The sequence below is a fragment of the Malaclemys terrapin genome, chromosome 6 (assembly GCF_027887155.1).
Source record: "Malaclemys terrapin pileata isolate rMalTer1 chromosome 6, rMalTer1.hap1, whole genome shotgun sequence".
In the NCBI taxonomy this organism is placed as follows: domain Eukaryota; kingdom Metazoa; phylum Chordata; order Testudines; family Emydidae; genus Malaclemys; species Malaclemys terrapin.
Window position 1 is genome coordinate 41,083,703 of NC_071510.1, and position 288,358 is coordinate 41,372,060.

General features: G+C 42.1%; 1 protein-coding gene across 4 annotated transcripts; it reads left to right on the forward strand.

The window, feature by feature from the left end:
* The first annotated feature begins 51,358 nt into the window (after positions 1-51,358).
* Positions 51,359-230,135, forward strand: SMARCA2 (SWI/SNF related, matrix associated, actin dependent regulator of chromatin, subfamily a, member 2). Of its 4 annotated transcripts, none has more exons than XM_054031641.1 (34): positions 51,359-51,476; positions 64,375-64,635; positions 71,092-71,221; positions 82,168-82,497; positions 84,016-84,123; positions 85,945-86,194; positions 99,414-99,540; positions 100,991-101,164; positions 101,426-101,599; positions 105,024-105,194; positions 110,680-110,733; positions 111,931-112,061; positions 112,253-112,313; positions 114,440-114,540; positions 114,912-115,059; positions 118,804-118,967; positions 120,705-120,771; positions 121,417-121,527; positions 130,127-130,369; positions 130,702-130,815; positions 134,849-134,956; positions 136,252-136,338; positions 137,768-137,814; positions 142,902-143,068; positions 148,900-149,063; positions 152,645-152,872; positions 160,332-160,409; positions 172,583-172,801; positions 189,014-189,231; positions 219,894-219,999; positions 221,071-221,172; positions 226,661-226,793; positions 228,323-228,465; positions 229,236-230,135. In XM_054031641.1, the coding sequence occupies exons 2-34, from the start codon at positions 64,411-64,413 to the stop codon at positions 229,269-229,271; spliced, it is 4,719 nt and encodes a 1,572-aa protein (XP_053887616.1). In that variant the 5' UTR covers positions 51,359-51,476; positions 64,375-64,410; the 3' UTR covers positions 229,272-230,135. The 4 variants fall into 4 exon arrangements, with proteins under 4 accessions (XP_053887616.1, XP_053887615.1, XP_053887617.1 ...); XM_054031640.1 differs by lacking the exon at positions 51,359-51,476 and adding an exon at positions 53,130-53,374; XM_054031642.1 differs by lacking the exon at positions 51,359-51,476 and adding an exon at positions 53,130-53,374 and having other exon boundaries at positions 84,022-84,123.
* Positions 230,136-288,358: the final 58,223 nt, after the last annotated feature.

The window sequence follows — 288,358 nt, forward strand, 5'->3', positions numbered from 1 at the left end:
ATACAACAGGACAATAAAGATGACTAACTGATCATGGGACAAAGGTTCAGTCTTTTCATCTTGGGTTGTAATATTTTGTAACCTCTCTGCAGTCTCTGATATTTCCTTCTCATTGTTATTGCCATTACTGATCCCTTCCATGTCTGCCCTTTCATCAGCTTCATTGTCATCCTTAGGTGATATAGTACCTGAGCAGCATCTATCTCAACCAGTGCACTAGCTGACTCTCACCCTTGCTTTCCTGACCTACTCTTTGTCCTTGGCAGGGATTTTAAACTCAAATTAAATTTCTCTGCATCAGCTGTCTTATATTTTCAGTATAATACTAGCAGTACTGTGGAACCAGCCAGTGGGCGGCTAGACAATCATGAAGAAGCTATTGTCTCTAACTATGCACCCTGCCCCTTGGAAATGTTGTTTCTCTTGGCAGAATGTATCGTGCCTAACTCTCATTAATGACTTTGAAAATCTCCCCCTAGATTAAAAAAATAACAGTAGGCTTGAAATACTACACTTTCATATCCCTCAGGCTTGCCTACAGTTACTACTTATCTAGTAGATTACACTTATACAAAATCTTTCATTCAAGAAGAAATGAATGTTGGGAGTTTTTCCTAAGTTATATAAGAAAAAACTCTTCTTCTGTCTCTGCTGATCTCCCTAAAAACACAAAGATTATGATTCCATGTGAGATCTTTTATAAAACTTTTTACATATTTTGGGTTGTTGTTGGAAATTGAAGATCAAGTGGTGGTGTTGTAAATGTCTCACAGAAACACAGTACAATATCTTCCATTGCAAGAGTAAAATCTTTTAAAGCTGTTTTAAAATTAATCCCAACTGCGTGGATTTCACACTAAATAAGTGAGTCTTTGAAAGTTTACAAAGATCAGCTAAACAGATTTCCTGTGAGAATCGTATTGAAAATGGCATCTTGACTATGTCTCCCTGATGGAGAAGCGTTGGCTAGGCCAATCAGACAGCATGTCCCTGTACCATGTGATTTCTAGCATGAAGTTTTATAATGAACCCACCATGCTCAAGTTCCAAAAATCAATGCCTAACTAGGTACAGCAAAAAGTTACTCTTCGTTTTGATGAAAATTTTGTTTTTGTATCTGAACCTGAAACTGAGAAAGTTTCACTTGGTTTCATGCTTCATAACATTGGCTTGAACCTCTCCTGAGAACACAGCTGGGTACTTGATCTTAGGGCTTAAGGTGTTCTGTGTGATGTGGTATGTAGGAAAATAAGGTAATATCAGTACATAGATTATGTAGTACTTGTTTTACACTGTTGCTTGTTTATGGAAAGCAGAATATGAATGAGTTCACTGTAAGATCCTTTTGAATGAGATCGCTGGTCTCTTTCCTGAATATATCTTACTCTCCCAGTTGCCTAATTTTTATGTATTTTAAGATGCATGGGACTGCCAAAATGGCAGAATACTGATTTGGAAACATTTACAAGTGATACATTATGGCTTCCTTTTATTTAAAGTATTTACGTGGAAAACCATTAGGTTTGCTGTGTTCTATACGCAATGACAGAATATGGCCCACAAATTTGAATTAAAAATTAACAGCAGTAGTTGTACTATTAATACCCTTTCTGAACAATGTTCTGCCACATCATGATATGGACAGTTCCTATAAGAACCATCTCCATTGGTTGTACTACTGAGATTGATATTGTAGTGTTGGAAATGTTGATTAAATGGCATGGTGACCTCTGTTCAAGTACTGATTCTTTCAGAAATGACATCAATCCCTTTGTTCAACATACTTACAGTGAAACATGCAAAAATCCTGTTTTTGGTGACACATTCCATTTTTGGCCATGTCCCACCATCCTGCCACTAAATTCCAGATTGTAAATGTGCTCCCCCCACAATGTTCAGGACTGCTTTTGTGCTCCTTCTCCCACTCTGCTGCCACTTTATGGGCCAAGGTGAGAGATGGAATACAGCATGTCTGGCAGTGTGAGAGCGCAGCATGAATACAAGACTTTCACACAATGGGGGGAAGAGAGGGCAGGAACAAGGAGAGAGAGGTGGCAGTGACAAGAGCGAAGGGGACAAGGGGACAAAGATGGAAGGAAGAAAAAGGGATACAAAGATAAGGAAGAGAGAAAGAACAAAGGGGGGGAGGGCACTGAAAGAAAAGTGGGGATGACACAGGGGAAATGGACAGGGAAAGGAGACAGAGAAGGAGTGTTAAAGGAGGAAGAACTGACATCCCGCATTTCAGGGGATAGTGCTTTACAACATCCAATGCTACTGTATTAGGAATTTGAAGGAGGCGGGGAACTAGTACTGCACAGGTAGCATAAGAGAAATCTGGTTAACACCCCATTTTACACTCTAAAATTATTATTATTATTACTACTCTTTGTATCCCAGGCGCACCTAGAGACCCAAACAATTATGTTTGGTGCTGTAGACCCGTATAAGAAGGCAGTCCCTATACCAAAGAGGGTGAAGAAAGAATTTGCTGCAGCTAAAACCTCATTATTTAGGGGACTAGACAGTGGGGAGGTGACTATTGCAGTCATTGCTCTCTCCACACTGCGTACAAATTGTGACTCAGCTAACAAGTGAAAAATTACTTTGGTCTCATCCTGGCCCACGCAGAAGCCCCTGACTAAATCACAAATAATCTGGCATGATTAGCCTCTCTGCTCAACAGAGGCCTACGTGCAGAATAGCAGAAGTCCTGCAGGTCAGGGTTGAGATGAGCTCGCCAAGCAGGCTGGGGAATTTAGCTCAGCATCTTCCCTGTGCTTTGCTTGGTTCAGAAAGCCTCTGCTGTGAGACCCTTGCTTTCACAAACCCTAAATCCACCACCAACAACAACGAAAAGTCTTATGACTTGTATGAATAAATCACAAAATGTCATCTGATCTCAGGATTGTAATATTCGGGAAGCAGATGGTAGGCACAGCTGACAGTGACAGTAGTAGTAAGTGTAAATAGGAGATGGCGGAGGGGAGGAGGGAGAGATTTAGGATTGCCCAAGGAAACCAGTGTATGAAAAAGGAGCTTTTATTTTGAAAATGCAACCAGAAGATGAAAGAAGGTGAGGAGGATTCAATGCCACAGAGGAGCAGTGGGAGAAAAACATCCAGTTTTGCCTCTTGAGCATGGTACAGTGTGTGTTTAACATCTTATTAAACAGGCCAGAGAGAGGAAGAGAGATCAATATGTTCAACTGCACGTGCCCTTAGGAGCGCCACTCTGCTCTCTTAGAAAATAAACAGCAATAGAGATTTCAGAACCATAGCTAAATACATGCAATAATTCCCTGCTCCCGGGACTCCTTCTTACCTTTCAGTCACTAATCTGACTCGGGTGCTTATGTTTTTAATTATGTCATAAAACACACTTGCTGGCATTATCGCTTAATCCTGTCTTGAAAATGATATACCTGCATTGCTATCCTGGGATGGCATGTGGTTCAAGATGGGAGTGTGAACCCATCCATGTAGTTAAATAAAGTTTTTACAGTGAATCTTTGGAATACTTCAACTCTTAAACTATCCAATGGAGAGACTATTTTCCTTCCTTCATCAATCTGTCCGGCAGCCACCTAAAGAGTTAAGTAATACTGAGGAAATTTCAAGGAAAAGACTCAGAGCATCTTTTCTCTCTCTCTCTCTCTCTCTCTCTTTTTTTAAACTTAGCATACATCAAAGTAAAAACTGACATGCAGTGCCCTGAAGCTCTCTGCAGCATGCTTTTAGGTTTGGGAAATTTCATTTTTCTACCTTATGATGATTACATGAGAGAGGATGAAATGCTTGCTTTGAGGTTCATTTTAGACAGAGATGTAATAAATGTTGTGGCTTCCCACTGCAATGGAACAAATTCTTTGTAGGCAGGAAAAAAAATTCGGTAGTTTAGTTTATATTCAAGTACCTAGATGTGGGGCTGTGGCATGGGGAGGAGAAAAGAAGACATTGGTGGCTTAGTAGACAAAGTACAATCCGTCCTAAGTGCAAACGAGTTTCCCAGCCTCAGTCCCCACTGAACTACTGTAGTCCACAAAAAAACAATCATGAATAATTCACTACAGGTTGACACAGTTTACAGCTTCTCCTCAGCTAAGGCCCAGGAGTGAGCCGGCATGGAGAGCGAATTATCTCTTGCCCCTAACAAAAGTCAATTCCTCCAGGGGCACAAGACAAGATGGAGATAATCTTAATCATGCCATACCGTGCACAATTACATGTTTGTTTTCTGTCTTTGTAGACCTGCGCTGTTCACTGGGGATGGCACTGAGGCTGATAAATTCACCTTATTTTGGGATTCCAGTCTGGTAGGTAGGAAAAATAGCTTCTTGCCTGCATTGTGCCCTATTTATAAAGTGTCTGGGAACCAAAAATGCAGCCAATCGAGCTCCAGACATGGAGAAAAGGAGATTTGGGAAAAATCTTGCTTGAATCTATTTTGTACCCAAATGGGATGCACTGATTGTTGGATGAAGGATTCTTATAGGCTTTTCTGCTGTGGGTCTCCTTCAAAAAAGCCTTTTAAATCATCTTAGTGTCTATCTAGGTGCTTATATAGCCATCATCACTGTAGTATCTGAGTGCCTCACAAACATAACAGGAATTACTTCTAGCAACACCCCTGTGAAGTCAGGAGGCATTATCCCTACTTTACAGATGGGGAGCTGAGGGACAGGTGGATTAAGTGACTTGCCCAAGGTCATGAAATAAATCTGTGGCTGAGATGGCAACTGAACCTGGGTCTTTGGAGTATCTGTCCACTAGACCACTCCTCCTCAATTCATTTAATCCAGTTAGCCCAGTCAGCTATTGGAAACACCTGCTTTAATTATTATTATTAATAATAAATATAACTGATGTAGCATGTTACACCTGGCTACTAGGGTGATAGATGTATTAGCAATGCAGGGTATAGTCCCTTTCTTCCCAACATCATTTACTAATACAGGGGGAAAGTTACACAAATTAATAGCAGATCTGCAGAAGTGACTCTAACAGCAGAACTATATGGACCAGCATAAGAGTCAAAGCACACCTGAGCCTGTGAAAAAAATGAGGCAGAGTTATGCAGGTGCATGCAGTGATGATGTGCACCACCACTCCCTCTGAAGAAGTGGACTCAACCCCATTTCATGGCTACTGCCTCCCAGACAGCAATCGGTGTGATCTATAATTGACTCATTCTGTGCACCAAAAGCTGTTGCTTATCTGTTCTCATTGGTGTGTCCTTGCCCATAGAGTTATGCTGTAATCTGGGACAGCGTCCATGCTTGCTTTCTGCGATCACCATTTGGTATGATCCATAGTGACTATCACTTGTAGTGAATCTGCTTGATTGTTGCCAGCACAGTGATGGATAGCAAGTTCTGTCACTCTCCTTGCAGAGTCAATCATGGATACTTGCCTGCAGTTCAAGTGGCTCTGGATATGGTGTACAATGCTGATTGAGGCCCACCGTTGCCCATATACTCATGCCACAGCCATCACCTTCCCTTACCTGTCAGTTACACATCCTGGAACATGGATTTGAATTCATTTGTTGCAAGATGATGATATCCCTTCTCCTGCTGCCATATAGATACCTATCCAACAGCCCTATGAATTTATCTTCCAGAATTTCATCCCGGTTGTACTGTTTCTGCCCTTCTTTCTTGGATGACTGCTACAAATATATTGTCACAACGGGGATATCTGAAGGAATGAGGCAAGACCACATTGTGTTAAACCTACCAAAATGCGGCCTGAGTCCCCACACCAGCACCTGCCTCCCCCAGACCTAGGGACAGGAAGCCTCACTCACCCAAAATAATTTTGTTTCAATTCCCATTCCCTAGCCTCTCTCACACACTCATTTGCAACCCAGCCTTGGGGTGGGGGTTGAGGGGGCACTGGGGACTCTTTCCACAATGTATTTGTGTTTAGGATTTTTAGCAGTAGAAATGATAATCTGTATTGTCTAGAGAGGAGGATTTACAAATTCGATACCTCTGTGAGGTTGGTGTGTGACAGGATTTTTCCAGGCTGTAAACAATATAGGGTTATTTGAATGCTAATTGTTCTTAGGAAGTCCAGTTTCATCAGTTCTTCTGCAGACCTAGGAATCACCTCCCGAAGAATCAAATGAGGGAGTAAACAGAGACGTATATGACAATGGTTCTGGAAACGAAATGGAAAGAGGAGGGTCCTCCTCACATAATTACTCTGAATCCTGGAAAAGAAACAAACAAAACTATTCCCAGGTGACAGCACACCTCAAGGCTGGTCTACACACAGTTTTTTCTGCCTGTTTAACTATTTAAGGGCCATGTCTACACTATCACTTATTTCCGCAAAACTTATGTTGCTCAGGGGTGTGAAAAAACACACCCCTGGACCGACATAAGTTTTGCTGGCATAAGCGGTGGTGTGCACAGCACTATGTCTGTGGGAGAGTTTCTGCAGACATAGCTACCACTGCTTGTTGGGGTGGTTTAATTACTTTGACGGGGAAATTGCCTAAGGGGGAAAAAATTGTTAACCAGCTGGGCTGGATTCTAATAAAAGTCTAGTATGCACTTGGGAGTCTGAGTCCCGCTGTGCCCATGTAAAGATAGAATGGGGATGAATGGGGCCTTGTGTATACTGGGAGGGTTTGCACCAATGATCCCAGATGTGTTGCACTGGCGCAAATTACCCTGGTAAATTACTGGCAAGCTCCATTTGGCATTGGTGAGGCATTTGTCAACATGAGGAGTTTGTCCCAGAGTACTTCATCAACATAGTTATAAAAGTGCTAGTTTCTTTAATCCAGACAAGTGCTGAAGCAGACAGGGGCACACTTCCAACAAAAGTGTCAAAAAGAGAAAAAGGAGGGGGAAGGAACGGGAAGGAGGAGTTCTGTTCTCCCTGAGACTGGAGTGATTCAGTAGTGTTACTTTGAATTAATGCTGGTTTGAGATCAGATAACTGGTAACAAAACAGCATGTAGCCCAGAGGCTCCATTTCAAGTACCTAGGCTGGGGCAGAGAACAGTCTTATGATTGGAAAGATAACCCTCCAGATGTGAACCTGGGGGAGGCCAGTGGTCAAGGTGTAGGCAATCATTCTTTTAATTTAATTATCTGGTGATCTGGCCATTCAGTTTATTTACAGGTTTTAAAATGTGTGTCTTCATGCTGTGCTACAATATATAACAACAATAATGTATATGGGTTTTTTTATTGTAGTCCACGTAAGATTTTTGATGTCCTTTAACTATTCATTTCCTTGCTTTGAAGTGCTTGGGCTTTGTAAAAGATGTTGTCACTGAGCAACTTTAAATGTTTTTTGAAACAAAGCTCTTGGGTTGATTTTGGAATCACATTTTGGGCCCATGGTTTTAAGCTTAATTGACATGGGTCATTTTAGGAGGAAATTCCATCAATCAATGGACACATAACAGAATCTTATTATGATGGTAAATCCTTCCAGTTTGTCCACACTGCATCTCTCCTTATCTCCCCCTTCCTTGCTTAGTATCCGAGGTCTCTCTTTACTTTTTCATGTATCATGGGCTGACTTGCTATTCACATACATACAAAAAAAAAAATTCATTAATGTAGCATTAAAGGTGTGGATGCTCAACATTGCGCTGTGTTCCTCATACCTTTCAGTACAGAAGAGTGTAATTCCCAAAACTCACGTGTTGCAAAGCCAGGAAATACAATATTAAAGTCCTTACTTATCCCTAAAATCATTAACATTAAAAGAAAAATAAGCTACAAATGTTAGAAAAAGCAGGAGATTGGCAAATCAGGCTTGAATCTGATTTGGTGTTAAGGTTACACTGCCCCAAAATACAGCCACACAGCCTTTACTCTGCCCACATAAGGATGGCAATGGGAACTGGGAATATAACTCTCTTTTCCCACCATAACCAAACCTGCCATTTTTCTGTGCCCATCATAACTCCACTTCAACACTTCTGTTCATACATTCTCTATACACTATTTAGGCAATGGGCAAGTTACATGAGAGAAATAATGTTTGGCAATTTCCTGCTCAGAAGAAAATTCCCCTTATATGACTTGCAAAGAAAGTGAGTCTCTTATCTTAAGTTTCCCCTCTGACAGGAGTAAATGAATAAACAGAACAACTTTTGTAGGAGTAGAAGATGGGCACCTTCAATACTGAGAGAAATTACAAGCTGTTTTCAGTGTATGAATATTTTACTGTGTTTCAAAAATGTTCTCTCTATATATCTCTAAACTTATTAGATGTTAGGGCTCACTTTTAGAAATCAACTTACGTCTTTGTTTGCAAGTAAGATGAACCTTCCACAAGATGCTAATGTATGGGTCAGTTTAGTTCACCATTTATTATCACATTCACTGGAAGCCCAGTGGGATGCATAACTTTCTTGCTTCGATGCATGATGAGCCAGTAGTTTAAAAAAAAAGTTTTTTTTACTTTAAAGCTTAGAAACCCACCGTCGGAATATGATGTCTGCTTTTAAACTTGTGCAACAGATGAAAATCTCCATATCATATCCCTACATCTTTATAGAACACAACAAAGCAACAACATTCCTTCTTCCTTTTCACTTTGGTTTTATTTTGTCCCCAAAGACAAGCTGGGAGTTGAGAGAAGAAAATATGGGATCCAAAACAGTAAAGAGACAATTATAAATATTATAGGAATGATTTAAATGACTTCTACTAAATGCAAGAAGATTAAATTATTTGAGAGACTCTAGTGGGATATAGGTTTCTTAATTAAAATTATCATGGGAGGAATCAGTTAATCCTTGTTTCCATCCCAAGATAAACTGAATTACATTATCTATGTAATCACTCTATCTAACATATTAAAATGATCTCCATACACTATTTATACAACAGATATTGTTTAAAAGGACACTGCTGGGGAAAAAGAAGCCTGTGTTGTAAAAACTTCAGTACCTACTTTATTGACAACATATTCCACTGAATTTATTAAAACTGAAATGCATGTTAAAAAACAAATGTCTATGTGAGGGCCACCATCTTGGTCAACACAACAATAATTGAATGGGAGATTTTCCAAGAAACTCTATGGCTTTAGCACCAGGTTATCTAACTAAAAGAAACCTGTATCCCTAGTGGGTCAGGCACGGCGGGAGGGAGGGGGGAGACATATTATATACACCAGCCAGTAGGTTATATACTTCCTGTGGACATAGGAAGCTCAACCCAAGAGTCTGAGGCCCAGAGCAATTCCAATCATATAAGAGCCCCTCACTTATGTGACGCCCACCATCTTGGCCCACACTGAGGGGTAAAGCAGGGAACTACAGAGTTAGAAAGCATAAGTCTCTACAGCTTGAGCTACAAAAGCTAAATGCTACAGTTAGAGGCACTAACAGATGCACATGTCCTGGACCAATAAGTTACATGCATATCACCATTAATACTGTTTGTTTACCTTTTGCTTTCCACTGAGCTTGGATGGTGAATTAAACTGATTATTTTCAATTTTAAATAGAAAAAAAAACTATATTCAATTTTTCTTTTAAATCTCAAAAACATTTCTATTCATATGATGGTTTTTCCTCCTTCATCTGCTTTTTCTAACCAAAACTTACATTTGGGGCCTAAAGGGTTGGGCATTTTCCCTATAAATTATACAAAACTTCATATGTAAGTAATGTGTTAAACTTTTATACTATCTTTCATTAAAAGATCTCAAGGCACTTTATGCAGGTAGGTAAGTAGTATTATTCCCTTATTTTACAGATGGGAAAATTGAGGCCCAGAAAGGTTAAGGTTCAGATTGTGAACCCCTGACCACATGAGTGAATAGTTACAGGAAGAGTCCAACTGACTTCCATGGGACTGTTTGTAGAAATAGCTGCTTCATAATGTCACTGGCCCTATATGATTTGCCCAGCATGATTTACTAGTTATGAAATAGTGGCAGAGTCAGGAAGAGAATGCACAGGCTGGCTGTTGCATAGAGTCCAGCAGCCTATATGAGCTGAGCATTGTACAGGAAATGGTCAGTTCGTCACAGGATCAGTTTCTAGGTTTCCCGACACCCAGTCTTTTGCTCAACTACTGGACAAAGGAAAAAATATTATGTATTTCTATTTTAGGGGTCTATTGTCTCCCCCCACTCCCTTTCCTAGATACTGATTTTTCCCCATAAACTTTCATTGCATTTAACAGAGATGCCACAGATAATTACCATGGGTTTTCTCCTTTTGTGTTATACTCTTCTAAGTTCTTCTCCTGGTTTCCAAGGGAGTTGAAATTTGTGGCTTCATCATTTCCCTTTATGTGAAGTGCTCCCCTCATATATTTTGATCTAGGTATCGGGAGGGATAGTAAATTGTTTGTTCATTTATTTACCTACATAATCCGATCCAGTCTGCATTTAGAATTAAGAATTAGGACTACAGGCAAACTTTGGAGCCATAAACCTTCTTGTATTGCTTCTGGGCCAAGTCACTTCTTAGGCAACACTGGGCTTCTCTACACTACCATGTGGGGTCGATCTAAGATACGCAACTTCAGCTACATGAATAGCATAGCTGAAGTCGACGTACTTAGATCTACTTACCATGGTGTCTTCACTGCGATAAGTCGACAGCTGACGCTCTCCCATCGACTTTGCTTTCACTTCTCGTTCTGGTGGAGTACCGGAGTCGACGGGAGAGCACTCAGTGGTCAACCCCCGCTGGATCGATTGCTGCCTGCCGATCCGGCGGGTAGTATAGACAAGCCCTAACATTGTCTTCAGCAGGAGCAGGACTGGGCCTAAAGTCAGGGGGAGTTTTCCCTGGGTAAAGATAGAAGGATTTGGCCTTCACTGCATTTACAATAGTGCCAGTCCCAAGCAGTCAAAGGTTGAGTCAGGCCTCAAAAATCAAAACGCTGTCTTCAAGATTATGAGATTTAATAATAATAAGGGGATTTTTTTACTTGCCATTTGGGTTTTGAGACTTTAGGGTGCAGCTGAGTCATGTTTTCAAGATTTTCACACAACTGTGCAGGCTAGAAACTACATTTTAATTTTAAATGAAAGCTGAGAAAGGACTCCAGGAGCTGGGGCTTTCAGGGAAAATATCAAATACTGCAGGATTTCTGACAAAATTGTGAGAACTGATAATGCTGCATTTAACATCACACAGTAGCTAAAGAAGGTTACTGAGAAAAATCTAAATTAGATAGGAGAGGAATAATGCTAACATTTTAAAGGAAGAGGAAAACAACAGTGTGGGCTGGATGAAGAGTCTAAGGAATAGATCTGTGCCCTTATTTGGGAATTACTGGTTTGATCTCCGAGTGCTCTTCATTCCCACTGAGGTCAGGCTCCGTCTCTTGCAGGATCAGGCTGTTCCATATATTATTTCTGCAGATGATTGAAAACAGCATAGTCACTTTCAGTAATACGGAATTTTATTTATGACCCCAAATCAAAGTATGATGAAGATAAGTCAGTGCTTAATTTGTAATGAAAGAGGTGCCAAGGCTCAAGCAATTAGATGCTGGGATTCAAGTAATTTTTTTACATTCATAACTGATGCAGCAAGCCCAGAGGTGCCGGGGCTCTGAACGGCCAAGGCCAGAGGTGCCGGTGCTCTGCCCTTGCAAGCCCTGGCACAAATTAAGCACTGAGATTAGCTGATTTCACACCTCCAGTCTGAGCATACCACAGTACAGTATGTACTGTGCTGTAGGGACAATTCATCAGCAACATGCATTCCTCAGAAAGATACTGTTTAGATACAATCTGGCCAACGATGTGATGAACTAGGGTTAGAACATCAATGGAAATGATAGAACACGGGAAAACTTACCGTTTCACATTTGTTTCCTTTGAAAAGTTCACTTAGAGCCCAGGAATGATGCTTTCATAGCTCTGAAGAATACAAATGTTTAGATTTTTTTTTTAAATGACATATGAAAATATATTTTTATAACTAATAGGAATGAATGGGACCTTACATTTAATGATTAAAAAACATCACAGGTAAACTCTGTGAACATTTGACAGTAAGGATCTGCTTCTGCAGACACTTATGCATGAGTGATCCCATTGCCTTCAGTGGGACTATATACTGATGTAAGTTAAATACAGATGATCCCCAGGTTACGCAAACCCGACTTATGGAAATCTGCACTTACAGAAAAAGTTCTGTACTTTTTTTGTTTGCTTGTTTGTTTTTTGCGTAATTGTCGGCGATATGTTCCCGACTTACGCAAAATTCGACTTAAGCAAGGCGTTCCGGAACAGAACGCTTGCATAAGTCGGGGAGTACCTGTATGTCCCTAATTCTGCAAACCATAGGAAAATAAAGGATTTTAGGGCTCCTCTACAGGGGAACACTCAGAAAAATTAATCCAAATTAATTTTAAAATTGATTAGTTAAACTGTATGAAATCCCTGTGTAGCTACTCTTATTCAGAATTAAAGTGGCCTTAATTTGATTTAGCTGAAAAAGTGAATTAAGATAAATTGAATTAAGTATTAAAAAGTGAATTCATGGGACCAGATTCTGATATCTCTATTCTTATTAGTAGCACCTTACTGTATTAACTGTATTGGAGGTACTATTCAGTGTAAAGGTGTTAGAATCTGCCTCCTGGATTTTAATCTACATATTACTCAGGCTACAGTGTTCTTGTATGAAAGTAATAGGACTGGGAAGTGACACTTGTGGGTTCCATTCCTGGCTCTGCCTCAGATTTTCTTTCTGATTTTGAGCAAGTTCACATACCTTATATGTACCTCAGTTTACACATTCTTTCTACCCCACATACTTCATTGGCTAATGGGTTTTTTTAAGCACCTTGGCATTCTTGCACAGTAGGCACCATAGAAGTTAAATCATTGTTATTATATATGAGCGATACCTCATAATGACTGATTAACATTAATAATTGCATTTATTAAGAAGACATTAGAGAGGGTGCCAACTCATTGGTTGACCAATGCTGAGGAAATGCACGTCTGTCTTATCAAAAGTATAATGTGCCCATCACCTTACTATCTATCAGCCTGATTCTGTCCCCCGCTATTTATGCTGAAACCAATGGGACTATCTGAGAAGATACTATTTAGTGTGAGTAAAGGGGCAGAATCTGGCCCTCCGTGCGTAATATTCAATATGATGGAACAACTCAGACTTTAGGTGGCAATTGTTACACATATCAAATAATTTTATAAAAAACAACATATTTAAGAAGTACTGTTATATGTAGCCACATTGCTCCAGGAATTGAAATTCAGAAGGAAACTCGGCTTGGCCTGAAATTCAGCTTATTCATTCATTCACAGTCCTCCCAAAGCCATGTGGGTTTCCCAGTACGCTCCACACTGTCTTGTGTGCTGTTGTCTTATAGTTATGTATTTTCAGTAAACCATCATCCTTAGTGTGCTAGGGTCAGGTAGGCAAGAGACTTGGCTAGCACAGTTACAGTCATGAAAATGTTTTATTATTATTATTATTTATTATTACATGCATTCCTAAGGTGCCCGTTATTAATTTAACATTGATATGGTACAATAACTTTAAATAGTGTTTAAGACATATAAGTGTTTAAATAGTGTTTTAAGACAAAGGTCTTAGAGTCCAATTCTTATTTATCTGCAATATTGCAACATTGTTCTCCATGCGCCAGACTGATTTTTCTATTGTTCACACTTGCAGATAGCTTCGACAGACAAGAACCTTCAGGGTAATCATTGGTCTGTATAAGATGCTGAATTGTGATGGTCATTGTCATTTTTGTAATTATTCCTCAGCTTTCCCATTTCCATATGTCTTTGATGGAGTGCATAAAACAGTGCTTCTTACCTATATTTACTGGTATTCTCAGCTGTTTACAGTTATTGTGGAGTTCTGATTAATCCTCCCTGCTCTATGACACAGAAGCAGTTGCATTCTAATACAGCCTTTATTATTTTGCAGCAGATCCCATACTTCTGCATGCAAAAAATAGTGTAAATCATGGAAGAAATATTGGAGCTCTAAAAAATGTAAGGCTATGAATATTTCATCATTGTACATTTTATTTCCCTGTCTCCTCTGACTCTCCAAAAATCTTGTTATTTTATTTATGGGTGCACTGTTCATTTGGGATACCTAATTCTTAATATGGGGTCTAGCTCAAACTTCCAAGTCCATTTTCCTGGTCTGGGTTATATTTGAAAGTTGTTATTTTAGCTTCCCTCTCCAGATGTAAGCTCATGTCCATCTGTTTGCCTCACTGGTAAACTTAGAGCATGGATCAACACTGTAATTGTGTTGATTCCCAAGCCTTGCAAAATGACTTGTAACCGTAGTTTGGATACACTATTTCCATGTATTTTAATATTTTTCTACTACCTACCCTATTTTTGTTTGGCTGAAGTAGGCACTTGCAGGCTTCTTTTCTTGGCAATGAAAATCACATTGTACAATTAACTTCACTCCCAGCCCCACCATGAGTGAGTTGCATGAATCAGTTTGCCTTGCAAAAAGATGCAGCAGCTATCACCTGGGTCTTTATTTTATTTTATTTTATTTACAATAACATTCCTATCAATTAATGACCAGGGAATCCTAGTCCCAATTTAATGGGAGGTTTCAGCCTAATTCTGAAATGGTCTATTTCTTTCTTACCACAGGATGTAATAGATATAAGCATAACTTTTTGGTTTAGTCTGCAAAAATAATGTCAATTATCTCTCTGCAGTTCAGTAATGAACAATGTTGCTATTTCTATTACTCTATGGTCATCAGCTTAATAACAGCCTTTGGGACTTGTCATTTCTGGCCGTAAGCCCTTCTTTGGGGTGTAAGATGAAATACTATCAGATCAGTTTCAACAGCTGTGAGAAAACCTCATGACTGAAATATTGCTTTTAATATTATATTGGGATAGATTCTTCTGTTAGTTACACAGCAATATAAATCTGGCTGAGTGGAGATTTATCCCTGTTGAATTGAGAGAAGAATATGGTCCATTGTCTATGACCAGCATGAACTGCCACCTTTTGAGTATGTGTGTTTGCACTAATGTACATTCACACAGCCTACATGTTGACATTCTTTACTTGGTAGATCCCTTCACTACATCCCAAGAGTCTTCCCTCCTTCACAAATATGGAAACAATTAAACATCCTTCAGTATGGTTCTGTAAGAACTGTAGATGAAGGAAAAATGAAAAGAACAATTAAATCAGAGAGAAGGCAGCTATACCAGGTTACTCTTCAAGAGGTAGAAGGATCCATGAATAAAGCATTTTGAGCAATTCTTCAGAACCTATTTATTTTGATAGCCAAGACAAATATCACAGCTCATTTCTAACATTTGAAAAGCAGGGCCACATAAAATGATGGATTAATAAGGCCAAGGACACAGTAATAGAGAGAAAATATATTATAGGGAATGATGCCAGTACCAATCCAAAGGGAAAAAAGAAGCTGGAATGGAAATAGAAAGAAAATGTATGATAGTAACTCTATGTGGAAAAATCCCTGCTGCTGTTTACTCTCAATATTAATTAATGTTCAGCAAGTTCTTTGTTGATAGCAGTGCTTCATTTATGGTTATCTTCAGACAATTTGAGTTTCTTTTTGTTAAAACCTGTACTGTGGGAATAACTGATTGAGCAGCAGGCAAAATGTACTGCATGTACCACTATAATTACAGGTAATAATATCCAGTGCACATTTATGTTGTCCCTCCTCATTGTGGATATGATTAAGTTAATCCAGTACTTTCTGCATGAACTGTTATCATATCCAAAGCAGTTGTACAATACATTATCAGGTCTGGGTGTGCTGATAGAAAAGCTAGCATTGCAGAGTTCACTTATAGGAATATATCATTTTGTGGGTGGTGTAAATACTGAAGAAATTGCAACACAGGCACCTGTCACACTGTCAGAGTCGTACCTGATCCAGTGTGCTGTATTTTAAAATGTTAGGAATATAAAGCAATCATGAGGCACCATTGTGAATTAACCTGATGAAATGTAATAAAGAGAAAGGATGCTAACAGAAAAGGTTTATATTATTATTATCCTTAAAAAAAACCCAACATGGTTTATTACTCATAAAGTGTCTTCAAATACCATCCTGACATTTTATAATACATTATGCATATCCAATAATGAATTGGCAGGAAAAGCTCATCTTAAACTAAAACTCATAAGACCAAGGGCCAGATTTAGATCTGGTTGCTCTGTGAGTGCACAAGGAGGGAAAGGTGCTCAGAGGCCAGCCTCTGTGTGGTTAGGAATGCAGGCTCTGCTCCACCCTAGTGCCCTCATCTGTGCTAGCTGCCTGAAGCAAAGCAGCTGAGGGCAAGTCTATGCCCTCTTGCTCTCCAGCAGAACTGGCCTCACATCAGTGAGGACACCCCCTGCGCCCTGTGTTGTGGCTGTCAAGCAGGTATGTGCTGCCTAGGAGTCCCTAAGAGGAATTCTGGCTGAGCTGGCCACCATTACTAGCGATCTGACCCTCAGGCATGAACCCTCCACTTGACCCTCATGCACAACGCTGGTGGGATTGCCAAGGGCACAGTCTAGCTCATTGTCTATGAGCAGAATTACCAAGGAAACACTGGTTTGCCTGATCCAACTCTAATCTCTTTTTCTGGTCCTCAAACAATGCTTAGAAAAATAAACTGGTTCTAAAAATATTTGTATTGTTCTACCACAGCATTTATAACCATGGCAGGTTGCACAGTGTCAATCCTTAAAATGACTTCATTCCAAATCTGTCTTGCCTATTTTCTACTATACTTGTGACGTAATGTTAGCAGCTGGTTTCAGAAGTTGACTTAAGTAGGATGTAAGCATATACTTAAGGTTAAGAATGTGCTTAAATGCTTTCTTTAATAGGGCCACAGTTTCAAATCTACCCCTGAAGTAAGCAGACATATCTTTATCAGAATAGAAAGTGTCTGCTTTCGGCAGGGAGGAATTTTGAAGCTGCTGTTTCAAATTTTCACACTGGCGCTGATTTTAGCTCAAGCTGTTTAATAAAGGGTGGTTGCTAAAATCACAGTATGTCAAGAATGAAGTGTGGGGGTAAGAGAGCAAGACAGTAATCAGAAAGAAGTGATTTTACAGATTTAGAGGCCAAGGGAGCTGGGACTGAAAGCAAAGTGGAAATTACTCTGCCAGCAGCCCTGTCTCTTATAAAGCAAATTCAATGCAAGTGCATCGGCTGATCTCAGCTGCAGCAGTATGGCATAGGGGAAGATGCATCTCTCAGGTAGGCAGGTCTCAGGCCATTTGGGTCTTTATAGGTCAAAAGAAAAACCTTAAACTCCATTTGTAGGTACGTCTACAATTCAGTTAGCTTGGAGCTGTGGCAGCCTGGGTTTAACACGGGTGATCCACCTGAGTACAGATACCCAGGGAGCCCAGCTATGTACTTGGACACCTAGTCTGCACGAAGTTTGTGCTGCTGCAGCTTCACTGCTATTGGTATCCATGCCAGCTAAATTAAAGCTAGCTTGGGTATGCTTACATGTGCTGCAATCACACACCCCAATTGTAGCGCAGACATTCCCTATATTTCTAGTTCCGTTCTGAACACGATTTAAAACCAGTGACTATCAAACTGCTTCTAATTTTTTCCTGATCTATTTTCCACACTCTGAACTTGAATTACATGATGAAAGCCATCCAGCGTCACTGGTGTATTGCTATAATTCATTTACCTGCCATTTAACCACACTGTTGTCCTAAGATTGTTTCTAGTTCTGTCTGATATGTGGCAGCTGTGCTTTAACAACCCTAGCACACCATATGAAAATAATCACAGATATTAACAAAGCAATGTCTGCAGCTCTGAAGAGGTATTTCCTGTACTTAATATTTGTAGTCCATGCTAAGCTAGTCATATGTTACCTTTCCTTTAGAGTGCTGAAATGCATATTTACTGTACTTATGTGCCAGTAGTATCTGCATTCAGTGGCAATTTGACAGAATGTAGACTAAAGAACATTAATCCAAGAAGCAGAATAAGGGTAAAATGATCTCTTAGCTTCCCCAAGAAGGAAATAGTTAAATGTTAGTGTTTTCTATGATATAGTGCACCCACGGTAGTGCATTAATGGCTAACTGCATAACACACTAATGTAAGCAGTTATTGGGAAATGTTTCTTATACAGTACTTTATTATGGTAAGATTGCACTGTACTTAAAGTAAATACAACTGGCTTCTCTCCAGAACTTGAAGAAGGTAGTTAAATCCCAGAATTTGCTCATTCAGCAATTGCGTCTTATAATAAATTAGAGTAAAAAAATTCCGGGCTTTGTTTTCAAAAAGGGGAGGGCAAGGAGTGTTTGTTTTCCCAGCTACTCCTTGTCCACAGAGTGGTAAATGTCAATAAGTGGTAAAATATTAAAAGGCTTTAATAATGTAAATGTGTTAGTGCCCTGAATATTGTAAAATTTCAGTTCAGTAGAAATATAATTGTTATCACACGCTGTCATTATGGACGTGTTGGACACTACTCAATAGTTAAGCTTACAACTAGGCTTTTTTCTGGAAAAAAGCTCACACACAAAAGTAATGATGGCTAACTGGAAAGCAAGGTGAGGAATAATTCATTTGTGTGAGAGGTTGTAAATATATATCTACAGAGATACAAAATGGAACTAAGATGTCCTGCCAATCCCCACCCTGATCACTTTGCTTGAATATTGCACCTTTCCTCTGTTGTTTGTCTCTTTAGGCCTCAATCCTGCAAACTCTATGCATGTGACTTTCTGAGTAGCTCCATTGACATCACCCATCACAGGCTTAAAGTTAAGCATATACATACGTGTTTGGGGCTGTAGATCGTAAGTATTTGGGGTCAGGGAATGTCTGTACAGAGCTTAGCACATTGGGTCTTGACCCTGCAGCCAGATCCACTAAAGCAGAGCCCCATTGACTTCAGTAGGGTTCCACTAGGGTTACCATATTTAGTGCCTCCGAAAGGAGGACACTTTAAAGGGGCCCCAGCCCCGCCCTCAGCCCCGCCCCCGCCACAACCCCGCCCCCTCCCCAAAGTCTCCGCCCCCTCCCCTGCTTCCCGCGAACATTTGAGTCGCGGGAAGCCTGAAGCAGGTAAGGGGGGGTGTGTGTGTGTGGGGGGGAGGAGGCGCGGCCCACCCCCGGCACCGCAGGTCCCCAGCCCGTCCCCCGAGCCCCCGGCCCGGCCCGGCACCGCCGGCCGAGCCCCCGACCCGGCACCCGAGTCCCCGGCCGGGCCCGGCACCCAGCCACCCCGAGCACCGTCGGCACCCGACCCGGCACCCGAGCCGCCGGCCGAGCCCCCCGGCCCGGCCCGGCCCCGGGCCCCCCCGAGCACCGCCGGCCGAGCCCCCGGCCCGGCCCGGCACTGCCGGCCAGGCCCCCCGAGCCCCCGGCCCGGCCCCGGGCCCCCCCGAGCACCGCCGGCCGAGCCCCCGGCCCGGCCCAGCACCCGAGCCCCCGGCCCGGCACCCGGCCCCCCCGAGCACCGCCGGCCGAGCCCCCGGCCCGGCCCGGCACCCGAGCCCCCGGCCCGGCACCCGGCCCCCCCGAGCACCCCCGGCACCCGAGCCGCCGGCCGAGCCCCCCGGCCCGGCCCGGCCCCGGGCCCCCCCGAGCACCGCCGGCCGAGCCCCCGGCCCGGCACTGCCGGCCAGGCCCCCCGAGCCCCCGGCCCGGCACCGGGCCCCCCCGAGCACCGCCGTTTGAGCCCCCGAGCCCCCGGCCCGGCACCCGAGCCGCCGACCGCATGTCCGATTTTCCCGGACATGTCCGGCTTTTTGGGATTTCCCCCCGGACGGGGATTTGAAGCCCAAAAAGCCGGACATGTCCGGGAAAATCTGGACGTATGGTAACCCTAGTTCCACACAAGTACAGAGGTCCATCTGCATGGCTCCAATTGAAGAACTGGGACCTGTGAGTACTAACATAATTGATATATATAATAATAATGGTATTTTCTCCTCCCTTAAACATTTCCCTCTGAAAACACGTATGTACGATGTTGGGGAGAACAAGTCTTTTTTTTTTTTTTTAAGCTAAGTATAGCAAATAGTTTTCAAGGTATTTGCAGTTTGGAAATTACTACTTTTAAAATTCTTCACAAATCATCTCATGATTTTTCAGCCCCCTCTCACCGAGGATGGATTTGAAACAAAAAAACTATAAACATTTTCCCTCACTCCTAATGGGATCTCTGTCAATGAATGTGCAGTGTAAAAACTGACTTATCATTCACCATCTACGGGCGATGAGAAATAAGGGATCCAGGGAGTGCAGGGACCTTGTGGAACTGCTTTGCTCTGCAGTGCACTCCAAGAGAAAGGTAGATCCTATTAAACTGCTAAAAGTTCTATGTTTGCACAAGTAAATTAACTACTGGCTTATAGCTCAACCAGTTTATCATTTCCACACGCTAAGTTCTGAATGCATAAAAGCCCCAGTCCAGGAAAGCACTTATGTATGTGCTTAAATCCTATTGATTTTTAAGAGCTTTAAGCACATGCTTAAAGTTAAGTGCTAAAGTTAAGGGGGTGGGGGGTCGGCAGGGCTCTATATTGGGCGCCATGAAGGCGCGAATCCAGGGGGCGCCCAGGCCGACCCTACGGACGCTGCTAAGGGAAAAGTCTTCCAGCTGGCATGCACGCAGCACGCACACACCTGATTGGAATGGACATGAACAACACATCTCAAAGAACAACAGTTACAAGAAGGTGAGTAACTGTTTTTTTTAGGAACTGGTAGATGCCAATAGCTTGTAATTGGTTTTAATTTGGTTTGACTCTTCTTTCCTGTTTTGGATTCTTTTCTTTAACCAACTGCAGCTTTCATCAGGGATTCACCAGTGCCCAAGCCATTTCCAACTTTCACATCCTAATAAAACAGTAAAGTTAGAGAGCTTTATGTCTCCAGTTCATTTATTAGAACTGCAACAAATAGGTTTAACTTGTCCAGTTTAGTTCTACCTAATAGCTTCTCTCTAAATGTTTGTACTCAGATGCAGTTCCAATTACTTTAAAGGTGTTTGGCCCACTGTCCCCATCAGTGAAATTATTCCTACTGTTTACAACAAGCCTAAATCTACCCAATAACGTTTACCAAAATGTTCAAAGCATCAATAGCTTTGGGCAACCAGACAGCTCAGAGGCTTGGTTAGCTACCTGTCTATAAAATGCTCATTGCCGTGGTATCTGAGCACCATCAATCAGCCTTTTGTTGCTGAGCTACTAGTCTGAATCTAGCCCAGGTCAGTACTGTGAGTTGCTGCCATCTGATAGCTGTTGAGGGACACACGTGAAATGAGTTTGGTAGTCTCAGTCCAATTTCTAATGGACATCATAAAAACACTATTACAGGAGGTCAGACTAGATGATCATGATGGTCCCTGCTGGCTTTAAAGTCTATAATTCGCATTAAGAGGCAACCTTGTTGGCAGCCTTACTAGAGAGGCCAAGACCATAATAGACATAGAGTCTGAGCTGCGTTTTCACTTCTAGAGATGAGTTTCGGAGCCAGAGTAGGACCACATTGGCAGGGCAGCATGCAGATGCTTACAGGGCTACTGCCAAAGCAGTACCCTGTTTGGTGGATAAATAAAGGACTTTTGTCTGCAGGGTTGTCAACCCACCAGCTTTCATGAACTATGAGGGTCGGTAGGTCTCTAATCAAATGAGTTGCATGATTTGTCTATTCCATGTTATAATAATTTACATAAAGACTTCCGATTAAAAAAAAAAAAGAATGCTGAGACACACTAACCCCAAAGTTTTGATTTTATCTAAAATGTTTTGTCAATAGTTGCCATCTAAAATCAGTCTTCATGAAAAGCTCATGATTTCTTGAAGAAGGAAAGTGTTAACATGTTCAGAGGAGATGCATATCCCATATAGAAGGACTGGGACATGACCTGCATGTATCCACTTTTCCTGGGTACGCTGTGCTGGGGTTAAAGTAGCTCAAGATACAGGCACATACTATTTTATGTTTGGGCCTATCTAATAGTGTGACTGAATAGCCCTGAGAGTTTTGGAGTAGGTTTCTGCATTATTTACCTTCAACTTTAAATGAATTTTATTACCACTACATTTAGAAAAACACATTTTCTACCTATCATCTTTCACCTCTCCGATTTAAGAATATTTAGCATTTGATGAATACAGTCACGAGTGTATCCTCTTCTCCATGAGCTGAGTCCTCAGTGGCTTTTGGGGTCAAAATACAATATAAATTAGGCAGCAGAGAACCAGAGGTGCTCTCTGTGCTGGAACAGGGAGGGAATGGAAAGGACATGATCGTGTGGATCCACATGAACCTATATGAAGGGGGTTGTGGGCCACACCCCATCCTCTCCTTTCCCACCCCACACTCTACAGTGGGAATTGTGGCCTATTTGCAAAGTATTACTGGATTGGGGGCTGAGTATTTTATCCCCCAAGCATGTGGTGTTGGATCATATTTTCCCATGTCCACAATCTGTTTTCTGGGACTTTACACACTTTTCCAAGATTTGGCCCCTGAAACTATTTCACTTGTTTTTTAAAAAAATGTACTCTGACAACTAATCTATAGAAATAAGGCCTTGTGTACAGAGGGAATTCACACTGATTTCAGTCCCTGGTATAGCTGTGCCAGTTCAAACCCCTACTGTAGATATAGCAAAACTGCCATTTGTACCTACTTGAAACAGGCTAACTTCCACCCGGACAAATAGCAGCTTTGCTTATGTAAGCTAGTCATGTTCAGTACTGGCAATCAGGACTGGTAATCAAAATGGTAATCAGGACATACTCCCCAGGATCAAAAAGGCCTAAGACTGGGGAAATTCAGAAGTACTGTCACTGTGTTGAGTGGAGAGGTTTTCTTTGTGAGGAAGTGGTGTCTAATAATTAGACCACAGCATTGGGAGTAGGTCTTGTGGGTTCTATTCCTCATTCTGCTGCGGATGTGCTATATGACATTGGGTGAGTCTTTTAACTTTTTTGTGCCTCAGTTTGCCATCTGCATAATAGGGATAATACCTACACAATAGGAATTAAAAGAAAGAAGAAAAAAATAAAGAAAAATATTAAAATAGTTATGTGTTATACGTACTCTATAATCCATGAGTGAGATTTCGCAAAAGCAGTAAATTAATATTATGACTGCACATGTTCAACAAATTACTACACATGTATGTCTATTAATACCCAAAATATGCTGAAGTGCACACTATTTTATGCCCTGCTATATTATTATGAAACATGTTTGCTATGGTAGTGCCTAGGGATGAATCAAGTATGGGACCCCATTGTGCTAGGTGTGTACAGACATAGAGTGGTAGACAGTCCCTGTCCCAAAGAGCTTACAGGCTAACTGGACAAGACAGACACAGGGTATGGGCAGAGGTGTAACTCATAAACAAAGGGAACACACAGCAAAAGTCATATTAGTTCCATATTTTTTTCAGGGAGGGGGAACAGTGTTTAGTTGGGAGGGTATAAACTAAATGGAAAGAAAAGTGAAAGGAGAAGGACCATTGAAGGGAAGAGTGAGGGGGACATGGCAGGGAAGAAGAGCGTAAGAAGGGTAGGTGTGGAATGAAACTTAACACTGTGGGTGGGGGGGTTGGAGCACACAGCCAATCAGCACAGGGCAGAGAAAGTCCCGTTAGAACTGTAGAAGGTGCTCTGAAAATGTCCAAAGCTTTGCTTCTTCTGCAGCTGCTCCTACCAGCTGGAGTCATTGGCTGGCTCCTCTCTGCAGTTTGTCTCCAAAGCCACAGGGATGGGAGGGGGGACCAGCTGAGTCCTAGTTTTCCCAGAATGTGTGTGTGGGGGGTCCTTCTCCATAAGATTATGGGTCTCAGGGTTCTGCTGGGGAGAGTGGGGACAGCTGGGCCTCATTTTACCCCCTCCTCTCCAGTGCAGCTGTCCCTGCTTTAGTTGCTTCTGTAGCTGTTGCTACTGGCTGGAGTCCCTGGTATGTGAGATTCAATCACATCACCGAAGATACCATATGTACATAGGTATTGTGTGACACATACCTTCTTAAAGTGTCTTTCCTGCTATCCAGAGATCGGGACCGAACTCTAATGGGAAACAAATACTAGATATGACTCAGTATAAGGATACTAACAGCCCACATCTCAGGGGGTTTTCTAGACTTGGAAACTGGTTTAGGTTAGGCTGTGCTTAGCAAACACATTTTAGTGAATCCAACCCACCTTAGAGCTTTTGCCTAGTGTAGATGCAGGTTAACACATTTTACTTCAATTTAGCTGGTCGAGGCTGACCCTATGGGAAAACATCTCAAGCTGGGCACCCAAAATCACTGTTCATTTTCAAACACCTTAGCCATAATTTGAGACTTCTTTTAAATCCGAATCTCTGTTAAGGATGCATTGCAGCGTACAGTACAACTATTTTGTGCCACCCCCAGACTTGCCAGTGTTTTACCTTACAGCTTGTTTGTGCATGTACCATTTGTGCATGTTCCCTTGAGTACCGCCTAAACTGCCACAAACAACAGAAAGGAGATGAAAGAATCATAGTCTACAGGTTTTCATCTGAATAGTTTGCCAGCTCAGCTTAAATAGGTTCTCAGGAGAGAGGCCTTAAACCAGCAATGTTTGCCCCCAGAGCCTCTCATGAATTTGCACTTCTGTTCTGAGCTCAAACATCTTTTTTTGGGCGTGGGGAGGGGAGGAGGGAGAAATGGGGGTATTGAAGAAATTTGCCAATATCTACAGACTGACAATCTGTGTAAACATCATAAATAATGTGAAGTGAGTTAAAATGTGGGTTAGCAACACAGCCACAAGTAAACCTAAGGGCAGATAACACAGGCAAACTAACAACTAATTATGGTAACAAAGGTGTCTACTGATTGCCCATATTGCAATTGACCATTTTTTTAAAGTGAAACTATTTTAAAATTAGCTTGTGCCTCATTAGGCTGCTTCTCTGAAGATGAGAAATTTGCTTTAACTGCATTGTTTTGAATTGCTGAGGGAAGAATCTATCAACCACAAGGTGCCCTGCTGCTGAACTCAGCCAAAAAGCTGTTAATAACTCCAGCAGATGTTTCTGCTTTTTAGGCAATAGACTCCCTTGCTCTCCACTCTCCCTTTTTCAGAATCAGATGCCAATATGACAGAAATCCAGAATTCTCCGCTGCTATTGCTAAAGGGGAAAAAAAAAATCTTTAACCAGTTGGTGGTAGCAGAACTTTCGTGCAAGAGTTCAAAAAATTATTATTCATATTTCCCGGAGATTTATATTTAGGTGCGGGAAAAAAGCAGGGAAATTTTCAAGCACATTATGGGTCTGATCCTGGAGACCAAAGTCTATTCTAGGCATGCCAGTTTCTCAAATTTAGACTAATGTAACTGAGAGCAGCACCCTTCCACACTTATTCCTGTAAGTAGTGTTATTAGAACCAACATTTCTACTTGCATGAAGTTTTAGGATTGGACCCTATAGTTTCATTATCAATATATTCTCATTTTAAAAATCAAGCAAACTGTATTGCTCTCAGTAATTGAGGATATAAAGCTGGTGGCTTGGGTTACTCAGCTAATGTATTATTTGTCAATTGTTCAGCAACTGGTCATTCGACATCTTTTTTAGAACACAAAATGGGCTCTATTAGATTCACAACAAAATGTTGCAGTTTTCTTTTAGCACCACCTGGCTTTCCATGCTCTGACCTTCGCAGTTCTGCAATATTAGAAGTTTCTTTTATAAATAATACTGTATCACTCTGCTGTACATACTGTACAGAAGCAAGCCTTGACTCTGCAGGACCTGAATAGTTATTGTCAGCATCTCTGTGCTGTTGTGAACCTGAAATCTTAAATTAAATCTGTATTCTGTGCTTTTCCTAACGAGAAGAAAGCAAGCAAGCTCCTCCTGTCTCTCATTTTGGAGCACAGAGATTAAAAGAAACCCCTGTGACAACGTGGAGCGACCAAGAAAATACAAGTGCAATCTATGGCATGTATGATTTATGGATAATCATACATGCCATAGATTGCACATCCACAGACAAAATAGCAGAATTTTGCTATTTCAAGAAGGGCAGAATGAAAGACCAAGTGCTATCTTAATAAATATTCTACTGTTATTTTATTGTAACAAACTATTCCGGATTCAGCATTCACCAGTTGTAGTAATTCAACACAAAAGTCCCCATGTTATAATACCACACTGCTGTACTGTAGTAGCTGTAAGAGGTAAGCACTGTTTTCCTCATGCTGCTGCCGCCAATCTGCTTGCATTTAAGCCTGTCTAAATTAAGCTTTTTTTCTGACAAATGTCCCAGCCTTGCTAACACGGGTGGGAGCAACAGTGGTAGTGCTAGGCTATGTTTACCCTACAAACACAACAGTGGTGTGGGTACAGTGCTGCAGCTGTCCTGCTCTAGCACATACTTTCTACACAACTACAGAAGGGATTTTTCCATCGCAGTATTTCATCCACTCCTCTGAGAGGCAGTAGCTAGGTCAACAGAAGACTTAAGTTTTAGGTGTAGATCAGGCCTTAGGGTGGACAAGGCATCACTGCCTTCCGGTGGTCTTGTCTTGCCTTGCCACCATTTTGTATATACCTACTCTGCACATCTTTCAGCAACATGGTGCTTAAACACTGTTAACCCTTTGAGGCCCTGTCTATACTAGCATTCCCAACCATTGCTATACTAGGTGAAGCTAAACAGGTGTCAAAAGCATGACATATTCAGAAAAAAGGATGGTCTGGACTCTCTTCACAGACAGAAATAGGCAGGTAACAAAAGAGAATTTACATCTTATAAGTGGGACTAAAATTATACTATTGGGCACTGTGGGCTCTCTGCTTTTCACACAGAACTGTCAGATGTTAATGGGAGCTGTATGTATGCACTGAGGAAAGAACAACACATATGCATATGATATATTCTGACTTTCAAATCAGTCTGAGAGGGGCAAAGTTGAAAAACATTAAGGTCTTCAAGTTGTAGGGTATATACAGGACATCTTGTACAGCAGTTTATATTGCAACGTTGTTAATAGTGGGATTCCTACGACAATTTAAATATGACCTTGTTGTAGTCAAACTATTATTGTTCCTAGAAGAAGAATTAGAATTATTTAAATCATACAAGTGCTTTGGTCTTAGTTTATAAAACAACAGTAATCATTTTCCACTAATACAAGTCACACAACTCCTTAATGGGACACAGAATGCTATATGGATCACTAAAATAACAAAATAGTCTGACCTGCATAAGTGAACCTACACTCTCTGCAAATCAAGTCCTGGATAAGCCAAAGGAGCTACAAATAACCAGTGAGTTGTGGCTCATGGTCAGTTTATTTATGAATGTTAGTACATAAATCTGCTGCCTGGAGATGTCTGGGAGCTGTATAAACATATGTCGTACATCATAAGCATCTTGCACTTTTTCTGGGAACTTGTAGTTGATAAATTCCAAAAGGCAAACTATTCTTGCTTATTTCCAATCAGAGTGAAGTTGCGAGTAGAAAGGCTTCAGCATGGTTGGCTTGCTGGACTCCAAATAATATTTGATCAACTTTGCAGCAGATTAAATCAAAATGATATGATGACCAGAGTGACTAGCTAAAAGAACTTTATTTGTAACAATACCAGCAATGAACTCAAAGAAAATTTTACAGTGCATCAAAGGACAAACTTTTATATGCTGTTGATTTTTAATTTTGGATCAAACCATGGAGAGATGAACACATGGAACTGGATGCATTTTATATATATATCGGCAGAGCTGCTTTGTTTCTTGCCCCATTAATGGTAATTTCCCCACGCCACTTTGCCGTCACAGGGGGTGGGGGGAACGGACCATTGCTGCACATAGGTGAGCTGCATAGGGGCCAGGGCAGAAGCCACAGGCTTGGAGAAGACCCTCCCATGATTCCCTGCTCTCCTTCGGCAGCGAGATATCTTCCATAATGAACACACTCTGTGGAAATTGTGGGGACAGGAATGATCATCAGGCCCCCCATATAGTGCTGCCTCTCCCCAAGAGCCATGTGCCCAGTGTACAGCAGGGTCCGGAAAGAATGATTTACCCTGCCCCTGCGGTTACTTACCATTTTGGGGGTCTTGTGCCTCATGTGTGCTTGCCTGGGGTCAGCCAGTTAGTGACAGGTGTGTGAGTACTGGCTGTGTTTTAAAGCACTGAATCAGTGTTGTCTGTGTTGCAAACAATACTGCTTCTGTAAAATGTTGCATTTAAACTTCACAGAGATGACCTTGGAAGCCCAGCCTCCCTCTTTGTTATCGGCGGCAGAATGGCTGCACAGAATTAGAAAGGCCAAGAAGAACTAAGGAGGACTTTCTCTGTGAGATTATGATGCACTCCACTGCCAAGAAACAGGAATTGAAGGAGTATTGGGACAGCGAGAAGAGGGACCGAAAGGAGACCAACGCGCACCAGACAAAAGCCACGGAGATGCTCTTAAACATTATGGAGCACCAAGTGGACACACTCCAGGCAATACTAGCTCTTCAAACCGAGCAGCTCTGTGCCTGCCTTCTCCTGCAGCCGCTGTCGCAAAACTCTTTCTCATGCGCCCCACTCACACCGCCAACACACTGTTATCAACCTCCTGGCTCCAGTCTCTACCTGCAGCATTTCACTCCTCCCTCCTCACAGTCCAGCAGTGTGGACTCCCACTACCCACTGCACTCAACACCCATCCCTCTTCAGTTTGGCCCTGCTGAAGAACAGCACCCACTGCATTGTACTCCAAAGGAGAAGGTTGGGTATGATCCCTGGACATACACAGATCTGTAGTCGTCCCGGGACCCCTCCACCTATTGAAACCTTCCCTTTCCTCATCCCCCATCCCCCTCCCTCTTGATGAATTTTTTCGTTTGACTCTCTCCTACGGCTGTTGTCTTTTAATAAAATTAATGTGTTGGTTTGAAAACAATCTTTATTCTATTAAGTGAAAGCAAAAAGAGCACTGTAAAGCAACATACAATTATGTTAAGCCCTCTCCTTGCATCATGTGCAAAAATCACCTCCTAGCATTACAAGCACTGCAATTCCGAGCATAGCAACAAATATTAGTGGCTTTCAGCTTCAAATTGTTGCCTCAAGTCATCCCTGGTCCTTACGGCCACACGCTATGCCCCTCTAATAGCCCTGGTCTCTGGCTGTTCAAACTCAGCCTCCAGGCACTGAGCCTCTGTGGTCCAGCCCTGAGTGAAGCTTTCACCCTTCACTTCACAAATATTATGGAGCATACACCACGCGGCTATAAGCATAAGAATATTGTCATCGGCAAGGTCCAGCTTCCCATACAGGCATCGCCAGCGGACTTTTAAATGGTCAAATGCACACTCAACAGTCATTCTGCACTTGCTCAGCCTGTTGTTGAACTGCTCCTTGCTGCTGTCAAGTTGCCCCATGTATGGCTTCATAAGCCATGGCATTAAGGGGTAGGTGGGGTTTCCCAGGATCACAATGGGCATTTTGACTTCTCCTACGGTGATCTTCTGGTCCAGGAAGAAAGTTCCTGCTTGTAACTTCTTGAACAGGCCAGTGTTCTGAAAGATGTGTGCATCATGCACCTTTCTGGACCAGCCTGCGTCAATGTCCATGAAATGCCCACGGTGATCCACAAGCGCCTGGAGAACCATTGAGAAATACCCCTTGTGATTAATGTACTCGATGGCTAGGTGGTCTGGTGCCAGAATTGGAATGTGTGTGCCATCTACCACCCCTCCACAGTTAGGGAAGCCCATTTGTGCAAAGCCATCCACAATGTCACGCACATTGCCCGGAGTCACAGTCTTTCGAAGCAGGATGCTATTAATGGCCTTGCACACTTCCATCAACACAACTCCAACAATTGACTTTCCCCTCTCCGAACTGGTTAGCGACTGGTTGGTAGCAGTCTGGAGTAGCCAGCTTCCACAGTGCAATCACTACACGCTTCTCCAGCAACAGGGCAGCTCTCATTCTCGTGTCCTTGCACTGCAAAGCTGGGACGAGCTCATCACACAGTCCCATGAATGTGGCTTTCCTCATGCGAAAGTTCTGCAGCCACTGCTCATCATCCCAGACGTGCATCATGATGTGATCCCACCACTCAGTGCTCGTTTCCCGAGCCCAAAAGCGGTGCTCCACTGTGGTCTGCACCTCCGTGAATGCCACAAGCAATCTAGTGTCGTAGCTAGTACATGTGGCGAGATCAATGTTGCACTCCTCTTGCCTTTGTAGTTTAAGGAATAACTCCACTGCTACTCGTGACATGTTGGTCAGAGTGAGCAGCATACTGGTCAGCAGTTCAGGATTCATTCCTGCAGCCTGAAGAGGCAGGGCGCACAGTAAACAAACGGTTGAAAGATGGCACCAAATTCGGATGGAAGCAGAGGGATTGCTGGGATGTGAAGTAATGCATCATGGGGCATTGGGACAGGACCCAGGATGCCCCTCGATCCCCCCCCGCCTTCCAACAAGTCTTAGCGGCAAAAGAGAAAGAAGTGCTCTGTGAGAGAGCTGCCCAGAGTGCACTGCTCCGAATATCGCTGCAAGTGCCGCAAGTGTGAACACGCTATTGTGCAGGCAACTGTCAGTGTGAACACACAACAACGGTTTCCCTTCTGCACTCTCTAGGGTGACCAGACATCCCAATTTTATAGGGACAGTCCCGATTTTTGGGTCTTTTTCTTATATAGGCTCCTATGACTCCCCACCCCCTGTCCCGATTTTTCACACTTGCTGTCTGGTAACCCTAGCACTCTCTGAGTGGCACTGTAACTGCCTGCGCTGTAACTTTGCCAGTGTAGACATGCCCTGGAGTTTTGCTGCCATTGCAGTAGGGGGTTGTTTCTGATACCAGCTTGATCTACATAAGCACGGCAGACAACATGCCTCTCCACTCTTTTTCTCATGGAACTGTGGACTTCATGTGGCACTTTCTGACAATGCTGAATATGCTTGCATAGAAAGCATTATTATGTGGGAGAAGTAAAGCATATCTTTCTACCTGTGGCAGCAGTCTGAATTGTGGTTGCTCGGTGACTGGCTCTGCCAGATAGGAAGCTTGGTGTAAGAATGTATCCATTTTTATTTTTCAGAGAGAGAGAGAATGCATGTTTGAGTAGACAGATCAATGGAAGGGGCATAAAATGAACACTTCCTCAGTCTGTTCTTCAGAATATTAGGCACTTTCTACGGGGGAGTTTCTGTCCTGGAGATGCTAAATTCCATTCTTTGTAGCAGGTCAAACACAACCAAAGTCTTGAGCAGAGAATCTTTAAGGAGGTATTTCTGGTTCATGCCCTCCAGGTTCTTCTGATACAATCCCCTTACCTCAGCATATAGTATGGTAACTTTCAGGTTCTATTTGAGAAGCAGCAAATTAATCTGCACTGGATTATATAACGTAATGCATAATAAACAAATCTGCATTAGACTTGAGAAAATCTGCTGCTGTTACATCAGTGGCAGGATTTTTCTGATCTCAGTAATGACAGAAGGTTTCATCACGTATCCTAAGAGCTCTTTATATAGCATCATGATCACTGGCTGCAATCTGTGTATCATGGGATCTTCACACTAGAGGAACATATCAAAGAATGCTTAATCAGAGACATAGGTGGATTTGCCAGAGTATTTGTCAGCGAATGTAACCATTTGGAAACATATGGATATATATTGTTGATATGCATCCTGTTAGGCATTCATATGGCTGACAGCCTAGAAAACACCAGCATTTTACAGGTGAAACTGTATAATCAGCTTTGTTCCTGCTGCTTATCTCTGACATTGATTTAAGAGGGGTGTGTTGGACTGAAGTGATGCTAAATGGGCTTCATCTCCAACTTGGAACTTGCTGAGGTATGTGATACACTTCAAAATATAGGGGTGGGTGGGTGTTCTGCATAGTGCCTCAATAATGCACATGTTCGTCTGTTAAAAAAAAACCCACACTTGCATTCAATGGGACTTTTGCCTAAGTGAGGACTGACAAACTCCCAGTGACGTAATGGGGCTTGAAAGTGTTCAGCACCTCTCATGATCGGATACTGGGTTTGATGCTATTCCCATGTAAGTGAATTCAAAAATGCTGTTAACTTCAATAGGAGAAGAATAGAGCCCATAGTGACACTCATTGCAAGAATAGCCTTCTGTAATGGAGATTATTAGGAAGCTGACTAGCAATATGTATGACAAGTTGGTGCTATTACTGATACCTTAGTGCAAACTTCTATACCTAAGGATGATACCTGGACAAGTTTCTGTACAAACAATACACGTGACAGGTACAGCATAACTCTGCCTCAGAGTTTTATCTTTTTTAAAGGGAAACAGCACTATCTGTGATAAGATAAGCACAGATAAATCAGAAGCAAACAAACCACCACAAAAAAGCAATCAATTTTTATAACACTTGGCTCAAAAGAATCACACTAACATTTTAAAAAATATTTTAAATGCACAATAATAAAACATTTTATTCTTAGGATTCCTTGTGGACCCTGGTCTTTCAGTAGAAATATGAAATGTACATAGTTCCAAATTAGAAAAGTGAACTTTACAATTTCAGGCAACAGAATGGTTAGATGTGTCTGTAAAGCTGGACAACTCTCTTTGCACAACTTGAATACACAAAGGAAAACAGTAATGATCAGGTATAATACTAAAGGCACAATATGGTACCTAGATAAATATTTACTAAATGATTTGGGCCTGATCCAACTCCCAACAAAGTCAGTGGAAAGCCCCAAATCAATGAAAAGACTCATTCTCTTCTCACTTACATCAGTTTTTGCAGCTGTATAATTCCATTGACTTCAATGGAGTTATTCCTAATTTACACTGGTGTGAGAACAGAATCAGACCCTTCAATAGGAGTTGAATTGGGCCCTGTATTCATACATATATTTTTGTACCGTATATTCAAACAATTAGCCATTGGGGTTCCTGTTTTTCTAAGTGTGGAATTGCTTCATTTAGATTCTAACCCTAATCCTGCAAAGTACAGTATTATGCATGTGTTTAACTTTACACACTGCGAGTAATCGTACTGAAGTCAATAGGACTACTCAGCACACAAAGTTAAGCACATGCTCAAGTCTTCTCAGGACTGGGGCCTTAGTGAAGTGCTTCCCACCTGGAAACTCAGTCTAAAGAGGCAGACTAGGACTAAGAAAGTCCAAATCCCATCAGTAAACACTGGAAATCAGGGTATTCCAAACTTCTTTTAAATGCAAGTTCCATAATTTAAAAAGAAAACAAAAGGTGAGCTAAAAAGACACTTAATACAAAAAAGGACTTCTGTGTGAAAGGGTTGTACCTATTATGGTTTCAGTAATATCTAAGATTGTCAACTCAGAAATTATTAGAAAAAGAAATCCGCTGTTCCAATTTGTTTATTTTGTGCATTTTGGTCAATTTCTTACTATGTATTTGTACAGTGCCTAGACCAATGGGCAGAGGTCTCTAGGTGTTATTGTAATATAGCAATAATACAGTTACATGCATAAGTGTTTTCAGAATCAGGTCCTCATGCACCAAAATTACTGAAATGAGATAAGAGGTCTGATTTTCACTGATTTCAGTGGGAAATTTTGGGTGTCCAGCACTTTTGAAAATCAGGCCACTTAGTCACATGCCTAAATAAGACAAACTTTAAGCCCCATTTTAGAGAACCATGGCCTTCCTACTTCAATATAGTGACTAGAATATTATATTGCCCTTCAGTTTTCCTTTAACTGTGTCCATGGACACAAAGTTGGCCATTGGTTTAACCCTTACAATGTAAATTGGAGTTTGCATCTTCAAGCCACTCTGATAGCCTGCCTACAGCTGAATAAACTCATTTGGGATAAACGTTCATGTAACAGAAGAATGTGGTATACAGCCAACCTGGGTAAATAACTCAACAAATGTAACTGCTATTTTGGTTCGCAGGATATCCACAAGCAGATTCAAATTTCCTCAAATGTATTTGTTATTCATCATGACTGGATGGAGCACAAGCACTCTAGTGAAAATACTGGAAAATTAAAAATGTGGGTTCCATGAATACTAACCCATGCAACCATACACTTTGTTTCCTAAAATTTCCTGCCACTAGAGCTCAAATGAATATTTGCAGAAAACCTTGCCTCAGAAGGAACACACATATGTTTGAAACGAATAAGATGAAAAATGTGTACGAATGTTTTGCAGAAATGTTTTGCAGAAATTATCCATGTCTAGTGGACATTAAGTTAAGCAACCCTGAAAATCTTTAGAGATTGAGCAGAGGAACTCCACTATTGTAAATTTTCATGCCAAGGACAAGGAGAGACAAATCTTTTCCAGTTCTGCATTAGACTTATGCCGGTTACTCCTTCGGTGGACCTGCACATTGAGTGTGCCACTACAGAAGAGCACTAGCACAGTGGCTATGCCAGAAATGCTAGTCCCTTGTTTGAAGGATTTTTATTAATTTTGCACTCTTGGGTGAGTAAGAGGCATTAAAAGTGTTATAGCAGAGCAGTCATTAAGACTGCATTTGAGACATGATTAATTATGTTTCTCTTCCCCTCTCTGTCACCTCTGCTTGTCTCTCACCTTCTCCTCTGATCTGTTTCTATTCTCCTTTCATCAGCAATCCCTGGGCCAGATTCTGATCTGTGACACCAGTGTCACTGAGATCAGAAACCAGTGCTGTGCCTCTATTTTTTTGTCTCCTCTTCGTCATGATTTGTCTTTTTTTTGTCTCTCTCTCTTAAAAATCTCTTCATTGCAGCTCCCAATGCTTTGCAGGTATCCTTGACTACAGCTCATATTCCCCAATGTCTGGCCAGCTGGAGCAGCTCCTGGTCTGACATAATCTGAACCTAAAGCAGGTGGCCAATCAGCAAAAGAGTGATTTGCTGGCTCACAACAAAGGTGACTCAGCCATTATTTGGTCTCTTGTTTTTAGGCTTAGATTATGCCAAGAGCAGTTGTGATTGACTGAAGGCATGGATCATGAGCGTTAGTCAAAGGTACAGATTGAAAACTAAAATTGACTTTCATGCAACAGGACAAATAGTCAGATTTCTCTGATCAGCAATTCAGCTGCCATGCCAAATGGGCACAAACTGACACTGCAGCCATAGCTAGTTTGGAGGCGGGCCTATTGGAACTTTTTAATGCAAAATGTAATGCCGCTGGAAGGTATGTAACAATTTCCATGTGATTTAAAAGGAAATTGTCTCTTAGTTTGACATACCTTTAAAGTAGCTGGTTGTACAGTATTTTAGTTGTAAAAAATGAGCTTCCTCCTTCAGTTACTTATAAACCAGTCTTGATATAGGTTACTTATAAACCAGTCTTGATATAGGTTCTATCCATAAACAAAGCTGTTATGTACATAATGATCTGAATAACATTCATAATATTATTGTTTATATTTGGAATCTAAAGGTCATCATTCTACAAACACTTAACATACATGTGTGAAGTTATTCAACAAGGTGTTTGCAGGATAAGTTAAAAACAGAACTCATTTATTTTCATTATTCAGTCCTGGGTGGTTTGAAACAGAAAAATACCTTACTAAAATGGAAATAGATGAGTGACATCAACAGAATTTAAAAACACACATTCATTCTTAACAATGGGAAACGTCTTTATCTATGGGTTAAATGTCTTGAAGATAGCCTTTTTAACAGGTGCAGAAAGTTTTTGCTAACTCTACCCTGAACAGTGCAATTGAGGAAAATCAATATGTAAAACGTACATGTCATAATCTCTGTTACTTCATTTGTTCAAAGTGGCTATATTGTGGAACACTCTACAACCATCTGGCATAAACCACCATCCTCCAATAGCAACACATTTCATGCAATTATGACAGTTGCCAAGAAGACATTTGCCAGGAAGATATCAACAAAGATCTCGTGTCTCTAGTGGTTAGAGCACAGGACTTAGAATGGACTTCTGGGTTCTATACCTGTCTCCTTAACAAGTTTCTTAACCTCTCTGTGCCTTTAAAATTGGGATAATACCAATCAACCTCACAGGGATTTGTGGGTTTAATTAATGATATAAAGCACTTTGAGTGCCTTGGTTGAATGGCACTTTGTAAATACAAAGTATTAATCTTCACATACTATATACACATAGAAACACTTAGGGTCTACATTTACCCTTACTGGGAGTGGCAAATTTCACCTTCTTGTGTCAACCTGGCCACATTGGTCCTAGAAATGTGTGAAAGAAGGCCAGTGCTAGGACCTGAACAGAAATGCAGAACTAGTCTTACTTGTCATGGCACTTAGGCCAGATTCTGTTGTATCCTATATAGGTTCTTGGACTGTGCTCATAACTGTAGTATCTGAGCACCTTCCAGTAGTGCATTAAGCAACATGACTAACATCTGTCACATGTTGTTTGTTCTCTCATCCTTTCATTACAGGGAAAAGTGTGTGCTGTGGAGTGGCTTGTTTTGGTAGGTTATTTTTGTTTGAAGGTTTGGTTTGGTTTGGTTGAGAATTTTTTGGGGAGGAGGAGAGTTGTTTTTTTTAAATATACCTGTTATGCATTTATGTTATAGAAGGCAAGATCCAATAATGGTGAAGTTTGTGATGGTCCTTATTTCCTGTGGGAGTTCATTCCACTGTCTCAGACCACCCCTCAGGAAACTTCTGTCTCCTCTACTGATAAGTGCTATCCTTACTGTAGAAACTTTCATTGTGCCAGAGGAGTCAAATTGAACTTTAGACAATCTTTTAGATACCCTGGGCCCAGGTCATGGAACACCAGGCAGGTCACCTCCAGGTCCTGCTCTCCTTGCCTGGAGCAAGAGACCTCAGCCAGCAGACCTAAGTGGTGGCACCAAACCAAACAGACACACAGAATGACACTAGCTGTATGTTTGAGGAACGGTTAAAGTGGTGGGGGGACTTCAGGCAGAGGAGAGAGAAATGGTGGGTACTTGAGGTGTGTTGAGTGGGGAACAATCTACAGTGCCATTCTTTCTCACTCAGTGTGCCCCATCACTACTTTTTTCCACAGGTTTGCTAGACTCTAGGGGAACGAAGGACAAAGAAGAATGTGGTACCTACCCAGCTCTGCAACGCAGCTGCTTCTAGCGGCAAGCAGCAGAAAAAACAGTGGTGGTGAAAATGTATCTCTGTATACTGTTGGGGTATCTGCCTCTTTTAGACATGTCTTCCCCCTGGTTCTGAGCAAGTTCAAGCCAGGCCATTGGCCTAAGTGGGGGCTTGCATGATTTAAGGACTGAGTGCAATACAAACGGAACCAGGAAACTGATACATATCAGCAGACTCCTCCCCACCACATTGAATTCACTGGAGCTATGTATGTGAGGGTCTGCCTGTGCAGATAAGCTTGCAGGATGAGGGCCGGAGTGAAGAACTCAGGGTTTGTCCCATGATTAATGTATCTTTTTCAATGGAGTCTGTGTATTTAACATGAAAATGATTCAGGTATATAATGTATTTTCAATGGCAACAACATATTTGATGCTATCTCTTCTATATAACATCTATCCCATGTCTGTGTTGCTCTGTGTGATTCTCTATGGGGGTTCCTGCTGGTAGTGACCTCAGCAGTTGTCAGGATTCCCTTTGCTCTTTCTGCCTTGTTTCCTCTGAGTTTATCTCCCTGCCTGCCACAAGCACTTTCTGCTGTGCTTGTGATCAGCTTCCTTACTACGCTGTGCAAGCTGGTTTGTGCAAAATTTCTAGCCTGCTAATCCAATCTTTCTGCCCCCCTCTCCTTGGTGGTTAGAACTTGTATTGTACCTGAGTTGTATTTGCAAGCTCTGTACCACATTGTCACACTTAAAATTACACCCTTGAAAACGTAACTTGTGGGTTTAACAGTACAGGTTTAGTAATTCCACTTCTGCATCTGGACATTGATATAATAGGGATGGACACTTATCAGCTCTATTTCTTCTTGCTGAACAATTGACAGTGTAACATATTGTATCTATTGTAGCATCCATGACCTTGACCAGTATTTCAGTGTCAATGTTTGAAGTGAAACTAGTGTATATAGGTGACATAATTCTGGACCTTTATATTTAACAAGATATATAAGGCAAGTTATGGAAGAGTTGTAGAAAAAAGTTATCTGAGCTGCAAGTGGCTTTTTAATGTGTCTCCTATGGCTCTTTGCAGCACAGGATATTAAAACACTGTGTGATGCAATAATTATCCAATCAGGATGATTTCCCTATGTTATTAACCAATTAAGTTATCAACTTGCACTAAGTTATTAACTTATTTGCTGTGAGAATAATATATATTTATATGTGTATATATACTATAGTAAATGAAACAATGAATTCACATTACCGTCCATGAACTGCCTCATGGCACACTTGAACACTGTATCCAGAAATTATGTTTCTAAAAGTACATCTATCTAAGGAATGATTACAAAAATATGGGAGGTTGTTGTTACAGAAAAATTAATGCACTGATTACCTATTCAGCAAAATAGAGGACAAACGGATACATAGATATTTGGTTACCATTTATTCAATACTCAGATGAAGCACATTCATCTGGGAGAAAAAGAAAACAGCGCACCTGTCCAATTTTTTTGAATATTAACATTTAATATACATGCCTGGTGTGTTAAATGTGTAATCAGAGATTTATCTTGGTTTAATAAAATCACTAGAAACTACAGATAGGTGTTGTAATGATGCTCACTCTGCAATATTGTAACATCCTGATATGCAGAGTTCTGATGAATAAATTACTGTATGTCTCTTTAAACAAATGCTCACTGTTGAAATGATTATCGTTTTGTATCTGATATTTGCATGGCTAGGATTTGTAAACCTGTTAATTAATACTTCCTAAATAAATAAATAGGTTTTTTTTAAATCTATCCTCTTATTTTTATTGATGTTAGCAGGCACCACTATATTTAAATCTCTAGTTGATAAAGCCCTTTCCAATATCTAACAACAATCTGTTCTTAGTCTATTTTAGTTCATGGCAATGAGTCATGCTTTTATCTTTTAACCTAAACAAATTAATTCCAGGGTCTTTGTATAACACTCCCACCCCCTTAGATATTTGCATGTTATAATTAAGACACTGTGTCATCTCCCCTTCATACCTCTCAGGAATGTTGTTGCCCTTTTCTAAATTCTCTCCCAATACTTGAATGATCTTTTAAAAACTTGAGGACCACAACTGCATTGTGTAACAAACTTGCAATGTATGTTTCCCAGATCCTGTTTTCTGGCCTGTTTTTGAATATGTTCATAGCTTAATTTCTTTGTTGCTGCCCTTGGCAGTCTATTCTACACATAACTCAGACTAAAATCTTCACTGAAGCCATCTGAACTAGGAACCTTAGAGTCAGGTATTTCCAGGAATCAGTAACATTCTCAAATGTAAGAGGTTTTTCCCTAACAGTATCTACCTCACACAAACTAGGAAAAGCAAGAAAATCCTTTCCACTCTTAGCAGAGCACTAAATTTAATCATGATAGTTTCTAACAGAACCATTTAAAAATACCTGTAGTTTTCTAGCTCCATCTTGCTCTATTGTTTTTTGGATAAGAAGTGTGTTATTTCAAGGTTGTACAAACTAGGGACCTGATTCTGCTCTTTCAGCTCCACAAAGTGTAATAATCCATGTGCCTGCAACACTAAGAGCAGTTTTTTGCATTAAACTGTTGCTCTGACAGTATTCTACTATATTCCAAAAAAGAGCATCAGGTCACATATTCATGTCTTCCATATTTGTGATAGGAAATCTACCAAAATGAGGAGCAAAAAGGTTGTAGACTTCTACATTTGGACATCTTGTATATTCTGCTATATGAAACAGGTGGATCAAGAGCCCATATTTTGAACATGATAATTTTATCATATATAGTCCCTTCCATCTGAAGCTCACAAAGTGCTTTACACTTTGGAAAGATTTACAATTTAGCAAAGCTGTGACACAGAGGAATACCATTCCTGTTCTACTGAGGTGGAGAAGAGTTTAGTAACTTCTCACAGGAGGTCTCTGCCAAAGCTGGCAGTAGAATCCATATCTCCCATTTCCATGCCTTCATCACAACACCATCCTTTCCCTTATAAAGTTATTTGTTGGAATAAACAATACACAAGAACCTTCCTCAGATGTGCCATGTAATACAGAACTTCTTTCTTTCTCCTTCTACATCTTCAGTTTCCGCTATTTTCCACCAGTTTCAGCCATTCATTTTGGTCTTCTACTGGTCTGTTCAGGTTTCTGAGTGTCTATACGTGTTTCAAAACTTCTCCTTTTCCCTTAGTAGTCTGGATAGCTTTTATGTTGACAGGTTTCAGAGTAGCAGCCGTGTTAGTCTGTATCCGCAAAAAGAACAGGAGTACTTGTGGCACCTTAGAGACTAACAAATTTATTAGAGCATAAGCTTTCGTGGACTACAGCCCACTTCTTCGGATGCATACAGAGTGGAATAAATATTGAGGAGAAATAGGAAAAAACACCCCCCTGAGTGCTGCAAGTTTCAGCGCTGTAAAGTGCCAGTGTAGACAGTGCACCAGCCGCACTCCCAGCACTGGTAGCTACACCTCTCGTGGAGGTGTTTTTTTTAGAATGCTGCCGCAACTACACAAGCCACGTTAAAGCGCTGCCATGGCAGCGCTTTAACATTGCCAGTGAAGATGTGTCCATAGTTAAACCAGTGTAACTCCTCTAAAGTTCTATGCTGATATAAATCTTTTATGTGGGAGGGGTCCACAGGTAAGCAAACTCTGCCTTTTAACATAAAACATTTTTCTTGAGCTGGTTTGGGGGGAATGTGCCAATAAATCTTCCAAACACAATTTCTGGCCTATCCTTGATTTATTGTGCTGTCCACATTGAAAAAAGATGGTGAGGTTGGAAGATGGTAAACAAATTCTACTGTTGGCTCAAGAAATTCTTGGGAAGAAGGTTGGAAATGCCCTGTCCTATTGATAGGTTTCTTTGTAGTTTACCACTTATCGATCTAGGTTATAGAGTGCCTGTCACTGTAGAATATGATGGGCTCCCAAAATGATAAGGTATACACACAAAGATATCTTTATCTCACCCTCTTCTCTTCAGTCAGCAGGATCTGGAGCAATTTTTCTCCCTGTAGTGTTGTTTTCAGGTTCCCAGTGGGAGGATGCCTCATCCTTTGGTGCTGTGGACTAAGTAGGAGAAAACACACACTTAGCAGGTATACATTTCATGTCTGCATTGGCAACTTATCGTTGTTTGAGAGGACCAGCATCAGTCACACACTGTTTGTGAGACCTGTGTTATCTAATAATTAGTGAGCCATCCTGGTCAAAGGTTATATATTATGGGCCAAATCAATTTCTAGTTTAAATCTATTGGCTTAACCAGGTTTATACCTGAGATAAATTTAGCTGCTTGTCTCAGAACTAGAAACAATATTCTTTTTGGGCCCAGATTCTTATGTGAATAACAAGCGTTAGACTGCTAATAAGCTGAACATTAGTTATTAAATAATACTAGTTCCACTTTGGGAGCTACCATGAGAAATATGTAATAACAGTAACAATGGCATGGACAATGTTGATGAAGGTACAGATCTTACTGTGTAAATGGATTCATACTTGAAAACCAGAAGGAGGCACAATGTGGAGAAAAACACACACAGATAAGAAACTATACAAGGACAAAAGCAAGTGCTAAAAATCCAGCCATTAAACCTAGATGAGCAAACATGCATAGCACATGACTCCCAAAGGCAGTTTGGAAGAAGGGTGAAATGTATTTCAAAACAAAAGTGCAGTATATGGCACATTCTAGTGCCTTTAGTGTGTAGCAATCCATCTAACTTTTCTACGTTGTGTATTTGTTTGAATGTCACCCATGTGTAGAACAGTCACAAAACTACCACATATCAGGAGGCCAGGTCATGTGTAACTTTGATCTATGCAGATTTAAGCTGCCTGTCACCCTTTCCAAGGCCCACAATAGCCACTTCATGCAAGTAAGTCCATCCCATTTCATAATTCTGAATTGCAAATTGATTTATTTAATTCAAACATTACTGGCCTGATTCTCCCTTCACTGGTAGAGTTGGGCCCCACTGAATTCAGGTGTAATTCAGGGGAGGACTAGACCTTCAGTGTTTCATCTTTGCCTTGTGTATGTTTAATCATCATATCCATTGTAGGCATACAATAAGAATTCATTGTTTTTTCTTTCCTCCCAATCCAACAGTTGTGCCCTTTTTCTGCCATATGAGGAAACTGTGTACACTGGCAATTTTAAAATCTTCCATTGTTGCAGTACAATCAATGCAGTTCCAATTGTGCTAGCAACAGTGGGAGCGCCAGGGCCGGTGCTACCATTTAGGCAAACTAGGCGGTTGGTTGGGCGCCAAGATTTGGGGGCACCAAAAAGCGGTGTCCCCAATTTTTTTTACAGCGTTCCTATGCCCCCTCCCTGAGCGCACGATCGCTGCTCCACTTCTCCCACCTCCCAGGCTTGTGGCACCAATCAGCTGTTTGGCACCTCAAGCCTGGGAGGGGAGGAGAATTAGAGTAGGGGAGGCGTGCTCGGGGAGGAGGTGGAGCAGAAGTGAGCTGGGGTGGGGAGCTGCCGCACAGCTTTCTGGGCCGGGGGGAGCTGCCGTGGGGGGAGATGCCTCAGGGCGGAGGAGGGGTGGGGAGCTGCCGCAGGGCTGGGGGGTGGGCGCAAGGTGGAAGTTTGCCTAGAGCGTGAAACTTCCTTGCACCGGCCCTGGGGAGCGCTAGTGTTAACCAAGCACTAGCATTTTTAGTGCTGTTTCTTCTAACACTGCTCTGAGCCGTGTTAGAAGACATTGTGATTGAAAGGTTTGTGGCCTGACACATTAGAACTCCTACTGCTTTCTGCATAAGTGCTAGAACAATGGTGGGAGATTGCCCAAGAATTGCCAGTGTAGATGAAGAATAGTTGTGTTTACTCCACTAAGTAAGAAGTGCTTTCACCTTTTTTTCCTATCATGCATTGGTCTCAGTTCGGTAGAAGTTTTCTGAATTAAGTTTTAGCTTATAGATGTCTGGCACCTTAACTGTTTTTGAGATCTACTCATTAAGTCTGGGGAGTAGTGGGAGAGTAGAATTACCTAATTATCATTAGAAAAAAGTAGAACTCAGTAAAAATGTAACAAATGATGGGTGCCAGCTGGATACCAAAATGTAATTTGGTAACTCACAGCAGAAAAAACTCACGCAGCAGCCCCAGCGTTGCATCCTGCCTCCTCTGATCTTCCTGCCGCCACCTCTCATCTCGAGCGTCTCTCCTCTCCTCACATTGGTCCCTTCTTTCCTCACATTGGTCCCTCATGTCCTCATGTTGGTCCCTCCTGTCCTCACGTTCACTGGCCTCTTTCCTGTACTTTGAAACCACGTCCTTCCACTCATTCAAATGAGCTCTTTCATTGCGGGTCGATTCCATGATTTCAGAGAACATCTCGTCTCTCGTCCTTTTTTTTTGCCTCCATATCTGAGATAGCCTTCGGGACGGAGGAGGGAGGCTTGAAAAATTTGCAGCTGCAGGAGGGAGGGGAAAAAGGGAGAGAAGTATTTTAAAAGATACATTTTACAGAACAATACTTATACTCTTTCACGGTGAACAACACTATTCACATTACAAAGCCCATGTGATTTCGGTACAAGGTCGCATTTTACATCTTAATAGTGAGTGCCTGCGGCTTTGGTGTTAGAGAGCACAGACGCAGGTCCAGGCAACAGAATTCGTCTTGCATGCGGCCATGGTAAGCCATTGTCTTTCGGCTTCTGTAGCCTTCAGAAAAGCAGCGCCCTGCTTTCGCACATTCCAAGCAAAGCCCGTTGACTGCTTCGGTTTTCCTGTTAACGTGCAGCAGCAGAAACCAAACTACCCCCCTCTCCGATCCTATTCTCTGGGATGACTGCTTTATCCCTCCCCCCATCGCATGGCTGGTATCAGGGAAGATCCCTACAGAAACCAAACTAACCCCCCCCCCATCGCTTTACCCCTCCCCCCACTGCGTGGCTGGTATCAGGGAAGATCCCTGCCAGCCAAACGCGAAAAGCTCAGTGCCAATGATCCCCTCCCTCCTCCCCCTCCCCCCCCACCCCCCGCTTGGCTAACTGCAGGGAAGGATTTCTTTTCAGAGACCAGCAAACAGTCCAGTAGGAACGGTCACCTCTGTCCCCTTAATTAAATTCCCCTATTTCAACCAGGTTACCATGAACTATATCACTCTCCTGAGGATAACACAGCGAGATAAAGAACAGATGTTGCTTGAATGCCAGCAAACACCGAGACCATACGCTGCCAGGCTTTGTCATGCAATGATACCAGATTACTTGTTACTAGCATGGCGTGGTCAAGTGTCCTACCATGGAGGACGGAATAATGCTGCACTGCCCAGAAACCTTGTGGCAAGGCTTTTGGAGTACCTCCAGGAGAGCTTCATGGAGATGTCCCTGGAGGATTTCCGCTCCATCCCCAGACACGTTAACAGACTTTTCCAGTAGCTGTACTGGTCGCGAATGCATCCCAAGTCCTCAGGGCAAATTAATCATTTAAAAAACGCTTGCTTTTAAACCATGTTTTATATTTACAAAGGTACACTCACCGGAGGTCCTTTCCATGGCCTCATTGTCTGGGGGTTGGGAGGGTACTTCAGTCAGGCTCAGAAAAAGATCCTGGCTGTTGGGGAGAACGGAGTGCTGTGTGCTCTCCGCGAGCTCGTCCTCCTCCTCCTCCTCTTCATCTTCCCCGTCCGCAGAATCCTCAGGCATGGCTGAGATTACCCCGCCTCGGAATCCATGGTCAGAGGTGGGGTGTGGTGGCGGCCCCCCCGAGAAGTGCATGCAGCTCAGCGTAGAAGCGGCATGTCTGCGGCTCTGCCCCGGACCTTCCGTTTGCTTCTTTGGTTTTCTGGTAGGCTTGTCTGAGCTCCTTAACTTTCACGCGGCACTGTAGTGAGTCCCTATTGTGGCCTCTCTCCATCATGCCTTTAGAGATTTTTTCAAAAGTTTTGGCATTTCGTCTTTTGGAACGTAGTTCTGCTAGCACTGAATCCTCTCCCCATATAGCGATCAGATCCAGTATCTCCCATACGGTCCATGCTGGTGCTCTTTTTCGATTCTCGGACTGCATGGTTACCTGTGCTGATGAGCTCTGCGTGGTCACCTGTGCTCTCCACGCTGGGCAAACAGGAAATGAAATTCAAAAGTTCGCGGGGCTTTTCCTGTCTACCTGGCCAGTGCATCCGAGTTCAGATTGTTGTCCAGAGCGGTCACAATGGTGCACTGTGGGATAGCTCCTGGAGGTCAATACCTTCGAATCGCGGCCACACTAACCCTAATTTGAAATGGCAATACCGATTTCAGCGCTACTCCCCTCATCGGGGAGGAGTACAGATATCGATATTAAGAGCCCTTTATATCGAAGTAAAGGGCTTCGTTGTGTGGACGGGTGCAGGGTTAATTCGGTTTAACGCTGCTAAATTTGAGATAAACTCCTAGTGTAGACCAGGCCAGAGTGTCACAACTAAATACAAGATGGAACAGATTGTTTAGCATAAGTAGTTAACATATATTTCAAGGGACCATTCAAGGTGAAATGGCCTGTTAACACCTTTCTAGTCCTGGGGCGTATCGAGTGCTGGGGGGGGGGGGGGAAGAAATCGTGGCTGTGGGAGGAAGTTAGTTGCTTATTGTTGTAGTAAGCCATAAATCCAGTATCTCTAGTTAGTCCATGATTTTTAGTGTCTAGCACAGTTATGAATTTGAGCTCCCAGGCTCATCTTTTGAAGGTTTTGTGAAGGTTTCCTTTGATGACGAGGGCAGAGAGGTCGAGGGCAGAGAGGTCAGATATAGAGTGATCACTTTGTTAAAAGTGTTCACCCACAGGTGATGTGCTGTTTTTGTCTTATTTTTCTGTTTGAGTTCATTTGAGAATGTAGTGATTGTTTGTTTCACATACATGGTTGTTATTGGGCCACTTGGGCAGTGATGAGCTCCCAAAATCCTAAGAACCAGTTCCCTACCGGATCCAGTCGCTCGGGGTTTTCGGCAACATTTTGGCGGCAGGTCCTTCACCCGGAGTGAGTGAAGGACCCGCCGCTGAAGTGCCGCCGAACACCCGGTAGGGAACCATGCAGTGAGTACAAGCCCCACGTGCCTGTCTCCCCCCCGACCCACATCCTGCCCCTGACTGCCCCCCCTCAGAAACGGCAAGTTTCTCCTCCCCCACTCCTCCACCGGGATAGCAGCAGCAGCCCTGGGCTCCGGGGGCTATTTAAAGGGCCGGGGCTCCCCTGCTTCTACCGCCCCGGTCCTTTAAATAGCCGCCGGAGCCCTGGGGAAGCGGTGGGGCTCTGGCAGCTATTTAAAGGGCCGGGCAGTAGAAGCAGCGGGAGCCCCGGACTTTTTAAATAGCCCCCAGAGCTCCGCAGCCCTATCCCAGAAGCCGGGCCACCCCGGTATGGTGCTCTTGCTGGTATGCCGAACTGGGGCGTACCGGCTTCACCTCTGCCTGACTCTATCCACCACCACCCCGACAGACCCCCCACCCTACCCAATCCCCCTGTTTCCTGTCCCCTGACCGCCCCCCCAGAACCTCCGCCCCCTCCAACCCCTCCCTGCCTGGCCCCTGCCTTATCCAACCCCTCCTCCCAGCCCCAGACCGGCCCCTTTACCATGCTGTTCATGGCAGTGTGTAAGGATGCCGGGTCATGCCGCGTGGCCTGCTGGAGCTCACAGTCCCCCCACTTATCTTGCTGCTCAAAGTGACAGGAGCTGAGCTGCCCAAAGCGCTGGCGCCGGCGGCTCAGCACGCTGCGGCTCTGCGGGGGGAGGGGAAGGAAGCGGGGGAGGGGCCGGGGGAGCCTCGGCCTCCCCAGCTGGGAGCTCAGGCGGGGGACAAGACGGTCCCGCGAGCTGGATGTGGCCCGCGGACCGGAGTTGTTTGTCCACCCACCCGCCCCTTTAACAGCAGGTTCTACACCGGCTTCTAAATTTAACAACCTGTTCTTGCAAACCAGTGGGAACTGGCTCCAGCTCACCACTGCACTTGGGCCATCCATACTGGATGAGATTCAACACATGCTGTGACAGGCATATGTAGGACTCATGAATCTTGGAAGGTGTGTTGGGGGGGTACAGATCATAGCAGTTGAAATACGTCTACAGGTTTTGCATCTGTTGTTCTGGCATGGTCTGGTGCTGCTTTGAGTTGCTGGGTCCTAGTCTGTGTGGAGTTTGCTTCTGATGATGAGCTTGGAGAGTTGGGGGGGTTGTTTGAAGGTTCAGGAAAGATTTCTTTCAGGATGTGGTCCCCATCATGTATGGGTTGTAATTTTTGGCGACAGCACGTATGGGTTCCAGTGGAGGGTGGCAGGTAACAACTAGGGGTGTGCGGTTGGGGGGCGGAGGGGTTATTTCTGTATTGAAGCAGGTTCCTTCAGGGGGTTTAGGTGGCCCATTCCAAGACACCATCTATTTTTCAGATGGAGTGTCCTTGTTTGGTGAAGGTGGTTTTAAGTGTGTTAGGCTGGGATCTATACCTTTTCTCCTCTGAGCATATTCCATGATATCAGAGTGCCTGGCTGTAGATAACCAATCTCTTGGTGTGTTTGGAGTGGTTACTGGATCTGTGTAGGTAGGTGTGGTGATCTGTAGGTTTTTTGTATAAAGTTGTCTGTAGAGTTCCATTGTTGAAATTGATTGTGATGTCCAGGAAGTTGATGCTTGTGTGGGAATGTTCTAGAGAGTTTAATGGATGGATGGTGGTTGTTGAAGTTGTGATGGAAATCTATGAGGACGTTTAAGTCATCTTTCCAGAGGATGAAAATATCATTGATGTATCTCGGGTATATCATTGGTTTAATGATGCATTAAATTCTTCTTCAAGGTGGCCCATAAAGAGGTTGGCATATTAGGGAGTCATCCTCATACTCATGGCTGCTCCCATGGTTTGGACAAAGTATTTGTCGTTGAGTGTAAAACTGTTACGGATGAGAACAAAATGGACGAGTTTGGCAACGTGTTTTGGATGGATATCTGTGTCAACCATTATCTTGTAAATATTTGAGGCAAGCAGCGATGCAGACATTGTGAGGTATGATGTTATTTAGGGAGGTGACATCCGTGGTGGCAAGCATAGTGTTTTGAACGAGGTTTTTAATGTTGCAGTTTCTGGAGGAAGTTGGTAGTGTCCTGGAGAAAGCTGGCCCTTTGTTTGGTGAGTGATTTGAGGATGGTTTCTATGGCTCCCTACATTCCTTTGGTAAGAGTGCTGTGGCTAGATATGATGGGTCTTCCTGGGTTACTGTGCTTGTACATTTTGGGAAGCATGTAGAAGGTTGCTGGCATCATGGCGTGGGTTCATGGGGGATGAGGGTGTAGAGTTTCTCTTGGAGTTGTTTGTGGGAGTATTTGATGATATTCTTAAATTTTGGGGTAAACTGTAGTGTGGGGTCGTCTTTGAGTTCTTTATAGTAGATGGTGTCAGAGAATTGTCAGTTGGCTGCGTTAATGTAGACATTGTGGTTAAGGACTGTGATGGCACCCCCAATCCACTGGTTTGATCACTGTCTGGGGATTGGATTTCAGGCCCTGTATAGCTATCCTCTCAGCAGTGGAGAGGTTGTGGTGGATGTGATGTTTGTTAAGGATTTCACAGTCAATTTTTTTCTTGAAGCAACCAATGTAAGGATCACACGTGTAGTTTTGTCTACTTTGGGGTGTCCAGTCAGATGACTCTTTTCTCTTATGAGGACTGGTGAGACATGGTAATTGTGAATGGTGTCATCACTGTGTGAAAGAATTCTCTGAGGCAGAATCCGCAGAAGAATTATTTTAATTCTCCACATGTTAATATGGTATCAGGTATCCATCCAACATACTGGAGTCCCCATAGTCTCAAATAAAATCTGCTGCCGTATGAATTCACGCAAACAAAAGTAATCAGTGCATTTACCCCTAACATCAGTTGAACATTTTATTGTGCCTGGAAGATTAATTTCATATTATTTGCCCTCTTTGTATCGTTTTTACTGAAAGGAATGACCATTTGTTTTGATTTCTGCTGAGTTCAAGGCCAATGCAGGTGAGCTGTCTTGTATGTGAGCTTCCCCCCTAGGCAAGACTTGTTTTCTCCTCTGCAGAGATAAAGGGCAGAAGGCCTGCACATTAGCCCTGAACAAAAGAGGGGACTGTATAATGGAGGTGAGGGATGTGCAAAACACCAATTCACTGCATTTGTGTTTTTCTCCTCCTCACAAAGGTGTTAATTTTGTTATCTCTTTAAAATGCTGGATTGTAAATCGCAGTCAGAGACACAAAGCTAAGACTTCGATGTCCCATTCTAATTAGATTAAAATAAGGTTAACATGTACATTTATTGAATATTTTATCATCGCTTTTCTCCTACCTATTCACAGCTTCATATTTGCATTCTGCACTACCGTTTCACTAATTTTGTTCTCAGGTAAGTCTTTTCCGTATAGGCAATGTTGAAGCTTATGACAATACCACTTTCCTCTTTTGAGGAATAACTTTTTTATTGGCTGCTTGGAGCTTAATACTGATTCTCTTTGGTGCAGTTATCTTTTATCATTTTGATACTCATGAATAGCTAAGGAGCTGAAGTTAATGATCAAGTAATAAGATCTTGGAAAAAAAACACAGAATCAGCGATAATTAGCATTGTATACCTAGCATTATAATCAGGCGGGCCATTACTGATCTGAATACTAGCAGCAAAAATCCACCCATGTAAACAATACCTGTTACTTAATCCATATGGAGCACTTGGTACAGTCCTATTGTTTCAGGTTATTAACTTAGAGAATTTTTTCACTTGACCAGAGCTCGGAGAAGACCAGTAAAGGACCTGCATTTCAAACAACGTTGCTCAAATATATAGTCAGTAATTTTAATTGTGAAATTTCTCTTAACATAAGATTTTACTTCAGGGCAGAAAATAATGTCCCCAAAAACAGTTGGACTGCAATTGGAATGCCTAATTCAGCCTATTACATTACAAAATAAGGAATAAATCATACTTTTAATATAATCAAATAGGATCAGCTTTAATTTTAAGTCAACCGTCCACATTAGTCAGGGTTTATAATAATAGGCCCGACAATTTATCAAATAAATAAACAATCTTTTAATGTATTCACTATTAACACTGCATAAAACAGCTATTTTCTCTAGAAATATTGTGATAGATCTGTAGGTTTGCATTAGACTGCGAACCAGGTAAGTGTGGGGAAGGGGAAACAACACTTACATAATTAAGTTATCTCACCAGCATGTAAGTGAGCAAGTATTGCAAGTTTTAAGGGTGAAAGGCAGGTAGAGAGAGGGGAGTTAACAGAACTACACAATGCATCCGAAGAAGTGGGCTGTAGCCCACGAAAGCTTATGCTCTAATAAATTTGTTAGTCTCTAAGGTGCCACAAGTACTCCTGTTCTTTTTGCAGAACTACACAATTTACTCTTCCTATCTCTAAAAACCAGATCCACCCCCAACTTCCCTCCTAGTACAGTTGCAGCCTTTTTACATGCAGATTACATCTGATGAATAGTTTAATAGCTTTTTCCAGACCAATGACAAAACAACCCCCTGGTCATTTGAAGGAATATTTAGTAAAGAATAGTATATCACGGCTGGTGCTACATCTTCATTAACAAGCATTTGGAAGTTGAAAGCCCAACTGATTGACAGACAGATTTAGCTGGAATGTTCTCTGCAGCCTTCCTCTTTTCACAAAAGGAGGGTCTATGATCACAGATTAGGAAGGGAATAAAAAGTTTCAGCATGCATGACAATGCCTGGCGGTGCCCTTTAAAAACAAACAAAACAAACAAACACACACCAGGTACTACAAATAGCCTTCAGATCTCTCCTCCCAACCCTCACCTCCCCCTCGCTCTCTGCAGGCGTGCACTGGCAGGCACAGGCACAGTTAAATTCCAGCACCTTCTTCACCTACCCCCAAACTACTATCATCACGATTGCTACTACACAGTCCCTGTCTCTCACACTGGGGCCCGTCAGTCTTTTCTGCGCCAACCCAAACACATGCCAACAGAACAAGCGAAAGGGAAGGGTGCAAGAAACTCAGCTTGCCCCTGCACCCCCACTGAGACATGCACAAACAGCGGGGGCTGTAGCATGCACATTTATAGACACACACACGCATCACTTTCTCTCTCTCCCCACATTCTTGTACATCTCCTCCTCCTCCTCTGGCAGCAGGCTGAGTGACAGGCCCCAGCCACCAATGCGATGGGCCTTTCTGCAGGCGAGGCGGGAGCTCGCTCCGAGCGGAGCCAGTAGCAGCGCCGCTTCCTGAGCGGTGGTGCAGGGCTGGGGGAAGCAGGGGGAGGAGTCAGGGGCAGGAGTTTAGGAAGAGGAGGGAATGGCTGTCATCAATGAAGTCATATTCATAATCTAGTCCCTCTCTCTCTGGTGCTGTACTCTGGGTGACTCAGAGAGGGAGAGGGGAGACCTCCCGCACGCCACGCTTCTGGAGCAAGGTAAATATAACTTATAACTCCTCTCTGACCCCATTTCTCCCCTGCACCCCCGCCGCCTCCTGCCAACGCACTCTGAACCTGCACCATTAGTCAGGCTCCTTGGGAAAGAATGTGTTATTATTTGATGACACGCACGCACCTAGCCACCTTCCCTCCCTCGTTTAAAAAAATATCATCGCTACTGGCCCCGGAGACCAGTCATGACCCCCCCCTTTCCCCAGAGGAGGGAAGAAAGTTTTGGATCAAAATAATTCGGAAATAATAATTAAAACCTTCCCTAAGCCCGGCTCCTGACTTCGGAGTCAGCTGCACCGAGAAGGAGCCTGGCAGAGACAGGGGACGTTGCTTGCAATCTGTGCATTTTAGAGGAGGCGACTGGCGAACCGAGCCAGCAATAAATAACAGTAATCAGCTGCTCTCACAACCTTTGGGGGTGCTGCTGAAGCGAGCGTTTAAAAAGGCTCCGGGCAAGCAGCGGCCGAGACAGAAATAGATCCCAAGAAGCAACAGCCCCTCCAGGAGCAGCTCAGTGGCTGCGATGGGGCCGGTAGGCTAGGCTGGTCGCCTCTTCCACTCCCCATTGACTGCTCTAGCTATGTTTTGGTGGCTATAAAGAGGGGGTGGCGGTAGGGAGATTACACCCCCCCCCCCCGATCCGGCAGCGGCCGGAGGGTTAGATTTGGTGCATGTGGCGAGGGCGGCAGCAGCCTGGCTGCTGCTGAGTGGTGCATGTTGAAGTTCACTGTGTCCTGCCCTGGGGAAGGGGAGGGCAAGCGTTGCAGTTTGTAGGTGTTTTGCAGGGGCTTTGTTGCCTGGGGGGTCCTTTTCGTCTAATGCAAATATTTAAATAGACGTGGCTGAGGGAGGTGGGGGTGGAGGAGGAAAAAGATGGGAGGTATGGGGCGGGGGTGCTTGTTAGAGTAGCAGCGTTAACCAGCAAAGCCAAGGAGGCCATGATCCGGATAATCTCCCTGTCTGACTGTCACAAACATTACCCCCACACGCACCCGGGAGGGCGGGTAGAAGAGAGAAAAAGAAGGTGGGGGCCGGGACTTCACGAGCCGGGGCTGCAGGTCCTGTTGTCTTACAGTTTAGTCACAGGGTCTCTATGCAATTAAAAACAAAACATCAACGCTTTAGTCCGTCTCTCCTCTTCTGCTGAAAGGTGTCGCGATTCACTTCCTAAAATAGCTTCTCTCTCCCCCCTTCTTCTGCAGCCCCCCCCCCCCTTTTGCAGCAGCCTAGGAAGCAGAGAGTGGAATAACATGCGCTTCCAATTTTTATAATCACCTTCAAAGCAAAAAGCATTTTATTTCCGGTATGCACAGAAAAATCTGTCAGTAATTTTTTTGGGGGGGGGGGGTGTTGGTTGTGTATACACATTCATGTTCGCGTAGATTTGTATTGTGTAGGGAGACGGGAGCCTCATCGCCACACCATGGGAGGGGGAATTTTTTTTTGGTTACCAAAAAAAAAAGTTTTCTGTTGATGATTAAGTGAAGGGGAGAAGAAGATGGGGGCTTGCAGCAAATGTTGCAGTTTGTTGCTGGTCGCTGTGCATTTGAGTGAGTCTGGAGGAGAAGAAGGAGGGCAGCTTTGAGCTAGCTTCTCTGTGTCTGCTTGGAGAGAGGAAGAGGCGAGGTTTAGTGGTGGTTGGGGATTTTTTTTCCCTGTGTGTGTGATCAGCAGCAGAGAATCAGGAAGTCACAGCCGCCAAATACAGACTCTCGCTCGCTCTCACACACACAGACATGTTTGATCAGCATGACATGATGACGGAGGGAAGAAGAGGAGAGACAGGCCTAGCTTTGCCATGAAACATGCTCTCAGTCCGTGCATCTGGCTTCTAACCCCCCTTGTGCGTGCCTAGATCTGTTGTTTGGTGCCACTTCATTAAGGTAAAGGTCTCTTAACCCAGCAGGGGAAAGCTCTGACTGCAGCCATTGCTCTGTAAAGTAAAAGAAGGAAATGGGGCTGGCTCCTGCAAAATGGATTTTTAGGTCTCGTCGATCGGGTCTAAAACTTTCCAGAAAGGGAGGAGGGAAAATATGGCTCTACTAAATGTGCTTGCTAGTGCCAGTGTCTTTTCTGTGTGTGTGGCTTGAAGCACCAGGGTGTGTTGCTAGATAGAAACTTGAGGCCTATGCAAAACTCCCGGAAGATTCACTGTGTGGTTTTAAAGGCAAAAGCTTACGATTTAATGAAGAAAACCCGGGTGAGAAAACTTCTGTTCTCCAACTATCTCAAGCTCTATGGTTGGGGACAGTTCAGTTTGGATTCCTTTTCATATTTTTAATCAGAAGTTTGTATGTGTGTATAATGCTTGGTGCTTCTCCCCCCACGCTCCACGTTAGATTAACTCTTGAAAGCTTTTACTTTGCTAACAGGAGAGGAAATTTATAATATTGTTGTTTTTTGTTTTTCCAAACAGAATGATAGTGTAACAACAAATACTAAAGAACAGCAAAGAGATGTTGGTGAATTAGGTTTTTACTACAATAAATAACTAGGTTGAAAAAAATCAATGCCACTATATTATTAAATGCTTATTTTGATTAAATCTTAGTGGTTATATAGAGTGTATTTGAGCTGGTTTTCCTTTGTGCTTGCAGTTTTACCCTTCATTTTTATTTATCACAATTTGCAAACGTTTGAGAGGTTTCCATTCTCTTATAATTATTTTGATTAAGATTTTAGATAACTGGTTAGTAATTTGCATAGTTAGATACAAAGGTTTGAAAATTATAGCAAACTAAATACGGAGGTTATTTTTTTCTTAAAAAGGCATATTCCAGCATTGTTCTTCTCTTTGCATTAAAAATAAATAAATAAATAAATCCTTTACTTTAGTATCCTTTAGTTCCAGCCACTAACCCTGGAGGTCTGGAGTAGGACAATAAATATTAAGCCAGAATTCCATTCCTTTAGTAGTATATACCAATTACATGTTAGGAGGTGGGGCAGCTTTTGCTGTGTGAGTTAGTGTATTGTTATGCAAATCAAGGCACACTTTCTCTTTGGGAACCTAATTGCCCTATTATTCTCATTGACTTTTTTTTCTTTGAGTCCTTTTGTTAGTCAAAGAAAAAAAATGATGTACCAAAAGGACAGGATTAGAGACTGGTTTTATGCCCATATGTAACACATCAGCAGTATGAGGGAAAAAGATCATACCAGTAATGAGCATTTTTAAATAAATTCAAAGTTAGTCATATCGTGTAACACATGTGGACTTGACAGAGGTGAAGGTAATGCTTTGTTAAATACAGTATCTCTCTTATGAGTTATGTCTCAGCTTTAGGACTGGCATTACTATTGTGTTTCACAGAAAATATGCACCACAAGAATGTGTTCAAAAGCAGTCTTAGATCTTTTTCTTTTATTCATTTCTAAAGTGGTCTGTGAGCATTTCTCGTCAAGTCTGAAAAGTGCTTTGACCAATACCTAAGCTTGAGATTGACAAGAAAAAAGTGACCCAGCTAGCACTTTTATATTGTGAATGTTGGAATTCTATTTAATGTATTCTTGACAGAAGTGTAACTAAAATTAACATCTGCAAATATCTTATTTTCAGTTTTTGTTTGAAGTTAAGATCAGAAGGTGCACAGTAAAAACTTTAAAAAAAATATGTCTGGACTCTTTCTCACATTATGGTCCTGATTAATAATATTGATGTGATCCCTTTTTAAAGGGGAATTATCACTAGGGAGCAAATGAGAACACCTTCCACAAATTATTAAAACACTTCTTTGTGTATTCTTTGCTGCTGTTGATTATGACTGCATGTAAAGAAAGCCTCCTAGACCTCCACCCACCTCAGCACAATTTCTTCTTTCTGATTGATTCCCCCACTGAAGTAAGAAACGCAGGATTGTGACATAAAGATCACTTGTCATGAAAATGGTGGCAGGCAGAAGTTTGACTCATTAGCAAGATAAAATAGAGAATGGAACATTGAAAGAGCAAGTCCTCATTTTAACACACACGTTGGGTAGTTTACAAACATGAGATGACAATGAAACTGGGGATGTGAATGGAATTTTTTTTGTCTGACACATTTAAAGTCCCCTCTTCCCATTCAAAAGTCTCTCTCTTCTGCCTCCATCTTCTTCTTTCTTTTTTTATCCTTGTAGGGTAGTAGGGACTATTGCAAAACCAGATTTTCAAAGGGTGGGGTATCTAACTATAATGTTAGAAATAGATTTGGGGGAGTACACATCACCTCATACAGCTTGTGTCTTCACTAGGAAAGAAGTTGTGTTCTTAACCTGATTTAGGTAGCTCAAGGTGTGTGAGTTAGATATTCACGTGAAAACTACAAAACTTGTCTTCACTAGGATTTTACCTTGAGTTAGCTAACTTGGGTTAAGAACACACCTTTTTTTCCCCTTGTGAAGACAAGGTCAATCTGTGCCCCTAAATAATACAATGATTTGTTTTCCCTCTCCCGCACCCTAATGGATGGGCTTGTGTTCTTCAGAATCTGATATGAAGAGGACATTCAATAACTGTGATTAATGCCTGTAGAAAAGGTCACAGTGTAGTAATTTAATCCCTAACCAATCAGAAAAGCCTTGAGTCAGTCTTCAGTCCCCCTAAGCAGAGTAAAATCCACATGTGTCGCACTGAAGAGTGCTACTCACTTCACATGCAGACTTGTTGGGGAGAGGACTTGATCTTAGTTATTACCAGGATAGGCAGTTCAGTGGACTTATTTCTAACTCCTCTAGTTTGTACTACTGCAAGTTGCCTTCCAAAAGTGATCTTTGTCATGAATTCCTTAAATATGTGAAGCCAGATCCTCAGCTGGTGTAAATGTGTCTAGTACCATTGATATAAATGGAAGTACATTTGTTTACATGAGTTGATGATCTGGTCCTTCACCTTTACTGGTTTCTAATGTTCTGTGTACCCTTTTTTCACAATATTGCTCTCTTGTGATTAAACAACAATATTAGTGTTCTAATAGATGTTGTCTAATGCTGTGGTATTTTGTAAGAATTTAACAGATGCATAATACATTGGAATTATTTGTAAATGTGGTTCATTCATTTTATTATATAATGATTTCCCTTCAGTACTTTCTGATTTCAACTTTCAGAATTTTTTGGTTTCAGTTATACAATGTGACTTTTTTATTTACAAAAAATTAAGCAAATGTTATGAAAAGTTAGTAACGTAATTCTTATTTTCCGTATTGACACAGAAAGCACCCCTGTTTTCTGCTTTCAGTAACAAAGTATCCCGATTTTCTGTTTCAGAGTAGCAGCCGTGTTAGTCTGTATCCGTAAAAAGAACAGGAGTACTTGTGGCACCTTAGAGACTAACAAATTTATTAGAGCATAAGCTTTCGTGGGCTACAGCCCACTTCTTCGGATGCATATAGAGTGGAACATATATTGAGGAGATATATATACACACATACAGAGAGCATGAACAGGTGATTTTCTGTTGTATCTTTTAAAAACACCTGCTGGCCATGACTTCAGTCTGGAGATGGGTTGAATGGTCATTACTTCCCAATAGATAACATCAGAATATTGTAACATCATAACATTGTGAGGCACTCTGGGCTGCAGTGTTGTCAGCTTGTTGCTGACACTCAGCTGTGCATTGTCTTTCCATGAGATCCTCACGGTGCAGTTTCCTTGCTTTGCGTTATCTGGCTAAGATCCAATCTAGGTTGACTTGGTCTGGAAAAGATCAAGGTTCTGTTTGCTGGTGAGGGGCAACAACTAGAGGAATTGAAAATATGTGTGATTGCTCCGTCTGTTGCTAGAGTATATCTGTCCCATGAAAAAGCGATCTGCAGTCTCAGGGTCCTTTGGGGTGCCCAAATGTTCTACCCAGGTAATAGCGGTGGCTTGCTCTGCTTATTTTGTTTGGATCTAGCCAAGATGTTGCAACCTTTCCCTGATGTGGAACAGCAACAAGTATCCATGCATCTGTTAACTCTAGGTGGTAATACTACTTTGCTTAACCTTAAAGGCCACCTCAGAGCGTCATCTAGGGTAGAATGTAGAAGCATGTCGCCTTTGGGCTTGTCTGCCCAGGACATTATAACTCCCTAGGTGGACACTTATTCTGGTCTGAGTGGCTTTTTCTGGTTTAGCTTAAACTGCTTAGAAAGCCACATGAGCTAAACTGGAAAAAGCCTTTCTTGTTCAAGAATAAGAGTGTCTACCTAGGAGTTATGACGTACACCAGTATAACAACTAGTGGTTTAAATTCATACCCTACCTTATCCCTGTATAATTTTCATGTGTAGACAAGCCCTTAGAGTGGATTGTAGATTACACCTTACAAGCCCTTAGAGTGTAAGCATACTATACCTCCATTCTTTGAACTGTAGTAGCTTCCACTCTGCTTCTGGAGCAATTCAGTTTTGTTTCTGATAGCTAAAGCCCTAAATGGTTTAGATCTGGATACCTCAAAGGCCATCATTCCAAATGAGATCAGCTGACAGACATGTTGGGGATTTGAAAGTAGAGGCATTCCTGGCTAAGGATTTTTTTCTTTGTTCCACCAGATTTTGACCTTCAGAGCATAATGAAACACCTCTGTGTTGGTCAACCACTTGCTTAATATGAGTAACTCCAGGTTTATGCTTGGTTAGGGCACTAGGGGGTGAGAGCTATTTGTGACATTCGGTGTGGACTATTTAACTTAATGTGGTGCTGTATGTATTCTGTAGTGTGCTCAGCTGCTATTGGTGTTTAAAAATCAAACCAGTGGGCACCCAAATGCCAGTAAAACTGCTGCATTGTTCTTTATGTATTGTTTAGTAGTATTTATTTAGCAACCAAGAGCACTTGTAACAGGGATGACCGCATGCCCCCTCATGGCTAGAGGTGCCTCTGCTGTGCCCTGCCCTTGTTTTCCCCTTCTCCTGCAACAAACTCCACAATCTCTCTTTCAGTCACAGCTCTTCTTAAAGCCTGGATGTTTTATTAAATTAACAAAGTTCACACACAAAATCTTCCACCCAGGCTTAAGCTGGGCACAGCCCCTTCTTCCTGAGGAACTGTCTTTTCCTCAGGGACCACTGCAGGAAGACCCTCTTTCCCTGCAGCTTCACTCTGCAGTTCCCTCACTGCAGGAATGGCCAGCACTCCGTGGCTTCCTGCTGCCGTTTGCATTGGGATCACCTGACTCAACCTAGGTGTCCTGTAATCAGGCCAGGGGTAGTCAATAGGCAGAGTACAGGTCAAATCCAGACCGCCAAACAATTTTGAACAGATCCTGAAATCTTTTTATTTACTTATTATCATTATTATTATTTTCTCTGTACCTTGACTATACCTTGAACAAGAAATCTGGACCTTGACAAAAAATAATTGATTACCCCTGCCCTAGGCTTTCCAGCCACCTTCTTACAAGCACCTCAGTGAAATCTTCTGGGGACACACAAAGCAGTAGGGTCAAACATTTTGTGGTCAAGGTATTTATCTGGCTCTGATAACTCATTCAAATTCTACAGAATATGAACATTTCTGCACCCCACTCAACAATGACTGGTCCAGAAAAGGCTGTAGGATCTGGCCACAAAACTGGGAGATCCCCAGGAGGCATTTTGCCTTAGTTCTGGATCCCATGGACTTTCCCTCATCTCCTGTCCCCATGTAGCTTAACTGGAGCCACACTGACATGAACTCCTTCCTGGATCTGGCCTATGGTGTGGGAGATCCAGATAACGTAAGATCAGGAGGGAGGATAGCATGCATCCCCAGGGTGAGCCCAGTCATCAACTGCTCCCCCAACATAGACTGCAGACACAGAAAAGGATCCCTTGGGCCCATATAAGTGTGGGAAAGAAAGCCAGATTGCTTTCTCTCTCAGTCCACACACAGAGAGATACCACATGCCTTTCTATCCTCTTCCATACACAAGGGGGACTCTCTCTCCCACACACATATGGACCCAGCAGAGCCCTTCCTGTGTCTGCAGTCCATGCAGTTTAGTGCTCTTCCTGGTAGGAATTTGAGGACCCTGATATAAAGGTACCAAGGTGTGGTGGCTGTGTGGTTAAGGTGCTTGACTTCAATCCTGAAGATTGTGGGTTTGTGTCTCACTCAGTCTCACACTGAAAGGCCACTTCCAGTTCATATAGCTGCAAAATAGGTACCTGATCCATTATGGTAGTCAAAGGCAGTTGGATGTGATGCTGGCCACATCACTTGCTGGTGTACTGTTGGCTATGAAACTGAAGTGCCGTAACCATCTCCACCTGATGAGCCATTGGCTCGGGAACTTTCCCTCTGATGTAAAGGGGTTCTAGAATGTAATTCAGGATTCAGTTAAAAAACAGATGCAAACTTTTTGAAGCCACAGTAATATTTTGGCTTCAATGAAGTCTTGTGAGGACTGCAAGATTGGGCATTTAGTCCTGACTATATGGGTCAGGAGAAATGTGTTGTTTTTTTAATATAATTCTTAAACCACTATTGGAAATGCTCTTCTCATATCTGTAACAAAGTAAATTCCCAGTCCAAACTAATCGGCCAAGACTGACTGTGATAGTGTTCTTTTGTTTACTTATCTAAATACACAGGGCCAAATGCTAGCCAGAGATATGCTGGTGTAATCTGGACAGAATTTGACCCACACTCTGCCAACATTGCAGTTGGTATCTCTTGGTGAAATTTTGCATTTGAATTGAGGTTGAGATTTTTCAGAGGAGTTTAAAGTAGTTATGTACTCAACTCCCCTTGAAATTCAAAAGTTGGCCACCTAAGTCTCTTTGATGATCCCCGTAAACATATACCCCACATATTCTTCAAACCTATTAAGCCATAATCTTTTTAACAGTTCTGCCTTATCAACGGATCCTCATTTGCTAGAATAGTGTATAAACTTCTCTGGTTTATAGAGTGGCACACTGCTTTTTCATTTTGCAGACCACTTCTGTCAGAGAAAGTAGTTTGGACCCCCACCTCTATTCAATCTTGTGGACCCTCAGGCAGAACTTGCTGGTGGCTCATAGCCATAGTCATTGAATTTTTTTATATTCCTCCAAGAAGTTAGCTCTTATAATTTACTGCTTGGTATAGAAGAATTGTGTTCTTTGTAAAATAAAATCTCTGAATATAAATCGGTTTAAGAAGATTCCACAATGTTATCCTACAAGATTGGGTGAGTTTATCCCTCTTAACAGAAATAAAACTAAAGGGCTTGATCTGGAGTAAGACATGCAGGATTCACCCCAGTAGTGATTGTTTTTACAGCTTAGGCAGTTGGTACCTCATTAGAAATGAATGTTGAATCTTCCAAGTTCGCATACATGAACTTTCTAATGTACATATAAATTATCTTGCAGTTTACCTGAAGCTGTAACTGAGGCTAGTTAATTTTTATGAAAACTCAAAATTAAGTTTGAAATAAATGTGCATATAAAGGGAGTGTTCAATATCTCTTCTAATGGACAGGTTTAGGTACAAGTAATGCATGAGATATTGGATTTCAGGATGCTGTGCAATGAAAATAGTTATTGTACTTTCACATTGATTGCATAGTTTCTGTTAAATGCAGCCTTAATGGTGGTGGTGCTGCTAGGTTTTACCTTGTTAAAATGTGTTTGACTTCCATGATATAGAGAGACAACTATAAAAGGGTCCTTGTAATGTTGCTGTACATTTCAGCATGGTGAATATCCCTTAAAAACTCTTTTTGCTGTGTGGAAATGTCTTTGATTCCAAGAACAGTCTTATTGCAGGCCTCTAAGAAGCTGTATACAGTTGTGATCATTTAAAAACATGATTCCTTTTGTGGGGATGCCATGGGATTGCAGGGGGACTAATTAGGCCCTGTGGTGTTCTGTTGTTATCTTTTGTTTTGAAGAGTAAAGCTTCAGAGGTATCACTACGTCTCACTCTGCAAGGAGTGGGCTCCCAAGATAGTTTATTTTAAGTGAGTTCAACAGCACTTGTTCCAATTTGTTGCTTTGAATCAAAGTAGAAAAATAAATAATAAAACATAATAGTAGAGAGTTTATAAATAAAAGCTTGTGAAAACTTTTTTGACTCCTGACAACACCTAGGTAATGGGGAGAAATCAGGGAATGCTCTCAATGTAGTAGACCTTTTTCTTATTTGAAATATTTGGTTTTGTGAACACACAGCTTGTTGAAAGTAGCAAGATTGTAAATACCGTAAACTTCAAATTCCATATGCACAGAACAGAAGCAGTAGGGAACAGCCAGCAGTGTAACCTTCCCCATCCTGCTTTGCCTACGGGCCTCCTGTCTAACCTAGTGGAATGACTGTAGGGTAAGTTTTCTTTTTTATGTCCATTCAATCCTTGGCAACCAACTAGCAGAACCAGTAGACAAATTACGATGATGATTTACACCTGTCCTCTAATAACTGGGTAGAGATGACTTATTTCATATACGTCACTGAACAGCCACTAGAGGATAATGTGGTTGTGTTACGGCTTAATTTGCATGTCTTTGGCTCTAGATCTGGGAGATGAACGTTTCTGTGTCTCATTATCAGTCCCCTGACACGTCCACTCTTCCTGCAGAACTCTGTTAACTCTACTATATTTTGATGCCATACGGTAAAACTAGAATTATTATTTTTAAAGCACCTGATTTAGAAATAAGTAATAGTTTTTTGTTGTAGTCTTAGATAAGTTAATTATTATTATTATTATTTCTTGGCAAACCGTGACAGGGAATGACGTAATCATTTCCTTTCATTGACTTAGAGGACATCCATGTTCTCTTGCATTACAAGAGTCTTTCATTGACACTGGTGAACTAAAAGTTCTAAATGTTAGTCACTGACAAAACTTTTATGTGTGAGAGAGATGAAGAATGATCCCAGCTTGTATCCTGCTTCCATTTGTTTTGTTAAGTACACAGAAATAAATAAAATAGTTGGCTCTCCAGTGAGTTTGAGGGCCTCTAATTCATTCTCTGGGCTCTTGTCATTTTATAAGTCACATGAGCTGCATTCTCAGGGTTTCTGACATCAGCAGAACCCCTCAAGTGAATTACAACTCTCTGTTCACTCCAGAGCAGTTTGTCCTTTGTGTATTTCACTTGATATCACTATTGCACACCGAGGTAATAAAAGTTCTAAATTAATGTCTTGTGTTTTTTTTTTAATTCTGTCTACTGTAAAGATTTTATATTAATAAAATACTTACTTTTTTTGCATTATTATGTTTATAACTAAGAACTTCACTCCAGTCACCTCTGAGGCACATAGGGAGAGATTTTCAAAACTCATAGATGTGAGTTAGATGCCTAAGGGCTTGTACACACTAGCGCTTACTTCAGTAGAACTATGTTGCTCAGAGGTGCGAATTCCCCCTCCCCACCCCTCTTCCCCGCTGCCAGTGATGTAAGTTACACCGACCTAAGCATCAGTGTGGCTGGTGCTATTTTGGTGGGAAAAGTTCTCCCACCAACATAGCTACCGCTGCTTGGGGAGGTGGAGTTACTATGCCGATGGGAGAGATGTAGTAATTCTAGTATAGACTAGCCCTAGTGTCCTTCGTGCCTTTAACAATCTTCCCTCTAACTCTATGTGATATAATTTGGTGTTAATGAGTTAAATTACTTACAGTCATATTCTCCAGGTGGTGTTTTCTGTAGCCTATCAAATATGCTGTTCTGTGCAGGGTGGAATGATTTAAGTCATTTTGATTTAAGTCCCTGATTTTAAAATCAGCAAGCAGGAAACATTGATTTAATTTATCGGTTTTAATCGTGTTTTGCATTTGTACTTTTCAGTTATTTTCCTGAAGAAAGGTTGATTCTTATTGTTTGATAACCGTTCAAACATGTTGATTTACAACTAAGTATGACCTTTACACTGAATTTAGTGCTTTTTTCTGCTAATCAGGAGGATAAATCTATATATATACACATTTAGTTGAGCAATTATGTTGCTTAACATTATTTTTACAATTTTTATATTTGTTAGAAAATAGTGAATGATGCAGTATCTAGTAAATCACTGTAAATAAAAAGTTAATCATTTTGTGTCAAGCTTTAAATTTGAATTTCCATCCAAATAATTTAAAATGCACATTTTTTTCATTACATAAACTACCTTAAATGTGCTGGATGCATAAGAAGAAAAGTTTATGAAAATATGTTTTGCATTTAAAATTAACTGATTTATTAAACAAAACTTATCTGTAGTTTGTGAATTAAACTGATTGTTTCTGGTCACTCTGTCCTTGAAAATTTTAGAACTAGTAGATCTCATCCTTTCACACTCAGTTTTATTTATAGACCGGAAGGAGAAAACAAGTTCTCTTAATTTTTCAACTCCTAACTGGTTTCTTAACTTTGAAGGAACTAGTCATTGAACTGAACTAGTTGAATAAACTGAAGAAGATATTCTCTTTGAACCTGCAGAAGAGGCTACTGCTGTCAGAAGCTGGTTTAGCACTTCAACAAACTCTGGCTTTGAGTGCTTACCCGGTGACTTTGACCAGTTCAGTGGTTTTGCTTTTTTAAAATGTTGGCAGCAAACATGAACTGCTTAATATTTTTGTATTTAAATTATTGTAATTGTCAATTTAAATTAAATTCTAAATCGGTTCATTTTAATAAACATGTATTTAATTTAAATAAATAAAATCCAATTTTTAATTTAAAAAATTGCTTATTTTTATCCATCTGCTTCTGTGTATGATTTATAAATATATCCAGAACTTACCTGAACGGTCTCATTTCTCTAGTGTTCCAATGACCTTTTTGAAGGATGGGCAAATTGATGCATCACACTGATCATTGAAGCATTTTCTGCTGATGACAAGTCACCTGTGTGTGTGATGCTAGTCAAAAAAATTGTTTTATCAAGCATAGTTTCTTACTGACTATACTCCACTAACCCTCATGTTATGTAAGAAATACTGTTTTGTTTCTTTTTGAAATTAGAGCTGCTCTGTTGATCGGAAAAGAGACGGAAAATAGATGTCCACGCCAACAGATCCTGGCGCAATGCCTCATCCCGGCCCTTCCCCGGGGCCAGGCCCATCACCTGGACCAATTCTAGGACCTAGCCCAGGACCAGGACCCTCTCCAGGTTCAGTACACAGCATGATGGGACCGAGTCCTGGACCCCCTAGTGTTCCACATTCAATGCCCAGTATGGGGCCCAGTGATTATCCACAGGAAGGCATGCACCAAATGCACAAGGTAATTGTATCTGCAAGTGAGCACTATGTTTCTCAGAGTTATATCTACTGGTAAAAGCATACTTTTATATTGTCCTCCCCTGCAGCCCTGTGTTCTATTTTATGGCTCACCAGTGAAACTACCAACTAAATTCCATATTTATTACTGGAGATGATGCACAATTCAGATTGTGCAGACTGTTTTTTTTTTTTTTTTTTTTTTTTTTCTTCCCAGACATCAGTTCAAGCCTGCAGTTGCTGGCAGTTAAACAAGTCGTCACCTGACCTGTAAACTGCACACATTTTGACATGGTAGAGTCCTCACTAGAGAATAAATATGGAGCATCACAAGGCCAGCCTGGCAATCTTTCTAATTATACCACACATTACATCTTAGGGCAGGCTCTTTTTTTAAAAGTCCATTTGGAAATGTTCTGCTTCCATAGTGCATTTTAATGGATTTTTCTCCCTTTTTGTTTTATTATTGCAGAAGGAAACTTCATGAAAATGGAATTTATGCCTCTTAAAGGCTTATGCGTAAAGAACTTCCACACTGATGAAAATTTTTATTTCCAAGTTAACTTACATAAGCTCCAGCTCATTAAAACACTTGAATGTATGTGTAACTTAAAGCAGGTGACTAGTCTGACCTCAGTGGGGCTTATGAGCTTATAGTTATGTGTGTGCTTACAGTTATACATGTGCTTAAATACCTTGCTCAATCATTGCTGTCTGAAAATATTTGTGTCTGGGATTTCTTCCCGAAACTTTCTCCCATGTGTTCCAACCTCTAATTATGCAGCAAAATTATTATGGCATTAAGGTTGCAATAAAGCTTCACCTGCCAGGCTTAGTTTCCCATATAGACACCCTATGTCTTGCTCCTGTAAAATGTTTTAAGTATGACTTACTTTGGTGACTGTTTCTAAGGGGAATTAGAATTGTGCTCCGAAGGTAGATAGAACAGTTTTCAAATTACAACTTAAAAAGTTACCCCTTTAAAGTAAACTCTTAATTTTTTTTTAAATTCTCCTTCAGCTGCCCCAGTTTCCATGTTTGGCTGCTCATGATTGTGCATGTGATAGTTTTGAAGGAAAAACATTTTGAAGCGAAATTATCAGCTTTCATGCTGACTGGATTGTCGGTGAGGATGCCATTTAAAGTTATCACCAAGGACACGACTTTGGCTAAAATCTTTGGCATGAAAAACTGTCATTAAAACATTCATAAAACAAACCCCACCTGCGGGGGAGAGAAGCCTGGGGCCAGGGCCCTGTGGAGTTTAAGAGCATGGCAGATCACTGGTTGCTGGAGTGTCCTTGATTGTAAAAACTTCTGAAATCTTCATGTTTGAAGAGGCAAACTGATGTATGGCTTAGTCAGTTCAATGCTTAAATTTTATGCACATAAAACTTGAAGCATTAAATTAGCTGAGCTCTAATCTGTTTCTCTCCACAAACACTGCTTACAATCTTTTGTCTGTAGTGTCAGTGACTGTAGTGTCAATATAGTGCCCCTTGCTGTCAGTGCGCTGCTGAACTCCAAAGGGCTCCTGGGCTGCTTGCCTAGCCTCCCCCCATCTCTGACTGCTGCTTGTCTCTTGAGAGGTCCTGAGGCACGCAGAAGAGGGAAAGCATCAGCAGTTCAGCAGAGGAGCAGCTACAGATTCCATTTACATAGTATTTTTTGGTTCACAATGTGTCTCTAGCTTCTAAATTTGCCCCCACCCCTTCCCGGTCACCTAGTAGTGCCTTTTTAAAATGCTGAAAGAGCATTTACCACACAAACTCCATGCTCTCCTCTTCTATAGAGCTCAGGAACGTCACAGGAGAGGAAGGAGTCTCTGCTGTTTTTTCTCTTGTGGACCACAGTAGCAGATCTGTTGTCCTGGGCATCTTTAGGCTTGTCTTTGCTAGAAAATTTTATTGTGTTTGATCATGATTGTGGAGAATCTAGATAGCTGACACAATGGTGACTGATTGGCATAGACCAGGGGTAAAACTTTCAGAAGCATCTAAGTCTCATTTTTCAAAAGTGACTTAGGCACTTGGGAGCTGTAGCAGATGTCTAAGCAGCAAAGATTGTCCTATCTGAGCTAGCTTAAATCCTGCTAGCTTTGGTAACAATAGCAGTACAGATAATACTGCACAGGCTTCAGCATGGGTAGTGTAAGCCTGGCATGTCTCCTGGCTACATAGTTGGCTCACTAACCTGTTCTGAAGCTTGCACTGTGTTCACTGTTATTGTTACTCATGCTGGCTAGATTTGAGCTAGCTTGGGTGGGCTGCTAGCCCGTATACAGTTCTTGACTTGTTTACATATCCTGAGTCTCATTGCAAGCCAGTGGGATTTGGGCTCCTTAGGCACTGTGGAAGCAACTTCCAAAAGAATATCATATCCAGCATTGTGCCGGCTAATTCAGCATCACGTCACCTGTTTGTGATACCAGTCAGTAGTGGTTGGTATTGTGTAAGCTAACATGACTCTTCAGTTATGATCAAACGCAACAATATGTTACTTGTGAGAAAAAGTGCCATAGAAGTGTGCTGCTGGAGAACGTGTGCCTGGCCCATCCATATGTGGAGTTTTTTAAAAAAATACTTATACACATGAAATATAAAAATGCACTTGCCATTTGGACACATCATTAACTTGCAGTGAATAATAGAACCCTTATACAAAATTAAAAAGAACATATTAAAGCACATGTTAATATTTATCAGTTGGTGTTAAAAAAGCATAACTCCTACAGTTCGTATATTTAACAACAATGCTGATGTGAAAAATAACAGTGATGCATTCCAACAACTGCCTACAAGAAAACGTATTATTCTTTCTATAAATCAATAATATACATATAATACTTATAGTTAAAACTAATACAATAAACTAACTTTTCTGGAACAGTGGAGAAAAAACAACTTATTACTGTCAACCTTGAAGAATCAGACCTCTGGAAGAGTGAAATGGATTCTCCTTTGGCTCATGTACGATCAACAAAATTGTTGGCAAAGACCCAGTTGCCAGGGCTACGTGCACATCTCCCTTGTCCTCCAGTTATGCCCTCAATTATTCCAGTGCAATTACATTGATGGCACATATATAACTGGACAACATTTGGCCTGCAGAAATTTTATTCACTAGTGACAGTGTATAAATAGAAATAATCCAGCTTGACTCTCAGATCCCAGGCTGAGGCTGCAGGTCTGTCATAATTTTTTTTTTCTTCATTTGTAAACTAAGGAGATTTGACCTTTAAGTAATTGTGATGCAGTGCAACTTGTGAATTAATGTGGTTACTTAAACATACAATAAAGGCAGTGTAGTTAAAAGATATATTTCATAAGCTTAGCCACTGCCTAAAATATGAATTCTGTAAATGAGAATGTCATGTGGCCCTGCATGTAATTGAGGCCTCCCCAATTTTCCAAAAACACAATTTATGACATACAGCTTGTCCCCACAAATGCTTATTTATATAGAACAATGGAAAATAACTGTGTTTAAAAAGGATCATTTAATAAAAACCTTAAACTCTAATGCTCATTATTTCCTGTGATAATTAGTACTTAAGTGAAATATTATCTTCGTCCCCCAAAACGCAGAGTAGCACCATTACATTGTTATAGGATATACTCTTCTCCCCAACAAATTCTTTATGGAAAAAAGTCTTTATATAATTTAATGGGTATGGGACCAGTAGGAGTGAGGTAGGGTTAGAGATCCTTTCGGTAAGATTTTTTTAATTATTATATGGAGTTAGTTATATCCTGCTATGTAACTATACAATGATTCTATAGAAAAGATATGTAACTTGACTTAATTTTTGTAGATCCCTATTGGGTTCTGCTCCTGTTACATTTTCTAGGACTTTTTCTTAGGGGTTGTTCTATAAATAGAGGCTGTCAGGTTGAAAACTATACTTAAAAGCACAAATTTCTCATTTAAGTTAGGAATACCTGCTGTTCATGCTGTTTTAATCTTAACTTCTCATAGCTTGGACAATTAAAAAAATAGATCAATCAGATTCACCTGTGTTGGTAATCAGTTTCTAGTACATTTCACTTTCATAATGCTTGGGTTGCTTACACTAGACATTTGTCAAACCCTCACTGTCAAACCCTCTGTCATTTATAGACTCTCCTCTCCCCCCCCCCCCCCCCCCCCGTGTTTAAAAGTTGTAGAAATATTTGTATTGGCTGTAGGTTTTGCAAAAGCTTCTCTTTTACCCTCCCCCCCCCCCCAAAATTTCTTTGGGTCACTTTGCCCCCGAAAGCATCCTTTTAACTGTGAAGTTGCTTTGCAGTTCCACAAGTGAATCCCTCACTCCGTAATTGATGTAGGGGCGTTCTGGTTATATATTTGTTTCTCCCCTGGTACCAATCCTCTCTTTCTGTGTTTTAGTACTTTTTTTTTTTTTTTAAATTAGGGAGTGGGGAGGGAACCTGTTCAAAGGGCTCTTGATTCTGCTGTCTCTTCTTAACTGACCTACCAACTGTCACGGAACCTTCCTTGCTGCAGCCTGTTAGTATATTACAGTGAAATCACTCTACTCATGCCAGAGCATATGCTATAATGGACCCAAGTGTTGCAGAGGAGACCAATTTCCAGTATAAATCACCCTGTGTCCACCTGAAAAGCTGGGACTAGAGCTTTGATTCTTTAGGTTAAAAACTCTGTGGCTCAAATTCAACCACGGTGTGACTCTGACTCTAATGTAGTTGCACCAGAAATGAATTTGGCCCCAACTCTACACGTGTCAATGTAGCAATTGTATGCAACATGTGGACTACCTGCAACTAGAACTGTGTCCTCTTCAATGTTGGTGAATTTTCCAAAACCAGAAGAGGGTGCCCCATAGCATGGGGAGGGGCTGCTTCAGAATGGAGAGGGGCTTTGTGTTTTTTAACTTCTTCTGCTAGAAACAGCCAAAACTCATTTTTAGACTTAGAGATTAGTTGAATTTGTTCCCAAGCTTTTTAATGAAAAATAGCTTTAACTACCAATTTTTTTGCAAGAGATATTTGCCTCATTCTAAATGAAGAGATTTGATTCAAAATGAAAAAATATATATTTTTTGCTTCTCCCCTTCCCTTTTGTCATTTTTTCTAAAATCCCAATTTCAGGTCAGGGTTAATTTTGTGAAAATTTAAGTGAAATGAAAGTGGCTTCATTTCCTTTGCATTTTTTGTGTGGAAAATATTACTATTTTGGCCAGCTCTATTAAACACATTGTGTATAAAGCAGATTTTCTATAAAGAAATGCTTACACTGTCTTTTTCTTTCCTTTTCTCTCTTTATAACTTACTGCACTTTTTCCCTACATTCTTTTTCAGTAGTCTGTTTTCCCTAAGGCTAATTTTCCTCAAATTTCCTTCCTAAAAATAAAAAAAAATTACCCACAAATCCATATGCATTTTGAGAGTTTAAAATTGCCGATGGCAAGTGCTGTGTCCAGGGTGGCTCCTACAAGAATTGCAGGAGTTCAGCCCCATGAGGGCTATGTGACTTTGGGGGAGTTGAGAATAGAACTCTAGCCTGTTGCATGCTAGTCTTCTGGGGGGCGGGAGGTGGGGAACAGAGCAAGGTGACAACCTTTTCTTTGCTCACCCCAAGCCCTGCACATGCAGTTAATGACTGGAATATATCTTCTCGAGTGGTGACCTGTCAGATTTCCTGCTTTCAAGTGTCTGATTTGTTCCTAAGCCCCTTATCTCTGATTTGGCCTTTCTTCCATGACATGGAGCATAAAAAAAAAAGAGGGATGTTTCTCTTCTATCCCCCATTCCAGTCTCTCCCTCAGCATTATCTCTCTGACCCTTAGTTGACTTCCCTGCCTTGGCCGGTTTGGGATGGGGCCAGAACCCTGGCCATGCTCACCCTCCAAATACAGGTGAGAAGTGTTGTGAAGGGTGAGTGACTGATTCTTGAGGGCACCAGCGTTTGAATGTGGCCAAGAAGAGGTTGCCTCCTGCAGTGGAATCTTCATGTTCAAAGAGAAATGGCATTTGGGATATTCCATTACAGCAGTGACTAAAAGGAAGAGAGTGGTTTAAAATAACAAGTCTTATTCCATCCTGAGCTGCAGAGTTTACTCTCATAAGTGGCCTTTGTTTCACAGCTTTATAAATGAGGGCCACCCAGATCAACACTGATTGGATGTACCAAGTACTACTTGCCTTCACTTTGTAGTACTTGGAACTGCCCAGATGTCTCAATGAATACTTGAAAGGGGAAAGAGGAAGGGAGGGGTCTTTCAAAGACCAACATCCCAGAGTTGTGGTCTCAAGAGGTCTAACTCTAGAATAGACGGGAGTGAAGGGAAGAGTCCCACTGTACCCTTTTGCAGTAAGAAGATGTTGAGGTTTTTACTCATTTTAGTCTACTTTTATATATTTGTGTAAGCTTTTAACTTCTCTTACTAGTTTGAAAGTTCATAAAGCAATATCTTTGTATAAATCTCTCTTTAATTTTGCAGTCCATTGATGGCTTGCATGAAAAAGGAATGGTTGAAGACATGCATTGTAGCTCCATGAAGAGTGCAAATATGAGACCGCCTCACCCTGGAATGGGCCCACCACAGAGTCCAATGGATCAGCATAGCCAAGGTTGATACATGTTATTCATGTGATGTGTTTTTCAGCTCTGTAGAAGACATTCAGAGCCACAACTCCTTTGTCATAGGTTTCCCAGTTTTCTTTTTGCCAGTTTTCACATGATGAATTGTGACCTTTTGAAAACTACTTAAAATTCTTGCTCCTTTGAATGTTCACCTAAGATACCTACTGTGGTCTAGTGGTTAGGATACAGCCCTGGAATTTGGCAGACTTGGGTTAAATTCCCTGCTCTGCCACAGCTTCCTGTGTGACCTTAAGCCTGTCCCTAAGGCTCTGTGCCTCAGCTCCCCTCTGTAAAGTAGTATAGTATTACTTTCCTACCTCATGGAGATTGGTAGATTCTAAGATGCTTGGGTAACAGGTGCTGTATAATATCTGAGAGAGAGATTGAACAACGTTTAATATCTACCAGATGAAGCCAAATTCTGGCAAGAGCTGGTTATAGGCAGTTACCAGAAAACCTGTGTCCAACAATGGGCATGCAGGATGGAAGTTAGCTTCACCCAAGTCCTGCAGAAGCAGTGCATCATGAGTTGTGCTGGGAAAAGAGCCAAGAGTCAGAAAACATTGTTGGTGTGTTTTGTACATACACCTCTCCCTTCTAACGTGGCAGTGGTCCTACCTAAATACCCCGTGAATTGTAGTTGATTAGAAAGTGGGTGCATATCCTATTGATATTTTATTTTTTTTGCAGTGCTCATGAAATTGCTTGGGGGGGGCGGGCATTTTGCCCTTTTGTTAGCGTTTGGCCTGGTATCACCAACATTTGATTTTAGAGGCTTTTGTGGTGGCTTCCCTCAACCCTGCCAGCTCCTCCATCAACTTGTAGCAGAGAAAGGAGACTCTGCTTACATGTTAAAGGGGGATGTATTATATAAGCAGCTGTATGCAGTGATTTAGTTGACAACACCTGTTAGGACCTTAGCTGCTTAATAATGTGTCATACAACTACTTGTATTACAATAGCACCTCAAGATCAGGATTGGGGCCCTATTCTGCTAGTCAGTGTACAAACATAAGAGATGGTCCCTGTGCTGAAGTGCTTATAGACCAAATGGACAAGACAAACAAACGATTGGAGAAGTGATTTGGCTGAGGATCTGCTATGTGACTTTGGGGGAGTTGAGAATAGAACTCTAGCCTGTTGCATGCTAGTCCAATGCCTTGTCCACTGGACAACACTTGTCTCCCAGTTTTACCCTTGAGTGAGTAACTACCATAAAACAAAATAGAATGGGCCTTCTACGGGCCAGATTCTGCCTCAGATGCACAGTTTCCACTGATCTCAGTGGAACCCAAGAATGCATATCTCAGAGAAAAATTTTCCCCAAGGGTGCATGCTGTCACATTGTTGGCTTGTAAAGAAGCTTGCCCCTTAAAATGAATAGAAAAGTTGCTTCTAAAATCAAAGCTGCTAGATCTAAACATAACGTGGTTAAACTACAAATATTTTGCATCTAAATAGCTGAAAGTCATTTTCCTCTTTCATCCACTTGTTAGAGCCTGAGTTCAGGACCATGCTTGCTCTATAACAGATGACCGCATTACTAGCAGCTAAGTCAGACTGAATCTTCTGCTCTTTTTGGTGGATGTCACAGGGGAAACAGAATGCTGGACTTCTAGTCTCGGCAGTTTAAGAGGTTCACTCCATCTTTATTTCAGAAATCCTCTTTAAATCTGTTACTATGAACTTCTTTAATGTTCTTTGCTTGCATGTCCTCTCTCTTCACCTCCACAAAAAGAAGATTGTGGTGGTAGAATGTGCCTCATATACATGTGGGGAAAGGATTCCAGATGGGTGACACAGTAAGATTTTTGGAAGCTGACAAGTAGCGGGGGAAGGATCTCTTTTTTTTCATTGACCATTTGGCTGCAGGCTTTGAACTTAAGTAGGTAGTAAGAATATATATATTAGCTAATAGCATTTTATCCAGAAGTTGTGTTGTAAGTAGCTGGTTAAGTTAGAATTAGTTTAGTAGCCTCCCAAATAGAGATCTAATCCTGAAAACTATGTAGACATTTGTTTAAGCACAAGTAGCATTGAAGTCAACAGGAACTGTTAAAACATGTGTAAGTGTTTGTTGTGGAATCCCCATCATTGGAGGTTTTTAAGAACAGGTTGGACCTGTCAAGGATGATCTAGTTTTACTTAGTCCTGCCTCAGCCCAGGGGCTGGACTTGATGACTTCTTGAGGTCCCTTCCAGTCTTACATAATGACAGGTTTCAGAGTAGCAGCCGTGTTAGTCTGTATCCGCAAAAAGAAGAACAGGAGTACTTGTGGCACCTTAGATTTGTTAGTCTCTAAGGTGCCACAAGTACTCCTGTTCTTCTTCTTCCAGTCTTACATTTCTATACACTTCTACCCAGATATAACACGGTCCTCGGGAGCCAAAAATTGCTACCGCGTTATAGGTGAAACCCCGTTATATCGGGGTAGCGGTGGCAGGGCTCCAGCGGTGATTTATAGGGCCCGGGGCTCCCCGCAGCAGCCGGAGCCCCGGGGTTACCGTGCTATATGCGAACACGTATTATATCGGGTCGCGTTATATCGGGGTAGAGGAGTACTTGGTCCTAATACTGGAGTGGTTAAAGTGATCTGAAGATTGTCCATATTCATTGTACTTTCCTCTGAGGACATTTTAAGGGTTCTGAAGCAAGTGTGTCCACTTTTTCATAATTTTCTAGCTTTGGTCCCTGAAATACTGCAGGCCACCTACTCCATACATCATGTGACCTGATGTATTGTTTTACTCAAAATGCCCATTGAAGTTAGTGAGCATTTGAGGTGTGCATGAAACTGCTTGACCAGATAACTTGCACCCAAGAGCATTAAAAATCGGCAGAGAAGCTATCTGAACCATTAATGTTGACTTCTAACAAATCTTGGAAGGCTAGGGAAGTTCAAGGACTGGAAAAAAGCTAATGTCGTGCTGATATTTAGAAGAGGGCAAACAAAATGAACCCAGGTAACGGTAGGCAGGTTAGCCCGACACTGATCCCAGGCAAAACCATGGAAAGGCTGATATGTGGTATAGTCAGTAAAGAAGTAAAGGTTTGTAGCATAATTAATGCCAGTCAACATGGTTTTATGGAAAATAGGTGCTGTCGAGCAAACGTGATGTTTTGATGAGATCAAAAGTTTGGCTTAGTTCCACATGACATTGATTTAAAAAAAATCTACACAAAATAAAAATAAAAACTGACTAATTGCTAGCTCATAAAAATTAATTGTAAATCCATCCCTAGGCTCTGGGTGTCCCTAGCCTCTGATTCTGAGAAGCTGGGAGTGGATGACTAGATGGATCACACAATGATTGCCTGTTCTGTTCATTCCCTCTGAAGCACCTGGCATTGGCTACTGTTGGAAGACAGGATACTCTGCTAGATTGAGCATTGATCGGACCCAGTATGACTGTTCTTATGGGTAGTTGTACTCTAATGGGTTGTTTCTAGTGGGGGCTCCCAGTGATCTGTTCTCAGCCCAATGCTATTCACTATCTTCATCAATGATCTGGAAGAAAATATTATTGCTAGTAAAATTTGAAAATAGTGGAATGATAAATAATGATGGGAAAAGGTTACTGATACAGGCTGATCTGAATTGCTTAGTAAGGTGAGCTTATTTGAACAACATGTGACCTTGCACTTGGCTGTCTAAATCAAGGAACAAAGCAGGTCAATGTAGGGGGATACAACAAGATGGGGGGGGGAAGGGTTGGAGAGGGGGGGAGCTGTATCCTGGAATAAAGTGATTGGTTATGGTGAGCACCCAGTTGAAATTGAGCTCTGCTGTAGCTAAGTATAGGGCAAAAGCAATCCTTGGATATATAAGCAGGGAATATAAAGGAAGAGGTATACCTTTGTATGCAACATTGGTGTGACCAATACTGTTCAGTTCTGAAGTCAGCACTTCAAAAAGGATGTTGAGAAATTGGAAAAGGTTTAGAAAAGAACTGCAAGAATGACCTGAAGGCTGAAAAAACATGCCTTTATACTTGGGGGAAAAAACTTAAACTACATTATCTATGAAAAGGCTAAGAGGTGACTTGATCATAGTCTACAAGTACTTACCTGGGGAAGAGATTTCTTCTAGTCTATGGCTCTTCAATTTACCAGAAAAAGGCATAATGAGATTCAGTAGTTGAAAGCTAAAAGTAAACAAATTCATACTGTAAATAGGATTGATAGGATTCATTTTTTAAAAATAATTGACATATCAATGTTTATTGGTAAGCTTTTCAATTTTTTATCTTTTTTTTACAATTTTGGGAAGTTATTGGGGGCTTAGTTATGTAATGGCACATGACATTCAAAAAGTAAAAGCTTTATCACCATTAAGATATAATGTGTCAATATTACAAGTCAAAATATACAAAGTAAATATCCTTAAATCAAAACTAAGTTCTTAAGCAGCATTTCTTTGCTTAACTGTAAATTTCTATCATCAGTGGAAATTTCAGTTTGTGTGTATACTATGAATAAGGCACAATTTTTTTTAACAGTTAGGGTAATTAGCCATTGGAAGACCTTGTGCAGGGATGTGATGGATTCTCCATTAATTAGTCTTTAAATTAAGACTTGGATGTCACTCAAAAATATTCAGTAGCCCAAACAGAAGTCATGGGGTTGCAGAAATTATAAGATGAGGTTTTTGGGGTGTGCTATGCATGTGGTCCAACTAAAATGATCATAGCGGTCCCTTCTGGCCTTAAAATCTATAACCACAAACTGGGAGTGTAAGAGAGTAAGTGTTCAGACATAGGCATATACCATATGTTTTAGTTTTTGAAAGTGGAAAATAAATAGATTTTATCCAGTGTTTCCCTTCTCTGACAATTACTGTATTTGTTGAGTGTCAACAGTGACAAACACATAAGATGTGGTCCTTACCCCAAGGAGTTTACAATCAAATCTCACACAGACCATTTAGTTCAAACTAGACTAGTTTAAATGTCCAAATTTCAAGTAATACACTTAAAAAAAAAAATCCCCCGTATTTTGTTACTTGAAAAGCCTTTCAGAAAATATGACCATGGGGGATGGAGAGAAGGTCTGAATTTCAAAAATGGATATATAATTCTGCACTGAATTATAGTATGCAATTGGTAGAATTGTGTAAATAAATTAGGTATATACAGATGCAGGAGGACAGTTAGAAACATAACAGGTTGCTTGCATGTGCGGTTGTGGCAATTATATGCCTAATGCAAGCATGTAATTGCATGCATGGTATTGAAATGAAGTCCGGAGTATTTATTGGCCAGCAAGATTATTTTCAATGCAGCTTGGTACAGCATCATGGGAGGAACATTTCTTGCAATAGGAAACAAGGAAAACTGCCTTTTTTGTGTATTTTTGATGAGCAAATCAAAATCATTCTGAAAAGCTAAATCTGCAACTACTTTGCCATCCTGCTGATAAATGTCTATCCACTGTCTCAAAGTCATTTACTCTTCTGGGGGTTTTAAAACTAAAGATAATTACAAAAATAAGTTATGCAGCTTCATTATTTAGATTCTGTTTTTCCTTAGATTTAGTGGAATGCTAGTCATGCAGAAAGAATCTCTTACTAGCTGAGACAGACTGTCACATTTTTAATGCAGTCATACTGCGACAGGATGATTTTACAAAAATCTGACATTAATTTGGTGGGAAAAAAAGACTTTTGAATTGGTATCTCTTTCCCCCACAGTTCCCCCTTCCTCTCTTGCTATCAAAAGTTAAGTTTGTTTCCTTAGTATTTCAAATGACTGATTTGCTCTTGAAGGTTTGAACTTATTGTGATTACATGATGCTTCTGTTTAATCTCAGTAGCTTTGTTTTTGTTCTATTTAACTTATTAATATAACAGGGAAAATGCATTTCTCTTGCTTCAAATTAAATGAAATTATATAAACAGCTACATTTAACTGAATTTAGACTGCATTAGCAACAACATTCATCACAGTATGTTAATGTAAGCAGACAGTATTAATATTAGCATTAGATGTACTGGATTTTGCTGTAGATTGTTAAACTGCTAAGCAGAACTACGTAAAGAATCAAAATTAAGTCATCCCAATCCTACCTCTTCTCCATCCCTTCCACCTCAGGAGTTGGGGAAACCTGAAGACAACCAGAGGACTCAAATAGTTGTGGTTTTTTGATAGGAGAGAAGTCAAAAGGCTAAGAATGGACTGAAACACACAAACTATGCATGCCTTGGATTTTGAACCCATATACAAAATTATCCTGGTGTCAGTGAAAGCTAGGCCAGTAGAAGAGAATATTTCGCAAGTGCCCTGCTCACAGCTGATTAAATAACTCAAGTGCAAACATAAGCACTGTGACACTTTTGACATTACCCAAGGGATACAGGGTGAACCACTACTGTCTGCTTATAGTGCAAGGGAACCTTGTCTGTGCATACTGGAAGGAACTTTCCCAAAGATGCCAGCTGCTGGCAATATAAGGACCTCGCTCCAGACTCTGCAAGCCCTGCTCTTTCCCTGTGCAGGCTAGCAGTTTGCACACTCCAGCCATAGGCTCCCTAAGTGAGTCCTTGGGTCAGAGCAGAGATAACCCGTGGCTAAGTTTTATGGAGGTAGTTTGCCCTTAGAGTTTTGCTCTGCCCTGGGGCACATGTCCCTCCCACTTGTCTGTACAGCCCACTTCGTTACGTTGGAGTGCCCAGTCCCTCGATCTTCTGGACACCCACACAGCACACAGATTTGCTGCCTTCTTGGAAGCAGTGCCCCACAGTTCACTAGCTTCACCTCAGTTCAACACTCTCCTTAGCACACAGCACTTAGTCATGTTTATCGTAAACCCAAATAGAAGTTTATTTGGCAGATCTTAAGATGAAAATAGAAGTATAAGGATTGGAAACATGGTTACAGATAAATACAAAATGCAGTCTAGAGCCTATACTTATTAACAAGTTCCTTTCCTGACTAATAAGGCATTTCTCAACCAATGGTCACTCCATACAGTGATTGTACACTCAAGAGAGCTGAGATCCACTTTTATGACACTCATGCTGGCAGAGTATCATCTTCTTAATGGACACCACCATGACTCCTTCATAACAAGGGTGTTTTGTTAACTTCAGTTCGCCCTGATTTTTCCACAATTTAAGGTCTTGGTCTTGGTATCTTTTGTGCATTGTAAAGGTCCAAGCTCACACATTGACTAGACTGAACACTTGGCTGGAGTGGGTTGAAAGAGATCAGGTGTTCCCTCTCTTGATTGCATTAGCTTTGAGAACGACCTCCAGCAGGTTTGTAACAATATTTTACGTTACATAACTCTTCAAATATTTTCTGTACATACCACAATAGCCACAACAACCAGCGAGTTCTTAGCTTTTGGCTGAGACCACATATGGCCCCCTTCAGTGAAATGCCATGAAGATGGTGATCACAGGGGAAACATGCCCGTCTGGGCATGCCTAAGCAAGTTTCTGTTAATAGACTTGTAACTGTTTAGCCCCTGTTTGCTGCCAGCACAAGATTGCCTAGGTCACAAGCACCAAAGGGTTTTTGAGGTGCTGGGACCTATCTACATTTTTAGTCACTACATAGAATGTGCTGGTCTTTTTGTTAACCTAAGTTTGGGTAGATTTAGAACAACTTGCACAGTTCACCAAGTTACCTGAACTTCAGAGAATATTGATATTCACCAGCCCTATTGTTCTTAAATTAGCTACATTTTTCTTTTGTGACCCTTTTATCTCTTATATAGAGATAGGAAAAGAGCTATTAGGTCACATTATCCATCTATCTGCCTCCCAATGTAAGATTATCCCCTTCAGCAGTGTTTCCCAAACTTGGGACGCTGCTTGTGTAGGGAAAGCCCCTGGCGGGCCGGGCCGGTTTGTTTATCTGCCCCGTACGCAGGTCTGGCCGATCGTGGCTCCCATTGGCTGCGGTTCGCTGCTCCAGGCCAATGGGAGTTCGGGAAACGTTGCAGGCCGAGGGACGTACTGGCTGCAGCTTCCAGCAGCTCCCATTGGCCTGGAGCAGCAAACCGCGGCCAGTGGGAGCCGTGATCGGCCGGACCTGTGAATGTGGCAGGTAAACAAACCGGCCCGGCCCACCAGGGGCTTTCCCTACACAAGCTGCGTCCCAAGTTTGGGAAACACTGCCCTACAGTATATTTCTTCAGTCGTAGCTTTGAATGACTCATGCACTTGGGACTCCCACCCCTGTCCTTCAGCAGTTTCAGAAGAATCAGTGTTAGCACCGGTATCCTGGCCACATTCCAGTTGGGAAAACTTACATATGTTGCTGACCAAAAATTCTCCTTGTAGCTTTAGTTGGCTAAGGCATTCTTCACCACATGTTCTAAGCTGTTAGGGAATATTGCTGTGCATTGTTCTTCTCCATGGTGGCTACATTTCAGTGATGGGTGAAGTGTTATTCATTCCAAGTTAACCCTTTATTTGAAGTTAATTATATTACTCCTAGATCAACACCTTTCCCCCCCAAGCCTTGTCTACAGTGAGCTTTTTTGTAAAAGTCTGCCATTGCTGTAGCACTGATGCAGTTCCATCAGAGATAGCCATGATGGGAGAGCTAGTGTCAATGGCCCAGAAGCATTTCCCTCACCATGTTCTGTGGATGACACAGTGGTAACAATGCCTAGGCCAGTGTACACTAATGTACCCACCATTGCTACAACTAGTGGAGTTGCACAGATATTAGAATGACAATGGGAAACTTTAAGAAAGAACTCAGTGTAGACACAGCCTCAGCCCATACTGAATTCTTTCCTTCCTTCGGTATTGCACCTTTCACATATCTGCAGATATCTGTTGTATCTTTCTTTTACTTGTAATCTAGATAAGCTATGTATTCAGTTCATCAAGACTTTCCTCAAAGTCTGTCTCTCTGGACTATTACATTTATTTGTATTACTACATTATTGTTAATCGGATATAGGTAGGGTGCATTGATTTTTAAATTGGCGATTTAAATCAGCAAGCAGGAAATCATTGATTTTTTTTTTATCTTGTTTCGCACATTTGTACTTTAGTGATTTTCCTAAAGAATGGTTCATATAACCATTAAAAGAGCTTGATTTGCAACCAACTATAGCCTTAACATTAGATTTGGTACTTCTTTTTGATAAGCAACAGGATATTCTACAGCCATATCCAGTTTAATATGCAGTTATTCAGAGTCTTAGTTTTTACATTTTTTAAATGGTGAAGGAAGCTTTTTATTTATTAGAATATTTTTTTCTTATGGTTTGTGTCAAGCTGCATTTGGATAGAAATTTGGAATTCAATTAAAATATACAATACCAGCATTTTAAAATTCTTGTGTTCTTTAAATGTACTAATACATAAGAAAAAAATAAGTTTAGCAAAACCTTGTTTGCATTTACAGGTAACCAATTTATTAAATGAAGGAAGTGTAGCAGTTTGACTACTTACTGCCTCTTGAGTACCCCCTCCTGGGGTCATCCCATCTTTACTTCCCTTTCATCCAGGTCCCTTTAAGAACTCACTCTCCATTGACCTTCTAAGCTCAAATCCTTTGATTCACTTTTCACCAGTTCTCCTCAGAGTGGCAAGAGAGTTTGTCAAAAATAGAACTCCAGAGTTCAAAACAAACCCACTGCTCATCTTCCCTTCTTTAATTCCAGTCACAGGTTTTACCTTGCTAGGGCTCTGCAAGTGCCAGACTTGCCCCTCAGAGCTGCTTCTTCCACCAGCCTCCTATCCTGAGCTTCCCCAACTCACTGCCAGACTGCTTACTTCTGACAGTCTCTCCACCCAGCTCCCCAGTAGCTTTCTGCTGCCTTTTATATTGTTTTATATTGGAATCACCTGATTCCTCTCAGGTGGCATTTTGTAATCTGGGCTGGTTTAGCCCCAGATGTTCTAGCCCATAGGCAACGCACCCTATAACACCAAGTATTAATGGTAGTTAGAGAATTGGCAAATTGTTTCTGGTCATCATGGGCCAGATTTTCAAAGGTATTTAGGTGCCTAAAGATGCAGATAGGAGCCCAGTGGAATTTTCAAAAGCGCATAAGTAGGGTAAGTGCCTCACTCCCATGAAATCAAGCAAACTCTGCCACCCATTGTTTTACATATGGGAAAGCTGGGGGTTAGTGGTACTTTTCCACTTTGCAGAGATGATCTGAGATGTAAATAAATAATATTTGTACAGTGCAATCAAAATTCACACTGATGAAGTCAGAGGTGGGACTAGAATACACAAGTTCTACCCCTTTTCCCTAGCCCTGTGCTTTTTCTACCAGATCTTTCACAGAGCACCAACGCCTCAATCGGCTTTTTCAAAAGAAGTTTTTGTTCAGAAATGGCTCTTACAATTTCTCCAGTGTCCAGATAGTGAAGGATATTGAGTATTATTTAGTCAAACTTTAGCCATTATTCAGCATAAGGTGGTGCAATTGTATCTAATTACTGAAGGGTGACTTATGAACTGTCTGTTTTTATAGGAATGCCTAGAGTAATGGGCAAGTGCTTCTTTTCAGGGGAGATATGTATACATCAAAATAAATAAACATTATGCAATCTGCATAAACTGTATAGTAGGCAAACTTCAAAAATTTTCCAGATGAAAATTTTCCCCACCCCTTTGGTGAACCAGTGCCCCATCATGGTGGTCAGAGTTCCCATGCTGTTTGGAGGCACTGTGTTTAAGATGGACAGTTTGGTTTTAGATGCCTTACCCCAAAAAACATGGGGGGTTGTTATTTAAAAAGAACCATGATACCTGGTGCAAGATTAGTTCTGGTAGCCTTCTAGTTGTCCCAAGGAACTCCAGATCTCCATTTCTGTCTTCACAAAAAATATTATCGCTATAATACCTAACGTGAAAATGTGTATGATTTGGGTATTCATAAAGGTAACAGAAGTTCTGTGGCTCATAAGACTTAATTAATTGGGAAAGTAAATTTGTGATCCTCCTAACTATTCCAGGTTATATGTCTCCTCACCCATCTCCTTTGGGAGCACCAGAACATGTGTCCAGCCCAATGTCTGGAGGGGGCCCAACTCCACCTCACATGCCACCAAGTCAACCAGGACCCATGATACCAGGAGATCCACAGGTCATGAGCCAACCCAACAGGGGTCCTTCACCTTTTAGCCCTGTCCAGCTGCACCAGCTCCGGGCTCAGATTCTAGCTTACAAAATGTTAGCTAGAGGCCAGCCTTTACCTGAAAACCTGCAACTTGCTGTTCAAGGGAAGAGGACGTTGCCTGGGATTCAACAGCAACAGGCTCCTGCTAACTACAGCAGACTACCTGGTAAGTAAATGTGGGCTATGAAGTGTGGGTCATATTCTGCCATCAGTTATACCAATGCAAAACTATCAGGATCGGTGGTGGTGTGTGCATGCATGTGAGGGCCAGATTTTGGCCTCAGTATGAACAACGAGCTTCAGCTTTATATTAGTTGGACTAAGAGTGGCATAAAACCACTGCATTAAAAATACACCGTAAACTTGAAATCCAGTTAATTAAAAAAAAAAAATGGAGACAAAGGTATTTTTATGTACTTCAGCTGCCCTGGGTACTCTCTACCTTTTTTGTGGTGTTAAAAAATAATCACATTTTTACTATTCTCTTTTAAGTGCTTATATTCCACCCTTATTGTTGTACATAAAATCTGACTAACAAAAAACAGGAGAAACTGACTCTGTAAGGGAAACAGTGAAACTGGCTATATACAGAGTACTGAGAAATGCACTAAGTAAACTGAAAAATATAAACATTTTTTTTCTTTTTTTCTGTCATAGTGATCTTAGATGTTACAAGCAACATAGTAGGTAAACACTTTTTAGACAGAAGCATGCTTTTTGTTTCTTAAACTGTGAACCTTTAAACACACTTACTGCAGAAAAACCCTTTGTATTTTTGAACAGGTCTTTGCTTAAAACTCCTCAAGTTTGGGGGTGTGGGTCTTTTTGTTTTGTTTGTAATTCACATACAGAACCACTGTGTGGTGATGGTCCATCATCACCACCCTTCTCATCCTCATCCCCTGGAAAAAAAGTTTATCCATCCAAGTTTATGTGCATTTTTTTCATAATAGCTGTATCCTTAAGGAAGTAACCTATATGTATTTTTAGCTGTACATCATTTTTTGGGTTTAGAAGCCCTTAAGACTTGATGATGCCTTATGAAAAAGAAAATACCAAATTATTTAGAGACAGTTTTAAGTATCATTTATCTATTGCTTTTGTGTCTCTCTCTTGTTACTAGAGGCTATAAAAACTTAATCTTTGTTTTTAACAGTTAATCTCCTCCTGCTGTTTATTCCCCACCATAAGAAGTTATCCTCTGTGACGTCATAGTATCTACCAAACAGAGGATTATGATTTTAAGCAGAGAATAAGCAGCAAGAACAGATTTCAAAATATGCAAATTTTTTAAAGAGTTAAAGATTTCTATAAACTATCTGTGGATGACATATGTTCGTGTTTGCCTTACATGCTAGTCAAGTAAAATTGATCCCAAATCACTTTTCTTTAGTTAAAAATTGGGGGTTAAAATTATTCTATTTTTTCTTGTTAATAACAATTTTAACAACACCGCTGGTCACTTTATTTCAATGCACATGGCTTTGTCTTCCAGTCTTTTTTTATTAGATTTGATTTAAATGCACTTCATTACATTTATTTTTCACACAGCAGAATCCACTTAAATCTGTATTTAATGTCCCAAACTATATTTGCATATATAGATTTGTGTGGAAGAAAGTGGAGTGATTTCTGAATGCATAGAAATGCTGTGTATTTTAATACGTTTCTTTCCTCTGTCGAGTTGCAGGTATTGGGGTGCATTCAATTCCTGGTCCCCCAACTGGGCCAGGACCTGCTTCAGGAGTGCCAGGACATGCAGCTGCCATGACCCCCAAATCTTGGGCAGAAGGTAGAGGAGAGTACAACAATAATTTTGTACTACACAGTTAAGGTTAAACTGTGTAGGCAGGGCTTTGGGAGTAGGGACAGGAAAGGAAGTGGGGAGATAAAAAGGCATAAAGAAGAAATAGTGTAACCTTTACTTTGCTTCACACACAAATATCAAGGAGTGTCCTACAAATGATCAGACCGGGAATAACTCTGGCAGATGAAATTATTGTTGCTGTTAGGCAGCCTGAACATGAAGCCCCTCTCTACAATCAGAATGAAAAATATAAGCTGTTTGAGGGACAAGCATAAAACCTAATAAACAGGTAGTTACATTCTGAGCATGCTTAATTGCAGCAAGCTGTTCAGACCATTTTTCTGGCTACTGTAAACAAAAGTTTTCATACAATGGGTAAAATTAGGCTTGCTTTTTAAAAAAAGTACTACATTTTAAAGTACAAATTAGTCTTCAAGGATTAGAGAACAATGTTACATTGTTCTGCTAGATAATCTGCTTTACAATCTGATCTTCTGGGAATACATTTAAAAATTGTCTGGGGTTTTTTTTTGTCCCCGCCTACTTGAAAATGGAGCAAAAGAAGCAAGGTGATGGGCAAATTAAGAATATCAGTTTAATAGTAAATGTTTCTTTGTCTGGAACATTTTTGTTCAAAGATTAAATTTTTTTTTTAATGCAGAAACTGATACGGTATAGATTTCTCCTATTAAAAAGGTCCTTATTCTGTGACAGTGCTTAAAGGGAATTAAATCTTGGAGGAAATGGGGACTAAGTGATGGTTTGCTATCCTAAAAAGAAATGTTGTCAGATGACACTTATTGCTCTCTTTAAAAAAGAGACAAAATGCCGCTCTCTAATCAGTTGTAGCATTACGTTCCTTTGAGTGCTCCAACAAACTGAGCTCTGAAGATGAGCCATCTTCTCCAGATAGATTTCGGGTCCTGGATCTGAAGTAAACTGATCCTGGGATTGAGGACAGATTCTGAGATTGTGTTTCATCAATTGAATTATTATACGACAACCCCCGCACCCCTTCAAAAAATACAGTGACAGCTTTATTGTTGCAGATATCAGTTGTTTTCAATGTCTCTCTCCCACATCTCCATCAAATCAGTAACTACTCGTCCATGCACAGAGGGCCATAAACTGCAGCACTTCCCTATCTTATCTCTATTGGATGCTACTTTCATGTTAAGTGATGCATTAAACTTTTGAAATAAGGAGAGTGCTGCGGTTTAGAAGAAAAATCAAGCACCCCATACTTGAAATATTTATTTACTTATATTACTATCTTAATCTGGGGTAGTGTGTGTGTGTGTGTTTTTTTTTTAAATGTAATTTTACAAGTATATTCAAATATTGTAAAGTATATAAAAGTGGATGTTTTAATAAGTGAATACTGCTGACTTTTTTTCTGGCTGAGCTGTGGAAAGAAGCTTGCTGTCGGTGCTAGCCAAATTCTGGTCCTGGGTGTATTTTCATAATCAACATGGAGACAGCGCCCACATAAGAAAGCAGAGTTTGATCCTCTGCTTAGATCTACCCAGTGTTAGAAATCTCTTGCTGATACAAACTCTACACTTAAAAAAAACCCCAAAACGAAATGAAAATATAGCCCTAATAAATTGTTAGTTGCAATTGCTATTTTTGGATTACTTTCTGTAATGTCCACTACAGTATATTCTTCCTCTATGGGAATTGAAACCTATCTCAATGTGTATTTTTGTTAATTTTGAAAGTTTGCCTTAGGTGCCTAGCTGCAGATTTTTGTGTTCAAAATAAAGCTGCTCTGTTTTTCACATGGCCACCTTACTTGTTTCGCAGGTCAAGGCCCAGATATGAATGTTGCCAGTACACCACAAAAGCTTGCTGTACCACCTCCTAGTGGAAGGCCTTCACCTGCCCCTCCTGCTGCTCAGCCTTCTGCAGCCATGCCTGGTCCTTCTGTACCACAGCCAACACCTGGACAGCCTTCACCTATCGTCCAGCTGCAACAAAAACAGAACCGTATCAGTCCCATCCAGAAGCCACAAGGATTGGATCCTGTTGAAATACTCCAGGAGCGTGAATACAGGTAAAGAGGGATACATGAGACTTAAGCCACACATGCTTCAATGTTGTGTTTGTGGACACTAGCTGGTCTCTTTTGCAATTGTAGCTCATAATGGTCATAATTAAAATAATTCTTTTGAGAGGGGCCACAGTGAAAACTAATATAAGGACATGAAACTAAAGGGTGATTCTAAAGTTTACTTTAAAGTTAAACATGTGCTCAAGTGCTTTGCTGGATCAGGACTGAAAGGACTCAGGTTATGAAACTAAAATCCTTAGAATCAACATGGAGGTTATTTTAGCAAAGGTTATCAGTCACACAAAGTATTAGAATTATAAACAAAGGAAAAAAAGACAGCTGGAATCCAGGGACGGGGGAGGGGGATCGTTAAGTGCCAAGGACTCAAGTATATCTTCCAACAAGTGGGCATTCAGCCCCAGTGATTCCAACAGAAAGGAACAAGGTTTAACACAGGGGTTCTCAAACTTTTATATTGGTGACCCTTTCACACAGTAAGCCTCTGAGTGTGACCCTTATCAATTAAAAACACTTTTTTAAAATATTTAACACTATTGTAAATGCTGGAGTCTGGGTTGGAGGCTAACAGCTCGCAACCCCCTATGTAATAACTTTGCGACCCCTTGAGAGGTCACGACCCCCCATTTGAGAACCCGGTTTAACAGATGAAATGTAAAATGGAAATTAGGAGAGCCAGGATGGAAATCAAAAAACAAATAGCCAAATAAAAAACAGGAAGTTTGTCCAATAGAATGTGGGTTGGCTGATCCACCAGGGAATAAAGGGCACAAGCAAGCAAACCAAAATGAAGATTTAAAAAAATACCAAAAACGAGGTCCTTATGTTCATATTTAGGCTCTTAAATAAGTGTCCTGACTAAAAAGTGCTGAGGACCCAGGAGTGTCTGTTATAATAGCATATCAGCCTGCATACTTAATTATTAATATTTAATTATTTGTGTTACTGTAGCACCAACGAGCCCCAGTCATGGACCAGGACCCAGTTGTGCTAGGTTCTGTACAAATACAAATACATAATAAAAAGTTGTGCCCTGCCCCGAGAGCTTACAATCTAAGACAAGAGACAACAGGTGCAGACAGACCAACATACAGGGGAGTATAAGGAAACAAGATGGCAGTATTGGTCAGCATGATAGGCAGGTGTCTTCAGGGCCTACCTAGGGTTAAGAAAAAACTTCCCCTTTGGGAAGGTGGTGGTTATACAGTTGCCCATTTATAGGGATTTTGCACCTTTCTTAAACCTCTCATACTGGTCACTGTCAGTGACAAGCTACAGACTAGATGTTCCATTTGTCCGATCTGGAATGGCAGTGCCTATGTTCCAATTACTGAAAAGGTAAAAGCCTAAGGAAATAAAAATGGAAAGCAGGATCTAATGACATTTGTTTCAGGAATGTGCTCAAACTTTACAGATATCTGAGGGAGGATGATTGAGATGAACTTTTATGGAATATGAAATGTTTAGCAGCAATGTGCTAGGAAGGGGGGCTAGTGAGTGGGTGAGGTGTCCACAATAAAATGATTTGGACTCTAATGTTCTGCTTAGAAGAGACCACTACAGTGTAGGTAACTTAGTTTTATCTAGAGTGTCATAACTCCTCTTTTGTGATGCAGTTCCAGGATTTGCTTTGTTCCAAGCTTTGTTTTCTGAGAGACACAATGATGAAATAGCCCAGTTTTGGTGGGCACGGCTAGTGTGATTACAGTACCCTAAGCAAAACTAGAAAACAGTGCAGAGATAGGGAAGACCTTCCCTAGGAATACCCTGCAGAGGACAATAAATCTGGCATGATTCTGCATTATTGCATCTTAACTGCCTTGAAGGTTGTTTAGAGGTACTTCAGAATGCAGTATATAAGCTTGTAAGACAGAACTGCCCTGTCAACTAAGAGTTATGATGTTGCTCAAAGATCTACTTAGTATCTGTAGTACTTTGCATAATATGACACTTGTAATGATGCTAAGCAAAAAGTATCTTACTAATGATTAAGAACAGGCCTAACGTTACACTCTGTACTACTTTTGGAATTGTTTTTTCAGGTCCTGATCCAGCAAAACAGTCAAGCTTTTGCTTAAATTAAGTGTGCAATTAAGTGCTTTGCTGGATTGAGTCCCTAGTCTTAAGTTAAGTTTTACCTTAACTTGGAATGGCCTTATCTGTTTCATTGTGTAGGGTTATTGTTGTCTAACTGCATTTTCAGAAAACATATATGATATACAAAGCTTAGTACAATTTAACTTTTGTTCTTATGGAAGGGGATATAGCTATGACATGAGCCAGGAATCCTATGGGCCAGTGCCACACACACTTTCATGTATCAGTGATGGTGCCCCTCAGCCTTCATCTGTAGCTGCTTCTTCTCTTTGAACCCTGCTTCTTCCAGGAGCAGAGATTGCTATTTGTGCCAGATTGTATGGTTTAGGGATGTATACAAATGGGGACCTACAGGAGATCACATAGCTGTTCTTTTTCCTGAATTAATCCAGGATTTGAATGTGGATCTCTTAGCAGTGCATTAACAGACTGTGTCAACCTAGAGGCTAGTGTGTAGTGTTCTTTGGATTCAAACCAGGCCTTTAAGACTCTGGCCTGTCTTGAAGGTGCTGCATAGTCACACGATCCCAGCAAGACCTCAGAGAGGCATTGTGCCTTGGGAACTCCCCAGTGTGAATGGGAAGATATGAAGAGTGTGGCATGCATTCTTCACAGCTAGTCAACAATGTTGACTGGTACAAGTTCTGAAGAGGGGGGCGTGACCCCATTCTCTGCCTTTAGGGTGGCTGGTAGTTCTAGCTCCATCCAGTTTTTAAGCGTGGAGTGCAAGGAATATGACTGCAACTAGTCCTTGTGCAAGGGACAGAAGAGTGTGTTAGGAACCTTGAACAACTGCTTCATCTTATCCATTATAAGGCTGCTTAGCTTGAAATACCCTCACTTTGTATCTTTTGGGTAATCTGCAAAGACATATTTTATATGCTGCCCTGAATGAGGAGAGGTTGGAAAGGATTATTTTTTTTGTAGGCGAGTTGTGTATTTTTTTTTCTTGAATGCTGCTGGGGGTTTTGTTTTGTTGTAGTAAATTTGTTGGTAAATTTGATATCGTTAGATAAAGTGTATGTGCCTTTTTGCACAATGGGAGCAGGACATGACTGCTATAGTTAAGATAGTATAAGCATTCCCATTCTCAGAACCCATCGTAATTGCTGATATGTCTCTGAAATGGTCAGGTATTTAGTTTGGTCTGTGCCTGAAGTTTAAATTTTTGTTAAACGTTTGAGTAAAAACCAGTTCATTCATCTTTTTTTGGTAATAAAAGAATGGAAGGACTTTCCTCATAATAAAAAAGATTCTTGCCACTTCTTTACCAGTTCTACACTCCAGACATCAAGTACCAAAATTTAAAATTTGGCATCTAGCCCTCATTGTAGAAAAGTATCTGAATATTTCAGTGGAACATAACATAAGAACGACCGTAATGGGTCAGACCAAAGGTCCACCTAGCCCAGTATCCTGTCTTCCGCCAGTGGCCAGTGCCAGGTACCCCAGAGGGAATGAACAGAACAGGATACTGGGCTAGATGGACCTTTGGTCTGACCCATTATGGTTGTTCTTATGTTATGTTCCACTGAAATGTTCAGATACTTTTCTACAATGAGGAAAGTCCTTCCATTCTCTTATAACAGACATATTGGAGCATAAGCTTTCGTGGGTGAATACCCACTTCGTCAGATGCATGTGACGCATCTGACGAAGTGGGTATTCACCCACGAAAGCTTATGCTCCAGTACGTCTGTTAGTCTATAAGGTGCCACAGGACTCTTTGTTGCTTGGTACAGAAGCGGATTTAAATGATAGGTTACAAACTACAGTTAGTAGTTCTGCAATTTCACATTTGAGTTCCTTCAGAACTCTTGGGTGAATCCCATCTGGTCCTGGTGGCTTAATACTGTTAAGTTTATCAATTTGTTCCAAACCACCTCTAATGACCTCAGTTTGGGACAGTTCCTCAGATATGTCACCTAAAACGAATGGCTCAGGTTTGGGAATCTCCTTCACATACTCAACTGTGAAGACCGATGCAGATAATTAATTTAGTTTCTCCACAATGGCCTTATCTTCCTTGAGTGCTTCTTTAGCATCTTGATTGTCCAGAAGTCCTACTAGTTGTTTAGCAGGTTTCCTGCTTCTGATGTACTTAAAAAAAAAAATTGCTATTACTTTGAGTCTTTGGCTAACTGTTCTTCAAATTTTTTGGCCTTCCTAATTATATTTTTATACTTCATTTGCCAGAGTATATGCTCCTTTCTATTTTCCTCACTAGCATTTAACTTCCACTTTTTAAAGGATGCCTTTTTGACTCTCACTGCTTTTTTACTTTGTTGTTCGGCCACAGTGGCACTTTTTTGGTTCTCTTAAATGTATACTCCAAATTAAAAAATCATAGTAAGTTGAGCCTCTATTATGGTGTCTTTAAAGGGTTTCCATGCAGCTTGCAGGGATTTCACTTTTGGTACTGTACCTTTTAATTTCTGTTTAACTAATTTCCTCATTTTTGTGTAGTCCCCCTTTCTGAAATTAAATGCTACAGTGTTGGCTTGCTGTGGTGTTTCCCCCGTCACAGGGATGTTAAGTTTAATTATATTATGGTCACTATTACCAAGCAGTGCAGCTATATTCACCTCTTGGACCAGATCCACTTAGGGCTAAATCAAGAATTGCCTCTCCTCTTGTGGGTTCCAGGACTAGCTGCTCCAAGAAGCAGTCATTTAAGGTGTCAAGCAACTTTATCTCTGCATCCTGTCCTGAGGTGACATGTACCCAGTCAATATGCAGATAGTTGAAATCCCCCATTATTAATGAGTTTTTTATTTTAATAGCCTCTCTAATCTCCCTGAGCACTATCACCATCCTGGTCAGGTGGTCGGTAATATATCCCTACTGGATATGTGCCTGTGGTGTAACCAAGTTATAAGCTTTGGTAATCGCCTACTGTGTATGTGCAGTAGCCTCAGGTACGGGCTCACCTTGCTTAGGTTGTGAAGTGTAACACTAAGGAACGTCATACTGCACATGCATGCGTGGCTGATGTAACTGCCTACTGAAAAGTGACCTGAAAATATGTGTGGGCAGTAAACCTCAGCACGTGAGCACCCTGTAAGAAGTTGATGGAGTGCTTTTGCAGACCTCCAAAGTTGCACAGGAAAGGATATGTACTGCTGCGCACATCTTTCTTGACTTGAGTGCTTAACTGTGCAACTAATAGTTAATGTCATCTTTTTATGGATGATGTAAACATGAAACATTTCTTTAATATTTGCTGTTACATTGAAGAAATGCATCTAATCTGCTCAGTGACTGGAATTCCTGTGTCTTGGACTTCCTTTCCAGTAGGAAGCTATACAGTTGATTTGACAGTTCTTCAAAGTAGGCACTTAAAGGTGCAGCGTTGCTTTCTTCTCCGTTAGCCATTTGTTAAATGGACCACTACAGATGGAGGAGCAGTAATAGATTCATTAATATATTGTTGAGACTGAAGAAGCCTTGAAACTGATGGCATGTCAAGGGGAGACTCTCCTTTTAATAGATTTCCCCCTTACTCCCCCAAAAGCACCACATTTTGACATTAAAAATCTTTGGCTTAAATCAACAAAAAAGCAAGAAAAGTTGGAGTTGATGTTGCCACTGAATTCAGTTGATGGTGCCTAGCAGCTCTTGCAGCATATGTTGCTGTGAGATGAAATCAGGGGTATAATTGTTGTTAATCCCTATGTGACTAATGGTAGATTAAAAGAAACTTGGATATTTAAAATACCCATTGCTATAAAAAGTTTACATTACTACTATGTGTTGAGCTGTTAAATTTCCTGTGCTGCTTGAAATATGGCCATTTTATAAAACTCCATTTTAATACTTTCTTGGAAATTAAGTGCTGCTTTAATCTTAATGAATATGTCTAAAACTAATAATGTATAGTGTAATGTAACATTATTCCACTAGGTGGAATGGCTCTCCTTCCCACCAGCATTAATTAAAAAAAATGGCACTTTCCAGCATCTTTAATTTATGATCACTGCAAACTATGTCAAATTGATTTCTTTTATTACCTGAAAAGGGTCTCCCTTTTATAAAGCTTTCTTGCTTGCTGCCTGGCATCCATTTCATACAGCCTGCTTTGCTCTGGTACAGTTTCTGCAGTTACCCCCAATTGGTGAGGGAGAGGTAAGTATCACCTACTTTGTAAGGAGATCTCTATCTTCAGTTTGTAATGCAATAGCCATGTTCTGTTTCGATGAAGATAAAATGCTGAACTGCAGAGATTAATTAAATGTATCCTTTAAATAGGGTTAGTAAGTACTTCAAGCACTTGAAAAAGGCTGTTTTCTTCTTGACCCTCTTATGAATGAATGACTTAATAGCCTTTAGCATTTTCCCCTGAAAAGATGAATATTCCAATATATTTTTATCAGTTCGAGGGATTAGAAGATGAGCACGGTCCAGAAAAGTCTGATGCATTTGCTTTAGGTGAAAACTGGTTGTCATAAAATTCTTTAAAAAGTTAATATTGCTGTACATGGAAAAATAATTACCAGCAAACTGCCACTCTGTTTCTTTTTTTCCCCCTCTTCACTACTCCTACATATTGGGAAAGGACCTGGGTATCATTGTGAACAGCTCAGTGAAAATTTCTTAAACTTCACCACATTAAGCAGATGACGTTAGAATATTTAAAGAATAGGATAGAAAATGATGATGAAAATATTATAATACCATTAATTTATATAAAGCATACCTTACCTGGAATAAGTTCAGTCTGTTCAACCTATCTAAATATACAGAATATATAAAAATAGGATCAGGCCCAGAGAGCATTAAAGGAAGTGATCAGCAAATGTCCAAAGAGCCACTCCCACCTCCTTTATATCTAGGGTGCAGCTAACAATTCAGGCCGGGCAGAAAGAATTGGTCTGAATCAATCAGCGTCTCACTACAGTTCTAACAACCTGGTCACTGGGAAAGTCAGAGAAACTCTGCCAACCAGTTGCAGTTATACAAAATAATTAGTGATATATAGTGAAGGTAAACCAGTGTTTTTTTTGTTCACCCTCTCACGTAATGCAAGAACAAGGGACAGTCAATGCAGCTAAAAGAGAACAGATTTAAAACTAATACAAGGAAATAAATTATGTATTGTGGGGTTTTTTTAAATAACCCTCCCACCCCCCCAAAAAAACAAACAAACAGAAACAAAATGCCACCAAGAAATCCCCAGCCTGTGGAATTCATTGCCACAAAATATCAGTGAGGCCAAGAACTTAGTGGGATGCAAGAAAATGAAGATGGTATGGATAATGAAAGCATTCACAGTTACATTAGATAGGATTGTGTGTGTGTTTTTTTTTTAAATGTATAAGAGATACATCGCTACCTTGATATAACGTGACCTGATATAACACGAATTCGGATATAACACGATAAAGCAGTGCTCCGGGCGGCGGGTAAGGGCTGCGCACTTTGGTGGATCAAAGCAAGTTCAATATAACGCGGTTTCACCTATAACGCAGTAAGATTTTTTTGGCTCCCGAGGACAGCGTTATATCGAGGTAGAAGTGTATATAAACTCTTTCTGAAGCATCTGATACTTTGGAAATAGGGTACAGGACTAGATGGACCACATGTCTGATCCAATATGGTATTCCTGTGTCCTATTTGAGACGTGGGTTACTATATCCCTTCCAGAGAAGGTGCATTGGGAGGCATCCATTGATAACTGTTCAAACCATTTTTTGAAAAAATTGTGTGTTTCCACCTAAGTGCGTTGGCTGGCCCCATTTCTGGGTCTCACTTGTCAGAAAGCAGGGCAGTTGTCCAAAATACTCAAAGATTTAGCAGATTAGTATTTACCTTTCAGTAAATTGAAGATGCCTCCAGGGGTCTGGCTAAGCTGATGCATATCAGTACTCTGTGGTATCAGTTCTCTGGTGTCCCTATTGGTTCCTATAGTTTTAAGCTTGTGTTTTAAACTAAAAGTTAAGCATCTGGGGCCTGATCCAGCAGCATCAAACTCCATTGACTTCAGTGACCATAGGATCAAGCCCTTAGCCCTCATGGCTGCAAACACTGTTCAGATGCCTTACTGAGTAAGTCAAAACAATAGCTTGGGGAGGTGTCATTGCACACATAGCAGAAGTCATATTGACTCCAAAGAGAGTAAGTACTTTAACTGTTTCATAGCTGATTGCCTCAGCAGAAACATTCCAGCTATTTTGGGACTGGGAGATTGAGAAAAATCATAGCTATGATCTGGACTCATCAGTATGAGGATAAGCACCAGACATCTGTGAACATTTCAGAACTATATACCTGATCTACACTAGGAAATTAGGTCAATATAATTATGCCATTCCAGGGTGTGAAAAATCCACACTCCTTGGTGATGCAGTTAAACGGACCTAAACCCCAGATTAGACAGCGCTAGGTCAATGAGCGAATTCTCCCATTGACTTAGCTATCAGCTCTTGGGGAGGTGAATTACATACCAGTCAATGTAGGCAGCATCTTCACTGAAGTGCTACAGTGCTGCAGCAGCAGTGTTGCAGCATTATAAGTGTAGACGAGCCCTAAATCTCTTTATGCATCTATCAGCTGCTAGTCTGTGTGGATGTGCAATAGTCAATCTAATCCTCCTTTATAAAGGGCAGGAGGTAGGGAAGCCACTAGACCAGGGGTCGGCAACGTTTGGCACGCGGCTCGCCAAGGTAAGCACCCTAGAGGGCGGGGCCAGTTTATTTACCTGCGGACGCGGCAGGTTCGGCCGATCGTGGCCCCCACTTGCCGCAATTCGCCGTCCCGGGCCAATGGGGGCGGTGAGAAGCAGCGCAGGCGAGGGATGTGCTGGCCGCGGCTTCCCGCCGCCCCCATTGGCCCGGGATGGCGAACCGCGGCGAGTGGGGGCTGCGATTGGCCGAACCTGCCGCGTCAGCAGGTAAATAAACTGGCCCGGCCCGCCAGGGTGCTTACCCTGGCAAGTCACTTGCCAAATGTTGCCGACTCCTGCACTAGACTTTTCAAGTTGTTTTTCATCTGTAACAGCACTGAAATTCCCTCGCAATCACTAAGTCCAGTTAGAGTTAGAGTTGTACAAAATGTGGATTTTTGTAGTGTCATATAGTTACTTGAAAGAACAAAATCTCCCAGTGTTATTTTCTGAACAAATAACTCTCTTGTAGGAATCATCATAATCTCCTCTGGACCTGAACAAATGTCTGTTGCCGTTAATGGAACTCTTTCTTGCCAGATCAGTAACTCCTCTTGATTTACTGTTCAATCTGTATGAAAAACCTGACTGACCTAATTCTGCTTCAATTTTCTGTACTCTTGAGGACACTAAATGAGTCTCCTGCAGTTATGCAGTAATCCAGCCTTTGTTGTTTCAGGAAGTTTCAAATCTTGTATCTCTTTATCACACTACTTATTGTATCCTATTGATGTTGAGACAAAATAGTATGTAGAGGAGCAGTGCTTAAAATATAGATATTAAGCACAAAAAACCCCAAACCAATGTTAAACTCACCTCTGAGTATGATCATTTCTGTATCTGGGAAATTCTAATGTAGTCCAGCCCTTTCTGAGGTTGACCCAAATATATCCATGTGCAATATGATTCCTAATTTTTCTTTGCAGCACCCACCTTTTCCACCATCACTGTTCTAACTGGTAACTTCTTTAAGGAATGTACCTGCAGTAGTGCTTTGCACAGAGTGCTTTTGCCAGGGCCACATGCCCTCAGTCAGCATTTGTATGATTCTAGTCCATTTCATATAGAAGCAGGTACTTTGGGGTCATCATTGCTCCTGTATATCCCAATAGCCCCAGTAGTCTAACAGATTACTTGTTTTCAGGCCTTCCAAACTGAGACATTTGCTCTCCTGTTGTAATGGACAGACTACCAGGGTTGGTTCACTATACCACAGAAATGAAAGTGCAAGATTAATGGTCAGTGAACTCTGTGGATTGTGGTAATTTACTGTAACAAAAGGTAAATTTAACACCAGTCCAGTGTTCAAGGCCCTCAAAATATCTCACTACTTCTCTATGTAATGTTAGGGTTCAGTGATTGTCTTCCACTCTAATTTAACACAAGGTACAGCAAAGAGACTAGTTAAGATCTCTTCAAGGGATTTTTTAAAAAAAGAAATCTTCTCTGGTGACATATTTATGAATGGCAATTTTATAGCATGATAATGTAGAACTGTACTGTAACAGTGCGCGACGACTCACCCCTGCGGCGCCTCCTGCTGGTACTTTCTGGGAATTAGCTCTCCAGCCGTTGGAGCGCCCTCTGCAGGCTGGTGTCCTGCTTTCCCTGGCCCCCATGTCTCTCCCGGACCCGGTGCCCCTTGCACGCCAGGGTACTGCCCCCGGGCGATACACACCTCAATCTCTGGGTCACCCCTCCTGGGGAACCTCCACCCACTATCCCCACCTCACCTCAGTCGTAGGCTACTGCTAGTCACCAACTAGCCCTCCGCTCCCTGGGGCAGACTGCAGTATAAGCCACTCATCACAGGCAAGGTTGGGTTTGGACCCGCTGCCTCTACCTATAGCGGAGCTGCCCCTCTGCAGCCCTAGTACCCTCTAGTGGACCCTTACTTTGGCCTGCAGCCTGGGGCTCTGCTAGGCTGGAGCTCCCCAGCACTGCTCCACCCTCGGTACCTTCCTCAGCTCCCCAGGCAACCTAGTCCCTCCCTCTCCAAAGGTGAGAGAGAGTATCTTTCTGCTCCTGGCCTCCCTGGCCTTTATAGGGCCAGCTGGGTTTGTTTGGGGTGTGGCCCCAGCTGCGGCTGCTTCCCAATCAGCCCAGCTTTTCCCCCTGCCCCAGCCCTCTCCAGGGCTGTTTTAAGCCCTTCCAGGCAGGAGCGGGTGACCACCCTGCTACAGTACCATTAATAGATTATTCATTCTGTAAATGCAGTCTTCAACAGAGAATTAACTTATATCACCACTGTATCTGCTTCCTTAGTCAATATTTTTTTCATTGTTTCCATTTTTATTTAACGTAGACATATACATAATGTTGTATACTACTACTACTACAATGAAAGATTGCCCAAGCAACTATTATGTGACCCCCCCCCCAAAAGGGGGGGGATTTATTCTGTTTTTTTTTTTTTTTTTGTATTAGCAAAATATTGCAATGTTTGGATTGTGTACACATCAGCAGAATATTTTTTCCTTAAAAACCTTTTATAAAAAAAAGTGTATTTTGTTTGTTTTGCTTTGCTTTGCTTAAGTTTCATGGAAACTGGTGCCTGCAGAAAATTGACCTGTCAATATGTCCAATCCTGTTCCCATTGAAGTCTCTGGTAAAACTTGCACTGACTTTAGTGGCACCAGAATTGGAGCTAGTGTTTTGCCTTTTTACATCTGTGTGCCTGTAAAGTATTATACTTGGGGCTGGTTGCACCACCTATTATGCAGCTTGTGGTCCAAAATATTTAACGACCGGACCACTTAGAATTCATTCAGAAAATATTGCTGGTTATTGATTATAATCCATTTTTATCTAGTTCCTCTGTTTGCCAGAAGCTGGGAGTGGATGACAGGGAATGGATCACTTGATGATTGCCTGTTCTGTCCATTCCCTCTGAAGCACCTGGCATTGGCCACTGTCTGAAGACAAGATACTGGGCTAGATGGACCATTGGTCTGACCCAGAATGGCTGTTCTTATGTATTATTTTGGAGCAGGGGTGATGTTGTAGAATAGGAATGCGTGGTGTATGTGGCTTTAAAAAGCATAAGTTACAATTGCCTTTTTAGGTGTAAGCGGTTCTTTAGTTTGGTTGGTGTGACATAGCCAGTATCCTTAATGTTTTGCTTTGTTAGCAAATTCGTTTACCAGGTTGCCAAATACTCTATTAATGCTATTATCAATTTCTTACCTGTATTATATTGTGATGGAGAGAAGATGAGTGATAGTATAGGTTTGGCTATGAGTCTGTTATCCTTTTCAGGAGGGAGTAGGATCAGCCTTTTAATTTATGGAATCAGACTTCCCTTATAAATCTCCAGAAGTGTGTATGTCACATGTAGCATGAGTAGACTAGATAAATTCTCATCTCCATGGCTTTGTAAAAAATTGGGACAGAAATTCTCTCCTCTGGCTCCTATTGTTGATTCACTTGCATTGCAATGCAGACCATGGCCCAAAATGTTTAACGACTGGACCACTTAGAATTCATTCAGAAATTCTCACTGGTTATTGGTTATAATCCATTTTTATCTAGTTGAAAGAATTCCATGGTTGAAATTACACTGAAGTTAGACAGCACTGTATTTGTAAAAGTGCCAAAAAGCCAAAAGGAATATTAAACCACATGTAGATAGTGTTATTAAAAGTAGCATTTTGGGGTCCATGTTTGTCTGTCATTCATTGCCTGATCAAATATGCCAAGTTACAAGTAAAACAAAACAAAATGCCACTTTAGAAACATTATATAACTACAGTACCAGCACTACAAACTCAGTTTGGAATTTGAAAGTGAAGGTGTGTTCTTTCTGGCTTGTGCACCATGGTTGGTCTTAAAAGAGTTTGCAACTGGAAATTAATTCTGTAGGGGCTGAGTGAGCTGGAATAGAATCCAGCTTGCACTGTAATAGCTCTGCAATGCCAACAGTTTGTTTAAAGAATAAAGAAAGTGAAAACTTAAAGTTTGTCAGTAGAATAAGCACATAGGATTTTAATCACCAACAAGAAACAGTTCTGCTAAATAAGAATGTCCCATTCTTACACAATCACTATTCTGACTGCAATCACACTTTAAAGAGACCTAAAATAATACTCAGTTATTTTATAAAATATTTTTCTTTGTGCTTAACAAACTGGCTTGCAAACACAAAACGCTTGAAAGCATGAGTAGAATAGATCTGCTGAGTTGCTGTTCCCATACAACTAATAGCTAAAATTTAGGGGAGGAGGGAAGAGAGAGAGTCTTCATTGTTCGTTATCAAGGGTATTCCTGTAGAGTAAATGTAAGTCTGATTTTCTCTCCATTCCTAGAAATGCATGTTAATTCAGAATAGTTGGGTATTAGAAATTGACTGAATAGTTGGGTATTAGAAATTGCTTATGTTGCCATATAATAATGATAACTACTGACAGATCTTTCCTGATATCTTTCCCACATCCTTTATCATCTTAGACTTCAGGCTCGAATTGCTCACAGAATCCAGGAACTGGAGAATTTACCTGGCTCTCTGCCTCCTGATCTGCGAACCAAAGCTACAGTCGAGCTGAAGGCACTTAGGTTACTGAATTTTCAGCGCCAGGTAATGCCTTTTACTGAAGGGAAATTTTTGCAGTGATCACAATCGAAAGTGATCTTTCCTCAGCACAGGATATATTGGCAGTAGACATTTACGAAAGTACTGAGTTTAAAGAGGAATGTCAATATTTGAGCAAACTTAACTGAAAAACGCTATTCATAGAAACATCAAATGTACATGATCAGTATCTTGTATTTCATTTATTACTGAAAATGCGTGTGTTCTCTCTCTCCCTCCCCAGCTCCTGTTTAATCCTGCAGTATAGTCCTTAAAATCCTAGATTTATGATCTAGTCTTTCAGGGAGATCATGGGGATGACAGAAACAGATCAAAGAGGAGGACAGGATAGGCTGAGAGTTCACAATCGTAATAGATGTCACTTTTCTGATAATCTCAAAACCTAGTGGGTCAAATTTTTCTAAGAACCAGTTGCATGTTCTCAGTGATACATGTGTGTGATTATTGTGTGTTCCTCACAGTGACCCCTATTTTCAAAAGGCCTGTGGTAATGTGGAGGCTGTGCAGCTAGGCCCAACAAGAGCATGTCCAAGATATAAGTTTGCTCAGACCTTGGGTGCAGGCACAGCATAAGAATTTTGCAAAGGGGCTTTGCTGTGCCAGACTCCCTAGACCCTTGCCATTTGGCTCTCCCAGCTGGCCTGAGAGCAGCAGGGGTGTCAGTTGGCTGCTCTTGACCCTGCCCCTATTGGCCAGCCAAAATTGGTTCCTGGAAGAAATCTTTGGGACTAGCACAGTTTAGTAGTGTGTGTACCATGCTATGTGTATCCTCCTCCCCACTGCCCTAGTGATTCCTTTATAGTAGAGTCTTGTCTGAGGCCAGTTCTCAGGAGCAGCATGCTATTCATTCTGTGCATTTAGAACTGTGTGGCCATGCCTCTCTCAGCCTTAGTAATTCCCTGCTGCTTCCGCCATCCCACTATCTCATGCTGAAAATGAATGTCCCGTCGATGTGTGTGGGGTCAACCAAGTTCAACATCAGATTTAAAACAGAACACAGGTCATCTTGTTCTACCGTGCTTTGTTAAAATGGATTTTCATCTTGGTTGGCCCCTTCCATGCCAGCAGGACAATCATTTTCAACACCAGCTTGTGAGGGAGGAAGGAGTGTGACATCTGCCATGTTTGACCTCTAATATCAGACACACCACTTGTGGACCTGCTTATATAAGTGAAGGTCATACCACTGTATAGAAAGAGGAAGATCCTACAAAGAATGAAGAGCTTTTTAGGATGATGTTCACCTTCTTGCTGCATCTGAGGATTACAGGATCTAAATTTTCAGTATCTCAATGGAAAGCGAAAGGGAGAAGCAGGATTGAAGAGCTCATGAAAAGTTAACTTTCTACCTTCGTATGCTGTATTGGTGACTAAAATTGTTCTTCTGTGAGTGCAGAATGGTGGTTTTTTTAAGTTTGTCTCTTCTTGCTGGTAGCTAAGACAAGAGGTGGTGGCCTGCATGCGCCGTGACACAACACTGGAGACAGCACTGAACTCCAAAGCCTACAAGCGCAGCAAGCGCCAGACTCTGAGGGAAGCCCGAATGACAGAAAAGCTTGAGAAACAGCAGAAAATAGAACAGGAGAGAAAACGTAGACAGAAGCACCAGGTATTTTAATCTCTGCTATTCCAAAATTAATGTATTCCAGATACAGAGAAATGCCATTGAGGTAAGTGTTAGACCTTGCTTTGCTTGGCCAGCTATTACCGTTTTATATTTAGGGATCCCAGAATACAAAGAAATGACTTAACAGAGGCCATACAGTAAGCAAGCAGAACAGTCCAGAATTTGGGTGTTCGTAATTTTAAATCCTGTGTTCTTCCACTTATACTACAATGTCTCAGCTGATTTATTATATTCTTTCTCTAGGAATATCTGAACAGCATATTGCAGCATGCTAAAGATTTTAAAGAATACCACCGGTCAGTGGCTGGGAAAATTCAGAAACTTTCTAAAGCTGTGGCAACTTGGCATGCCAATACTGAGCGTGAGCAGAAGAAGGAAACTGAACGAATTGAGAAAGAAAGAATGAGAAGACTGATGGTAAGGGGTCTTTTGGTAAAATGCCAACTTTGGCATGCTCTGTAGTAACAATTCTAATGATATGAGAGTGGGGAGATAGTAATGTGTTGTATTAAGATGTAGCATATTTTTTATACTATTGGAAAGAGTTAGGAAAAACAAATTAGTGAGCTCCTGAGGATTAGGAAGGCCACTGTGTAAGTTACTTTGTAACTGAGCATTGCTGATCAAACTTTGCTGCAAATACTGAATGTTGCCGTCTTCAGATTTGACTGCCAAACAGCCTGTTTGCTAAGTATATATTAGATAAATTCAGTATCTATTTAATACCTGATATATACTCTCAAGGACTCATATACTTCCTTTGCATGATAAGGGCTTTCTGATCAATTAGATTTTAACTAATATGAATCTAAACATACCTGTGAGATTAGTTGTATGTGCTTTATAGTGGTGGTAGTGACATTATTTGTTTGACTTTGTTCACTTTGAGCCATATTTACTTTTGTTTGAGCCATATTTACCCTTGTGTATATTTGTCTAGCCTCATTACTGGTAATCTGCTCGTGACAGTATAACTGCTGTTTTGTAACCTCCATTAAATCACCTAATCTTTCTAATTTCGTATTTCAAACATTTTTTACAACAGTGCAGGTATGTGGCAAAGTTCATTAGTATATTCACCACATGAAGATCATGTATTTTTTTCTAACCTTTTCATTATAGTTCTAATAACTACTTATGCCTCTATTTTTTTGCAATATTCATCAGGAATATAGTTTGATTATGATTTATGTGCCAAAGAATACATTTGCTGTGTAAATTATTTTTGTAGAAAAGGTAAAGGGAAAAAGGTTATTTCAGTTAGTAGCAGTAACTCTCTCTCCTCTCTTCACACTGTTTCTTCTAGCCCACTCTGGCTTTTTAAAATATACGTATTTAAGCAATGATGATAAATACAGTATTTTCTGGGAATTAGTGACTGTCTAAGAGCGACACTAATTCCATCTGACCATTAATCCCCAGAGTTATGGTCCATAGAAAGCTAGCAGCAAGAGTATCTTTCTTTTTCTTTCCCTCCTCCCCACCACCTCACAATAGTACTACTCATCGTTTCTTTTGAGGGGAAAGTGTGATGGGTCGGCTTCCCATGTGACCATGTCTCTTCAGAGTGCTGTCAAACTGATTGGCAGGCATGTCTAGATTAGGAAAATAGCTTGTGTTTTTATAACATCTTAATTAACACATTTTAACGAAGATAATTTTATATAGGACTTTGCACCTAACGTAGACAAGGCAAGTTGTGTTTAGAAGTGTGTTAGCTGGTCATGGTTAGCACCTTAGAGTAGACTAATATTTTCTTTTTAATATTAGTAGAAATCTGGTAACTTTGTGATCTAATTCTATTTAACAATAGGATTCACTGAGGTCTACCAACAGTAAATCTAATGACTGGGAAACTAGTTATTCTCAATTTTTACAAGCATTTGAGTGACACACTTTTCGTAAGGCACAACATTAGTGAAAGAGCAAGTAAATGTCTAATTTGGGTGAAGATATGGGGCAAAGCCTCAATGCTTGTCCAAAATCTGTCACTACCAACTATAAGGGCTGACTAGATTGGTTTTAAATCACTAAATGAAAAATACAAGTACATGCAAAATACAAATGAAAGATTTGCAGAGGAAAAGAACAAATTTTTTGGCCCTGAGGCCTTTCTCAAGGTTATATACCAGGGGCAGCCAATCTGAGCCTGAGAAGGAGCCAGAATTTACAAACGTTCATTGCAGAAGAGCCACAGTAATATGTCAGCAGCCCCCCCATCAGCTCCCCCCACTCCAACCTGCAGGGGCTCCTGCCTGCTGGCAGCCCCACCAATCAGTGCCTCCCGCTCCCTCCCGCCTCCTGCCCGCTGCGATCAGCTGTTACGCGGTGCACAGAAGGCTCTGGTGGGGATGGGGGAAAGAGTGAGGGCATGGCAGGCTCGGTGCAAGGGGTGAAGTCGGGGCAGGGCCTGGAGCAGAGCAGGGGTTTGAGCAGTGAGCACCCCCCCCCCCCCCGGCACATTGGAAAGTTAGCATCTATAGCTCCAGCCCCGGAGTGAGTGCCTGTGCAAGGAGCCACATATTAACCTATGAAGAGCCGCATGTGGCTCCGGAGCTACAGGTTGACCAACCCTGTTATATACCAATCTACATTATAGAGATCCTTTAGACTAGCTGCTCTAACTGTTGCCATGTTAATTATCAGAAATAAAACATGTAGATGAAAAAAGGTACTCTCGCTGTTTTAAAAACATTTTTACATCCTGAGGTGAATGAGCAGATATCAGTCCAGGATTTGTATGTTAGGAGCACGTAGGTCACATCGCTAATAAAAGTGAGGGGCAGCGGCCAACTTGATGTACCCTCCGACATGCCCAGAACACTAATATCCACTGCTCGCCCCTGAGGCCATCTACCTGTGGACTGTGAGTTGTCATCTTTGTTTTCAAAGACAAATCACTTGAGGGTCATCTTCAATCAGATTTTCTGTCAGGGGCACTTCAGGTATTACTACCCCAGTGCTTACCAAATTCACAGTTGAATTCTTGTGAGGACACAACTGCATGTTGAGCACACGTGGCCTGTGTGTGCACTAGAGAGCCTGTGCTGGCATAGCTATACCAGAAAAGCCGCCTAGCAGAGACTGAAGAAGTTCTGCTGGGGTAGGAAGACTGCCTCCCTAAATGACGTTCGTTATGCCAAGAGAGGCCCTCTTCTGTCAACCTAGCTGTTTCCACACTGGGGTTTTTGTCAGCATATCTGTGTTGCTTGGGGGTTTGGGTTTTTTTCACATCTCTGACCAACATAACTATGTATATAAGTTTAAGTGTCAGTCAGACCTATGCTATGTAGTTATTTCATTCCTTTCTTGAAATGTAGCCCAAATCAGTGGCATTTTTACTTATCTTTTACCCTATATACCAAGAAGTTTATCTTTTAAAAACTAAAAAGTCTCTTCTCCCCTCAAAGACCATGTCTAGACTAGGAAAATGGTCATGTTTGAAACATGCTAGCAGGAAATCCACCTCCTAATTCATAAACTCAAAGATTATTGGATGAGATTTCTAAAGCACAAATCAGAATTAAGACATCCTGCTCTCATTACCTTTCAATAGGAGTTATGTACCTAACTGCACTTTGACCCTTTGAAAATCTTCCCCTTTGCAGCCTTCTGTAAGGCTGTGAGTTTCCTAGGGCCTTACCCATTCAGTGTGTCAAAAAGTATACAATTCTTCCCTTCCTGACCCATTTATTTTGTAGAAGGTCCTCAAGTTATCCTGCACCTCAAAAATGGGAATCGAAGACATTTCAAATACACTTCTATAGTTCCAGTGCTAGTGGTGGTGTTTCTTCTCTGTAAGTGTCTAGACCATGAATGTTGTTTCTCTCTGTGTTGGTAGGCTGAAGATGAAGAAGGCTACCGTAAGCTGATTGACCAGAAGAAAGACAGACGTCTGGCATACTTGCTGCAGCAGACAGATGAGTATGTGGCCAACCTGACTAATCTGGTTTGGGAGCACAAGCAAGCACAAGCTGCCAAAGAAAAGAAAAAGAGGAGGAGAAGAAAGAAGGCAAGTAGAGAACTGAGCTACAACTAATATCTCCCCCCTCCGCCCTGCTAATGTAACTGTTGGTGGGTAAGACCAGAAGAAACCATTGTGATGGTCTTGTCTGACCTTCTGCATAACACAGGTCATAGAGCTTCCACAAAATAATTCCTTTTGAAATAGAGCACATCTTAGAAAAACATTCAGTCTTGATTTAAAAATTGTCAGTGATGGAGAATCCACCACAACCCGTGGTAAATTGTTCCAGTGGTTAATTACTCTCATGATTAAAAATATACATCTTATTTGCAGTCCGAATTTGTCTAGCTTGGGCTTCTAATCATTGGCTCATGTTATACCTTTCTCTGCGAGATTGAAAAGCCCACTATTAAATATTTGTTCCCCATACAGATACTTATAAACTGGAATCAAGTCACCCCTGAACCTTCTCTGTTAAGCTAAACTCTGCATTGGTCTTATGTATACGAGCTTGCTTGAAATTTTATAAACTATGAAATTGCTAACATTAAATGAGTATACATTTTTGTTCCAAAAGTCTGGTATAAGAAATCATGTGGTTTATGCTATTCAAATATTGAATTAGCTCTTTAAGTGTCAGTTTACTAATCAACATGAATAATTCCATAGACTGGAAGGGGGACAAGATTAGAAAATTTCACTGGGTTATAAACTTGATTCATTAATAAATATTCAATAGGCAAGAATTAGCCAACCTACTATCAATTAGCATGTATGTCTCTTAAATTCTATAGATTGGGAAGGTGAGAGAAGGGCTATCTTATGCCAACAGAAATTGGTCCAATAAAAGATATTACCTTACCTACCTTGTCTCTTGTAGTAACATAGGATTTGTCATAGTGAACTACTAAGTGACCATTAGTGTATCAAATCAGGTGGCTTTAGCAGTGGATAATGTGCCTCAGAGAGAGACTGAAAACACCACCATGAAGTGCTTGCTAATTGTGCAGTGTTTCACCTGGAGGCACAAAAAGTGAATATTCCTTCTTGGTACCTGCAGCCAGTTTGCCCTCTGAACAGTTATCTTGAACCTTCCAATTCTGAACTCAGCTCAGTCCTATACTTAGTTGACAGGGCAAGTGGACAGAGCCAGAGAGAGCATTTTGTTTAGGCCCATTTTGTGCAAATCGATAGCTTGGAAATACTGTTGTTTTCTATCTGCATTCTGACCATTTAGTAAAGCCTTTTTAAAATTCACTTTGGATGCTATGAAACATTTCTTTGTTAGTCAGAGAGGGTATGGCTGGGAGTTGAGCAATATTATTTACTTAATAAAATAATTCTGTAAGTGAAGTCATTAAATAATAGTTTGGTATTTTCATGACCCCCCAATTCCTTTCATACCTTGAAGGACGGACAAGATGACCTTCTAGATGACTATCTAATTCTCATGGTATGAGTCTGCTTAATATGAGAGAGAAGAAATAATGGCTCAGAACTTTATTTGCTTGTTCTGCATAAACAAAGAGTGCACCTGCTAATTTTCCTGGTAATTTACCCTTGCAGAATTTGAAATGCTTGCTTGGGTTTCTCCACATAGAGTAAGAGCATGCTAAGTACAGTAACAAGCACCAAAATATAATAACTGGACAATGTTAAGGATGACAGACCTCAAAAGTACCCTTTCCTCCCCTCCATCCTCCTCCAAAAAATGTCAGCTGTGCCTCTTTAAGAATTCTTTTGTAAAACAGAATGAGGAGGCAATATCTTAAAATAAAAATCAGATTTCAGGGTACTTGGCCTACAGTCATGGCAAGAGCAGCATTTGAATTTAACACACTTAATTCTCCCCACAGATATCACACAGCATCACTGTGCTTGGCTTATACAGTGGTATAAACATAGTGTTTCCTAGTATTTCTGTTGACACTCTTGTGTCATTTGTATCTGTGAATGGCCCTATTCCAGTATTTTCTTAGCATAAGTCTGTGCTCAGATGAGAGAATCTTCTGGTGATGTCAATGCATTCATAAGTCTCTAATGCTGAAAAATCGTGTCCAGACAGACCATAAATATCTGATGCAATGTGTTCTGCCCAGCTCAAAACATAAAGGAAAATTAGCAGTAAAATGTTGTGCTTTACCCTGATCATCTTCAGCCTCTCCATGCTAGTGAACTCTGCCATCAAGCCATTTCATTCATCTATAAAGAAAGAGATGAGTCCTAATAAATATGGCTGTGTTTGTGCTTTGATTTATAACTGTGATTTCATTTGTTACTTAAGTTTGACCCACAGTCACCCAGCAAGTTGTCATTGTGCTTTGCAGCCATATACTTTGGATACCTCTGTTCTTGTATTACCTAATCAATTGAAAATGGTTTAATCAATTAAAAACATAATTAAGTATTCCATTCTTACATAGGAGCAGGACAAGAGTCCTTTAGGCTTGCTCCCAAGGGTGAACACTGATGAAGTGGATGGTGCAGAAGTACTTCTTTTCAGCCTCACTATTTATAATTAGGAAATGAAGCCTATTTACCCAAGAGGCCAGACTGGTTACAAAGAATCCATTTTGTGCTCTTGGGGAAATAGGATTCTGGATTTTTTTTCTGGCAATAATTCTGCACTTGTCTGGAATAGCTCCTTTTGAACTGCTCTGGTCTGTTGAACAAGTGCAGAACTGGGTCACTCACTTTCAGTGGAGTTGCTTCTGATAGGAGCCCAAGATTTTTTCAAGTTCTGTAGATAGTTCGTACTGTACAAGTGGTAGGGAAACAGACGGGAGAAGTTCACGATGTAGTCTTTTGTTTAGGACTGTAGCTGACTTTCTCAAATACTCCAAGCACATATGTGATGTAGGCAGAGTATGTCTTCAGTATGAAGTACATGAGTGTCACTGTTTTGCCCTCTCATATGTTTTCATGTATACAGCTTTCCATTTGTATTGTGAGGACGCAGGTAGAGTAGAGCCAGAATAACCAGGAGCATAGCTAAGATGAGGCATTACTTTATGAAATAGTAAATGGGACATCTGCTCTGTAAGCATATTGGTGTCTGAGATCAGCTGAGAAGCACCTCTTTGTAAACAGCCCATATCACTGGCTGTCAAGGATGGACATTGTTTCCAAGTCCTTCTCCTAGTCCCACTTCACCCACTGAAGTTTTCAGCCATAGTTATGAAGAAAAAATACTTCTATACAATTGTCATCGCCCCTCAAGTCATCCTCTATTTGTCTGTGGCATAACTGAATAACAGATATGGAATACCCTCTTTTAGGACCATTGCTTAGGTTCATTGTTGTTTCTGTCCCTGTCTGGAGTGTTTTCTGGTTATGTAGGCTGTAATTTATTGTTCCTGAATGTGCGCATCTTTGTCATCTGATAATAGTTTGGCAGGTGTTAAATTATAATTACTGCTGCTGATTGGCTACAAGTTGTGCACACAGATAGTCTATGCTAAAAAATCCTGTTTATTTGTGTTACCTCATCCTGCTGGTTTGCTTGTTTGATCTACCTGTTATGTTAGACTGCAAGGCCTTGGGGGAAGGGGCTCTCATTTACTATATGTTTTTACTGTGCCTAAGTTGACTGTGACATGGCTGAGAATTAGATGCTACCACAATATAAATGTTAAATAATAGATTTGCACAGTGCTAGCAATAAATTTTTTTTCTTCCAGTACATTTACATATTGCTTCCTCCACTCAACATCCAAATCCTTGGGAACCGTTTGTTGTAAACGGCTCTGCTATCTTGTGCACAAACTACTCTTTACACAGTGTATGACACTGAGGCTTAGTGACTGATTATCTGTTGTGCTGTGCAAGGCCTCCTGATGGAGTTAGCGGGTCTCTTTTCATTGGCTTTAATGAGTTGATCAAGACCATATAAATATTAAAGAGTTTCTTCCTAGGTAAGATGTTGATTCCTGTCTACATGTCTGCTCTTATCTCTTTTTGTTTACACTGTTCATTCCCCCCAAGCCATGCATTTAACCACCATCTTTGCCTTTCTCTCGCTCTGGTCTCCATCTCTTTTTCCATGCAGCCACCGCTGCCTGGCAACCACTCCTTGATCCTCTTTTCTCCCAGTAACTCCTTAAAACACGCCCAGAGAGACTTGTAGAGCTTGGTCCGTCTTCCGACAAATGTTTCTCAGTAGTCAGTAGGAAATGTATATAGACTGACAAAACTCATGTTAAACTTCACTGTGGTGTCACTTTCCATTTTATTGCAACTCATCCCTCCAATCTGTGCATTGTCTCTTGACTGTAGGTTCATTGGCACAGGGACCATGTCATCTTGTTGTCTGCAAATTTTTGGTGCTACATAAATAACAGTCACAATTTTAAATTCTCCATTTCATTCTTTCCATCCACTCCCATCTACTGATTCATCTTTCTCACACAGTTGCCATCATGCATTTCCACTCCAGGTGTACCCCAATACACTGTTTCAAGTGGGTGGGGGAGAACCTAGTCAACCAGTGCAGTTTGAGGAGTCCAGGTCAAACCTGTGCCTCCATGAATCATCCTGATGCCATCATGAATCACCCTGTTCCCTGCTTTCTGTAAACTCTCCTCTTTGTGCACCGTTCAGATTCTTCCTGTCAACACAAATAGCCACTGCCTGGGAGGGCTGAACTGAGATTACACTGGTGTGAGAGCAGAATTTGCCCCACTTGGTATTACCTAGGTATTTCTACCATTATTTCTTTCTTCGAAGTTTCTACTCCTTTGAAACACCAGAATCTGCTGAACAAACAGGCTCAATTTGAGGATAGGATGGGTAAACATAGTGTTCAGAAGGACAGCTAAATCTTGAATGTCTTTATAATTATAAAAAGAAAAGTTAGCTTTTCTTGTTTTAGCCCACATTGCCATCTAAACACACCCATTACTTAAAATAAAGGTGATAGCTTATAAAGAGTAACTGTCAAAATAGCCCATTTTTACTAACAAGATCTTCTTCCTGTGCATTTCAGGTGAAATCTGCTCTCTGTAGTTACAAAGGCAAAATTATACTCCTGTTAGCAGTGCACAGCCAACACTGCAACAGGAGGGGGAGCTGGATTCTGTTTGTTCTTGCACATCATGAATAGAATTGTTAGCCAATTTCTAAGTGCAGAGGCAAATCATGCCTTTCACTGACCCTCATGCTGCCCTGTTGAGTAGGGTAGCCTAAGGCATGATTTGACTTTCAGCATGCTTATTACTGGTGGTGATGCATGGGAAGCGTAGATTCCAGTTTGACTTGGGAGTCAGTTTTTCTATCTGCTAGCCCTACAGTCTTATTATTGTAAACTGGGTGACTCTGATCTGGAATTATTGAGACATATTTAACAGAAACCCCACAATACTGTTTCTAGTCACTTTTCAGAGTGAAATAGCTTTTGCTAAGATTCCAGTATGGAAGCCAAAGCTGTTTTAGGAACAACAAACAGCAAAACATATGAAAATTATTTTATCGTTCATGCTTGGTTATACTCGTCTTAGTTTGAACGTAACATTTTTGTCTGTTTTCATTTCAGAAGGCAGAAGAGAATGCAGAGGGAATGGGATCTGATCTTGGTCCTGATGGAGAGGTAAACATTTTAAAAGCCTTTTTCTCAAAGGAGTAGATCCTACGAAATAAATCACATTATTTATTGCTGGTTGTTAAATATCAAGGAGCCAGATCCCAGAACCTTTACTTGCCCAAATAATCACATTGACTTCAAGGGACTAAGTACAATGGAACTACTTGCATTGGTAAGGGTCACAGGATCAGGCTCATGGGTATTTGCAGATATAGTTTATGCATACACATTGACACAATTTATAATATTTCACAGTATAGGTAAAGTGTGTTTGGAACTCATACTGTAGAATTATGATGAATGTCATCCCAGGTTATCTTTATAAAATATGATCTGGTCATTTTAAATAAAATGATCAAAATATAAAATTAGCATTTGAGAATTTAAATTATAAAGTAATTTGATTTCCTGTATTTTTCCCAAAGTTATGGCTCCTACTAGCTGTAATAGATAAATCTGTATTCTAGACTTGTGGCCCACTCCATTCAGGTACCTAGAGCAGGGATTTGCAGTGAGATAGGACGCACTGTCACTATAACTTTCTTCTTAAATTATGCCCAGAAGTGCCTAAAAAGATCCATTTTTATAACTAGGAGAAAATATATCCGGCTTAACTATCCTCCCGTACAAGCCATTTTTAAAAAAAATCTGAAGCCTAGTCTCTGGAGCATTGTATATATCTGAGTATTCTGAAAATCCCTTTCAGCTTGTGCACATCTACGTGTAAAAGTGGATTTCTTGAGATCCAAGACTTTGTGTAGTACAGTTTATTTTTCAACTATGGTTGTAAGCATAGCACATTATATTATCACATTAGTAGGAAATAAGCCTACATCAGACAGTATGGGATAAAATGTGCTGTGTCGTAATGGCTCCTTTGTCTGTCAGAAATAATTGCAAATGAAAACTTCTCCCATCATGTTCTTTGGGCACTAAACTCTTCAGAGAGGCCAGTAAATACTTCTGGCTCCATAGTCTCCTCATTCAGTTACACTTAATATTGGGATATGCCTTTGGATGATACTTGTGGAGATATTGGGACCTACTGTTGGCCCAGGTGCCGACCAAGAAACTTTTGCTGTGGTTTTCAGTTTTTGTTTTTCTTTTGAAACTTTAACTTTTCAAACTGTTGTTTTCTGTCATTGTCTCTATTGGAAAGAAAGTCCAGATGTCTTATACTATGATATTGGCTTTCACTTTTAGCCCATTGATGAGAGCAGTCAGATGAGTGACCTTCCAGTCAAAGTGACTCACACTGAAACAGGCAAAGTTCTTCTTGGACCAGAAGCTCCAAAAGCAAGTCAGCTGGATGCTTGGTTAGAAATGAATCCTGGGTAAGTAGCTAAACAAACATAACAGGATTTTTAATAACTACTTTCACTTCTGTTGATAGGTGTAACAAGAGAAATATTGTTTCATTACCCAACCTTATTTCATTTAATAGCTGTTTATAAAATGATTTAGAAACATATTGAATCTAAGTGGTTTTTTTCTAACCTTCTATCCTTTTGTCTTCTTGGACCAGCTATGAAGTAGCTCCTAGGTCTGACAGTGAGGAGGAGAGTGACTCTGAATATGAGGAGGAGGTATGTGTACTTACTTATTTCATGTCTAAGAGCATATGAGGGGAAAACCTTGTTTTTCTCTCTGGTGAGAAGGAGGGGCGGGAAATCTCATAAAGGAAAGGAGCAACACGTGAAAACAATTGGAGGGACTATAATGCCAACAAGAAACTAGCCCTTAGTGCAACATAGGAGGAGAGAGGAGTACGTGATCCATTTCTGGTTATTTATAATCCTAATTCAGAACAAACAAGGAGATTCCTTTTGATAACAATATTCTATGACAGGAGATATGGTGACTCTGTTCTGAATAAACTGATAAAATGGATTTGACGAATACAAGGTATCTCCATATGCATAGGTTTGTATTTCTATTAAGAGACATACTTTCTTAATCCTTCTATTATTAAAAAGCCACCAATTTAGGGGGAGGAGGACAGAACAGACAAATTTGCTGTTTGTGGTAATCAAGTGTTTGATTCAGTAATAAGCAAAATTGTATTAAAAGCATTTGGTAGAACACATACACAGAGCTGTTTTTTTAATAGATAAATGTAAGCTTTTGGCAACTTAGCCTGATTTTGTTGTTGCTGCTGTTGTTGTTGTTTTCTTCTTGATAATCTTTCAATGAGAGTAGTTGGCTGTGACCTTTCAGGCAACAGACTGTAAAGAGGGGCTGATTAAAGCAATGACATGTCAGTATATGTTGATTTGTCTACCTTGTATCCCAGATCTTGGGTGTGCTCTAGGGATAAGGAGGCCAATGCGACTTCAGTTACTGCAAATGTGACTATGGTAGCGGGGATAAATTCACCTTAGAGTAGTTTTATTTATTTATTTATTTAAATTAAATATGTAAAAATAAGCCACTTGTGTTTGGAGGGGCAATTCTAAATATTTTCCATTTAGTTCTGTGGATTGCAGGCAGTGGTGATATGGTGGAATTTTCACTCACCACTCAGCATGTTAGTTGTTTGAATATTGTTTTTATCCTATTTTAATCTAGAATCAGAAAATATTGGCAGGGTCCTGAATTAAATATTGCAAGATGCTAAGATTATGCTTAGTTGATATTTCTACAACCTACATATGTTGCAAATAGAATTGCATTGTGTACGTTTTAAAATAGTGTATGGTTTTTACATTTGATTTAACAATACACACTAAAGTGTGGCTCCTGCAAAGGCTTGCACACCGGCTTAGTCTTATGTACTATGAGTAGTCCCACTGAAGTCACAGTATGTCCAATTAGGCATGTGTGTAAGACTTTGCAGATCGAGACCTAATAACCTAACTCTATGGGGTGATGAAAGTGATAACTTCTATTGACCTTAGTAGGTGGTAAGGGCTGTCAGCACCTCCCAATACTGGGCCTTGAGTGTAGTGTAGTATAGACATAGATGTAGAATTAGATAAGATCTACTCTCTATGTAGAAAGGGATGTGCCTATAATTCTGGTACAGTTTTGTGACAAGCAGAAAGAAAGGGAGAAATCATTCTAAAAGTAGTTTGCCTACAGGAGGCATAGGGATATTTGTTTTAACTGATAAGAATTTAAGTTGTTACAAAATAGCATTACTTCAAAGGGAACAGAGATTCTTGGAGAAACCACAATAAGATCTGAAAACCTTTCAGTCCATTTATCATCATCTGCAATATTAATTGGAAAGAAGGTAAATAATAAATAAGGAACAAAAAGTTTAATCTATTTAAAGACAATTTTAATATATCAAACACTAAAACAGCTCAGACCTAGTGGATCTTGTCAGTTTGATTGCTTTTTTGTCTGAATAGAGTGTATGTTATGAATCTTCAGTATGTTTTGAAGAAGGGAATATATATATTCTACTCAATGAACGGGAAAAGAAGAGATGTTTCAAATATGAAGGAATTAAAATGGGAAAATTTGTTTTCTAAGTGTTTTGCAGTTTTACCTTGGTTCACTTACATCACAGCAAGAAGGTTGCACTTGACAGAAGAGGAGAGATGTCAGTAACTCTCTCGTTAGCATTTCTTTTGTTGTAAAGCAGTGTCCAAGGAAAACTGTTGATAAAAACCTGAATGAAGTCTGGCTGATGTTATGACCAAGAAAAATTATACTTTCCTATTTTTCTCTCCCCTCTCCTGTTTTTCTGTTGTCTCCTCTGTAGGATGATGATGAGGAATCCAGTAGACAAGAAGTAGATGAGAAAATACTCCTGGATCCTAACAGTGAAGAAGTTTCTGAGAAGGATGCTAAGCAGATCATTGAGTGAGTGTGTCCTTCTCTGGGGGTAGGAGGTGGATTTCTCCACCCTATCTTTAACTTTAGCTGTGTTACCTAATAAATAAATTAATGGAGATGTCCTATCTCCTAGAACTGGAAGGGACCTTGAAAGGTCATTGAGTCCAGCCCCTTGCCTTCACTAGCAGGACCATGTACTAATTTTGCCCCAGATTCCTAAGTGGCCCCCTCAAGGATTGAACTCACAATCCTGGGTTTAGCAGGCCAATGATCAAACCACTGAGCTATCCCTCCCCCCCTATTTTTATTAAGAGCACTTGAATAAGAAGTGAAGGTTCAGAGCACTGAACAAATTCGTATAGTGTGAACAACATAACTCTGCTTTACCTATCTTCTAGGACAGCCAAACAAGATGTGGATGATGAATACAGTATGCAATATAGTGCTAGAGGATCTCAGTCCTACTATACAGTCGCTCATGCAATCGCTGAGAGGGTGGAGAAACAGTCTGCTCTTCTTATTAATGGATCACTAAAACATTATCAGGTAAGAAACCTAGTTGGAGTTTCCTTCCCAAGTTGTAAAAGCCGGTTTATGGCCAGCTATAATCCTGCAGTTAACCCTTGCTTTATACATGACTTTTGCACTGTTGCATAATGATGGCCGAGTATTTGTATAATATGCTTTTATTGAGTAAAGCATGTTATAATATAATATTTAAAAGTTTATGCACATTAGGAAGGTCTGTAGGAATAAGTGCTTTCATCTCTGAGTGGATCAGATTTGTGTTGCATTGAATCACAAGATATCCATTTGGGTAGAAAACAATTGTCTGGAAAAGAAGATTGGATTCTGCCTTCCCAATGGAAATGTCACACATGACACCTGTATAATAATATCAGCTCTAAGTGTACCTGTAATTATCATCTTCATTGGCAAACAGTAGTGATCCAGTTTGGGTTTTTGCTTATTGTTTTAGTGAAGTACTTTTTATAAAATGGCACCCTAATATTTCAGTGCACTAACCGGTTGAATCCAGAAACCTCTTTATTCTGGATGCTGTTGGCGTGGCTATGGAGAGAATTGTGCTCTGAGGATAGGACTGGGGAGTGGGAACCTTTGCGTAGTCTGTGGCCACTGACACCCTGTGGCCTCTGAAAAGTCATTTGTGGCTTGATTTTTTTGAGGCACTGAGCATCTGTAGTTCCCTAGCAGATTATTGAGAGCTGCAGGTGCTCAGCATTGTTTTCAGTCTGATCACTTGGCTCTCTCAGTTTCCTTGCCTGAAAAATAGAGAATATTACTTTCTTATCTAAACAGCAAGGATGATGTGAAGATACATCTATGAACACTTTAAAAAAAATATAACACTAGAAGGAAGGGCAACCTTAATTCTTATACATCCTAACTTTTCAGTGATGGACTTTGCAACCCAAAAATTCTTTTTTTGTAGTTTTTTTAAAATGCAAACTAAAAACCCAGAAATTCCAGCAAGTCAGATTGGGGCCTAGATCCATAGCACAGACCTCTACTGATTGAGTTAATGCTGTCACTGGCAGCTGTAGCAAGTAGGGTGTTATTCTCTCTGTGGACCAGCACAAGTGGGGGCTGAGGCACAATTTGCCAGTGAGTTTCAGAGCTATTTGCTGACAATAGAGGAATGGTGAGACTCAGAAATCCTGGGTTCAATCCCAGGTTCTTGAGGGGAGTGTGCCTTAGTGGATATAGAGCCTTCTGCCCCAGTCCTTCTCCCTCCTCTTTTCCCCCATATACTCCTCTCTGTCTCTCTCCCTGAACCACTCTGCTCCTATTTCCCTCTGCCCTCTCTGTATTCCAGTCAGGCTACTTCCTCTTTCTTCATGCTTCCTGTGGGCCATGGAGAACACAAGAGTGACTCTTCCTGTTCTTCGTTCTGCTGCCACAGCAGCACCTGCAGCTGGGCAAAGATATTACAAAGTCCTGCTCAGCCTTTGCAGCTCTTGGGCTCAGTAAAGACTGCGAATGTAGCAATTAAACTCCACTAAGTCTCTACTGGGCATGTGTGAACTATGACTTTTCCCCCCAGAGGCTTATAAGTTGGCCAAATTTTGATGAATTCTCACGGGGACAACAAAAGTCACATCCCTACACCAGGGTGACAGTCACCTCCCCATAACCAAATTTCAAGTCCTTACTCCACCAAATTTTGAGTCCCCTCTCCAGAGTATGGAGAATGGTAGAGCTTCTCAATGAAGCAGTTGTAAGAATTTTTTTATTGTGGACAACAGTATATTTTTCTGTAATCTCATTCTTGCAAATATTTCAGCCTGAACAGTTCAAATTTGACTAAGTTATAAATGGAATCCTGCGAAACTGTTTATTTTTTTATAATTTTTCATTTTATTTTGAGAATTTTGTTTGATTTTGTTTTATCCATTTTAGCCATGTGGTGGGGGGAGTTAGGTCCTGCCCCTGGGGGAGGAGAGCGAGAGGCCCTGTGGGGTGGTATTGCAAAATGAGCCCTCCTCACACACGTCGCAGGAGAAGATCCTGTCCTGCAGGGCTGGGCCTGGCTCCCCACAATAGGATCCGACTCTGTGGGTGCTCCAGGGCTGGAACACCATGGAAAAAAGACTGGCAGCCAGTTCCCTCCTTACCCGCAGCAGCTCCCACCGCTGGTGGACCCGCCGATCAACTCGTTCCCCTCCCTCCCAGCGCCTCCCGCCTGCCACGATCAGCTGTTCTCCAGCGTGCAGGAAGTGCTGGGGGGAGAGGGAGGAGCCAGGACAGGGCGTGCTCAGGGGACGGGGTGGAAAGGAGGAGGGGCCTGGGACTGAGCAGGGTTGAGCACCCACAGGGAAAAGAAGGAAGCCAGCGCCTGTGCTCCCCACTACAGGTGTTGTGACCTGGTGCATGTTGCTCACTCAGATTTGGCCCAGCTTCCCCTCTGCCATTGTGATGGAGGAGTGGCCAGGACAAACCTTGAATGGTGCTTGACATGTGCTGGGTCACAACACCTGGAGTGGGGAGCCAGGCCTGCCGCACAGGGCAGCAGCTGATGCTGTAGGTGAGTTTTAGAGGCTTTTTTCATCTTATATGTTTTTCTTTATTTTGTGTTATTTCACATTTGCAAAAAACACAGGACTCTAGTTGTAAGCAAATGAAACAGAGTCTTGTAATGGAAAGTATTAGGCAACCTCAACTATAGGTGTGACAGGGTTGGGACTCACCACCGCAGCGTCTCCTACTGATCATCTCGGGGAATCGGTTCAATCCAGTAGAGCGCCTCCTTCTGGTGGTGTCCCGTCTGTCATCCCGCCAGGGGTTGGCGTGTGGACCCGCTGTGCTCCCTACACACAGGGTCCTCTTTCTAGAACACTGCCCTCCGACAGTGTCCTTCTGTCTGTTTGCGCCCCCTTCCGGGGCGGGGGGGGGGGGGGGGGGAATGATCAACAGTCCCACACCTTTAAGTCCGATCCCTACAGTCCAGGATCTGACGTAGTTCCGACTGGCCACTCCCTGCAGCCTATGGCTGAGTGTATGGCCAAAGGGAACAAAAAGGGGGAAGGGACCCAGGCCCGCTCACTACTCTGAGTCCCGGTCCAGAGGCCCTCTAGCGACAGCCTTGCTGTCCTCCTTCTCCTTCATTCTCTGACTACTCCTATGGACCGCTTCCCCAACAGCCCTTCTCCCCACTAGGCCTTTTCCTTCCAGGCCTGCCGCCTGGCAGGCTACAGGGTAGGACCTTCTCCCTCTCTCTAAGGCTGGCCGGCACTGCACTGTCCGTGGTGCTGGAGACAGACCTTCCCCTCTGAAGGCCTGGGATAGACTGACTTCTCTTGCCCTGAGCAGTCTTTTATATGGCTGAGCTGGCCCTGAGTGGCCGTCCCCAATCTGGGCCCTGATGGGCCATCCCCAACTTGGACTCTGATTGGCTCGCAACAAGCCTTTCCCTTATTGGTTGCCGGGACATGCAGGCACCTGGGCCTGCCCCAGCCCACACTCTCCGTGCGTGGGGCAGCCACCCCACCACAATAGGCATTGCTACCAACTCTGCCTATAATATAAAAAATCTTCTGCTTGTACAAAATAGAACTCTGAAGCTTGGTCCATATTGGACCTAAATATCAGCAGTGACTTTCATGCAGATATGATGGGATATTACTTATGTGCTGGTGGTTCCCAGTGCATCCACTGTTGAAGGAAACCCAGCACCAAAGCAGTAAGTGAAGTGAAAGCCTTACTTCAGTAATATAGAATTAATTACCTGTGCAGCTCTCAGATAATTGAAGCGATTATTCTTCATTTCAGATCCAGGGCCTGGAATGGATGGTTTCACTTTATAATAACAATTTGAATGGAATTTTAGCTGATGAAATGGGGCTAGGAAAGACCATACAGACTATTGCACTCATCACGTATCTGATGGAGCACAAAAGACTCAATGGCCCCTATCTCATCATTGTTCCCCTTTCGTAAGTAAAGAAATTCATTCCACTGTTATCTTTCTATGCATTGCAAATTGGCTTATTAGGAGCACTCATTTGTTTTTCACTTAATGGTGAGATGAAGCACGCAGGGGGACTACATTGAGTACATACTCTCAATCTAGTCTTGATTATTTTGCCACACTGATTGGCTGGCATTGTGAGGATGACCAGATGGATGATAAAAGCACTTTGTTCCATTATTTTTGCTGTCCACTCAGCAGGCAACTATATGGTATCTCTTATTCAGTGTAACTTATTCCTGACGTGATCCACAAAAGAGGAAATGTACCTTTCTTCTCTTTTATATTACATGCTGCAGTTTTCCCTGTTCAGTTTTTAAAGTGCTACTTTCAGCCTATTATTAGATCTTTAAAAGGCACCCCACCAAATATTAGGTAATTGTGCTTTAACAACACTGGATTTTCTTGTAAGTATCGTATAAGTAACTGTCTGATGTGGAGTTGCTTATTGTCCCTAACCATTGATCTCCAACCTCTGCCCAGTGTATTCTTATTTGTCTTATTTTGTTCCCTTTATTTATTGTGATTTTTCTGAATGTGCACTACTCTGGTCTCTGCAGGAATTGGTTTTTGGTTTCTTGAAACAGATTATTTTAAAGAGACATTATCGAGTACTGTAAAACTTCTGTAGTGTTTTTTTTTTTGTCCCTAAGTGATACATATCTTACAACTGGTTGTGGAGTGGCTTTGGCATTCTAATTAGAAGGTGGCGAAGAAAGTTACCAGTTATTTGGGGCTTGGTGGTGTCTGTTGGTGTTAGCACAATACAAGTTATATTAATTATTATTATACCTCATGTGGTCTACTTTGAAGTGCCCCACCTTCTGGCTCTGCTGCAGCAACCATTAACTAACTTCCAGAGCTATGTACAATCTTACCGACACTAGTGATGCCGGGCTCAAACATAAAAAGAAATGCATGATTGGGGGGAGAGCCTTGTTATTAAAACAGTGTTTCCAAGGGGAAGGAAGTGGTGCAATCGATTTTTCAAGAGTACAATGGAGACTTGAAACTTGATGTTTTAAAGTACTACTTGTTGTCTTTTTTTAAGTTTATAAAGGGGAGGAGCTCAGACCTGAAGTATTTTACCAGTTCCGTTAGGCTTTCTTTAAGACTATTCAGTACAGTTGAAATCACATAGTGCAAAAATGAAGGTATATAAGTGGCTGACTGACACAGCAGTGGTGCTGGGTGCTAATAGCTCATCATCACAAGTTAACAGCACTGATACCTTTTACCTTGGACTTTGTGGGGCTATATCTGAGAAGTTGCAAGTTTTACGTGTTACAGATGAGCAGCATGAGATGACAGATATGTCTTTTCTGTGCAGAGCCATCTATTCTAGCTTTTTTAGTAGGTGTGTTAACATGAACATAAAGTTAAGCATGTGCTTAAGTGCTTTGCTGAATCAGGGCCAAAACAGACTTCTAAATAAAACTTAGACATTTTCCCCAAATCACTTCTCCCCTCACATCTCAAATGAAGATGGCTCATATAGCATATCAAAATTTGTATGTTTTCTTTTTAATATTCAGTCTACATGTTCAAGGCAAAGATGTGGGTGTAAGTAAGAAGTTTGTTGGGGACTCAGCTTTCATTGTGAAAGAGGTATTAAGGTGACAAAGTTATAAATAATACCTTAGATTTAAACAGATAATTAGATATTATACTAAATTGTTCATATTCTTAATCTCTTACCTAGGACTTTATCCAACTGGACATATGAATTTGACAAATGGGCTCCTTCTGTGGTGAAAATTTCTTACAAGGTTTGATTTGCTTTCTCTATGTGTACAAAATTGAAAGAGTGAAAAATAGACCCTCCTCTTCCTCATTTCCCAAGCTAATCTGTAAACTCTGTTTGGCTGTAAAGTTTTGTCATGTGCATCATGTACTAAACAGTGACAGTTAATCATCCCAAACAGATTACTATAATAAACCATAATTATTTTCAAATGGTGAAATGCAGAAGAAAATTGTTAATGATCATATTGCAAGGTTTCTGATGAGAGTAATACAAATGATAAATAAGACACATTTTGTATATTGCTGAACACTTTAATGTTAGGCTACTGTGTTTCTAATTATTCCTATAAAGTCAAGCAGTTACCAAGAAGACTAGATAGACTGACTGCTGCTACTTCCATATAAACAGAGCTTTGCAGTCCAGCAGCTAGTTTCCTGGTATGAGATTACTGTAATTTTTCTCTTCTCTTCTCCCTCCCATGGTGTTCATTGGGGAAACCATTCTGAAGGGATCTGGAATATGTCAAATACATTGTTTGATTTTGCTTTTTAGCTCACTCATACAAACACCTTTTCTCTGCTAACCCATGATTGTAAGAAATAGCAGAGGACTATATACAATTATTTTCTTCATCCTTTATTTGATTTTCTCTTCTCTTCTCTTTCAGGGGACACCTGCCATGCGTCGTTCACTTGTTCCTCAGCTTCGAAGTGGAAAATTTAATGTTCTTTTAACTACTTACGAATACATAATAAAGGATAAACACATTCTTGCTAAGGTAAAAATTGATTTCTCTCACTTCTTAACTGCAAACCCTTCTCCATGTCACCAAACTGTGTCTTGCATGAAACTTTTATTATGTTGCCCATAGAAATCATAGAAATGTAGGACTGGAAGGGACCTCGGTGTGTCTTCTAGTCCAGTCCCCTGCACTGGAGGCCAGACTAAGTGTTATCTAGACTGTCCACGACAGGTGTTTGTCTAACCTGTTCTTAAAAACCTTCAATGATGGAGATTCCACAACTTCCCTAGATAATTTGTTCCAGTGCTTAATGACATGTACAGTTAGGAAGATTTTCCTAATGTAGAACCTAAATCATCCTTGCTGCAATTTAAGCCCATTACTTCTTGTCCCATCCTCAGTGGATAAGCAGAATAATTTATCACTCTCCTCTATATAACAACCTTTTACATACTTGAAGACTGCTATCATGTGTGTGTGTCTCTCTTTCCCCCCGCTGTCCCCCTCAGTCTTCTCTTCTCCAGGCTAAACAAACCTAGTTTTTTTTCAATCTTTCCTCATAGGTCATGTTTTCTAGATCTTCAGTAATTTTTGTTGCTCCCCTGTAGACTTTCTCCAATTTGTCCACCTCTTTCCTGAAGTGTGGTGCCCAGAATTGGACACAGTTCTCCAGTAGTGACTTTATCAGTGCTGAATAGAGTGGGAGAATTACTTTTCGTGTCTTGCTTTCAACATTCCTGCTAATACATCTTAGAATGATGTTCGCTTTGTCCAACAGTATTACCTTGTTGACCCATATTTAGTTTGTGACCCACTGTAACCCCCAGATCCTTTTCTGCAGTATGCCTTCAGTCATTTTCCATTTTGTATTTGTGCATTTGATTATTACTTCCTAAATGTAGTATTTTGCATTTGTCCATATTGAATTTCATCCTATTTAATTTAGACCATTTCTCCAGTTTTGTCAACATCATTTTGAATTCTAATCCTGTCCTCCAAAGTGCTTGCAACCCCTTCCTGCTAGGTATTGTCAGCAGACTTTATAAGTGTACTGTCATTGCCATTATCCAAGTCATTTATGAAAATATTGAATAGATCCAGTCTCAAACAGATCCCTGCAGCACCCCACTCGATGTGCCCTTCCAGCTCAATTGTGAACCATTGCTAACTACTCTGAGTACTCTTTCCAGCTAGTTGTGCACCCATCTTATAGTAGGTTCATCTAGGCTATGTTTGTCTACTTTTGTTTATGAGAAGGTTATATGAGATTGTTTCAAAGCCTTACTAAAATCAAAATATGTGACTTCTACCATTTCCCACCACTCACAAGAAGGATGTTAGGTTGGTTTGACATGATTTGTTCTTGACAAATCTGTGTTGAATGTTCCATATTTCCTTCTATGTGCTTACAAATAGAATGCTTGATTATTTGCTCCATTATCTTTCTGGATACTGAAATTAAAGTGATTGGTCTATAATTCCCTGTGTTGTCCTTATTCCTCTTTTTATAGATAAGTACTATATTTTCCCTTTTCCAGTTCTTATGTCTCTCTCCCATTCTTCATGAATTCTCAAAGATAATTCCTAATGGCTCAGAGATCTCTTCAGCCAGTCCCTGAAGTATTCTAGGATGCATTTCATGAGGCCCTGCTGACTTGAAGACTTCTAATTAGTCGAAATAATTCTTAACTTGTTCTTCTTCTTCGAGTGCTTGTTCATGTGCATTCCACATTAGGTGTGCATGCACTGCGTGCACGAGCATCGGAAACTTTCCCATTAGAGGTACCTGTTGGGCTGGCGGGGCCTCGCCTGAGCGGCGCCACTGCGCCGTGCATATATACCCCCACTGGCCTGACCCCATCCAGTTCCTCCTTACCGTCCATGGCGATGTTGGAACAACCTCTCGCTCTCGTAGGAGAAGCAGTCCCTTAGCTTTAGAGTACTTAGCTGCTATCAGTTCGTTAGCGTTCTATTGTTGTGGACATTTAATAGATTAGGTGTTTGGAGGCTTCCAGCACCCACCCTGGGCCACGGGGTATGCCACAGGCCCATGGGTTTAAGGTTTGCACCACGTGCCGCAAGCCCATGCTGGTTAGTGACTCCCACGACTCCTGTCTACGTTGTCTACAAAACAGAGAGGTGTAAGATTTGCAAGGCGTTTAAACCTAGAACAAAGAAAGAGAGAGACTTTCGCTTGAAACAGTTGTTGATGGAGGCAGCGCTGCAGCCATCAGGCCTGGAGCGCCCGACGCCGGCTCCAGCCTCCTCAGTGCGGAGTGCCCCGGAGTTGTCAAGAGACCCGGTGTCAGAAAAGCACCGCAAGCCGTCGGCCTTGGAGAAGAGTAGGCCACAGCACTGCTCGTCCTCCCCGGTGCGGCCCAAGGCCAAACCAAAAGAAGGGCGCGGAGGTTCCCCACAAAGGAGACCGGCGCCATCTAAGAGCCCAGGCACCGGAAAGAGTGTGATGGACATTGTGCCGGGGCCGGCACCAATGGCACTGGTGCCACAAGTCCCACTGAGTTCAGCCCTAAGTGAACTCAGTGAGGACGATGGGCTCGAGGGAGTAATAGATCAGTCCTCCACGCCTGACACCTTTGAGGCGGTGAAGGACCTCATCGGGTTGTCGGCGGTGAGCCCCCTCCCAATCAGGGAGAAGCCTCCGGCACTCGGGCCCGCGGTGTCGTCGAGGGGAAAGCCGGCAATGGTGTGCTGTTCGAGGACACCCTCCCGGCGTTGGTCCCGGTTGAGCGTCGAGTCTGTGGACTCTGTTACCCCTGACGCAGAAGGAAGCCTCGGTACCGGAGACGAGTCAGCGCACGGGGTTAGTGTAAGGGACCCGACGCTCTCCGGCACCCTCCAGAGACCGGCACCAGGAGAAGGCAAGCCAACCATCGCCGAAGGCTTCCAGAAGTCCCCGGCTCTGGTCCAGGTGTCAGGAGCACCGATACCGGTCCCGCGAGCAGTGGTACCGGTCCCGTTCCAGATCGGCAAGAAGCCGCTTGTCGGCCTCCCACCAGCACAGGTCAACGGCACCGCCATGGCCTTTGCGCTCAGTGTCGCCGGAATCCGGCGCCAACTCGGGCCGATATAGTTACCCACACCGGACAGCAGAGAATACCAGGCTGGGTGGCAACCCCAGTGGGGACCGCCGAGACACTGGCCCTTCTGGACCCCTTGGGCCTACCACCAGCGGCAAGTGGCTCCCTCCAGGGCCAGCTACTTGGTGCACCAGTCCCGGTCCCCGCACCGACGCTCCTCTGTGCAGGAAGCTACAGCGTCCAGACCACCTGCACCGTCGCCGAGTGAGAGACTGGAGAAACCAGCACTGAGTCCGGTGCCACCCCAGGGTCAGCTGTCTGGGCCTGAGCTGGAAGCCCCTCCTTTGGGGGAGGGGGGCCAAGGGGACCAGCAGGAGGAAGCGGTGGCAGGCACAGTGGTATCAGGACCACCACCAATAGACCACAGAGCTCACCAAGAGCTGCTGCATAAGGTTGCTCATAACTTGGGGTTACAGGCCGAGGAGACGATGGATCAGGAGGACCCCATGGTGCACATTCTGAGCCCAGAGGGTCCATCCAGAATAGCACTTCCGCTCATTAAGACCATACAGTCGAACTATAAGACTATATGGCAGACCCCAGCCTCCAGCGCTCCAACAGCCAAAGGTGTGGAATGCAAGTACTTCGCCCCATCAAAGGGGTATGACTTCTTGTTTTGCCACCCAAGCGCCTGTTCCCTGGTAGTCTTGGCGGTAAACGAGAAAGAGTGCCATGGGCAGCAGGCCCCGACCCCTAAGGCCAAGGAAGTGAAGTGCCTGGACCTGTTTGTCAGGGGGCCTCCAGTTGAGGATTGCTAACCAACAGGCCATCCTCAACAGACATAACTGTGGGGAAGTTTAAGGACAGCCTCCCGCAGGGTTCCCAACGGGAGTTTACAGCACTGGTGAATGAAGGCAAGGCTGTAGCGAAGACCTCTCTCCAGGCATCCTTGGGTTTGATGGATGCGGCGGCTAAGACAGTCGCGTCTGGCGTGGTCATGCGATGCTCGGCGCGGCTACAGGAGTCAGGTCTGCTGCCTGAGGTCCAGAACTCGCTCCAGGACCTCCCCTTTGGGCTCTTTTCAGACCAGACATATGCAAAGCTGCATAGCCTCAAGGACTTGAGGGCTACACTCAAGTCGCTGGGTGTGCACACCCCGGCGACCCAAAGAAAGCCCTTCAAGTCACAGCCGCCTCCTCAGCATCACTACCAACCTCGTCCTAGGCAGGAGCCCTACTGCAGGCCAAATGGGGATAACAGGAGGCGGCGTAATAATAATAACAATAGTTCCAATAGGCCGGGCCAGAGTCAAGGCCAGCATAAGTCTCAGCCCAGCCCTAAACCAGGCTTTTGAAGGTGCACTCGAGGACAGTGTACCAGACCAATCACCGGATCCATCCCCTTGTTTCCTGAATCGCTTGTCCCGCTTCTCCTGTGCGTGGTCCAGCATTACGTCGGACCGTTCGCTGTTACATATGGTGCGAGGCAGTTACATGCTGCATTTCTCCTCCCTGCCTCTACCCCACCCCCTTTCCCCGTCCCTTTTCAGGGACCCTTCTCACAAGCACCTCCTGGAAGAGGAGGTTCGCATGCTCCTAGAGGCGAGGGTGGTAGAGTTTGTACCGAGGGACCTAAGAGAGAAAGGGTTCTATTCCCGCTACTTCCTCATTCCCAAGGCTAAAGGAGGCCTTCGACCCATTCTGGACCTGTGCGGGCTCAACAAGTTCCTGGTCAAGGCCCGGTTCCGCATGGCCTCTCTGGGCACCATCATCCAAGTCCACCCTCTTTCCAATACAGAGAATGGAATTCATAGGGATGGTCCTAGATGTGGTACAGGCAAAGGCGAGCCTCCCAGTATCACGATTCCTGGCCAGCCAGCAAGCAGTGAACTCCCTGTGCCAGTTTCCCACTACAACGGCCAGATGCTGCCTGAGGCTGCTGGGCTACATGGCAGCATGCACACATGTGGTCAAGCATGCCAGACTGAAACTCATGATGCTGCAGGCTTGGCTTCCCCGTGTATACCGCCCAGGCAGGGACCCCCCTTGGACTTGGTAGTGACTGCCCTGGGGGACATATTAGATTCCCTGCGCTGGTGGCTGTCCCAGACCGTGGTTTGTGAAGGCATCCCCTTTGCTGCACAACAGCCAGACCTGACGCTTGTGACGGACGCATCAGACCTTGGATGGGGTGCTCACCTAAGGGACCTCAAGACTCAGGGCTTATGGTCAGGAGCGGAGCGGTCACTCCATATCAATGTGAAGGAGCTCAGGGCGGTTCGTTTAGCCTGCCAGACCTTTCATGCCACTTTGAGTGGTCACAGTGTGACAGTTCTGAGGGACAACACGACCACCATGTTTTACATAAACAAGCAGGGCGGAGCCCGTTCCTCGCTGCTCTGCCACGAGGCTCTCCTCCTCTGGGACTTTTGCATAGCCCACGCCATTCATCTCGAGGCGTCATATCTCCCGGGGGTGCATAACGAAGTGGTGGACCACCTCAGCAGGTCGAACCGCATGCACGAGTGGATGCTCAGAGCAGATGTCATGTATTCGCTCTTCCGCAAGTGGGGGTTTCCCCGGGTAGACCTGTTTGCCACCAGGGGCAACGCCCAGTGCCTGTAGTTCTGCTCGTTCCAGGGCCGCAGCCCAGGCTCAATAGCAGATGCGTTCGCGATCCCGTGGGGAGTGGAATTGAAATACACCTTCCCCCCGCTCCCTCTGGTGCACAAGCTCCTGCTCAAGGTGCGCAGGGACGGGGCAGCGGTCATCCTCATCGCCCCGGCCTGGCCTCGCCAGCACCGGTTCACCACGCTCCTGGAGCTGTCGGTGGAAGCCCCGATAACCCCGCCTCTACACCGGGACCTCATCACGCAGGATGGAGGGTGGCTCCTCCACTCTGACCTGCAATCACTGCATCTAACGGCGTGAAAGCTCTGTGGCTGAACGCTTTGGAGAGCCAGTGCTCCCTCCCTGTGCAGCAGGTTCTACTTGGTAGTAGGAAGCCCTCTACCAGGGCAACTTACCTGGCCAAGTGGAAGAGGTTCTTGTGCTGGTGTGGGCCCCAACAGGTTCAGCCATGCCAGGCTCCGGTGCCTACCATTCTAGAGTACGTACTGCACCTCAAGCAGCAGGGGCTGGCCCCATCCTCGATCAGGGTGCATCTGGCGGCCATCTCTGTCTTCCACCCAGGGTTTTCAGGGGGCTCGGTGTTTTCCCACCCAATGGCACAGATCCCGATCCAGGAGATCTGCAGAGCAGCCACCTGGTCGTCAGTGCATATGTTTACGACCCACTATGCGGTCAACCAGCAGGCCTGAGAGGGTGCGGCGGTTGGCGGGGCGGTCCTCCGATCAAATGTTCCATGACTCCTACCCTCCTCCAAAGGTAAACTTGTGATACACCTAATGTGGAATGGACATGAATAAGCACTTGAAGAAGAAAAAACAGTTATCTACCTTTTCGTAACTGTTGTTCTTCGAGATGTGTTGTTCACGTCCATTCCACCACCCACCCTCCTATCCCTCTGTTGGAGTCGCCAGCAAGAAGGAACTGGAGGGGGTCGGGCCAGTGGGGGTATATATTCATGGCGCAGTGGCGCCGCTCAGGCGGGGGCCCTGATGGTTACCGCAAAGGGAAAAGTTTCCGACGCTCGTGCATGTGGCGCGCGCACACCCAATGTGACATGAACAACACATTTCGAAGAACAACAGTTACGAAAAGGTAGGTAACCGTTTTTTTCCCTGTGTTAGCCTCAGATTCTATCCCATTTAAACTGATGTTCACTATGTTAGTTGTTCAATCACTGCTATCTTTTTTGGTGAAAACTGAAATAGAAAAGGCATCTAACACTTTGGCCATTGCTGCATTTTTTTGATATTGTCTTCTGTCCTCATTTGGTAATGGGACTACGCTGTCCCCGGTCTTCCTCTTGCTTCCCAATGTGGTTGTAAAATGCTTTCTTGTTACCCTTTATATCCCTAGCTAGTTTAATCTTGTTTTGTGCCTTTCCCTTTCTAATTTTGTCCCTACATGCTTGTGTTATTGTTTTGTATTCATCCTTTGGAATTTGACCTAGTTTCCACTTTCTCTATGTCTCTTTTTTGAGTTTTGGGTCTCCTGATTAAGCCAGGGTGGCCTTTTACCATATTACTATCTTTCCTATACATTGGTACCCTTAACAATGTCTCTTTAAAAAATTACCAACTGTCCTGAACTCTTTTCTCCCAGAGGTGTGATCATATTTGTTCCTCTGTTCTGTAAAGCAAAGTCCCTGGATCTTCTCTACACTTTGTAATAGTATTTATCCTGATCTTCAATCTGTGACCTCTGCTATTCCCGTTCTGTGTTTCTGGGCAGAGACTTACCCCTATTACAAAATTTCTGGTTATGTGGTGGGTTTTATTTGTGGCCACATAATAACTTATGCCTAAAATTTGATATCCAGAAAACTTTACATCACCTAAGGATCCAGTTTTCTTAATCTAAATGTCTCCTAAGTATTTGTGGTGTTATTATTTAAAAACTCTCAAACTAACATGTGAATATTGATGCCTCAGTGATAGTGGATGTATTTTGAAAATGTGCAACTAAGGTATCAGTAGTACTCTCAATATACATAAAGCAGACCGACAATGTGCATAAATGCCTCATTGAGAGACCTTGTGATCTTATTGTCACCCTGTCATTCCTTTCCCTTCCTCTCATTCTTTTGTATGTTTAAGACTCTGACTTGTCATGTTCAATGTAGTTTACATGCTTTTTGGAGCATAGCTGCTGCCTGGACTCATTTGGGGAGGCACCTAGTACATCTGTGCATGCATGAAAAAATAATTAATATTAAATCCCAACAGTTTGTTTTGTGTCTGCAGCATTTTTCTGTCCCCCAGTTTTTGCCCACTCTTGTTCCTTGTCTTCAGCTCTTAGGCTGTAGATGGCATTGATCTCCATGTTTCAACATCTGCTCTGACTGCATTAAATCTTTCATGGTGGGAGCTGAAATTTCCTGGGGTGACATCCATTGCTGGCTGCCTTCATTAAGAAGTTGCAGTGCCTGAAATGCCCTGGTTACCTTGTCCAGTTTTGTTTCCTCACATTTAAGTTAGATGGAAGGATTTGGCTGAACTAAAAGAATGCGCATTGTTGCTATCTTATGTGCCTGTTTGAAAACGTGTACTTGCTTCTTCTGAGTTTTTACTTGTGACAACTTCATTTAGAGTTCTTGGTTTTTCCAATTCCCCTAATAATTCCTACCCTGACCCTACACTATTAGGTCTCCTAAGGACACCACCCTGTGAAAGATCCTAATGGGGGAATGAGCTGTTAGCAGTTGCAGGCTCAGATACAGTTGTACCCTAGCCACCGTTTGTTCCTCCTCCATTACGTACAAGGTCAGTGCTGCCTGGATAACACTATATTGGACTTTGATCCCCAACAAGCACTACCCGTAAAGCTAAAATAGCCAAAACCCAATCTCTCTTTCCTGTTTACTGCTGGTGGAAAGCACTTAGCACTAATTCTGGTAGTGTCTCATCTCCATGTCAAAGGTTCGCCTTTCCCTGAGTTCACTAACTTGGCCAGATTTTTTTCCTGTTGCAGATTCGATGGAAGTATATGATAGTAGATGAAGGCCATCGAATGAAGAACCATCACTGCAAGCTGACTCAGGTCTTGAACACCCACTACGTGGCTCCTAGACGGATTCTGTTGACTGGGACACCACTGCAGAACAAGTTGCCTGAACTTTGGGCTCTCCTCAACTTCCTCCTCCCCACCATTTTCAAGAGCTGCAGCACCTTTGAACAGTGGTTTAATGCTCCATTTGCCATGACTGGAGAAAGGGTACTGGAACGGTTTGCTTAAATCTAATCAGAAATAAACAGTAGGATGAAAACAAAATGGAACCCATGATGTAGGAATAGCGTCTGAACTGTCCCTTGTACTCACAGAATTATCATCCTAATGTAACTGTCACCTTCATTTCAGCTTTACAATTCTTCACTTAAATTTCTCTTTCTGGACGCGGAGTCCTGTTTAATAATAAAATACAAGAGTACAGCATGGGGTAAATATTGCACATGTATTTGTAATGAGGTATAAGCTCCCACATAGTCACAATATGACACAGTTCACAGATTTATCTTGTAGTAACTCTTATAATTACATTTGTGAAGGTGGACTTAAATGAGGAAGAGACTATTCTGATCATCAGACGTCTCCACAAAGTGTTACGACCCTTCTTGCTGAGGAGACTGAAGAAAGAGGTTGAATCTCAACTGCCAGAAAAGGTTTGTAGAAGGAGGATTTCATGAAAAATGTGTTCCCCAGTGTCTGGGATTTTTGTACAATTTTTTATTTTTTAAACCACTATACAATGTAGCTGTTCAGTTTACCCTAGAACCACCAGCTAATTTTTAAGAAAAATCTTTAAATTAACTAAGATTTCCCTTTACAAAGAAGAAAAAGCTATAAGTGAGGACTTCTGAAGTTGGCAGAGGATTCCTGTGTGCTCAGTCTTTCATCCAAATCCTGTGTTTGACAATTTTTGCTAAAACTGTCAGTACTAAAGTCCATAATATAGTTTTAGTACAGTTTAAAGCTAACCGTGTCTGCTAAAACTGGTTTACATAAAATGTTTATTTCCACAGTATTTATATTCAGGGCATTAATAAAAATCAGCCTGACTGATTACTGAGGGTCAGATTCTGCCACCTTTACTCTCCTGAATAGTACTTTTACTCCCCGATAGTTGCACTGAAATAATTGAAACTCATAAAGTACCATGTTAGTCAGGGTAACAGACTCTGATTCTGCATTAGGGAGTCAGAAACTTTCCAACACTTTAACCAGGCTGTCATGCATCTCAGAATTTTTCAGAGCCAGATAACTAAAAAAAAATCCAACTTGGCTCCTTCTACAGTTGGAAGGATTTGTTTCACATTTTACAAGAGACATATATAAACCCTCTAGGTTACTTTATCTTTGTATAAATGTGCAAGTGCCAAAGTTTACACCCTGTTAGAATCCCAAACTGAATTTGGAGGATGCAGGAATCAAACCATTTGTACCTTTCTGACATACCAAGCCCGTGCCAAATGCTGATCCTAGTTCTGCCCTTTCAATTATATACAGCTAAAATTTAAGCCTAAAAAGTAATATATTGCAAAAGAAAACAATTACTCTTGACTTTCTCCCTTCCCTTAAACCTGTTCTATCAGTGTGAGTGGACATATGATTGAAATATACAAAAATTCTGCTCTCTGAAGCACATTCAGGAGTCAAATCAATGGAGGAGAGAGATGGATAAAAAGGAACAGCATTGCACCGATATTAAGTGAACTTTGAAAACTATATTTTGCCATTCCTGCATTACACAAGATCAATGTGCCAGATAGCAGAGGATGTGTCACAACCAAACTTCACAACAGTTAGCAATTTGTGACCTAGTATCTCCATTACCTTACTGAGAATACAGAACTAACCTGGACTTAATTACAGAGTATCAATTTATAGGCTGGCTTTGCTTCCTCACGTTCCTTTTAAAATATGTAAGGCTCAATTTGATTAGAACATGAATCTTAGGCTCTTACAGTTAAAATACCGAGGGAATTTCAAGGTAGAGTGTAAATCCTCCATTTACTTCCTCAGTAATGATCTTACACACAGAGAAAACTAAGTAGCATTATGCAGGAGGTGGATCTAACTCCTGGGAAGCAGAAAAGTCACAGTCAGTGCCTATATAAGCATTCCTATGCTATGTGCAACTTGTAAATATAGGATGTGATTCAGAAAAAATTTCACCCTAGCAATCTGTTATACTGTGCTGGGAATGAGAGAGCTCCAGGACCTGGAATCCAGCCTTCAGGAGGGCAAAATATGTGCCAGGTAGCCTGGAAGCATAAGGGAGTCCTGAATTACACCCATTTTGCTCGCCCATTCTGGCGTGACTGTCTGGCACAAGCTTCTCCAGGCCATGGTCAAGATGCTAAGAGGGGTACTCCTGCTTACATTGCTTTCCAGCCTCCCGAGACTTAACTCTGTAAATATAGAGGCAAATGGATGAATTCAATCAAAATAGAACATTAAGATTTTGGAAAGTTCTTTCTGTTAATTTTCTTTGTTATTCCGCCAGCGTCTCATGTTGTAAATGTGACACAGTGGGGCCTTGCTTACTGTGGACCCAGTTCTATTCCCACTGAAGTAAATGGAAAAACTGGCAAGATTCGACCTTAGTTCCCAAATAAATAAATAAATTAATGGAGATATCCTATCTCCTAGAACTGGAAGGGACCTTGAAAGGTCATTGAGTCCAGCTCCCTGCCTTCACTAGCAGGACCAAGTACTGATTTTGCCCCAGCTCCCTAAGTGGCCCCCTCAAGGATTGAGCTCACAACCCTGGGTTTAGCAGGCCAATGCTCAAACCACTGAGCTATCCCTCCCCCCAATCAGCAACAAGGAGGCATTGTATTTAGTTATGTTAGATACATTTCTTGGCACATTTATTTCAGTACATACTGTGTTAATTACAAGAAATAGGCAGAGCCTTTATGGATCTCCGGCTACCAAATGGGACTTGCCAGTGCTTTTCCTCTCTGGCCGGCGGCAGTCTAACAATCTCTGTCTTATCCGAACAAAATGCAAACAACACAAATGCTGAAAGAGAAATAGGTGAGAACTACAGCATTCAAGTCCAGGTGAAAGTTGTGGGGAGAAGGCATCCGGGTTTTAATTTGTCCCACTGTAGACAGAGGGGGCAGTTGTAAAATTCAGGTCTGGCTTCAGATATGGGGGTTGGGGGATATTTGACTCCCCAGTTAAACCCAAAACAATTAGAGGTAAGTAGTAATAGGAATATTTTGTTACATGATTTTTATTGTGACATTGTACTAACATTGACCTGGATCAGCATTTTGAAGATATAAACCAGCTCAGTAGTAGAATGTATTTAAGGAAAGGGGCATATAATACACATCTTTAATTAAGTGTTGTGAACTTTATTGCAATTATGCCCTTCTCTCTCCCAACATATAGTGTTCATACCAGCCTCCTTTGCAACATTTTTGATTAATTTTAGCTTGGAACATACTCCGATTTGAGACCTGACTGAATTTCTACCAGTACAATCCCATTATTTAAATTTGTATTGCAGTTCAGATTTCTCCCCGTTGACTGTCAATGAGAGCCACTATATTCAGTAGCTTTATTAAAAAAGAGGGATTGATAAAATGCTTAACAGTGTTAGTTTAGGGTAGTTGTGGTTGTATCCTCCTATTTAAAGAAAAAGTGTTCAAGTCCAATGTGGTGCATTGGAATTGTTGACACAAGACAGCTAATGACAGTTCCATCTTGTCTGACAGGTTCTTGGTAAAGAAGCTACTAAATGAATATTCAGTTCTCTCTCATCTGTGACCTCATCCTCCTGATCCTCTGAGCTGAAAATAACCCAATCATATTTTAATCAGTTTATTAAACATTAGGTGGCTTGCTGATTTACTTTTAATCACATCCTTCAAGATTTCTAGCCATTAATATGGCTTTGTGTGTGTATTATGATTTTTAGTCTAATTATTAAAAACACAGAGAGCATATACCAAGCCAGATTTTATGCATGAGTTAATTTGTAGAAAAGTGTGTGTGTTTAAAATTATATAGGGAAAAAAACACCCTGTATTACTGGCTTTGAGGCTGATACGTGATCAGAACATACTAAAGACAAGTTAGTTCAGCCAATGTTACATGAGTTGAATTTTGGGGGTTACAGCATACTTTACTATAATTGAAAACAGTTCCCTCATTCTTATTTGTATGTTTAGAAAAAAAAAAAAAACATTTCCATCCAAACATTAGTGAATGGCATGATACTTAGGGCTGAATGTGAACCTCATTGTTTTGTGACAGGTATACAACCACAATTGATCTTTTAAAAATGTTTTGCAAGTGTAATAAAGAAAATTCACAAGTTATTGGCCATTCATTTTGAGAGCTCTTGTATAATTATAGAAAGAGAAAATATAAAAATCTCTCTTTTTGGCTGCTTTGTTAAACAGCATTGAATGCTCATGCTTAGAGAGACCAAAGAATTTACAGTAGACAAGGAACCCAAAGATAAACTTCGGAAACAACCATTACAATGAGTGGATCTGGATTCCAAGAGTATGGGTGGCCACTTTACAATTCTCTCTTTCTCCCTGGGAGATGTAAGATGCTGCTGGGATATAGGTGTCCCTATGAGGGGAAAGACCTGTCGTTAAATCATCCTAACATTATTATAGCCTGGCAAAACTCTGTGCTCCATTTATCTATTGCTATTTTTCACACTAGGTTGAATATGTGATCAAATGCGACATGTCAGCTCTTCAGAAGATTCTCTATCGCCATATGCAAGCAAAGGGAATCCTCCTCACAGATGGCTCTGAGAAAGACAAGAAGGTACAAAGGGAACTATAATACTTAACAACAATACATTATGGTGGTGTGTTTACTGAATGCATGACTGTCCCCACTAGCCTGCTAATTAAAAAAAGAAAGTAAACTTTTTGGGATATTCTACTGCAGATGTGTCAGTTGGGGTAAGAATTTGCCCACAACTGAAATGTTTATGCAAAAAAAAAAAAATTGTCTTTGTTCTCCGTTCACAATGCAAAACCTGACATTGTTTTTGATATATAATTGTAAAGATGCATTTCTGGGTGCAGTGTTACAAAACCTCCCTAAGAGGCTGAAACCTAATAGGGAATCCTGTGTAAAATAACTGCGATTGTGGCACATTGGCTGCATCAGGTTATTTATTAAAAGTGTTGAAAAGCACACCAAAAATAATAATCCCACTCCTCTGGACTCTCTAATTCCTCCTGCTTCCCTTTTGATTCCCAGGCTCCTTGTTCAGTCAGTGCTAATCTCCCCCCTCCAACTTCCAGTACTAGTTTCCCTTCCCCACCTAAGACTCATCATCCCTTATTAGCTACCTCTAGAGCATTTTAGCTGCTTAGAACCATGTGTTGTTCTTGTGGTTGACAGAGAAGCAGATAGATTCAGGTAACTGCCAAAGGAAGGCACTGTAGAAGTGTTTCAGAGTAACAGCCGTGTTAGTCTGTATCCGCAAAAAGAAGAACAGGAGTACTTGTGGCACCTTAGAGACTAACAAATTTATTAGAGCATAAGCTTTCGTGGACTACAGCCCACTTCTTCGGATGTATATGCATCCGAAGAAGTGGGCTGTAGTCCACGAAAGCTTATGCTCTAATAAATTTGTTAGTCTTTAAGGTGCCACAAGTACTCCTGTTCTTTTTACTGTAGAAGTGAAAAGAAGCTGAACAGAATCATGCCCTACATGTAGGGTTTAGACATCACATAATCTATATGCCCCATAAATCTAGATGGCAGACAGACATTGCCTCCCAACTCGACCACTGTAATTAGATACAAACCCCAGACCCCAGTACGCTTCCATTGATTTCTTTCAGATCTTCCATACGTTTTTCTCTTAGACCATACCACCTCTGACAATGGAGGTTGCACATGGACTTGAGGGGACAACTAACTTCATTTTACTACATAACTTTTTCAGGGAGTTTCCTGTGCAACTCTGAGATTTCATTGCATGAGATGGCCTTCAACTTTGGTGTAGAAATATAGAATGCCTCCCTAGAAATTTAGATTTTTGAAAATCTTCAGTTACCAGCAATTCAGTTTTGCCATTTGACTTATATTTTTTCCTCCCTTAGGGAAAAGGTGGGGCGAAAACTCTTATGAACACTATCATGCAATTGAGAAAGATATGCAATCACCCATATATGTTTCAGCATATTGAGGTAAGGCTGTCATGTTCACTTTGCTTAGTCTTTTCTGTATGGATCGCTAGTGATATAGAAAACCAGGGTTAGAGAATTACACATGTATGAAAGTCTAACCAAGGCCATATTCAAGTCTTAATTTTTATCTATTCTTTGCAATTTACTAAAGGAGGAGGGGTTCTGAAACTTTCTAAAACTTGGTGCTTACTACCGAATAAATACACTCTTCTCTCTTGATTTTGAGGCATATGTGGTAGGAGAAGCTCCGGCCACTGTCACTTTTCTAGAAGTGGCAAGTTTGGGGAATGTACTCATTTGATTACCACTATGTCTAGGCAGTATTTCTATGGTGTCCTCAGAGTCCTCTCAACTTTGGAGTTCCTACAGATCTCAGCTATGTTACTTGAGAGAAATAAAAACACTCAGGGACCTGTATGTATATGCTATATCTGCCTGGCAGAATTCAGCTTCAGAGCTCTGGCTAGTTCCTTAAAAATGTGATTGATGGATGCCAACATATATTACAGCCCAATTTTCCCATGGTACAAAATTAAGTGCTCTTAGCAAGAGGGCCAAATGTGCATCTGTCCACTCAATCTTTCCTCCTCTCTGGATTTATTTTCACACATGATTCTGTAGGCATAACAGCACAGGTGGATGTGGATGCAACAGCATGACTATTAGCAGTATAACTGGAAAGAGTGGAGTCACCAGATTTTCAGCTGGATCTTTAAATGACTTATGAGGGGCTTGTTCTTTTGGGGGCTATCATCTTATTAGGGGGAATTTCTATGTTCAATGTGATTCCAAGACTGTATTCCATTAGTTATATGTAATGTATATGTGAACTTGCCTAAAATGGGAAATACAAGTTTTGGTTTTAAATGCCCTTGCATTGGAATCTCACTAATTCCACTCTGCTAATCCTTCATAAGGCACACCAAGGTGGTCTTTCCCCATTGTTTAGCAAAAACGTAATAGCCATGCAGCAGTAAGGTGTCTCATTACTGAGCCTTTGTTCTTTTTACAAACATAAATGTACTAGTACATTATGAATTATTATTATAAATAATTAAAATGAAGCTACAGTTCACAAAGTAAATGAACAAAGTACATCTTGTGATACATTATCACTGAGTGTTTTGTTTGCTCACTTGCTAATTCACGAAATTCAATAATTTGCAAATGGGTCTCCCAGTAATTAGAGCAAATTAAGTTCTACTATAGTTGTAATCTGGTAAAGTGCACACTGAGGGAAATCATTCCTACAAGCCATGCATTTTCTAACAGCGCCCTTGTACCATAAGGCAGACTCAAAGGTGTGTGAGTGGTAATGAGGCTTGAACCCTAGCATTCAACAGATAATTATAGTGCTCAATATAAAGATAACTGTTCTCGGATTACTGTATAATCTCAGTGTCTAATAATCCATTTATATTATTTGCAGGAGTCCTTTGCTGAACACTTGGGCTATTCAAGTGGTGTTATCAATGGGTAAATCTTTTTTTTTCCCTTCATTGTATATTTGTAATGAAACCATTGCGCAGGATGTTTTATGTTATTTTCAATAGTTGTGGTATCAAAACTAAGCAGTTTGCAAAACAAATTCAATGTTACAGTTAGAAGTAATGTATCTTATAGACCCTGGTCAATTAAAAACTTTCTCTGTACTCTAAATGGTTCCTCATGTCATCTGGAGTTATGCAGTCTCAGAGGCTGCTGCTTATTCCAAAGGGATGCTTCCTTCTTGGAAGCAGCAATTTAAAGCTGCTTTTGTACTCGTGTAGTAACTAGAGACTTCCCAGGCTCCAATCTGGTTTTTGTGACGGTCAGGGCAGGCTCAATATCTACTCCAACATTTAAATAAGGAGCAGGTTTTTCCTTGGCTGACTTTAAAGGAGCCTTGTATTTTGCAGATAACTTCCAGTGGCTGGGTACTTGATGGAGTTTAGCCTGGCAAATGATTAAGAGGAGCTCCTCATGGCAATGAGTGTGTGTGAGTTCCATTGACTTCAGACAATTGATTGGGAGTAGGATCTCTTCCGCCACAAAAATCCCAAGGATTGAGTAGGGTGGAAAGGATTTCTGCTCCTTGCTGTATCTGTTTACAAACATTCTTCTTTGAGTATGTGTCAGTGTGGATCTACTCTGGTTGTGTATATGCCTCATGAATGTGAGATAGGAGTTTTTTGAATAGTACCGTCCATGTACACTGTCCCTCCTTGTGCTTCTGTATGAGGGCATGTACAGTGGGGCAGCCATAACCCTCCCTCAGTTTTCTTACCATCAGTGGCCGCAAGACAGTACCTGGCAAATGTGCAACCAACTAGTTCTTAGCTCAGGCTAAAGTTTTTGCGGTATCTTCCATAGTCTTCAGAACCACTTCTAATCTACTATGTTCAACAGTCATGAACTGATCCAACCTATCTGGACCGAACTCTACTGTTCATACCCCCCTGTACCGAGCTCCTTATTGTGACAGATTTAAAACCTGCAAGCTTCAAAACCTGTCCATGCTGCAGTGCCTAATACCCCTGAGGGATGGACATAGTAGATATCTCTTCTGCCTAAGGGAATTGCGTATTCTGAGCAAATGCTTACACAGCAATCACGAGATGCAAGGTTGAAACCCCATCTTCTGGAACAATCCGTGCATGTCTCCTCAGACCCTGAGGAAATGAGTTCCAGAACCCTACTAGTGGAGAAGCCAGCATCATCGAGTGTGCCATCGAGCTGCTAGGCAGTGTCGCCTACTAGCACAGAGAAGAGGGCATCGAGGAATGTTTCAACATCAAAGTTGATCTCAGCATTAACGCTGAAGCCAAAATGGACACCTCTGGTGTTGAAGTCAGTCACAGAGAGGGCTGCTTTAAGCAGAAGCTTGAGAAGGAGCTCGATATCCTCTCATAAGAGCGAACATCAAAGCCTCTGGGGAGGAGTCCACCAATCCTTGCCCAGTGTTGAGGGCTCGGGGAAGGAGCAGCTTGTGATGCAGCAAATTCCACTGGTACCAGCGATGCAGTCCTCAGCCTTGACCCCAGCCTCATGGAGGGGATAGGACTGCAGCTGAATGTGGCCCACCAGTAGTACTGAGTCACCTGCATCTATACAGACTTTCCCACCTAGAGCACCTTACATGTTGGAACCACCCCAGGAAGGGGTTTACTTCTTCTCACGTCACCAGGACACATTCACCCCATCATCAAGTAGAAAGCCCTCTCCCTTGAGGTCCACAACCCTACAGGCTTCTCCTACAGATCTCTATCTTGATCAGTCCACCGAGGCTGGCACTGACTGGCTGAAACCCAGCAAATCAACCATACTCCTACGGTATGCCATCGTAGCCCTACTGTGGGGGCGGAGGGAAGGAGTGACCTGCCATTGTCGGCATGGAGGAAAAGGAAGATCTCTCTCCCTAGTGGCATCCCTGCCTTCGACTCCTCACTACCAGGAAGAGCCAGATGCAGGAGCATAGCAACATCAGTGCCCATCTCACACTGAAGTATTTCTGCTTCATCAACAGATGGGGTGGTATCCTTGGTACCAGTGCAAGACAATTTTAAAGCATTTCAGTAGCTCCTTGTGAGGATTACTGAAACTCTGGAGATTGAGGCATGGATCATCCTAGACAAATTTCATAAGCTGCTAGACATCTTGTCAGCCTCTGGTCCAGCTAGGAAGGTCCTCCCTATTAGAGAGGGGCTGCTCGATCCAGACAGATCCTTGTGGTAGATATCAGCTAAAGTAACACCATGGTGAATTGAGTTGAGAAGAGGTACCAGGTACACATTTTGAGGTTTGAGTTCTGCACTCATCCCACTCAGGGCTCCTTAGTTGTACTGATCATGCAAGAGAAGTCAAGGTCAAGCAAAAGCAAGGAACCCTAACAATTTGATCTGTTTGGGAGGACGTTGTACTCCTCAGCTTTGCTATGGCTGCATGCTAACTGCCATACCGTGTTACCTTGTCCCACGTTGGAAGTCATATGTGGCTAATATGCCTCCTCACAAAGCTCCCTCGTGACAGCAGAGAGACGCTTGGACATAATTAAGGAAGGGCAGTTAGTGTTAAGATGTCTTTGCAGGTGATGATGAAAATGTTGGACACTGGCCATTCTGATGATCATGTGCTGAGCATTGTGACTCCAAGCATCGGGCATCATGAGAGAGGTGCAGGCCACGATTGAGGAGTTGCCTTTGGAGGGCTGACAGCTGTGAAGTGAGAGGACAGACAGTGCTCTATATGCACTGAAGGACTCCAAAGCTATCCTGTACTTTGGGGGTTTACACCTTGGCTCATGTTACCCTTCACCTCAACTGAGACAATGCACACTTACCACCCTAAACGGACAGAATATGATGCCAAAAAACATCTGAGATACAAACAAGAGGTGCCAGCCTCTCTTTTCCTTGGCAACACAGTTCACTACTTTGACGCATCAGCAGATTTGACAAAATGGTAGAGAGCCACATTATTCCCAGTCGAGAGCTCATGACCTTCAGAAGCCACCTCACTCCATTCAACTCAGCGTGGTCTGCCATGACATCACACAGATGGGTGTTAGAGATCATTGCCCATGGCTACTCTTCAGGGACCTTTCTCACAAAGGCCTGCTACAAGCAGAAGTGGAGTTGTTACTTCTTCTAGGAGCTGTAGAGGAGATCACAAAAGAGTTCAAGGGAAGAGAGATTTACTCTCAGGATTTCCTCAATCCAAAGAAGGAAGTGACTCTTCATCACATGCTACACCTGAGAAGACTCAACAAATACATAGGCTGTCTCAGTTTCAGGATGGTAACACTCGCCTCCAGCATTCCATCATTCCATCTTTCAAAGCTCAAGACTGATTTTTGGCTCTTGATTTACATCATGAATACTTCCACATAGCTATCCACCCTGACCATAGGAAGAACATAAGATCATGGTTGGCCCCACTGGGAATCAGTACATAGTTCTACTCTTTGGAGTCTACTCTACGCTGAGAATGTTCATGAAATACCTAGTAGTAGTGGCAGTGCATTTAAGAAGACAGGGAATCCACACCTACCCATACTTGGATGACTGCTGATTGGGGCAGGTTCAGGAAACTGACAGGCTTACAATATGTATTGTCCCTGTTCTCTTAACTAGGACTCCTTCTAAACTATGAGAAATGGTCTCTCACAGCATCACAGGCACTAGAGTTCATAGAGGCTTTAATAGAGTCCAGATTGGCAAGAACCTACCTGCCAGAGGACAACCAGTGGTAAACGACCTAAAGACAAGTCCACTGACGACAATATGTTTGTGTCTGGGACTTTTAGGTCACATGTCAACATGCACATATGCAACACCACTTGACAGAGTTCATCTAGGGACTTTACAGCTGTGACTGAGGTCCGTAGACATACCATTCAAACATCGTGTGAACAGGAGGATCACAGTGTAGCTTCAAGTTCTGTGAGACCTTGCTTGATGGTTAGACCTGGTGAACATGAGAAAAGGGACATAATTCTCAGTCCCCTCCCCAGCAATGATTCTTCTCAGGGACTCATCAAAGACGGGCTGGGGTGTCCACCAGAACAATCTGCAGATGCAAGGCACATGGTCTTGGGACGATCTGAAACTCAGTTCCATGATGTTCCCATGTAGAGCCATCAGACTGGCCTGCATAGCATTCCTGCTCATCTGTGAAACGCCATGATGCAAATCCTGGTAGCACATCTGTGATGCAATATACAAACAAGGAAGGGGTGCTCGATTGTCCCCCTCTTTGCCAGGAAGTCATTAAACTTTGGGCATGGTGTCAACACAGAGTGACCCTTACAGTTCTACATCTTCCAGAAGTCAGCAATGACCTAGCAGCCTTCCTGAGCAGGCATAAGGTGTCCAACCACAAATGGTTGCTACAGAAAACCATTCTAAACCCAATATTACTCGTGTCATAGACTTGTTCACCACGAAGCTCAATACCAAGTATCTGAACTAGGGCTGTCGATTAATCGCAGTTAATTCACAAGATTAACTAAAAAAAATTAATTGCGATTAATTTTTTTAATTACGAAAAAAATCTTTCTTTTTATCATTTTTACAGTGCAAATATTTGTAATAAAAATAATATAAAGTGTGCACATTACACTTTGTATTCTGTGTCGTAACTGAAATCAATATATTTGAAAATGTAGAAAAACATTCTATTGTTTAACAGTGAGAGTAAAACTGTGATTAATCGTAATTACTCTAGAAATGTCTCTTGCTTGAAGAAAAATTAGTCAAAGTACTGGATTTATATAAAGGAAGATACTGGATCTGGCTGACATTTTAATGAGCTTTGAATTTTTTAAAAAGGGAAACTTCTTTTTTTCCAAAAAATCACATAATTCCCTCCTCCTTTTTTTAAAAAACCAATGCTAGAAGACCTATATTGGGATCTCGGCATTCCTTCAATAACAGTTGTAGAGAGAGAAAAGTACTGTTAATTCTGCTTTGGCAGAATAAAGGAATCTCTCCAACTCAACACCTGCCAGCATTATTAGAAACACAGTTTTAGAAGTAGGCTTGTTAAGGTTTTTATTGTGTTTGTTTTATTTTTCTCTTAAACAGAGCCGAGCTTTATCGGGCCTCAGGGAAGTTTGAACTACTTGATCGTATTCTACCAAAGTTGCGAGCCACTAATCACCGTGTGCTTCTCTTCTGTCAAATGACATCCCTCATGACCATTATGGAGGACTATTTTGCTTTTCGAAATTTCCTTTACCTTCGCCTTGACGGTAAGCTGAGAGAGGAAACAAAGCACAGACAATAAACTGGAAGGTGGTGTGATTCAAGGGATAGGGCACTGGACTGGGATTCAGGAGACTTGGGTTCTCTACCTGGCTCTGCTGCCATCTTGCTGTGTGACTTTGGGCAAATCATTTCACCACTCTGTGCTTCTTTTTCTCCTTCCATTCTTTTGTTTTATATATTTGGACTGTAAGCTATAGTTTGTACAGCACCTAACACAAAAGAGCTTCAGTCTCTGCTAGTGCCTCTGCTCACTAACCTAATAATAAAATATTAAAATACTTAGTCTGTATGCACTCAAAATACTACACTTGGAACATATTTGAGGCCATTACCAGGATGCAGTTAATCTAGTGATCCATCAGGTCTGGTCTAATTCACTGTTTTTCAGATAAGATGTAAAATGAAGGTTTGCACCATTTGTCAGAAATGAAGACCCTGTGGCAATTTTCTTATGAGTAGGGGTGTTAACTACACTGTTCTGGCCAAATTCCAATTGAAGTAATTACTTTCTACCTACTTAAATTCCCATTCCTGTTTATCCACTGGGATTGCTGTATTTTTGTGACAGATAAAGTGATACCTAGATAACTTTAACTTACAGGAGAGTTGGGAAGGTTAATTAGTTAATGTCTGTGAGTGTTTTATGATCCTTGAATGAAATTTGATACAGAAATGTAATGTAGTAGTATTAAAAGAACATAAAACTAAAAATTGCCTGTTTTATCCCACTCAGGGGATGAAATGCATAATAATCAACTTAGAATTTGAAAGATGATTTCTTTGTCAACAGCATATGACAGTATTCAGGATGTTTAGAGTGATCTTCAACCTTCTGCCGCAGTAACAACCTCTGTCTCTTACTAACAAGTTGAATGTTGGCTCTTCCTTACTTCCAGTGTCAAATGTGACAATATTTAATGCAGTGTTGTAGCCATGTTGGCTCCAGGATTTAGAGAGTGGATGGGTGATGTGTAGTATCTTTTGTTCTTCTCACCATTCCAATGAATGATTACCTCACCCATTTTGTCTCTCTAATATTTAATGGGACAGTGTGTTCAGTCAAATAAAAGATAGCAATTATAGGGAAATATAACAAACAATGCCAACAATGCTCAAGTTACTTTTGGGTACTCACATTATCAAATTTTAAGTTGATTCAAAGCTTTTCATCCCTCAGGTGGGTTAAATATTATTAATACCAAGCGCTTCTTTAGTACTTTCCATCTAATGATACATTAGTGAACATAGCCTCAAGATACCCTGCAAGGTAAGGGTAAGTTGTAAGGGTAAGTTGTACAGATAGGGAAATTTAGGCACAAAAGTTGACTTACCAAAAGCATCAAAGGAAATCTGGGGCAAAGCTGGGAACAATACTCAGTTCTGTGCTTTAACTACAAGACTATCCTTTCTCTCTGCAATTGACTTCAGTTTTACCTTTGACATCATAAAACCCAACAAAATACTGTGGCCATCCAAGACAGCAGACTTAGCTGTGACATTTTACATCACTGTATATTACTTACTTTAGAATTAATCCTTCCTTATGCTAGAATGTTGCTGAAAATACATACATGTGTAAGTACCACGTAGTCCTGGCATTTTTCAGTGTGGTAGACAGCATATTAGAGAGACAAGGTGGGAAAGGTAACATCTTTTATTACACCAACTTCTGTTGGTGAAAGAGACAAGCTTTAGAGCTACACAGAACTCTTCTTCAGCTCTGGGAATGGTGCTTAAAGTGTCACAGCTAAATACGAGGCGGAACAGAAGGTTTAGTGCACATATTCTAAGGGACCTTTCAAGGTGAAGTGTCCTGTTAACACCCCTGCAGTCATAGGACAAAAGAGGGGGGTTAGTGGGTTACAGACTGTTGTAATAAACCATAAATCCAGTGTCTTTATTAAGACCATGACTTTTCGTGTTTAGCAAAGTTATGAATGTAATCTCCCACACTCATCTTTTGAAGATATTGTGCAGGTTTCCTCTGAGGACAAGGACTCGGAGGTAAGATATGAAGTGATCATGTTGGGAATAGTGTTCACCCATGGGTGATGGGGTGTTTTTGTCTTTTATCATTTTTCTGTGTGAGCTCATTTGAGAGCGTAGTGATTGTTTGCTTTCACCCACATAGTTATTATTGGGGCATTTTACACTGGATGAGGTATACAACATTTTGTGATAGGCACCATCCATAGCTACAACCAGCAGTCATAAGAAAAAAGTCATCTGGCCGGACACCCACAGTGGATGGACGGAACCACACACTTGATCATTACCTTGATTTGCATCCTTAGTGAACATCACATCCATTACAATCTCTCCAGCACATACAAGACTACATAGCTTAAAGAAGACTCCACACCACAATTCACCCAGGAATTTAAGGATATCATCAAGTCCTTCCCCAGACAACTCCAAGAAAAACTGTATAACCTCATCCCCCGGAAACCAACCCCAAGGATCTTCGTGTTTCCCAAGTTATGTTTCCCAAGTTAAGGGAACCCTGGCAGACCCATTACTAGGGCTCCATGTTTGTCATGGAGGTCACGGATTCTGTGACTTTGCACAACCTCTGTGACTTCTGTGGAGGCCAGTGTGACTGACCTCAGGGCCACCCAAGCAGCGGCTGGTGTGGCTGGCTCCGGAGACCACCTGAGCAGTGGTCCCAGAGTGGCCAGTGCAACTGCAGCTGATGATCCCCAGGCCATGGCTGGAATAGCCTCTTCCTCAGGCGGTCCGGGGCAGCAGTGCCCAGATGGTTGGTGCAACCACTGCCGGCTGCCCCCCACCGCTCTCAGCAGCAGCCGCCCAGGATGCCTCCCCCCAGCAGTGGCCTCTCCAGATGCCCACCCTCCCTACCCCACCCCACCCCACCCCCAGCAGCGACTCCCTTAAAATTTAGTCAGGGGTATTTATAGTAAAAGTCATAGACCAGTCACAACCTGTGAATTTTTGTGTATTGCCCGTGACCAGTCCATGACTTTTACTAAAAATACCCATAACTAAATTGTAGCCTTACTCTATATCTGGCCATGGCATTCTTACTGAAGGAATATCTCATAGAAAGCCCTCTCAAAACACTCACCACACACAGGGCCAGCTTCCTCCAGAAACCTGGCAACATGAATAGCCTCCCTCAAAACACCGTCCTGGCCACTGTGGATGTCATCTTCCTATACACCAGCATCCCTCATAATGACAGTGTCACGGGGTACTCCCTCATCACAGGTAGCGCTTCCTTCTGGCTGCTCTGGGGAATAGCTCTCTTTCAGGTCCAAGGCCTCCCGTTGTGGTCGCTCTCCCATTGTCCTCTCCCTTGCTCTGCGGCCACGATCTCACTCCAGGAGCAGCAGCTTCCTCTTTATATCTTGATCCTCCAGCCAGTTCACAGTTTCCTCTTCTGGATATAGAGTCTCACGGATCCGTTGTCCGGGCACTGCCACTCTGTCAGTGGCTGGTAGGGGAACCTCGGTCCATCCACCACTCCAGGTTCCAGCCCAACGACGATGCAACATGCAACCAAGGTCTGCTCAATCCCCAACCTTGCTACTTTCTCTCTGGGATGTTTCCTACTCACCTCCCATTGGCTTTTTTCTCCACCCATCTCTTTGCAGGGTATGCCCTTCCCTCAGGGTCAGGCTCACATTGATAAATTCATCCATTTCATCCTCACGCTTAACAATTTTACATTCAACAAACACTTTGTCCATGGGAACAGCTATGGGATGGCTCCCCAGTATACCAATCTCTTAATGCACCATCTTGAGGAGGAATTTCTGGACAAATGCACCACGAAACATATGATATACCTGACACACATTGATAATATTTTCATCCTCTGGACAGACAACTGAAACTAATTCAGATTTCCACTACAATTTCAACATCCACCACCCATCTATCAAACTCTCTCTAGAACACTCCTGCACCAGCACCAGCTTTTTGGACAATACAGTCAGCTGCAACAATGGAATCCTACAGACAGTTATATACAGGTATCCCATGGATCACCACACTTGCCTTCACAAGATCTAGTAACCACCTGAAACACACCAAAAAATCTATTATCTACAACCAAGCACTCACATTACAGAATATGCTCTGAGGAGAAAGTCTGGGATACACACCTTAACACACTTTAAAACCACCTTCCCCAAACAAGGATACTCCACCAGAGAAGTAGATCGTACAATGGAATGGGCCATCCAAATAGCCGAAGAGAACCTGCTTCAATACAGAAATATAACCTTCTCTGGCCGTACACCCCTAGTTGTCACCTACCACCCTACACCCATATGGGGTATCATTAAACAGTTACAACTCATACCTGGTGGGGACCACATCCTGAAAGAAATCTTTCCTAAACTCCCTCTTCTGGCCTTCAAACAATCCCCCAACTTTACCATGTTTATCATCAGAAGCAAGCTCCCCAGACCAGGACTCACCAACTTAAAACGGCAACAGACCCTGCTAGAACAACATATGCAGGACATAGAAACATATCTCCACTGCTATGATAATCAGTTCCCACCAAAACACACCTTTCAAGATCCCTGGTTCCTATACAACCTTATCACAACACACGGTGTACCTCAGCCAGTGCAATAAATTTCCCCATAACAGCTACGTGCATGAAACCAGACAATCACTACGCTCTCAAGTGAACTCTCACAAAGAAATGATAAAACACACAATCACCCATGGGCAAATGCTTTCCCCAAAACTTTCTCTACAGCTGTCCTCAGACATCTCTGAGTTCTGAGTTCTCAGTCCTCATCTTCAAAGGAAAGCTCACAACACCTCCAAAAGACGAGCCTGGGAGCTTTAGTTCATAACTTTGCTAGACACTAACAGTCATCGTCTTAATAAAGACACTAGATATATGGCTTATTACAAGAATCTGTAACATACTAAACCACATTTTTTTTTTTTTTGGTCCTATGACTGTAGGGGTGTTAATTGTCCTGTAGAATATGATTTAACTAAAGTTAAACAATCTGTTCTACCTTGTGTTTAGCTATGTGTTTAAGTACCTTTCCCAGACCTGAAGAAGAGCTCTGCATGGCTCAAAAGTGTGTTTCTTTCACCACCAGAAGTTGGTGCAAGAAAAGATATTCCCTCACTCACCTTGTCTCTGTTATTCGTGTTGTTTAATAAGCTGCATTTAATACTCATTGGGTTTAAGATGACAATGTTGTTATATTCTCCAGTTTTCCTTCATTTTCAGTTTCATGGCAAAACATTCTTGCAGGCTGAAATATGGTTCAAAAGTAAATCTCATATTTCTCTCCTTCCGCCACTCTTCCTGTATCACCTTCTTCACATCCACTCTGTGTTTCTTAATGACAAATGTTTTTGGTCAACAGTGTGTGACTTTACAAGGGACAGATTTTCTCCTCTTCATATGTGTGTATTGGATAACTAAAAATCTCCTTCTTTCTCTTTGGTTTCAAGCAATGTATAAAGAGTGTGGTGGAGGGAGGACAGCTAAACATATATGATTTTATATATGTATATTTATGTTTATCATAGCCATGAAACACTGACTGATTGGTTGAAGCTTCCTTTTGAAATGTATAATATAGTTAAATTCACTGTTCATTTGTGGAAACCTTTGTCCAGCATCCTAACACTTAGACAGTTGGCCAAAGCGCACGTGTGCAGTAATGAGTCTACACAATCTGAAGTGCAGATAGGATGTCTGAGGACAAGTGAAGTGGTTTGCCTCTCACATGCTTCCTCATCAACTTGTGTCTTTTGCGGATTACTTCTGAACAAGATCTGTGTCATGGGATTTCTTTGCATATCTTTTCAGGTACAACAAAATCAGAGGATCGGGCTGCTCTGCTGAAAAAGTTCAATGAGCCTGGGTCACAGTACTTTATCTTCTTGTTGAGCACAAGAGCAGGAGGCCTGGGCCTGAATCTTCAAGCTGCTGACACTGTCATTATCTTTGACAGTGATTGGAATCCTCACCAGGTTATTTTTATTTACTTATCAATGATGCAGTGTACAAAGAGAATTGGAAATGCTTTTGGGGCTTCCTGATTTAATTTGGGAAATTTTATAGTGAAAAAAATTTGGCTCTGTACCTCCAAGTGCCACTTTGTAGAGAATAAGTCACCAAACAACTACTTGTAAATAGTGATTTGTTTTAAAGCAGTAAAGTGATATGGGTTTTTCCATCTGCCAGGGAGCCCCCCGCCCTGCCATGACAGAGCTCTGTGGATTCTGTCTCCTACTCCCACAGTGTAGCTATCCTCATCCTCTTAGTCAGGGAGCTAGTAAATTGCTCCCTTTGGAGCATATGAATCCTGATCTTTTAAACAGCTAGAAGTGTGGCAGTAGAGTGAGTACAAGGCATTCCCTCTCTCAAGAGGCTAATTGCAATACTTCCACAGCAATTTTGCAGTTTCATAATAAGGGTGGTGTAAAAGAGTCCTCCTACGTTTTCCTCCCAGATGGCGGGAGACTCTGGTCATGCCCAGTTATTTACAGGCCCCAGTTCCTTATTTCTTGCAAGGGAGACCCTTCCCTTTGTGGACCTTCTTAAGTCCCTTCTCATAGGGGATCAAAAGGAAAGTTAAATGTCCAGCACACCAGAGAATAACTTCTTCCTAGAGCCCCTCAAAGAGGAAAAAAGGCCAGCAGTACCTTCTTATTTCAAGGGCCATCTGCATAGCGGTTTTTGAGAAGTCATTCTGGCTGGGCTGCTGAATCGGGCTCACTCTGTCAGGCTTTCCTTGGGAGTTCACCGCACTCCCCGTAGGGTTGGGGTGGAGATCTCCTTCTGGATGGGAGTTTCCCCATGGCTCCAGGAGTAGCTCCAGCAGTCTCCTGCTCAGGCTGATCTCTCTCCCCAGTTGACTGCAGTTTCCTCCTTTTTAATGTCCGCCTCCCTACCATACATGATTGATAGGCCCTGTGTGCAGGGCTAGTCCCACTGCTCTGGTCCCATCTGGCACCTTCCTCATCAGCGTGGGGTTTATACACCCTGTCACAGGTGGCCATAGTAACTAGAGATGGGTAGTAGTGAGTACAGATAGAGGATGTTCCAACTAATACCTCATGCTAGCCAAAAAAGCAAGTAGAAGCAAATGTGTTCTGTACTTTTCTCTTTAATGTGAGACATTTTTTAAAAGTAGAGGTTGTATATGAATGGAATCGCAAGCCTATATTTATACTTTTATAGCATGTACAGTTAGCTAGTGCCCCATGCAGAACTAAGTGGAGGGATTCCTTGAGAGAGGCTGAAAAGATTTTATTTAAAACTTTAAAACAGCACTGTCACAAATGCACAAAGATCAGGATGATCAGAGACCTCAAGATCCTGAACAGGAACTTGGAACAATTCACAGCTTGTGTGTGTTGGTTTGGAGAAGGGGTCTCAAACTCAATTTACCTTAGGGCCAGTGCCAGTCCTCATATCCTCCCAGTGGGCCAATAATGTCACTGAAGATGATGTTCAGAAAAGAAAACGTTTATATTATATTTTTTATTTCAAATTTCTTAGAAATAATAAAACTGTCATACAACTTTATACAATTCTTTGCCTGCCAAAGAGTTTTTAGTGTTTGCCAGACATCTGGCAACACTTCCGTTCTGTCAGTTTGTTGATGTTTGGCCTCAGTGACTGAGCAGTTGGAACCTTCAGGATTGCAGCCAGGTGTACATCAGATAGTTGTGTTCGGTGTTTTGACCTGTTTGTATTCATTGTGGAAAAAAGTGAGGCTGCCTCCTTGGCTGACTCTGCCTAGCAACTAATGATGCTGCCTCCATAGCTGACTCTGCCCGGCGACTAGTGTCTCTGTCCCTCTCCCCCACCCAATGGGAGCTGCGGGGGGCGGCACCTGCAGCAGACATTGCCAGCAGCATGTCTGCATGCTAGGGTGACCAGACAGCAAGTGTGAAAAATCGGGACAGGAGTGGGGGGTAATAGGTGCCTATATAAGACAAATACCCAAATATCAGGACTGTGCCTATAAAATCGGGACATCTGGTCACCCTATTGCATTCGTCTCTCCTCCGCAGACTGCACTGGGTTGGTTCTCGAGCTGCACATGGCCCGCGGGCTGGGACTTTGGGACCCCGGTTTGGGGTTTTTGAAAGCAACGTAAAATGTACTGTACTCTGGTTTCACATTTCCATTGGGTTAGTTGTGTGACATTTATAGTATAGATCACTGTATGTGCAGCACCCAGGTAGCAATATGCACAAACCGTAAATATTATTTTGCTGGAGTGCCAAGTAAACAAACTACTAAACTGTGAAGTAGCATTCAATTTCTGTTTTTCTCTTGGGGATGGAAGCAATATGTTAACTTTAATGAGGCATGTGCTAAAAGGAAGATACTAATAATATTTGTTAGAGATCCCCAGTCTGTAAATGAATTACATGAATGTGTTCATACTGTGACTTTATGTTCACTTTTATCCACAGCTGGCTGCAAATATGCCTTTAATTCAAAACATTCTATTAATTTTAAAGTGCCCAGAGCAAAAAAAAATGCCTAGGCAGGGCTTTGTGATTGCAATCCCAAACATCTGGATTGAAACAGGCTGGTTTTAAAAAAAACTTTTAATCCTTATTTTAAGAGGCCTAGCTCATGTAAAAAAACACTACATTGTGGATATGTCTATACTTACGCGCTGGTTCGGCGGCAGGCAATCGAACTTCTGGGTTCGATTTATCGCGTCTTGTCTGGACACGATAAATCGAACCCGGAAGTGCTCGTTGTCGACTCAGGTAATCCTGCTCGGCAAGAGGAGTACGCGGAGTCAACGGGGGAGCCTGCCTGCCGCGTCTGGACCGCGGTAAGTTCGAACTAAGGTACATCGACTTCAGCTACGTTATTCACGTAGCTGAAGTTGCGTACCTTAGTTCAAATTGGGGGGTTAGTGTAGACCAGGCCTGTGATAGTACAGTGCTTGCACTTTTAGATTAACTGCCCTCCATTAGTACTGTTTTTATCTGACTCCGTTGTAGTAAGATTATGACTTCTGGAAAGCTGATAGGATTGCAGTATCTTAATAGAATTCTAAATAAAAAAATTAACCTCAATCCTTGACCTGCTGTATTCTCTCGGGGACTGGGACTAGTGAGTAGAGCTGCCAATCAAAAGGCTACTTTAGTTTTTAGTAGACATTTGTCAGCATCTCTTATTTGAGACCATGAAATTCATGTCACTTGAGTCCAAATTTAGACAATTTGAACCCACATTTCCAAAGGCAAAAGATTGGTGGCCTAAGCCACTGCAGTACTTCAGTCATCATTATGTTCGTTTACTAGTGCCCATACTATTGTGTCAGCAATATTCTCTCTCTAAGATCTAACATTCCTGCCTGGATTTCACTCTCTCACCCTTCTGCCCTCATATTTGCACCCAAAATTTGGGGCAGGTAGAGCGTTGTTCAGTTCAGGATTTTGGTTCAGACCCATTTCTACTAATGTATTTTATTCTCATAGACATTTTTAAAGATAATAGTTTTCTCTGACCAGACAGCTGGTTTGCATAGCAGACAGAGGCATTGTATATAACGCAGTGTATTTTTCTCAAACAGGATTTGCAGGCACAAGACAGAGCTCACCGAATTGGTCAGCAGAATGAGGTTCGAGTTCTGAGGCTGTGCACTGTAAACAGTGTGGAGGAGAAGATACTTGCTGCTGCCAAGTATAAACTGAATGTGGATCAGAAAGTCATTCAGGCCGGCATGTTCGATCAAAAATCTTCAAGCCATGAACGGAGGGCTTTTCTACAGGCTATATTGGAACATGAGGAAGAAAATGAGGTACTGTACTTGAAATATTGTTTAAGTGCTCAAAAAAGAGGAGAGGTTGTTGTCAAAGTAAATTGGCTAGAATATAAGAATATGAGGCATATTCAAAGAAACCAGGCCCAGTTTGCATTTGGCTTCCAAGTACTGCATTTGGGTGGTCAAATTATCACCTGGCTACCTATAATGCTAATCAGAGCACCTCAATTCAGAATTAGATTGTAACTTACATTCCTTCCCCTCCTTCATGAAGATAGGGAAGTAGACATCCTATAACAACAGGCTACGCTTTTCAAATGTAGGTGTCTAAGGTGAGGCTCTTAAATCCATAGTTAAGTGCCTAAATAGCCTAATTTTCAAAAGTGCTGAGAACCCAGCAGCTTTGCATGTTCATAAATACAGGACCCTGCCTCTGCCCATAGCTGCTTCTGTCTTCTATGTTCCTGAACAGAAGTAACAAACCCTACCTTCATGTGTTCCCAGGGTGAGCCAGCAGAATAGCTCTCCTCCTTTCTGCAGGGCACTAGAGTGTAATACCGTGTCACATAGAAACTTCGATATTCCAGAGCATTTTGTAAATTTCCTTGTCAGCATTACCTCCACAAGGGCCCATGGGTTGCTGCAAAAAGCTTACAGAACTTTACTTTTATTTGATAGAAGTGTAATAGTAAATTAGAAGAAAGTTGCCTCTGCCCCCACCCCCTTTTGAATTGTGGCAACAGAGTGGAGGAAACCTTATTCCGCCCTTCCTTTTAAGTAGGTTAGTAACCACTGCACACACTAACAGAACTCTGTACAAATACTAGATCCGTGACACTTTTTCCAATAATTCCATTCTGCAGTGACTTCTTCACCACCAAAAAACAATAACAACCTCCTACATGGTCAAAGACTGTAGGGCTCTAAAAGCCTAAACTGTCCCTTTAAATATTCTTACTAGCTTCTGAATATGGGTTGTACTTGAGTAAAGAGCATCTCCTATAGTCTTTGCTTTCATTAACATGCAAGTATGGTTCTCCAGGAGGCTTCATGATTTCTCAAAGGTCAGGGAAATTACTTCTTGAATAATTATACTTTGTTTAATAAATTGTTATCAATGGTATATACCACTTAGAAAAAGCTAGTATGTCATTAAGCGGGAGTGGTTTTTTTGTGTGGGTTGTCAACAAACTGATTACATAACAGATGTGAAAGGGGTTGCACACAATGATGTTGTTTTGATAATAATCCTTTATTTTCTCTTTTAACTCAACAGTGCAATTATAGTTCGGTTTAACTCACAGTGAAGTAACAATATAGTAGTCACCCAGTCAATAGCATCCACCAAAGAAGCTAAAACTAATATGAGTAGAATAGATTGAAATCAATAGAAATCTTATAGTAGGGGGTTGGGTTTGGCTGCATAGCTGGCGTTCAGGGTTCCTGGATATGCTTCCTTTGACAGATGACCCTTGGAGCAACCACTTAAATAAAAGTCTCCCTCTTATTCATTAAGCACAGTTGTGCACATCTTTGTTCTAGGTTTGCTTGCAGTATCTCTGAGTCATTTTTTTAAAATAACTAATTAATACTAGAAAATGACCATCAACAATTAATATCTTATTTTAAAAATGATCTACCTAATATGTTATTGTGTGAAGATACTATATATCATCTATGCTTGCTACACTTACTTCCTTTTACTAACAGAAAATTATTCTAGTAACTAGTAATCCACCACTGTGCAGGTTACTGTCCATAAAGAGTCTGATTCTAAAGTCCTTATTAATTCTGAAATTTGAGACAAAAGTCAGTAGGAGTTTTGTGTGTGTGCGTTAGCTTTTTAACCATCCCACAATACATACATTTTCTCATTATGATAACCTCTCGCATGTCATGTAACAGCAACGATTAACGCGTTACCTGCAACTGTTTTTAATATTACTCAAAAAGCAGGTAAGCTTAATAGTAAAATTGAGGTTTGTAAAGTACTGTGGTAGGAAACCAGGTCTCACAGCACGGAGGCTAGAACTTCTTGGGCTCTGCTTATGTTGGGTTATAGACAGTATCGTGAGATGAGTAAAGTCAGTCTTGCTGTGAGGTTGTATTCAGTTTCAAACTTTACTGGCATGTAATTTACTGTTTGAACCAATTGATCTAAAGCCAAAAGAGAGATGAAATTGTAAAGAAGTTCATTCACAAGACTATGCTTGGCTAGGTTATAGTTTTGATGGATTTTTTTAAATAATCTAGTTTATTGATGATGTAGTTATAGATATGAAGATTGCAAATATGTTTCTAGAGTATTTTGTTGTGTTGTCTATAATCTCTAGCACATAACTGGGTAACCTAAAATCTTTATCAGAATTGCTCATTGAGAACTCATGCCAAAGACTTCCCTCAAGTGAATTTTGTAAGATTATCCAACCTTCCCCTTTCTTAGGCTTTTTCTTGCTGCCTATGAATAAAAATTAGAGGGATAAAACTTGAATTGCAATTTCAGTTGAAATTATTTTTGTGGTGGATGGGTCCAACCTAGTAATCTCACAAAATATTGTTTGGGCCCAGCACAATATCATTATGTTACGATGTTGCTTATGCAATGAGTTTGTCTTGCAGGATAAACTTTTAAAGGCCACAACCGTAGGAGGAAGGAGGCTAGAAAACAGTCACGTTCAGTTAAATAACTGCTGTACAGTTGCCCATACAGATTTAAACCTAATGTGACTGTAGCCAAACATCTGATACATATGGGGGCATATCCTCAGCTGGTGTAAACTGTCATAACTTCATTAGCTTCAATACAGCTATGACAATTTATACCAGCTGAGCATCTGCTTCAGGGACTATTTTTTTGCAAACTTACCTCCACATGTTCTTTTTGTTTTGTTTTGTTCTAAAATATTCTTCCTTTTCTGTAAAGAAGTTCTGTTTGGTTCTGATTTTATTAATAATCACTTTGACCAGGGAACTTGCAGCTGTTAGGCATTAGAACTAAAAGAGTGAGGTACACACCAGCTGCCCGGTCCCTCAGGGTTAAGAGTCTGGCACATAAACAGAAATCTTAGACAAATGCAGTTAGCGTGCATAGACACTGTAAAATGTGTCAGCAAGCTTCATGGAAGCTTTAGAAAAAGAACTGAATGAGAAGTAGTTACCTGAGTCAATAATGAAGATACGTACTTGTTTTAATTGAATGAATAGTTCAGATCAATTCATAATAAAGAAGGTGGAGTGGGGAGCAGAACAGTAAATTGTCTTTCCCTGTATTAACATAATTAAGAAGGAAAATGATAATCTGATGTAACAAAGTATAGTCTGGCCCCTGTGAAGAATAAGAGGGTCAGGACTAATCCATCCTATTCCATGACATGGCCCCTGTAAGGAATAGGTGTTAAGGGAGCAATAGACAAGCTGTTGAATGGTGGCTAGGTGGTGATCAGGGAGCTACCTCCTGGACATGATAAAACCCCAGCTGTTAGTTGACTCTGGGGGAGAGAGAAGAGCAGCTCCAGGAGAGCTGGAACCTGCGTACTGTGGGCTGGGGAAGCTGGCTTGAAACATTGTACAGCCCCAGAAGGGAGGGCTGTGGAATATCTTAATGAGGGAGGAGGGTTTGGGCCCCAGGGGCCAAAGGAAGCTGTATATTTATAAAGTCTCAGTGAATGGGACCCTAGGAAGGGAAATACTAGTTTAAACGCTTTTGGCTTTGAACAAGTAATTTGGGAAAAGCAGGAGGAGACTGAGGTTGGCATGCCTGCAGGGCTATGCTGTGCTATGAGAAGACATGCTCTCTGGATGCCGTCCTGCCACACTGTTACTGTAATATCTGGAAAATGTACAGGGAATGGATGTTTTAATAAGAGCGCAAACTACAGTCCAATACTTAACAGTAGTGGTTGTGTAAGTACTTAGAACAGTGGTTTTCAACCTGTGGTCAGCGGACCCCTGTGGGTCTGCAGACTGTCTCTAAGGTGTCTGTGAAAGGTGACTTTTATGAAAATAAAGTTTCAGATCCCAGAAAAGACATTCCATTTTTCTAATCAATCAAAAGTATGTGAATACCCCCACCTACAGGTCAAAACCCAGAAGTGTTGTCATTACCATAGAAGCCCACAGTTTAGTGCTCTTTCTCATGCTGCGTCAAACACTATGCAAAGCATGCGCAACATTTATAATTAAATTCTGTCGAGTCAGTTTTCAGTCTAAGTCTTCTATGGTAGCGGCTGTGGACCACAGGTTGAATTTCCAAAGGGTCTGCACCTCCAGCTGAAATTTCTTTAGGGGTCCACAAATGAAAAAAGATTGAAAACCACTGATTTAGAAAATAACATTTGGGTAGGACATCGACTTTAACTGTTTCTCCTTTTAGTCTCGTACTGAATGTTTCCTTATGAGTACAAATCTCAGACCCCTCCCCAAAGTCAATACCGTGGCATAACGAATTGGCATACGTCATAACAAATGTTAAACTTCCTGCATTTCTCAGCCAGTGTATAATAATCTTTTAAAATATTGATCTTAACTGTATTTAATCAAATTTTCACAAGAACCATTCCCAAAATGCTACCATAAAAATATATTGAGTGAACATAAGGTTGTATCATTAAACACTCAAAAGTCGGGAAATGCTGAAGTTTATGTACACAACTTAAACTCTGCCACTTGTGCATATTCACTTAAGTGCAGACCTGAATTATATGATCACACACTGTTTCTCAAAATTTACTACATATATTCATACAACAACTTCCATGGTCTGAAATATATTAAACTCGGTGGCACTCCTCCCATGCATAAAATTACACACAGTGTTGGCAAGACTGGGGCCTAGCTGAGTAGTCTGGGAATTCCTAGAAACAGGTCATTGAAAATCTTATCCTTGGAAAACTTCCACCAAAATGTAGCATATGTTGTTTAAGTACCATGTACTGTATACTTCTCTTATAAATCACTTTCTGTCATACTAAGAATCTACTTGAACCATCTTGTAGTTCTGTATATCTGTGGACGTTGGGGGGGAGAGGGAAGAGGGAGGACTACAATAAAATTAAACAAAACTTTGAGAAATAGTATGTCACTGTAGAATTCAAAACTATTGTAACGTATACACATGGAAGCAGAGTTAAGGTTTGTCTTTGATCGATCCAGAGTTTTTGAGTGCTTAATTATGCAACTTTATAGTTCTCTTAACGTAGGGCTTTGTTTGTGTGTATGGTTGGATTTTTTGTTTTGTGATTTTTTTTTTTCCCCCAACTCTCAAACCTCTCCTCTCTCCCCCTTCCTCCGCCACCTAAATTGCTCAGACTTTCCACTAACAGTTCCCTTTGTGCAGAGAATAAGCATGGAGAACTTCTGACCAAAAGATGAAAGTTTTGGAAAGTTATGAGTGATTGAAACTGAGGTGAGAATGGAAGCTACTGGGCAACATGCACTGCACTGGTCACCATATCTCCCATTGTAACAACCTGGAAACATTTAATTAAAAAAAGACAGTCTATTTCCTATTTCAGCTGAGACTACCCAAAAAAAAAAGAAAAGACTTCTATAGATGATAACACCAGAACCGTTTTGTCTTGCAGATATGGATTGGAAGACTTAATAAAATGCAAATATCGAGCAATTTCTTAATGTATTTGAGTGACCTAATTCATATTCCCAGAGCTAAGCACACTTAGCATCTATATGTGGGATCCTTTCTCAGTTGCAGCAGTAGCACTGTGCTCCATGTGTGTGGTAATTTTCTATTAATGGTATCCCTAAATTTACCGCCACAACTATTTTGTATTTTAATTGCCCCTTCACTTCTGTGGTCCTATTCAGTACAGTGTAGGGCTCACATCACTGTTGATTTAAAGAAGATAAATTTGAGGGATGTGGATATATTATGGAAGAAGGGATGCATTTATTGCATCTTAATGCTTCCTTGCTTATGGAGGCAGTTTCCATGGGCATGGTGCTTTTAGGTTCCTATTTTGTGCCTAGAACAGGGGTCGTCAACCTTCGGCATGCGGCCCAACAGGGTAATCCGCTGGCGGGCCGTGAGACATTTTGTTTACATTGACCATCTGCAGGCACATGCCCCGCCCCCACACACACAGCTCCCAGTGTCTGAAGTTCACCGTTCCCGGCCAGTGGGAGCTGCAGGAAGTGTCTTAAAGCTGTTTAAGGTCACAGATCGGAATCAAACAGTATTTCATAGCTTCATTTTCCAATCTGTGACATTGTAGGCGAAACTAACGTTCAATACAATTGTGTTTATCTGTGCTAGTGTCCTTGTTCTGGATGTTGCAGATGGAAACTGTGACTGGAAGGGTTGTTGCTAAATGCACAATTTTTGATAGCAATGCCATTGGATTAAATACTGGCATTTCCAAGTTCCGTGAAGGAAACTGGACCTGCTTCCTGTTGAAGGAACTATGCAGTTGTTACCAGCTCAGCCATGAAAGTGCATAAGGTGTAAACATAGAGTTTTATATTTTTAAACATACCACTTTTGAAAGCCACCATGTTGAAAGCTCTTGAGAATGACGCCCTTTCTTTGGAGAACAGGTATAGCAGGGGCAGTGCAAGCTTTGTTCACAGTGCTCTGCGAATGTTCTTCCAGTTTGACTCCGAGGAGCCATCTTCATCTATAAGAGGGTAGTTTGGGCTCCAAGCCTGTTCAGTCTGTGGCCTCTCCTCTGAGACTGCTATTAAGGTTGCCGGTTCTGATGTGGAGACTTGTCAGCCAGTAAGTGGACTTAGAACACCAACACCTTTCACAACAATAAATATTCTCAGAGAGAGAACTGAGCACTGAAGAGCCTGATCATGCTGAAAGTGAGTGTTGTGACTGTACAGAAGTAGAACATGTTGAATGGAATACTAGATTCTAGATTTTACCAGTGAACAGTGTTTAGGTTTTGTGTGTGTGTGTTTCTATAAAGGAACTTCTTTGTCAAGTGTCAGAAGGCAAAACTTTAAGTTAGAACTTGTGATGGAGCATTGGATTAAAGAAATAAAGCTTGGCCAGTTCCTTTTTCTGTGATTAGCAATACCGTTGTGTTAGGATTCGCCTCCTTCAGCCTTGCTAAGGCAGCAAAGAGAGCATGGGAGAGTAGTGGCATCTCTGCGGAGTCCATGAAGAGAATATTGTACATTAGCAAAAGGGAAATATGTACATTAACTGAAAAAATGAACTGATAACAAGCTGTGCTTGTGACCCAGGAAAACCACAAACCAAAATTTCCTGGTTGCACGTTTGCTCATTTCTTCATACTACACTTATGAAGATGGTAATAAGTCCCACTTGCGTCTTTGATGAAGTCAAGCCTCTGTTTCCTCAGAGTAGCCTATCAGCTAGAGGCTTTCAGTTTTAGTTTTAATTTGAGTGTTTCCCATGTGTCATCCTTGGGGAGAAGGAAGGTCACGGCAGCACTGACCTAGTAAGAACGGATGTGTCAGAACTGCCACTGCTTTGCATGTCCATAAATCTTTTTCTCTCTGTCACTAGGAAGAAGATGAAGTTCCTGATGATGAGACTCTGAATCAGATGATTGCACGACGTGAAGAGGAATTTGATCTCTTCATGGTAAGGGAACTCTGACAATAAGTAGTACAGCTTCTTCCGTAGTCCTTTCCTGTTAACACTTGGTTGCTAGAGCTGCTACTCTCTTGGGATTCAAACTATAGAATGGTATTGAGAGAGAGGGAGGAGCATTTACTTATTTTGCTTCTTATTTGAAAGAGAATGTAATCTCCATTGAAAAGGGAGCAGCTTCACTGGATGACTAAAAAGGGGTAAGTCCTGAAGAGTGGTAAGGTGAAGTAGTGTCCATTGCATTCTAACTCACACACTATAGGGGAAAGAGGATTCAGAGTTGCCTTGGAAGAATTCAGACAGTGCATATCAGCTGGTCACTATTTCTGGCTCTGATTTTTTGACACTATTCATTTTTAAATGGCTCTACTCTACTGGGTTTCTGCTAGAGGCAAATACAATAGTTTAACCAGTGGTATGTTAGGAGCTTATGGTGGTGCTCTTTGCTTCTGTAATTGGTTGGGGTTGCCACAGGGTGATGTCAAGGGTCCAGTTTGCCTTGTCTGCACTAAGAAAGTTTAGCAATTCTTTAAACAGGATTAGATAATACAGAGGTACAAATGCCAGCATCTGGTCTACATTAGCACTTCCATCATTGTTAGTAGCAGGGAAGCTGTGCTGCTGGGAGAATTGCTAAGAAGTCTGCCTAAGCACAGCTATTGGATTTTCCATTTTGTGAGCATCCAAGGCAGGGATTGCTGAAGGGAGCCTCCACACCTTCACACAGAAGGGCCTGTCACAATCCCAGACCCTGTGTTCATGCAGCCCCTGGAGCACACACCCAAAAGGGGGAAGTGTGGAGGTGGAATCATTGCATTCTGCCCCTCCTGTATTGGAGGAGCAAGCAGGTCACTGCATTTTCTAAGATGTTGACAGACAGAAAGACACATATCCAGAAAGCTGGGAGGGACTGTAGTAGCTTGAGAGACAATCCCTGGGATAGTACAGCTGCACACCACATCTTGCTCAGGGATGTGCCTTAAAGCACTGTACACAAGTGTGAATTGTCACTTGTACCAAACTTCAGATGGCAGAGGCAACATTTCCCCCATGTGGCAATGTCATATTGCTATTAAACTGCCAGCCCAGCCCTGCTATGCTCTACTGAACGTTGCCGGAGAAGCATTTAAGACTTGAAAGAAGTGATATATGTGAGAATGGGTCTGTTCAGGAGTTCTCTATCATTTAAACATTCCCACAATAGGAGTCAGGTGTGAAGAGTTTGGCAGGCCAGGAACCAAGAGGAGAATGTTTGATTTGCCAGCACTGCTAGTCAAGAGTATAGTGACATACCATGGTAGTAAACTAAATGGCTCCTTCCCGCTCTCCATCACAGATACACATTTTTGTATACCTGGTGCAATTTCCTGCTGCTCCTGTTGTGTTCAAGCTGAGTAGTTGACTTTACAAGATATATGGTGATTGATGTGGGTGCTGTTGTATCAGAGATAAAGACTGAAATTTAAATATCTATTTTTCACTGTGCAACACAAGCAGATTTGTTGTCTGAAACAGCTTCTTAATTCCAGCAGCCCAGAAGGAAGGAGCCAGAATGCAGGTTGAACCTCATTGTTGAATTCATGGCTAACTTCAACAAGGTTTTGAAGCTTTTTCTATTTGGATTAAGTTTGAGCATTATCACAAAACAACCAAAAAGGAGGGGATCAGGAGTCATGACAGTTTTGCCATTGTTTGTGCTTAAATCATACTATCTATATTAATGCACCTAAAAATCTCTAAAGGAAAGTAGGGTGGAAAGTAGAATTTAAATCGAGGCTATTTAAATCACCAAATGAAAAGCCTCGATTTAAATCATCAATTTTAATCAACTTTTCCACTTCACTTACTTTCTAAAGAAAGGTACATTCTCATTGGTTAATATAACCATGAAAATGTGTTAATTTACAGCTAATCATAGCCTCCATCAGTTACCTCGGTACCACTGCCAACTTCAGGGTTGACACAACTTCCAACTCCAGAAACGACGGAGGCATACTCGGTGCCGCTGGTACTGTGTCCACCATCAGCAGCAGCTCCTTGGTCATTCTGGGCTATGAGTCAGACCAGTTGCTCTCACACTTAGGGTTGGCTCCACTTTTATCCCCTGAAGGCCAGGACTCTTTGGTGTTCAGAATGGAACCTTCTCGCTCTCCATCATCTGACCTGCATCAGGGGCCGTTCATGGAGAACTATGGGTACTAGGATTGGTGCTTGTCTCACGCTCAGGCTGAGGGGCCCTTGCCTAGCACCTACTGGCCACCTATGCCCTATCCATGCCAGTAGCCTCCATGGAATGTGTGGGATGCTCCTCAGTTGCAGAAGTTCCACTCCTCATCTCGCTTGAAGGTGAGATCACCGACCAGGTCTGTGGCAGTGACCGTCAATTTGGCACTGGCCCAGGCCAGTGAGCCTTTACCTCGTGGAGCCACCAGAGTCATTCCATACAAGTCCATCAGTCCTGGAGCATGATCCGGCTCTGGCGGAGTTAACCACTTCATCTTTGTTCCCAGACGATTCAGTAGTGCCTGCCTCTTCCTCCCCTTTGGTACTGGAGGATTTCAAGGCGTACCAGGACCTTTTGCAATGTGTGGCTGCTTCCCTGGGTATTCAAGCAGAGTTCCTGCAAGAGAACACTCACAAGTTAATGGATATCCTGAAGCTGTCTGTCCCGGGAGAGCTGCCCTCCCTATTAATGATGCATTCCTTGAGCCCGCAAAAGTCCTCTGGAGCATGCCAGCTTTGTTACCACTTGCAAAACATTACATGGAAAACTGCTACTTCATTCCGGTGCAGGGATTTGAGGGTTTTTACTCCCATTCGGCCCTAAATTCCCTGGTTGTAACTGCAGTGAACAATTAACCTGGCAGGGCAGTGTTAAGTCTATTCCCAAGGATAAGGACTCTAAACAAATGGACCTGATGGGCAGGAAGATTTATACTTCCTTTTCCTTGCAAAGGCAGATAGCTAACCAGCAGGCATTGCTGTCCAAGTATGACTTTGTGAACTGGCCAGCTATCTTTAAATTTGTAGACCAGCTGCCCAAAACACCGAGAGAGGAATTTGGGGCATTTGTTGCCAAAGGCTGCATGGTGGCTAAGACTTCACTGCAGTCCATGCTGGATGTCGCAGATACTTTGGCCAGAGTAATGGCCTTGGCAGTGACCATGAGAAGGGCTTCCTGGCTGTAAAATTCAGGCATTGCTCCCAATGTGCAGCAGGCCATTGAGGATTTGCCTTTCAGTGGCCAAGCACTGTTGTGGGAAAGACGGACAAGAGACTGCATTCCGTAAGGACTCAGACACTACCCTACAGTCCTGTACATGCTAGTGGTGCAGAGGTGCCACTATGGTGGTCAACAGCGGCAGCAGCAGTATCATCCACAGCACATATTTGAGCAGCCTTTCCCTCCCTGAGATAATGCGACTACCCCAGAATAGAGCGTAGATTCTCTAGGACAGGGGTTCTCAAACTGTGGGTTGGGACCCCAAAGTGGGTCGCAACCCTGCTTTTCTGGGGTAGTCGCATTATCTCGGGGCGGGAGAGGTTGCTCAGATATGTGCTGCAGACAATATTGCTGCTGCTGCCGCCACTGTTGACCACTGTAGTGGCACCTCTGCACCACCAGAATGTACAATAGCCAGGGCTATTGTTAGACTTGCCGGGGCCCAGGGCTGAACCCCAAGCCCTACCACCTGGGGCCGAAGCCAAGCCAAGGGCTTCAGCCCTGGGCTGCAGGGCTCAAGTTACAGGCCCCCTGCTGGGGCTGAAGCCCTGGGCTTCAGGTTTGTCCTCCCAACCCCAGCTAGGAGTGGTGAAGCTTGAGCTTTGACTTTGGCACCCCCACCTAGGGTGGTGGTGCTCAGGCCGGCTCAGGCTTTGGTCCCACCTCCTGGGGTCGCATAGTAATTTTTGTTGTCAGAAGGGGGTTGTGGTGCAATGAAGTTTGAGAACCACTGTTCTAGGACAAGACAGTCAGGTCCTGGGTTTGGACAGTCCACACACCCTCCCAGCACCCATTTTGACTTGTTGGTCCAGAGCAGTATTCCAGTCACTGCTACTTTCTCCCCGTCTACTCTATTTGGGCACAGACTGGCCTGCTTTCACAATGCTTGGGGCTCATTCACCACCGACAGCTGGGTCCTAAGCAGCATCAGATCAGGCTGTGCTATCCAGTTCCTCTCCCCTCAGTCTTCCTCCCCATTCCTTTTCAGGGACCCCTCTCATAAGATACTGCTCCAGGCGCAAGTTTCTCTCTACTGGCTTAGGGAGCGCTGGAGGAGGTTCCACCAGAACACCAGGTTTACTTCTTCTATTCCCAATAATTTCAGGTGTCCAAATTCAAAGGAAGAGTAAGACCCATCTCGACCTTTGCGGCCTTAACAAATATCAGATACATGAGGTTCTGAGTGGTGATTCTATTGACTGTTCTCCCTGTGTTGTCCATGAATGACTGGTTTGCTGCTCTGGACCTCCAGGACGCCTACTTTCATGTGGCAATTTTGCCGGACCACAGAAAATTCTTTTGATTCATTATAGCGGAGTGCCATTTTCAGTATACGGTGCTTCCATTGGTCCTCTCTTCTGCCCCTTGGGTTTTTACCAAATGCATGGTCATTGTGATGATCCGGCTCTGGCGGAGTTAACCACTTCATCTTTTGTTCCCAGACGATTCAGTAGTGCCTGCCTCTTCCTCCCCTTTGGTACTGGAGGATTATTTAATAGACTCTGTAAGTTCAAGAGCATTTCGACTAACCGACTGTTTTCAGGCGATTCTCCACCTTAGCCTCAGTGTGCAGTCTCAGCCTTCTACAGCAGTTGGGATATGCCTATGGCTCTTGGTCCATATGTCCTCTTGCACACAGTATGGTCCAGTTTGCAAGGCTGCATCTTTGCCCACTCCAAATGTGGCTCACGATAGTTTACTGTACGACTGTTCACGCCTTGGACAGATTGGTCTATCTTCCTCAACTGGTCCTGGACTCCCTGCAGTGGTGGATATGTCCAGAGCACCTTTTGCCAGGGTGTTTCCTTCATCCGGCACTTACCTAACAGATCTGTTGTCACTGATGCTTCTGGGGAGCAAACCGGGGGTTGCTGATAGTTCGAGGTGTGTGGTCGGAGCAAGAGTCTTCACTGCATATCAACATGCTGGAGCATCGGGCCATCTACAATGCATACCACACTTTTCTGGACCATATTAGTGGTTCATACACTTACTGACAATACCTCTATGATGTATTATGTGAACAAGCCCTGGGGAGCATGCCCCAGGATGCTCTGCCATGACACAATTAGTTTGTGTCAGTCCTGCATTGAGGAGAGTATCACTCCTATAGCTGACCACTTGCCTATAGTCCAGAATCATCTCGCGGACCATCTCGGCAGAAATTTTTCCCAGAGTCACGTGTGGTCTCTGAAGACAATCGCCCTCCAGGTCATCTTCACAGCTTGGGGCATGCCAACGGTCAATCTGTTTGCTACAAGAGACAACAGGAAAGGTCACCTGTTCTGTTCTCGACGTGGCCTCAGTCTGATGCTTTCCATTTCAGTTGGCATTCAGCTCTTGTGTATGCTTTTCCCCCGATGCTGATCATCCCACGGGTCATCCTCAAGCTGAAAGCAGATTGGGCTAAGTTCAGTCTCATTGCCCCAGCATGGCCAAGGCCTGTGCTGGTTCTCTGACCTTCTCACACTGTCAGTTCAGCTTCCTATACCCCTTCTTCTCCATCCTGACCATCTCACAGAGAATCACAGTGAAGCTGCTTCATGGCTAAATGAGGAGGAAGAGGGTGTTCAGTGGCTGTTCAACAGATCCTACTCAACAGTAGAAAGGCCTTTACCAGAATGGCCTATTCAGCGAAATGGAAGCGGTTTTCGGTGTGGTCATTGGCCAGTGGAATTCAACCGACGCTGGCCTCAATCTAGGACATACTGGAGTATCTGGTGCACCTTCGGTCGTCAGGACTTGTACTTTTAGCTCATTGACAGTGATTTTGACGTTTCATCCCCCATTCATGGAAGATCAGTCTTCTCCGGGGCCATGCTAGCAAGATTCTTAGAAGGGCTTCTTTTTCTCCATCCTCCCTTCTGACAGCTGGTTCCTCTGTGGGACCATAACTCAGTCCTAGCGGCTTTGATGGGATCTCCGTGTGAGCCCCTGGTATCTTGTCCCTTTCCCTTTTGTGTCAGAAAACTGTGTTCCTGGTAGCAATAATATTCACAAAAGGACTGTACGAGTCGCAAATTCTGATGGCAAGAGCCTCCCTATGCACAATTCTCTGTTTCTTGCTTCGCCTAAACTGCTTGTGTCATATGCAGATTGCACAAAGGGTCAAGCAATCTATTCAAAGATAACATCCTGTATGACGACTGCATATGAAATAGCTTCAGCTACACCTGCTCAGTGGGTGTGTCACAATGGGGTATATCCTGTCAGGGTGATGGTCCTTGGATTAGGGGCAGTATGGCCTAACGGGTGGCGGGGCCTAGCGGCCAGAGCCTGTAGGACTGCCCTTCCACGCAAGGTGGTGGGGCCTAGAAGCCAGGAAGAGGGTGGGTTGGCAGCTGGGATAGGGAGACCAAGCCCCTCCCAGCTCCACTGAGTCCCGGCCCAGGGCCCTGTCAGCGGTGAGAGTTTTCTCCATTGGGTCAGTGGGGAATCTGTCTGAAACATGCTGACCCTGTTCTCGGTTCCACAACTGGACCACTGTCTGGTCCCCAGGAGCTACTTCCTACCTGCTCCGTAATCTGTAGGTCTCTGTTCCTCCAGGGCAGTTGGCAGGTTAAGATCCTGAGGACTCCTTGTCACCAGGTTACCTACAGAATCCATGAGATTTGCCTGGGTCTTGAGACATCTGACCTCTGCAGTCTGGGGCTTCAGCAGCTCCCAAGTAGGAGCTTGCAACAGGCAGGCTCTCTCCTCAGCAGTCAGCCCAGGCCGAGCTGGGCTGCTCCGTTTTATACTGTGATTCCAATTGGAGCATGCCCAGCAAGGGTGAGGGGGCATAGCTTCCTCAGCCCACGGTAAGGGATTAACCCCTTCCTGTCCAGTGCAGGGCCAGTATAACCCCTCATAGGGTGCTAGCTCATTCCACGAGAGTGCAAGCAACATTGATAGCATTCCTCAGTGACTTTTCAATATTGGACACTTGCAGAGCTGCTGTGTAGTCATCCATCCATACATTTATGAACCGTTATGCCATTACTGCATCTTCCAGAGTTACCTAAGTGGACTCACAAGTGTCCACTGAGGAATGCTATTGACGTTGCTTGCATATAAAATTTAGTTTTATTAAACCAAACAAGCCCTTAATACAGTATATGACCTACTGTGCCATAAAAGCTTGACCTCAAAAGTTGAATGTTTTCCCCCATATTCTTTATGTAGAAAAGCAGCCTTCTATTCAAAGTTTTTGATAGAGGCTCATGGATTCAGCATTTTTTTTATTTAAATGTTTTAAGAGGTTATAATAAGTTTAGATCAACAAATTATGCATTAAATTCAGATTTCAGTTAAAGTTCATTTTTAAAAAGAAAAACTTATAATTAAAATTTATTATAATTTAAATAACAAAACCAAAAATGTGATTTCAGTAATAAAAATCAGATTCTCTTTTTCAAAAATGCATCAATTTTTATCTGCTGTGAAGGAAAGTAAGGAGCTGACACTAAGTGTTAGAAGTCTGGAAGTGAAGTTAACACATCCTTCAAAACCCAAGAAGTTAAGGCAAGCGTTAGTGGATAGGAAATGCTTAATTGTTAATAAAGTAGCCTATTATAGGCAGACACATTGAAATGCAGTTCTAGTCTGAAAAGTTATGCTCATATTACCATTGGGGATGAGGGTTCCATGTTTGCTTTCTCAGTAATTTTAATATTAGGTATACTCTGTTAACAAAGAAAAAGTTGTTTGTTTTCTGTCTGACAGCCCTGTATACTCAGCCTTGAGATCTCAGTCAAGTTGGGAAGAAGAAGGTTTTCTTCTCATGCATCATCACCAGTAATAAAGATTCTGCTTTCACTGATGCCTGTACAATCCTGTTCCCTTCAATGGGGTTGCACAATGGAATTTAACAAACTGCTATATTGATACATAAGAAGGAATAGAATTTAACTGCCAGTCTTAGCTGAGCTACGAGGAGTAAAAGGTAGTAATGTATTTTAGTCATGAAAGTGAGCAGACTGAATAGAGATGGGAGCTGACCGATTTAGCAAGAAGGCACCATTTGTACACTCCATTTTCAGATTATAATTGTTCCTTGGCCTAATCCTCATATGCAGCTGAAGAGCATACAAAACCATCCAGGAAAGGATGTGCAAAAGTGGCTTTTGCTTTCCTGATTAGGGCTAATTGTGTGCCAGGCCAGCCTTCCGGCATAACTCAGAGAAACCTGAAGGGGCTGATATGGCAGCTAGTGATCAGTGAGATGTAAAGAAGCTGCAGCCACATTACTTTCCTGGCCATACCTCTTACGCTGGCAGTGGTGCACAGGGTCATAGAAGCTACTTAGCACACCAAATGAGCTCCCTGCATTGCTGTGATTCTCTCATAATCAGTTACACAACAATACATCTGTGCCCAGCCACATTGCATCCCACTATCAGGCCTTTATGTTGAAAATATTCTTTGTACTGGTATTAAGTAAGAATACAGCCAAGTTTACAGCCAAGTCATTAGCACCAGAAAACAAGATATTTGTGTCTGAGATATTCTTACCTTACCTTACCTTATTCATAAATACTTCTTCGTAGTATACTATCACTATAGCAAGTCTTATAAACATTTCTGTATGCTGCAATAATCAGTGGAATGTCTCTCCTCCTTTTTATCCCATAATTCTATCCTTTTAGAATCTTTTCAACTCCTTATTCCACACACTGGTAGCACTGCCTGCCCAAAGGCTCAGGACATGAATTCCAAACAGACCAACCTGTTGGGTCTTTGAGATTTACTATAAGCCTCCGCACTCCACCTGGATCTCCCGAGTCAGTAGCAGGAAGCACTTCCCATTTCTAGGCCAAGAAGTATTGCATTTAATCCTCCTTCAGTGTTCAGCGTAAAGATTTATAGGCAGATTTCAAGGCAAATGCTTGCTTTGTGTTTGAAAGGTAGTAATAAATTGAAATTCTTTCTTGCTTTTGGGTGCTTACTTATAATTCTGTCACACACAGGTATTTAAAGGACTTGTATGTACAAATAAAAAGAAATCCCAGCATTTTGTCAGGTTTTTTTCAGACATGGCATTAGATATTAAAGAAATTGCCTAGGGCAGCGATTCTTAAACTGGAGTTTATGGCCAGCAAGGCGTCAGCCGGAATTTTTTTTATTTAAAAATAATAATAATAATAATAATGCCAAAGTCTTGTTGCTTTTGTGTGTGTACCATTTCAATAAATAAATGTATACACGCATGCAGTACTCATTGGAGTTCTGTCCAGCCTTCAAGACAGGTGTCTGTGAAACTAAATGACTGGATCTCTGCATTCTCTACATTTCAGTTTCAGGTTACTATCAATAAGCTCTTGTCTAGTGTCACCTTCAGTTATTTCCAGCTATTTAATATTCAAAATAACTCTTTCATTCCCTCCCCTCATGCCCCTCCCTTCTACCCACCCACTATAACTACTCCTAAATCTGATCAAAACCTACCTTGAATTTAGGGAGGAGAAACAACACAGAGGGAATAGAAGTTTTCTACTTAAATTGGAGTAACTCGGGCCCCAGCAAGTGCTTTCAAGCACATCTGGCCCCTAACTCAACAATGATAGAATTATGTGTTTTCCTTCCCTTTTCCCAGGCACCCAGTGGCGTGATATCACTGGATGCGTAGTGATAGTTAACAATTGTGAATATTGTGGACAATCTCTAACCCTTATCTATTATTGACTTTTCTTGTCACTTGCTGCAAGTGATAGCAACCTTATTTTCTTGTTGCACCACTAGCAAGAATAGAAAAAATCAGCAGTGAGAATTAGCTGTGTCATTGAAATGTTTATTAGTGTGTTGCAACAAATCTTTAACTTTTCCTGCCTTACTTGATAAACAAAATAAGGGAAAATATAAACTTGTTTCTAGTTAAAGTATAATATAAATAAAGCCGTGTCTAGTGCTATTTTTTAACTTAAGTAAGGACTCCTAATCTATAATCATCCTTTGAAATAGGATCCTAGGACCCAAAAAGTTTGAGTTGATACTTTATTTGTGCTATTTTAATTAATTTTCCTTCTCAAAACCAAAATGGCAGTATATTATTTATCCTTATGCTAAAAATAGGTAGTTGTAAGCTCCAGATGAGAGCCATCCCCCTTGTTGCTCCTTTTTAGGACCAACACAGTCATAATATAGAAGGAATAGGCTGCCTGTTTCATAGGTCAGTAATATAGGGTGTTTTTGAAACTGACGGTTTTAGGCCCTGATCATTCAAATAAGTATATGCTCAACTTTTACTTACCTGGATGTGTTTGCAGCATAGGGGCCTTAGTCACTAGGTTAGTTTCAGGCATAATCGAGGTTGCTGTGGGTGCATGTGTATAACCTCTGTATAGTACCAGAGTTACAATGACACAAGATAAAACAATTAATGGTTCTATCTGTCACTGACATATAGGAAGATTTGATTGTAGGTGTCCCAGTAATACAAGGGCTTTTATGAATAGCTTTGGGGGAACAGAATCCCCACTTGCAATCTTTTGTAGTCAGGCTCAAGGAGAGTGTCTTAACTTTTTTCCTCTCACATTTTCCCTCAGAAAAGAAGCATAATTAATATGCATTTTAACTTAGCCTTTCAAGCCATGTCTTGCAAATAGCAAATCAAGCACTTCTACAAGGGTAAAAAGTTAATTATTTAAAGGATGCTGAGCTATGCAACTTATGGGAATAGTGTACTTTACTAATCCTTGCTACTAAGTAATCAAAACAGGCCTGTTGAGGCCTTTTCTCTGATTATAGCTGTACAGTCTTTGCAGATCTGTCAACAGTTGAAACCTGTGCTAGGTTGCCAGTTAGTTAATACAGAAATTGCCATATTTAAAAAGGGGAATACAAAAGTCTGTGTAATGTAGAGTTCTATTTAAAATGCATGCAATGTAAGGAGGTTCAAGATGGCAACTTGATCACTTGTGCTTTGGTTATCCCAGAGGGGTGAAAGGATGATGCTCTTCAATTTGCACTAGATATAGTACTGTGCGTAGCCACAACAGAGGTAAGAATAGATTGTTTGTGAGTAAAAAGACTTGTAACAAGTCAGTGACCACAGCTGTAGCAGCTTTCAGTGTTACAGTACCTTGGCGTTTTTAACTTTTTCTTATAGTTTTTTCAAAATATGAAGTCCAAAAATTTTGCAACCACCTAATGGTCAATTACTTAGTTAATGGGAATTGGGAATCCAAATCCTGTATGCAGCTTTGAATAATCTCAGCAGTGTACTCCATTTTATGGAATAAGCACTTGCCAAGTATGAAAATAAATCAGGCATTTCTTTGAGTCATAAAAATATTAGTGCTGTAACACAGTCTGATACTTCTAGTATTCTTAACTTTTTAAGTAGCATAATCTGGTGTTTTTGGGGGGAGGTTAAAATTTATACGTGGTGTTCCAGTAAACAGCTATCAACATTCCAAGTGGATAGCATTCTAGCTCTGATAACAAAGAAACAAGGTGTCCTTTGAATAGGAACTTTTTTTATTCTAATTCCCTCTGCAGCTTTGGACATAGTTTTTTCCCTTCAGTAAAATGGGAATAACACCTCAAAGGGTTGTTATCAAACAATTTTAATGTTTGTAAATCATTTATATCAGCAATAATACACTATGAAATATGTGCAAAAGCAGAGACAGCATTTTAAACAGTAACTATCCCACTGCTGTTATGGCCTGATTTTCAGGGGCGCTAAGTATCTGCTCCTCCCATTTACTTCAGTGGGAACTGTAGGTTCTCAGTACCTCAGAAACAGAAGCCACTGTGTAATAACAAACCTGCATTGAAGATTCATAGCCAATTATCATGTATGGATATTCCTCGTTATAAATACTCCATAGAAGTATGGAGAATTGGGGAGGAAATGTAGTCAGACTGATTTAAAGAGAACATTATATAAAACTTAATACAGTATTAAATACCCAGTTTTCCCCCACTGGTCTTAACCACTGTATGACTGCCCTTGCAGCGTATGGACATGGATCGTCGCAGAGAGGATGCCCGAAACCCCAAGCGCAAGCCACGCTTGATGGAGGAGGATGATCTGCCATCCTGGATTATTAAAGATGATGCTGAAGTGGAAAGGCTCACCTGTGAAGAAGAGGAAGAAAAAATATTTGGGAGGGGGTCCCGTCAGCGCAGAGATGTGGACTACAGCGATGCTCTCACAGAGAAACAGTGGCTCAGGGTATGTGCCACATTTTTCCTTTCTGACAGCTGGTATTTGTTGTTTGGGGTTTTTTTGGGGTAGAGGGGGGTTGTCAGTGATGATTACAAAGTTGGAGTTAGAGGAATGTGTGCAATTAAAAATATAAGTTAAGTTGCTGGAACCAGACACAGTTGCTAGACCTGGAATCAGTATTGCTCTCTGTGTTGCAAATATTCTATTGCCATAGATCTAGTTGTTTTTCACTCACATACTATTGTAATTTTTCAGTGATGCAGATGCTTTTTCATGTTGTCTATCAAACCACTGATTACTGTGGGATAAAACAAGACACAAAAACACAATGAGCTTAATTAGAAATCCAGAAAACTTTGGAAAAGTCTTATCTCTGACACTTCTTTCATTTCCACATGTCTGTTCATTTCCTGGTTCCAGTTAGATCAGAAAACTTCCAAAAGAGACTGTTTATTGCAGGATTTCCAGGCGAGAGAGCCTTGGCTCAAGAATCCAAATTTAGCTGATTATTCACACCACACCTCTGATTGTTTTGAGATTTCCCTATCATCCTGTGCACACACCTAATAATCTTCAGTGCATATAGCCTTTCAGTAGATTATTATTTGTCTGAGGGTGATAGGGAGTTGACGTTTAATCTTCAGAAAGTGTTTCCAAAACCACATAAGAGACTTTTAGCATTCTTTTCTCAACTAGAATTCCCAGAAAGGATTGATAAAATGTATATTTTAGTCAGCAATCTGCATATACATACCTACTGTACTTGAGTAAGTAGGCAGTGATCTATTAAAGTTGCACACCTGTGTGACTAACAAGAGCAGCAGTGGACACTGCCAGCGTGAGCATATATTCCAGGGGTAGGCAACCTATGGCACACGTGCTGAAGGCAGCATGCGAGCTGATTTTCAGTGGCACTCTCACTACCCTGGTCCTGGCCACCAGTCTGGGGCCTCTGCATTTTAATTTAATTTTAAATGAAGCTTCTTAAACATTTTAAAAACCTATTTACTTTACATACAACAATAGTTTAGTTATATATTATAAACTTATAGAAAGAGACCTTCTAAAAACGTTAAAATTTATTACTGGCACGTGAAACCTTAAATTAGAGTGAATAAATGAAGACTCGGCACACCACTTCTGAAAGGTTGCCGACCCCTGATATATTCAAAAGATAACCAGTTAGTGTGGATATTGGGAAATTGAATCATCTGACATTTGATACTTTTTATTTCTCAAGTGTTTCATTACTAAAAGTTTTGATTTGACTAGTTACTATTTATCCTGGGGGGGATGGCAGGGAGAGAGATGTGTTGTGTTCTCCACTCAATTTTGCCTCTTATTTGAGCAATAAAGTTTTCCTACATCCATGAATTGGAGTACCTAAGGGATTATAGATGATGAGATGACAGTTTTTAAATATATACAACTACCAGAGTTTATAATTAGCTTTACCCTCAAGGCTTTGCCATTGTAACATGATCGCATGCACATTGGACAGAAATTTTAGATCAACCGTTTCTTGCTAATGAGAACTTGTAGACAATAAGTTGCTTTAAAGTAACACTAAGGCTTTCCAAAAATATACACGATCCAGTAAATTCTAAATTAAGAAAGACATTTTGTCTTTAGCATTCTTCCCTCCCATGAATCTGTTACAATAAATACTTCAGTCTGCTTGCAGTATGAGGGCAGAACTAGATCTGTCAATCACTGGCAGCTGAAGAATGCCCCATAGTTCCTTTCCCTCCAGTTTATCTGCCTCACAATGGGTGTAGCTCCCCAAGGTCACGCTTGCTTTAAATCAGGCTGTGTAAGGGCTTATTTTTATGTGGGAACTTTGTATATATTACTTTTACATTCAGTCAGAATAAGATATTTTTAAGGTATAATTTCGTAGCCAGCGGCCAGCAGCCATTTTGTAGCCAGGGCTCTTAATTTGATTTTATAGTGGTTTTGATTAGGTAATACAGATTTGCTCAGTGGGGTGTCTGCCTTATGTTCATTATTCATTCCAATTTAGCCTTTCATGTAATGGCTCTTATATTTATCTAATCCTAATATTTTGCCCAAGCTTTGTTGGTGGTTGTGATATAGGAGATAAAAGATAGATATCTGTAAAATTGGGTAAAAGCTGTTGTCTGCAGAACCCTCTCACACCCTATACAGGAATCTTTTCTGATTTCTATTCTTCCCTTGTTCCTCTCCCCTTTCTGGTTACAGTGCATAACTTTCTTTTGTATAACAAAGTTCAGTGACTTGCTGAATATCTACTTAATAGTCAAATAAGTGATTATTTGCCCAGGGCACTGCACGAAAAATGCATTCCAAACTAAATGGAGAGCTGTGAAGTACTTTATTGCATATCGGACTGAATTTATTAACCTTTTTACAAAAAAATTATCTTGCTTCAAACATGTGTCCCTCTGACCCAATGTTCTGAATCCATGGATACCCATTACTCCAGAATAGAAGTCACTAAATCACCAGCACCAAACCTGCCTTGCAATATAGGAAACTGAGCCTTTTGCCTGTGGGACTGCAATCTGTCAGAGCAGCAGAAATTGGGTGTAAGTTACTTCTCACTGGCAGAAGGGACTATTGAACAATATGTTGCCCTCCCTCTGGTGGAGAGTACTGCAGCTCTTCTCCCGTTATGGTTCGACTGATAGCAGATTGAGGAAGGAAATTAAGCTAGCCCATGGCTTGCAAGTTTGCATGGAGCCTGAGTAGTTGTTTATATTACTTGTACTGAAGTCTAGCTGCAGTTGAAAGAAATTCCATTCAGAGTGACAATTCCAGAAAATAAAAGGAAATGAGGTGTCCTGACTGCTACTTCTAAGTTACAATGAAATCAAAACTAATGATACACTTTAGATGAAGGGAGCTTTCCTTCTTTAAGAGTCCATTAGAAAATAGTGAGTTTGAAGGATGAATGAGAACCAGAGAAGTTTATCTGCCCAATATTTGTTTTGAAGCAAATAAACTGTCCTTACTCTGCTGGATACCTTCTGCAGTAAGTATTTTGAGGCAGTACCAAAAGTACAATGATGGGACTTAACAAACAATACTGAAATACTGCTTTGTATTTAGGATGTGCTCTCAGGAAACAGATCTAGAGTCCCAGAAACTGGTTTTATGGAGGGAAGTCTTGAAAAGAGAAGTTCTGAGTGATCATTCAGAAGAAACAAAAAGCAGTAAAACATTTTATGGTTTGTTAATGGGATTCTTTTTCCATTTTCTTTTCGGTCTGTTTCTCCAAAGATTTTTAAAGAATATCTGAACAAATATTACTATAGTTTCTTCTGGTGCCTTGAATACATTCTCCTCTAGGAAACATTAGGCTAATAATGTGGCAACAATGTGTAATGGGGCACACAAGCCTCCATGCAAGGCAGGAAGGGGATAATGGGCTACTGAAGTCCCAATTAACCAAAATTAAGCCACCTGGAGCAGGAAGCAGGCTTCCAGGGAAGGGCTTAAAAATAAGAGGCCACCCTCCAGTTGGAGGGGAGCAGGCAGAAGAGTAGATGTGGAGGGTTTACTGAGAGAAGGCTGGCTGGCTGGGGCTGGGAACTGAAAAACTAGTGCCTAGCAGATCTTCCAGAGCAAGGGGAGTGTTTAAATTTGTGTTGTTGCATACTTGTTTCTCACTTTGAGTGCCCCAGAAATGGTAGAACTGTAAGAGGCCTAGCTGGAGGGCTAAATCTGTCCAAAGCCAGAGGGCACTGGAAATTGGGCAGAGCAACTGGGAAACTGATGCTGAGTGGCTGCTACACTGCACAACGCCACAGGGAGGTGCTCGGGTAAGGAATGCGCAATGACAAACATCCTCTGGTATTTTTAACAACAGCATTGTGAGCAGCATTGTTGAGGACCTTAGCCAAAGTGAGCTGCATACCTATTTAGAACAAGGTTTTTAAGATAGCTTGTTTTGCTAGGTTGAGTTTCTAAAAGCCAGCCAACATGAACTGAAACTACAAGTTCTATGTTTTAATGACAAGATTTTCACTGTCAGTTCTTCTCAGGCAAAATTTTGAAACCCTCAGTTATCTGAGCCTGCAATTTAGGTAACTGGGATGGTATTGCTTACACTGAAATTCAAAACAGTTACTGAAACAGCGGTGCTCAAATTATTGTTAAACCTTTCCCAGACTTCCATAAAGAGAAAATCCTCAATAAACCCTTACAAAACACAAAGATGGAATAGTATTTTGTGATCTGAGTCAGAAAAAACAAACACTTGAAAGCTAGATTTTCAGAATATGTGTGCAAAACTCTTCTTAAAAAAATCTTTTAATTAGTGCATTTTCGTGCTTGTGAAAAGTACTGGGTTTATGGCATTGGAAATTAAGATGTGTCTGCAGAATAACAACAGCACAAGCAATGGCAATGCAAACTGCCTCACTCTGTCTGCTAATGGACCTTGATCAATATTGGAGGGTTACCTCTTTCTCTGTATCATTGGATCTTTTGCTTCTCTGAGATTGCAAACAGTATTGATAATTATCAGGGGGTAGCCGTGTTAGTCTGTATCTACAAAAACAACAAAGAGTCTGGTGGCACCTTAAAGACTAACAGATTTATTTGGGCATAAGCTTTCGTGAGTAAAAACCTCACTTCTTCTCTATGCATCCGAAGAAGTGAGGTTTTTACTCACGAAAGCTTATGCCCAAATAAATCTGTTGGCCTTTAAGGTGCCACCAGACTCTTTGTTAGTATTGATAATTATGATGGTGGGTTTTATAATGTAGAAGGACCACAACTGTCACCACCGATTCTTAGGGTTCTGAACAGTGATTGAGTAGTATTGGGTTTCCTGGGCTGGATTTGAATGTATAAAAGAGGTTCAATATAACCTTCCAAGCAGATTGTCATGTGTTTTGGCCACAAATACTCATTCAGGCCTTGTTTTCATTGTCAAAAGAGAGATGTGGTTTTTTTGTTTTGTTTTTTTCCCCTTGAGGTAACTGCCACGCATGAGCTACCCCAAGATAAACAGCCCTAGAACCCTCCAGGCTTGGCCTTACTGAGTTCATCTCATGGTAAAACTAAAGTGCCTCATCTTCTCTGTTTTTATCTCAGAGTAACTAATATGCATGAGCTACTTGGAGGTAAAAAACTTCACTCTTTCAGCAGTGAAGACAAAGCCTCAGTCTGTAGCAAAAAGAGAAACATTCAATATTTTACTTCACCATTAGCACCAACTTAATGGCTTTCTTTTTTTAATGTGATGTGTCTTGAAAGCAGACCAAAATAGGCAGTAGGCACTCTTTATACCTTTGTTTTCCAAGCAGAACACATGGGCTCCTGATCCAGCAAACTTGGGTGGGACTCGGTGCACAAGCACAACCCTATGGACTTCAGTGAAACCTGAAAAATAAAAACAGTGGGAGTACACATTTGTAAAATTATGCACATTCTTGAGACTTTGCAGGATCAGGGCCTTACTGGGTGATTTAAATATAAACAAGATTTGTTTGTCCTAGTATGTAACAATAAAAAACACGCAATTGGCAAACATGCATAAACACTGTTAAAAACCGGACTCATCAAGATGGATACAATTGCCAAAACCATCTGGTGGCAAGTAAAAACTGGGAGAGCTCTTAAAAATGTAACCTCTAACTCACCTTGAAGTACTAAAAATGAATAGAATGCTCGGTCTGTTGTACCCTAGAAATATGATTTTGTTGATAAAGAATTAAAATTCTCCTCCAGGTGTTCCAAAGATCAACAAGATTAGTTTTAGAATTTTATGTTGTAATTAAAATTGAGAGAATTCTAACATCTTAGAAATGGTGGAGAAATGGAAGACTAGTGTTTTGGACATTAATTTGAGTTACCTCTGGATTAAACTTAATGAGACATCTCAAGATGGAGCTCAAAGCGTTGGTGCTCCTTTTTGGCTGCTTATTGCAAGAACGTTGTTGCTCCTACTGGACTTTGTCATTGCACTGTGCTTTCTGTTCCTCTGAGAAGAAACCCCATTTAAACTCTTCTTAGGCCATTGAGCTTGTGGCATCTTGGATTTCTCTGTCTGTTCTTCACCCAGCACCTGACTGGATTAACTGTAAAGTGGTAGGATCTTTTGGATACTTCTATACTTTGTCTCTCTCAATGTTCCTTATTGATAAACACAACAGTAGAAAGGGTCTGGCAATGTGGAACTCACTATCTGACTGATTAAAAAATAGCTAGGGTTGTCAATTAACCACAGTTAACTCACGCGATTAATTCAAAAAAATTAAACATGATTAAAAAAATTAATTGTGATTAATTGCAGTTTTAATCACACTGTTAAACAATAGGATACTAATTGAAATTTATTAAATATTTTGGATGTTTTTCTACATTTTCATATATATATTGTATTCTGTGTTGTAATTGAAATCAAAGTGTATATCATTTTTATTACAAATATGTGCACTGTAAAAATGATAAACAAAAGAACCGTTTTTCAATTCACCTCATACCAGTACAGTCTCTTTGTCATGAAAGTGCAATTTACAAATGTAGATTTTTGTTTGTTTGTTACATAACTGCACTCAAAAACAAAGCAATGTAAATCTTCAGAGCCTACAAGTCCACTCAGTCCTACCTCTTGTTCAGCCAATCGCTAAGACAAACAAGTTTGTTTACATTTACAGGAGATAATGCTGCCGCTCCTTATTTACAATGTCACCAGAAAGTGAGAACAGGCATTTGCATAGCATTTTTGTAGCCAGCACTGCAAGGTATTTATGTGCCAGATATGCTAAACATTCGTATGCCCCTTCATGCTTCAGCCACCATTCCAGAGGACGTGTTTCCATGCTGATGACACTTGATAAAAGAATAATGTGTTAATTAAATTTGTGACTGAATTTCTTGGGGGAGAATTGTATGTCCCTTGCTCTGTTTTACCCGCATTCTGCCATATTTTTCATGTTATAGCAGTCTCAGATGATGACCCAGCACATCTGTTCATTTTAAGAACACTTTCACTGCATATTTGACAAAATGCAAAGAAGGTACCAATGTGAGATTTTTAAAGATAGCTTCAGCACTTGACCCAAGGTTTAAGAATCTGAAGTGCCTTCCAAAATCTGAGAGGTACGAGGTGTGGAGGATGCTTTCAGAAGTCTTAAAAGAGCAACACTCCGATGCAGAAACTACAGAACCTGAACCACCAAAAAAGAAAATCAACCTTCTTCTGGAGGCATCTGACTCGGATAATGAAAATGAACATGTGTCAGTCCACAATGCTTTGGATTGTTATCGAGCAGAACCCATCATCAGCATGGACGTATGTCCTCTGGAATGGTGGTTGAAGCATGAAGGGACATATGAACCTTTAGCACATCTAGTACGTAAATATCTTGCGATGCTGTCTAAAACATTGCCACGAGAACACCTGTTCTCACTTTCAGGTGATATTGTAAGCAAGAAGTGGGCAGCAGCATCTCCTGCAAAGGTAAACAAACTTGTTTGTCTGAGCAATTGGCTCAACAAGAAGTAGACTGCGCGGACTTGCAGGCTTTAAAATTTTACATGGTTTTATTTTTGAATGCAGGTTTTTTTTTGTACATAATTCTACATTTTTAAGTTCAACTTTCACGATAAAGAGATTGCACTACAGTACTTGCAATAGGGCAGTTGAAAAACACTATTTCTTCTGTTTTTTTACAGTGCAAATACTTGTAATCAAAAGTAAATATAAAGTGAGCACTGTACACTTTGTATTCTGTGTTGTAATTGAAATCAATATATTTGGAAATGTAGAAAACACCTAAACATATTTAAATAAATGGTATTCTAGTTTTGTTTAACAGTGTGATTAATCGCGATTAATTTTTTAATCGCTTGACAGCCCTAAAAATAACTTTGCAGAATGTTGCAATTAGGTGGTTAAATTAATTCCTCTCTTACTATTTCCTCTTTGAGAATGAAATGGGCCATTGAGTTTAACTTTATTATTTTTAATAAGGGGTTAAAAAAATTGCTCAGTTTTACGTTGACCTTATTCTTTCTGTCCAACTCAGACAAAATTTTAAATGGATATTGCATGACTCTTTCAGCTGCTAGATCAGGGTAGAGTGATTTAAATTGTGGTGAAAATCAGTGCTTAAATCACATGATTTTTTTTTTTTTAAATCAAATTAGGTTGAGCTTTGTAAAATTAACTTGAAAACTTGTGCTATTGCAATTTAAGATTAACATTTATCATGAACTAACTTATAAATGCTGTTTAATGTGCCACAACTAATAGAGGGTTTGTTGTTTGACGTTACAAAACTGTTTCAGACATAGAAAATTTAAGGCCCTGATACTGCAACCATTTAAGTGGGTATAACCCCACTGATTTAATGGGATCACTCATGCTTAAAGGTAAGCATGTGCATAAGTGTTTAGAGCACCAAGGGCTAATATTGTATCTCTGTTACAAACTTTCTCTTCATGGCATAAAATCTTTGTCACTTCGAAGCAAAATGCTTCAGCGTTAAAAATGAAAAGTACATTAATAAAGTTATTGTGAAATGTTATGTACACACAAGCCAAATTTAGAAGCCTAAAGTTAGATTTTAACCCATATTTAGGCACCTGTTGGTGGAATTTTCAAAAGCAAAAAAAAACAAAAAAAACCCCAAACACAACATAGAAGCACAAGTCCTCTTGTCTTGAAACTGCAAAACTTGATGGTGGAGTATAGCCTGGTTGAAGTATTTCAGCTTTCTTGACCTCTGAAAGTTCAATATACTGGAAGAAGGTGATGTGGGTTACAGATATAGCTTATGCATTTGCTTAGCAATATTGTCTTTGTGAAGGGGCGGGGGGGACCTCAAACTCTTTCCTCCCCACCTACCATAGTTTTGGAAGGAGATTTTTTTAAGCAATTCCTTGATCTGGGAGGTCTTTGCTCAGTTTAGCTTATCCACAAAAGGGTGGGGTCAGCAGTAGAAGCAAGAAAAGCCTAGGTTCATCCATTAAAACTTTGCTTGTGGTAGAATTAAAGCAACATTGTTAATTTACTCCCAGCAAAATCGGTCTTACTTAGTCATTGCAGGATGTCATTCAACAACAAAGGCTACCTAGGTGAATTTCAGTTAAAATAATCCTTTTAATCCTTATATGAACTTTAGAAGTTTATTCATAGTACTAGCAACAGCATATTTTATGTGTGTTGTGTTGTCTGGTTATGCCTGGAATATGGTGACTTTCTAAGGTCATTACTCTCCTTCATTTGATTTATTAATATAGTGCCATATATATAAATAGAATTTTCCAAACACTTAAGACAAGGGTACTGCCCCAAGGAGCTAACAAATGAATTCAGAAATATACAAACAATTACATTAAGCACAGAAAAGGGTGCAGACATCATCTGGGAGAGCAAGTAACAGAAGTGGATTTTAAAGAGAAGGAAGCCATTTGGCACATAAGTTGGAGGCATCATCAGGCATAGAAGGCAACATGAACAAAGACATAAATGGAGAGGGGAAGGAGAAAAGGGCCAGTGGGGAAAGAGTGTTGGCATTGGGAAAGCTGCACTGGGTGTGGAAGATCAGACAAATGATATAAACTTGATGTGGAAAACCAGAGGTGGTCTTACACTTTGGCATAAGGCGTTCCCATAGTTAGGGTCCTCTTCTCCTGCCACCTCTTCCAAATTGGTAATGGGTCCTGTTTTCTGAAGAAATTCTTGTTCAGTACCTTCATGCCTGATGCTGGCATTTGTCATGCTGTTTTTGGGTAAGTGTTTTAAAATCATTGTCATTAAGTGCTTAATATCTCTATGCCAGTAGGTGGTGCAATACCTGGATAAGCCACTCTCTGCTTTTATGAATGATTTTACCCTTTTAAGCTCAGATGGTTTCACAATCCTACCTCCTTTATGTTATCCGATTATTGATTTATACTTTAAATATCTATTTTGGATACCTTCTCTGAAACACTCTTCTGATGGATGTTTCATTTACTGTCAGAATATATCAAAGTATATAATCCGTAAATAGCTGATTTTTCTGTATGTATACCCTTTTTATTGTGTTTTAAAATATTATAAATTAGAAAACTTAATAAGGAAAAACAGGGAAAGCCAGTGAAGAGTTTTAAGTGGGATATTTCTTCATTAATATCTCACTTTTTTTGTTGAACAGTGACATCTTCAGTTTTCCGAAGTCCCAATTCAAAACCCTAGAATTTCTTATTGATTGACGCATAGGATCATATCAAATTTCTGATGGGCCTCTGAAAAGTTTTAATTTTTAGGCTTTATTTAAAAAATAGTGTTCTATGAAGAGTTTCTCTAGATACTTGACTGACAATGCACACGCCCCAAGAGAAGGGTCTGTGTCCTGGCCAGCAATGGTTTACCTTGGATCAGAGAGTCCTCTTTAGTACTCCAGCTTACTTCCTGGCATCATAGAGGTTGTTGGGACTATTGCTTACCAAAACCACCCACAAACAAATGAGAAAAGAAGCTTTTAGTGGGGTGGGAGGAAAACAAAAACAATGCCATAAGCAGCACCTTAAGACCACAGCAGAAGAGGAATCTCTAGGACCAGTCAATCATTGGCATATCGATATTTGGAAGGAAGGGTTTCCCCGTGCTTCCAGGCTAGATTTTTGTTTTGGGCCTGAGGACCTGAAGTTTTTATGTTTTGCTTGTCCTTTGGTACATCTTCAGTGAAACAATGAGGAGTCCGGTTTTTTTTTTACCTTCAAAAGCTTATGCCCAAATTAATCTTAGTCTTTAAGGTGCCACCGGACTCCTCATTGTTTTTGTGGATACAGACTAGCATGGCTACCCCTCTGATACTTGGCACCTTCAGTGAAAATATTTAACTGGACAACTAATGTTGTAGCATAGCAGCAGGATTTCTTTATGTGGCTTTTAGAGATGACAGGCACTGATGTCTGGAGGTAAATGAGCCAACTATATCAGTATTCCTTGAAGGGAGATTGAAAGTGGGACATTAGGAGAGATACTTGTTCCCTGCAGTTTTCTCATGTAATCCAAAAAAGGCTGCCTGATGATCAGTGTGTTCAGCATTATCAAGGAGTCTTATCACAGTGGTACTAAGCCATGACTGAAGTAGACATTTGCAGGTTCCCACCATTTCAGGTTAGGGCAGTGGTTCCCAAACTGGGGTTCGTGAACCCCTGGGGGTTCGCAGGACGTTACAGGGGGTTCACCAGAAAAATTTCACTAATGGCGGACAGAGGACCCTGGGCATTGGAGACAGCAGGTGGGAGCTGGTTGCAGGGCAGACACCCCAAGCCCCAGGGAGAGCAGGGCCGGGCAGTTGGGGCTGGCAGCCCGAGTCCTGGCGGTCAGCGGGGGAGCCGGCAGCCCAAATCCCAGCGCTCTGCGTGGGGCTGGCAGCCCGAGCCCCAGGGAGAGCGGGGCTGGGCAGTTGGGGCTGGCAGCTCAAGCTTCGCCCCCATCAGCGGGGGAGCCGGCAGCCCGAACCCCAGCCTGAGCCCCAGGAAGAGCGGGGTGGGCGGTTGGGGCATCCATCACACTGAGGAACTTTAAACTTAAATCCCTGAAAATATTCATTTTTAGGAGGGGGTTCTCGAGATTTCACAATTTAGTGAAAGGGGTTCGCGGGCTGTTAAAGTTTGGGAACCTCTGGGTTAGGGTCATGGTTTTTTGTGCCACTTAATTTTCTAGTAACTGTGCCTAATGGTGATCTCAGAACAAAGGAAGTTACTATATATCTTGGTCCATGACAAATCTCTTATGAGGTAGTGACTTTTAATGATGACAGAAAGGGATTGGAAGTCAAGCTACTGAGTTTTATACTCAACTCTGCCTTTGATTCACTGTGGGATCTCAGTCAAGTTACTGGATCTGTGCTTGACATAATATTAGTCTAACCACTACCTAAAATTACTGCTCTAAATTTTAATGAATTTGTATGGTGCTTTGAGAGCCTTTCATGAATGGTGCTATGTAAATACAAAGTATTTAGTATTTTATTGTATGTCATTACCCAGCTTTTTAATTTGTTTAATGTAATATCTTTGATAGTCTCCCCATGGTGGGTTTTTGTTTTTTAAACTCTAATTTTGCCTCATAGGTGCATCTTGTTGTAGCAGGATTCCCTTGAATATTATGGGAGTGACCTGAGGAAGGGGTCAGGACTATATATGTTACTAGCTGTTGGTGCCATAATTCTTAAGTGAAAGTGTGTACCCATTTTTCTCAGCACATTTCACATATTCAAATTTTCCAGACTCTCAACTAAGTGAATGTTGAGGATACATCCATAATGTGCATATTGTCCAAAGGGATGAAACAAAATGTAAACTGGTTTGACCTTCCATATTTTGCTTGTATGCTGTTTCCACCAAGAGGAGATTTAAAATGCCCTTCTTAATCAGAGAATTGAAATTTCAAACAGTATTGGGCAGGCCATTTTGGTGGCAGGCTCACTTGTCTATTACTCACTTCTGTCTGGTTGCCTTTAGAAAACACTGTAAGATGTATCTGGCCAAACTTTTTCCATAAAGGACAATTTTAAGTTTTTTCCCTTTCATCCATTTTCAACATCTACATCATCATATCTCCTTAGAATTCTGGTGCCTGAGCAGTCTCAGGGTCTTGGCTTCCAAGCAAGGAAAGGTTTCTTGCAGAAATGCACTGCCTGCTGTAATAAATACATGGTTATTAACAGTGAAAGGTTTTTCCTCAGTATGAGCCCAGCTGCTGAGGTCCTCACAATTTCTGTTGGCTTCATTGAGAATCGAGGGCACTCTGTGCCTTTCAGGAGGTGCTCAGCTCTTTGCAGAGTTGGGCTCTGTATGAGCTTGGTGCAGCTTTCTTTTAATATAATAGGGTCCAAGCTTAATTGTAGTCACACATCTCATTTTCTTTAGGCAGGGAAAGTGTTAAACTCTTATTTGTACACTATTTTCCTGACTCCCTTTCTACTTACCTCACTAATCCAGAGGCAGTTGAGCATGGGAGATATCTTTGTGCTGTGTCTTGCACTCTTGCGCAACACGTCATCAGTCAGAAACTGGGGATTTGCTTCTGGGATTTGTTTCATTACCGTGCTGGTAAAGGTTTGGAAGGGCATTCTGTTTGGTCTGGCACTCTAGCCCTGAGTAGTAAGGTTTTCTAGCACAGAACTCAGTCAGCTGCACTGGTTTAATCAATCTATCATCATTCATATATAATATATATTTTAAAATATTATAAATATCTCTGATATTTGACTTACGTGTAGTTGTATTCAACTTTTTGGGCAGCATAAATCATAATTTTAGCTTTGAATTTTACTGTATAATCCAAGATATTAATTTACCATTTGTAAATTATTGTTAAAGTTAGCTGTCACTTGTACATTAGCTACAGTATTTGACTTATTAGTGTAACACTGGTTTCCTGGTGCCTGCACTACAGCTTTAAATTAAGGAAGAGTGTCTGAATTTACATGTCTTTGCACATGATTTTGAGAGCTAATTTTAATAACAGCTTCCTATACATTAGTACTGAAGTACATTTTTTTAATATTAATTTGCAGACTTGTGCTGTACTGGCAATTAATTCGCTGTCATTTGTCTGCTGATCAGATTTACAAAGCGTAAGAGGAAATGTCAGCTTGCTTATTTGTGTTTTTATTTTTTGGTTTTGATGAGATTGAAAATGTATCTTTAAATGTACTGAAATGTTCTTTTTACCATTACACTTTATATCAGCCCCTAAAAAGTAACAGTAGATACCCTGAGCAACAATTAAAGGCGCAAATGTAAGTAAGGTATGTGGAGGTTCTGGGATGGAGGTAGTGCTTTTGTTTCAGGGGTTTTAAGAGGGGGGGAGGAAGGATTGGCAAGCAAAGTCCTGTTTTAGAAGCAAAATATTCATTTTTAACAAATATCCATTTTCTAAAGCAAATTAAATTAGAATATTTACCTCTTTATTTTTTTTAAATTCAGAGTAGTTTTCATAGTAATCTGTCTCAATAACCTGAACCTATCTGTTCATATGAGAATAATAAAATTGCATTGTGTAATAAGTACAGTTTTAAAATGCACACTTTTTAAATTATATGTGAAATTGTTCAGTTTTGTGGTTAGCATTTTAATTATTACAAGAATCAATAACTGCCCAGTTAAAAATCTATTTGGATGCCAGGAATAATAAGGGAAAATATGATAAGTAGTTGTCAATATTAAAGCAGGCTGAAGGAAGAAGGCTTCGGGCCTTGTAGTAGGTAGAATGAAACAGCAGATTTGAGTATCCACAATTCTTTCAGTATTAAATTTTCAGTAAAATAAAATTACTTGTATATGAAAACATAGCCTTTCCCCAGCTCTCTTTTTTTTCCTGATCAGCTGATGAAGAGACTAGCAGCTCGCTGCTTTGCTGGCTTGTTAATTTTATCCCCACTAACTGTGATTTCCGATAGCCGGCCTGCTGATAGTGGTAAGGTAAATATCCTTTTTCATTGCCGTCTTGAAGATTCAGTAGAACTACATCACAGGCATGTGTAGGTGTGTAACACATCAAAAGCCGGTGTTCTCCGTATTTCTGTGTGCAACTGAGTGCTTAAGGAGAGCAATAACATTAACTGTTGACAGCCTTGCATGCTGTATTTATTATTAGCATTTTCTAGCTTCCAAGATTTACGTAGAAATTTCCTTTTCGTAATCTTCGCTAGCTGCAGTGGTATATAGTGGGTGTCCTGCTTTAGCCAAATGAATATTAATGAATTTGTGTGCAGATTTTTTTTCCTTCCTTTTTCTTCCTAACTCATCAGATCAAGCCTCCTTCATAATGGTTATCTGAACGCTGTGGAAGCATGATGGAAATTGTCTTTTGATTATTAAGGCCTAGTTTCAGGCTGTCCCTCAGGATTCTGTGTTCATGTTTGTTCTATGGATTTGCACATCGGAGGATGCATAGGAAACAGATTTTGAAATCCCACTGGCGTTTTTAACATGCCAGGTTGTTTTGTGTTGTGCACCAGGTTTTGTTCACAAAACGTTTTTCAAGAGACATTGTACACAAGTGAAAGAAATTATGTCTGGGCTGTAATCACTCTTTTTATATTGATTGTTATACTCACATGATCATAAATATTAGCCATGTTTGGTGCTGTGGAAAAATGAAGGTAATTGCCTTATGATTAGAGCTCTTTCAGCTACAAGAAAGGATTGATTAGCATTTGCATGTACTCAAGGCAATATTGAGAGGCAAGAGAGACAAATATCAACATCAGTTATATTCTGAGAGAGCATTAAGCCTAAAGCCTAATTTTAAGATTTTGAATATTTTTTGTAGTCTCTTTTTATACTACCTTATTAATTTCAGTTTTCTTATAATCAGTTTGTGTTTAGGTATTTTGGAGTTTTCTCCCGCTCCCCCTCTCCATTGGGGGTTTGTTTTCTGGGGGGGGGTTGAGATTTTTTCAAAAGCAAAAAAAAGTTCAGCTTCTTGTTTTGTCACATGGATCTGTCAGTATATGAGCAGGTTCTCTTTGTACCTGGTTTGTTTTTGTAGACACTTTATTATCTCTCTGCATAGTGCTGCTGGCTCTGGTTAAAAGCACACGTTTGCAGGTAATTGAAACTAGTGTTTATTGTTTGTGATTGTGCTTTTGTTTTTCTTTTTCCATGCCATGATACAAGTGCTCTTTACTATAAAACATCATATTGTCACTGCTTCTGCCTCTTCACTTGTTGTTATATTGAATGAAAATTGCACAATATTTTAGAGATGGTTTTAACTCTTAAGTGATTTGTAAATTAATTTGAAAACTCTTTTGGAAGAGAAGGCTGAATCTAGTGTGCTCCTACTTAAAAAGAATGTATAGGAAAAACTGTTACTTTCCTACATTGATACCTAATGTGGACTGTCCTGTCTGCAAACACTCACATTAAAATCTTTTTTAGCACATAACTGTTACTAAAATGAAGAAATTAATGCATGTCTTGCAGTGTACTGCCACAGGCCCTCAGAGATATGGACTTGTAACTTGCAAGGTGGAACTGAGGGCTCAGTTTAATATGAGTCCATCTGTGGTGAAGGTGTTTTTATAATTACTTTAAGTTTAATGTCTTACTGATTGCCACTCACTGATTTTTCTCTTGACCTCTTGTTTATAAATAGACTTATTGTGTTGAGTTGTCTACATCTGGCTGGTCTTTTAAAATGTGATTTTTTTTTTTCTTTGCATCTTTGGTTTTTTAAAAATATAATTTTTCTGACTCCATGGTTGACAGGCAATCGAAGACGGCAATTTGGAAGAAATGGAAGAGGAAGTCCGGCTTAAAAAACGAAAGAGACGAAGAAATGTGGATAAGGATTCTGGGAAAGAAGACGGAGAAAAGGCAAAGAAGAGAAGAGGCAGACCTCCTGCAGAAAAATTGTCACCCAACCCACCTAAACTAACAAAACAGATGAACGCCATTATCGATACTGTGATAAACTACAAGGACAGGTGAGCTCTCAATTTTGTAGATTGGTTCCTTGTTGTTTCCCGGTCTTTTTGGGTTGCTGACAAACCATTTCTAGGATTTTAATGGATTTTAATTTACAAGAGAGGCATATAACCTCTTTGTTTGGAAATTCCACTGCCCTGTACAAGAGAAGTATTTCTTCGTACAATGCGCTCCATTAACCAGATATAGATAATCCCAACAAAACCTCAGGGGTTGGTTTGTTTGTTTGTTTAATAATCAAATAGCACAAGCCAGATACAAAATATTTTCATTTTCTAGACTCCATTTACATCCCTGACCTTCTCCCTTCTCTTAATTTCTGTTGATCTCTTTAGCCCTAACTTCCTGACTCCTACCCGAAGCCACGGGCTCTAAAGAAGAGTCTTCCTGATGGCTCAGACTATTGCTTTAGCCTAGTGGAGCCTCTTACCTTAATGATATAGCTATAAATCTTTCCAACACATGGCTACTGTTTTATTAGTACAAGTTCTCATGTTGGCACTTAAAACTATTCTCCAGCGTGGAGCATCTGAACTGACAAAGAATATGCTAGAGAAATATTATATGGCACTATAACCCACCATCAGTGAGGTTGAAGCTATGCCACCTCTCTTAACTTCCTCAAATAACTAAAGCCCCTGATATTTCACACGAAACCTCCTCCTAAGATAAGAATCACTTTTTACTTGGATTTTCAAACTAGCTTTGCCTACAGACTCCAGATTTGTATTTGTTGTTGTTTTGTTTTATATAGTGTTTTTACAGTGAAATTACAAACACTTATAATAGAAACAGCTTTTTAATATAAACTGCATGCTAAAATGGGAAGAAGAGGTTAACAAAGAGTAGTACGAGCAGCGATATGAATAGAAGGCACAGAAAGGCAGAAAGAGGCAAAGAGGAAGTGTTTTTTTTCCTGTTTCCTTTGTCTGGCTTCGGCTGAGAATCGGAAAACCAGCGATCTTGCTATATTGCTTAAAGAAACTGTGTGTTAGACGGTGTCTATATGAGGAAGTTGTACCAATTTTTAACCAAAGGTTTTGCGATTTGGTTAAATCAGTGCAGCCGTCTTGTGTAGATGCTCTGATTTCGATTTGAATGCTTTGTATCAATTTATCCTAAATCTATAATTTAACTTAAACTATAGCAATTCACTGTCAAACTCATTTAAAAGGGCTAGATCCACAACTCACTGTTGCAATGCCTAGTATTTTGGCGCCCTGCTGCCTAATGGAATCGACAGTCCTGAGCTAGGCACTCAGCCACTCTGTTCAGTGCCTGGGGAGAGTTAGGCACCTAGGAATTGGATACACAAAAACCAGCATGTTGAGCAGGGAGCTACCTACACTAGCCAATAGGAAATGCTGAGGAGAGGGTTATGAGCTAAACCCCGCTCCTCAAAGGGAGTTAGGGGCCTATCTCCACTTGGGATTCACAGCCATGAATCCTCTTCTGGAGCTAAGTATGTAAGCCCTTTCTCAGAAAAAATAAAGGAAATCCTACCACTGCACTTATAACCTTTAGCCCAGTGACTATCATACTCACCCAGTGTGTGGGAAACCTAGCTTCGGTCCCTCCTCTGCCTGAAATGTAGCAGGGATTTGAATTCACATCTCTTACCTCACAGGGCTATGAGATATTCTTGAGTGAATCTCTCGTGTTGAATCCCTTCCACTTTTTGTATTAAATAGGGGCTAGAGAATGACTCTCTAGCCTAGTTATTGGGGCAGTCCCCTCAGTTATAGAACACAAAAGTTCAAGTCCAATGATTCTTTAATTATTTATCTGCAGTGGAACAGCTTCAACAGGAAAGACTGAGAGAAACCCATCCCAGAATATCCCATAACCTTGTGATTTGGGCTGTCTAACCACTCTCTGGTTTCAATATGGGGATCAGTTGGACACCATACCAGCAACTTTGGTACCATTTGTGGGATGCCCATTGAATCCGGTACTGACATTAGTGTGCTCAGGTGTTTCCACACCATTGGCATGCTAGGCATCGTGGGACTGGCTCTGCCTCTCTGTTCCTGATTCTCCAATAATTCAGGAGCATTCAGCAGCTGTAGCTTTTCTGCTGAGTCTTTGGTGCCTCCTGGACTGGTCACAGAATTCTCTGTCATACGCACCATCTTTCACACTGTCTAAACTTTGAGTGCAGAATTGAAGATAGCTGCCTCCTCCTCCTGCGTCTGCACACGTAATATCTTTGGTACCAACGATGATTTTGGTGCAGACCACATCTGTGGGATTAGTACCAGCACCAGCTTTGATGCAGAGTCTGTTCTGGTGCCAAATGGGAGTGTGATGCCCCTTCCAGTACTCAGGGTGTCACGTGGGCACCAATGCAACCTGCCTATTGACTTTTCGATGAGTCTGGACATTTGCTTGCTCCTTCTGTTGTGGCAGCTTCATTGCCACTGGACAACTTGGAAGGTTTGTCAGGCTTGGGGACATCTTCCCCCTCCATCGGTTTTGAGGGACTGCTCTTCAGTCATTGAGACATCCTGGGTATCACCACCCAGAGATCACTGCTCCTCCAGTAGGGATAGAGTCTCTTGGCCCAGTTCTTATGGGCCATCAATGCCATATCCATATTCTCACTGGCCTCCTTGGAACCACTGGAATATTCCTTGATCAGGACTGGGCTGAGGATTTGGACCGTGCAGAAGTGCTTAGCCTCAGCCTTGGGCATTCAGGCCATGTTTGTGAGAGAGAATAAATTGGTGGACATTCTCCAGTACTCTGCTTCTGGGAGAGTAACTTTCCCTATAAATGAAGTACCTTTGGAACCTACAAAGACTTTGTGGCATACCCCAGCTTCCTTACCACTCACAGCAAAACATAATGATAAATGGTATTATGTCCCAATGTAGGGTTTTGAGAGCTTCTACTCCCCTCCAGCCCCAAACTCTCCCATGGTAACAGTAACAAATGAGAGATTGTCAGGGAAGTCACAAGTCCATTCCTAAGGACAAAAAGTCTAAGAGGCGGGATTTGATGGAGAGAAAAATGTATTCAGCTTCGTCATTACAAATGCTTATTGCAAATCAGCAGGTTCTGTTATCTAAATACGATTTTGTAAATTGGGAGGATATGTACAAATGTGTTGATAACTTGCTTAAATCCTTCAAGGAAGAGTTTAAAGCATTCATTGGGGAAGGCCGTCTTGTGGCTAAGATGTCATTGCAATCAGCCCTGAATATGATGGACTCATCTTCCAGAATTATGGCCTCCACTAGTACAGTAAGAGCCTCATAGTTGCAGAACTCTGACACAGCTCCTGAAGTCCAGTGGATTATAAAGGACTTACCGTTCAATGGTCAGTTTTTATTTTCTGACAGCTGATGAGATATTACACTCATTTAAGAACTGCTGGGCCACTAGAACTTCATTGGGGGGTTACACTTCAACCCTGAATGACATCTCTTTTGGAGATCAGCAACAGTACCACTCCCACAGTACTTTTGGCAGTCATCCTAGCCTGCTCGGCAGCAAGACTCCCCCAGGAAGGAACATAAGTCACAGAAGGGAAGGCCTTCTAGGTCCAATTTTAAACAGCCTGCCTGTCCTTTGGCTAAGCAGCCAGTTTGAGGGGCAGATCGAGAGCAGCATTCCACTTGTGAACATCCTGGCCATATCTCCACCTTTTGGGGACAGGCTGTCTCACTTCCACAGTGCTTGGAAAATGATAAGCACAGACAAGTGGGTCCTAAGCACTGTGGGATCAGGTTATGCCATTCAATTTCTGTCCATCTCTCCTTTCCACCATCCTACTCTGTCCCTTCTCAGGGACCTCTCTCATAAGTCACCGCTTCTCCTGCAGGACCAGACTCTGCAGGCTTTGGGAGCTGTAGAGGATGTTCCCCTGCAGCATCGAGAAAACAGATTCTATTCACAGTATTTCTCGAGCCCCACGAATCGAAAGGAAGTGTGAGGCCTCAATCATCAAGGTCTCAACAAGCACATCAGAAATATGGTATTCCAGGTCATTACCCTAGCTGCTGTTCTTTCTGCTTTGAATTACAATGACTGGTTCAGATCAGAACTGTACTTACTGATGTCTTCACAATATGTTGAGGAGCACATCTGGGGACAGAACAAGAAGCTTCCCTTCATATCAATGTCCGGGAGCTCTGAGCCATTTAAATGCATGCAGGGCTTTTTGAGCATAGATCATGGGCACAGTGGTTCATGTATTTGCCAACCGTATCACTTCAATGTATTGTGTGAACAAGTGGGGAGGAGCCCGCTTCAACCAGTGTTGTCAGGAGGCAATAAAATTTTGGCACTACTGCATCAGAGAGAACAACATTCCCACAGCTGCTCACTTGGTGGGGGTGGGGGTCCTGCTGTGAATAACTTCAGCAAGAATTTCTCACAGAATTACGAGTGGTTTCTGAAGAGCAGTGTGCTGAGCTCCATTTTTGGAGAATGGGCATTCTGGTTATTGTCCTGTTAGTAATGAAAGACAACAAGAAGTGCCATCAGTTTTGCTCTCGAGCAGGTCTCCGTCCAGGCTCCTTAACCAATGCCTTCTATCTGAATTGGGGATTGACACTGATCTATGCCTTCCTCCCTCCCCCTTCCACTCTTTTCCTCAAGTTATTCTCAAACTGAAGCTGGATCATGACAAACTGATTCTCATTGCACCAGCTTAACCAAGACAATGTTGGCTCTCCAGCCTTCTCAGTCTATCTGTTTGACCTCCCATATCTTCCTCTTTATCCTGATCTACTGATTCAGCACCACAGGCAGATTTGGTATCCAGTTCTGAGCAGTCTGTATCTCATGGCGTGGATGCTGCATGAGTAGATAAGGAGAAATGGTGTTCAGAAGCTGTTTGACAAGTACTACTAAATAATAGAAAGCCCTCCACTAGGACTATCTATTTTGCCAAGAGGGAATGGTTTTCAGTTAGGTAATTTCCCTGGCTACTAACCAATCTCATAGAACTGGAAAGGACCTTGAAAGGTCATCGAGTCCAGCCCCTTGCCTTCACTAGCAGGACCAAATACCCCAGATCCCTAAGTGGTCCCCTCAAGGAATGAACTCCCAACTCTGGGTTTAACAGGCCAAATGCACAAAACCAATGCTAGCCCGCATTCAGGACATTTTGGAGTACCTGTTACATCTTCACTCCTCTGGTCTGTCTTTCAGCTCAGTGAGGGTCCACATAACAGTGATGTTAGCGTTCCATCCTCCAATCCAAGGGAAGTCACCTTTCTCCAACTCTATGATAGTGAGATTTCTCAGAGGATTCATTTGTCTCTTTTCACCAGTGAAAGAGGCAGTTCTTTTGTGGGACCTCTATACTGTGCTGGCTGCCCTTGTGGGACCTCTGTTTGAGCCCTTGGCAACCTGTTCTCTGTCCTTCCTATGCCACTAAGCTGTTACAGCTGTGTCTAAATCAGATGCAAACTTTGGAAAGGCAGTTTTGCCATTCTTTAAGTAGATTCTGAACCCCACCTTTTACCAGTACAGCTTGTGAATCACCTGAGTGGAGTACATGTCTGTAACCACTCAAAGAATCAAACTGTTACCTGGTTGTACTGTAACTATTGTTCTTTGAGATGTGAGTGCAAATGTATATTTCATGACCCACCATCCATCCCCTCTGCATCAGGGTCTCAACTCTTGACATTGTTCTGAAGGAGCTGAGGTGGGATGAGGCAGCACTGCCCTTAAATGACAATGGGAGGGACTACAGCCCAGAAGGGCATGAGCACCTCCTCATGGATACTGCTGAGCAAAGATCTCCAGCTTCAGTGTGCTGGGTGTATGCACACCTGAGTGCAATACACATCAGCCCCCACATTTCAAAGAACAGCAGTTACAGTACAGGTAGGTAAGTGGTTTTTTAGAATGTTTGGCAACGTGCAGTTAAGTTATCCAGTGACTCTCCCACTGTTTCATAATCATTCATCACTGAATACATAGAGAGAGAGAGAGAGAGAAAAGCCAGATAAAGTACTAGGAGATTGAAGAAGTCCATTTCTTATCCAAGAAGTCCATTTTCAGTATATTATAATGCCAATATAGTAAATGAATATTTTTGGAAACATCTGGGCTGCAATGTTGTGATAAATTAAATGAACTGAATTTTTGGGGCATCGCGTATAGTTCTGCTTGGGTAACAATCTGACATAGTTTTAAGGTTATTAAGATTACAGTACAGTCTCAGCTTGTTTTCCAGTGGATAACTATTCTCATAAAAAAAAACAAAAAATTACGTGTCTAGTTTGACATGCTGTATTACCTTTGGCAGTTTTAGCTCAGAAGAATTTGTCTGAACCTGCAACAGAGCTCTATGTATAAGGAGAAACATTGGGTCAGAACCATAACGGGGAGAATGAGTAGTCTCCCGAGTATTAAAGAATAATTGGCTGTTCCCATCAACTATTTTGAGCTATTTGTTGAAATGTGAAAATGGGTGGAAGTGGTCACAGGATTGTGTAGTAGCATTGTGCGCTGTTTTTATTTAGTTCTGTGGCAGCAGCTTTTAAGATAAGGTGTGGTGTTATGGACTTATTTAACCAACTTGTCAGAAAAGTGTGTTCCTCTTTCTGATTTTGTCTTCATACCCTCTCTCTCTCTCTTCCCCTCCCGCAAGGTGGACATTTATGGTTTGTTTTGCTTTCTAAAGGAAAGCATTGGTTTCTATGGGGGATGGGCCAATTGGGTAGCTGGTTTTAATATTAACTTCATTAGATGGGCTTGAGTATTTCTTGCCTTTGGGAGAAAACACTTAAGACAGGGAGAGGTGGAGAAGAACTAATGCTGGAGCATCATCTAACGGGAAACCACACTGTGCACATATCCACATACTGCATGCATAATCTGTTGTACAAGGTGAAGGAAGCCCTACATGAATGGTTGACCAGCTCCTTACTCTCTCCCCTCTCCTCATGGCCTCAGTGTGAACAATGAAGGGTTACTGTCTTCCAAATAGTGAGACATCAAAATAAATGTTGCCTGTAGGCCTGTTTTTACTCCTCCCACTAACCCATACTTTCTTTTGTCCAGGGCTCAATTTGTGCCAGAGCTGAGCCCTGGCACTTCTAAGTTTGACAGTTCATAGCCCTGGCACCCCTGGGCTTGCAGCATCAGTTATGAATGTAAAAAAATTGCTTAAGCCCTGGCACCTCTTTCATTACAAATTAAGCACTGCTTTTGTCAGTCTTGTGTCTGATGGGTTGGGTTCCCCCAGCCTCTGTCAGACACCCCAGAGCTAGGATACAGGAATCGTGTTTGCTGTCCCCCACTGCCTGGTGTTTTTACTGCGCCTCCACCTTGCAGAGGATTTAGGGTAAGTGAGTAGTGCCATCCCCATTCTAGGTAGGGGGAGAAGAAAAGCCTGGAATGAAAAACCTTATTTCACAGACCCTGGCTTCCATTTCTGAATGTTCAGTTCTTCTCCATCAGCACACAAATCTTAACATTTGCATGCACAAATCCATTTGGGCAAATAGTGTTTACACACCCAAACTCCATCTGCAGGGGTCAAAATAAATTTGTCTCTTTACCTCACCTTCTGGCCCTGGCTTTTTGGTTGCTTTTAGGATGTTAATATACTGTATTATAAACTGATAACTGCTAATAAGAGTGTCATTCATTTAAAATGTGAAAAACAAAATCAGCTTACTTATGCCTCTGAATAAATTTGACAAGTGATAAATCCTCAACACTGGGAGTTGAAAAGTTCCATCCCAAAAAGAAAGCAAGAGGTTCACTTGGTGTAGAGCTTTCCAGGAGTGGTTTTGAAATGGACATTCTAACTACATTTTTTTCATATGGCTCTTATAAAGAGAGAGAAAAGAATTGTCAGTTTTAAATCTGTAGTGCTATTTCCTTCGGTGCAAAAATTTTTGGCTTGCACCGACTCAGACCGTTCTCTGATCCTTCTCCCTCTCTTCTTGTCATTCACAATCCCTGTGGGCCAGCACTCAGCTTCAGCTCCTAACTCCAAGCCAGCTAATCAACTGCTCCACCTGCCACTCAGTTTCTCAGTTTCCCCCTTCTCTGATTCCCAGTGCCTGTGATTCAGGATTGCAGCTTAGATAGTTGGAGAGTTTAGAAGTACCTCCATTTACCAGGACCGCAAAGCTGTTTTTATGGTGTATGAGCCCTTTCCATAGTTCAGAGAGCTCCTCAGCTATAGTCATCAGGATGAGGCCACAGGCTGAACTTGGACAAATTTCAGTATTTAAGTAATAACTACTTCAATAGTCCTTCCATTGTACACGTGGCTGGCACTTCCCTAGAACTCAATTTCAGGATTTTTATTATTCTCTTTCAGCTATTCATCTTTACTGGTAGTTCATACCTTTTTTTAAAACAATACTTTCAAGTTTTTGAAAAATGTTTTAGGTTATTAAGGCAGAATGAAGGTGATGGTGATATTTGGCTTTTCAGTATTATTAATGTCATTGAACAAGCCAAGATTAGGTGTTCCAGTAATGCATTACACAGGGGTGGGGCAGTGAAGGAGGGGAGGGTCAGTTTTCTACCTTATCCACACATACATCTTTCCTTAGTATATTTAGTGACAGTCAAGCATATGCACTGAGAGAATAAACCTGTGACTTCCTGAGAATACTTTCCATTTCAGCTATTGCTCTCTACATTAATTGGCTTCTGAGATTCCTTCCCTGATTCCCAACCTCTGCATATGTACCTACCAGATTTGGAGAAAGGAAATATTAACCTGTGGCTGGCATTGTGAATAGAAGTTAGTATGTTTACTTCAAATGATATCATTATTCTCTTCCAGGCTTCACAGTGCAATAATTCCTTGAAGGAGTGGGTGATATTTTATAAAAGTGATTTTTTAAATAACACATGGACTAATAACTGGCCAGCTAATTCCAATTTCTAGCCTAGAACTCTTTTTATGGCTGAGTTCTATAAACCTGTTTTGTGAGAGGATTATAGAATGGAAATACTAACACAAATTTTACCATTCACGCACCTGTAATTTCTTATGTCACTTCCCTTACTTCACCTATTGTAAATACTGAATGGTGCCCTTTGGCCTGCTATGCTTCAAACCAAATGCCCTCTTCATAATTTTCTACTTTCAGACGTCCATTCTTGCAGGAAATGCATTCTCCAACCTTTCTATTTGTGGGAAGAGGTTTAGCTGTTACCAGAGCTTAATTGGAAATAAATACAATTCTTTAAGCTGGATAATAGCCTGTTGCAGTGTGTAATGCCTGTACCACAGTAATAAAGAGACACTATCAAATGCTATTTAAATATCAGTTGTTTTTTTAAGCTGCTCTCCATCGTTTGTCTTCAACTTCTCTTTTCGTCACTTGGAACACACCTTTCCTTTTCTTTGGGGCGTTTATTTTAGGGTTTGGTTATAGTTGGGTTTTCTGGGGTTGTTTGGTTTTTTTTGCTCTGCCATAGTCCTTTTTTTGTTGTTGTTGTTAAATGAAATTGAAGGCAGCATGCCTTTTTTTCCCCCTACTTTGTTTTGGAACCAACACCTATGATGTTGCCTGCTTGTTCAAATGTCCTAAAAGCTAGACAGTCAAAAGGGCAGGTTAAGTGAGGGTTGGAAGGAATGGAAAACCTACAGGTGAGGAGCAATTGTATGATTTGCAGCCTCCTTACTCAGGTGGATGTCTGAGATGATTTGGTAAGGACTAGGAGAAATTAAATCTGTGATAAATTCCCCTTTCTCTTATTATACACCTTCTTAAAGTCAGTATCTAGGATGTCTCAAAGCAAAACTTACCCTAGACTTAACACAGCAGGCCCTGAGAGGCACTTTGGAGGGTAGTAGAACAACTCACTTGAGTGCATCATACAGAGCCTTCTTCACAAAGGTATCTTGAGAGATTTGCACAGTAAACAGGGAGACTGAGCTTGTTACCATGCAAATATCCAGTGGGGATGTTCATCTCCTTTCTGCCCATGATATAACTGTTGCTCTGGTAATATGGGCCGGGGCCCTGTACCCACCTAGCAATATAGGTGTATCCCTCCTTTTGGGTTCCTGTTGAGGCATAAGAAATTATCAGGACCTATAGGATTTTTTGAGATAGATGTACAAAACCCTTCTCACATCTAGAATATAGAGTAACAATTCGTTATTGCCAAGAGAAGGAGTACAGGGACAGAAGCATCCCACCATCTCCTGTTTCAAGGTCCCGGTGACGACATTTTGATTTTTGTTTTTGTTTTTTATTTTAGCTGTTGCTACATAACCCATCAAAACCACAAAACACACAAAGTGTTTAGTGGAAGTCTTAGGCAAATGTTGGCATGAATTCTTTGTTTTAGGAAAAACCTGGAAAAATGTCAACACAGTAAATCCTGTTTTGTACTTTGGCTTCTGTTAAAGGTGTCTATAAATTATTGCATCTGAAGAAGTGAGGTTCTTACCCACGAAAGCTTATGCTCCCAATACTTCTGTCTTAAAGGTGCCACAGGACCCTCTGTTGCTTTTTATAAATTATTTAACATTATCCAACCCTAGTCAGGGCATTTAAGCAGGAACTAACCAGAGCTGGCAGCAACCCAACTACCCAAGATAATCCAAGAGTCTTTTCTTTGGTTAATGGGTTTGGGGTGAAAAAGCTGGAATCCAGCCTCAGATGAATTACAAAACAACTAGGTATCAGTTGCTTTAGCTTACTTGCTTTTCCCTTTCTCTGCCTCTTTAACCACCCCATTCTCCCTCAAATGAGCTGCTGTTTTCATCTTCAGTGTTGGTTTAACTACATAGACAATAGGGAGCAGTGCTAAAGAAGAGAAGTGACACCAGAGAATACATGGATTATCATAATTTCCATGTCCCATTACATGCACCCTCACTAAGTTAACTGTGCAACCAATACTCAATAAATCACAGGTGTGTTATAGGGGCTGTATAAATATACAGATTTTAGACTCTTGGACGAGAGTGGTGTCAAGTTTTGCCTAATTCCTTCACAGGGACTGAGTTGCAACTAGCACGACCTCTATAAAGCTATCTGTTGAGCATGTGTGTCCATTGAGTTATCTCTAATGTGTTCTAACCATTACCAACTTATCTGAAACCCTGTTTTTTCAAAGGGAACTGCATGTCTCCCAAATCCTCTATGTAAGTAAGGCTGTACTGTAACAGACTGCAGTATTTGTCATCTAAAATAGTTTCCCATTTGGAGTAATCTGAACTTTAAAATATTGGCAGATACTCAACAATACAATTATGGATCATGTAAGCAACCTGCATTTTCAGGTATGTGTTCTCAATGTTTGTGCTACTCAGACCCACTAAGCCCCATGTTCTTCACTGTGGATACAGGATTTAATATCTCTAATTATTATTCCTTTTGTATATAAATGGCTTCCAGTTGCCATGAACTGTGTCATCCCAGAAGTGAATCAATGGCAACTGCCTTCACTGTACGTTCTGCCAAACCAAAATAAGAGGAGCAGGATTGAGAATTTGAACATCTTAATTACAGCAATGAGTGATGTGAGTAGTGCACAAATACTCCCCTCTGGCTTTATGCATAATAAAATTCTAATAATGTTATTGGTCCCCTGACAGAGTATTAAAAAACAGATCGCTTATCCAGTGGAGCTTGCTAAAGATGTAATAGGAGGCTAGCAGTGCTCTAGGTTATTTTGAAGCCTTTGAATACAAACCCCCTAATATATTGTATAGTTGAATTTTGAATATATGAAGCCAACATTTCCCTAGAAGTGTAGTCTGGGTCCAGTTAGCATAAAAAGAAATGAAGTGTGAGGTAGCTTTTGGTTTTTTGTGGTGTTCTTGCTTTAAGAATTGGTACATCTCTTCTCTCCCATCACAGCCACACACACCGAATATTATTATTTCTTAAAATTGGCATTGTTACAGAAATGTCATATTTGAGTTGTCCCGTGCTTGTGTGTGCACAGGTGTGAGAGTCAAATTTCAGCTTGTATAACTGCACTGAAGTCAGTGGTGTTAAGTTTGAGCAAATTTGTTTCTGCTGTTTTTTGAAGTACTGTGAAGTAAGAAAGGTACATTCCCAACCCCCATCTCCCTTTTTTAACCCTACTATGGCAAATTACAGTTCAAGTTGGAAACTCTGCATGGACATAGTTGTCATTAAAGACTAGTGCCTTTATTTGATTGGGAACAGATTGAAGGGAACAACTAAAAATAGTTATAGGTTACTGAGAAATCACTTCTGAACACGCTTTATGGGAATCTATGATAATTATCAGTTAATAAATTCCTACTCCTTTTATGACATCATCTTGGTCCACTGTGCCTAGCCTGAGCAGTGGCTAGGCAGACTCGGAGCACTGCTCTCAAGCTACTGCTGGGGCAGTTTGCATGAGGGAGATTCTCAGTGAAATGCGCACAATGAAATCCACTAAAAATCTTGGGACAGGTAATAAAATAAAATGTCCGTCCTGCAACCGTGGGGTCTGCTGGCAATTTTCACTGCATTGTACCATATTCTGCAAATTCTAAACTTCCATTTAGAGAGAGTTTTTTCACCTCTCCTTTGCAAATATATAGATATCAAGTGTAAAACCAACCCCTTGCCAGGCTTCCACTGTTCTTGACCCCAAGCAGAGGCCTGAGGTTTGAAGAGGGTGGCTCCTTTGGCCCTCCATCAAGGCTCCCGTGTCCCTTGCATGTGTCTGAAGGGTGAAGAGAGGTTCTTTTGGCACCTCCACTATGATCCCTCTACTCTTTGGCCCTGTTCATGGAAAGACCCTATACCACCCTTTCTGGCTCCTCAATCCCATGCTGGGGCTCAGTGAAAAAGACTCCTTCCCACACCCAAACTTGGACACCACTGCCGCGCTACTGCTTTGTTACTTGTACATATTCTCTTTCAGGGCTTGGGGAACAGTGTATGTGAGAGGGACCCTAACATGCTAGTGCATGAGTCAGGATGTGCAACTGACCATCTACAGTGAAACTTGCACAAGTGCTGTCAAGTTCACAAACTGAAAAATACGGTGAATAAAACTAGTTTATTTCAGTTGTAATAACGTTAGAGGTTACTTGTGATAATAATAGGTATATAATTTTCAGATAGAAATGTGTTGTCACACTGGCTGGTGTCCAGTTCTTCTTCGAGTGATTGCTCGTGTGTATTCCACAATAGGTGTGCGTGCTCGCCATGTGCACCGGTGCCGGAAATTTTTTCTCTAGCAGTACCTGTAGGCAAGCGCCCTAGTGACCCCTGGACTGGCGCCTCCATGGCGCGATATAAGGGGCACTGCGTGCTCTCCCCCACCCTCAGTTCCTTCTTGCCACCAGTGAAGGTGCTTCAGAACTGCTCTGCTCCAGCTTTGCTGTAGCTCGTCCCTAAAACTGCTTGTTCGTTCAGTGTATGGTACGTTTAGTTTAGCTAGAGTGCCCGGGCCAGGGCATGCCCCGTGCCCCAGGTTTAAAATCGTGCGACACTTGTAGGCGATCTATGCCAGTAAGTGATCCGCACGCAGACTGTTTATGCTGTTTGGGGAAAACCCATCTCAGCGATCGCTGCAAGATTTGCAAATCGTTTAAGCCTCGGACCGAGAGAGAAAGGGACACCAGGCTCTGGCCTATTCTGATGGAGTCAGTGCTGACCCCAGCTCTGGCACGCCGCTCCGAGTCGGTACCAGGCACCACGGTGTCGGTGCACGGCGACCCTTCGGCACCATCGACTAGTCAGCACTGCTCCCTGTCCACGGGGCATGCCAAGAAGGATAGGAAAAGGCCGCCTTCGCCGGGGCACCAGAGTAAACTCGGGACAGAGGCTAGACCCATGTTGGGCAGTCCTCGATCCCCACCGGCTTCTAGGCCTCCGACTCAAGTCAGGTGGAGTAGCCCGGCCTATTCGGAGAAGGCCTCCCCGGATGTCCGGATGCCCTCCACACTGGAGGCCCTGCAGGCGGCCCGGGTCGTTATGTCCATGCCGGTATCACGAGCACCGCTGATGTCGGCCCCGCGCTCCAGAGGCAAGCTGCCGCCGCTGGGATCTCTGCAGTTGCACCCATCTCGGTCGAGGGAACGTTCCTGACACCGTTCACCACCCAGCATCCATTCAGGGCAAAGTCCACATGGATCGCCCTCGACGCCCGCCAGGCTGTCTGGTTGGGTTCCGTCTGACCGAGACTCTCGGCAGCACTCCACCTTGATGAGCAAACACTGACAGGACTGAGGCAGACGATGCCAAAGGTCCTCGTCTCGGAGGGGCTATCGCATCCAGTCACAGTACAAACGTCGACGTACTTCCCATTTGTCATCCCGCTCCAGGACCCCGCCATGACACTGGGTCCTGGAGTGGGATGACAAATCTGCAGCCCCGGCCATCCATCGCTGGCGTCTCGCCTTCGCGGGTCCGCCTGCCGGAGCCAATCATGGAGCAGCTGTTACTGGCAGTACCAGTCCTCCACGTCGGGATCGCGGTCCCGTGGTCGGCATCGCTCCCGGCGCCACTGCTCCTCCCGGTCTAGGGACAGTGGCAGGTCATATGTGAGTCCGGCCTCCCTTCATAGTCGTCCATCTACGGGCCAGGCCAGCGAAGCCGAACAGCTGGCTCTGCCAGTGCCACAGCAGGTGCATTGGCACCGGGCCCCATTGTCAGCCCAATGGTACCAGTGGGCACTGTGGCTCCCGACGTAGCCCCCGGTGGGGGCTCGCTTGGTGACCGGAGCCTCAGAAGGACCATCAGCCTCCCTCTCCAGACTTCCGAGGAAGGAGTCGGTGGGACGTACATCCTCGTCACCGTTCCTGGAGACCGACCAGGTGGTGGACCCTCCAGTGCCGTTGGACACACACAGTAGCATGCTGGCCTCTTCACCCTCCGTAGATGAGGCGATTACAGCCCCTCCTCCCTCCCTCCTGCAGGAGGACTTTAGGGCCCACCAAGAGCTCTTAAAAAGGGTGGCATCAAGCCTCCATCTCCAAGCAGAGGAGATGGAGGAGCCCTCAGACTCCCTGTTTAATGTACTGTCCTCCTCAGCACCAGGCAGGGTGGCCTTGCCTCTCCACGAAGAGGTGGCAAAAATTTCAAATGCCCTGTGGCAAACCCCGGCCTCATTGGCCCCCGTCTCTAAGAGAGCAGAACGCAAGTATTTTGTACCTGCCAAGGGGCATGAATACTTATACACCCACCCTGCTCCTAACTCCCTGGTGGTCAAGTCGGTCGACCATAGGGAACGGCAGGCCCAACCAGTCTCTACCCCGAAAAATAAAGATTCAAAGAGGCTGGACTCATTTGGGGGGAAAAAATTATTCATCCTTGAGCTTCCAGTTACGGGTGGCGAATCACCAGGCTCTCCTGGGCCGATATGAGTTCAGTTTGTGGGGCTCCCTGCCCAAGTTCGAGGACTCCCTCAGGAGCGCGACAGGAAGGAGTTCAAAGCACTGGTGGAGGAGGGCACAGCAGCTGCCAGGGCAACCCCGTAGGCAGCTTCGGAGGCAGCAGACATGGCCGCGCGTTCCATGGCCTCCATGGTGTCCATGAGAAGGGCGTCATGGCTCCTGCTCTCTGGGCTGTCCAGCGAGGGGCAGACCTCCCGCAGGACCTCCCGTTTTGACGGCAAAGCTCTGTTTGCGGAACAAACGGATACAAAGCTGCATGGCCTGAAAGACTCCCCCATGACTCTCCGGACTCTGAGTCTCTTAGGTTTAGCTGAAGCCAGAACATAAGTTCAAGCCGCAGCAGACTCCTGCTCAGGTCACCCAGTCAAAATATGAGACCATTTATAAGAAGTTGTGGGACTATAAGAGGCGCCCACAGAGGCAGTCTTGGCCTGCCCCCCAGCCTGGGTCCTCCAAAGGCAAGCAAGCGGGGAAAAGGCGGTTTTGATGGGATGCCCAGGGCGCCCTGCCAGTTCTCATCCGGGATCCATCCTCAATAAAGCTTCCCATCTCCAGTCAGTTGTGTGCTTTCCTCCCAGAGTGGTCACGGCTGAACTCAAACCGATGGGTCCTCAACACCATCTCCCAGGGCTATACCCTCCAGTTTACTTCCTCCCCGGCCAACCATCCCCCGCCCCTGTCCGTCCTGGGAGACCTCTTGCATGAGGCTCTGCTCGAGCAGGAGGTGGGGCAGTTCCTGGGCCTAGAAGCAGGGGAAGCGGTACCTGGGGAGTTCAAAGGCAAGGGGTACTACTCCCGCTATTTCCTTATCCCAAAGGCCAAAGGGGGGCTCAGGCCTATCTTGGACCTGCGAGGCCTGAACCAGTACATGGTGAAGCTCAAGTTCTGTATGGCTTGATCCCCTGCACATGTATCCCCTGGATTCCGGGGACTGGTACGCCACCCTCAATCTGCAGGACACGTACTTCCACATTCATATATTCGAGGGGCACAGACGTTTCCTCTGTTTCACGGTGGGGCAGGAACACTACCCCCAGAGTATTCACGAAATGTATGTCGGTGGTGGCGGCCTACATCAGGCGTCGGGGCGGGGGGGGGATGGGGTTTGTCCTGATCTTCCTCTATCTAGACGACTGGTCGGTTGAGGGTAGCTCCGGGTCGCAGGTGTGGGATCACGTGGCGCTCCTTCTGTCCACGTGCACCACTTTGGGCATGTTGGTAAACAACACCAAGTCTACATTAGTCCCGGTAGAAAGTATAGAGTTTATCAGGGCAGTCCTGGATGCCTCGTCGGCCAGAGCCTCCCTCCCACCAGACAGGCTCGAGACCCTGAAGGGGCTCATCGACATGGTCACAAGGCTTCCAGTGACAACAGCCAGCTCTTGGGTCACATATCAGTGTGCACGTATGTGGTCCGTCACACCAGACTCAGGGTGAGGTCCCTCCAGATCTGGTTAGCCTCGGAATTCTCCCTGGCCAGGGACAGAATGGACAAAGTCCTCACAGTGCCCGAGCTAGTGATCACCTCCCTACCATGGTGGTCCTCCCTGAGAAACATGCTCCAAGGAGACCCTTTCAGGGGCAGGGCCCCGTCGCTGGAACTGGTATCCGACGCGTCAGACCTGGGATGGGGGCCTACGTGGGGAACGTTCAGACTCAAGGTCTGTGGTCAGCTCAGGATCTGATCCTCCTCATAAACATCAAGGAGCTCAGGGTGGTACGGCTGGCATGCATGGCCTTCCACTCGCACCTGGAGGGCCGGGAGGTCAGGGTCCTCACGGACAACATAGCCTCAGTGTTCTACCTCAACAGGCAAGATGGGGCCCGATCCTCTGCCCTCTACCACGAAACCCTCAGGCTGTGGGAATTTTGTATAGCCCACGCCATCTGCCTACAGGCCTTCCGTTTGCCGGGCGCCCGGATTGCTTGAGCAGGGACTTCTCCTCTCAGCACGAGTGGTCTCTCCACCCAGAGGTGGTGCACAGACTTTTCCAAGTGTGGGGAACTCTCCAGCTGGACCTGTTCACGACTCGGCAGAACCGTCGTTGTCCCCGGTTCTGCTCCAGCAGAGGGTTGGGGTGGGGCACTATCTCCAATGCCTTCTTCCTGTCCTGGTCAAGCCAGTTTGTCTATGCCTTTCCCCCATTCCCGCTGATCAGCAAGGTCCTGGAAAAGAGAAAGACGGACAAGGCCCGGGTCCTTCTGATTGCCCCGGCATGGCCCAGGCAGCATTGGTACAGGACCCTCACGGGCCTGGCGGTCGCCTCGCTGTGGCCATTGCCGTCCCACCCAGACCTGCTTTCCCAGGACTAGGGCCGCCTCCTCCACCCCAACCTGGCGGCACTCCACCTCAGTGTATGGCTGCTCAATGGTTAGGTAGGGAGGAAAGGACGTATGTGGAAGGGGTTCAGTATGTCTTCCTAGAAAGCAGGCAGCCCTCCACACACCGAGCCTACTTGGCAAAGTGGTCTCGGTTTTCCAGATGGGCAGACAAGTGGGGTGTTTCCCTGGTGGTTGCCCTGATCCAGCTTATTCTGGACTACCTCCTTTATCTTAGAGCCCAGGGCCTGGCACCCTCATCAATCAAGGGGCACCTGGCAGCCATATCAGCCTTCCATCTGCCGGTGTAGGGCCATATGGTATTCTCCCATGCTATGACTGGCCGATTCCTTAAGGGGTTGGATCGTCTCTTTCCATATGTTAGGCCCCCAGTCCCTCAGTGGGACCTAAACCTGGTGTTGACCTGTCTCACAGGGCCCCCGTTTGAGCCGCTAGCCACGTGCTCCTGATCACACCTCTTGTGGAAGGTGGCCTTCCTGGTTGTGATCACGTCAGCTAGGAGGGTCTCAGAACTCAGGGCCCTAACCTCCGAGCCCCTGTACACGGTCTTTCATAAAGATAAGGTCCAGCTCCGCCCACACCCTTTGTTCCTCCAGAAAGTGGTCTCCACCTATCACATGGATCAGGACATTTTTCTGTCGGTCCTCTGCCCCAAGCCCCATGCGTCCAGCGAGGAGCGCCGCCTCCACACGCTGGATGTGCGATGTGCTCGGGCTTTTTACCTGGAGCAGACTAAGCCATTCAGAAAGTCCTCGCAACTGTTCATCACCTCGGCCGAGCACATAAAAGGTTGGCTGATCTCCACTCAGCGGCTCTCCAACTGGATCACCTCGTGCATTGACCTGTTATGACCTGGTGGGAATCCCTCCGCCACCAATTGTGAGGGTGCACTCGACTAGGGCACAGGCCTCGTCGGCTGCCTTTTTGGCCCATATCCCCATTCAGGACATTTGTAGGGCTGCCATGTGGTCTTCAGTTCACACGTTCACCTAGTATTATGCGATTGTCTCTCAGACCAGGGAGGACGCCGGGTTCGTCAGGGCTGTTCTCCGTCCCGAGAGATCGTGAACTCCTTCCTACCTCCAACAGATATGGCTTGGAATCGCCTATTGTGGAATACACATGAGCAATCACTCGAAGAAGAAAAGACAGTTACCTTTTCCGTAATTGGTGTTCTTCAAGATATGGTGCTCATGTCTATTCTACATCCCACCCTCCTTCCCCTCTGTCGGAGTAGTCTGGCAAGAAGGAACTGAGGGTCAGGGGAGCGCGCAGCGCCCCTTATACCGTGCCATGGAGGCGCCACTCCAGGGGGGTCGCTAGGGCGCTCCCCTACGGGTCCTGCTAGAGGAAAAACTTCCGGCACCAGTGCACGTGGCGAGTATGCACACCTATTGTGGAATAGGCATGAGCAACACATCTCGAAGAACACCAGTTAAAGAAAAGGTAACTGGGTTTTTTTTCTTTTCACTCTGTTGAATCTGGGCAGGACTCTGAACAGCAGCACAGGCATTGGTTCTGTCTGTCTGCAGATGTGGAAAGATTGCAGTGCACTCGTTTCTGCTGTTTTCACATTTGAAGTGGTTTTTAATTTGCAACCATAAGGGCTAGAAGATTTTTTTTTTTTTTTTTTTTTTTTTAAATTGAAAGTGTTCTGTAAAGTGGATGACACTCACCAAGGGAAGTTTTCTACTTGCAATGGGCAAGTGGATTTTTCAAGCAATGGGCCATGAGGCAAACCTTTTTCACTTAGGCCTCATTCTCTTTGCTACTTGTTACTTACATACCTTCGAAAGGCTGATCCTTGAGCTAATCTATCCTTTGATGAAGAATTATATGTGTAAGATGTTTAGTTTTTAGTGTTACAGAGGGAGATTTTTTTTAAAGTATGAGGGGGAAATCTGCTTTGTTGTACCAGTTAACTCTTAGTAGGACAACTGTAACAGCTGAGATACTCCAGATTTACACTGGTATTAATGAGAGAAGAATTTTTCCATCATGTCTGTTAAAACTTTTGAAAACGAGGACCTCATGGTCCAGGACAGGTGCTATCAGACTGGAACACTCTCCTGTTCCAGCGATGACCCTGCCTGAATGAAGACTGACAGTTTTGCTGAATTATGTAGAAACATGTGATGTAGGTGACAGGAAAGTAGGCTATCCCTATCATTGCTATTTATAACTATTATTTTATTAATACATCTCTACATTTTTCTTTTTACCTACTACCTAAAACAAGAGTTAAACCGTGATCTTCAGAATTGAAAAATGAATGCTCCAACTCACTGCCACACTAACTGCCTTGAGTGGTTAAGAGTTGGTCACATCTGTTACTAGCTTATGTAACTTGCATGTGTGCCTGAAGTGGCGATCCATTACGGAAAGTCTGTATAAAATCTCTCAAATGTGTTGTCACCAAGAAGTAACTACAGCTTCAGAGCAATTTCTCTCCCTTTTTTCTTACATTGCCTTGCCAGTGGCAAAGGTTGCAGAGTTCTATGTATTAACAAACAAAAAATATGAGAATCTGAAACTCTGCCCTGGGCTGTTATTTTACATTTTAATGATGAGCTTGTTATTGACATTGACTGTCCTTGAAGAAAAACAGGCCCTTTTACAGGCCTATGTTACAGACAAATTAATTTTTGGAGGGGTTTGCTAAGGACTTAGATGTTTTGTTTTGTTCTGCCTTTGTCAGATTGTATCAGGATGTTTTGTTCACCTAGTGGTGGGACAGAAACTGTGTTAGCAGCTGCGTGTTAGAGAAGGAGAAGATTCATAGAAAATAGGGATGGACTCTTACCAGGGCTTGCTACAGTACACATCCATTGTATAAAGTGGTGGGCTCCTGTGATTGATGATCAGCCTGTGTGGTTCAGGCAGAAGTGAGTTCAGGGCTGTAGTTGGCAGTTTCATAGTGCTTCATTCTCTCAGCAGAGGGTTGCTAACTAGATTTACCAAGACTGATCTGAAAGTTGGAAGGTAGGGTCTCTCCACACTGCCCATGGTTCCTGCTTGTGCTGGGGACTCTTTCTATGTTTGGTACCTGGTAAACATTTTAGCACTGCCGCTTTTTATTTTAAAAAATTGAAAATATTTGCTAGTGCTTTTAGGACTCCGCTTAGGGAGAGAAGAAACTTTTTTTATTTAAATTGAAAGACTTTATGCATGTTGCTTAAGGAGTTTCCTTGAATTATGTGTTTTTGAGTGAATTATAGCTGTTTTGTAATGTGAACAGCCAATCAGAATCAACCATGCTGGATTCTGAAGTTTTCAAATACACAACACGAACCACTTTGTCTGCTTTTCTGACCAAGATTGTGGTCCAAATATTCAAATAACAGTGGAAATTAATAGAAATTGTACTTCCTGATTCAATAATAGATGAAAGCACACTGTTTATTGTCTAAGTCTGCAAGGAAATAATTAAAACATATTTCACAAAAATGCATAGTCTGTCTATTTCTCTGGACTAATGCATGGAGTTTATAAAATACAGAGGCGCACTCTTACTATGAAGTATTATTTTTATAAGGACAGCTTCTCTATAAGCAGAGCTACACTTGAAAGGGAACTGTAATTAGCACATTGTGCTGCATGTTAAGGTCTTCCAGGGTACAATGCAAGCATTCAGGATTCTCATTCTGCCAACTATAAACAGAATGTCATTGTTGTCCTGTTCTGTCAAAATGTGTGAAATTCTTCAAAGAAATATGAGCAGTTTCAACTTTTTTGTTTTCCTGTCTGGTTTCCTCAACTTCAAATATCTGAAATGATGAGGGGTTTGATAGGTCAATTCCTCATTATTTCTAGCTCTCATGACAATGAAGGGAGATTGCCTGTTCCTTTTGACCACGTTCTGCCAAGAGAAATAAACTGGCACAATATATGCATACAAATAGGACCGAATTCTTCCTTGATGTAACTCTGCAAACATAAACATACAAACACCTCTCTAATCAATTTAAAAAATGAAGGGAGGTTAGTCTCCTCCCAAGGTAAATGGAAATAAAACAACAAGTGAGCAGAAAGACCTTTTTAAAGCCAAAGTTTATTCTCAGACTGTGGGTCGGGACCTCAAAGTGGGTCTCGATCCCATTTTAATGGGGTCACCTGGGCTGGCATTAGACTTATTGGGACCCAGGGCTGAAGCCAAAGCCTGAGCCCCATTGTCTGGGACTCAAGCCCAAGTCCCACTATCCAGGGCCAAAGTCAAAGCCCGAGGGCTTCAGCCCTGGGCAGCAGGGCTCAGGTTACAATCCCTCACACCCTGAGGTGAAGCCATTGGGCTTCAGGTTTGGGCCCCCCCGCCTGGGGTGGGTGGGCTTGGGCGGGCTCAGGCTTTGGTCTCCTCCCATGGGGTCATGTAGTAATGTTTGTTGTCAGAAGGGGATTGCAGTTCAGTGAAGTTTGAGAACCGCTTCTCTAATGATATATGATCTATATCTGCATGCATGCCCACATGGACAAAAATGTGTGGCCTAATGCAGTAGTAGTGAACTATCACTCCTCTTTCTGTCACAATCGATTCTGTTAATTTATGCAGGTCCCTCTTCCTCTTCAGCATGTATCCTGCTAGTTGCTAGGCAACCAGGAGTGATTTACTGTGCGCAGGCTTTTTATGTGGAAGCTGTTGTGGTTATTATTTTTAATTATAAAAGTGGGGAGATATGGATTAAAACAGGAGTCTGGCATTCATAATTAACAATTTTCTTCCAATATACCCACAGCACAGACATTTGAGACTTCTCTAGAAAAGAAGTGTTTTGTAATATATTCTAACCCTGTCCATTTATGGTATGTATATACATGCACAAAGGGAATAGGAGATGGAATCCTTCTGTGAGAGGAGGTTCAGTAAAAAATGGTAAAACTCTGTGCTCTCATTGATCTAGGTAGACTAAGTCAGATGTTAGTCTTTTGTATTTGCTGCATATTTCAGTCCTTAATGCTTTTTCCTATTCACAACTTTAAATAATTTGCAGTAATTAGTTGTGCCAAATTGCAAAGGAATTCATTGTTTGTGTTGCATTTCTAGCTTGATAAATAGAATCTATGACCAAAGCCATAGATAAAATTCTACCCCAGCTTGTTTTTCAAAATACTGGATTTTAGTTTATTACTATTTAGTTTCGTAATTAGTGAATATTAGGCTGTCTATGTATATACTTGTGTAGCCATGACACATAAAAGCTATACAGGCATCAAAGGGCTTTTCTTATGTACAGTAGCAGGAGAGAGAAGCTTGAGTGATTTACAATGTGAACAGAACACAGATTATTCAGTAGTTTTTTGCTTTATATTTAAAGGATATCACTACAAATTGTTTTTAATTGCTGTCAGAATCTGAAGTACAGTTGGGGCCAATCCACTATGAAAACAGCTTGATGTTTCACTTTGAACTCAGGACGCATTGTCTCTGCTCAAAGACTTTTTTCTATTAAAGTACGAAGCTTCTAAAGTTTCAAACATAGCAGTGAGACTCACTCCTTCTGAGGAGCTAATCCAGGATATCAGTTTTGAGGAGTGGTAGGAGTTGTGAATTTGGTTTGCCATACCTTTTAAATGACAGAACAGCAGGTATGCTTTGCTAGTAATAATAGCTGTTTGGGATTTTTCAGCACTTTAAAAGGCTGTATTTCACTGTATGATGTAATTGTGTGGCTGTGGTGAACTACAGCATCTGATGCTAAAGCTACTAACTTTTTATAACTGTTTTGCAACAAGGAATCTGCCCCTCCCCCCCATGTATTGTGTAAGTAATTAAGTGAAAAGGCTAGATTTTTAAACAAGAATATAACAAGTATGTCTGTCTGTAAAATGGCACACATCTGTTAGCTTGTGAAAACGCACACTTGTTTACACAAAATAAGTAATTTTGTACATATAACTGCAGATTTTTGTTTGCTTTTTTTATCTGGTTACATGCCATTTTGCAAACAACTTGTTGCATCCTCTGAAAATTAGCCTACTGTGTAGTATATGTATATTTTACACACACGCGCGCATACACCAGTATTAAGGCTTCCTGTGCAACTTTAATTGGGCCCCTTTTGCATATGCATTATAATAGTCTTTGATTATGTAATCATATACTATTTTTTTTCTTCCGCACCAGATGGATAATGCTCTATTAATGAGCTAGCTATTCAGTGTTTTGTTTTTACCTTCATTGTTTAATGTCTGGCCTTAGGCCTTATTTACTGCACTCTATTCAAACCCTGCTTTGAAGATAGAATTCTTAATTTCTTCATGAGCTTTTCTGTGCTGCTCATCACTGTAGTATCTTAGTGCTTCACAAACATAATAGATTTTCACAACACTTCTATGTGAAGAGTGGCATTATCCCATTTTACATATGGGGAACTTTGGCACAGATTAATTAAGGTCAAAAGTATGTACTAATTTGGGTGCTCAATTTGAGACTCTAGGACAAGGGTAGTCAGTAGGCGGACCGCAGGCCAAATCCGGACTGCCAGACGCTTTTGAATGAGCCCTAAAATCTTTTTATTTGCTATTTTATTATTATTATTTTCTCTGGAGTCTGGACCTTGACTATACCTTGACCAAGAAATTTGGACCTTAACAAAAAATAGACTCATAGACTTTAAGGTCAGAAGGGACCATTATGATCATCTAGTCTGACCTCCTGCAAAACGCAGGCCACAGAATCTCACCCACCCACTCCTGTAACAAACCCCTAACCTATGCCTGAGTTACTGAAGTCCTCAAATCATGGTTTAAAAGACCTCATGGTGCAGAGAATCCTCCAGCAAGTGACCCGGGCCCCATGCTGCAGAGGAAGGCGAAAAACCTCCAGGGCCTCTGCCAATCTGCCCTGGAGGAAAATTCCTTCCCGACCCCAAATATGGCGATCAGTTAAACCCTGAGCATGTGGGTAAGACTCACCAGCCAGCACCCAGGAAAGAATTCTCTGTAGTAACTCAGATCCCACCCCATCTAACATCCCATCACAGACCATTGGGTGTATTTACCTGCTAATAATCAAGATCAATTAATTGCCAAAATTAGGCTGTCCCATTATACCATCCCCTCCATAAACTTATCAAGCTTAGTCTTGAAGCCAGATATGTCTTTTGCCCCCACTACTCCCCTTGGAAGGCTGTTCCAGAACTTCACTCCTCTAATGGTTAGAAACCTTCGTCTAATTTCAAGTCTAAACTTCCTAATGTCCAGTTTATATCCATTTGTTCTTGTGTCCACGTTGGTACTAAGCTTAAATAATTCCTCTCTCTCCCTGATATCTATCCCTCTGATATATTTATAAAGAGCAATCATATCTCCCCTCAGCCTTCTTTTGGTTAGGCTAAACAAGCCAAGCTCTTTGAGTCTCCTTTCATAAGACAGGTTTTCCAGTCCTCGGATCATCCTAGTAGCCCTTCTCTGTACCTGTTCCAGTTTGAATTCTTCCTTCTTAAACATAGGAGACCAGTACTGTACACAATATTCCAGATGAGGTCTCACCAGTGCCTTGTATAATGGTACTAACACCTCCTTATCTTTACTGGAAATACCTCGCCTGATGCACCCCAAGACGGCATTAGCTTTTTTAATGGCCATATCACATTGGCGGCTCATAGTCATCCTGTGATCAACCAATACTCCAAGGTCCTTCTCCTCCTCTGTTACTTCCAACTGATGTGTCCCCAGTTTATAACAAGAATTCTTGTTATTAATCCCTAAATGCATGACCCTGCACTTTTCACTATTAAATTTCATCCTATTACTATTATTCCAGTTTACAAGGTCATCCAGATCTTCCTGTATGATATCCCAGTCCTTCTCTGTATTAGCAATACCTCCCAGCTTTGTGTCATCCGCAAACTTTATTAGCACATTCCCACTTTTTGTGCCAAGATCAGTAATAAAAAGATTAAATAAGATTGGTCCCAAAACCGATCCCCGAGGAACTCCACTAGTAACCTCCTTCCAGCCTGAAAGTTCACCTTTCAGTATGATCCATTGTAGTCTCCCCTTTAACCAGTTCCTTATCCACCTTTCAATTTTCATATTGATCCCCATCTTTTCCAATTTAGCTAATAATTCCCCATGTGGAACCGTATCAAATGCCTTACTGAAATCGAGGTAAATTAGATCCACTGCATTTCCTTTGTCTAAAAAATCTGTTACCTTCTCAAAGAAGGAGATTAGGTAGGTTTGACATGATCTACCTTTTGTAAAACCATGTTGTATTTTGTCCCAATTACCATTGACCTCAATGTCCTTAACTACTTTCTCCTTCAGAATTTTTTCCAAGACCTTGCATACTACAGATGTCAAACTAACAGGCCTATAGTTACTCGGATCACTTTTTTTCCCCTTTCTTAAAAATAGGAACTATCTTAGCAATTCTCCAGTCGTACGGTACAACCCCTGAGTTTACTGATTCATTAAAAATTCTTGCTAATGGGCTTGCAATTTCGTGTGCCAGTTCCTTTAATATTCTTGGATGAAGATTATCTGGGCCCCCCAATTTAGTCCCATTAAGCTGTTCAAGTTTGGCTTCTACCTCGGATGCGGTAATATCTACCTCCATATCCTCATTTGTCATCCTACCATTATCCCTAAGCTCTTCATTAGCCTCATTAAAGACTGAGGCAAAGTATTTGTTTAGATATTGGGCCATGCCTAGATTATCCTTAAACTCCACTCCATCCTCAGTGTTTAGTGGTCCCACTTCTTCTTTCTTTGTTTTCTTCTTATTTATATGGCTATAGAACCTTTTACTATTGGTTTTAAGTCCCTTTGCAAGGTCCAACTCTACATGGCTTTTGGCCTTTCTCACTTTATCCCTACATGTTCTAACCTCAATAAGGTAGCTTTCCTTGCTAATCCCTCCCATCTTCCACTCCTTGTAGGCTTTCTGCTTTTTCTTAATCACCTCTCTGAGATGCTTGCTCATCCAGCTTGGTCTACAACTCCTGCCTATGAATTTTTTCCCCTTTCTTGGGATGCAGGCTTCTGATAGTTTCTGCAACTTTGACTTGAAGTAATTCCAGGCCTCCTTGGCCTTTAGATCCACAAGTTCTTCAGTCCAATCCACTTCCCTAACTAATTTCCTTAATTCTTTAAAGTTAGCCCTTTTAAAATCAAAAACCCTAGTCCCAGATCTATTTTTGTTTATCCTTCCATCTAGTTTGAACTGAATTAGCTCATGATCACTCGAACCAAGGTTGTCCCCTACAGCCATTTCTTCTATGAGGTCCTCACTACTCACCAAAACGTTCTTCAACTACTTGATGAAGGAATCCATCAGCTATTGCATCCAGGAAAATCTGAGCCCTATTATATTATTACTAGCCCTTGTCCTCCAGTCTATATCTGGGAAGTTAGTCTCCCATGATCACACAATTCCCATTAGTGTTTACTTCATTAAAAAGATTAAAGAGGTCTCCATCCATATGCAAATCGGATCCCGGTGGCCTGTAGCACACCCCAAGCAGTATCTCAGGGGAGGCTCTAGTAGCTTTCTTCCCCAATGCGAGTTTTGCCCAGACAGACGCTGTCTTATCCATTCCATCACTTCTTATTTCTTTACAGTCTACCTCATCATTGATATACAATGCTACTCCACCACCTTTGCCTTTATTTCTGTCTTTCCTGAACAGCACATAGCCTTCAATACCTGTACTCCAGTCATGACTATAATAATTGACTATCCCTGCACTAGGTTATGATTTTTCATGATTTAGCATTTTATATGTTCAAAGCACAAGTCCTATTAATTTCATTTGCAGCTCTGAGTGCTTAGCACTTTTGTAAATTAGACACCAGGATTTTAAGTCAAGCACTCAAAAAAGGAGGAATACACTTTTTGTGGCCACTTGTAAAGATTTCTTAGTTTTTTTGTGTGTAATCTCCTAGGTGTATAAAAACAAACTGGAAACAATATAAATTCTATCATGTGATATCATAATGACACCTCTGTGGGTCATCACCAGGGTTGGAACCTTTAGGTCCTCCACATAGACCTGTACCACTTGAGCTTAATGGAGTAACTGATAACAATAGTAGTTTGTCATTCTCTATATGGATCAGCTCCAGAGGGAATGAGTCACTTTTACTGTGGAGTTCACAAATACTTGCTCACAGCAGATGACTGGTGAGACTCATGAATTTTGGGTTCCGTTCTAGGCTCTGGAGGGGAGTGTGCTCTAGGGGGCACAGACTCTTCTGCCCATTCTCCCTCAAGCTCTGACCCCTTTTGCCCTGTCTTGTCCAACCTGTCTGTCTCCTTGCCCAGCCAGTATCAGTTCCTTCTCCAAGCACCTTGTCCAATCTCTTTCCCCTTCCCCAAGCTGGCTCCCAATCTCCCTCCCTGCGCTCCTCATCAAATCTGTCTCTCCCATTCCCCCTCCCTCTTCCTGGCTCCTTGTCCCAGTCTCTTTGCCTAGCCATTTCCAATCTCTCTCCTCCTTCCAGCTCCTTGTCCAATGTCAGTGTGTCATCCTCCCAGTCATCTAGTTCTCAGGCCCAGCCTGCCTTCCATGCCAACTCCAATCTCCTTGCCCAGCTAGTGTCAGTTTCCCCACATCCCAAACTCCCAGTTGCAGTTTCCATTCCCCCACCAATCCACTTCCCAGTCTCTCTAGACTCCTTGTCCCAATCTACTCCTTTCTTTCCCCTCTGGTCCAGCTTTTGTCCCCTCTGCATTTGAATCAGACAGCTGCCTCCTCTGTGCTGCCTGGGTGCCTGCAGGAAGGCCATTGAGAGAACAGAAGGGACAGCCTCCCTGCTCTCAGTTCCAGCACCCAGCCTGGAGCAGCCATTACAGGGAATGTCCTTCTGCCCCCCCATACTGCTGGGCTGGAGCATGTTCCATCACTCTCTGGGGATGGTGCATGCATTATCTGGTCAGTACTAGGAGCTGTGAGAGGCTCAAGTATGCTCAGTGAGGACAGACTCTTTAGAGATTTTAGCTGGTAAGCTCCAGCAAGTGTCTGAGTAGGTACAAACTATACTTTTTTTTTTTTCCCCAAAAAAAGTTTATAACTTGGCCAAATTGGGGTGGATATTTATGGGGACAGCAAAGGTACCTCTGACACAAAGGCCACCTCCTGCCAAATTTCGAAGAAAAGCATTTCAAATAAAAGATTGCCAAAAATTTTAACATGGGCAAAAACAACATATCCTTTCCTATCCTCAATCTCAAACAGTTGAACCATTTAGGCTGAAATCTCTTTAACACCCTCCTCTTCTCCTCCCTCCCTCCCCCCCAAAAATAAAAATAAATCAGCCTGATACCTGGTGTGGAAAATTTTGGCCCAAATGATTAACGTTTCACAAAATTATAAGTAACTGAAAATAGCGTTGGGAGCTGTCAGGCAACCTTAATAATAGGCAGCGCTACTAGTGCTGCCTATAATATGCACATACAGACAAACGGGTTTTTATCATGGAAGCCTGTCTGATGCCCTCTATGGGATCCTTACCAGGGTCTTATACATGTATATAAATAATTGTAAATTAATTGTATTACATCATATTATTTCATGAGAATGTAGTAAGGCATCAATCAAGTTTTTCTTACAATCTCTCTAACTTTGTCTCCAAAAAATCCCTACACGTAAACCTAAAAGGTATCTTTTTGTTGCTGGGGGCGTTTTTACCACCTTTGACCTCATCAAAGAAGTCAACTTTCATTGGATGGATCCATGGGTGGCTGCAACTCGTAGAGGATTTGTACTCATAACCCTTATAAATGTATGCAATTCTTCCTCCCATCCTGAGTATCACAGTGAGACTAGTACCCTTTAGCATGCAACTGCTAAATACAGTTCAGTGTTATTCTCCCAAAGTCAAAACAGGACTTTGGAATAGAATTATCTGTCTGTCCATTTTAAGATTTTCTGTAGTGCCTGTCATTGTAGTATCTAAGTGCTTCTGAGGTAAATTAGGTCTGCTTGGTAAAGTTCCTAGTAGACTTGGTGGAGTCTTGGTCTCTTTTTCTCTTCCATGGTATAAGAAGCTGTGCTTGGAATATCTCTTATTTTTTTCTCACTATCAAATTCAGCATATAAAAGGGGAGGGGTGTCAGAGTGCAACGACACAAGAGTAGTAGGTGTGAGGAAAGCAAACTGTGATTAAGAAATCTGGGACCATGTGGTAAAAGTAAGCAGAGGTGAGAAACTGTTTACTCCTCATCATTCCCTTAGAACATGAGGTCCCTAGCCAATGGATTCTATCTTCTAACCCCCAAGAACACAGATATCTAGTTGTTCACATATCTGTATTGGTTACAGGGCATCAAAGGAGGACAGTGCCCCACTATCTCTCTTCCCCCACCCCCCACCCCCAGCTATCCTCCCCCCCGGGTCACTTCCCCCAGGTCCATGACAGAATGACTTGCAGTGGACTTGTTTGACGGATATAGCTTCAGGTTTAGCAGAAGACTGTCCTATGGAGACTAGCTGCTCCACTCTGACCTCACTATCAAATAACTACAGAAGCGCTAATAGATAGTAGTGATGACTTGCAGCTTTGCTGTTCAAGTTTCTGGCTTTCTGGAAGATAGGAGAGAGGGTGGGTGGGAGGGTGGGAGATAGTGCTGATTTGCGTGGGTGGCGAATGAAGGATGTGTGCTATGGCGAAAGGCTACATGTGTTTAGGATATTTTATGTTGCATGAGTGAGGTAGTTGAGCCAAGTAACCATCTGTGCAGTCTCCCTTGTACAGCAAATTAAATTGTTTAATTAGCTGTAGAGTAAGAGTGTTGATTGGTTGAGCTACTTCTAATATCACAATGGGCAGGGACTCTTGTAATTGTAAAGTCACAATGGCTGAGAACATAAAAATTGGACAGTAACAAATCACGAATCCATGATGATTGAACTTGGTGATTATTCTGAACAGAACTGATCCTTGATCCTTTGAAAGAAAAGTGTGCTTATTTTTTATGCTTGGTGATCACTATTGTGTACATTTTCTTTCACTGCAAAGCTACAGTAATTGTCTGCACTGTGTCTTTGTTTTTCTCAACAGTTCAGGACGGCAGCTAAGTGAAGTCTTCATTCAGCTCCCATCTAGGAAAGAATTACCAGAATATTATGAGTTAATTAGGAAACCAGTGGACTTCAAAAAAATAAAGGTAGGCATCTTAATTGGGAGTGGGCATTTCTTCATACCTTTTCTTTCTGGACATAGAAATATTGGGGCTGTCCAATTGTGATCTTTTTGGACATTACAAATTGGCATATGTTCTGATGCCTAGATTTTAAACACAGAATTGCCATCTAATACAGTGGCCAAAACCTTGTGGCCAAAGGTTGCTCTGCAGCACCCTTCCTCAGTTTCCTCCCTCTTCCTTGGGCACCAAAGATCCACCTCACCCTTGTTTCGGGGCCAATTGAGGTGCCTGTGTTCTCCACCGTACATGATGCACCAGGGCTTCTCCTCAGATGACCAAGCACTCATTGAGCCCGATTTCCTATATGTAGGTTTATTTGTCCAAACATAAGCATATTACAGACAAAAACAATTCCTCGGTTCACCCTTTGTCCTAGGGTTTCACTGTCTCTCCTCTCAGGGTTCTCCGATAATCCCACTTCTTGTAGCTTCGCAGTCTCAGCCAGCATCCCTTCTCATTCAGCCATCTCTGTTCCTCTTCTGGAACTGGCAACCTTCCGGAATATCATCCTTCTAAATCTGAATCAACTTCTGGAGTAGCCAGGCTACATCCAGATACTGTTGGGTATGTGGGGAGATAGTGTATGGAATCCATTGAACCTCTGTGGCCAGGAGGATCCATGTTGTATCCATATGCTATATCCATGCCCTTGGCACTTCCACAAATTCCCTCCCCGTTTCCCATCTCCCTAGTGAGCTGAAGATACCTGGTATTAATCTCTTTTCTTACACATAGCAGTGCAGAGTCTCTGCTGCTTTTGTCCCTTCAGCTCCACGCAGCAGTTGAATAACTTTACTTTGCTTTTGGACCTTACATGACTTAGAACTGTGCCCTGTTTTAGACATTGCTTTCTAAATAAATAAGTAAATAAAATTAGGCAATATCTGTCATTCCACATAGTTATGACATTTCTAGTAGGGATTTCTAATATTAATGCATTCATATTTGTATTCAAGATTACAACACAGTGTTAACCAATTGTCCTGTCTTTTGTTTGTCTCTTTTTCTTCCCCCTTTTAAAAAACACAATAGGAAAGAATTCGTAACCATAAGTACCGTAGCCTTGGTGACTTGGAGAAAGATGTCATGTTGCTGTGTCACAATGCTCAGACATTCAACTTGGAGGGATCGCAGGTCTGATTGAAACCACATATGCATTTGTGTTAAAATTAAGCATACATGTATTTTTCATTTATTTTCCATTGTCTTTAGTGCTTTATCATGGAATTTCTATTGTTGCTCAGTGACAACTCTGTGTATAAGACCTCTGTTAAAATTCTGTTTGAATTGTGATAGGCACAGCGGCCCAAATGCTCTTCTGCATATAGTATGCACTGGACACAACTGGAGGAAAAGGGCCACAAAGGAGTTGGTTGTAGCTCCCTGATTCTGGGGACAGTTCTGTGCTGTCCCTGGCATAGTTTAGAACAGTCACGGGCCTGTTCTAATCTACACTAAATGGCTGTGTCCCTAAGGATCCTTTTATCACCTTGGGATTACCAGAGTGCAGCGAGGATGCAGAGGAATGGTGCAGCAGCAGATTCATTCCAGCTGGCAGTACATCCCCACCCCTCCAATAGAAGAATCTTCTGCTGAGGAAAACCAGTTTATGGCCACCTAGTGCCATTGGAGTTACGTGCTTTGTGGGCTCTGTACGTTGCAGTAAATTTGTGCTGTGTAGATATTCCTTTACTGGTATTGCTGGTTGATGAAGGACATCCATTTTGAAAGATTGTATTAATGAATTCCCCCTGAATTGCTAAAGTCCAGAGAACAGATCACTTATGTCAATTCTATAGGTCTCTCATCTCAGGCAGGTGTAGGATGCAGGATTTGGCTGGGTATGGATTTATGCGTAGGTCTGTGTTCTGCCATATGAATGCAAGACATAAAGGTGAATGGTGATCCTAGTAGAAAGAATACAGAAAGACTGGGTGACAGATGAGAAGACTGAAATACTCCATTAATTCGATGTGAGATACATTTATAAAACAATAAGGGCCAAATCTTCTAGGGGATAAGGCTTCCTAGACTAGTCAGGAGGGCATTAAACAAACAACAAAGGGGAAGGGCAAAAGGGGAGAACAAATGAGCACTAATTTAGAACAAAATCAAGATCTTGAGAAGAGAATTAATCCAGGCACCAAGAGACATGAAGAGAAGAAAAATTTTAATTGCCTATACACCGACTGTAGGGCCCTGGGTAAGAGACAAGAGGAATTAGAATTACTCATTTGTGAGCATAAATTTGACCTAGTTGGTATTATTGAAACTAGTGGCAAGAGTTGCATGACTGAAATGTAATCACTGACTATTTCCTATTTAGGATCAAATGGGCAGAAAAAGAGACAGAAAGGCATTCTGTCAAAATAGCATTACCTGTTTCCAAGTCACTGACAGCTCAGAAGCAAATTATCTTGCATGCTTATGAATCAGTGTACTAATAGATAAGGCACAATATGGGGTACAAGTTGGTGTCTGCTACCGGCTACCAATTCACACTGGCTCCTTAAACATCTGTCTATAACAGTGGTGGGCAACCTGTGGCCCGTTCGGGTAATACGCTGGCGGGCTGCCAGACAATTTGTTTATATATGCATGGCCACCCGTAGCTCCCAGTGGCCGCGGTTCGCCATTCTGGGGCCAATGGGAGCTGCGGGAAGCGGCGCAAACTGTCTCATAGCCTGCCAGTGGATTACCCTTATGGGCCGCAGGTTGCCCACCACTGATCTAGTGTGTGTAGGGGGGAAGGTGCATTGTTATGGGGGATTACGAAGTGAGGGTCTAATGCTGGATGTCTTGTGTTGTCAGCACTAAAATGTCCTTGGAATTTCTGAAAATTATGACATTTTCCTAACTCAGAAATGTTGCATCCGATACTGGGAAATTCTGTCTTAGACTTATTCTTGACAGAGTAATAGGAATTGATCTCAGATCTAAACAATAGTGGTGCTTAGATGCTAGTGATTATGACTTGATTACATTTGTTTTGTGTAAACAGAATAAAGTCCAAACCAATAATATATGTAAATGTAAAAGGCCAGTTTCATAAAGCTAACAACAGATTTGAGCCAAATTGTCTGGGAGGAAGAATCTAAATAAAAAAGTATGAAAATTGGGAACTGTTCAGGAATATTTTACTAGAGGCCCAAAAAGCCATAATTAAGAAAGAAAGCTACTCTGTTAAAAAGTCATCCTGGCTTAGAGGAAAAGTTAAAGCAGCTATACATTTATATATATTTGTTGTTTATATATAACAACAAATGGAAAAAAGGACACAAGGAAGACTCAGTGACTAGCATAGTTAAAGACAATAAGGAGGAGTTTAAGTATATTGGGACTGAACAAAATCCTAACAATGGTATTGGTCCATTAGTAGATTGAAATGGTAGAAATGTCCATGATAAATAATGCAGAAAAAGAGAAAAGGTGCTCAATAAGTATTTCTGTTCTGTGTTTGGGCAAAAAGTAGGATGTATTCATGTCATCATGATGATGATGATGATTAAATACTCCCCATTTCAACAACAACTCAGGAGAATGTTAAACAGCAGCTACTAAAGTTAAATATTTTTAAATCACCAGGTCCATATAATTGACATACAAGTGTTTTAAAAGAGCTGGAAAAGGAGCTCCCTGGACTGTTAATGTTGACTTTCAAGAAATCTTGGAAAATTTTGGAAGTTCTAGAGGACCAAAAGAAAATTATTCTACCAGTATTTTAAAAGGGTAAATGGGGTGACCAGTGTAATTAAAGGCCTGTCAGCCTAACATCAATTTTGGGCAAAATAATGAAACTGCTGATACAGGACTCAACTAATAAAAGAATTAAAGAAATATAATATAATAAATGCAAATCAATATGGGTTTATGGAAAATAGATCTGGTCAAACTAACCTGATATATTTTTTATGAGATTCCAAGTTTGGCTGATAAGATGAATAGTATTAATGAAATACACTTAGGGCACGTTTTCACTAGTAACGTTAAAGCACATGGCTTGTGTAGTCGCGGCATGGTACTGGGAGAGAGCTCTCCCAGTGCTGTAAAAAAACCACCTCCACGAGGGGAATAGCTACCAGTGCAGCGCTAGTGCACTGTCTACATTGGCACTTCATAGTGCTGACACTTGCAGTGCTCAGAGAGGTGTTTTTTTCACACCCCTGAGCAAGAAAGTTGCTGTGTTGTAAAGTGCCAGTGTAGACAAGCCCTTAGACTTCTCTTAGGCATTTGACTTGGTACTGTCTAACCTAGCACACTTTAAATGGATTAAAAATTGGCTACCTGACGGGTTTCAAAATGTAATTGTAAATGGGGAATCACCACTGAGCAGATACGTTTCTAGTGGGGGTCCCGCATGGATCAGTTCTTGGCCCGACGCTAGTTAATATTTTTATCTGTGACTTAAAAGAAAACACAAAAGCATCACTGACAAAATTTGCAGATGGGCCAAAGTTTAGGGGCATGGTAAATAATGAAGAGGGTAGGCCACTGATACAGAGCAATCTAGTCACTTGGTAAACTGGACATAAGCAAACAATATAGATTTCCATACAGCCAAATGTAAAGTGTTAAATCTAGAAACAAATAATGCAGGCCATACTTACAGGTTGGGGGGACTCTATCCTGGGAAGCAGTAACTAAAACATATTTGATGGTCATGGAAATCAGCTGAACATGAGCTCCCGCTGCAACACTGTGGCTAAGAGGACTAATGAGATCCTTGGATGTGTTAACGGGAATATTGAGAAGGGGTAGAAAGGTTATGTAATTTCTGTATTTAGCACTGGTGCGGCCACTGCTGGAATTCTGTGTCCAGTTCTGGTGTCCACAGTTCAAGAAAGATGTTGATAAATTGGAGAGGGTGCAGAAAAGGGCCACAAAAATGATTGAAGTATTGGAAAACATACCTTCTAATGATAGACCCAAGGAGCTCAGCCAAGAGCTGGGCAAAGGGTGATTGATCAGCCTGTAACCACCTACATGGGGAATAGAAATTTGATAATAGAAGGCTCTTCAGTCTAGGGGACACAGGTCTAAACTAAATCAAATGGCTGGATGTTGAAGCTAGATATATTCAAACTCGAAATAGGTCACACATTTTGAACAGCGAGAACAACTGTTGGAACAACTTACCAAGGGTTGTGGTGGATGCTACATTACTGGAAATATTTAAATTGGATCTTTTGCTAAAGATACATTCTAGTTCCAACACAAATTAATTCAGGGAAGTCCTATGGCCTGTGTTATCCAAGAGGGCAGACTGGATGATCACATTGGTCCTTTCTGGCTTTATAATCAGTTAATCTGGTTCCTCTGTCCCTGGGAGTTTTGCCATTGACTTTAGGGGATTTAGAATTTGGCCCAAAGGTAGTGATTTGTTTTGAAGCAAGGTTCATTTTATCTTTCCATGTAACAGATTATGATCCAGGTTATCCTTACCACTTGGCATCAGAACCATTTTGAAGCATCAGAAAAGACTTATGTAGCTTTGGTGATCTTTTGTGTAGTGATGCAGTTCATAAACAGTAGGGGTTGTGATGGCTGCCAAAGTCTGCTTTGTCTTGCTCACAAATTGCCCCTGTCCCATACAGAGGGACTTGTTAAATAATACCGTGGTGCTAAGGCTCTCAATCATTATGATTAATAAACCCAATACACCCCCACGATACCTGTTTGTATATATAATCTTATAGTAATTGGTTTTAAGTTTAGTCAGGATGAATGTGTTTGTGATTCTAAAGTACCTTTGAGCTATCTGAATAATCCAAGCTAGTGTAGAAATACACATTCAGTTGTCTAATACATCACTCCTAAGTTCTGTGTAACAGCATGGACGAGTTCATTTGCAAAGATGATTATGAAGTTTCAGTGCTTCTTTTGCAAGCCATTTAGATTGATATTGCTGTTGTGTTACTCTGATAAATATATTACAAGTAAGACGCACTCCTCTCTTTCATAGATGCTCTTTAGACAAGGTTAAGATGAAAGCTGATGGACCAAAGATGCTTAGCAGCCTCAGAAATGTTAATAAAGAAGCCTTTTAAAAATGAGCATTGATGTTTGTTTTAGTCTTTTTGTATCCAATAGGAAGGAGTAAACTGCTTAGCACAGATTCTTTCTATTAGTCAGCTTGGACTTCTTAACCATTAAAGATAATTAGTATCAGGATGGTACATTTGTCACCATTAAATATATTGTTAGACTATAATCCGGGTCATAGTTAGGGAGCTTGTATCGGAAGACTCATTCTGAATGCTTCCCGAAATAGTTATGATCTAACGGAAAATATACTATAGTTAGAGTAATAAGGACAATATACAATAAAAAGAAAAATGAATGCGTGCTAGGATGGACTTTTTCCCCTTTAATTGGACATTTAAAAGTTAATACATTGAGGGACTTACATTTTGTGATGCACTGACAGCAGGCTTCTTCATTTGGATCATGAAAAATTCAACGTTGGCATTTCTTGTAAAATTCATGCAACAAGCTTTGTTACTTGTTATGAAAAAAAGGGCCACCCTCTCTGTGGGTTTGCATAGAAAATAATGTTCCATGCTGTGAATTTTTGATGAAGCTTGGCTTTCAGTTCTGACATAGGTTTGCTTTCATGTTGCAGATTTATGAGGATTCTATTGTTCTCCAGTCAGTCTTCAAGAGTGCCCGACAGAAGATTGCCAAAGAGGATGAGAGCGAGGATGAAAGCAACGACGATGAGGAAGATGATGAGGAAGATGAGTCAGAGTCAGAATGTAAGTCACCTGTTCAAATCTGAGAGAGGGAAGCAGGTTTCACTTGGTACTCAGTCTTTCCAGTTTGTATGTGGAAACTGGTTACAGACTTTCATTCTTCCATTGGCCATTTTAATGCAAGCAGTTTGTTACCAAATTTGCTGTATTGGTTCTCTCAACCCTGACTTTGTTGGCTGGCTGCTCTGTTCTGGCCACATCTCTTAGAACTGTGCCAAAGACTTCAAAAATCTCTAGGCCAAAAAAAAAAAACCCAACCAACCCAAAACCCACAAAAATTATAGAAATGTTCCTTTTTCCTACCCGCCCATAGGGGACTTACCCATACAGTGAACCAGCTTGCCACTGACTGACCACCTTGTAGTATTCTTTGTGTGCTCTTCTTTCTCTGTTTAGTTGGTTGTAAACATATGCTCCTTGCCCGAACTTCTTTTGGAAGACCCAAGCAGAGTTGAAACTCTCCGCAGAAATACTTTTGGATGACTTCCAAAATTATTAGCAAACTGCCAGCTTCTGGTGCGGACCATTGTAATGGCACGTCCCTGTGGCTACTGCTTGCATATAAACCTCTTCTCACATGTCCTAATCACAGCTCTGCTAACTATAAAGGACCCTTATTACTTAGAACACATTGCCTTTAGCAACAACCAGTTATTTTACAGTACATAAGGAGATGATTCCGCCATTTGGAAATTAGCTTATCTTTTGGAGTCAGACCCTAGTGCTCTATTCAGAAAGCTACCTACCTGAAGATGGCCAATTACCCTATCTGGTATTTATGTGATTTAAAGCAGCACTACCTGGCTCTAACTAAAAGCAGATACTTTCTGTCCACAAAGAAAAATGATTTTGAAAATAAAATGTATTCTGTTGCACAGGAGTTCTCAGAGAGTAATCCCAGAACCAAATGCAACCTGCAGCCACCCCACTCACTTTAATTGCATAGCGAGGATGAAGCTAATCAGCTCAAGGAAACGACATTTTTTATTGAACTATCAGAGAAAATACAAGTACAAGCAAATATCTCTACTTCAGATATTCCAAAGGCATGATAAAGAACACAGAGGGGAAGGGATCTTTTCAGGCTGTTACAGGAGGAGAATGTTCATGAACAGAGAGATTGTGTTAAGAAGCTGTATTGTGGTCCTAGACAGCTAATTTCTGTATTGAATGAGAAAAGGGAGAGAGAAGAAAATACAGTAGAACCTCAGAGATACCAACGCCTTGGGAATGGAGGTTGTTCGTAACTCTGAACAAAACGTTCTTTCAAAAGTTTACTTCTGAACATTGACTAAATACAGCTTTGAAAATTTACTATGCAGAAGAAAATGGTGCTTTTAACCATCTTAATTTGAATGAAAAAGTACCGAAACAGTTTCTTTATTTTTGTCAAATGTCTTTTTTTTTTTTTTTTCCAAAAAACTTCATCGGATTGTGTACTTTCAATTCCAAATGAGGTTCATAACTCCGGTGTTCGTAACTCTGAGGTTATACTGTAATGACAGCTGTTACATTCATGTCAATTTTTGCAGCAAAATCTGTGAAAGTGAAAATCAAGCTGAATAAGAAGGATGAGAAAAGCCGGGACAAAGGGAAAGGCAAGAAACGACAGAGCCGGGTAAAAGCCAAGCCTGTCGTGAGCGATGATGACAGTGATGAGGATCAGGATGAAAATGTAAGTTTTAGTCACTAAGGCAGTGGAAATAGTTGCAGCTATTGCCCTTCTCCCCCCATTCTACCCATAATCACAACTTTTGATTCTTTGTGTATAGAAATATTAAGCAAACTTGTGCATCAAAGTGTGCTTGAGAGAGAGAGAGATTGGGCCACCTAAATTCTAAAAAGGCTTAAAAGAAATCCACAAAGAACTTGCACTAAAACCTCTGAAGTGAGAAAAAGAACTTTGCTGTGAATCTTGCAAAGGAGTCCTTTACAACTTTTCTTTTAACCAGCTTTTGGAAATAGGAGTTAATGCTAAATAATGAAGGCACAGAAGTGTCTGAACACAGGTTATTTTGGAGCTTGTTTTTCAGATGTTCAGGCTTTCCTTTGCACTTCTAAAATTCAAAAATGAGGCACACAAGATTTTCTCACTTTCACCCTTACCCCCAAAATGCTAAGTATTATGAATTTACCATAGATGTTTCTATTCATGCCAACACACTAGGGCAAAATTTGCTGAATATTTTTAACGAGTTTGCTGAGCAGACAGAAAGGAACTAATGTTTCTTGACACTGAGCTTTCTCCAGCTCTTCCCTTCTCTGAAGAGACTCAGCAATGAGCATGAAATGTCATGGAGCAGAAATATAAACACTATGGCGCCTTTCCTAAGGCAATCCTGATTTGTCAATTTAACAATTGTTTTTCTTCTTCCTATTGTATTACAATCCAAAGAATCGCTGGCAAAGAATCTCTGACCTTTTCGTTTTGTCTCTTACTTCCAGGACCAGTCAGAAGCAAGTGGAAGTGACGATGAGTGATCCATAGGGTTTAATCTCTTCTCTCCTTCCCTTCTGTCATTTTATACCCAGTGAATTCATTTTGTCAGATAGACATTGGGTTGTTTCTGTAGTCTCATCTTCTATAAACTAGCTTTAGGGTAGTGCCAGACAAACATATGGATATCATGGTGTAAAAAAGGAAAAAAAAATTGTAACATATTGTGACCAAATGGGCCTCAAAAGATTTTAAAAAAAGAAAAGCTTTTGATGGAAAAATGTGGGTTGATAGTATATTTCTATGGGTTTGGATTTAGCTCGGTAATGGTTTGATTGTGCCTGGTTTTATCATTTGATGAGATGCTTTTGAATGGCATCTGAAAGACGAAAAAATATGTCTTCTGTAGCATTGATAACCAGGAGAAGCCATGAAAAGCTGCTGGTTATTTTATTTTTCATCAGGCAGTTTTCAAGGTTTTTATTTGTTCTGTGTGTTTTGGGGGTTTTTTGGTTTTTTTTACACTGTGGTTCATATATGCAACATTGTTTAAAAGCTTATAAATGTACAATAGTTAGCCTCCACCCCACCCTGTCCATATACATTTTTTTCACTTTATGCTCTATCTCCAGAAAAAAATGCTTTTCAAATTCTATAAAATTTATGTCTACTGTAAACTTTGCTTTTCTCTCTCTTGATTTTAAAAAAGTTGGATTGAAAAATGCTATTGAATATTGCAATCTATATAGTGTAATGGATGGCTTCTTTCATCAAACTGACCTTTTATGTTACCAATGTGGATTATCACCTTTTCCCTAAAGTGTACTTAATCTTTGCTTTCTTTGCACAATGTCTTTGGTTGCAAGTCATAAGCCTGAGGCAAATAAAATTCCAGTAATTTTGAAGAATGTGGTGTTGGTGCTTTCATAATAAAGAAATAATTTAGCTCTGTAAATATGTGCCATGTGTTATGAGTGCAGAAGATCATAAAAATACTTTTTTACTATGATTGCATGAGTGCCCTAGTATTTAGACCTAAGCTACTCTGTTCTAAACAGGTAACAACAAGAGAGCTTATTTGCATTAGGCAGAAATATCTGTGTAAAGAAATACAGTATATTAAAAACCATAACCTAAAACATCAGTGTAACTCAAAACGCTAACAAGGACTCAAGCGACAAAGCTTGTAGTGATACTGCCCAATAAAATAAAAACGCTGCTTCCTTTCTTTTAGAAAATGTCCCTGAGTCTAGTGGGAGCAAATAGAATTTGTTGATTTCCTAGGAAATTAATCCAGCCATTGATGTCTCTTCATTTTCTTCACCATATACTACCTGGAGATTTCAGCTATAGATGTTGAGTTTAAAGATTGTATGTCGAACTCTGGGAAGGACTGAAACTTTTACCTCACTGGAGGATATTTTCACCTTACCCTATCCAGACACCCCTTTTCTGTCAGGCCTGATCCTCCTCAGAGATGTTTCAACACCTGACTAAAACACCTCAAGAAGAAGAAGAGGATCTTCTTCTACAACATCCACAAGCTAGAGCATTCTTCCACTGGTACTGGTGGCACCGCTGGCAAATAAAAAACAAAATAAAAATGAGCCTACCTACTCATCAGACAAAACTGATGCTTCAGACAAGGCTTCTCCCCAAGGAGGAGAAGCCCAGATAGATCCCATAGGAGGCCTTAGAGCTGCTTCCCTCCTACCCAGGGGACGGTTGGAGGGCAAGGCATTGGGTACCAAGATGTCTGATCCTTCCTACTGGGCTCCATGGGATCTGTAAACATGCTTACCAGATCTGTGCAGGAATCAGAGCAGTTCTCTTCTCCCAGGTGATACCAACTGGCTCCATCGGAGCCTGCAGAGGAGGAATTTGAGTCAGCCCCAAGGTTTCTGTCAGGTATATCATCCTCATCACCTGATGACGCAGTTTCTCCATCATCCCTTCAGCACCTCATGACCACAGGCAGTACCAGTCGCTTTTGCAGAGAGCGGCAGCTGACCTTCAGAGTCCATATTATTCTGCAATCCTCTAGCCCTAGTAGGGTGGCTCTCCCAGTGAACTAGGACATTTTGGAACCCACGAGTATTATGTTTGAGTGGTAGTTGTGTTAGTCTGTATCAGCAAAAACAACGAGGAGTCCTTGTGGCCCATTCCCAACCCACATCCACCCTGATTGAATTGGCCTCATCAGCACTGACCCCCACACTTGGTAAGGCAACTCCCATCTTTTCATGTGCTGTATATTTATACCTTCCTGCTATATTTTTCACTCCATGCATCTGATGAAGTGGGTTATAGCCCATGAAAGCTTACGCCCAAATAAATTCGTTAGTCTCTAAGGTGCCACAAGGACTAATCGTTGTTTTTACCAGTATTATGTGTGTCACCTCTGCCTCCTTTGCCTCTATCCTGAAAAGGGCTGAAAAATGCTATTTCATGCCACCCAGAGGGGCAGAGTTCCTATTTACCCACTCAGTACCCAACTTCTTACTGATGCAGATGGCTACAGAAAAGTCCAGGATAAAGCACCATAAGTCTTCTCCAACTGACCCAGGGTCCAAACACCTTGCTCTTCTGGTGAGGAAAGTATTTTCGGAATGGTCCTCTAATTCAGAATTGCCAATCATCAGTACTGTTAGCAAAGTCCGATTTCACAAATGATTCCAAATTTGTGGAATTCAGAGACAAACTTCCCCAGGCAGACAGGGCTCAGTTCCAAGCCCTTATCGATGAGGACAGTCGGGTTGTTAAGACATCACTCCTGGCAGCAGTGGATGCATCCGTACTGTGTCTAGAGCCATCACCACAGCCATACTTGTGAGGTGTAAATTGTGATTTGATTCTTTGATGTTCCTCAGGGAAGTCTATAATACCATCGAGGACTTGCCCTTTGAGTCTGCTCTTCTCGCTGAAGAGATTAACGAATCTCTATGCTCTCTCAAGGACTCTAGGACAGTCCTCTGCTCTGTGGGCATTTACACCTCAGCCTTGAAGAGAAAACACCACAAACAAATTTACAGGTCCAGACCCCATCCTCCTCCCCCCCTGAACTTTTACCACCAGTGCCCTTACAAACTCCCCTGAAAACAACAAAGGATGCAAAGACCCATTTATGCAGCTTCCTCCATCCCTACAGCTGCTGCTCAACCCTACCCAACACCCAGGGGTTTATTTTGATGGGATTCTTGAGAACCACATACCAGTTTTGATGCAATGCCAGACTGCCCTCCAAATCTTTGGTGGCCATCTTGCCCACTTTGCCCACAACTGCAGGGCAATAACAGACAAGCGGGTACTAAAAATCATCCATTCTGGCTACACAATCAAGTTTATCTCGCCGCCCCACCACAAAACCCCTTTCTGGTCCTTTCTCAGGGACCACTCTCATGAAGAAATCTTTCATCCAGAGGTGGACTCTCCTTCAGTGAGTGGCCATAGCATGAGTGCCATCCCAACATCAGAGGAAGAGATTTTACTCCCCATATTTCATAGTTCCCAAGAAAAACAGAGAGAGAAAATCAATTCTTGATCTACACCAACTAAATATCTTTATTCACAAAGCAAATTTTTGCCTGGTGACACTGGCATCAATAATTCCCTCCCTGGAGGAGAGCACATGGTTTGCAGCTCTTGACATTAAAGATGCCGACTTTCCTGTGGATAGTCCCCAGTCACACAGAAGGATAGTTCCCAGATTTGAATTAAACAAGAGCACGACCAGGTCAGAGTACTCCCGTTTGTGCTGGTGACAGGGCCTTCAAAAAGGTCGTTGCAGTGGTGTCGGCCCAGATGAGATGCAACAGCTACACTGTCTTTCCATATCTGGTTCGACCTGCCCTTCGTCCAGGAGACCCAGTTCGTGACCCTAGTCTTACTCTACCTTATGACATAATTTGGATCTGTGTAAACAATGAAAAGTCCACTTTTGACTTCCATGAAAATTATAGATTTCATAAACATGATGTTAGACTCCTCCTCAGCAAAGGCCTATCTTCTTATGGACAGATTTCAGTCCATAAGTCACCTTGAGAGAGAGAGAGAGAGAGAGAGAGAGAGTGTGTGTGTGTGTGTGTGTGTGTGTGTGAAAACCACTGTTTGCTGGCTTCGTTTCTGTTGCTGCAAGGCTGGCTCCAGTCTGTCTACTCACTACTCAAAGGGACACTATGAATACCAAAGTAACAATTCCCCAAAAGGTCAGGACCTCTCTCATATACTGGACAGAACCAGAACAGGTGCAAGCCCAAAGCCCTTTCCTTCCACCCATACCCAGCATAACCATATTTATGGCTGCATCCCTCATAAGATCAGGAGCCCGCATGGACAATCACACTGCACAAGGCACTTGGTCTCCCAGGAGGCCAGAGTGCATATCCATTTCCTGGAGCTTACCCATATACAGTTCTGTCATATTCACATAATTCCAGATATGACAACCATCTTTTATGTAAACAAACAGGGTGGAGTGAAATTTCTTTCTCTGTGCATAGAGGCAGTGAATTTATGGAACTGGTGCATCAGAAACCACATACACTCCTGGCAATATACTTACCAGGCATGCGGAATAGTGTGGCAGACTATCTCAGCAGGCACCACTCCACAGATAGTGGGAAATACAGAATTCTGTCTTGAATGAAATTTTCACTGGGTGGGGAACACCATCTTGGAACCAGTTTGCCTCCAAAGCAAACAAGAAATTCAATCTCTTGCTCCAGAGCAGCATTAGGCCAAGATTTCTTTTATCCTTGACAGACCGCCTAAGGTATGCCTTTCCTCCCATCCCCTTTCTACCTCAGTTTCTGCAGAAAATTTGCCATGACAGGGCCAAGGCACCCAACTGGCCCAGGTAATTTTGGTTTCCAGACCTATGAATGTCATCCTATCCTCTCATTAATCTCTCACCTTTTCTGGATCTATTAGCTCAAAAGAATGGCAGGATCGGACAACCCAACAAGGCCCTCGTCATCTCACAGCCTGTTATTTGGATGGGCATTAGACCTGGAATGGTCACATTCAGAAGTTGTCCATATGTCCTTAATAACGGTAGAAAAGTTTCCACCAGGAAATACTATCTAGCTAAATAGAGGCATTTCTCTGCCTGAACGCAACAGAAACAGTTATCAGAATTGGGAGGTGTGCCTGCTATTTTAAACTATCTCCTGTCCTCAAGACATCAGGACTTAGTTCACTGCAAGTTCATCTGGCAGCAGTCAGTGCCTTCCATCCCACACACCCAACCAGTTTGTTTCCTGAAAGATCTCATTAGGAGCTTCCCACAAATAGCAAAACCCACACAAAATGGGACCTCAACCTGGTATTCTTAGTTCTTACCAGACCCCCCTTTGAACCAATAGCCATATGTTTCATGTCATATCTCTCCATAAAGGTTGCCTTCTAGGTCATCATCACATCAGCCAGATGAGTGAATGAACTGGGAGCAATCATGGCTAACCCACCGTACATCCTGTTTCACAGAGGAAAAAGTCTCCCTTCGCCTCCAACTAAAATTCATCCCCATAGTAACTTCTGAGTTTCACATGAACCAATTTGTCACTATAGCTGAGTGATCTCGTGGACAAACATCTGCCCCGTATCAGAGGGGTAGCCATGTTAGTCTGTATCCACAAAAACAACGAGGAGTCTGGTGGCACCTTAAAGACTAACAGATTTATTTGGGCATAAGTTTTTGTGAGTAAAAAACCCACTTCTTCAGATGCATGGAGTGAAAATTGCAGATACAGACATAAATATATATTGGCACATGAAGAGAAGGGAGTTACCTTACAAGTGGAGAACCAGTGTTGAAGGCCAATTCAGTCAGGGTGGATGTGGTCCACTCACAATAATTGATGAGGAGGTGTCAATATCAAGAGAGGGAAAATTGCTTTTGTAGTGAGCCAGCCACTCCCAGTCCCTATTCAAGCCCAAATTAATGGTGTTAAGTTCGCAAATGAATTGTAGCTCTGCAGTTTCTCTTTGGTGGTGTCGCATAGGACCCAGCCACACCATCAGAGGCTCATTCACCTGCACATCTGCTAATGTGATATATGCCATCATGTGCCAGCAATGCCCCTCTGCCCTGTACATTGGCCAAACTGGACAGTCTCTATGTAAAAGGATAAATGGACACAAATCAGACATCAGGAATGATAACATACAAAAGCCAGTAGGAGAACACTTCAATCTCCCTGAACATTCAATAACAGATTTAAAAGTAGCCATTCTTCAACAAAAAAACTCCAAAAACAAACTTCAAAGAGAAACTGCAGAGCTACAATTCCTTTGCAAACTTAACACCAAGTCCCTCTGCATGGGGTTGAAGTCTGGGGACCTGAGCCCTGCCACCTGGGGCTGAAGCAGAAGCCTGAGCAACTTAGCTTCATGGTGCCATGGGCAATTGTCCTGCTTACTACCCCTTAACTTCAGCCCTGGCGTTTATATGCAGAAAACCAGTTATTGTGGCACAGGTAGGCCATGGAGATTTTATAGTATGTTTGGGGCACCTCAGAAAGAAAAAGGTTGAGAACCCCTGGACTACAGCACCTCTTCATGAAGTTCTATACTGGACATTTGTAAGGTGGCTCTCTCAAGCTCCATCCACACCTTGAGGAATAATTATGCTCTAGTCCAGACCTCATCTGCAGATGCAACTGTGGGGACAGCAGTTTTACAGACATCCATACTAACTGCATGCTCACTTTCTTGTTTGAATACTACCTACCAATCACCCACATGTGGAATACACATAAGAGCCAGTACTGGAAGAAGAAATAGCTGTTATTTACCTGTAATTGGAAGTTCTTCAATATGTGTGGCCCCTATCTGTATTTCACTACCTGCCCTCCTTCCCCTCTGCTTCAGATTTTATCTGAGTCGCACAAAGAGAAGAAGCTGGAGAGACCACCTTTGTTTCAGAGCACCAGGAGGGCAATTGCACAGGCCCAGACTAATTGACCTTTTGCTACAAAACTCCAATCTCAGACGCATGGAGGGCATGCATATCCACATGTGGAATACAGATAGAGACCACACATCTCAAAGAACATCCCGTTACAAGTAAGTAATCTCCATTTCACACACTCGGGAGTTTGAAGAAAAACCTATAATTATTGCTGGCATTTTAAATCCCCTTTGGGGTTGGTCTTGTCCATTCTCCTGGGGACTTGAGATCGTGCTTTCCCCAGCATTGGGTTTTTTTTTTTTTTTCTCTCCTTACCGCTCCATTTTTTTTATGCAAGTCCTATTATCTTTATTCAGCTCCTGACCTTTTCTCTGTAATCTTCTACTCATATCAGTAAATTAGATATTAAATGAGTTTCCCTGGTTTTTCCTTGGGATAGCATAATCGAATATTACATTCCTAGTTCTTTATAGAAAAGGGAGGAGGCAAATCTGATTTGTGTATGTAGTAAACAAAAACTCATGCTGAAAGTGTCAGTGTCTACCCTTCCTATAACATTCCTTTTCCAATACGAAATCAAGATATGTAAAGTATCCAGAACACATTTGCTTCCACAGGTGATAGCCCATAAAGGCAGGAAGTTAGCTGATTTCCTGCCTGAATTACCATGTCTAACATATGAAACAAACCTTTTTAATAAAACTGGAAGCAGTTTGGCTTGGGCATTGTGGGAGGCAAGCAAAGCGAAAAAACTGCTAGGAGATTGGCTGTTTGCATCTGCCTCTCCTGGGAGCTAGACAGTGTGGTAAGTGGGTCAGATGAATAACGTTTCTAAGGCTTTAATATATTTCAGATTAATATTCCTCCTTTCTCTCACACCTTCTCAAAGAAACAAAGAATATGCAAAACCACTTGCTTTAATGCATGTAAACATTCCTTTTTAAATGTGTCCAGCCACCTGTGCAATGTCTTGATTATTTTTCAGACTTGTATGGGGATTTTCCTACCTATTTGCTACAATCATTTTCTCTGTCATTATATCCTTTTTTTTTTTAAGACTACAAGGATTCCCACCTCCCTCAAGTATAATCTCCACTCACTACTCCTTCCTGTAGCTGGCAATGTATATTGTTGTTTAGGCGGTGAGACATGACAGGGTGTGTCACAGTGAATACTGCGACAGCTTGCATGCACAATGAAGCACAAGGCACAGCTGATACATCAATAAGCCACAAAATGGTGTGCAATTAGTAGGCTATTGGTGCATGCATCTAATGCCTTTGCTTCAGAAGTGCACCAATGGCTTTATTCACACTGTACGCTCAGGTGGGATTTACTGCTAGTAGGGTATGGCTCATTCATGGGGGTGGGGGGGGGGAATTAAAATCTAAACAATTGTGTGGTGGGGAAGGGAGTTATGTAATGCACCTTCTGCTGCACAGAATAGTTACGTCCCTTTGGGTTTTAGTTTTTATTTTGTTTAAAATCTCCCAGTGCTTTCATTGTTTAAAAAAAAAAAAAATCAATGAAAACTGAAAATTGAAAACAAAGAACCAGCGGGGGCGAGGGGAAGGTGAGGGTGCCCAGTACTCACAGGAGGGGGGCGAGGGGAGCCTTCTGCTCCCTGTGGGCCTGACACTGCAGCAGTTGGTGGTCTCCCTGACAATCTCACTCCCCTACTGTGCAGGGGAAGCGGTTGGAGCGGTGCTGAAGAGATCAGGAGGGGGCTCTCTCCCACAGGGAAAGCAGATGAGGGCTATCACCTGGCTCCCAGTCAGCTGGGTGAAGGGAGAGTAGAATGGGCAGAGTCCCTCTCATATGCCAGAACCCAGCTCCCAGCCTGTCTCGCTCCCACACTGTGCAGCAGCAGCTGCCACCAACCAGCAGTTACCCGCTGGTGCACTGTGCTGTCCAGCAGGGACTGTGAGCAGGGAGCTGAGTCTGGAGAATTTCAACTCTTGCAAAATGCAGCTTAAAATTGGCAAACCCCAAATACTTGCTTTCTCAAAAGCTGGTCATTTGGGGGAGAAATTTGAAAAAAACTGAAAACAGAGGGCCTTAAAAATAGCTCCTAACAGAAGGATCGGAGGAAACAGAGGAGAAGGTTCATAGGAGAGATTTTAAAGCTGTGTTTCTCCCTCCCCACTGTGCATCCTCTGCTGACCTAATTTCTGAAATTCCTAAAAAATTTAAACCACCTTCCAGTTCAGGTCCCTAGCATTTACCGTAAGGGCCTACGTTCACATTGGTTTAAGGCTCCCAATTCAGATCCTTTCAAATTCAGGAGAGCGGCAGGAAGTGTGTGCACGTGTGTGTGTGCATGTGCGTACGTGTGCATGGGGGGTGGGGGTGCGGTTGACTTCTTTGCAGCCAAAGCCTGTAGCACTTTAGACGCTGCCCATTCAGAAACTCGTTGTTAGATGGAAGTAGAAAGGGAAATAAGTGAGAAGAAAGCTGTAGCTAAAAGGAAATGATTTGGGACTAATTAAAACCTGGGACAGTTGACTTTTCTTCTTTACAGCGAAGAGGCGGGAGCTGGGCACCACAGTAAGCAGGAGAACCTGGACAGCCAGAATTCACACTCTAGTCTTTATACATTAAGGGTGATATTCATACTCAGTGTAATGTCATTCAAGATGAGTATTCTCTCACTAAAAAAGCCCCATGACAGTTTGCCTTGCGGCGGTAACAAGCAACGAATCATTAGTTTGAAACTGTACCTGTCTGCTTGTTCCCAGGAAGCGGGCAGCAGCCACAGAGTTAGCAGGAGAGGAGGAAACCAGTGCTTGTAGCCTAGCTTGTCTGGCCTGCTGGCATCACGGAGTTGTGGGGAAGAAAGACTCCTGAGATGCATGCCCAGTACAGCAAGTATTGTGCTGGATCCATTTGACCATCCATCTTCATGTAGGTTTTGTATTTGTTCCAGCAAACTAAGCAGTTTCTTGGGAGCCTGGAGTCCTCCTCTTTCTTGATCCCTGATCAGTTTTCCCTCAGGACAGTGGATTGTGCCAGAATACAGTGCTGTCTCCTAGCCAAGGGAGGGCAGAGCCACTTCAGGAACTTCCCTCTTGCTTTCCCTTCCCCACTCTTAAGCTTGGCATGTTCTCAAGGAACTGACAGGAGAATACTCAGGAAGCTGATTGAGGAGATATCTGAGCCATTACCGATTACCTTTGAAAAGTCATGAAAAATGGGAGAGATTCCAGAAGACTGGAAAAGGGCAAATGTAGTGCCCATCTATAAAAAGGGAAATAAGGACAAGACAGGGAATTACAGACCAGTCAGCTTAACTTCTGTACCCAGGAAGATAATGGAGAAAATAATTAAGCAATCAATTTGCAAACATCTAGAAGATAATAAGGTGATAAGTAACAGTCAGCATGGATTTGTCAAGAACAAATCGTGTCAAACCAATCTAATAGCTTTCTTTGACAGGGTAACAAGCCTTGTGGATGGGGGTGGGGGGAAGCGGTAGATGTGGTATATCTTGACTTTAGTAAAGCTTTTGATACTGTCTCACATGCCCTTCTCATAAAAAAAATTAGGGAAATGCAACCTAGATGGAGCTACTATAAGGTGGGTGCAAAACTGGTTGGAAAACCGTTCCCAGGGAGTAATTATCAGTGGTTCACAGTCATGCTGGAAGGACATAACGAGTGGGTCCTGCAGGGATCAGTTCTGGGTCCGGTTCTGTTCTATATCTTCATCAATGATTTAGATAATGACATAGAGAGTACATTTACACAGTTTGCGGATGATACCAAGCTGGGAGGGGTTGCAAGTGCTTTGGAGAATAGGATTAATATTCAAAATGATCTGGAGAAATGGTCTGAAGTAAATAGGATGAAATTCAATAAGGACAAATGCAAAATACTGCATTTAGGAAGGAACAATCAGTTGCACACATACAAAATGGGAAATGACTGCCTAGGAAGGAGTACTGTGGAAAGGGATCTGGGGGTCATAGTGGACCACAAGCTAAATATGAGCCAACAATGTAACACTGTTGCAAAAAAAGTGAACATCCTTCTGTGATGTATTAGCAGGAATGTTGTAAGCAAGACATGAGAAGTAATTCTTCCGCTCTACTCCGTGCTGATTAGGCCTCACCTGGAGTATTGTGTCCAGTTCTGGATGCCACATTTCAGGAAGGATGTGGGCAAATTGGAGAGAGTCCAGAGAAGAGCAAGAAAAATGATTAAAGGTCTAGAAAACATGACCTGTGAGGGAAGATTGAAAAAATTGGGTTTGTTTAGTCTGGAAAAGAGAAGACTGAGAGGGGACATAACAGTTTTCAAGTACATAAAATGATGTTACAAGGAGGAGGGAGAAAATTTGTTTTTCTTAACCTCTGAGGATAGAACAAGAAACAATGGGTGTAAATTGCAGCAAGGGAGGTTTAGGTTGGACTTTAGGAAAAACTTCCTAACAGGGTGGTTAAGCACTGGAATAAATTGCCTAGGGAGATTGTGGAATCTCCATCATTGGAGGTTTTTAAGAGCAGATTAGACAAACACCTGTCAGGAATGGTCTAGATAATATTTAATCCTCTCGAGATCCCTTCCAGTCCCATGATTCTATGTTTCTGAGTTCTCAGCGTGCTGCTAAGCAATCTGTCTTGGCCTGCCTCTTCTCTTTCCATCCCTGGTGTTGCTGCCCACCCAGTGCTCCATGGTTAGACCCTTCCTGCTCAGACTCCCTTCCTGCATTCTCTGTGGCTTCTGCTAGCCAAACCTTCCATTGCCTCCAAGAGATCTGGTTTACCATTCAGCACCTCCACACAGGCTGTATTCTAGTGTGAAAGGTGTCTGGTCATAAGCATCCCCAGATCCGGATTTTCCTGAGACTTGTGACTCAGAAGAGGTAGAACCTGAGCATGAGCAGGTTTCATATTCTGAACCTTTGCAGTCATTTGGCTCACACTCAACAAAGAGATTCAAGAATTTTTCTACTTTTATTGTCCTAAGAAGGGATACAGGCTCCAAGATGTCGAGGATCAATAGGGCCAAAGACAATATTAATCAAGGACACAGCCTGCAGAATCATCTTTCTGCTGATCAGAGGACACGTTGTGAGGGGTACGAACACCTCACAGGCAGGGAGGGCTGTGGCACCAACTGAAACATGAGTGTTGACACTTGGACCTCTCCTATTTCTTCATCAACCACTGCTGGGCTGAGCTGTCACTCATGTCGCAAGAGGATTTAATCCAGATGCTGCTGCAATCTGTGCCCCAGGTAAACTCATCTCCCCTTTTCTGTCCTATTGCTTGCCCCGCTGGCTGTCTCTGTCCATTTCATTGTAGGATATAGTAACAGAGGCCCTCTTCTTCTATCCTCCCTTCTGTATCTCCTGCCTCTTTTCTTACATATATGTTTGTGGGATTTTTGATTAGCTGAGCCAGAAGGGGAGGTGCTAGTGTTTACAAATAAACTATCTTTGCTTCCTTGCTTCCATTAGGTGAAGTCATAACTCTTTGTGTCTCTTCCATTGCAGGAAGAGAGAAGACCACAATACATTCAATTGCCAGTTAATAATTTTCCTGCTTTGATAATTTTTTCCATAGCTGACTTAGCCTAAAGCACTTTGTTATAAGAACATATTTTGAACAATCTATTTACATATTCCAGTGATACTGCTTTTTGGAGCTAGGTAGGAGTCGGACCAGAACATAATGTCCATTATACTGTGACACACACACAGACATATTCCAGCCGGCTGAGTTTTGGACAAGGAACAAGGTACAGCAGAATGCTCAGCCTGGCTCTGACACTGTTGCTGAGTAAGATCATTTATCTTGTGCCTCACATTCTCTGTAAAAAGGGATCAGAATGCCAACCTCATAGGTTTGTTGGGAGTATTAATTAGTTAATGTTTATATTGCATTATTATTATTATATCAATTAACTATTTGATCTATGGGTCCACATACCTAAGATGATGTGAACAGAATTCTGCTCAGCTTGAAGACCGCAAATTATTTTTTCACACAGCCTGATACGATGTGTGTTGGAGAAGAAAGACCCATAAGGAGCACATGTAGGAATCCTGCAGCCCTCAAAGGAGTCAAAGAGTCTGTTTGGAAAACCACAGCTTGAAGGAATAGATTTCTATGATAACTTGTTCTAGACCTGAACAGCTGGTGCCTGAATGTGTATTGGATATTCAAGGCCACCATTTCATACAGTGTCAGGTGCCTTTCAGCATACACTCTCTGTTGTTGCTTTATTTTATCTACTGTTGTGTTTGGCCCTCCCAAATTATCTGCTGTGTTGCATTTTCTCTCACATCTAAATGTGACAGTCCAGACAGTAGGTCTTATATCCTCCTACTAACAGATGGAGATAAGAAAATGAACACGCATTATGACTAGGATGGCTCCCCAATATGCCAACATCTTCCTGGGCCACCTTGAGGAAGAATCTCTAGGAAAATGTACCACAAAACCAACAATATACCTGAAATACATTGATGATATTTTCATCTTCTGGACAGATTATTTAAACTTCCTCTTAGATTCCCACCACAACTTCAACAACCTCCACCCATCCATCAAACTCTTTCTAGAACATTCCAGCATCAACTTTGTGGACACCATGATTACCTTCAATAATGAAACCTTACAAATGACTATTTACAAAAAAAGCCATGGATCACAACACGTACCTTCACAGATCCAGCAAGCACCTCAGACATACCAAAAAAATCTGTTGTCTATAGCCAGGCACTCAGATACCACAGAATATACCTCAAAAAGAATGTCCAAGATACACACCTTACACACTTAAGATTGCCTGGACACTAAAAACCATGGACTTAACAGAGACACTGGTCTTTATGGTTCATTACAACAATTTGTAACACAACTTACTGCCTGCTAACCTTTAGTGCTCACTTACTTTAAGTGGTCCCCTATGGTATGTGTGAACCCCTTATGCTTGACAATCCTGTCCCACTATGTTCTTAATTTAGATATACTGGTTGCCTTCTCCAGACCTGAGGAAGAGCTCTGTGAAACTCTAAAGCTTGGCCCTTGTCCATGAAAGAAGTTGGTCCAATAAAAGATATAACCTCACCCACTTTGTCTCTCTCATATCCTGGAACCAACAGCTACAACACTGCAAGCAAGCAAGCAATAGATAGACAGGTAGATAGCTAGTGATGTCCACTACAAAGGAAATAAAACCGGCTGAGTGCTCCTGTTCATTTTCTTTCTCAGCAGATGGAACAGGCTCTGGCTGAGCTCAATTTAAATCTGATTTTATTCAATAATTTCCTTTTCAATTCATAAAAAGAAGAACAGGAGTACTTGTGGCACCTTAGAGACTAACAAATTTATTAGAGCATAAGCTTTCGTGGACTACAGCCCAAAGAAGTGGGCTGTAGTCCACGAAAGCTTATGCTCTAATAAATTTGTTAGTCTCTAAGGTGCCACAAGTACTCCTGTTCTTCTTTTTGCGGATACAGACTAACACGGCTGTTACTCTGAAACTTTTCAATTCATGTTACATTGGTAGGATTTATTATGTATTGTAGGATTCTCCCTTCAGGGATCTAGGTATTGTTGTTCTTTTCTCTCTTGTTCTATCCATTGAAATCAGAGAGACATTCAACAGCACAGTAGGTGTGTTTTTATCAAACATATCTTCTGACATGTCAAGGGGTGTTAGACTCTCTTTGTTCTTCTGGAAATTAAACAGCTAATACTGCAAAATGTTCAGCACTGCCTCACACAACACCTGCAGCTCTGTGTCCTTTTAACAGTCCACTGAATGGAAGAGGAGGAAGGAAAAAAATGCCCCTCCATCCCCCGTTTGCCATTCACTTAACATTTCTCATTTTCTGAGACCAGCACACATTGCTGTTAGTGGTAATGTCTTTCTGTTGGCTGTAACCCCAGTGAGGCTTGCGCACTCTTATGGTTCTAAGAGCGCCTTCCAACAAATCTTAAGGTCAAGGAAAAATTCAGTGAAGCTGAGCAGGTCTGACATGCTGCAGATGCATGTAGAACTATAAGTGCTCCTCTCAGTACATATAAACATTTAGAAACTGTAATTAAAAGAAGTATTTAAAACTTTGCAGTACATTGCAATTGTATATGAGGAACACTCTCATCAAAATATGACCTCCTTACTTCTGTAGAAACACTCAACCTGACTGGATGGCCACACTGAAACAATTTACACAGACATTGCTGCATCTAAAAAGGTGGGACCCACTGATCATTAACTTTTTGTGTGTGATCCCCCCTACCCTCTTAATGATAATATTAAGCTTTCTTCCAGATCCAGTCACCTGTGGTAAAGGGCTGGGGGTTACGGAGATGGTCTAGTGGATAACACACTGGATGGGAGGGATGGGGGGACTCAAGAGGGTTTTATTCCTGGTTTTGCTACAGCCTTCCTGTGTGACCTTGGGCAGGTCACTTAATTTATCCTGTATCTCAGTTCCCCAATTGTAAAATGGGGATAATACTTCCCTATCTCACAGGGGTATTGCAAGTGTTTTCTTCTTAGTGTATGCGCAATGTACCTTAGGTGGCACGTGACCAGGATTCATCATCAAATTTGGTCCCCTGGTTTGCTCATTAGCTTCCCCAGTTTGGGTTGGGTACTGATGGGGAGCACAACATGAATGCTGATCCATGCCTCCCATGTCAAGAGTACAATCCAGGAATGACTGTTAGATGTAGAGATACTCTAGTAATGAGGGCTATATAGGCACCTATATAGAGGCAGCTTCACTGAGATTGACCAGCAGGAAATATAAAAGTCTGACAGATTGCACTAACACAGGGATCGGCAACGTTTGGCACGCGGCTCGCCAGGGTAAGCACCCTGGCAGGCCGGGCCAATTTTATTTACCTGCTGACACGGCAGGTTCGGCCGATCGCGGCCCCCACTGGCCGCAGTTTGCCGTCCCGGGCCAATGGGGGCGGTGAGAAGCTGCAGCCAGCACATCGCTAGCCCGCACCGCTTCCCGCCACCCCCATTGGCCCGGGACGGCGAACCGCGGCCAGTGGGGGCCGCGATCGGCCGAACCTACCGCATCAGCAGGTAAATAAAACTGGCCTGGCCCGCCAGGGTGCTTACCCTGGCGAGCCGCGTGCCGAACGTTGCCGACCCCTGCACTAACATGTCATGCTACTATTGTTTCCCTTTGAAAGGGAAAGCTTATTTAAAAGGTTGTGGTGAGACAACTCTTGTAAAATACAGAGTTGTCTAACTTCTTTGATTCCGCCTTTTGCACGGGCTATAGAAGAACAACTGCAACTTCCTCCCTGTGATGGACAGTAGACAGATATTCATGATTCTTTTAAATATGTAAGCAATCTTTGATACTACTGCCCCCAATGCATTGCTAACTCACTGACTGGGGTCTTGCATGACAGACACAAATAACATGTGAACATGATACATGTGTGACAGACTGTACCCTTATGTTCACCACTTTAAAAGACCATGATAAATTTTGTACTAAGGATGCCGTGTAAGGTATCATTTGAAAACTCATCATCTACTGAACATTATTGTCCTGATAAAATGTGTGTAGCAACATTGTATGTAAAGTTATAAGATTCTACAGTATGACATTGCTGAGACATGCTTCATGTTAGGAAAGCAGCCCCAACCAGTTTCTCAGAGACAAAAGGTTAGCCAGCACCTCAGCCAAATGTCAACATAATCAAGTGGATTATTACCAGGTTAAGCAGCCATTCTTTAGCAGGAAGAAGGGTGTGAGTGAGAAATTTACATCTTGGCAGACAGACTTGTGGCTGTCACCTGAACCCCAGCTGGAGATGATTCTCAGAGAGGAGGGAAAGATATAAAAATGAGGAATAGAGGACACAAATCACCTCTCTCCACTCATCTCTAATCATGGTATCAACAACTTTTGAAAGACAAAAGGAGCATCATTGAACTGGGGGAGTATGTGGTAGTGGAAATATCCATCCAGACTACTGTGATCATGTGGTGAGAAAAACCTTTTTGCTTTAAATTCATTTATCTTGTTGAGTTAGGTATTAGTTTGCATTTTACCTTTTATTTCTTTGTAACCAATTCTGATTTTATGCCTCATTACTTGTAATCACTTAAAATTTTTCTGTAGTCAATTAACTTGTTTTATCTAAATGCGTGTGTGTGGATTGAAGTGTCTGCAAACTCCATTTGAGATAACAGGGTTTGTGCATATCATTTTCTACTAATGAAATGACGGACTTTCTATGAGCTTGTACTGCACAGAGAGAAAGAGCTTGGCAGTATAAGGCACAAATTTCTGGGGACAAGTCTGGGATTGGGAATTTGCTGGTGTCATTCTGCAATATAATTCAGGAGTAATTGGCTAGAGCACTCACATCATTCAGCTGGGATTGATTTTGCATGCTAGAGGCTGTGTGTGAACAGGCCAGGAGTGGTTGTTCTCACAGCAAAGCAGTGTGAAAGGCACCACAGGTTGGAGAATTGAGGGGACACAGCTGTTCAGCAGTCCAGATAGTACCCTGGGGAATGTCACAAAGTGATAAATTGCACAAGCATATGATTTATTGGAGACGTATGAAATAATGCTTTTACTCACTTTTGACCATATTACCTGCCCTCTGCTCACCAATTGTTAAGCCATGGACTTATTTGGACATTCCAAACACCCGAGCAACTTCTAAGACTCATCTTTAAAAAGAATCAGCCTGCTAGAGAAATGTTTCCCCCTTCTCCTTCAACAATTACACCTACGCAGGCACAGGATGAACAAACTGCGGTCCTGGGGAGTGACAGCTTCTCTGTAAATATAAATGTCACAGTTTTAAAATTCACATTTTCCTAGCTTTGCGAGCCCACAAATGGGAGCTTTATCCCATTGGAAGTAGGAGATTCCTGTTCTTCTCATTTGAGAAGACTCATATGACTCACTCTAAGTGTCATCACTCAAAATAAAGTTACTAACCCTAAGGCATGCCAGTAAAACCCTTATACCACTCCATTTTGTATTCCATATCATTTGTAATCCAGTCCTGCAAACACACCTGATCATAGTGCTTATTACTGTACATAATCCCATTGAATTCAGTGAGACTACTTGTGTAATAAGCACCATGACCAGTTGAATTTGCAAGAGTAGCTCCTTTAGTTAGCTGCTTAGGTTGAACCTAGTACAAAATAAGTGATTGTGTCCTCAAAGGGCATGAAAGTTGACATGACTGCATATGCTTGATATCAGTAGGGAGATCTGATTGTTGCATTGTTGGACATATATAATACATCCATGGGGTGTAGCTGAAAAAGAGAAGGAAACTGGAAGATTTACTCGGGGTATTTTTAACCAAAGTGGATTTTGATCTTCGGATATGAGACTAAAAATGTACTTTTATGGAGGCAATATTCACTGGCTTTGTAAAGATCATGCATTCAGTAGCTATTGCATTTCCATATTTAGTGGTGTGGACCCACACAAGACCCAATCTACTTCACTTAAATGTGCTAGCTCTCTGCCTTAGGGTATGTCTACACTATGGGATTACTCTGATTTTACAGAATTCGATTTTTGGCAACAGATTGTATAAAGTCAAGTGCATGCGGCCACACTAAGCACATTAATTCGGCGGTGTGCGTCCATGTACCGAGGCTAGCGTCGACTTCCGGAGTGTTGCACTGTGGGTAGCTATCCCATAGTTCCCACAGTCTCCCCCACCCATTGGAATTCTGGGTTGAGATCCCAATGCCTGATGGGGCAAAAAACATTGTCGCGGGTGGTTCTGGGTACATGTCATCAGGCCCCCCTCTTTGTCCCTCCCTCCCTCCCTCCCTTCTTCCATGAAAGCAACGGCAGACAACCGTTTCACACCTTTTTTCCTGGCTTACCTTTGCAGACGCCACACCATGGCAAGCATAGAGCCCGCTCAGCTCAATGCAGCAGTCATGAACATTGTAAACACCTCGCGCATTATCGTGCAGTTTATGCTGAACCAGAACCTGAAAAACCAGGTGAGGAGGAGGCGGCGACGGCAGTGCGGCAATGAGAGTGATGAGGATATGGACACCGAATTCTCTCAAACCGTGGGCCCCGGTGCTTTGGAGATCATGGTATTAATGGGGCAGGTTCTAGCCGTGGAACACCGATTCTGGGCTCAGGAAACAAGCACAGACTGGTGGGACCGCATCATGTTGCAGGTGTGGGACGATTCCCAGTGGCTGCAAAACTTTCACATGCGTAAGGGCACTTTCATGGAACTTTGTGACTTGCTTTCCCCTGCCCTGAAGCACCAGAATACCAAGATGAGAGCAGCCCTCCCAGTTGAGAAGTGAGTGGTGATAGCCCTGTGGAAGCTTGCAACACCAGATAGCTACCGGGCAATCGGGTATCAATTTGGAGTGGGCAAATCTACTGTGGGGGCTGCTGTGATGCAAGTAGCCAAAGCAAGCACTGAGCTGCTGCTACCAAAGGTAGTGACTCTGGGAAACGTGCAAGTCATAGTAGATGGCTTTGCTGCAATGGGATTCCCTAACTGTGGTGGGGTGATAGATGGAACCTATATCCCTATCTTGGCACCGGACCACCAGGGCAGCCAGTACATAAACTGCATGAGGTACTTTTCAATGGTGCTGCAAGCACTTGTGGATCACAAGGGACGTTTCACCAACATCAACGTGGGATGGCCGGGAATGGTTCATGACACTCGCGTCTTCAGGAACACTAGTCTGTTTAAACAGCTGCAGCAAGGGATTTACTTCCCAGACCAGAAAATAACCGTTGGGGATGTTGACATGCCTATAGTTATCCTTGGGGACCCAGCCTACCCCTTAATGCCATGGATCATGAAGCCATACACAGGCAGCCTGGACAGGAGTCAGGAGCTGTTCAACTATAGGCTGAGCAAGTGCAGAATGGTGGTAGAATGTGCATTTGGACATTTAAAGGGTCGCTGGCGCACTTTACTGACTCACTCAGACCTCAGCCAAACCAATATTCCCATTGTTATTGCTGCTTGCTGTGTGCTCCACAATCTCTGTGAGAGTAAGGGGGAGACATTTATGGGGGGTTGGGAGGTTGAGGCAAATCGCCTGGCTGCTGATTATGCGCAGCAAGACACCAGGGCAATTAGAAGAGTACACCAGGAAGCGCTGCGCATCAGAGAAGCTTTGAAAACCAGTTTCATGACTGAAAGTTCTGTTTGTTTCTCCTTGATGAAACCTTCTCCCCCGATTGACTCATTCCCTGTAAGCAACCAACCCTCTCCCCTTCGACCACAGCTTGCTTTCAAAGGAAATAAAGTCACTATCATTTAAAAATCATGTATTCTTTATTAATTGATTATAAACATAGGAAGAGAACTGACAAGGTAGCCCTGGTGGGGTGTGGGAGGAGGGGAGGAGGGAAGGAAAAGGCCACTTCAAAACTTGTTGAATGACAGCCTTTTGCTTGGGCTGTCCACTGGGGTGGAGTGGCAGGGTGCACAGAGCCTTCCCGCCCCACCCCCGCATTTTTGGGCATCTGGGTAAGGAGGCTATGGAACTTGGGGAGGGCGGTTATACAGGGCTGCAGCAGCACTCTGTGATCCTGCTGCCATTCCTGAAGCTCCACCAGACACCAGAGCATGTCCATTTGATCACACAGTAGCCCCAGCGTCACATCCTGCTTCCTCTGATCTTCCTGCCGCCACCTCTCATCTCGAACGTCCCTCCTGTCCTCACGTTCATCCCCCCTGTCCTCATGTTCATTGGCCGCTTTCCTGTGCTGTGATACTGTGTTCTTCCACTCATTCAGATGAGCTCTTTCATTGCGGGTCGACTGCATGATCTCAGAGAACATTTCATCTCGCATGCGGTTTTTTTTTTTCCGCTTTATCTGAGATAGCCTTCGGGATGGAGGAGGGAGGCTTGAAAAATTTGCAGCTGCGGGAGAGAAAAACGGGAGAGAAGTATTTAAAAAGATACATTTTACAGAACAATACTTATACTCTTTCACGGTGAACAACACTATTCACATTACATAGCACATGTGATTTCGGTACAAGGTTGCATTTTGCATCTTAATATTGAGTGCCTGCGGCTTTGGTGTTAGAGATTACAGACGCAGGTCCGGGCAACAGAATTCAGCTTGCATGTGGCCATGGTAAGCCATTGTCTTTCGGCTTCTGCAACCTTCATAAAAGCAGCGCCCTCCTTTCCCATACCAACCAAAGCCTGTTGAGTGCTGCGGTTTTCGTGTTAACATGCAGCAGCAGCAGAAACCAAACTACGCCCCCCCCATCCAATTCTCTGGGATGATCGCTTTACCCCTCTCCCCACGGTTTGGCTGGTGTCAGGGAAGATCCCTGCTAGCCAAACGCAAACAGCTCAGCACCAATGGCACCTCCCCACACCCCCGCTTGGCTAACTGCAGGGAAGGATTTCTTTTCAGACACAGGCAAACAACCCAGTAGGAATGGCCACCTCTGTCCCCTTAATTAAATTCCCGTATTTCAACCACGTTACCATGAACGATATCACTCTCCTGAGGATAACACAGCGAGATAAAGAACGGATGTTGCTTGAATGCCAGTAAACACCGGGACCACACGCTGCCAGGCTTTGTCATGCAATGATATCAGATTACTTGATACTAGCATGGCGTGGTAAAGTGTCCTACCATGGAGGACGGAATAAGGCTGCACTGCCCAGAAACCTTCTGCAAAGGCTTTTGGAGTACCTCCAGGAGAGCTTCATGGAGATGTCCCTGGAGGATTTCTGCTCCATCCCCAGACACTTTTCCAGTAGCTGTACTGGCCGCGAACACATCCCACGTCCTCAGGGCAAATTAATCATTAAAAAATGCTTGCTTTTAAACCATGTTTTATATTTACAAAGGTACACTCGCCAGAGGTTCCTTTCATGGCGTCATGGTCTGGGATACTGCCTTGGGAGGGTACTTCAGTCAGGCTGAGAAAAAGATCCTGGATGTTCGGGAGAACGGTGTGCTGTGTGCTCTCCGCAAGCTGCTCCTCCTCTTCGTCATCTTCCCCGTCTGCAAAATCCTCAGTCATGGCTGAGATTACCCCCTCATCGGAATCCACGATCAGGGGTGGGGTAGTGGTGGCGGCCCCTCCTAGAATTGCATGCAGCTCAGCAAAGAAGCAGCATGTCTGCAGCTCTGCCCCGGACTGTCTGTTTGCTTCTTTGGTTTTCTGGTAGGCTGGTCTGAGCTCCTTAACTTTCACGTGGCACTGTAGTGAGTCCCTATTGTGGCTTCTCTCCATCATGCCTTTGGAGATTTTTTCAAACATTTTTTTCATAGATTCATAGATTCTAAGACTGGAAGGGACCTCGAGAAGTCATCGAGTCCAGGCCCCTGCCCGCATGGCAGGACCAAATACTGTCTAGACCATCCCTGATAGACATTTATCTAACCTACTCTTAAATATCTCCAGAGATGGAGATTCCACAACCTCCCTAGGCAATTTTGGCATTTCGTACTTTGGAACGTAGTTCTGCTAGCATGGAATCATCTCCCCATACAGCAATCAGATCCAGTACCTCCCGTATGGTCCATGCTGGTCTTTTTCGATTCTCGGACTGCATGGTTACCTATGCTGATGAGCTCTGCATGGTCACCTGTGCGCTCCACGCTGGGCAAACAGGAAATGAAATTCAAAAGTTTGCGGGGCTTTTCCTGTCTACCTGGCCAGTGCATCTGAGTTCAGATTGCTGTCCAGAGCAGTCACAATGGTGCACTGTGGGATAGCTCCCGGAGGCCAATACCATCGAATTGCATCTACACTAGCCCTAATTCGAACCGGCAATGTCAATTTCAGCGCTACTCCCCTCATTGGGGAGGAGTACAGAAACTGATTTTAAGAGCCCTTTATGTCGAAGTAAATGTCTTCGTTGTGTGGACAGGTGCAGGGTTAATTCAATTTAACACTGCTAAATTCAACCTAAACTCGTAGCGTAGACCAGGTCTTAGAAATGCTCAGTATTCAATACTAAGGGTTACAATTTAGTAAATCATGTCAAAAGCAGTATCTTTTCAGATGTTTCTTAAATGACACCTGACTTTACAAGGCCAGGGTTATGTGACCTTCTTAAGAGCAAGTCTTGAGGGGCTTTTCAACTAAAACAAAAATCAATGAGTGGGAAGTTTAAAAAAACATTACAACTGGAATAGCATATCTGTTTACATGACTGAGAATCCTGTTTTTAATCTATATTGAAGCATTTCAATCTATCTGTAAGGCACAGATTTATTTCATACCAATGATGGGTTTAATAAGCATTCCTTCACTGATCTCTGAAGAATCCTGTTCATCTCCAAAATGACTAAAGGAAATCTCCTCTTGCCACACTCTCATGTGTTTTCTGTGCTGGAGAAAGGAGCTATATTATCATAGCAGGGGTGGAGATGGGGAGGAGTAAATCTAACAGGCCATGGAACAGGCAGATCAGGTAGCACATGCTGTTGGATAGCCCAGCATGAATTCCAAAGCCTGTGGGACTCCAAGCTGAGAGACTGGTGGATAAAATTAATGCAAAATAAAATCTAGGGACATGTTTATTCAGGTGTTAGTAGTGCGTGCATAGATTACTGAAAAGAAAAAAAATGCAGACAATGTATTTTCTTGTGTAAGATGCCAGATTGACTTGAAATCTTGTTTATTCACTGGCAAGTACGGCACGGGTAGTCAAGAAACCAGCTTCTCCGTGTCACTTTACGAAAGAGTCTGAAATCTGACCCAGAGAAACCACACCCATAGGATAAAAGAGTAGAACATCCATTGTCCCCCTTCAGTCTCTGGTCTCTTTAGACTGCCAAGGCTGCCTCAGTCCGTGGTGAGGACACTTGTTCGCTAGAAGCTGCAATTATGCTGCAAGTTAGGTCATGTAGCTGATAAAGCAGATGTTCGGTGGTAACAACTCTTGTCTGCATCTCCTGAGCTCAATTTTTGTCCCTTCTAACTAAGGGTATGTCTACACTACGAAATTAGTTCGAATTTATAGAAGCTGGTTTTATAGAAATCGGTTGTATACAGCCAATTGTGTGTGTCCCCACATAAAATGCTCTAGGTGCTCTAGTCGGCGGACCGCGTCCACAGTACGAGGCTAGCGTCGACTTCCGGAGCATTGCACTATGGGTAGCTATCCCACAGCTATCCCACAGTTCCCGCAGTCTCTGCCACCCCTTGGAATTCTGGGTTGAGATCCCAATGCCCGGATGATGCAAAACAGTGTCGCGGGCGGTTCTGGGTACATGTCGTCAGGCCCCTCCCCCCTCGTCACAGCAACGGCAGACAATAGATTCGCGCCTTTTTACCTGGGTTACCTGTGCAGACAACATACCACGGCAAGCATGGAGCCCGCTCAGCTCAGCTGAGCTCACCGTCACCATATGTCCTCTGGGTGCCGGCAGACGTGGGACTGCATTGCTACACAGCAGCAGCTGCTAACTGCCTTTTGGCGGTAGACGGTGCAGTAGACTGGTAGCCTTCATCGGCGATCTGGGTGCTGGCAGCCGTGGGGCTTGCCTTTTGGCAGTAGATGGTGTATTACGACTGTTAACCGTCCTATTACAAGTTGGGTCATCGCACATTAGCAGAGTCTTCCCCGAGCAGCCGATCGTGCAATAGGCCTGAAGACCATTGTCATACACTAACTGCCAAGTGCCCAGTATTTGCTGCCAAGCACCCAGAAAGATGTCGAGGGCTATCAGTCACGCTGCACCGTCGTCTTAAGATGTAAAAAATAGATTTGCTCTGTATTCATTTGCTTCCCCCTCCCTCCGTCAAATCAACGGCCTGCTAAACCCAGGGTTTTCAGTTTAATCTTTGGGGGGACATTCTGTGTGACAGTTGTTTGTGTTTCTCCCTGATGCACAGCCACCGTTCTTGATTTTAATTCCCTGTTCCTGTACGCCATGTCGTCACTCGGCCCTCCCTCCCTCCCGCCCTCCCTCCTTCTCCTGGTCCATCAGATACTACTTTCGCGCCTTTTTTCTGACCAGGCGCCATAGCTAGCACTGGGATCATGGAGCCCGCTCAGATCACCGCGGCAATTATGAGCACTATGAACACCACGCGCATTGTCCTGGAGTATATGCAGAGCCAGGACATGCCAAGGCGAAACCCTGACCAGCTGAGGAGGCGATTGCAGCACAGCGAAGAGAGTGATGAGGAAATTGACATGGACATAGACCTCTCACAAGGCACAGGCCCCAGCAATGTGGAAATCATGGTGTCACTGGGGCAGGTTCATGCCATGGAACGCCGATTCTGGGCCCGGGAAACAAGCACAGACTGGTGGGACCGCATCGTGCTGCAGGTATGGGACGATTCCCAGTGGCTGCGAAACTTTCGCATGCGTAAGGGCACTTTCATGGAACTTTGTGACTTGCTTTCCCCTGCCCTGAAACGCCAGGATACCAAGATGAGAGCAGCCCTCACAGTTGAGAAGCGAGTGGCAATAGCCCTGTGGAAGCTTGCAACGCCAGACAGCTACCGGTCAGTCGGGAATCAATTTGGAGTGGGCAAATCTACGGTGGGGGCTGCTGTGATCCAATTTGCCAGGGCAATGAAAGACCTGGTGATATCAAGGGTAGTGACTCTGGGCAACGTGCAGTCAATAGTGGATGGTTTTGCTGAAATGGGATTCCCAAACTGTGGCGGGGCCATAGACGGAACCCATATCCCTATCTTGTCACCGGAGCACCAAGCCACCGACTACGTAAACCGCAAAGGGTACTTTTCAATGCTGCTGCAAGCCCTGGTGGATCACAAGGGACGTTTCACCAACATCAATGTGGGATGGCCGGGAAAGGTACATGATGCTCGCGTCTTCAGGAACTCTGCTCTGTTTCGAAAGCTGGAGGAAGGGACTTTCTTCCCGGACCAGAAAGTAACCGTTGGGGATGTTGAAATGCCTATCGTGATCCTTGGGGACCCAGCCTACCCCTTAATGCCATGGCTCATGAAGCCGTACACAGGCAGCCTGGACAGGAGTCAGGACCTGTTCAACTACAGGCTGAGTAAGTGCCGAATGGTGGTGGAATGTGCATTTGGACGTTTAAAAGCGCGCTGGTGCAGCTTACTGACTCGCTCAGACCTCAGCAAAAAGAATATCCCCATTGTTATTGCTGCTTGCTGTGCGCTCCACAATATCTGTGAGAGTAAGGGGGAGACCTTTATGGCGGGGTGGGAGGTTGAGGCAACTCGCCTGGCCGCTGATTACGCGCAGCCAGACACCAGGGCGGTTAGAGGAGCACAGCAGGGCGCGGTGCGCATCAGAGAAGCTTTGAAAACGAGTTTTGTGACTGGCCAGGCTACTGTGTGAAACTTCTGTTTGTTTCTCCTTGATGAACCCTCCAAACCCCCGCCCCCCCGACCCGGTTCACTCTACTTCCCTGTAAACCAACCACCCCACCCCACCCTCCCCTCCCGCTTGCAGAGGCAATAAAGTCATTGTTTTTTCACATTCATGCATTCTTTATTAGTTCCTCACAGAAGTAGGGGGATAATTGCCAAGGTAGCCTGGGATGGGTGGGGGAGGAGGGATGGAAAAGGACACACTGCATTTTAAAACTTTAACTCTTATTGAAGGCCAGCCTTCTGATGCTTGGGCGATCATCTGGGGTGGAGTGACTGGGTGGAGGGAGGCCCCCCCACCGTGTTCTTGGGCGTCTTGGTGAGGAGGCTATGGAACTTGGGGAGGAGGGCTGTTGGTTACACAGGGGCTGTAGCGGTGGTCTCTGCTCCTGCTGCCTTTCCTGCAGCTCAACCATACGCTCGAGCATATCAGTTTGATGCTCCAGCAGACGGAGCATTGACTCTTGCCGTCTGTCTGCAAGCTGACGCCACCTATCGTCTTCAGCCCGCCACTTGCTCTTTTCATCCCGCCATTCAGCCTGCCATCTCTCCTCTCATTCATATTGTGCTTTTCTCATCTCCGACATTGACTGCCTCCACGCATTCTGCTGTGCTCTATCAGCGTGGGAGGACATCTGCAGCTCCGTGAACATATCGTCCCTCGTCCTACGTTTTCTCTTTCTAATGTTCACTAGCCTCTGCGAAGGAGAAACATTTGCAGCTGGTGGAGGAGAAGGGAGAGGTGGTTAAAAAAGACACATTTTAGAGAACAATGGGTACACTCTTTCATTACAAGGTCGCATATTTCGGCTTGCAGGCAGCCATGGTAGGCCACAGTGTTTTGGCTTTTTTAACCTTCTTAACATGCGGGAAAGGTTGCAAACAGCAGCGCATTTCCCATATCAAGGATGAATTGAGTTGTCCATTTAAAATGGGTTTTCAATGTAAAAGGAGGGGCTGCTGTTTCCTGGTTAACATGCGGCACAAACACAAGTAAACCACACCCCCCCACACACGATTCTCTGGGATGATCACTTCACCCCTCCCCTCCACCGCGTGGTTAACAGCGGGGAACATTTCTGTTCAGAAGAGCAGGAACGGGCGCCTCTGAATGTCCCCTTAATAAAATCACCCCATTTCAACCAGGTAACCGTGAATGATATCACTCTCCTGAGGATAACAAAGAGAGATAAGGAATGGATATTGTCTGCATGCCAGCAAACACCGGGACCATACGCTGCCATGCTTTGTTATGCAATGATTCCAGACTACGTGCTACTGGCCTGGCGTGGTAAAGTGTCCTACCATGGTGGACGGGATAAGGCAGCCCTCCCCAGAAACCTTTTGCAAACGGTTTGGGAGTACATAAAGGAGAGCTTTCTGGAGATGTCCCTGGAGGATTTCCGCTCCATCCCCATACACGTTAACAGACTTTTCCAGTAGATGTACTGGCCGCGATTGCCAGGGCAAATTAATCATTAAAGACGCTTGCTTTTAAACCATGTGTAATGTTTACAAATATTTACAAAGGTACACTCACCAGAGGTCTCCTGTGTGCCCTGAGGGTCTTGGGTGAGTTTGGGGATTACTGGTTCCAGGTCCAGGGTCACAAACATATCCTGGCTGTTTGGGAAACCGGTTTCTCCGCTTCCTTGCTGCTGTGAGCTACCTACAGTACCTCCATCCTCATCTTCCTCGTTCCCCGAACCGTCTTCCCTGTGTGTTTCTCCAGTGAGAGAGTCATAGCACACGGTTGGGGTAGTGGTGGCTGCACCCCCTAGGATCGCATGCAGCTCCGCGTAGTAGCGGCAAGTTTGCGGCTCTGCCCCGGACCTTCCGTTTGCTTCTCTGGCTTTGTGGTAAGCTTGCCGTAGCTCCTTAATTTTCACGCGGCACTGCTGTGTGTCCCTGTTATGGCCTCGGTCCTTCATGGCCTTGGAGATCTTTTCTAATACTTTTCCATTTCTTTTACTGCTACGGAGTTCAGCTATCACTGCTTCATCTCCCCATATGGCGAGCAGATCCCGTACCTCCCGTTCGGTCCATGCTGGAGCTCTTTTGTGATCCTGGGACTCCATCACGGTTACCTGTGCTGATGTGCTCTGCGTGGTCACCTGTGCTCTCCACGCTGAGCAAACAGGAAATGAAATTCAAACATTCGCGGGTCTTTTCCTGTCTACCTGGTCAGTGCATCTGAGTTGAGAGTGCTGTCCAGAGTGGTCACAATGAAGCACTGTGGGATAGCTCCCGGAGGCCAATAACATCGAATTCCGTCCACACTACCCCAATTCCGACCCGCAAAGGCCGGTTTTATCGCTAATCCCCTCGTCGGAGGTGGTGTAAAGAAACCGGTTTAAAGGACCCTTTAAGTCGAAAGAAAGGGCTTCGTCGTTTGGACGTGTCCAGGCTTAATTCGATTTAACACTGCTAAAGGTGACCTAAACCCGTAGTGTAGACCAGGCCTTAGGCTAAATTTGAACTGGCAACCTATAGGTCATGGATTTCATAGCTTATTGCCAATCCTCTGAGCTACCTAATCTCCTGTTTTAATATTTACTGAACAATGGTTTCCTCCAGTTCTTAGCCTAATGGCTGCTTCCACACTGACATCACTAGTAATATAGCATGACAGAGTCTGGACTTCAACATCACAACTGGAAAGACTTCTGCAGTACTGGCAGCAATAAGAATTAGATCTGATGGCAGGCTTGGGACAGATGAAGGGAGGACTGCTTAAGCTAATGTTGGAAAAGAAGAAAGACGGAATACATTCAAATCCTTTCTGAAAATGCAACTTCTTCCATGAAGCCCGCCAACTATAGTCCTCCAAAATAAGTATGCACTATAACATTAAAAGGGAGTTCTGAAACTTTTAGACATTGCTATAGCTGAATCTCTGATTTACACTTTTATGTTAGACTTCTGAACCTGTCAGGCTTGCACAGTGGTCTTAGACAAACAACACAGCAGAATTGTCTACCTGGCACTGTATCAAGATGTAGAAGTGGAGCTACTAGTTCTTTGAATCACATCACACCTGAGCAGCTATGTCAGCTATGTTTTTTTTTTCTTTCTTTGGGATTTATCATTTGTTTATAGCCCCATATATAAAGTTTTTAAACCAACGGTGTTTAACTGTTTGGCCAGCCAAACCATTCCAGAACTGTACTCCAAAACCCAGTTCTGACTAACCCAAAACCGTACTGAACACTCACCCAGCATTGGAGGTAGTTCATATCAGGATCCAAATTTTGCAGGTGGTTTCTATTTCTAAAATAGGCTAGTCCAAAACTCCAGTTCTGCACTTGTCCAAAGTTTGTTCAACATTTGAAAGCATTAACAGGATTTTTCAGAGAGTTAGAAAAAGCATTCATGGAAAAGCACTGCTTTCCGGCCACTTTTGGAAGGAACAGAATGAAGACATTACTATAATTTTGACAGGAAAATATAAACTACATTTCATACATAGAAAGTTGGCTTACTTGTTTGCCTAAAGATACTTTAAGTTCTCATGTCTTTCAGATGATAGAATCATTCTGTTGCATCGTGGATCTTTATAAGGAGATATAGTCCCTTTTTGGTTCCTCTTTCATTTTTTTTCTCCCACCCATTGCTCTTCTTTAATTTCCTTTCTCAGGCTCCCATATACTTTTTACAAATGTCAAAATCTTGGCTAATGCTGTTTATTGATCTGCTTTTCTCTCTCAGCTGTATGAGCCAGTTGGTAACAAGGTGCTGGTTCAGTGTGTCAGGTTTTCCCAAGCAGCCAGAAATTCTTTGCGGCTCCATAGCCCAGGATGATCTGATCCAGAGATCAATAGGTCAGACAGTTCAGTTTCTTAATGCAATAATATTAAAGCCCTGAAGTCAGCTTACTAGGGACTATCAGAGGTGAAGAGAAAATAGTAGAATCATGGCAGAACTGCAAAAACATGAAGGGAATGAACACTAAAAAATGTGGAATAAACTACAAGTGTCAGCCTGTGAGCAAAGAAAAGATATTTACATTTCAGTTGCTTTATATGCACCGGAAAACAACCAAGATGTTTTCTGTCACCCCTCTGAGCATTTCACTTGTATGTTTTACCCACTTCCCTCATCTGTTTTTTATCCATTTTATGTTGTGCATTCTGCAGACCAGGGAGTGTGTCTTCTGACATGTTTGTACAACACTTAGCCCACTCCTGATTGGGTGTTACCATAATATAAATAATAAACACATTTTACCTGCAGTTAGCTGCCATTAGCTCTTTGGGGCAAAGATTATCTTTTTGTTTTGCATTTGTACAGCACCTAGCACAATGGAATCATGATCCTTAGTAGGGCTTGTAGGTGCTACGGTAATACAAATAATAATAACTGCTATTTTCAAATCTCCTCCACAACTTATAACAACGTCCTAACTAAAGCCGTTCTCTGGAAGCTCAAAACTGTTAAGTTTTCTCTATCCCATTACTGAGTTCTGTGTGCGCGCGCACACCCCTGCCGGGGCAATTGAGTCATTTCTTGCTGTTTGAGTGCATGAAAGTATGATAATGTAATCTGAATCCCAGTATACCCCAGCACCTGGAAACAGCAATAACCTCAAAAAGAGATTAAATAAATAATTGGTATTGTGTAAGAAGGCATTTGTTTAGCTGAAAAGGAGCTCTGCTGATATGCAGTATATACAGGTTGGAACTCTTTTTCTCCCTTTAAATCATTAAACTTGTAATAAACTTCTGTGTGCGTGTTTTCATTTTCCCCACCTCTGAACATAAGGTACTACTGAGTCATGATATTGCTGGTCTGGCATCGGAGGTGTTGGCTGTCTAAAAATCAGCAAGGAAGGATAGGAAGAAGACAGTAGTCTGTTCTAAGAAAGGGAGACTTTATTTTAAAACTTTATTCATTTGATTTATAAATTTCCAGTAACAAAAGATAAGTATAAAGTCACAGCTTTCATAAGACCAAGGTGTAAGTCTAAAAGAGCATCAACAGACCTGAGCTGAGGTCCTAGGTGCTTGAGATCCGCTTTGTAGTCTCTTGATACCACTTCTCTTTGGATTTGGCTAGTCCATTACCATGCTGATCTTGATTGACTGATTGAGTCATTTATTTTTGTATTTGATTTTTTGTTGTAACTTAAAAACACTTGCTCACCTTACTTCTTCTTGCTGTGAGACGTCAAGGAGCCACCATCAACAACCACTTCTGTAAACCAGAACAAAGCAGAGTTGAAACAAACAAAACACAAAGTAGTACTGGACCGTTTCCACTCCTCAATGAGAAGTTGCAGTGCTTCAACTCCCATCTTTTCATGTGCTGTATAGTTATACCTGCCTACTGTATTTTTCATTCCACGCATCTGATGAAGTGGGTTTTAGCCCACAAAAGCTTATGCCCAAATACATTTGTTAGTGTCTAAGGTGCCACAAGGACTTCTCATTGTTTTTGCTGATACAGACTAACATGGCTACCACTCTGAAACCTGTGCTTCATTATTGTCACTAGCTGGTGCAGTATGAGGGTATAAATATCAACACTCCCAAGCTTTTGCTTTATCATTCATGACTTAAAATGGAGATCCTCAGCAAACATTGCTGATTTCTTCTGGGTTCAGCGAAAACTAAGGCAAGATAAGAAAGTGTGCAGGTCTCCACTTTCTGAAATAAGAAGAGGAAGGAGGAAATACACTCTGTGCACCCTGCATTTGGGGTCTCCTTCCCTTTTTTACCTTGGGACTTTTACAATTAAAATACTTTTTGACATTAAGCCTTTTATAGCTCTCTCCTTTAGGCACTCACATCCTCAGTGGTGGTTTGCTCTTGTTGGAGTAATTATAATTACTCCAGAATTATATATATCCAGAAGTAAGGGAAAACAAAACTGAGTTTAATAAGTTTAATTGAACTGCACAGCTGGAGGGTATTTGAGTTTCAAGAGAAAGCAAACTCCCCACAGAATATCATGTGTCAACACATTACACCAATGAAACAAGCAGGAAGTAATTATGCATTATCAGAATTTGTGATAATGAACTCTCGTTGGCTGATCATGCTTTGAGGTCTGACACTTTCTAATAGTTTAATGAAAGCTGCCTTTTTCTAATTAACTCTTTAAGGAATGCCAGAGACTTAACTACAGACTGAGTTTTGGAAACCAGCATTTTCACAGATACACAAGTAGATGAATCTGATAGTGGAGAGCTTTGCATTCAGCTATTTCCTTTCTACAAAATTAGGTAAGTGAGCACTGTTTTTAATACATCAGCTTTCAGAACCCCTTACCCTGTTTTCACTGATTTAATTTCTGTTTCTATGGAAATAAAGGCAGAAAAAGGGTGGGTAGTAGGGAGCTGCCAGAGTCCCAAAATCTAGTCTTCGGCTAAAGGCCAAATTTTGGAACCTGTGTCATTGGGGAGACGTTTTGCTTATGTCAATCATAGAGCAGCTAGTAGCCTGAGACCAGCCTTTCTCTAGGTGTGGCTGATAAGTTTGGGGTTAATGTGGCTAGGCTGCTCCTGAATGCCTCTGCTTATTTCACATCACATAATGTGTAGTTTATTGGTGTTTTTGCCCACAGGCCCCAATCAGAATTGGGGCTGGGTTGTGCTAGGTGCTGTGCAACCACATATGAAGACACAGTTTCTACCCTGAAAAGAACACAATTGTCTAAGGTCACAACTGTGCCAATGGATCTGTGCAGGCAGACCCTTGCATTCCCACCGAGCCTCATTTAGTATTAGGTTATTTTTAGGTTTAATCAGGTATAATAAAATGGCCTTACCATTCAGCTCCTGGAATAGTTTGCTGACACTGGGAAGGGAGCCCTCCTTTTTCGCTAATTGGTCTTTATTCGAAAGAAATAGATCCATTTTTTTTTATGTTTCGTTTTCTTTGGTATTCCTGGTTGTATCAAGTCACTGTGGCTTGTTTTGTCCATTCCTTAGGGCCTGCTAAAGTCTTCCTTGGAGGTCTGTAGGTTCTTTCTCTGTAACGTTGGCCTTAGGTGTTTATCTAGAGAGCCTTAGGTATTAGCTGATTAAGAAATGCAGTTAAGTATTTGCCCTCTGATCCTTCTAAGCATTCTCTTCAATTTTGTTGGGTGTTTTTAAATTAGGGCAAAATCATCTGTTTTATGCCATCTGTCCCAGAGTCCAACCTCAGTGGAAGGTTGAAAGAAGAGGTCCCCTATGTCTGCAAGTTCACTGTCAGCCCAAACCCAACAATGCATGTAGCTCCCAACTAATCAGACCAAATGTAGAGGGGAGCTTACAGTCTAGGCTGGATGTGGCATGATAAAGATAACCCTCCCCTATCCCTATAGCAGGCTCACTCAAAACATCCTGCAGTTGTTTTTGTAAGGTTCATATTAGGTTTTTTTTTTTTTTTTTTTAATTATTATTACTAAAATGTTAACAACAAAGAGTCTGGTGGCACCTTAAAGACTAACAGATTTATTTGGGCATAAGCTTTCGTGAGTAAAAACCTCACTTCTTCGGATGCAACCTGATACTAAAATGTTGTTAGGCTGATATAAGCATCTGAGTCACTGTTGAAGGGAATGGGAGATTGAATGATATTATTTGATTAGTTAGGACATTCCAGGCATGGGGAACGATGCAGGAAAGCACAGAGATGGTTGTGGGATTTGAACCCCTAAGGCCAGATTTGTTACTTCTGTGTAAATCTGGAATTGAATCATTAAATTGAAATTGCATTGGTGTGAATGAGATCTGTCAGACCCTCTCCTCCCTTCAGGGGTCCTGTTTCTTCTTCTTCACCAGATTCCATGCTAACTCTGCTTCCTGAATCTGGTTAATTCCTGTACGTGGCTGTTACAGCCATTCCTGGAGTTCCAAGTTGAGTATCAAACCATATAAAGTATCACTGGGTCAGCTACATTACAAGCATGGGCATGTTTTGTATGTATCATGTACTGAGGAAAGAGAGAAGCTGGAAAATAATCATTCAAAACATTGACCCAAGAAAGTTAAACCAAATTCGGCATCTCCTATATGTAACAGATTCAATAAGTGTTTGTTTTGATGCCTGATGGTGTATAAATTGCACAAACTTTGACAGCTCCATACCATCTACATGTTAGATGAAAGTACAGAAATTCTGCCATGCTTTCTGTTTGTTACTTATTCTGGTGGTACATTTCCATTAGCATTTGTGGAGTAGATGTCCTGAATGGGATTTTTAGAAGTGCTTAGGCAGGTTATGCACCTAGCACCTTTGAAATCAATGAGGAATACTTAGGTGCCTCAATTCCTTTGACAACCTGGCCCTTAAGGCCTGATTCTGACAGATGCTGGATGCTACCAATACCAGCTGAAGTCTGTGGGAGCTACAGGTGCTGAGTACCTGAGAAAATCAGGCTGCAGGTGTCTAAAGTTGGGGATCCAGAAACTGAGGATTCCAAATTAGTGGCCTCTCTTGAAAATTTGGCCTAACCATGCTTTCCTAAAGCCTTTCTTTGTAAACTTTACAGCGGTAAGGCCAACATATACATGCTCCTCAGGCATACGGAGATCCCTACTCCCCAGTAACTGTTTTCATCACACCTCTGTTTGCAAGCTGAAGGTCACTAGTCATGCTGAAAACACATTAACTTGATGCATTTTATGTTTATAGGTGGTTTGGGTCCAATTTATAAATGAAGTTAATTCAGATGCTGGCAAGTGCATTTATCTCTGACATATCCAGGTAAAACAAGTCGGGCAGGGGAGCTCATATCCTTCTCTTAGTGTCCCTGGTCCAGTAATGGCAATGCCAACATCACATACTTGTATACTATTTTTATTTAAGTACCATGAATGGTCTTTACAGGTCACAAATAAAACACAGTTCCTGCCTTCCACAGCTTACCATCTTCAGGATAGACACAGATAAATCAAGATTCATGGCAGGGACCTAGAGGAAGAGGTTCAGCTTTGACATTTTTGTTTGTCTTCTGTGATGTTAAGGCCGAAGGCATTTGGCCAGTGTGGATTAGTGCTTGTGGGCCTTGTGGGAGAAATGGCTTTTTGGTAGATATCCAAGGATTTTCATATTTGTGTGGGTGGGTTTTCTTTTTTTTTTCTTTTCAGCCCGAAGGGACCATTAGATCATTTAGTCTGATCTCATGTAAATCGCAGGCCATAGAATTTCATCCAGTTATCCCTGTATTGAGCCCAATAATTTGTGTTTTGACTAAGTATGTCTTCCAGAAAGGCATCCAGTCTTGATTTGAAGACCACTTCTCTTGGTGGTCTGTTCCAATGGTTAATCACTCTCACTGTTACAAATGTGTGCCTCATTTCCAATTTGAACTTGTCTGGCCTTAACTTGCAGCCATGAGTTCTTGTTATGCCTTTCTCTGCTAGATTAAGGAGCCCCTTTAGTACCTGGTATTTTCTCTTTGGCCTGGTCCACACTAACCCCCACTTCAAACTAAGATACGCAACTTCAGCTACAGGAATAACGTAGCTGAAGTTGAAGTACCTTAGTTCGAACTTACCGCGGGTCCAGACGCGGCAGGCAGGCTCCCCAGTCGACTCCGCGTACTCCTCTCGCGGAGCAGGAGTACTGGCGTGGACGGCGAGCACTTCCGGGATCGATCCCAGAAGATCGATTGCTTACCGCCGGACCCGGAGGTAAGTATAGACGTACCCTTTGTGAAAGTACGTAGACACAAAAACAATGAGGAGTCCTAGTGGCACTCCTCCTTGTTTTTGCTGATACAGACTCACACGGCTACAACTATGAAACCTGTTACTTATACACAGTAATCAGATCACCACTTTTTTTTTTTTTTTTTAATTTGATAAGCTAAACAGAGTCTTTTACTGTAAGGCTTCCCCTGCACCCTGCAGAATAATTGTTGTGGCTCTTCTTTGCACACTGTTTCTTTTTTCTCCAGTTCCCAAAAATGTGGACACCAGAACTGTATGCAGTATTCCAGTATCGATCTCACCAAAGCTATATAGGTAAAATCGCCTCTCCCCTCCTAGTGGCTATTCTCCTCTTCATACTTCCAAAGCTTGCATTAGCCCCTTTTTTGCCACTGGATCACATCTGGGCACTCTTGTTTAGTTGTTTGTCCATTATGACCTATACATGCTTTTCAGAGTCACTGCTTTGCAGGATACATTCCTGCATTCTGTAGGTATGGTCTGCATTCTTTGTTCTTAGATGACCTTGCATTTGTCTGTATTGAAATGCATTTTGTTTGAATGGGCCCAGTTTATCAAGTAATCCAGATCACTCTGCATCAGTGACCAGTGCTGCTCATTCTTTACCAAGACACCAAACTTTGTGTCATCTGCAGAATTTATCAGCAGTGTTTTTTATATTTGTTCCCAGATCATTGATGGAAAATGTTGAATAGTGTCAGGCCTAGAACCAATTCCTGTAGAACCCATTAGAAAAACCCCAATTTGATGAGGATTCCCCAATACTTTTTGAGATCTGTCAGTGAGTCAGTTCTTAATCCATTTAACATGCTTTATTTTCACCATCATAAACAAAATGAAAAGGAGCAACAAAATAATTTCATGCTATTTTCATTAAGCCGTACCTTTTTTCCATTTTTAAAATGTAAAATGTATGCATTTTGAGAAGTGGAGATAAATATTAGACCAGATTCTTTGCTGGAGTATAACTCAGCTGGAACCTGAGTTATATCAGGGATGAAATAGGCTCACAGAGTTCAGTGCACGCACACAGCATCATACGCTACCATCTCACAGAACAGAGGATGGAGGAATAGTGAGTTCGAGACATTTATGGAATTGCCATTAATGGATGATGAGAAATAGTAGCTATTCTGACAATCAGAATATAATATGAATCTATTTGCATACCACACTCCTGTTGATTAAAACACCATTTCATGCATAACCTTCTGATGATATCACGTCTATGAAACAATCTATTTTTACTGGCTGGTGCTAGGATTTTACTGAGATGGTTAAATTGATAGACCTATTGTCTGATGCACCCCATGCTCTATCTCCCCCAGCTGCACTAGCATCTGTCAGAAAACTGATTCTATTTTAAGTTACTGTAGCTGTAAATATAGTCATTGGATAACACAGGATCTGTGTCTTATGCTTTGAAAATAAACATTTCAGCTTTTCCTTTGTGCTAATCTAGCATGTGCTATTAACATTATCTCCTAAATATGTCCATAAACTTTAATAACCTGACAGTGGCTATTCCTATTTCTAAAAAAAATCTTTGTTTTTAGTACAATCACTGTAGCACAATCTTTACCCTTTTAATTTGAAAAATGTAGACCCAATACTGCTCCCATTTAAATTTAATGAGAATTTCCCAATTGACTTCAATGGGAACAGGTTGAGCTATTCTAAAAATCTAAATTCTCTTGCATTCAAATTATGGAACACAAATTAAATAACTTCATATGCTATTAACAAATGTTGGTGAGGTGTATAACAGTTTGTGGTCTTACAGCTCTAGTATGGGGTGTGTGTAATGCCTATATAAATTGGGGGGCAGGTTATAATCCACTTATGAGTGAAAAATGGTGTGTCCCATTTATGACTTTATTTCACCTAGCACTTACACCATGGAAAATAATGGGCCACACTCTCTTAGCTGATGTAAATCAGCATAGTTCTAATGACTTCAGTGAAGCTATGCCATACCAGTATGCTCCAGTATTGTCTGACTGTGATTAAGATGTAGTGGATTGTTCTCTCTTTGTTTTCACACAGTATTTTTACTTAGGGAACTGAACTAATTTCTTCAAACTGCTATTTGAAGTCGATAGGAGTTGCCGATGAGTATCCGAGGGCAGGATGGCCCGATGGTAATGAAATTTACCATATCCAACTCTTGATCCTCCTCCCTATCGCCTTCCCCCCCCACACACACACATAAATGCATTCAATTTGCATCCCTAGGCTCACTGATGTCTCCCAGGGATTCGACTGCAAGGGAAGAAGCTTTAAACTACACCTGGGGCTCCAGTGGAGCCCTGTTAGCAGAGGCTTTCCAGTGCATCCTGCAAGTGCCTAAAGCCAGCTGCTGTAATCCCTACTCACTGCCTCTAGGCTGGATTGCAGCACCCAGGGCTGCAATCTGGGTTCTAGCCGTAGAGTGAAATGGGGCCGGTTACTGTACATTACTCCCAGGGTTTCTTTTCTAGCCCTGCTCTTTTCTGTCAGTTCCATTAGACTTTGATTGCCTGGAATTGTTAAAGTAATGCTAGATTGGCAAAACCCTCTTGGCAGACAAGCTCTCAAATTGCTGTTAAAGCTCTCTGAGGCCCCCTTTCAGGCATGAGTGTTCAGTTAATTAATAGGAGATGTTCAAATACACAATAACTCTATATGAAAGGGGAAAGTCCACAGGAGAACTCAATGCTTGGTGTATGGCTTTGCAAATGCAGCCCACTTAATTTGCTATGGTACCTTGGGGAACAACAGTGCTGGGGCTTAACCCCTTATTAGCATGATATAAGCATGTTGCTCATTTAAAGAAGTTGTCAACTTTGGCAGCAAACTGTTAACCTAAAACAATATTTAAAAGTACAAATAAAAGTCTCTCTTGGGTGTGCTGAGCAGCTGCGCCTGCTGCTTTCACATCCAGTCTCCTACAGCCATTTCTGGGTCTTTATGCTTCCTATGTGACTTGCCTTCCTCCCAAGAGAGACTCTACCTCCTAGCATCTCATAATGGCTTTGTAGTTGTAAGTCCCAAAGTGGGCACGAAAATGCATCAAATTTAGGCAGTGTCTGAGTCCTGCTCACACTAACACAAAATACAATTGGCTGCTTAGTTGAAAAGATACTTGTTCCTCTTGGGGTTTGGTTAAAGGGAAGGTTAGCTGGAAACAGGGTCCAGAGCTGAAGGGGAAAAAATGTGATTTCAAATTGCCAAAGCAGAAAGTTCCGTGTGTGACTTAAATTTAAGTGAATAAGCATGTTAAAGTCCCTTCCAGACTCCCATGGATTGTAAGGAATTTTTCCGCTGCCCTCCATGATAGGGCACAGCTCTGTGAGGTTAACATCAGCCCTGCACCAGGGTAGCAGAAAGACAGTTGGACACCTCACAAAAATTGTTCCATGACATCTGCCCTGCAAGCAGAGGGGGCTGAATTAGAAAATTTGGATTGGCTACTCCCCTTGCTTCAGCCCTGCTGCAGAGTAAGGGCAGAAAATGTATAGATCCTGACCTGAGATTAACAACAGCCTCTCAGGGTAGCTATAGCAGAGGCATTCAAGGGGTAGGTAGCAATTTCTGTTTTTTCTCCTAGTATTTGTGTATGACTTATTTTTCTGTCTTGTCCTCAACCTGCTGATCCATAATTAAGATACCAAACATCCATTGCCCTGGAAAGCATAATTGAATCTTTTTTGTTCTTTCTGATCACAGGTTTGATAAGTGTACTCCTGCTGCAAATACTTGTTCTGCTCCCACCAAAGGGTTTCCAAATCACCAAGAGCAGGTGACAAAATCACTTCCAGTATTTTTATTTAAACAATTTAAAAATGCTCAGTATTTCTACAGGTTAAATAACCAATATTTGGGTCTTTGCTGTGGTTCTCTCTCCCATCAAAATTTGAAAGGCTGCTTAAGTCCCATTCTGTTATTTTGGGCCTCAATCCTGCAAATTGCCCCAGGCAGATGAATCCCTGCACTCTCACAGACCCTGTTGAAGTTGATGGGGCTCTACATAGGTGCAGGGATCCACCAGTACAGAACTGCTATGAGACTGGGCCCAAAAAGGCCCCAATCCTGCAAGGTATTGAATCCTTAAGCGGTTTCCTTGTCAGGGCTTGACGCTATCTGTAATGGCCCAAAGAAAGTAAGGGGAGATTTTGTTTCTCTGATATTGTCTTCATTCCTTGCGCTATTGTTTGTGTTGGTTGTGGGGTTGTTTTGTTTGTTTTGTTTTGATGGAACTATTGAGATGTAACAACCAAATTGAAGAAATTTCTATAATTTAGAGAATAGTCATGATTTAAAAACTAGTTCTTTCTGCTTAGCATCTTGGTTTATTCTACTTCAGTTCTGACATTTTAATAGATCGCATTAGCCCAGCTGTTACTGGTAGAGATGCTATGTAATATATGCATCTTACATGTCGAGCCCTGCAAATCTGCAGACATCCACAGACCATGTTTGCAGATTGCGAATGGATGCAGATCCAAATTTTGCTTCCGCGCAGGGCTCTACTTATATGAAAGCACTGGTTTCTACTTGTATCAGGTGTTGCAATAACAGCCTCAAAAATCACATTGAAATTCAACTTTGAAGACTAGTCTTCAATTGTGTATGATTTTTAAGGTCTAAAACAAAAATGCTGTGGTGTATGAAGTATTATGTAGAGTAATATTTATTTGTAGCACGGATGGTATATAAAACAACGGGTATTTAATCTGTCACTGGCTTCATGGACAAGGAAGACTTTTTGGTACTAGTTGGTCCCAGAGTGAGTAAAGCAAATCTTTAAACAGTATTTTGAGACCTCCAGTGAACACCCATTTGCTTCAGGAAGTAATGCTCATGATTCTATAGGTGACAAATGTCCTCTGAATCAGTACTGGGGTTGGAGGTGCCAGTGTAGTGGCAAGTTCTCATCTCAGGTAATTACATTTTTACCTTTCAAAACTCCCCTTTGATTTTAGTTAGATACAACATTCTCCTTCAATTATTGTCCTAAACTGTCATGTAGTTTTGCTTTGCATTGTTAAATAGCTGTTACGGTACACCCATGAGGTGGCTGCAGTTTGTGATCTCAAAACATCCTTACCACATCTCACAGACTAGGTAAATTTCACCTAGTAAGCAGGGTGGTTGAGAGGCATAATTTATTAATCTTTGTAAAGTTCTTTGAGATCACAAGTGAAGATGTTTAAATAACTAGTATTTCTATATTTAATATAAACTGGGGGAGGGGGTGAATGTGAATAATAAAGTATGATATTGTTCCCCTCCTCTAAATAAGCAGATGTACAGAGGCTGAGCATAAAAACTTGACAATTGTCTTAAGTAACTAAATAATGTGAATTCAGAAATACTGCAATTACTGAGGTATTTCCTATACTATTGTTTGTTTCATTTTATAATTTAAGCACCTATCCTTGGCTCTAGGCACTTTAAGAAATGTTTGAAATAGATCAGATATAAAATATAGCTAAATACTGCAAATGCTGAGGTACCACAATCTAAGGTGAAACTGGAAAATGTTAACCATGACCACTGTATTAAATAAATGTTATAGAGCTTGTTCAGAGTAATTTGCATCCAAGACCAGAGGACTTTCTATATAGCGATGATAAAATCTGTGAATGTCCACAGAAATGATTGTGTCAAACGTCATCTAAATTCCACTCATGCTGTTGCTTTGTGCTGCTGCTATCTAGCAAGTCTCCTAGCCTTTCACTTTAAATCAAAGAAAAAAAAATGATGTGGCTTCTGAGAAGATGATGCAGAGCTTAAATGCACCCTTGATATAATAGAAGGATGAAGTCCATTGAAAAAACGCATTTACCCCAATTACTGCAGGTCCGGTACCATGAGTTCAGGGGAACCCTCTTGAGTCTGTGACACCATGGCAACCCTGTAAATCTCGCATGGGGAAAAATGAAAATCAATTCATTTTTCTTTTCTATTTTCAGTAGCAGTTTCTGTGATGTCTCTGGATATATAGTATTGCTCCTCAGTAGGACCATGTTGTGCCATCTGATGACACTGCAGCTAGAGGTTGTAGCTGGCTGCTTTGTAGTCTGATAGCACTAACAGGATGTCAGCCGTTTTGTGAAGTGATTTTAAAACCTAGTAGCAGCATTTTTTTTTTAAATTGCTGCCAATATAAACTCAACCTGCTTCCTTCTTCTAGGTTTGAATTATCTTTCAGGATGAAAAAATGAATCTGTGAGGCTGACAGTTTGCCTTTGATTCATGCACTTGGGCAAATCCTCCAGATGGTAGGTGAAAGGGCCCGATTCGCTTCTTACTTACACTGGTATAACTCCACTGACTATAGCAGAGTTGCTCTTTGTTGACACCAGTCTAAATCAGAGCAGATTGAGGCCCAAATAATCTATTTCTCCATATATAGAAAACTCTTTAGCATGACACATAATCTGGAGGATTTTCTTTTAAGAACCCACAATGATATTTTGGCTTTGTGGAAGGGGTAGGAATTACTAGGTTCAGCAATCCATTCCTATTCGGAGAAGCACTGACATATGAACTTTAAGTCAATGGGACTTAAACCTGTGTGGCAAGGAAAACATGCTTAAGTGCTTTGCTGAACAGGGACTTGAGTATATGTTTGAATGGGTTTAAGTGCTCATTGTACCACACTTAACTCATGCTGGCCACTGAAGTCAATGGAATTCTGCAGTAATTCTCAACTCCTATGAATAAGAGGAGGATTCTTGGGATCAGATTCTGCAAGGTGATGCTGAATGCTTTCATCTTCCATTAATTTCAGTGGCATCTGAGGGTGTGCCACATCGCTCTAGGTGGAAGTTTATTTCAACCCAGTCTGTCCTGAATTCTGTCAGTGATGGGTGTAGTGGCCATGCAGTCTCATCGCCTCCATGTGAAATATACTACATGGTGCAGCAGAGCCTGATCTGTGTCCAGAGATAACTGACCTGATTATTTTAGGCACTGTACATCTTAAAGATTCGCTGGTCAAAAGTGGATAGTAAATAATGTGAAAACTAAAATCAACTCTCTCCATAGCTTTATTGTTCTTCCATCCATCCATCTCTCCTCTTGTCATAAGTTCTTCTCTCTTTTGTGTTTCTTACCATCTCCTCCTCAAAACCTACCTTATTCTCTTTCTCCCATATATTCTCTCTTATTCTGTATTGTATTTAATATTTGTATCACCCCATAATTTCAAAGTGCTTTAAAACATTGACTAACCCCCTCCCCCACCCAATATAGCATATTTTCCTGTCTCTATTATGATATTCACTATAATTCCTTTTGTTGTAAAGTCTTGTTTCTTGAGTTTAAATCTATTTATTTTCATCTCTTTTCCCCTCCCCCTACACACTCCCTAGTCTATTATATCCATTTCTTATCTATTCTTGTCACCTCTCATAATAATCCTACCAATCATACTATACCATATTGTTCTTCTTTGGTAATTAGTAGAAATCAAGGGAAAGAACATATTGGCTTCATTCCCGCCTCTAACGTATTCTATTCATCTCCGTATGTTTATCTTTATTTTATTATTCTACCCTGTCCATGATATCACCGTAACATCCATTTTTCACTTCATATCTGCATGTTGTATTTTTTGACTCTCTTCTTATTTTGGTTTTTTACCTGTCCATCTGTACGTGCTACTATTCTAAATTCTTTTCTAGCTCGGTTTCATTTTCAAGTATTGTGTTGCTGGAGTCCATTTCCGGTGACCCTCAAAATGTTGGGGATATTTAGTTTGTGATCATTCCAGGTAAAATGTGTTTGCCTGATCTGTCCTACTGAAGATTTCACTGTTTTGTGATTCTCTTTGTATCATTCATAAGCTAACAGTCATCCCCTCCTTGAAAGGGACTAGGGCAAACAGTCCAGGCAGTGAATCTGATTCTCCTCTTGTCGATGCTGGTTTTACACTGATGTCACTGTATTGACCATAGTGTAGTTGGCTAGAAATAGCCCTCAGAAACCATCTGTGGCCCTCTGCAAAGCCATTCAGTTGAGGCCACCCTGATGGAAATAACTAAGATTCAGCATGTGACTCTCCTCCTGCCATGTGAGCCTGGGGAAAGAGGGTGGGTTCAGAAGGGTGTGAATGAGAGGCTCCCAGTTTAAAGAGGAGGGATGAATCTGTGGTGTGCCCCAGCCAAGGACACCATACATGCTGAGGCAAGTCAGTTCCCTGGAGAGCAAAAATTGTCACCAGACAGCTCTGTCTGTACAAGGCAGTACGTTCTCCACACAATGCAGCACATGACCACAAGCAGCAAACATCACAGGAGCGCTGGTGGGCCCCCTGCTGCTGTGACTTTGGCAGCATTGCCTTAACTGTCACTTGGTGATCTAATAGTTTATATGCAGCTATTCAAAACAGGGCTAGATTATGTAGTAGCACACGAGTGTCCCTGAAAATGATTACAAACCTCTTTCTTTTCGTTAACGTCTTAGTCCCTTCTCCCCTCCTGAAGGAAGAACTGAATATTTATAGCATTTCTCTCTGAAGACACTGGTAGTTTGATAAGGAGCCCCAGTGCTGAGAGAATAACTATTGTTGTTTAGCTGCGGGCCTTGTAATGATGATTTAATACAGAAAGGACAAGTCCGCACTAGTGCCAAACCACCAGGAAGGTAGACTTGCAATAAAATGGAAGTTTATTTTGTCTCTTTAAGTACTGCATTTAATTGTCACTAATAATACTGTGAATCATACTTACGTCTGTTGTGGAGAGGTTTCTCTCTGATAAAAGAAAGCAAATTAAATTAGCCATAAGGATCTTGCAACGTGCTTGCACTCCTGACCATATATTTTATCTCAGTACTGTCAGCAGCTTCAGTGGTGCTCAGGTATGTATGGAGGTTCTGCAGAAGCTTTTCTGCTGCAGCAAGAAGACTGTCTCTGAGGAATGTCCCTTCCCCTTATCTTTGATTGGCCTGCAGAGGAAAGGGGTAGAAGTGAAGAAATGAGGCAAGCAGGCAATGCGAGGTGGAGCAAGTGTCCAAACGCTTATCCAGTCTCCAGAAGTACTCCCACTACTATCAGGAAGTGAAGAAGGTGTCAGGTAGCTCCTGACACTACCTTTACCTCCTATCTGTTGTTACCCAGGGTTTTCAGAACCCAAAGCAGTAGCAACGTTCCTGTTTCTCTCCAGGTGTTGCCAAGAATAAATCAATGGGGGCACAGCCCATTTGTCTGATAAATAATTGGTACAAGCAAGAATGCTTTAATCTAAAACTACTTTCTGATTAGATTTTAGGTGCACACGCGTTGTCACAGTAGGGCTAAAGCATTTCAAAACATTTTTAGCTACCCAAAAAGTCTGAAATGGTTCCAAGGGCTCAGCAGCTGGTCTTTGGGGTGGGAGGGTGGGAGAGACTCACCTTTCATCTAGCCGCTGGGGAACTCAGCTGTCAGATCCTTGTCCCAAGAAAGCTTCCTTGGACTGGTCCAAAGCAAATTCTTTCACCTAATCTTTTATAGTTAACTTCAAACAAAGCACATAACCTATAGTGACTCCTAGTGGGTCACCATAGTAACACCTAATAGGTCACCAATTCCTCTACTTTCAGCAAAACTAGAAATGTTTTAATGATAAGAGATAATGAATAGTCATAACAATAATATCTTGCATGTCAGAAGCAAGGTCAGCCATCCAAACATTCTTTCTATTCTCACAGTACACTCACTTCTTATCCCGTCCTCCCATTCTGATAACATAACTGCATGCTTGCAGTTTTGTTATTTGGCCTTGCCTCTCAGGGCCTAAGATTTTTTTTTTTTTTTTTTTTTCCTATCGATGCGCTGTTTGTTCAGCCACAGCCAGCTGAAAACCGTACAAAATTGCTGACTGCTGTACAGTTAAATTCTGGGGTAACATGCAGGAAAGTCAAATTCTGAGTAACACTGTCCCATCTGTGTGCCTAGCTCCTATGATGGCCATTGGAACAGGGGATTAACAGACTACTAAGTGCCAGAGATGTGCTTAGTGGGGCATGAGGGGTAAAAATGTATAAAACTCCTGTCCCAAGGAGCTTGCAATCTAAAAGATAGACACCGATAAGGCAACATGTACTGGGAAGACCTGGAAAAAGTTGTTAAGCTAGTGTATTTCGCTCCCCACCCCCCCAGCTCCTGCGCGTGCGCGCGCGCACACACACACACTCTTCCGCTAGGTAACATTGGGGAGGAAAAGATATTTGACTGACCTGAGTGTTTATGGGTTTTGTGGCTAGAGAGATTCTTCATAAGGGATTTGGATGATAACAGGTGGGGTTCTGGTGTGTTGGAAATGACATGTTAGTCTATGCTTGGAAGGCAGCATAAAAAGACAGCAGAAGAAAAAAGGAAATGAAAAGGGTGACAGTGCTGGCAAACTGACTTGAGGGGCAAAGGAGGACACAATAAGAAATGAGATTACCTTCAAGGCCCTACCATTTTGAAAGAAGAGATGGTTGGCAAAGGAAACGAGTGAAGGAAAAGTGGTGTCATCTGGTAGCTGGGTGAGGAAGATATTTTTTAGCACCTGAGCTTTGGCTGGATTATAGGGAAGTGAGAAGGGGAATATTGGGAAGGCCAAAGAGGAGGAGGCTGCAGTAACCAAACTGGTAGATCACCATGGACAGGTATCTTAGCAGTTGGGGAAAGGGTTGGATTTTCAAAATGTTGTGGAGAAAGACTCAAAACAGAACTTGTTAAGCCTTCATACATGGGGAGGAGGAGATGGAAGATTGAAAGATGATGACCGGGGCCACTCAGCTAACATCCACTAGGATGTGTTAAATGGGCAGACCAACCAAAGAGTGAACTGGGTGGGGAGGTGAGGCGAGGGGCAGAGTCATCTGGCATGGAGGAGTGGGATTAAAGATAGGCTGCTCTGGTTAGGAGACACATTTTAGATGAGAGTCAAAATGGCCAGGGTGGCACTTTTGAAACTGTGATTGGGTGCATGTGAGGTGTTTGAAACTGCGGCTGGGGGGAAGAGTCTTTACCTAACAGTGCAAAATATGTAATTTTTCACTCTAGACAACTTTTTATTTCAGATTAAGGAAATAAACATAAAACCTTCATGAGAGAGCACAGTGATTTCCTTTGTAACTTTCTGCATGTGACATGAAACACAAAATGGCAGATGCCTCAAAGGTTGCCCTGCAGCAGGCATGGAGACTCCATTACATTTAAAGGCGCAGTACACCGGAACAAGAAAGGAGATTGGCCTTCTATGCTATAAAAAACAACAAGGAATCCAGTGGCACCTTAAAGACTACCATTTATTTGGGCATAAGCTTTCGTGGGTAAAAAACCTCACTTACAGAGCACAGAAGTTGCATCTGAAGATCAGGTCCCTTGCTTAGACTGTACCAGTCTTTATCAATTCTTTGCTACAGACTCAATTTTCAACTTTTAGGGCCATACAAGGCACTTCTTTCCGTGCACAACTGCTATGTTGATGCTGATGGGAGTTATTCACATAGGTTGAGGGCACAATATGGCCATTAGTTTGGGAAGCTATTGCGAATTACACTGGTTGACTAACTGAAGAACAGATAACCTTTGTCCCCTTCATATGCCTTCAAGAAAAGGGAAATAAGTGTTCATGATTCTCAAACTAGACAACAAAAGCATCCAGTGTAACCTTTGAATGCTGTTTCCCATCCACAGTCAGATTCTAATTAAAAAGACAAACAGTCATTCACCAAGAATGTCTGCATTTATTTCAGGCTTAATCATGGTAATCTAGGAAAAAAGAGGGACCATAGTGCAAAGGCTGGTCTGTGGCTTATTATTTAGTTGTTAGCAAGTAATGTTGTTCAATTAATTCAGGCTTTAGCGTTAAGAATAACCAATGGAAGATTTACTTTCTATAGCAGGTTTTGCTTTTTGTTAGAGAATCAACTTCAGAGCTTGAAGGAGACATGTAATGGCTGACTGTGAGACCAGAAATTATTTTACAGGAAGAAATGCTAGTTGCCATGGTTTCAAGAGACAAACTCCAAGGTTATTCTCTGAAAATCTTTTTAGTACTGATCTCAGCAGAGAGAGGGACCCCCTCCCCCTGCCCCAGATGATCTTTCACTCCTCATCAGTGCAAGCAGCTGAGATTCAGTCACTGCTTCTCTGATAAGGGTATAATGTGAAAAGCCTGAAATGCTTTCAGAAAGCAACCAACCACACCAGCCATAGATTTACAGTCTACAGTTCTGCCAAGTAGATTATGGCTCTTGCGATCTTTCTGCCTGTAATCTGTTGCTTTCCCTAGTGATGGTTGTTGTGAGCTGAGACCAAGAAATTTTCATCTGAAGGCAGGGGGCCTAATCCAAAGCCAATCAAAGTGTGGAGGTATCACTTTGTCTTTGATTTCAGTGGGCTTTGGATTGGGCCTAGAGTTGGTTCTTCTCTCATCTTCTATTTCCCTGGGCACCACGCAAACAGAAAGGAAGTCACAATCTCTACTCCAAGGAACTCAGTCTAAGGCAGGCATAGAGAAAAAGGGTATGAGTGAGGATAGAGTATATTTTTCACTTATGTTAACAAATAACCTTTTTCTTCCATTTAAAAAAAGATTTTTTTTTCCCCTTGAGATGAGAAGACAAACTCTTCAGCAGAAAAAAAAATTATTTGGACTCTGTTTATTCCATGATACTTTATCTGCTGTTACTGCTTCTTCTAAACAGTATCACTATGTAGCTCTGTGTGTGGGGGGGGAATATTTTAAAGGCATGACATTGAAATTTCTGAGGTTAAGTGATCATTAAAGCTGCTTCTGCCAGCAGGTATGCACAGGCAAACCTCTATGCCCATGCAGAGCCTCACTGAAATCATAGTAACCTCTACACTACTGTTGGAAAAGTGTCAGGAGAAACACTATATTTCCCCACCTCCTTGTATTTGTTGTCATGAAAAGACTTGTTCCTCACCTTCTAAGGATTTGCCAATGTAAAATAGGAACACTATTGCAAATAGTATTATTTTATTTAGCACCAGTAAATTTTGTTCTAGTATCAACATAAGGTGGGAAGGCACCTGCTTCTAATGGCTTGTGCCTGGATTTAGGCAAATGTATGTAAGATTGTGTAAACTTGCATCCTACAATTTACAAAATATGCTTCATATTTCATAGGCTCTGAGGACTGTAATATACCTTAAAACAAGCAGTGTATATTGCAGTGCAATCACCATCTCAAAGTGGTTGTCCTTGCTGAGAAGATTGTTCCCAGATAGGCTGCCTCTCAGCCAATGATAGTACTGGTATCTCTGTGTTCACAATGTTCAGCTCAGTCACCAATGGCATGACTCTGAGGCTCTTGCTAATTTTAGTTCCGATCAATACCCAAGGGGGGAAATGTATCAAAGATAGATGTTTCCCAGGTCACTTCCACTCTCTTAAGCACAGCCAGTAACACTTTGCAGTGAGTTACTGGGTCAAATACAGTATGCACTACTACAACTTTCAGCCTGTCAAGCCATCAGTTTAATTAACAGCTGTACAGAAGGAAATGGCTTAATTACTACAGCATAAGAGATTGTATAGGTTATTCACATAATAAAACTTTAAAAAAAAATTCTTGATGCTAGATAGCCAAGGAGATTATTAATGGGATAAGGAGCCACTACTAGCGCAGACTGATAGCTAAGACTTATTGTGCAGAAATAAAAGCAGAGCTGAAGAGTTAAGTCTCTGAAGTCTTTTTCAGAAGTGCAAAGTTCCACAACTTGTGCTAACTAGAGATGTTCATTGTCTAATGTTAGACTGTTGCAGAAGGCAGCATCTGCCAATAGCTCTTGTGCAGGGGTATTCTTTGCTCTGCCTGTGCCTTATGTGTCCTTGGGGAAAGTCACATTACTCTCTCTGTGCCTTGGTTCCCCAACTATAAAATAGGAAAATTCCCACCTTGGAGCTTTATGGATGGAATGTGCAAATGCTTATTTCTCAGTGGCTGCGTAGTTGAAGTTAGAGAACATTTCCGTTCGGAGTCCAGTTCAGACCCCTTCTTAATTTTCCCACAAAAGTACCTTTTGACCTGAAATATCTCCCCTTTAGGTTCAGGCCAAAGGCCTTTTTGCCAAAAATATGAAGTTAATTGGACTAGCCAGGAGATTTTTTTGTTTTGTTTTTATTCTGAGGATTTTCCCCAAATTTACTTTCATTGGGGAAAAATCTTCGTCTACATAGTGTAGCTTAATGTATGTGTAACATAATATCTGTAGAGCAATGTCCATTTGGAGGGGGAAATGGAGTAGAATAGTCAACATGGGGCCAGGTTTTCAAAAGAGCATGTTGGTGGCTGAGGGTTTTGTTGTTGTTTTGTTTTTCTCTCTCTTTCTTTCTCTCTCTTTCTTTCTCTGCCCCCTCCCTCCCCCCCATTGTGGAAGCCAAGTGCTTGAAAATCTGGCCTTCTGTCTAAAAACACACAACTTCATGTAAAAGCCCAGTTAATTTTGGTAAGTGATGACTGTACTTCATTTACAAATCCCAAGCACCTAGAAACAAAGAAGAAGCAGCTCACCCTGCTCACGTATTAAACACATTATTGTGATCAACATATAAAGAAATGCCTATTTCATCACAAACCTTGGTTTCCAAACTTTATAGCTACTCAACATCAGTTTTCCCTAATGATGGGCCTCCATCAAGTCCTCAATGGGGATTGTAATATTACCTGCTAGGCAGGTGGAGTTGACAATTTCCACTGCTCTCCTGATGAAAACAGCATTTGAGGCTTTGTAGAAGTTACAAATTCTGCCAGCAACTGTTGTGAACACAATGTGGGGGAAATACAGGGCTCACCAAAGCTACAAACGTCACCTGCTATACTGATGGTGCTTATCAAGTCTCCTGTGCTCCCCCAAATTATATACCCCTTTATTTAAATTCCCCTCTAATCTGATGGTATAGATATTTTGGTCCAAAGCATCCACGGGGGGGAACGGCAGAATGCATTTCGTATAATCCAACATCACATCAATTTAAATGTAATGTTGGGGAGTGGAGGACGTTCATTTTCCTATGAAATATTTTTAAATACAATTTACTATGTCTTGCTTTTGTTCTTCTGCCTTTCTCTTCCTTCCCGTCACTTTTTCTTCCATTCTAACTTCCAGGGTCTGGTCTGTTTGTTCACTGTTTTCATCTGCCACAACCTCGCCTGCATTTCTCGCTCTCTCTCTCTCTCTCTATTTTTATATATAAATTTATTTTAACCTTTCCCTTCTGCTCAGTCCCTCTCCTGGCATCTGCTCATTGCAACAATTTCTCCTAACTTCTCCACTTTATTCTGACTACTTCTTTTTCTAACTTTTTCTACTCCATATCTATTTCACTGTCTGAGATCTACCCAACAGCCACTCTCTCATTCATGCCCTCGTAGTCACCCACACATGTCACTCCTCTGCCAGCCATGGAGTGAAGAGAGGATTTGGTAGCTGCTTTCAGTGTTAAGTGCCTTGGTTGCTAAGGCAGGGCACTGGAAGGAGCTGCTTTCCCATAAGAGGTTCCAGGAGTCGGCGTCTTTTTTTTTTTAGAAAGAGAGTCATCAGAGCCATAGTGCTCTTTATTCCTTCTTCAGGCCTGGGGAATGATTCTTGCTCCTCACTAGGCAACGGTGACTGTGGCCTATAGATTGTGATGGTACAGGGAGACTTGTGAATAGCTGAGTGGGGTGTGAGATGAGTCCAATGCAGAAGACATGGAAGTGGTGAGTGGAACGCAGATGCCTGCTCTCATGCCTGCTAGCCCTCATCACTGACACTTAGCAGCAGGGAGCAGTAACTGATTGCTGAGATGTCATACTGCATAGGTTGTGTCTGGGGAATTGAACAGAGACGAGGTGTCTATGTACGTCCTCTGTAAGAAACAAAATAGGCTCTCTGCTCCACTGAGATGTAAATGCCTGATTTCCAATGGCCCAGTGCAAACCTACCCATGTGTCTTCCCAAGGTGACTGAATTCTAAGATGACCAGTACTGGTTACATGACTGCAACTTCAGATCTCTTGGAGGTCTAGTAACTCTTCTTCCATAAATTCTGTACCCCACAAGAAAACTTGCCTCCCACCCCCAAAAAGCAGGAAGAGGAAGTTGTGTGAATGAGGGACAGTTGGGGGAAGTAACTGCAGTCAAAACCAACAAATCTATCTGGATTCAAGGCCCCTCACGCTAGTCAAAAATCTATTTTACCACTTCCCAGAATCTAGTATGATAAGTTACTGGCCAGCTTTCCATTCACAATAACAATTGACATAGTCTGAACCTGACAAATAAATAGTTGGAGCCTAACCAGCTGATCCTTCCCAGGGCCTATTCTTGAGCACAGTTGTTTTTCTGAGGGAGGAGGAGGAAGAACAACAACCTAGAAATTTCCCAAAGAAAAGCTTTAAGGCAGTTACAGCTAAATAGATAATTTACAAAAAATACACTTTGTAGTCAGGAAATTAGCTATTGAGATACTAACACAGAGCTTATTTCTGCCCACCCTTCACCTATAGCAGCCCCCCCCCCCATGTTGATCCCTAGCTTACTTTCCAGTATTAACCTCCGCTCCCCAGTATCCCTACCAAATCTTCACATGCTGTACTGCCCTGAAAACTACCAACAACCCACCAGTTATAGGCTAAAGAACTGAACCTCTACCAGGCCAGCTTTTCCCTAAAAGTAAGAGACCACATTATGCATCTTAATCTGTACGCGTAAGCCAGAAAAACATCCTTCTTCTAACCATTATCCCACTACAGACTGGAGACCCAGCTGTATTTCACCAATACCCTCATTAACTCTTTACCCTGTTTACCACAGATCAGATACAGACCAGAAATCCATATGTACCAGTACCCTGTCAAGATTCTCTTTCTTATGGACCACAGTACAAAGCCCTCGTCCTAGTATCTGAGCTCCTCCCAGGAAAATCAATTAGCAATAGAAGGGCCCCTAATGCACTTTATGCAGCCTCTGGCTCTTCTCTCTTTTCAGAGTAAAAACGGGGGTAGGATTTTGAGGTGTGGGGCTGAGTAAAACGGAGTATGAGTTTTATAAGTCTGTAAATGTTACACATTTAAAAAAAAAATATCAAAAGCCTCAAGCCAGTTGCTAGCTCTGTCAGTGTTACTGTGTGGAATATATGCCTTTCCACAGTTAGCCTGCTACTTATGGGGGAAGGCTGGCACGATGCCAAGATAGTCTCCTGCTAGAAATCTTCTCTGAAAACATTCTCATTTATTAATTTCTGCCTCCTGTGTCAGTAACACACGTTGTTCAGACCAAATCAAATTGTATATGCAATGGAGGGAGAGGAGAAAATACTATGATCTAACTGCCTTGTGTCCTTCCACAACAAAAGTGTAATTTCCCCAACTCCTAATTAATGAAAGTTAAACAAGTTAAATATAGCTTATGAATTAACATTCATAATTATGGGTTCAGCCTTTCTTCTGCATTGTTTCTTTACTACAGTTTTACCCAGCAACACTTCAGTTGATTTCATAAGCCCAAAAGACTAAAAAATCTTAATTCTCCTCTGGCTTATAGTGATGTATATCAGGAGTAACTCTAAGGAAGTCAATGGGATATAAAGTGGGGATGTGAGGAGAATCAGGCCCTAACTATTCTGCATTATATCTTATGTGAAGCTTAGCCAGATACAGAAGTACTACATCTGTGATTCAGGTCCTTTGAATGCTTTTTCTTTCTTATTTTTAAATGGACTGGAACTCTTTCCTCTTGATATGAGCTGCTGACCCCAAATAGGGGAAGATAAGGCTTTTTGGCCTTTTTATCCCAGGACTGTAGGGCAGCCATTTAAAATTCCCCTCCTTCCCCCCAGTTTCAGCCAGTTTTAAAATCATTGTTCTTTCTTCTAATGTTTGAGCTTTTACAACTCATAGAGCTGACAGAATTAACTTACAATGAGTGAGAGTCTGAATTCAAGTTTTCTGTAAGCTATTGCTCAGAAAGATCAGGGGTCCCCTTCTACATCAGGAACAATGGTACCCAGACACCATAAAGTTTGCACAGTATAGACATATAGCTAGAAGAATGAGAATGCTTCAAGGCTTGTTTCTCTAATAACTCATTATGATTATGTAAACATTCTTTTCCTAATTGGTACAATTTACAGTCAGGTACAATTTATTGTTGTACCTGATTTGTCTCATAGCTTGGGCCTATACTTCATGTACTGTTCACATTTTTGCTCAATGAACTCAGTTCAAGCTTGTGGCTCAGATCTTCCAGAGCATTCGTTGTTTACAGTACAAGTCTGGAAGAGATGGGGACAAAGGTAGGGACTCTCTCATGGTTTTCTGATTCTGAGCCCAGCGGGCAATGGCCTGGTCCCCGGTCCAGTCTTCAATACAAGATACTGACTTACACTGGCCCACAAAAGCCAGCCTGGGATCAGCCAGGTGAAGAGGAGCCCTGGCCATGTCACCTTCTCTCTAGCCATGAACCTTATGCCAGGAATCAGAAGAAGGGGGTTATAGGAGATTGGTCTGGCTGCTGGATACCAACCAAGGATTCCCTCTACTAGAAGAATATTCCACTACTCAGTAAAGCCATGTGGCACAAAACAGAGTTAATGGGCCAGATTCTGTCTTGGACTTCCATAGCCAGCTGATACATCTTGGCTTCCAAGGCTTTTAAATATGTACTGATCTTCTATAACAGAACAAAAAATGTGTCCACCTTGACCTTTACCCAGTATCAGGGGCGGCTCTAGCTTTTTTTTTTTTTTTTTTTTTTTTTTTGCTGCTGCTGCCCCAAGCACGGCAGGCAGGCTGCCTTCGGTGGCATGCCTGCGGGAGGTCCCCGATTCCGCGGCATGCCTGCGGGAAGTCCGCCGGTCCTGCGGCTTCGGCGTATCCACCATCAAATTGCCGCCGAATCTGCGGGACTGGCGGACCTCTCGCAGGCATGCCACCAAAGGCTGCCTGACTGCTGCCCTCGCAGGGACCGGCAGGGCACCCCCCGCGGCTTGCCACCCCAGGCACGCACTTGGAAAGCTGGTGCCTGGAGCTGCCGCTGCCCAGTATGTGTGTGTGTGTGAGAGAGAGAGAGAGATTCCAGGATTTGCTGCATCTGGAGGTTCATGTAGTGCTGAAGAGGATGAAGGACACTTTATAAACACAAATTATGTTGTACATGGTTCCCCTCGTGCCTACATACTTTCTGTTTGTATTTCTGAAAGGCCATAATGGTCTTATTGTTTCCACCTCCACAGCAATCTTCTTCTTTTCATACTTTCCATCTTTGCCACTTAACTGATCTATAAGCCAGAAGCATTTTGCCATTTAGGGCCCTCTTGGACTCATCCTTGGGGGACTCCACTTTATCAGAATTAAAGAGACAGTACCTGACTCTGGAAGGTCTGATGCTTTGTTCTTCTCTATCTGCCCTTCTTTCTCCCAGGACAAAGCATTGACCTGCAACAGCTAGTACAGTGTAAGGAGACAAAGGTGAAGCCAATATAGAAAATGTAAATTAATAACTTAAAAAGACACTTCAAATGCTATTTAAATTTTAGGAACCTAGTAACATAGGGGTTGTGGTCTGACCCACTATCAATAGCTTATGGAGTCCCAACTCCTTACTGTGGTCAGTACTAGATGCTTGAGAGGAAGTCCCTATAATAAACAATTGTGCAATCACAATCTTCTTGGGGAAGTTTCTTCCCAACTCCAGGCAGGTAGTGGCTATCTTATACTCTGAACTATGAGTATGTACATTTTTATCTTAGCTAGTGTAACTGTGGATGTTCTCACTTATTCATACATATTCCAAAACCACCTTGAATTCTACTAAACTCAATGATACCTTGTGGTAGTGAGTTCTAGAGGTTAATTATGCATTTTTTATAAACCCTTTTATCACTTTTTAACTTGTTGCCTTTTTATTTCATTGGTTGACCCTGGGTCCACTTTGAGAGGATTAAGTAGGTGCATCCTGCTGACCTTCTCAAAACCATTCATTAATTTATATTCTCTATTTTGTCACCTCTCGTTTTTTTTCCTCTCTAAACTAACTAATCCTAATCTTTTTAATCTCTGCTCACACAAGTCTTTCTGGGACTCTATTTTCATTGGTCTTCTTTGGACCTTTCCTTTTCTGCTGTTATCCTTTTTTGAAATAGGGTGATGCTAAGACTGACTACAGTATTCAAAGGGAGGGCATACCATCTTCCCCCTTCCTGTTTGTTTTTGAGTTTTAATAAATGGCTTTATTGGCAGTAAAACAATAATACAAAAATACACATAAAATAGCTTTAAGCTGCGCACAAGGAACCACAAAAACTAGTACTGCACACTGTTAATTACCATTATCTCAGTGCCTAAATCCAGCCTGGAGTGCATGGGAAGTAAGAAGTCCCAACAGAAGTCCATTAGAAACAAGTAAAATGTCTAGAAACAAGTACCATTTCTCCCGCTCTTCCCCTCCCCGCCCCCCGCCCCAAACCAAACCAACTAATCAAAAATCCCTCAAACAATAAATCCAGAAAAAATATAATTGCCTCAGACTTTCCCTTCAAACTCTGCAGGGAGAGGGGTTTGCGTTATTAGTAATAAGCGATGCAGCAGGCAGAGAGCTGTAGGAAAGAGATCTTTATTGAACGTGCGTAGAAGCCACTCAGATGTTCTGAGAGGCCCACTCTTATCTAGTAGCAACCTAGGCCAGCTTGCATCCTGTATCCCTGTAGCCACACCAAATCACGTCTCTCCTGAAGCCTGACCCTCTTTCCCTAGTTCTGCTCATCACACAACAGGATGGACAACATCAGTCAGCATTGCCAACCTGAAGCATTCAAAAGTAATGTCAGGCCCCTAAAATCATGCAATTGGTGGGGGTTTTGTTTTAAAATGTTGGGTTCTTTTATTTGCCTACTGTTTTTTTTTTTTTTTTTTTTTAATCTTTAGGGTGCACTCACTTCATGACTTTTCTGCAACCATGAGGTCTAGAAATTCACTTTTTTTTTTTTTTTAATGAAAGCTGGGATTCTTATGCAATCTCTCTCTCTTTCAGTAGCTGGGGTTTCAAAACCAAATGCCAAATACTGCCAGATTCACAATAAAACCATGAGAGTTGGCAGTACTGTGGTATCACTACATAAAGATGCCATCACTACTCTCTCTTCCCCTTTCTTAAAACATGTTGTTTACATTTTTGATTGCCATGAGCAGAAGTTTTCATTGAATTGTCCATAATAATGCTAAGGGACCAGATCCTCAAGTGCTGTAAATCAGCCTAGTTCTGTTGAAGTAAATGCAAGGAAAATCCCCAGCTGCCCTATTAGCACTCCTGCCTGAACATCAAAGTAGCCAAAAGAGGGTGGTGGGGGAGAAGTGATTGATCTAACCTTTCATCTTAATAATATTTGCATTTTAATACTTTCATTTATTCACATTTATAATTATACCTTTCCTAAGGCTAAAGTTTGTCTAACACTTTCCCTAGGACTGTTTTCACAGAATTCGTGAACTAATCTCACTGTTCACTGACTGTACATTGAATGTGCATTGATGTGTGTAGTGAAGCTGACTTCTGTAATAGCCACCGAGAAAATTTCTTTACCTGGGGAAAAGTAGCAAATCTTGGGGCTCATTTATCCATATTTATGTGCCACTTGCTTTGTTTTTCCCCAGTCCTTTTCCCAGTTCTATCCATCTCTGCCCTCTGTTACTTTCAGCCTCCTTCCCCATGGCAGCCATGAGAGAGGAGTGTTAACAGCCTAAAAGCAGTCCTTCGTTGCCAGTGGTGTCAGAGCAGTAGGGCGCACTCCCAATGCCTCACCTTTTGGAGATTTAATAGGGGTTCTCACATTTCCTACCAGGAAATGTGGGTTACTTCAAAGCCTCACAAACTATGTGGTATACCCCATTTCTTTCCCACCTTTTAGTAGCCTTGGCTAGAAAGGTGTTGATGTTTTAGATTCCCTCAAACTGTAAAGTTGAGGCCCCAAAAGATGTCTTAATTTGTGTACACAATTTTCCACTGGCCTTAGACATACTGAGACTCCTATCTGAGCAATCTACCATACATCTTTTCATCCCCCTTTGATGAGGTTTTAAAGTTACAATTTTTAAGATGACATGAGATGTCTAGTGCTACTCTATTCTGCCTATAATTCCAGAGGCAAAGTGAGCTTGAATAACTAATGTTAGGCTGTAAAACCACAGGAGAATACTACAGAGGGCTGAATATAGAAAACTGTCACTCTGTATAAACGTTAGCAACTCAGTCATCTCTGCTGGAGAAAGTTCACTGGGGTCATGCACTAGCTTACAAGATTCTCCCTTTCCATAACAACAAATTTGTATTTAACTCTGGGGGGCAGGGCCATGGCAGGGGATTATTATATGTGCAACATTAAGGTTGAAAAATCTAAGCACTCAGGAGTACTCAGAATAAAGATTGAAAGTTCCCTTGTGCTTATGCAGGGCCATCCCTAGGGAGTGCAGGGCCCAGGGCAGAAGTGACGAATCCCTCACTTCTGGGACCAACCCGTCACTTCCAGGACTGACCGCACCAGCCAATCACTGGACCACGGGGCTTCCGAAAATGTGGGGCAGGGAGCGGTCATCCCGATTCGCCTTACCCAAGGGATGGCTCTGTGCTTATGCCTCTCGTATGGTATTCGAAATGACCAATAATTTGTCAGTTAATATGTACAACACACACGAGCTAGCATTTCTTACACCAACTTGAACATACTACACGACCGTGCAGTACTTTCAGTCTGCAGTCTTGTCTTGATTATGCCTCGCTGGAGATTTACAAAATAAGTCAGATTTGGAGAAAATTGGTTCCGTAGTTTCATGAACATTTAAAGTTGAATGATCTGAAGTCAGACTGTCTCCTGTTTGATCTTAGATTTGAGGATACTGAGTACAAGGACATGGGTTGCACAAGTGGGGAGAAGCCTTTGTGCCCCCTCTCCACACACACACCTTCCCATTGCAAACATGCAACAATCTGGCCCTCTATTCATATAGCCTTATTTAGCACTTGAAACCCAAAGAGAAACCTCCAGGAAAGAGCCTGTTCTATATTCTCCTATTCCTATTAATTACTGCAATGATTTTGGATTAAGATGTTCCAAGTCTAAAATGTCAGGAAAAAATGGGCAAGCAGCCAGTTTTGAACACAAGAGTGCCTTAATGTATGAATAAAACTGCTGAACTTCATATAAAAAAAAATCATCCCACATGGTAGGGAGGGAAAAATAGAAGAAATAAAAAAGGCAGTTGT

What these genes read in the sequence shown, in the direction of transcription:
- SMARCA2 (XM_054031641.1), top strand. Translation starts at nt 64,411, where the DNA reads ATGTCCACGCCAACAGATCCTGGCGCAATGCCTCATCCCGGCCCTTCC. An exon ending in AACGTAGACAGAAGCACCAG is followed by an intron (nt 101,165 to 101,425) that starts GTATTTTAATCT and finishes TTCTTTCTCTAG; the next exon opens with GAATATCTGAACAGCATATT. An exon ending in AACATGAGGAAGAAAATGAG is followed by an intron (nt 152,873 to 160,331) that starts GTACTGTACTTG and finishes CTCTGTCACTAG; the next exon opens with GAAGAAGATGAAGTTCCTGA.